The sequence below is a fragment of the Indicator indicator genome, chromosome 13 (assembly GCF_027791375.1).
Source record: "Indicator indicator isolate 239-I01 chromosome 13, UM_Iind_1.1, whole genome shotgun sequence".
Lineage (NCBI taxonomy): Eukaryota > Metazoa > Chordata > Aves > Piciformes > Indicatoridae > Indicator > Indicator indicator.
In genome coordinates this window covers 15,474,605-15,730,549 of record NC_072022.1, presented here as the reverse complement: position 1 = coordinate 15,730,549, position 255,945 = coordinate 15,474,605, and the positions used below count along the sequence as shown (strand labels likewise).

At 41.2% G+C, this 255,945-nt stretch overlaps 2 protein-coding genes across 2 annotated transcripts; one reads left to right on the top strand and one right to left on the bottom strand.

Annotated features, from left to right (window-relative positions):
• The first annotated feature begins 94,324 nt into the window (after positions 1-94,324).
• ARHGEF4 (Rho guanine nucleotide exchange factor 4) lies at positions 94,325-205,793 on the top strand. The gene is made up of 13 exons (XM_054386366.1): positions 94,325-94,624; positions 97,812-98,138; positions 104,303-104,429; positions 161,868-162,007; positions 195,017-195,196; positions 197,726-197,920; positions 199,360-199,539; positions 200,133-200,365; positions 201,277-201,406; positions 202,275-202,406; positions 203,407-203,650; positions 204,371-204,448; positions 205,636-205,793. Exons 1-13 carry the CDS (start codon positions 94,325-94,327, stop codon positions 205,791-205,793), a joined length of 2,424 nt encoding a protein of 807 aa, XP_054242341.1.
• A 9,647-nt stretch (positions 205,794-215,440) lies between these two features.
• Positions 215,441-238,864, bottom strand: FAM168B (family with sequence similarity 168 member B). The gene is made up of 7 exons (XM_054386335.1): positions 238,823-238,864; positions 231,720-231,800; positions 228,060-228,143; positions 223,984-224,126; positions 222,917-223,094; positions 221,284-221,413; positions 215,441-219,874 (listed from the first exon to the last, which is right to left on the bottom strand). The coding sequence occupies exons 2-6, from the start codon at positions 231,787-231,789 to the stop codon at positions 221,301-221,303; spliced, it is 588 nt and encodes a 195-aa protein (XP_054242310.1). The 5' UTR covers positions 231,790-231,800; positions 238,823-238,864; the 3' UTR covers positions 215,441-219,874; positions 221,284-221,300.
• Positions 238,865-255,945: the final 17,081 nt, after the last annotated feature.

The window sequence follows — 255,945 nt, the reverse complement described above, 5'->3', positions numbered from 1 at the left end:
TCAGAGAGTTAAAGAATTCTGCTCAGGTCCTTTTGGCTCCTTGTAGGATTTCTGGTAGCCAAGGTGCTAGTTGTAGGGCTTGAAGCAACAGAGTTTTGAGTAAGACAACTGCAACAAAGCAAAAGGCAGTGAGAAAGGCATTGAAGACAGCAGATTTCTGGAAGGTCAGCTCCATTCTGTTTCCTTAATGAAAGGGGAAATGGCAATAAGGCAAGACTGGAGAACAACACCTCCTGGAATCTCAAAAGAGGGCAGTACTCCCTAGCTACAGAAATACTGGAAGAAGTGTGGAGAACCAGTGCTCCTCACTCTTGATGAAGCTCATATCCTAAAATAACTTTGTCTGTCTTAATGTCTCCCTATTCATAGTCAGCTTATGAGGAGCCAGGGCTTTCATTTTAAAGACCTTTCTAAAAACTGTGATCCTGGAGGAAATCTTAGGAATAAATATAAAGTACTCTGAAGTATAGATTCAAGAAACTCCACTTTGGCATTGGAAGTGTTACTCTCACAATTCTGAAGCTTGACTTGTGGTCACTGCATCCTTGGGGCTGGTCAGTGACTGTAAATAGGAAAGGGCAGTACTCTGCTGGTTACTAAAGCAGTGAAGTCTCCACCAGGAGGAGGCAGGTTTGTGTTGTTTTTCATTTCCGGAGCTGTCTCATCCTGGATGGGGCAGTCTTTTCCCTGTACCTATACCATACCAGTGAAAGTGCTTCCGCTAAAAAAAAAAAGTAGACAAGTAAAAAAATCTTGATTGTGCTAATACTGGAATAACTTGCAGTGAGAGGTGGTGTGATTTAAGTAGAGTCATTTCTTACAAACATTCTAGGTGCCAGCTTAAGAGTGTCTGATTGCTGCTTTTGTTGCTAGAGCTAAGTCTGATAAAAGGAGTATGGAGATCATGGTCAGGACATGAGCTGGGATATACCCCATTTGAAGATTTTAATTATATAGATTCTGAAAAGTTTCTAGAATTTTCAAATGCTGTTTATTGCCATTTCAGTGGGCCTTTTGACTGAGCATTAGTTGAAGTTGTGACCCTGTATTACTCATCTCGAACCTACTTTTATCAGCTACCTGCATAAGGTAAGTAGTGTAAATATGTAGAATTTATAGAATATACTAGAGAAGTGACATTGTCACCATTTGAGGCAACATGAAGTTATTATGAGGAGTAAAAGGATTTTATACTTTTAAAAATGTGCTGACAATTTAAAAGGAATCCAGGACTTACAACTATTTAAAGGCTTTAGGTAGCTTCAGTCCATAGTGTGCATATTCAAGAGAACCCTATTTCTCTAAGGTTGCCTTTTATGTTACAAAACAGATGCTTCTACCACTTAGACCTAAAAGATCTTTGCCTACAAAAGTGAGGGAAGACATCTAATCAGATATAGGGAAACAGAGAAATACACTTTTATCTGCATGAAGGTTTTAAAGCTGAAGATTGCATACAGTATGGTAGTGCAAGGCTTCTCAGCACTTACCTGGAAGAGCTGAAAACTACCATATTAACAACAAAGCAAAGTGTAAGAATTTTGAACAAAGGAGCTTTAAGACTTGGTCCAAGTTTATAAGACTTATTTTCCTAAAATTGCTGAGACCTGTTATCATGGCTTCTGCTCAGGGCAGAAATGATGAAGAATGTGAGTGGATCTTATTTTAAGTATCATTTCATTTGCACCTTATCAGGGCCAAAAAACAGCTTAAGCAGACTTGGTTCATATGTCATTATTTGAATTGTAAATGGCAGGGATTAGAGAAGAAATTAGAGAGAGAGTTAAAGATATTTCATGTAGAAACTCCTTAGTGGTCAGAGAATTGGGCGGTAATGGAAAGATGAAAATAATATAACTTGCCAGTATGTGGCAATGTCAAGTCCTTCAGGCAACAGACTAAAGGAAGGTGCCTTTGAGATGTGCAGTTTTCATCTGTATCCACTCTTGTAATATTCTCAGCTGACAGTATTCTCAAGTTTAGAAGGTAGCTCAATCATTTGCTTCCTGATGTTCCTTTGTTTTGAATTCTGTCCATTTCTGTCTTCTTTAGCTGTGTTTAAAATGGGCAGCATTGATGATACAGGCTTTTGGCATGGCCACAACTGCTTTCAAACTGAGATATTAGTTTACTCCTCTCTGGGAACAAGAGAGCAGGCAAGAATTGTGAAACTTCTCTCTGCATGAACTAGTTTGCTTTTGAGCTCAGGAGTGAGGAACACTAGTTTACCCCTGTGCAGAGACCACTACACAAAAGCTGAGGTAGCTGCCTGCTGACAGTTGAAGCTCCCTAAGTGGTACCCTAACCATCTGCAAGTCAGAAAAGGTAGAACCTGCTGCATCATGTGGGAGTTGCAGTCATGTGTTGGCAGTAGAAGGATATGTCTGGGAGGAGTAAATGCTGGGATGCTATTCAGCTCCTTTGCAGTTGCTAGAGCCAGATTTCCTTCAACATCTGTACGCTGGATTTCCTGCAGGAATAGAAATTATGTTCTGCATTATTACAGCAAGCTATCACAGGAAGGTTTGGCTCTGTAATTCATTACATTTTCTCTTTCTCAAATTTCTGTGAAGAGAGGGCAGTAGTGGCAGCTGTACCCATCAGAGGAACCAGGTGAGCCAGACACCTCACAAAATATATCAAACAAAAGAAATGTGTTAGGTTTTCTGAATTTCATTTGTAATTTCTTATGTACAGGCTGTATCTGGGTGTGTAATAGCTTTGTTTTTACCTTTTATATTCTGATACACCCATTCTAACAATAAAATAGATATCTCAAAGGTAGTCCTATGAAAATCATTGAGATTAGGTCAAGGTAGTGTTTGATGTGATTAAAAAGCATAAACTTGAACATTAAGCATGTAATGAATAATCGCCACGTCTGATGCTTAGGAGTGGTGCAAGATGATGGAATCATTGGATATTAGATCCTCCATACATTAAAAAGGGTTCCAGGATAATGGAGCTTTTGATTAGTTGTTCAGCACACCGCAGAGGTCTCTTTCTTTACTTGAATATCCTACCTGGGGTGGTGGAAAGAGTTTTAGAAAAGCACAATTTTCTGCATGAAGTTACCAGTAAAGTTAATTGTATTGGTTAAAATGATATATTTTAGTTGTTGATGCAGTTGAATTCTCATAACAGATACAAATTAAACCTCGACCTTTAGATCTCTTCTAACTGTCACTAAGAGTAGGCAGAAGATCTTTAAAACTGTTCTTAATGTACAAATTTGAGCTGCTTAATGTTTACTTAAAATTTACTTAGTTGATCTGTTGCATATTTTCTTCATATTTTGGCCTGTGGAAGGGCTATTTGTTATTTCAAAATGTCTTAGGTGTTGTCTGCAGGATCTCATTTATCCTTTTGAAATCTGTAGCCTTCACAAGCCTGGCATCTGCGATATCACAGACAATGAATTACTGTGGCTTAAAGTCTCTGGAATTAAGAAAATTCTCCTCTATAAGAACTTTTTTTTTTCCCCCAGAATTTGTTTTTTTTCTGCAGAAGCACAATTGGAAAAAAGAAATAATTTCCTTCCCCCGCCCCCCTCCAAATGAGCAAGGAAGTACTGATGGTGAGGACTTGCTCTTTAAATAGATGGAATCTTTCTCTCACTCTTGGCAAGAGTAGGAGTAATCTTGTGCTGTATGACAAGGCTAGCTGGTGCTGTATTTATCTTGTAGCTGAATGCACATTTGCAGGAGGTTGTTCAATAAGAGAAAAGCAGAGAGCTAATACAGTTAAAGTAAGTTTTTTCTACCATAGTCTTAACTTTCAGGTTAGACTATATACTTCTGGAGGCTTGGTGAATGTCATTACAGCTATGAAATAAAAGCTTTCCTGAGTTGTCTCTGGAAGAATCGGAGCTCTGTGGAGAAAGGTGGGGGAAAGGGTTTTTTAATGGAGTTCAACAGATGTCTGGGGGTATCAGTAGAAGAGGAAACAGGAAGACAAGAGGGCAGGGAAAATGATATTAGCAATGCTGGCAGTAGTGTTGTCCATGAAGGGCTGGATTTGGTGCAACTATACTTTACCTGTTTGCTTGACATACATGAATGCACAATTCACTCTGATAGTGTACCTGACATGCTGGCTGTTACTGTAGCTCTGCAAGGTAAGAAATTTAATACAAATACGTGAGATTTTTAGTTAACTTCCTATGTGCTTAAAAGACAAATTGATCAATGTCTCTTCTGAAGCATTTGATAAATAACTACTATGTACCATACAGTCACCTGGGTTTATTACTAAAAGCAGCATTGTAAATATTGACAGTGTAACCAGAAATGGGTGATCCAAAAAGGTAAGACTTGCTGCACCTACTAATGGAGCAATAATGCTATTAATAGTGGAGCAATAATAGAGCAATAATAATACTAATACAGAGCAGCACATTGCTAATTGCTAGGTGGTTTATTTATACATACTGTTTATGTAGTTGTGAGGGATTAGGGATTATTTTAGGTTAATTTCTGGGTGAATTTTCTTGTAGTACTCTTTGTTGGTTTATATTCATCTCTTGGGTTGACTAAGCAGCAGAACGTACTTTAGACCTGAAAAATATGAACATTATAAAAGTAAATAGTTTTTGTCAAATGCAATAGGGGATTGGTTTTGAGGGTGTGATGTGACTTATTTTAAATGGATCTGGGCACATCTAATTAAAATACTGTTGCCTAACGTGCTTCTGGATAGGGAAGAAAAAAGGCACTGGACTAGGTATGAATGTGCTGATTCGTTCCATCTCACCTTGCAGAAAGCTGCTTTAATATTCAGATCCAAGTAAGGAAACCTTCAGTTTTATGTAAGTGATAGGTTTAAGGTTTTAGATTTAAGTGGAGAAGCACCGAGACATTTGAACTTAAAATGACAGTGGTTTTGTGCATAGTAATGCTACATTAGCACATTTAGAATGTGCAATATGCCTTTCTTTGTGTTACTGTATTCAAACCTTACTGTTGTAGCATTTAATTGTGCAGGTCAAAAGAAATAACTAAGCAACTTTTGCTGGCTGTTTTGTCTTCTGAAATATGTGACAGGTAGGAAGTACATGATGATGATGATGAGGGGATGAAGACCACAGAAGTCAGGTGATGCATCAGCAGTAGTAAGCCCTCATCTAGAGGCACCTCTACATGTGGCTGTTATTTCTTAAATGACAGGAGGAGTTACTAAAATGCATACACTTCTGCTTGTGATTATATCTGCTTTCATATAGCATTATATTTAAGCAGTGTATGTGAGTCCTTTAAGTTGGGAAGAGCAAGTCATGTTGCATGAAATCAGGGTGAAGAGAAGTAATGTAGCTTCTGTTGACATCACACATTTCTTCAGAAAGCTTTCTGAGGACCTCGTAACGCCTTGGCTAAGCTGAGAGGATAACCAAACCTGTAATTTATTAATATTTCTTTCTAGCTAAGCTTTCTTAAAGACTGTTCATATTTGAGTCCCCATTTTCTTATTTCCTGACACTCTTCCATGGCTTAAGCTTCTTCCAAGTCTAGTCCATTCAAAAAGTGCTAATTTTTTCCCTCCTTCCTCCCCACAAGAACAAAAGCAGCACAGTATTGCTTTTTCTCGGGTTCTGCAGTTTGGCATAACCTAGCAAGCCTGCCCTACTGGGAAGGGAGGGAGAGCCAGCAGCATTGAAATGGTGCTGCTGTTACAGAGGTGCCCTCTCTACAGCGTGTGTACATCCCCTATGCATCAAAATTATTGCTGTTCTTGGCTACAGATAGGTCTTCAGATGTCTAGGACTTGGACAATATCAGGGGCTCGCTATGACTCCTTATCAGTGCTACCCCAAAAGGGGAAATACAGTTACATGTTCTTCCATCAGTGGTGTGGAGAGAGCCACAAAGTCCACTCAGTCTTCTGTCCACTACGATTTGGAGAACCTCTCTCTAGTGTCTTAGGGCAGGCTTCAGTTCTTAGTTGTCACCATAACTTGTAGGGATGAGAGGAAAGACTGAATCTTTCTCAAAGTTCCACATGCCACATTCCTTCCACCTATTTCTCCTTTTCAAGCCCCGTTTAACATTGGAGGGTAGCAAAAAAAGGATGGTGAGGCACTTGTGTGTAGGGGCCTGTGAACAAGTTCAGCTTTTTGCTTCTGTAAAAAGATGCCTTTGGCTAAACATTCTAGCTTGTTCATAGGTGGAGCTTCTCAATTCTTCCCTATCTTACCAAAGTCAGTTGTTCTGTCTTAGGAAGTGGTGCGTTTCTCCTCTTAGGCTAATAAGTTTTGCAGTCAGTAGCCCTTACTGGCCCTCTTGGATCTATAAGGTTGATCTGCAAACCTCGTGAGGGCAGGTCCGCTGCCACATTGGGCAATGCTTCCCTGATGTGTTGTTTTTTTTTTTACACATGTTGCTGTTGCACAAGCAGACTTCAGTTAATCTGAAAGTGAACTTACACAAACTGTATGAGAGTGCACACAGATCAGTGTCTGGTTTGTCATCTGCTAAGCGCAGTCTCTCCTCATTCTGTTGCCATTAGTCTTTCCTGTCATAAATCATCTTTCCATTTTCCAGTTCATTGCTGCTTAACTGTATCATGTTCAGACACTTGCTCACAAAGAAGCGAATAGCTTTATAAACTTGAGAAGGGTTTTAGAAACAAATGATTGAATAGTGCAGTTTTCTATGTTCAGTTGCTCTTTAATGTATAAGAAGGGGTTTATTTTGATTTAAATAAGCTGATTTCTTTCCAGCTTAAATGAAGAAGTCAAAATAAAGAGCTCTGTAACAGTTTGAAACAAAAGGTACATACAGATGGAGTTGGACATCGTGTTCTATACTGATTTCAGATTACACTAATTTTCAAAACAGGCAGTAGTTAATAGGTTAAGCTTGTGTGAAAGACAATAAACAACAAAAATATCCTCAAAATAAAAGCAGGTTTTAATTCAATATAAATTTAGTTGGATTGATTCTCTGTTTCAATAATTTATAATACCTCAGTAATATCCAGTACCTCTTAATATTAGAACCAGTCAGTTAATGCCTGTGATTTTCCTTTTACTATATCTTACGCATTTTTTGTCAGCTCACCTGATACTCTTTTAACAGTCTAAAAAACCATACAAAAGACACAATAATCACGAGGCAGGTCTGTAATCTAGTTTCTTGACTGTGTGCACACTTTAGAGCTTCCTATCTCTCTCTCTTCCCTCTCCCCCACCCCCCACCCCCACCCCGTTTGTTCCAAGCATAACAGTATGGTCACGGAAAGGTTTTGGCAGAGGAGGGAGCTGAACCTTGATATACAGTGTGAAACAGTGGATCATCCTGCCTGTACTGTCCTGGTATGTGGCAATTGTATCCAAAAATGGAAATATTGCTACGGGAACTGGTTGGCTCCCTTCACAGTTATTTTACAGCTACGTGAACATAAGTGTTCATTGGAAATGAACAAGATTTTTTTTTTTAGTTACTTAATAGGCATACATGATGTTGGTCTGTCTCTAACACCTCCTCCCTAAATATCTTTGATATTTCTGATCAATCTCAGCAAAATTTGAGTGAGGTAGAAGTTAGGAAGTTCACATCAGGGAGGCAAGAGTAGGTAGTCAGGGAGTGGAAACAGATTTAGCCCGTGGCCTTCCTGAGGGAAAGGTACCTGCATAAATTTATCCCTTGTTAAACCACAGAAACATTGTAAAACATTTCCAGTTCCACACTGGAGAACTACAGGAAACAGGACTATGTTGCTTTAACTGCTTGCAGAAATACATAGTTTCTCAGTGAAGTGTTTTTTATTTGGTTGTTAATGGAACTCCTCTGAAGCTTACTGTTAGCCTTCAGTCCTCAGAGTAAAAGGCAAGATGTGACGTGAGAGAACTAAAGAGGGATGTTTTTCAGGAAGCTGTAAACATTCCCTCTCCTGGGAACACTGATCTTGTTTTAAGCTGTGTCAGGTGTGTCAGCCAGAATACTCAATCCTCAATCTCCTTTCACTTATTTGGTAGAAACTGCCAGTATTTTATTTAGGGTCAAACTGCTGGTGTGAACAGCCTGAATACACACACTCTTAACTCCTAGAACATCATCAGCTGTTCCATGGAACTTATTTTGTTCAGGGGAAATATTTCTGATTTGATTTTCCTTTAATTCATTCCCAAATTTTAGAGATTCATTTGGGCCAGAAATATTAGAAGAGCCTGTTTTATACTGGAATAGCTCGGTAGGACCTAGTGCTGTAGAAGCAGAGCAATGGGAATGGAAAACAGTGGAGGGAATATTGGAATGTCTTGAATATGACACTGAACTTGGTTCAGATTGGGTTTGCATTCAGTTCTTTATGAGCAGTATAAATCATTCTGTACGTGCCAAAGAGTTTGACTTCCTCCTTTCCCCAATGCAAAACCACCAGAATTGCAGTTTTCCCATATCTTTAAGTATTCATCAAGCCATCCCTTGGACCCAGCTCTGGGCTACAGTTAACAGTGTGATCAGAGAGTGCAAGCTGTGCAAGACTGATGTGCAGAACAACTCCGAAATGTTCTCTATAAAGCCTGGGGAGTGATTGCTCGAAAAGCCAAACACATCTCTTTTTAAACAACTTCTTCTCTTACAATTATTACACCTTCATTTGTGTGGCGGGAATGTATGTCAGCTACTTTTCTGTGAGCTGGTCTCAACTATCACAGTTCTCAAAACACGCTGTCAAACAAAAGTGGTATTATTTTCTTTATGTTGTTCATCTAAGCCCAGTTCTTGCAATGAACCTGCAGACTTAAGCAGCACTAGAGCTCATGAATCAGGGCAGAATTTTCTTGCTGAGTGGTGATTTTATGATTAGGCTAGGAAAAAAAAGAAAAGACTGAAATCCTGCATGACTAGCAGAGTAGACAGGATGGATTAGGAACATGTAAATAGATGACTGAGGAATTACTGCCTCTTGTGCATGCTCAAATATTTGATGCTCTTTGTAGAAAGGTTCTTATTCTTACAGATATCTAAGAAGGTGACGTATTGGGTTTTTTCTCCTCCTGGTATTTTCTGTTGGAAGAAAACTGGAGCTGGTGTTGGACAGGAATAAAAACCCTCACTTGATGCTTCGACTATGGCACTGCAAGTGTGATCATTTACAAAACTGAATGAAAACTGTCAAACAATGAACAGTTTGTAGTGTTACAACTGCATGATAAAAGCAAGCCTTGAATAAAATTTTGCCAGATAGCAAAACAGATAAATAAACACAAAAATTCCTGGGTGGGGCAGTTTTAAAATTTTGTGTGATCACTCTAGCATTCAGGAGCAAGGAGTGAAATAAAAATTGAACTTCCAAATATCAGTAAATGTTTTCTTACCACACAGGTGGCTCTGATTTATTTAGAAACTTGCAGTTGCCCTGAAGAACAGTGTGTCTCACTATTCTTTGTAAGGCCATCTACCTTCAGTCATACTACCTCAATGCCTGTAAAAGTGGTGTAGAATAATATGGATAATTGAAAGTAATCAAGCAAGCAAGAAAAGAAATCAAGCTATCAATTTTCTTTTTTTGAGTTTTAATCGATACAGTGCATTTTTATTTAGTCCAAGGCAGGTTTTGTTCTTTAAATCTAAGCTTTGTTTTTGGACAGATTAGAAAAAATAGCATAATTTCAATGATGGTCGTTATAAGTGGACTGTCATTTTTGATTCTGTCAAAAGAAAATGTCTGGGTAAACCTTGGTAGCTCACCTTTTGTGTCCTCCTACAGTAGCTGAGATTGTAGTGTTGGGGTTGAGAGAACTTCCAAGTAACAGAGGCACCAAGACAGAATTATTTACCATAGTTTCTGTGCGAACTTTGAGCACAGACACAGTTCAAAAGTTCAAGGCAGGTTTTAAGGAAAGGGCTGTCCAGGTTTACCACTGCAATTTCTCCTTTCCACAATCTGCCAGCAGATACTGTTTCTGCTACAAGTCAGACAAGGTCAGTATTGCATCTCTTATATTGCACAGGTGATGTGAACCTATCCTTAGACATCACCTGTAAAACTAGATCACTAAGCTGCGTTGGAAAAAAGTTACTAAAATCTTACATACTGAGTAGTAACACATTGTGATGGCATTGTATGAAAAACAAAATTAAGAGCATAGAAAGTGTTGTTTTATTTATAGCTCCTTCCAGCCAAAACAGTTCTATGATTATATGATTCTGTATTTTCTTCACCTTTTCCTGGTAATTATATTTGATGTTATTCCCCAGAAAGTACTCTAAATGCCTTGTATTAATTACATGAGAGAGAATGTCACAGTCTTTGTTATACTGTGTGTTTTCCTGCAGAGCTAACTGAAAAGAATAGCGGGGGGAAAATCCCTCCTAGTATCTGGAAACATTTTTTGAGTGTTTCTCTGCTGCCAAAGCAGACAGATAGTTTTTGTGTTAAGACAGAAAGTTATGAGGTGGGGCAGGCAGAAGGGATTAATGCGGTTTCCATATGAATAAGGGGGAGTTTGGTAGTATTTGCTATAACTATATAAGCAAAATAGACAACCCTAGTACAGTGTGGAAGTCTCTGCCTGCTTAAGGTGTGGCGAGAAGCATGTGGGTGATAAATTAGAATGTGGAAAAAAATATTTTTGTCAATGATCAGGAGAAAAGAGATTTCATAAAGTTGGAAGTTAAAGTTTTCAGATTTGAATTTTTTTTCCTTTAAAATCCCAGCTCCTGGAGGCAAGTGACTGCACAAGGCTCTGATGTAAAAAATCTATTTGTAAAAAAATCTAATCTTTCATCCTTTAATTGTCAATCATCTCACAAATGTTACAGAGTTTGGGTCAACTTGCTGATTATAATAGCTGCTTCATCCAAATAAAAATTCTAAATGGCATGAGTATAGAAGTATTCATCTGAAAAGTTCAGGCTTTCAGTTCACATCCCACACAAATAACCAGCCAGGATGCCCAGCAGAGAGAGAGTGCAAAGGGACTGACATCAGCAAAATGCATTGGAAAGGGAAAGCCTCCTACAAAAACAAACAAACAAGAAACAAAAAACTAAACCAAAACAAAAAAACCCAAGCCCCAACAAACCAAAAAAACCCACAAACTTTGCATTTTAGCTGCACTAAGCAGTGAAAGGGTCCCAAATCTGCACACAAGACCGCTCCAGACCCTTAGTGGTCACAAATGCTGGAATATTTCACACTGTCCATACAACCTTGGTTTGCTCCTCTCCTAGGAGAAGACAACTGCTTGTTGAATTGCTGCTGTTTGTTATAGCACATCAGTGCACTTTAGAAAGTATCTTAGCTTGCTTGAGGACCTCTGTTAGAGAGGTGAGGATAGCAACATGTGGTAGCAATACTCTAAACGTGATCTTGTTCTATTTCCAACCTTACTGAAACCAAGGCTCAGCATACATCTTTGTTTTCATGGGCATGTGTGATTTATCATGCCGTTTACTTCCAAGTACCTGTCAGCCCTAAGAGAATCGCACTTCTGGCTTCATTGTCTTATGTTCAGAAATCCTGTGCAGGATTGATGTTTGTTTGTGTTGGACACCACCAACAGGGATCCTCATGGGGAAAGCAGTCTGACTGGAGCCAATATTTCTGAAAACTCTCATCTCTAGAAACCTATGCTGTGGTTTGATGTACCTCCCAACAACACTGTCTTACTGTATGTGTTCAAACCAGCTCTACATTTCCAGTGTAGCAGATTTTGTCCCTTCCAGACTGAGAAATGTGTACAGCCCTCTGTGAAGACACTGAAGGTCTGTGTTCTGTTTGATGATCCCAGCAGGGCCTTGGATAAAATGCTTCATCTCTGCATCACTTCTTCGTCTTAAGGGAATATTTGCATATTCCCACTAAAAAGTACACAGCTCTTTGGGAAAAAGTATGTGCCTGTATGCTTTGTATATCAAGTCTCCAATTTGGGAGTAGCCTGTAGCTACAGACAAACTGCAGGTGGAAGAGAAGAAGGCCTAATTGTTAGCAGGAGAGAAGAACTGGAATTTGAGTGACATCTGCAATTCACAAGTTAAAAAGCATTGACAGAGCTCTGGGCAACCTGATCTAGTGGAAAATGCCTCTGTTTACTACAGAAGGGGTTGGATTAGATGACCTTTGGAGGTCCCTTCCAAACCAGACTATTCTGTGATTTTAAGATTAATGGAATATTTGAGTTTTCAGATTATTTTTAGAGCTGTACAATAAGAATGGTAGGACATTGTTGAGAAGCTTTTGCAACTGTTTTTGGCTTTTAAGTGCTTATTTTGGTGGTGGTGCTCATGCCTTGAGCAATTCCAACACATAATTACTTGTTTGTAAATACATTTCTTCCCCTCATGCACACACCTGTAACATCCACTGTGTAAAGACTCAAGGAGTGCACATCTGAAAACCATTAGATTGACATAGTTAATTTTCACTTGTTTTAGAGCACAGCCCCACAAGCAGTGCAGAAACAGGCACGCTGGTCTGCTGGAATTTCATTACAGTGTCATTGCCCCAAGAGCATGTGGCTGTACTCTACCACATTCTCATTAGCTGTCAGAAAGTCTTTCTGAGAAAATCAAACCTACCTAGACAAGTGTAGTAAAACACTTGTGTTGTAAAACATACACCAAGTATGAAAAGTTAGGAGAGAATCTTTTAAATTATCAGAGAGAAACCATTGTTTGAGTAGATCAGTGACTTGGTTATTTACATGTTGTGCTTGATCCTGCTGTAACTTTACTCTTCCCCTGAGCAACAGCAGGAGCAGATTATGATCAGATGAAAAAGCTAGAGACAGGAACTATTTTTACTTGCTAGTTCTTTAGGTTAAGTGCAAACTCAAGAAGTGTCTACACAGTAGCTTATAGAAAAAAATTGTTCAGAATCAGGAATCTGATGACTTTTTTTCAAATATGCAGTCCTTGTAGATGCAAAATAGTTTAGAAAAAGTTAGCAGTGTGATGGCCTCTTGTTTGGTTGGTTTTTATTTTCAAGATATGAGAGTGAGATTTTTGCAAGCCGACTTTTGAAATGGCATAATAGTGCCATCATAAAAATGGTAATTCTTCATAAAAACAAGGGTTTACACTAAAAACAAGGAGCTGACAGAAGAGGTTAAAAATGGAGAAAAGTGGATAGTTTTAAAGGCTATTCTAGAACAAGTTTCAGTAAGCTTCATTGTTCAGGGATAAACTGATAAGTGATTTTCCTTTAAATTAAACACTATTTAAACAAAGCTTCCAGAGTTTCATATAGTAACATATAGTTCACTCTCCCTCTTCTCATCTTTACAAACTGCTTTGCAGTTTATCTTGAAGCTCCCCAGGCTTGCAGTGCTTGTTCTAAGGCAGAGGTTTTAAGTGAGTGTGTCAAAAGTGGATGCTAAAACTGAGGGGAAGTACCTCATTGAGAAGAACATGAACTCATCCAGGGAAACAGTGGGGCACTTGCTGCTGGGTATGTTCAAAGCAACTTTTCATTTAGCCTTAGAAAATCTGTAAGAATGTGTCATTACCATTACTTAAGTAAAGCTTTTTGGCGTGGAAGGATTTTACTCCTGTGAGTGAAAGAATTATGCATAGCTTATAGAGTTTCTGTAGGTGCGGATCTTCATCTTAAACGTCTTACTTTCTGTGAAGCTAATGAGTTGGGAGAAGTCCTTAGACATAGAGAAAAGGAAATCTTTGAAAGTATGTATGAGAAATGGGCTTTGGCATCTCTGTGTAGAATAGAACAGCAATTATTGTGTTTTAAGGCATCAGTATTCGAGACAGATAAAATGTCTTAAGGCAAAACTTTCAACCTGAAAGTTTTATTTTACTTTTTCATCTCCAGTGCAAAGTTCAGGACAAGTTCACTAAAGTTTGTAAACCCTTCAGCAATAGCTGTCTAAGTTTCAAGCAAGTATGAAGTGGTATATAGTTTGGGTTCAAATTGGGATGGGTTTGATCCCAAACCACTTCAAACAGAGCACTTTTGGCTGCACACACCTTAGTATTTCAGGCTTGATTGCAGCCCAGGCCAGAGTGAAGCTTTTGCTTACAGCTCTGTGAATAGAGCCCACTGTGCTTTTCACTGACGTAGTACTTGCAGAGTATATCTGGCTGTGGGATCTTAGTAGTGCACAGAAATGGTGAGTGCACAGAAATGGTGAGTGTTGTAATATTTGTCTTGGATGCACGACTCAGATTTGTCTTCAACTAGATAGTTGTTACAGACACAGCCATATGCCTAAATTTCAAAGCTGATGAGGCAGCATTTGGGTCTCAACCAGTTTTCCATAAGTATTTTTGTTCAAAAAAACCTCACTCCTGGGGCTACACTTAAGGATTTGGAGAAAACCCAAGCAATTCCATAGTGTGCACCTTCGCACTTTTCCTCAGCACTATTTCTGGTTTAATTAGTCCAAAGGACTTTAAAAAAAAAATTAATCCTTAGAGACTCTTTGACCTGTAGAATTAGTTTCCTGCACATTAAGTCTGAAACGTTTCTTGGATCTGTTCTCTGTAGTGCAAGGTCTGAGGAAGATTCCTTGCAGAAGTCACATATTGGCTCCTGCACTTGCCATAGATTAATTGTGTAACAGTATGGTTACCTGCCATGATGGCAGGAGCAAACCTTAGATAATGCAAAGTGATCAAATGATGGTCCTATAATTGTTAAAGATTTTGTCATCTGTGGAGCTGAATAGCTAGGTAAGATATTATTAATATAATAATGTATTGTTGTAAATGTTGGGAGGACTTTTACAAAAGCTGTTACAGAATGAGTACATTTTGATGCAAAGTAGTGGTATATTATTTTACTTCATTGTGTGTCCTTTCCTCTTTGTTACACTGAATTGCACAACTTTGAAACTCCAGCTGAGCAAGTCTATAACCTTCTGAATTTGCATGAAATGACTTTGCCTTGAGAGTTTTCTGAAATGTCATTTGCTGGCTTTCTTTCCTCTCCATGAAGAGCAGAGGGAGGAGAGGAAGGGAGGTTGTAGCCAGGAGGGGTTTGGTCTCTTCTCCCAGGCAACCAGCACCAGAACAAGAGGACACAGTCTCAAGCTGTGCCAGGGGAGGTTTAGGCTGGAGGTGAGGAGAAAGTTCTTCACAGAAAGAGTGGTTGGCCATTGGAATGTGCTGCCCAGGAGTCACCATCCCTGGAGGTGTTCAAGAGGGGATTGGACATGGCACTTGGTGCCATGGTTTAGATAGTCATGAGGTTTAGGGTGACAGGTTGGACTCGATGATCTTTGAGGTCTCTTCCAACCTTCTTGATTCTTGATTCTTTTAACAGTAGGAGTAAGTCTACAGATCTTATGGCAAGGTTTTAAAAGGTTGCCAGGTACTCATTTCCTTCAGAGCCAGCTCTTCTTAGAGAATTCCTGGGGTATGCTCTGTCAAACCCTGGGACCCAAGGGAGGCAGAATTTTTGGCTCTCGTTTTCCAGTGAGAAATGAATAGGTTATTTTCCCTGGGACTTTGACACTTGTCACTGGGTGCTCCCCAATACCTTGTGTCCTTGTCGCTTGAGCAGCGACTAAAGAATCATGCCCAGTACTTTCTAGAGGAAGGAGCTACTGTTTAATTGTAATTTATCATCTGTAAACACTTGTCAAGTGTCACAAGCCTGACAGTTTTTATCTTTATGCAACAAGTGTTCAGAAAAGAACTGTCTAAACTTTCCATTTTATGGTCTTTGGCAGAGGAGTAATTGAAATAATAAAGAAAAACTTGGGATATGGAGGAATATTTTTAAAAGTGGGATTGCACAGTTTAGAAATCTATTGGTTTAGTGTTACACTATCCAAATGATGCCTTGATGTATGTACTTCAAAACTCTTTTGTTCCATAGTCCACAGTATAATCTAGTATTTAAAACCATTTGGCATTGTTGAGTACCATTTTTAGAATATTTTGATATAGGTCACATTCTATTATCTCTTTTCACCTCCAAAGAATTCCATTTATTAAAATACAAACACACCTAAGTTTGTGATTCTGCAGCAGAATATGCTATATGTGCATACAGGTAAGCTTGCTTGCTACCTCTGTGCTTCTCTTCCCAGACCAGCCTCAGCTTCCAGCCCTCTGCCTCCCCTGCCCATCTGGGTATTGACTAGGTGAGGACTTTTTTTTTTTTCCTCCACGTTCTTTTCAAACACAAATACTTCTAAACAGGGTGTGGACTACACATATTCTGATGGCAGATTCTGGACCTTGGAAAGCAAAGCTCTCAGCAGAAGTGTAATATTCCTTCTAGACTTCATTATATCCAGTATTAGTGGGATCAGTAAATGCTTGCAAGATAAACTGAATGTCTTCTCAAAGGCAAAAGGACTTGCACTATATGCTATCACTTTAAGCTAGGCAGTTAAGGATTTAGGACTAATTTATGGTGTGACACTAACATTTTCTGATGCCCCCAAGTAAGGGAGTTGCACGTGATTAAGTCACTGTGAGGTCAGAGCACAGTTGGACCATTTGAATAAAGTTAGCCTCAGAGAGCTTCCAAAATGATTTTTTTGTTTTACAAAATTCTATGGGTCTCCATCCAGACTAAGGCTGCCAAGTGGTAGCACTTTATAAACATGATTACTGTTTTAGAGGGCTTGTAATCTTAAATGGTAAGGGAAAGTATTAAAGCATACAAACTAACTGTGCTACTGCTAGACTGGAATCCTACTAGTGTTTGGTTTTTTTTTTTGTTTTTTTTTTTTTGTTCAGTGTGTGTATATAAAGCCTCCTCTCCTCCCTCTCATGCTGATCTCCTCTCTAAGTGACTGTTAGAGTTTCCTTTTCTGTTTTAACTGTTTGCTTTTCCCTATCTTCCTTTAACCCACCCTCTCAGAAAGAATCCTGAATACTTAAAAAGCTTTTGCAATGTGCCCTGAAGCATGTATACTGATGGAGCACATACAATGTAATTATGGATAGCACAAAGCAACATCATGAAGTGCCTTTGTTTACAGCTTCTCTATCATGAGAGTATAATGAACGGATTCATGGAGGAAATGCAAAAGCAGATGCCTTTGGCTGGCTCCTGTTGTTCTCTTTTTGGCAAAGACAGGGGGGACGAATCTACCCTGGGATAGTCCCATTGAAGTCAGATGAGTTACACCAGTCAGGAACTGGATGTTTTTTCTTTTCTTTGTAGTTTTTTCTTCTTCTTTTAAAGAACACAGTTTCCAGATCTCTTTTCTGTGACTGTCACAATTTCTTTCCTCAGAAAGCCTCTAAGAAAGGACTCTCTTCTTCTCAAAAGGTAGGATAAACTTTTAGTTGCTAATAGCTAATTTCCTCAGCAGTCTAAGTTCTGTGTGTATTTACCAATGCCTGTAATAATAAAATTAAAATCTAACTATTTACATTTAAAAAAATATACTAAATCCCCAAAATAATATCTATTGAATGGGACACTAGGAACAGAGAATACTGTGAGAGGGGTGGAGTACTGCAGAGCTGTGCTGCTTCACCTGCCGGTCATCTGCTTAGAGCTGGTCTAGGGAGGTGTCTAGGGAGGTATCTAGGTAGGGAGGTATCTAGGGAGCATACAGCTTTACCTTGAAATGTATACCAATATCCTGCTTGTACTGAGATGTAGCACTGGACAAAGTTTCTGAGAGTGAAATGTCTGTGACAGTGCCTCATTTCACATCTGTCAGATCTGTAGGGAAGAAGATCCTGTCGCAGCTCATAGTTTCATGCATGCCTGTGAGAGACAATCTTGAAGTTTATTATGGCAAACCTGTGACTGCACTTCAGAGCAGAGTGTAGTAACAAACGTTAGCAGGACTGGGGATGCTTTGTGCTTACCAGTGTTGTGGCCTGAATGGTGCCTCTCATATAAAGCCTGCCATTTACAATTTGCCTTTTCTGAGGCCTCCTTTGTGTTTGCACAAGGCAGCTGGCAGGAGTGCTGACCTCCTCAGAGTAGAGCCTTGCCAGTGCTAGCTAATCAATATTCAGTAGAGCTGGCTGCTCATTAGGAAGCCATTGATTACCTCTGGAAGGTTACTCCCCCTGTGTGTGTCAGTTTTCAGTCTCTTCCCTTTACCACCCCTTCACCCCCTATCCCAGGCTTTCACGAGGACAGAGTACTGGGATGGAAATGAGGTTCCCTTTCAGGATCTGAACAGTTTGTCATCAGATGTCAAAACAGCGTTTGGAAATAAAGTGATTTTCCCACTGCCAGTTTTTTGTTTATACCATGTTTTTACTTTTAATTTCTGGGATATTTCTAATGATTGCAACTGTGGCACTTGAATTGCTTGTTTGTATTTGATTCAGGCAGGCTGCATTAGTTACAGTGAGCCTTGGTCTCCCTTGGCATAAGAAAAAAATCCCACATCTTTTACCTGTTGTAGCTGACCTCTCTGACCTCTTGCACAGAATCAGAAAGCCATGGTGTCATATTCTGTGCTACTCACAAGCAAATGAACAGGGAGGCTCAAGAAGTAAAAACAAGTTGTAAGCTCTCATGTGCTTGCTCCTGTGCTCAGAGTGTACCCACATACAGTACACACTCAATTCTCCTAACAAAAGAGGGGAAGCCAGTGTGGGACAAAACCTGCCCATTACTGAAGTTGGTTTGGCAAAAATAATAACAAAGTCTCTCCTTTTAAATGTGCTTTGTCCACTTAAGTGTGTATTCAGTCATCCGCAGCATGAGATAAACACTCAATGTTTATTACGAGTGATAGAGCAGCTGCCAGATACATAAACTGATAAAAATACTTACTAAAGAAATTGCTTTGGTTAGTTTGCTTTGGTTAATTTGATTGTAAATACAGCATTAACAGTCACAAGAGAGATTACAGATCAAAAAACCAAGGTCTGAGGTCTCAAAGTGTGGGAGCAGGCAGCTGGATCCAAGAGACAGATGGGTAGAAAAAGGCACTTGGCATACAATACAATACCTATCTCCACTACACTGTTAAAGTTAGTGCCCTCTCTGAACTGCAGAAACTGCATGGTGCTGTGGCCAACTACCTTATGGATTGACTTCATTAGCAGAACTGAGAGTCCAGATTTTCTTCATAATAAGGGGATTAAAAGCGCTCAAGCTTTATCCTGCTTGTCTCTTCTTGGTTTGGATAACTTAAGGCACCACTAAATTCAAGTTAGATGCTTCTGTCTGAACAGGAGTTGAGTCAAATGGGAGTAGAGCATGGTGGAAGTTATTAACTCAGTGAAGGTGAGTATCTTTTCTTCTCCTGCCCTAAACACTGAAGGAAGAGCTGTTGCTTCATGGAGAGCAGACTTGCCATCTGCTTTTGATTTTATACAAAGTGCTATGATAGCAGGAAATGGAAAGCCAGAGAATGCATTAATGCTGCGGGACTACTGTAGTGGATGGCAGTATTCACAGCTGATGGAGCAAGATGTTAGCACCTTGCATTGGTGCACCTTGGTTCAGCTCATAGAGTGGTCTGTGTTTTGTCAGGTGCTTATTTAGCTTGTGTCTCCAAGGGCTAGTTCAGGAGCCAGCTCTGTGACCATTGATGGCAATTTGCTCTTGCTCAGTCATTAGTACATACTGGAGTGATGATGACTGGAGGGATGCAAAAAATGACAAGCTGGCATTAACTAGGGTTTGTTTAACCAAGGGAGTTTCCTTTCAGCTCTCTGCCTTCCTCACTGAGATGTGTGACACAATGGATCTGTCTGACTGCCAGAGAAAGTTTGCTGAAGCGTCAGTCAGGAGTTAAAGAGAACAACGGGGAGACATTTCCTCAGCTGACAGAGAGGCAGCTGTGCCTGGCATGGCAGAAGAGAGACTCCACATACCATCCTGTTTGTCAAGAAGTGCATCCTTTCTGGTGTCACTTGTCAGCCCGTGGCATTAATTGGTGCTTTGGCTGTTTTCTGCAGAAGGCTGTGTTAATACTCAAGGGAGAGCATCCCTGATATATTCTTTTATAATAAGCTCGTAGCAGACATCCTTTACATCCAGGTGGCTTTCAGCTGTCTTTAACGTACCTGAGATGTATCTAAAGGATGAGGTGAAGGATTAATTTTATGCCTTGGGCAGAGAATATTATCAGAGTATTACAAAAGAAATTGTAACAGAGAGCACACTGTTCCCATTCCTCTGCTAGGCAGAACTCTTCCTGTCCTATTTACATTGACATTACCCCATAATAATCCTTGCAGTCCCAGGGGGAAACACTGAATTGAATGTGTTTTTAGCTGTTGCAATGGAGTCAAGTAAGTTAGTATGTTGGGACCAAACAGCTCTCACCAGTCACCAGCAAATCTATCTGATGTAGCATAAACATCTCTCCTCTCTATCTCTTTTTCTCATTGTTTGTAGCACTTGTGTTTTGGGATATGGTAAGTTCTCAGGGAAGCAGAGTCCCCTCAGGGGTGCAGTGACAGCCAATGGGTTAAAGAGGAGTGACCTCTTTGTGAAACTCTGTGAAAAAAATCCAAAGTGAAATACTTCTGAAGCCATCTTATGTGTTTGGCAAGAGAAATTTAACCAGAGTATGTTCACGTTTTTCCCTCTGGATGTTCACTATACAGATTATGTTTTCTAGCTGCTCAATGACATTTAAAGGAATAGAAAAGAAAGATTTTGTATAAATAATGATGTTGTGAGTATATATTATATTGAATGTGAGAAATCTGCATTTGTTTCAAGCATGGTTTTTAGAGGAAAAAGAGTATGCATTTCTGTTTTGGCAGCAAACATAGAAGGACACAGATATTAACTGTGTCATGACTGTTGTAAAATCTCATGTCAGTGTGGTCATGACCTTCACAAGTGGCAAGTGCAGAGCGTGACGTCTCATATTTGCACAGTAGCAAATGAAATATCCTTTGGAATTCATTAGTGTAGAATAGAACTTTGAAGGATCAAGACTTTTGGTGGCAATGTTATTCTTGCATTTTTGAAAATTCCTCCCTTTAGGGAGCACAGATATGTATTGATGGCTGTTATTTTGGGATATGCAGATTCTCAGAGCAGCTGTATGTTGTGTGGTTAATAGTCTGCAGAATTTTCAGACTGGTTTGGTGTGGGTGTGAACCTATGAGTCTGTTCATGTTGCTATGATCTCTGAACCTGTATGGACCTCATTTTATTAGAGGACTCCATAAAAAGACTGAATATGCTACTGTCTGGAAGTAATAAAACTCCAACATCCAGAATTGTATTGAAGGTCTGTAGCAGGTAAGCCAGTTCAGACTCTGTGCTTACCTTGAAAAGGACTGCCCAGAAGGTGTTTTCTGTAATCTTTGCCCCTAGGCAGCAGGCTGTGGGAAATGTTTGTGCAAAAGGCAGCATTTCACATTAGAAATGAAATACATTTCTATTAGATATAGGTGTGCTCTTACCCTGCACCGTCACATACTGTCTTCTGGGGGTTTTCATCTTTTACTAAATACCATTAAAAAGATCTTGTAAGTAATCTGTCCTGTGTGTTACCTAACTACTGATTACAAAGGTGCTGCAGATCTCTGTTGCCTTCCATGTTAAACTTGTGCCAAGTATTTTCTCATGAATCGATGAAGTGTCATGTTGGTTATTCCTTCAGAAACTCCAAGACAGAGCAAGGAACTTAATGCATTTTACACTAGTGTTAGCATCTCTGTGCCTGTGCTAAGCACTATATAAAGAGATGCTCATAATGTCACTATATAAAGAGATGCTCATAAAGAGATGCTTCATTTGAGATGTCTGCTTAGGGTGGTGACTTTCTTACTCTCTGAAGTTTGTAGCATACTCAGCTGTTCAACTTGCTCATCTTTCCATCCTTTAGTGAGGACAAATTGCATGGTTTAAAGACATCCCTCATCCCCTCAATGCTGTACAAAGTTGGGAGTCTTAATTCTTGTGCCTGAACTTAGTTCTTGTCTTCTTTCAGAACACCAAATGAGCAGGCCCCTGGGGAATTTATGCCCCCATTAAGTGCTTTACTTGATCCAGTATGATTTCACATCAAAATTTGTCTACTACCTTTAGATTTAGGTGGCAGGTTTCATTGCAGGTCAGGCTGCTGAGGAGTATGGCTGCACTGCACATGGATGCTACAAATTCTCTCTCTCACCCCAGTCACTCATTATCAGCTTCACTCTCCCTTTAAAGTAAAACGAAAAATGGTCTATAGCTTACATTCAGGGAAGCAAGGAAAGATTATTGGGAGTCCTAACTATCCCAAAATGGGCAACGAGGAAATGCAATTTTACCCAGTATCAGAGTAAACATTCTATCTTCTAAAACGGCAGCAAACCATCTTTGTAAGTCCTGAAGAACTCAAGAATCACTTTTTAGTGAGTTTTAAAACTAATTTGTAAAGGAATGAAGCAGAGGATATCTACACCTGTCTGTTTCCCTTCATGTAACTTTTGAAACTAGTGACAATTTAAAACCAAATTTAAAAGAGAGGTATAAATACTACAGCTTCCTGCAAATTCCATGAGTACTAGCAGTTGAGTAATTGCTCAGATTTGTGCTCTTAATGTGTATTTATTGATAAGCCCCATCTGGACAGTCAACACTTATGTGTTTACAGGGCAATGTGTAAGGAGTATGGGCGTGAACAGAGCTAATTTGGAGAGTAGAGGATAAATTAGGGGACAAAAATCTGTAGAAAACCAGGCATCATCAGTTCTGCCACTTGGGGAGTGATCTGTTTTTCAGCAGAGATGCTGCATAGGCACAGAACATCACTGTCAGTTTGGCCTTTTAATTTTAGTAACAGAGTATAATGTGTAAAGACTTAACATTTGGACAGTGGAGCTGAACAAAAAGAAATCATTATATGCAATATCTGTCAAGACTGGTGAATAGTCTGTGTGAGCCTGCCAAGTGCAAATGAGGATTGTCCATTCATTTAGTCCCAAAGAGAAGAAGATATACTGTCTTTTGTTCAGTTAATTTATTGTGACAAATAAACAAGGAGAGGACCCCTAAATGGCAACTGTTCAAATTCACATAGCACTGTGGGTTGTTCTCAACCAGCCTGAGATACTTGGTTTACTCTTTGCTGTATGAAGTTTAGTCAAAGCGCTAGTGCGGTTTTGTATATCTCTGTCAACAGGTAGATGCATTCCAGATATTTGTAAACTGACAATCTGTACCCATCAGTGGAAGTGAGGGATGTGGGGCTGAAAAGCACTGCCTGTTTTCCCATGAGTCCCAGGCACTTTGCAGAAAGAGCCCAGAAGGAAAGAGTTCAGCAATCCTCTGCACTTCAGCTGGGTTTGTGAGACTCACCTGAGTTGATAAGGCTCTGGAAAAGAGATGGACAGACTAGAAACAGATGCTCCTTTGTGTTTATTGTCAAGGTGGTAATGTCAACCCTAACTGTTAGTAGTGGACATAGTAGAGTCCCAGGGACACAAGAGTGCTCTGGTTGAGCAACCCAAAGTGTCAGGTTGGATGCCACTGTCAAGCACTTTCCTAGCCATTCTTTGTTAACAAGAGATGGCATCCCTTTCTCACTGTGGGGATAATGCAGCAAGCTGTAAGACAGTGCCTGTATATGCACAGGCATGGTAGGAAATATTCATCAAGTCGATCGGTTAGTTTCAGCCCAGAGGTCAGTAGACTGCTACAAAAGCAGACTGGCACAATTTCCCCCCACAGACTGGACCTTTCTTGGCAAAATAGCTGTGATTCCTGGCACCGTAGCTGTGATTCCTGGCAGCACCGGCACCATGTCTAAGTTGGTCACTCAGCACAAAAATATCTTGTGCATCATATAGAGATCACAGACCTCTGGTACCTAAGGCTTCAAGCAGATCTCATTGTTGAACTTTCACTGCAAGTCTTAGTGAGACGGTTTGTGACCTTTTTCTCCCAAGAACGTTCCTTAGAAAGGTAATGGACTACGTGGATAGAACAGAGTGATTCCAGGAGCCTGAGTTGGAGGGAATCTTGATATTTGGTTCCTCTTTCTCTCCCTGGCTTGGGCAATGCTGGCAGGTTCCTGCCTTTCCCTTAGCCCCAGTCCAGTCCAAAATCATATTTTCCCATCTGTGTTTAAAGAAAATGGGAAGCGTGAAAGCCAGGAGAGGGCTTCCTGCTAGGTATAGGGGCTGGAACAGGGGCTGCTTGCCCTCTGGTGGATACCAGCATGGAGTGGCCAACCTGTTGCAAAGGGAACCAGTTCAGTGACACCCCTAGTGACTTTCTGAGCTGAGCCCATGATCTGGCCAATTCTGCTGGAATATAAAGAGATTAGACCTGAATGAATGTTGATGTGAAAGCTCCTTCTTTAAAGTGACTGCCATAGGAAGTGAAGTTGTCCATCTACAAACCATGGGCAGTAGTGTAATTGTCCACAGACTTGAACTTGAGCCATCAGGTGTCAGCCTCATTCTGTCTCAAAGGGTTTCAGTGCTGGATTATACCAGCTATCTTCCTCCCAACAAGCTCCCTTTTTCTGTCCCAGCATACATGTGAGATTGAGGGCCACATGCTCCCAGTGAAGTTCAGAGCACCTTGATATTCCCTTGGAATGAACATAATAAAGGAATAGATGGATAATTCAGGAATAGGCAGAACTGCTTTGTGTATCCTGAAGTGTGTTGCTCTCTTTTGGGAGAAGGTAAAGCATCTGCTATGCCCTCCTCCTGCTGCCTTCACTAGTTGCAAGGAAGGTGAACAAGAGCGGTTAACAAGAGTTCCAGGTTGTACTGAGTGTTATATACACCTTATGCTTCCATACTAAAACCTGTTCACCTACAGCTTCTCTATCTTGTGCATTGGTTCTTCATTCACCCTGTATTTGTTTTATTTTGTCCTTCTTTCAAAAAGAAAAGCTGCTTCCATAACCCCTATATTTCATGTTTTGATGTTAATCCTGACATTATTTACCCAAACCCAAATAATATACATTGCTTTTACAATTCTAAAGGAAAAATACTTATCTCAGATCTTGAAATGCTTAGTTACCTCGGATTAAAAAAAGCCTTCTTAAAATAGACCACAAAAGGAAAATATCCAATTGTTGGCCTGTTAAATACCAAAATAAACCAAACCTCTGGGGAAACGAAGGGGTAGCAGTCAGTGGTGTTACAGTCACTTAAGGACTGATAGTAAAAAAAAAAGTGGCATATACCCAGGAGAGGCCCACAGCAAATAAAGGAAATCTCTGTCTCACATGGAGAATGGGGTAAGGCAGTACAGAGACTGATTTATATTTGCAAGTGAAACTTCAAAGATGAATGTGTGTATATATTATAGTCAGAAGACTATTCATGAAATAAGGTGAAAGAAAGTGAGGAGAAAGTAACTCTGATGACAAGAAATTACTTGAAACACTACTGTATTTTTACTTTGGCTCTCTGAAGACTGCAGGGCTTTGTGTTTCAATACATGAGCTACATTTTGGCATGTTTCCCGAACCACTTTGTCTATTCACTTCTTGGTAATGTGGAAGTGTCCAGACTCCCTGGAAAGACAGCTTTGTTGGAAACTTTTCATTATGGAGGATTAGCTGCTTGGTAAACCTGTGTCCCCTTTAACAGTCTGATGGGAAGTGCCAGCTAATGAAGGGCTCATTGTGGTGGTGCTGTGAGTGTGGGACTTGAGTCTGTTTTATTACTCAGATTGCAAGCCAGGCTTCTTTGTTTTCCTAAAGACTGAAGGGAAACTGAGTCGTGCCCTTTGGTGCATGTGTGGTGAAAAATGTGCTTTCCCTTCTCAGAACTTTTGCCATGTTTGTGATCTAGAAGCTTTATGTACCAGAGATTTTTGTTGCAGAATTATGTGTGTAGATTTAAAGTGTTGTGTCAATACATGGGGACAGTTTACTTAAAACATTTCCAATAGGAAAGACTGAAATAATGCAAACCATTAAGTGCCTTTATCACATCATAATATAGTTGTAAAGCTCTTGAAGGAATAAAATCTGAACATCTTCATCCCACTTTTAGGCATGTAGAAAGCATGGAAGACAAGTGTAGTATTTACTTTTTCACTGATGTACTTGGTATGTGTTAAAATCTCAAGAGAGGTTTACCAAAATCCTTTATGAAAGAAATGTACTAGAAATCCATTTTCTATGAAAAACATTCCAATACAATTTAAAGCAAGAAGAAATTCCTGCTGAAAATCATCTTCAGAATCTGCAATGTGAAAGAGGACTGTTTTATCTCTATGATAAATCTCTCTCATCAAAACTCCCAAGACACAATCCCGGGAATGCCCAGTGCCTCCTAATACAAGGAGTGAAGAAAAGCAGCCCTGTAAAACCACTGGGAAAGAAAACAAAGCCCTACCTACAGCCCCGCTAACCAGGATTCATGGGTTTGGAGAAAGGCATGTGAAAGGACCCAGGGAACTATTAGAGATCCAGAGACTGTTAGGCTTCAGTGCTTTTGGGTGGAGAACTCAGCAGGTCAGTCTGAAACTGTATTAAATTCAGAGGAGGGCCCAAGCACAGGGCTTGGATTTTGCTGTCCCCCTCCGTTACAGCTAATTACGCCAAGTGCAGAGAGTGTCCCTGCTGATCTCCAAAATGTGTGATATGAAGTGGTTCTTTCCAGGGAGAATTGGCTTTGGTAGACTTTATTAAGTCTGTCTGGACAGGAAGGGCAATGAGGTAGCTCAGGGATATGTCTGTTTGTGACTGGGGCAGTTGAGGAAGAGTTATGTTTTAATGAATAGTTTTGAACTTGTTACCTGGCCTGGATTCAAAGATTGCAAGAATGCTCATCATGCACACAAATGTGTGTGGTGGGAAGAGACTGGAGAGTGGCCAAGAACACAGAGGTTACTGCAAGCTATATCTGACCCTCCCTGTCCCACTCCCCACATGTTGTCTGACCTCTTGGCTTCACACAGTTCTGCCTGTCCGGTTGTGTGGTACTGTGGGAACACATGAGCATTGTGCTACTTTTTCACTTGTGATCCTACACCAGTTTTTCACCAGAGGCTACTTATGTCTTTACCCCAAAGTGGCTCCATATCATTCATACAGGGAGGAAATGTGGTGCTACTTTTATACCTTGTTGGTGTAGATGTATAAGTGGGTGTAGGACACCAGTTCTCAGAACACTCTGGTGCTTTGTGGTGGTGCAGAAAGACATAGCATCACTTGGATACAAGTCAGGAGCTGTGGTGCTGCTGGTGACATCAGTGTAACCTGGGTCCTCCCTCTCCAAAACTAAACACTCACCTGTTTCTTTATTCTGGTAGTCCTTCTGTCCCCCAATACACATGCTAAACATTGTTCCCCATTTCTAAGATGCACCTAAGGTAGAAGACATATTATAGTCCTCCAAGAGCCTGTGGCTTGGTTAAGCAGGGATTGTTTGACAGACACAAACGTCATTCCTTGGATAGAATCCTGTCTCAAGCCTCTTGCCCTGCTGCTGCAAAGCCAAATGTGGCCCATGGGGCCACAGGCACCAAAACATGTTCCAGGTCTTAGTCCCAGCAATTTCTCCAGGAGCACATCACTTTTGGTGCAAAGGTGGGACACTGAGGTGACAGCTCCACACTGGACAACCCCAAGACGATTCATACCCCCAGAGGCTTACAGTGCTCTCTGATATAAAGCAGTCCAAGAACCAAGACTGGAGCCACATGCTGTGACAGGTCAACAGAAAGTGACACTGTTTTTCCCTCCTCTACTTAGCAGCAGCAAACACAAGGCACATAATTCCCACCAGCCTCTTGAGTGTTTCCCTGGGGAGGAAGATTATGTGAAGTGTGACCTCCAGGGAGGTGGAGGGGCAGGGCTGACCACTGAAATGAGGGAGAAATGTGAAAGCCACTTGTGGCCCTCATCAGGCCACCAGTACTAGGGTTTTCCTGCCTAGGGTTATTCTGCAGAAAATTCTTCCACCAGGGGGCAGCTGGTAGAAGGAATGGGCTTGCCTGGCTCAAGATGAGATAGCAACTAATTTGATGCTAATAATTATGGTTGTAATTTCCTCCTTAACCAGATGCAATTCCTTTCAGCCATCTCCAGTGGCTTAGGGAGTGCTTCCCACAATAAAAGCAAGCCAGTGACCTCCCCCCCAACAGCCCACAAGATCAATCCTCAGCCATAATCTGCGCTAGACACAGTACAATTACTTATTCGTGTTCCTGAATTAGCAACAGACTAAGCTTTAAAAATCCAAGAATGTGTCAGAAAGATGTGATTGCTATCATATATCCCTGAACATCATTCGTTGCAGATCTGGCATGTTTTTTGCAGTCTAAGGTGGGAAGAGCAGAGGAATCAGCAGCTATTTAGAGAGAGCTCTGCAGTGCATGTCCTCACTTTGTGAATAGTATGAAACCTCTTTTGTGTCTAGACACAAAAAACCTATGGTGAAAAACTGTTGTAGGATCACAAGTGAAAATAAATGGCAGCTGCTTTCCGGTGCAGTTGTTGATCAAATTACGGGTTGTAAGGGACCTGCAGAGATCATTGGGCCCAACTCCCCTGCCAAAGCAGGAGCACCTAGGGCAGGTCACACAGGAACACATTCAGGTTGGCTTTGAAAGTCTCCAGAGAAGGAGATTCCACAACCTCCCCGGGCAGTCTGCTCCAGGGCTCTGTCACCCTCACAGTAAAGAAGTCTCTTCTCATGTTGAAGTGGAACTTGCTGTGTTCTATTTTATAGCCATTATTCCTTGTCCTGTTACCAGGTGCCACTGAAAAGAGCCTGTCTGGCAGCATTTCTAGTATTCCCAATTGACTAGACACTTTTCCCACATGTTGTAAATTTCCCTCTTCCATCTGAGTTTTTTTTAGGAGCTTCTTGCTTATCCATGCAGGTCTCCTGCATCCTATACTTGACTTTTTTTCTTTTTTTTTTTTTTTTTTTTTTAATACACCTGTCCTGAGCTTGGGGTAGTTAGTGTTTGAATATTAACTAGATTTCTTGGGGTCCCCTACCTTACCTACCCTAGCCCATGGGATATTTCTAAATAGGTCTTTGAAGAGGACAAAGTTAGCCCTCTTGAAGTCCATGGTAGAAATTTTACTTATTGCTCTGCTTCTTTCCCTAACAATATTAAAATCTAACAAGTTGTGGTCACTACAGCCGAGACTGTTTCCAATCTTAACTTCTGTGATCAGATCTTTTTTGGTTAGTGCAATGTCTATCATCACACCTCTCCTCGTTGGTTCTTCAACCACCTGCAGCAGAAACTTGTCATCAGTGCACTGCAGGAAACTTTTAGTCTTCCAGTGCCTCATACTTGCGCAAGGGCAACTGGGAACGTGAGGGTGGCCATAAGGTCCCCGAGCTGGGACCTTTATCTTAGGTTTAAGAAAATTCCTTCCGCCAGGGGGCTCTGCAGAGCCTGGCTGCAGAAGTCTATCTCCCTTTCACATTCCCTTTCACATTTCATGAAGAAAAACTGCTTTTGTTAAGTGTTTATTTTGCCCTTCCTTGTGATAAAAGAATGGTCCAGTAGGAAATAATCTATGAGACTTGGGATCCATCTGCAGTAGCATATCCCACACTCCCTGTAGTCCTGATTAGTGCTTTTACTGTTGTAAGATTCAGAAAAACACCCAAGACTGAGACAAGTGATACACTGTTTTTCAGGCAGACAAACAGCAGATTTGACCACCTCGTAATGACTAAGCTCTTGCACAGTTTCTTTCATTTATTTTTCCTTTTATGTCTGCTACATTTAGCCTGCATCTGGGGCTAAGCTACAGCAGTTGCTCTATCACCCAGTGACTTCTCCACTACTCAGAAGGGAGATTTGGATGAAGAAAGGAGACCCATTGGTTGAAATAAAAAAAGATATAATGCAACATCAAAACTAACATTACTACTAATGCCAGTATAAAGTCTATAAAGCTATTCTCAGGCTCAGGGAATGCATAGCAGTCGCAATAGACAGGAAAGCAGTCTTCAGAAGCAGACTTGTAAGCATCCCCCTCCAGGAAACAGAGGACAGAAGAGGAACAACAGGAGGAAAGCCTGTCTTCAGCAAGCTTCCTGCTTTACACTGGGGGTGACACTTATGGTCTGGGATACACCTGCATGCCAATTTGGGTCAGCTGCCCTGGCTTTTGCTCCTCCCAGTGTAAGCTCCTGACTGACTGCCAGCACCGGTGGCCTAGGATTCTGTTCCAGTGACACTGGGACAGATATACATAGTATTACTTTCTCTGGGAAGAGAGATTTTCTCCTGTATCTCATGCTGAGGCTGTATTCAGCTGAAGTCAGTGAGGTCTCTACTAACAGCAATTCTTCCTGTGAAAATAAATGGCACTTCAAAGAAGCTGGAGCTTGATGATGCTTACAGTTTTAAGTTTTTTGTGTTTGATGTTGTAAACAATCATACAGCATAAACAAATGAAGTGAGATATCTCCACAGTACAAGCCTGGAGGATGGGAACAAAAATGCATGTCCTTTGCCCTCATCACATGCTCACCAGAACTTATTTTCTGTGATAGACCAGATCTTGAGACTTTCTTCTTTGGCCAGATGGTAAAGAAACCACCCACTGTTTTTATCTCCCATAAAGACAGCAAAACCTTACTTAGACCAATTTCTTTCCCTCTGAAGATATCACTCATGTTAGACCTGAATGCTTGTCATTATTTTCAGTTTTAATTAAGGGGTTATGTACTCTCAGAGCTCAAGGCATTCTCCCACTTACTGCTGCCTTTTCATGTTGTCCTGCTTTGAGCTAAACAGAACCAATTCTCTATTCAGTGATTCGACTTCTCAGCTCAGTTTTTGCTTAGTGATGGCACTTTCTGCAGGTAACAGCATGTTTTCACAGTGTCTGCTTCTACCAGTGATAATGCTGATGGTTAGAGTTAGTACCACGGGTTGGTGTGAAAGAGGGGCTCTTGTTTATACTTGCTCCTATAGAAACCAAAGTCATTGCTAAATCTTGTGTGCCACATTGGAGTGCTGTAAGAGAAAGGGTTGTAAATAAATAAAAAGGTGACCCAAACCTGACCCACAAGGGATTCCATTTCCATATGTGTCATATTCAGTATAAAGCTGAGGGACCACAAGGGTTAAACTCTCTTCTTCAGTGGCCAGTATCTGATGAGCACTCTGTCTGTTCTGCCCTCAACCCCAGCATGTGAGTTCCTCAATCCAGTTCCTGAATCCAGTTCCAATCTGCCACTGAGTTCAGTCTGGACTTTGGGGAAGTTTGGTATAGCTTTTGTATAGATTTTGTTATTTTCTTTTTATTGTATTTTTATTTTTACTGTTTCATTAAGCCTGGTGTAAGTTTTTTTCCCAGTCTTTAAGTCTCTCTCCCTTACTCCCATTCCCTTCTGTGAGTGGAGAGGGCTTAATGGAGAGCATTCATTCATTTATTGGCCAGCCCAGCCCTAACTCTTAACACAGCAACTTCACATTTACATGCCCCTGATCCCTCTTGGTTTGTGTAGCTGATGTCTGATGGTCAGGACAAACATGGCAGACAGTGGGTAGCAACATTATCTCTGGATGACCACAGGTTGATGACAGATGGGATATGGGAAGAATAAAGTGATAAGAGTAGGACCAGTTAACCTCTGAGGCATGCAGAAGACTACCTGCACTAGTGAGAAAATTACTTCCTGTAAGTTGCTAGAGCTGTAAACAGCAGAAACTTCTCCCCTTCTGGAAATTCATAGTGTTACCCAAATGAAGCCACAGCCTATGCAGCGGCTGACTGCTGGCAAGCAAGCATGAGCTGTGCTCTTCCTCACCAGCAGGCCCTCACTTCTCCATAGCGCACAAGCCTGTTTTGGTGCCTAATGCAGCTGCTTCTTCCCTCTTCTTTGTACCGTAATGATAATGCCAAATAACAAGTGAGTATTGTTCATTCCTGTGTTGAGTGGAGCACAGAACTTATAAAAACCCCTTTATCTTATATAATTAAAGACTACTCAAATATATAAGGAAACGCTTTAGTGTCATCTAACTAGTCTTCATTCTGGTGATTCTTAACATCTGAGGGCTTCGTTTTGCAACCAGAGTTTCTTTAACCCTATTCTATATGCGTAATTTTTACCTAATTGTTTTTTTTTTTTCTTTTCTGTATCTCTGCACAGGAGTGCCAAGGAAGCACTGTAAGAAGAACTGTTGGAGAAACAGAAGAAAGTACTGAGAAGAGCCAGCTCCACATCCAGGTGCCCAGTCACTTGTCATATTCAATGTGGGAACGTGTTTTCATTCATGATATAGTCAGAAAGGCTCTTTGTATCTGCTAGGAACTGGAATTAATCATCTGTGTTCTGTCAGTTCAAAACAAATTCTGAGTATTTGAGCATGACAAGAAAATGTTCAGGAAAAAAAATGGTGTTTCAACACAATCCTTATCAGCTTGCAATCCTTACAGCTGTCTTTAAAGAAATTTCAGGAACATCCTTGAAAGAAAAGCTCATTTTATGGCATAGTCATTCTACCAAGCTCCAATAATAACAAATGCACAACTACAAATTCACTCCTTTTTCTTATGTATTATGACATTGAATTATGACAGTATACTAAGTATCATACACAGTATGAATGTCATTTAATGATTTGTCTGAAGACAATGAAAGCTAAAGGTGTTCAGCCCTTCCTAGGATTGTGTTCCATGTGTGTGTAATAACTACAGCTCAAAAGCTCAGAGCATGAATGTGCCTATTTTTTTTTTTTTTTAGTGATTATGTGATATGAAGAGTTAGGTATTGTTTGATTCTGAACTGAACAGAGTCCTTTTCTTATATTAAACAGAGTTGATCTTGGACAAGTCAATGTCTCAGACCTTGGAGCCCTGTTTGATGCTAGTATTATGTAGACCTGTTTTATGAAGGTTAATAATACCCTTAGAGTCTTCACACCTTTCTATATCAGAACATAACTCTTCACTTGTTAGGACCCTGGAGGTGGAAGGAGGGAGGAACAGCTATGATATGCTCTGTCTTTTCACATAATCACTCTACTTACATGCTTGGTCTAGTGTCTCCTCTCTGTTTCTTATTTATTACAATTCCATTCCTCCCAAAGTCACAAAGTACTTCAGTTTTCATGTGTGTATCTTTCCTGCTTCAACTAATATGGTTTTGTCTGCTGCCAAAAGTGGGGTGTATAAACTGAAGCAAACCTCCCTAGCTATAGAAGGAACTTACAAAACCATCCTATATATTTTTCTTCTCTTTTGAAAAAAAAAATGAACTTTACAGTAAACAAAATGCCAGTGAAAGTGGCTCTGCAAGTAGAACTGTAAAAGCATCTGCCCAGTGAAGCTCCTTTCTCCCAAGTTCTCTTCCTTCCCAAGCTTGCCCATGGAGGAGTTCACAATTACCTGTTTCTCTCTAGCTAAAACTGACTCATCATATAAGGTAAATTGGTCTGTTTGGGGAGGAGATGTCAAAGGATTGTATCTGTACTTCAGTGTGGTTCTGTGTGGGTGTCTTGAGAGGATTCTTAAATTGAGAAGAAGCCACATTTAAAGTACAGCTAAAAGGGAAAAGTAAACATATTCACTTAACTTCAGGTAAAGCTAAGAGGAAAACTTGGTAGCCAGTGCTGCCAGTGGTCTGCTTGCCAGCTGATGTCCTTTTCTAGCAAGCACCCATTTGAAGGGATTAATATGCAATGTCTTCTTTTGAGTGACATTTAAACAACATGAGATTTTGCATGTCAGTGTAATACATGTGAAATATTTTGCCAAACTCTGGAATTTTGTGCTGCAGACTCATAAATGTATCCCCCTCCTTGTGTTCTCCTAACAAGATCATCAGACAACACCCCATGTGTACTTTGCTTTGAAAAGACACAATGGTAAAACTGGTTTCATAGAGGCCCTACCTAAGAGAATACCATTCTTCAGATGTCCTGGATATGAAATGTTTCTGCTTGCTCCCTGGGAAATTAAGTAGTAAAACATGCTTATGTGTATGTGAAACCAGTTATAGAGGGCTTCTAGCTGAAAATGAGTTGCCTACTTATAACAACTCATAAAAGTGTGGGTTTTTTCACATAAAAGTAAACAGAAATTACTTCATTAAGATGGAAGCTGAAGATCCTTTCATAGATTCATAGAGCGATTTGAGTTGGAAAGGACCTTAAAGAATATCTAGTTCCAACTCCCCATCATTGGCAGGGGCACCTTCCACCAGACCGGATCGCATAAGGCCTCATCCAACCTGCCCTTGAACATCTCCAGGGAGGGGGCACCAACAACCTCCCTGGGCAATCTGTTCCAATGTCTCACCACTCTCACTGTGAAGAATTTCTTCCTGATATCCAGTCTTAATCTGCCCTCTTCGAGCTTCAATCCATTTGTTCTCATCCTATCACTACAAATCCTCATAGTAAGTCCCTGCCCAGCTTTATTGTAGGCCCCTTTCAGGTAATAGAATGCCACTATAAGGTCTCCCCAGAGCCACCTTTTCTCCAGGCTGAACAACCCCAGCTCTCTCAGCCTGTCCCCATAGGGGAAGTGCTCCAGCCCTCTGATCATCTTTGTGGCCTCCTCTGGACCTGCTCCAGCAGTTTGATGTCCTTCTATTGGGGGCACCAAATTGAATGCAGTATTCCAGGTGGGGTCTCATGAGAGCAGGCTAGAGGGGGAGAATCATCTCCCTCATCCTGCTTGTCACACTATTGATGCAGCCTGACACATGGTTGCCTTCTGTCCCATTGCTGGTTCATGCTGAGTTTTTCATCAATTGACACCCTCAAGTCCTCCTCATCACCTGTTCCTGAGCCATTCCTTGCCTAGCCTATATTTGTGCTTGGGATTGCCCTGATCCAGATGTAGGACCTTGCACTTGGCCCTTGTAACCTTTCCGGTTGGAAAAGCTATAGCAAGTGTCTGCGAAGATGAGGACCTCAGTGCTTCTGAAGCTGAACAGCTTCCATTCATTTCCTTTAGGTGACCCAGAAGGTGCTGGCTTACAAGCAAGTTCAGATCTTGCAAATAGCATTGAGAATCCTTTGAGCTCGAAAGAAATATTTGATATTTCTCAAGAATGGAGAGTGAGACTATTCCTGGTGAGAGCTGCACATCATATGGAAAATTCTAACCATTTTATGAGTCCTAAACTTTGTTTGAAAATGGGAGTCCGAAAAGCGAACTGTGAAATGAAAGCTGAGAGGATCAGCCACTTAGTATAGATTTAACAGCATGTCTGCATGTCTTTAGTACTCCTACTGGCTGATACTTGCAGTCTCTACAAATTCCTTGCAAAAGAAATAAGGTGTTATTCAAACCCATCATGGGTATTTACGGTTTGTTAACAAAGTTAGGATTCATATGGAAACTGTGCTTTCATTTATATTTAGGGCTCCCTAAGCAAGCAAGTTTTCCTGGGATAATGCTGGTTATTGGTGGAATTTTATATGAAAAATTGTATTTGCTGAAACCATATCTGATACCCTCACATCCCTTTCACTGACTTGCAGGAAATTGAAGGCATGGTCTTCAGCAATAGCTCGAAGCTGAAATGTGCCACACAGGCTTATGTGATATAAAAAGGGTGGAAGAATTTAGATTGTTTTTAAATTCTCGTTTTTCTAGTAATTTTTCAAGTTGCTATTACCTACAAAACATGGAATTCCTGAAAGTAGAAGCACAAGTGCTATTACTCAAGTCTTGTATGGAGTTACAATGGAAGAAAATCAGTCTTGTGTGTGGTTTAAACTATTGGTAGGAGACAAAAAAGCCTTATAAAAAGCTGTACTGTGATTGCTGACGTGAAAATGAATGTGCAATACTGACAGCTTTACTGCTCTTCTATTGTCTTCATTAGAAGATAGGTGTACTGAGCTACTTACTTGGAGGTGTTGTTTAAGTGGAGATATAGTTGCTTGAAGGTTTCAAATAAAATAGCAGATTCAGAGCAAGTAAAGAGTTGTCCACAACTAAAATGGATTAGTTTACTTGAGGAAGGGGTCCCAGCATTAATGATTGGAAAGCATTTAATCTAATGAAGCAGTCAGTGGACGCAGATGTTTTTCTAGGTGGATGTACAACCTTGGTCAGTTTGCCAATCAGAATCAGTTTTTCCTGTTTAAAATGGAAGCATCTAGAATTAATCTTCAAAAACTTAGTTCATCTATATGAAAGCCATTATTTTCTACTGTACAGTAGTTCAGTACAATGGTTGATAGAAGAGTGTTAAATATTATTATTTTAATAGCTGGCATGGTGTTGTCAAGACATGAACCAACATGCTACTTTTCAAGGTATCAATACTGTCCTAGGAAGTGTAAACTAAAGTGAACTTCTATTTGTAGAAAAAAATGTTGGGGTGAAATTTTCCTAATGAACAGAGCAAAAACCAAGAAAATACTATTAACATTGCATTGAAGGAAAGATGGCAAATGAAGAATATGGCAAGAAGGAGGTTGTCTTTTTTCCATGACACAGCATGACTTTCACTGTCCTGGAGCCGTGCAACTGGTTTTGTGTGCATGGAGCAGACGGAATATGACAGGCTTCATCTTGTTTTTCTTGATGTTAGTGACTCACCTGAGCTTTAGTATGTGTGATTTGAAGTGCAGTGATTAAACAGGACACAAGGAATGGCATACCCTGTAAGTCAGAAGAGTGCTGTTTCTGGCATCGGTTCGGTATATAGCTGATAGCCTGAGAAAATCAGGTCTTCCGATCTGAACTCCTCTGCAAGCGCATTAAGTGTCTTCTTGGAACCTTTGTTTAGTCTGTATCATACTTTGTAAGAAAGAACTGTTTTTTTAGCAAGCCAAAGGGAGCATCTGGCATGCTATTAAAACTGGTAGCTAGCCCTTAATGACTCAGAAGGAAGTTTCATGTCCTGCCTTGATTTACTGCTAAATCATAAACAATAAAGCTGGCTTTCAGAACAATTACTAATGCCAGACATACACATACAATATGAAGATTGAGATGCAGTGACATCTTCCCATTTTGAAATGTTTCTATTTCTTTCCTGAACCATACTTTTTGGGACAGTGTTTTTGCTTTTCTCCACCTTTCCTGCTTTTACTGCTGATCGGAAGTAGACTTTTGCAGGTTACTTCTGCAAGACAGGCCCAGTGTAGTGGATGGGAGCAGAAGTAGTGATCAAAGCAGGCTTAATACCTACAGATGGGTGTGTGCGTGCTTGAACTTGCAGTACATAGTACTGTGCTCGTGCATAGGCAAAATATTCACGTTGTCTTACACATACACAGTATAAAAGTTGACCCATTACTGCATAAACTTCTAAAAACTATTCTTCATGGGATATTGTGGTTGAATTTCTTTTCCTTATGCCTTGAACTCTCACAAGGGTCTAAAACATTCAACAGCAGTGTTTGGCAAAAGTAAAATGCAGTGAATCTTCAGGTGGCCCATTTTAAAACACAGATTTGCCAAATTGTCAACTTTTTTTCTAACCAAGTACTGCCTGTTCAGAGTATTTAGCCACAGAATCTCATCACTGATTTTTTTTATTGGCATTGCTGTCTGGGTTCTTTGTGTTGTACAGACCAAACAGCCTGGTGAGCGTGAGTTCATTTGAGTGTATAATGCTCCATGTCTCTAATTTTCCCCATTACTTAGACTGTCCTGAGTTGCTTTTCCTCACTGGAGGCATCATAACTATTTTTACTTTATTTCACTGACGTATTTTCTCAGCTTTTCCCTTTTTTTGCCATGAAAAATTGCTAGGAGAAGGTGTTGGAATTACAATGCAATTATTGTAGCTCTTTTGGGAGGCAAAGAAACCAAACCAAACCAAGAACAAAAACCAAAGAAAGGTTTTCTAGGTTGGATAATGAAATTAGTTTTTATTCTTTTAAACTTTTTCCTCGAATTACTCCTGAGATTTTCAAACATAAGGACTCTGTTCTTGAAAAAGTTATGTCACTGTAAATGGATTTGTGTAGAATGTGAGTCTTAGTGAGAATAACCAGTTGGTAAACTTAGCACGTTACTGTGGGGTTTTTCTGTTTTGTTTTGCTTTGTTTTTCCCCTGCTATGCTTCAATCCATCATTATTGTAGAACTGCTTACCTCAAAGAACAGAAGTGGTAGTTACCTGGCTTTTCAGTCACTTTTCAGTTCTCCTTTGTTGTTTCTTGGGGCATCCTGCCATTTGGGCTCTTCTGGACAGGTTGTTCAACATGTTGATAGCAGAACAAAACAGTGAACATAAATCATGTATTCTGCCTTGCCACTGAAGAGTGAGTAAACATCTGGAGCCCTGGAGTGTCTTGCAGAAAGAATCAATGTTTCTGGCCCTCTGGGTAAAATAATTGCCTAGATTCAAGGTGGTGAGGAAAGCTTTAGAAGCTTTCAAGTTTTGGGACTGAGGTTAAAATTTTAAGTAGCCAAATTCGTAGCTGTCTACATCTGTTAGTGGACATTCTATTTTCTGGCAATTGCAGCAGCCTTAGACAAGATTTTATCCCTTTCTTAAAGTCTGCATGACAAATCTCAGTGGCCAGTGACTGGATATCACTTGACCCACGGTGTATGTGAAAAATTGCTGTCTGAAAAACTTCAGATGTGTGAATCTAAAAAGATCTTACTATGAATTGACATAGATAGGTACATGAGTTCTTAAACTCATTCCAACTGTTTCTGTTCAGCCTAACTGAATATTTTACCAAACTAAAAGTAACCTACATAAAACTCAACAATGCAAATAACTGGAAAGACAATGGATTCCAGCTGTGGGTCACCAATGTCGTTTTGTCTATTGCTTTGTGCTTGGCATTCAACAAGTGCAGTATCTGTTGGACTTCATTGGGCAGAATTAAGAATACAATGACAAGACCTTGTGATCTGAGTAAAATGGAAGTGACAAAGAAGATTAACAAACTAACTCCTGCAAAAGCTGAGTATATAGAGACATTTTATGACAAATGTCCTGCGGCAACTGCATACTCTGTGTGAAGTTAGCAGCTTAGGGTTGTGTGATAGTTTTGTCACACTCATGAGCGTGATCTTCTGAGCAGGAATGGATGTATTTGTCTTCAGGTGACTCTGCTTGCCCAAGTTCTATTCATAAACATGCACAGATGCTTCTGTAAGCCTGTAGTTCACAATGTGCCTCGAAGCATTACATGGCCAGGGCAAAGCTCTGAATATTCATTCTCGGGCCTAGCAACAGGCAGGAAGCAGGTCTTCACTGAACTCACTGGGACTCCTTGATAAAGCCTTGCCTGTCCTCAGACAGCATGACCTGCTGTCTGTTTGGTGCTGTTCTCCTGCCTGATGAGTTTAGGACTCTAAAATATTTGTGTTAAAGTGATCTTTTGGCACCTGCCCATGGAGATATTTGTATTTGTTGTCTGTAGTATTGACTCAAATACCAGGACATGGCTTGCCTAACAATAGGTAGGAAGTTGTTGGAATGAATGAATGCTGACAAATATGTGTCTTTGCCCCTTGCCAGCTGCTATGCCATACTAGGAAAGGGGTGCATACTTTCTTATTTTAATCAGATACATTTGTGTCTGGGAGTTTCCAGGAAAAGAGTTATTGGTAGAGGGTGAGCAACAACTGGGTTTTCCAGTGGGGGGAAGTACCAGAGCCAACCAATAAGTACGAAGCTAAGAAATGGGACGTGCCCGGTTCTTGGATATCCAACTAGTTCTGCAGAAGGGTGGAAACAGAAGCAGGGATCTTGAACTTGGATTCTCTGTCAGCAGAATAGATTGTTCTCTCCTATAGAATAAACTTATGACAAGGCAAGATGTAAAAGATATTTGTAAAAAAATTACCTACCCAAAAGAGCTAATTCTAATGTGGTGAAGTGAAAACTAGAAAACCCAGAAAATCTTATAGACAATAAAATACTGCAGGAAAAACACTTGCAAGAGGGCAGACACAGTGAATGGTTGTTGAAGATAGTATAGGAAATTTATGCTGTGATTTCCTGGAAGAGAGAGTGCTGCCAGATCAACAAGGCAGGAAGCAGGAAAGTAAGTTGGTTATCATTCTGTGTTAGAGCAGTGCAAAAGAATATTGCCTCTTGTGCCTGTATACATGACACTTTGGTCTCTGTGCTAACAGGCTCAATGGCCTGATCCGCATTTAGTATTTTCCACTGTAATGTGTAGCAATATATGACAATAATGTCATACTCTGCCTGTAGCTGTGCAACATACTGTGTCTATGTATGCATGATCTCATTACTTGTCCTACAAGTGAAAGCTTACTGTTGCTAACACCATCTTGGTTGAAAACACGTTGGTTAACCAAACTAGCATTTGTATGTAAATCAAAGGAATAATTTTACCAGAAGTACAAGTACTTTGTTGGTGGTGGTTTTTTTTCTTCAGTTTTGAAAAAGTTCTTGTCTGAAGAACTAGCCCCATCTCAAATAACTAACCTCATGATGTCACCTGCTTGGGGAGAAAGCTCCCCAGTGATCTGCTATAGGATCTGTTTAGAGAAGGAGACAACAGTTTGTGGGATTTTCTCTGTTGTTTGTGCACTGTCTATTCCTGGAGTGGTTTCCAAAAAGCTGTTACTACAGACAAATCTCTTCATAAAGTACTCTGCGCTGTCACGCATTAGACTGTTAAACTTTCTGCATTAGAAATCTGAATGTCATGAGCCCTTGAAATACTGTCATTGTTTTAACAAATGTGTTGAACTGAGCAATATTCATAGCAAGGCTGCTGTATCTCAGGCTGGGCTTCATCTTGAATGAAGGTGTCAGATTGGAGAAAAATATCTTCATCTGCCTCTGGGTAGGGGATCGAAGATATGGTGACAGCAGTGACATTTTTTCTCCTTTCGGCGGCACCAGAACATCCAATACATGTTTTGACAGAAATCATTGCTGGTGCCATAACTAACCAAATGCCTCTCAGGGTTCAATCCATGGCTTCTGCTGCTCAGCTAGTCTTTATTGTTGTTTATTTGAAGCTGGTAATTAAAGCCATTTGTTAAACTGTCCTGTCATGTAAAGTATAGCCTGAGAAGTTCTAATTTAGTTGCTGCTTGCTGATGTCCAGAAGTAATGGGATTTTTTTTTTGGCAATGGTGGCTGGTGTTGATACACAGAGATTTCTGGTTTAGCAGCACAAATGTTGGCCCAGTCAAGAGCTGAGGCTGTGGTAAAGCACAGAAATACATATTGCAGCTCCCAAAGGTGCAGTTTCCCATGATATGCACAAATTCTTTTACCTTCTATGAAGACAGAAAACTTGATTTGATCATAGGAGGAAAAATCCAAAGGATTTGAAGAGTACTTGAACCAACATGTTAGGCTGCATCAAGAGGTATATTTTTATGATAATGGTAATCAAATGAACTGCCTACAGGCAAATAAGCAATTACACTAGAGATCAAAGTGTCTGACATGATCATTCAGAAATTAGAATACCTGTTTGGTCACTTAAGTCATCTTGCTTAGGCAGTTAGTGATGGCTGCCTGAAATGTCCCTTAGTACCTAGGTCAGGATGACAGCTTAGAATCTTCACTGTTGGAGCTTTTTGTAGTATTTAAAAATATGGAAGTCTAGAGATATAAACTGAGGTTCCACTGAGAATTAGTCAAAGACTTTTTTTAATAGAGGATGGTTATGTCTTTACTGACATGAAAACAATGAAATCTCTAGGCTTTGTACTCTAAGGTGAAGACAACATAGGGTAAAATTTTTCCTTGGAGGAATCTTGCAGAAGTATATGATGGTCTCAGAAAAGGCAAGAAGGTGTGTCCAGTCCCCATCCTCACTGTAAGATGTACACACAAGCCTTCTCATGTTTGATCTTTGCGGTCATAAGCCTGGAATGATATCAACATTATTTTCTAACATTTAGTTGATTTGGAAGCCAATGTGATACATTCTACTTAATTCCCAGCTGTGCTAAACTAACTCAAATGATTGGTACATGAAGTAGTCAAATAGTTGAAATCATGGGAAGAAAAGCTTTCTACTAGTACACTTGTGGAATTTCAGTGCCACTTATCTGCCTTTGGAGAATCCTAGTCTCAGTGCTCTGCAAAGATTTGGTAGCTAACTTTAGACAGATGGTTTTGATCCACACACCCCATAGTGTCTGACCTGCTGAAGACAATGTCAGTTTAAACAGTAATTTTTGACTATAGTAGCAAAAGGAAAAGTGGATATTTTGTTCTATGAGACAGTGACAGTTTCCAGCTGCTGTTCTATAAAAAGCAGAGAAGGAATGTAGGTTTAGATGGTATATCAGTAAGAGAAATGTCTACAGTGGCCAGCCTTGGGCACTTGAGGATTAACAGCTCTATGCCCATACCAAAGAGAACAAATCCTCATTGACCAAGAGAATCATACACTAAAAAACTGATCACCACAGTTTTACAAGTGAGATTTCTGTTAAGAGAGAAACTCCTTACTCTGAAAATGGACTTGATGGCTAGCAAACACATGGGAGACCATTGTTTGCTTTAAAAGGGAGGAGAATAAACTATGAAAGGTTAGCTATGAACACCCCAGCGTATCTGCAATAGGATGATGTAATATTTCTGAAATTTTGAACAGCAGAGTTCCAGTAGTAGTAGTGTTGTCTTTAAGGAATTGGACGATAAAGGGAGGATTGTGCAATCTGCACATCCTTTGTGTTGAAGTAAAGTAGTCCAAGAAAAAGTATACCTGTCTGAGGGAAAGATCTCAGCTAATGATCAGGAAGAAATGTTCTTATTTCCAGCCCATGAACAAGTAAATTGTAGAAGAATAGGGTGAGTGATGAGGAGGTGAGCTTTAGTCTTAATTTCGAAAAGATAAGCAACTGAAAAGGGAGTCAGGTTCTTGGGGCAATGCCCCTGGCTAGTGGCAATGACCTGCTTCTGGCATGTTGTTAGCAACGTGGGCAGTTCTGTAGAAATTAGAAATACTTGTAGATACTTCAGGGAGCAAAAATCTAGTTTTCTCATGCATGGGTTGATGGTTATTAAAACCCTCTTAATTCAAATAAAGATTTATTTTCCTTTCTGTTTGTGAAAAATAAATACCAAGGTGCCACAGAGCTGGACTCGTCTGGGCAGCCATTTCCCTCTGCTCAAAGAGTCTGATGTCAGGGCTTGGGCAAAGAACTGCTTCTGCTGAACCTTGTGAGCATAGCCCACTAAGTCAATACCAGGAGAGGCACGCAGGAAATATATGTCTGCAGTTTCTTAAACAAGCAGCTTTTAGAAGGTTGATCGTAATTTCAAGGAATGATAGTAAATTCAGAATAAATCATGAAATGTAATCTTTTGAAAGAATTTGAACTTAAGACTTAACAAAGAAAAGTATTGAAAATAAATGAGCCAGGCCCTTTTCCCTCCCAGATGTTTTGAAAACTAACTTTGGATATCTAATTGCTTTGAGTCATCTTAGAATTTTTATCTGAAGTTTTTATCCTCCCAAAATGTGGACCAAATGTTTGCTTTAAAAGATTTCTGTGCTTGTAGAACTAAGATTTAAGGGAAAACACTCTTTTTTATCTATGAAATGGTAAGAGGTGGCAGGACCATACTTCATTGAAGCAGTCATTTGGCAAGTCAAGCCACAGACTATATTGGTTTTGCACTTTACATTGTGATTCAGAAATTACTGGCCTGTTTTCTGACAAGTTAGGTGTGCCCTTCCTTATGGCTGTGTATACCTAATTTACGCTGTTCTGACAATGACAGAGAAGTTGTGTGTGTGGTAAAAAGTGACTTCCTGCTCTAAAGTATGAGATTTATGCATAAATATCTTATTTACATGTATTACTGAAACGATAGGATTTCTATTTGAAATAGCCTAGCAGGAATGACCACTGGAAGTTATAGAGAGGTTTACAATCCTGAGGGATGTACTTACTGAGGGGTGATGACATAGACATCCCCTTTTGTACAGATCAAGTCAAAGAGTCTGTTACATGTTAGAGCTGGTGTTAGTCTTGGGTAAGTTTTGGGGCATCAGCCCTATTGCAGTATTGTGTCCCTCTTCCCACCTTGCTGTGCTGGGCACACTACACATCTGTCTGATTTTCTGCCCTGTGGCAGGCAGCTTGGAATATCAGAAGGTACTCTGGAGCACCTCCTTAAAACACCTCTACCTGGTGTAAAGATTTTAATGTGGGTGGTTTGAGTAGTTCAAACATAAGCCATAGTTACATTGAAACATAAATGAAAGCATTCAGTATCAGGCTGTGCCTAAGAGTTGTTGTGATGTAGAATGATTTCTCCCTGACAACTTGCTTGCACTCTGTAGTTACCGTCTTTAATTTTAAGTGCACTGGGAGCAGCCCACCTGTAACTCTCTGTCCTGACTACCAAATGTTGATAAATTCTTTACTGCACAGTATAAGCTGCATCTCTGTGCTGTAAGTGTTACTGAGGCAAAGATAATCTTTAAAAGACCTTAATTTTAAGCAAGAAAAAAAATAAGAAATTGAAGTTACATTTACTATTCTGCACTTCAAAAGATTAGTTCTGTAATTTTTTCTTACCTCTAAAGATGGTAAATAGAGAGCTCAGTGTGGGAGCCTTTACTTTTAAATGCTGCAGCAAGTATAAAAGTGATTGAACTTGCAGTTGGCAAAAGCAAAAGCTGGGGGGGATGTAAGGGAACATGTGCTGTCCTTTGTAGTTCCAGTTCTTTTAGAAGCACTCACAAATAGCTTTAGTTTCTTTAGCAAATACAATGGCATCATTCTGGGCATGCCTAGTAGAAGTGTTCTGGGGCTAGTAAACTGTGAACAAACCTGTTTGCATTGCTGTACTGTACAGCACAGCACAGATAAGCCCTAATTGTTATGCAACTCCTTAGCATAAGCTCCTGGCATGGCTCATATGCTTCCCTTGTACTAAGACCGTCCAAAATAGCAACAAGAAAGCATGTAACTAAAGACACAGCAGGAGCGCAGGAATTCACCCAGGCCTTGGATGTTCTAAAGACTGAACAATTCCTCATTTTAAGCCTTCCAAAATGCTAAGTATAATGTATTTTCTTCGGAGCTTCTTCAAGGTAAGCATTTTCAAACTTTTTCCTGAGTGCAGGAGTTTGTTTGGCTTGGTTTTGTTTTGACAAGAGAGAAACTTGGATTTGAAGTCTTTGTACAGGAATATAGAAAGCAGTTTTCTTGATAACTGATGCCCAGTAAGTAACTAACTTATGCTCACCAAGTTTGCAATTTGCTTTGCTATGTTAACGTTTGGTTTGTAGAAAGTGGTTATTTTCTGCTACATGTAAAAGGAAATACTTGTTGTGGATTTACATTGAAGGATACTTACATGATGAAAACCATAAAATTTATGATGTAAGCCACAGCCATCAACAGGGACTTGGTAGCAGGGAAAGATGCCTTTTGTGAGACAGAAACAAATTATAACTAATTTCTATGATGTTTGTCTGAAGTGTGTTGTATTTTAAACACACCAAAGTGAGCAATTGAACACCATCACCACTGAAAATGTTTTAGATACAAAATGAATTATAAAAAGGTGACCAATAAGTAGAATTTTGTATTTCACATTATTAAACAACCAGATCAAAAATCTGGTCTTCAGGGATGGATATGTAACTCTCTGGGGACAGTTTTCTTTACTGTGAATGTAATAAGTTCTACAATTTTATGACTGAACTGCTACTGTCTGCAGTTTGACTGAAGTAGCTGTTTCGGACCTGAGTGCCAGCTGTGGCGTTCACCCTGCTCAGAATTAGGCTCAGTAGCGTTGCAAGTGGAGCGTGTGCTGCAGGTTTTGTGTGCTTTGAAACGTGTAGGTGATTTGGAAAAGTGTGGGTCAAGGGAAATGAAAGTTTAATCTAATTAGCGAATATTGGATTATTCCGTGATCTAAAATCATGTAATTTGAAGCGCAATAGTGAATTATGCTAACTTAGAAAAAAAAATACTTAAGAAATAGAATAACCGTAATCAGCTGAAGCTGAATTCCAGCTTCCCATTGTATTGTCATTTGCACATTTGCATGCCAAACTAGGTAAAGTGAGCTGCAGGATTGCAGCCGTAGTATAAAGTCATCAGTAAATCTTATACCAGAGTATCTCTGTGGAGACCAACTGCTGTTTGAAATAAATGTGGGAAAAGGTTTATTTTTCATCCTAAAACATGTAGCTATGGCTAGCACCTGCAACCACTCAAAGATTGGTAGAAAACTAATAGCAATTCTAAATAGAACACGAGCCTCATTTTTGTCAAGCATTCTTAGAGAGATTGTATAGAGCTGGTCTTAAAAATTGCCTACATGTATGTTAAAAATATCTACTTAGCTTTTCCTGAATTTGTTACTCTAAACACTGTGGGTTTTGGGAGGTAAAAGTAGGGGACAGTAAAAAACAATAAGAAGGTTTTTCTCTGTTACTGAACTATGGCTATTGACTCATCATACTTGCATTGCTGTTTTCTCACATGACAAGCCTTGACTTTGAAACCTTTCAGCATAAAACATGCTGCTAAAGAGCATGTAAATATTTCACTTGAAAGTGGGAGGATATATACTTCTGAGTACTTTAAATTTTTTTTTTTTTTTTTTTTTTTGCTTAAGGATCAGACATCTACAATAGTATTTTGAGAAAAACAGGACTGAGTAAAACCGGTAGAGGTCAACTGTACTATGGTGTTTAGTGTATTAATTCTGAAGATGATTAGTTTCTAACAGCTTTGTGACAACTCTGTTGGTTTCAGTTTGAGAGATTGGCAATGGTCAGTTTTTATCTGTGATTTTCAGTTTGCCTTCGTTGACTTAAATCTAACAGTTAGTGAAGTTGGTCAAACACCTGAAATGGAGGTAAAATTAAGACTATGTTAATCAAAGTTTCGTCACTGTTTTCTGCAAAACTTTCTTGAAATAGAAAGCTCTAAATTGAAAGCTGGCCAAACCACAGTATATCTAGAGCTGTATTTTACAGGTACTGCACATTGTACTACACTCTGATATTCTTACGGTTTGAGTGAATGACCCAAATAACTTGAAATGCAGTCTGAGGTCTTAGCCATGTTTCTCAATAGGATTTTAGCTTCTAAAATCCCCACATCTGTGGCTGGGAACTTTAAAAGCATTGCCCTCACATGACTGGAAAGAAAAAGTAGCCTGAACCGAACTGTTGATAAACCTGCCCTGAACTTTGGGACAAGTGCAGCTGACATTATAGGAGAGTTGCTGTGGTGCCTCTTGCCCTCCTCTGGAAGTTGCATCAGAGCTGCTGATGATGAGGGGAGCAGGAAGACATGGGAATAGCATAAACCTGTCCCCACATCTTTAGGAGGGAGCTAGAGCTGGGAGCAAGGATGATGGGGCAAAGTTGTAAGGGGGGAGCTTGGTAGCCCCTGGCTGCCCTCATTTGTTCCTGTTTTTTTCATAGCACAGAAGTATGAGTTTAGGATGCATAAACATGCGGAGCTATCATAGCTCCTTTCACTGTGTGTTCAAAGTAGACAAAGAATTGCATGCACATCTGATCTTCTGAAGATGTGTTGGCAGAGATATCCTGTTATATCTTGGCCAATCAAGATTTTTATTTCCCATAAGAATCCATTTAAAGGCTTAATATGTTTATCTGTAGATCTGCCAAGAGAAGGGGTTTTAGCTGCTAGTTTTTCTCACCAATTTAAATAATTCTCTAGTTAAAGTATTCTACATGTCTCTTCACTTGGTGGAAAAACATTTGATTTTCACAGAAAACATACAGAAATCAAAGGTTAACTCATTAAATCATAAATTATATAAATGGCTCAAATGATCCGTTTTTGACAAGTGCAACAGCAAAGTTTGTGGGAGTATTTATTGTTTCCTTTAATTACAAAACCAGAAAAGACTCATTAATAATCCATTTTTTATAGTGATTGCTATAATAAGAATCATGTTTTCACTTACAGCATGGAGTATTTCAAATCAAGCAGCCTGTTGCAGTCATTTTCAATTCCTGTCTAATACCACTGGTACAGCAGTAAACAAGGCACGATGCAGATTTGCCACTAATACCTTTAATGCCTCTAAAACAGTACACCTATTGTTCTTTTGAACCAAAGCTCCAGGCCACTAATGCCAGCTAAACAGTTCCTGGCCACTTGAAAAGGCCCATGTATGCCTGAACACTGATTGCTGCAGTCACCAGTTGCAGGCAGAGCTTTTGGGGGCCTTGCTGCTGCAGTTGCCACAGGAAAAGATATTGCACAGCTGTAGGACAACCTCAATTTGTATCATTCAGTGTTCAAAGCGTTTTGCATTTTTCTCTCTCTCACTGGCCACAGCTGTTGTTTCATTCTGTATCACTGGCTTGGTTGGTGTTTACAACCCATCCAGCTTAGACCTTGGATCTGAAGCAAACGTTGCTGGTTTTTCTTTAAACAATATGCCAAGCTTGCATTTACGTGACCTGGACTGAAGAGTTTGCTCACCATATATGTGTTTCTCTGAAGGACTTTTTTTTTGATTTAAGAAATCAAACATATTTGTAGCAGTTCTAGGTCTCATATTTGTTTCACCAGATATTTACCTATCCGGAAAGGTTACATTTCATCCTAAACTTGGTGGTTTAGTTCCTTTTTTATGACCATCAGTTTTTTAGCTGGGTTTATCTTTATTAGTCTCAGTCTTGTCACCTCTAAGATACCTGTGAAGTGATCACTGAAATAATATCTGATTATTCTGCTGTGAGTAATAAAACTATAGCAGAGATTCCTGGACAAAGTTCTGATTTCAGTGAACCTGTGCCAGACCTTTATCTAGAGCCTGGGACCCTACTGAGCAGACATTCCCTTGGGAAGTTAGAATGTTGTCTCATTGAAAAAGTACCTTGTTATCGGCAGATGCGTTGGTATGGTTGCATGCAGCGGTAACATCACTGCCATGTCATGAATGTACCATATTGAGCTAAGTATGTTGCAGATTTTGCCTAAAATTAAAGAATGACTATTATATGCAGCTGCTTTTAAACTGGGTTTTTGAGTTGTTTGTCATCAAATCTAGTGGTTGTGGTGTACTAATGTGATCCTTAAGCATGCCCAGCTGTTGGGCAAATAAATACAATGCAGGTATCTTAACAGAGTATTGCCTTTTGGCACCCTCTGACTGTGTAGGATCTTGGGTTTCAATCCTCTAGATATCCCATCCTGTACAGCGGGATATCTGTGCACTGATGCTGCAGATTTCTAAATAGCAACAAAAAGTGTCAAGGACAGTTGAACAGAACATTTCACTGTTAGGTGGGAACTGCTTTCTTGCTAAACTGGCTGAAGAAGACTGTCACTGTTTAGGTAATGAGCCTCTTGTAGCACAAATAAAACCAAGCCAATGTTGATCCAGAGCTAAAATGACAATCCTACAGTGTCAGCTTAGATCCTATAGTAATGTCTACAGCAACTCATATTACCTGAGTAGCAACTCTCAAGTAGTACCAGAATGCACACCTCTTCATTAAGAACTTAAAGAGAGCTGCCAGCATCTCATTTAATATGCAAAACAACAAATTTGTTTGCACATAATGTTGTAAGAATCCTTGGGTTATGGAGTATTATAGTCAATGCTGTGAATACTTGTGAATGCAAAAACATATGAAAAAGAAATTTACCTGATCTTTAAAAATGCAGCAATCCTAGGACCATAGCTTCGTGTATAAACCACCTCTGTGAAGGTCTTGATTTCAGGGGAACAGAAGTAGCTGTAGACAAATAATTTTCACGAGCTCTTAATTTTGTCCACAGAAAGTTTTTTTTTGTCCGCAGAAAGTGGACAAAATGCTTTGACTAAAGTGTGTTTTCCACTGAGACAGGGAGTACAGCTGCCAGAGTTAACTTTTTGAATAATAGCTCTGATACTAAAGAATAATGGAAATTCCTGTATTTAATTCTTGCAATAGCTTCCAGGTGAAAAACATTAAGTCATCTCATGATACTGGATTAAGCTGCAGAGTGTATGGCAAGTCATCAGGATTGGTAATTACACCAGACAGTTATCTTGTAACTTCTTAAACCAGCAGTGCATGGCGATGGGCAGTCTTCATGAATTAAAACATACTGCAGTGTGGGAAAGAACATGATACTGGATGGGGGTACAGGAGCTGTCCATTTCTCTATGAAAAGAAAATAAATTGGTGAGATTAAACTACGAGCTAGTTCACGTATCAGAAGGTTAAAGAATTAGCCTGAAAACACTACTAGCTGAAAAATGGAGGGAGGTTTGTATCATTCCTTGCTATTGTGTCAGTGAAGATATGCTAATAAGGAAACAAAGTGTCCAAGAACACCCACTGTTTTTGAGGAAACGCGTTTTGCCTGGATGAAGCTTCAGGAAATATAAAGGGAAAGGTAGAACTGCTTAGTATGCAAAGTATCTGAAAAATTAGAAGACAGTCTCTGAAGCATTAATATGTCTTTGACAGTAATGGAAACTGGAATTAATGGCAGCCAGGTAATTCCTGATTAACCTGCCCGTATGTATGTAAATTAAAAGGGGTGATGAACACGCACATGCTCCACCTGAAATGCTAAGTTTTCTTCATCTTCAATGCAAAAGTGCTATTCTAAGCACTATTCTAGGTCTAGGAGGGTGGAAGCAAATTCTGCATTCAAATTGTTAACACTTGTGATCGATATTGCTTGCAATGTCCAGTAACGCCTGTCACTTTTAAGGCAGGGCAGACTGATCCACGACTTACATTGCAGAGGATGTACACTAAAACATGAGTGTGACAGTGGGTACAGTAACACAATACCCACTGGCCAGAATTAACAAATATATCCATTTCATCAGATCTCTACTTGAGAGGAGATACTAAGTGAGTTTACATTTGATGGGATCACTTTGACTTCTTGGACAGTAGCATTATTTGCAAATTGCATCTCAATATGCAACAACATAAATTGTTTGTGGGCTCTAGATGTTCCAATATAAGTAGTATCTTGTGTTTTAGAAAAGAAGGAAGACTTGGCCCAGTAAGAGGATACATGTGGAAAATACCATCCAAGAGTGAAGAGTGGTTTGCTTACTGGTGGAAAAAGTCCTGAAAGTTCAGCTTTTATGTAATCAAAACTCATATTATGTTGAAACCAAATTTTCCTGACAAGAAGTCAGTGGTACATAGTCAACAGTTTCTCAGATCACCAGAATTATGACATTATTGGCAGTGTTCCAAAGAATTCAAGATGCTTGGGAGTCACAATTTTCTTTTGCCTTCAGAGATGGAATCCTGCACAGCTAGAGTAGGGCTTGCTGCTGAGAAACTTCCAGTATCATTATTGAGGTCATATAGATGAGTATATAATTACTTAGATAAGCAGAGATTCAATTAACTTGATTGCAATCTAGTAGCTGTTGAAGAGTGTTCCTTAAGAAAAGGATTTCACCCTGTACACAAACTATAAATGGAGAATGAAAATCTGTATGATTAAGCCACACCACAAAGTTAAAAACTACCAGGACCTATACATAGCCTTAGGTTCAACTTTTGACCCCACAAGAATTATTGCCTGAATAAAAGTCCCAGGAGACAAAACAAGAATTTGCATCAGATTAATTGTCAATGACGATGTTTTTGTGGGTTTATGCAAAATGCTAGAAGGAGATCAAAATAATGAACAGCTCTTTGCAACATGCAAGCAGTCCTTGAAGAGGTCAGCCTTGTGTTCCAGGCATCTCAACTAACTAGAGCTGGAGCCTATGGAGGCATTTTAAACAATTGGCTAAAATGTTTCACAGCTGAAACATCACGGTTCAGATCATACACATCAAAATAAAGGTGAAATGCTGACGCTCTTTTTAGAGGACAGGTAGAAATTCAGCAATGTTTGCTCCAGCAATGGATTAGTCCTCCTTCTGATTATAAGCCTGCTCTGTCTCAAACCCCCTCTGCTGAGCCAATTTTCTACAGTGATGCTAAATAGGTGGAGGCTAATGAGCAATCTGTTACCCTTGGAAATCTCCCATGATAGGCTTCCCACAGACATTTGCTCAGTGTTCACACATGTCAGTGAAAGTGTTTAAACTTGAATGAAATGCTACCTGATCATCTTTTGTGACTTTTCTGGAAACAAAACAAAACAAAAAACAAGACAAGTGCTGCTTCTTTTCAGTTTGGTCTCATAAGAATCTTTGCTTCTCTGGTACTAAAAAATTCTCCTATTACAAAAACAGTGTTGGACTGTTTTGGAGGGCCTCAGATAAGCCTTGTTTGCAGAGCCTGACTCTGTACTGGCTGAGAATTAACATTGTCAACAGACAACTTTCTGATCAAGCCAAATTATGATCTTTCCAGTTTTAAATACAACTTCAACAAATCTATTTATAGCATCAAGCCCTGTGTATTCCATGTGCTTACTAATGAGGTCAGGTATACTAATTTACAAAGCAAATAACCAGTTGTATGAATAAATCAAAGTTTTAATAAACATCCTTTGAAAAGCAAACTCAACAACAATTTGATGTGTTATTGATGAGTATTAAAAAACAAGCAAATTGAGATTGGGTTAAAAATGGGTATTTCTGCAGTCCTGGGAATGGAAAAAAGTCTTTCAGTTCACAGTGTGTCCCTGTTAATGAAAGTAAGCTTCTGCAGTTTACATAAGGAGTGAACGCTTGTCTGCTTATATGTAGTCCAGTTCTTACTTTGACATTTAAATGGCAAATATAGATCATTAAATGGCATGTGGGATATTCATGAGAATATTTCATGGGAATTATCACAGAATCACAGAATGGTAGGGGTTGGAAGTGACCTATACAGATCATCTAGTCCAACATCCCTGAAAAAGTAGGATCACCTATGGCAGGCTGCATAGGAACGCATACAGGTGGGTTTTGAAAGTCTCCAGAGAAGGACGCTACACAGCCTCTCTGGGCAGCCTGTTCCAGTGCTCTGTCATCCTCACCATAAAGAAGTGTCTCCTCATGGGGAGGTGGGACCTTGTGTGTTCTAGCTTGTACCTGTCCTTGCTTGTTCTGTCATGGGGCACCACCAAAAAGAGACTGGAACCTTCATCCTGACGCCCTCCCTTCAAATGTTATAGACATAAATAAGATTCCCGCCTCTGCCTTCTTCTCTCAAGACTAAAGTTCCAGTTCTCTCAATCTTTCTTCATAGGAGAGATTTTCAAGTCCCCTAATCATCCTTGTAGCTCTCCATTGGACTCTCCAGTAGATCCCTGTCTCTCTTGAATTGGGGAGCCCAAAACTGGATGCAGCATTCCAGGTGTGGTCTCACCAGGGCAGAGTAGAGGGGAAGGAGAACCTCCCTAGATCTGCTGGACACACTTTTCCTGATGCGCTCCAGTATGCAATTTGCCCTCCTGGCCACAAGGACACATTGCTGTCCCATGGATAACTTGCTGTCCACTAGGACTCCAAGGTCTTTCTTTGTTGAGCCACTTTCCAGCAGGATGACCCTAGCCTGTGCTAGTATATGGTGTTATTCCTTCCAAGATGCAGGACTCTACACATCTTCTTAACGAACTTCATGAGGTTCTCCTTTGCCCAGCTCTCCAGCCTGTCCAGATCTCATTGGATGGCAGCACATGTTCCATAAGTTGAAGTCTTAGGAATCTCTAATGGAATTGTAAAAAATGATGGATAAGCAATTCATGATTCGGAGAGTTTGAATCAAATGTAAAGGAAACCATACCTTTTGAAAGTCAACCTCAGTGCCATCTAATAAATGGGATCCCTCTGTCTTCACTTGACACTTTCCTTTCTGCAGGTTTATCTCAGAGGTTGCCTGCTAGATTCATTGCTCTGGGTAGTTAGGTAAAACACAGATATGTAACGTGCAGGTAACTTTCAAGCAGTCTGTAACAGTGTGAGAGCTGAAATCCTCCCACACCAACAATCACCAGGCTAGCTCAGTCTGGAAGCAAACGGAAGCTGTATTTACAAGAAAATCTACAATCTATGATGAAATGCAATGAATATGTACAAGTATACGCTATTCACAACATTTAAAAATATGTACAATCAACAGAAAAGCACAAACAAGTTCCTTTTGCTTCCCCCAAGGGGTCTCTCCCCCCCCCAAACCAGAAGGAGCCCCCCCAGACCCCCCTGGCATAAGGCAGAGAGTCAAGAAGCAGAGAGGCTGTTAGACTTAGCATGTCAAGGTCAGTGTGTTATCTTCAGACAGAAAAGAAGAAGCAGCCAGACAGAAGTCCAGCAAGCAAGCTGAGTCAGACTCCGACTGCCCCAACTTTGTTTTGAGTAGATTCTTAAACATTCCTACCTCTCCAATGGAAGTGTTTAAAATAATCATTATTTTGCTTTCTTACACCCAGTAGTGACTTATTTACATTCTTTCACTTTCTCTGCTTGAACTTTGTGAAGAAAAATCAAAAAGACAGTTTTAAACCATCCCACAGTCAAAAGAATTGGCATGCACTTGAAATTACCATCAGACTGAAGTAGTCATGACTGAATGGCTAGACAGATGCCTTTCATAGTGTTCTTTCATCAGACATAAACTTATTCTAGAGTACTCGTGGTTACTTGTGATTACTCCAGGGTTTCAGCTGGTATCAGATACCATATCACTATTAATTATAACATTATTTTATCACACACAATTTGTCTGAAGTGTGTGCTGGTAGGTGATTGCAGTTCCTCTATGTGTGTATGAAGGTAACATGCTCATTCAGCTCCATGCACAACCATGAAAACCCTCCCTATCAGCACTAACACCTTTGTGTTTATTCTAGCTTTCAGTTAAACAAGTGCTGTAATGCCCTGGCATTCAATCTTAACATAACATCCTGGGGTGAAAAGATTCATTCCAGCTTCAGGAGACTGTTTTGAAACACAAGGCTTTAAATATTTGTCACCAATTACAAGACTGTTACTAATTACAATGAAGACCACTATTTCTTCCGAGGGAATGTCTACTCAGAAGTTGCAGATCATGCAGCACCACCTCAGCTAGCTTGCTTGCTGGCAGTGAAGTAACACAGGACAACATGGGGATTGATGTCACAGCAGAATCTGCTTCAGTGTCTGGGTGAACAAGACAGCCATGAGCTTGCTTGCAGCCACTGCTGCTATGCCTGCACTCTTACCCTACTACCAGCACCTCTTGTGGCTCACATCTACAACTGTTGCAACAAAAGTTGGTCTGAATTTTGAAATTAACATCTCCCAAGTCAGCCGTAGGAGTGTTATTTTATTTTAATCTCTTTTGGAGCAGCTAGCGAATTTATTTGAGGAGTCATGCAAATATTACCTTGTTCCAATTTTGACCATCTTCAGAAGAATCAAACTATTTGATTACCTTCCATTTATGTATCAAATAAAATAGTTTTCTGATCCAGAATAAATCATACAATAATCCTACAAGTATTGTCAAATGCTTCCTGAATGGAAACATCTGTAGAATTCCCTTTAAAAATTCATAGCAAAACTAGCCATTTTGCACTGCTATATCTATATATATAATATGTATATACATAACACACATAATGTGCATCCTACTTTTTCTGTATCCCAACATTTCAACAGAAGAAAGTTGGAAGGATAAAATGTATCTGTAAGTATGAAAGCCAGAGAAGTAGTAGCAGTACCAGAACAGAGGACTGTTAATGCAGAGGTGGGCAGTTATCGTCAAGGGTACTCCACAGGAGTTTTTTTGTTTCTGAATTTACTCCCAGTATAACACAGCTGATACCACCATGTTATAAGAATCAACCAGAAGTCTACAAATTTTAATGCCTCTCCCTCTTTTTGTCCTTCCTTCATCCATCCCTCAAATGCAACAGAAAACAGTCAAAACAGCCCCACGTAGAAATCAGATGATCTGCTTCTTCAGCTCTTTTTTATCTTGCTGGAGAGAGCTCAGCTCTGTCCATTGCATTCTGCCTGCTTGGCAGGTTCAGCTGGATGTTGTGGCCTCAGTGCTGTCGTTCTGTTTTGTTCAGCTTTATTTTCCTGATGAGGTGGTGTGTCTCAGTGCTGGGGGAGATCAGTCTTGTGTATCTTTTTATCTGTTTGTTGTGAGATAAAGTTTGCTCTAGACAGTTCTGAAAAGAGGAAAAGAAGCCAAAGTCAGCTTGAACAACCTACTCCCAGAAGTCTTTATTTCTGTGAAGAAATAATTTAAGTCTCTTGCTAAGAACCTTGGCTTTCTACCATTGCACCTGGCCTCTCTCTGTTAAATGCATCATCCAGCAGGTGGTAAGTGCATGGGCATTCACACCCTGGTTTTGGAGTGCTGTTTCAAACTTGCTATTACTGGTTTGATATTTTCAGTTGCTCAGCATTCAGGCACCATTAGCTGGTATCACAGCTTTTTGCCAGAAAGCGTGTAAGAGCTGCAGTACTTGTTATTCACAATATCCTAAACTTTTCCTTATTTATTTATTTGTTTGTTTGTTTGTTTAACCCCTGTGGCATTTGTTTCTCTTGCAAGACTTCCGAAATAGGCCAATATTTTCCTTGCTTACTGTTTGTTTAGGCAAATCATGGTGGTGTTTACTAAAAGCAATTAGCATGTGATCTTCGTGTACCATTCATAGCCTTCCCAAGGCCAGGAGTTTCCATGCCAACTAATTAATAAAGATTAGCTTTTCTTGCAGAGCATAAGAATCGAGTACATCTTGTTTTGTGAGGTAGATAATCTCTCAATCTGGTTTTGGAGACTAGGTCTCGTCAAAGAGACGCCACAGGCAATCTGTTCTGATTTGTAATCTGACTTGGAAGACCATTGGGGTGGTATCTTTTTGATAGCTTTTATTTTCTCAGTTCTTAGTAGGTGGGACAGGTCCTTAGTAGGTGAGATTTTTCTCAGCCCTTTTGGTTTGAAGGACATAGAAGGAAACTGCACTCCTTAACTTTTTCTAACTTGAAAATTAGCTGAAGAACAGCTTAGGTCTACAGACAGCTAAACTACGTTAAAAGAATGGTGTATGACATTATATTGCTAATAATGTAAGAGATATCCTCACACAACATAACATAACTCATATTATTAAGAAATGTCACTGGAACTTCCAAAACAAGCTGGACTTTGCCTGCCATATTACTTTCTGTACTAAGAAACAAATATTTGATGTCATATTTAACCTTTTCTCAATGGTGAAGTTGCTAACAATGCTGTTGTTTTCTATGCATGGGAAAAGGGAAGTCAGACATTAGAGCCCTCTTAGTCTTAAGGACATTTATGATCAGCAGTACTTGGACAACATCTGCTGTGTGTTTCAAACACACTTGGGTGAAACTTGCCTGAGTGGAAGCCTGTTTGCTTTTCTATAAGGGTGAGCCAGAGACAATCTGATGGTTTACACTTGATTTTAATTGGATATCTGACCAACCTGGTACTCATTTTGTTTGCTAAAACAAAGAGCTTTAGAAGAGAACTGTTTTAGATTAAACCAAAGATGGTGACTCTTAACCTGAGAATAAGCGCTTTATGTTCACACATTTCTTGTCTTTCTGTATCAAAAATAACAACAAAAAAAAGATACTCTATCTTGAATTTTGACTTTGATCTACCTTTCTCTCTGTGCCTTACCTTCTGAATCAGTGAAATTGACAGTTGGCACTTCTTGAGGTCATGTTGGTCCCATGTTAGGCTATGACAAAACTCTCCCAGTAATAGTAGCAGTGTATAGCTGTGTAAGAGTGGTATCTATTCTGGTGACTACTCAAGAATTACACTTCAGCAAAGTGCTTTGTTTTGTCTTGACATTAGTACCTTATTATTGTGCAAAACTTTTGTGCAAGTACAATTCCCTTTTACTGCTGATGTTTTCTTATTGACTTGTTGGTTTGGGCATGTATTTCAGTGGGTACTAGATGCTTTCTGTTGTGCTGTCAATAGATTTAGATCCATTTTGTCTATCATAAACCTTACTCTGACTAAAAGGTAAACTTAATAAAATCTGAAAAAAAATCCTGAATAAATTTATTTCATCCTTGCTTTACTACAGCAGGTTCTCTCACTAGACTAGCATGCAATAAACAAAGCTTGACTGACAAAACAATTTTCTACAAGGTCTCTCTGTAGCCATTCAGTGCTGCATCCCATTTGCATGAACTGTGTTGAGTGCTTTCAGTGCCCTGGGAATGAGGACCATACTCTTGAAAGCTGAGACATGAGCCAAGACCACCCACATTTAGCAGGAAATGTGCATTTGCAAACTGAAAATTAACAGATACAGCATACAGCATACAGCATCACAGCACAGTGCACCTGGCAGAATGGTAATAGAGTGGAAGGTGCCCTGGAGGACAGTAAGGAATTGAGCTGTCAAAAATCTATGGAGAATCAGGTCTTTAACTGGAGCACAGAAATCTGACTCTTGCCAAATTCTCAGCATCTGTTTTTCAGTATAGTAGTCACCTCTTCTTGGTATCAGTATTTAGAGTCAACCAGAAAGCAACTGAGGAATAGCCAAGGTTGCCTTTCTGCAGATGTGCACAGCTGGATTGTGTGCTACAGGGCCAAGAGTAGAAAAATTCCCCTCCAGGAACTGTTGCAGCCCTGAACTTTATTCCCTGTGCCAGTCACAGAGAGGGGGCTGATTCTAGTGGGATGTTTTGTCCTGGTGTCTCTGAGCCATTAGGGATGATGCTGTGAAGAGCAGCAGCAGGGATAAAGCTGTACCAATCCCAGGGGAGGGCAATAGCAAAGGCACTTTCCCTTCCCAGCTGCAACTTGGATGAGCTGTGATCCAGTCTGCTGCAGTCCTTTTGCTCATGTTGCCTGAGCAATAATTCTAAAATCCCTAACTAGGAAGCTAAATGTTTACATGTTTTGCCATAAGAATTAGGTATCAGTAATACTGGAAAGAATGCAACCTCTCATTTATCTTATACCACACCTGTAGAACTCCACTGCCAGTGGTGGTATATGGGTCTGTGTCAATGAATCATATTTGTTTTGGGTTTGTGGCAATGGATCTGAGCTGATACGTTGTAAGGTGTCAGTTAAAAATGTATGAAGTCTACTTTTGCTTCACAGTGTCATTCTCCTCTTCCTCCCTCTCATGTTTTCTGTTTCTGTTTTGATACATCTCTGTTGTTTTAAGAACAAACTTTGCACATGTTTTTAACTCCAGGAGTTTGGTGTTTCAAAGGAAACGACACCACTGCTTGTTCTGCAAAGCACTGTGTGAGCTGGGGTCTTGGGGCAAATACAGAAGTGAACATAAATGCAGATGACTGCCCAAGTAAGAAACGTGCAGGAAATGTTTTTGTGGAAAGGTTATTTCCATTACTGGACTGTAGACATCATCTCCAAGATTTTGTACTGAAAATTTTACAAGGTTAGAAGTTCTGTGTCAAATTATTTGGAAAAAGGCTTTTACTCATTTTGCAGATGGCTGAGAATGCTTATTTCTGCCTTTTTGTATGATGGTAACTCTTCCACCTCGAAGAACTTTTAGCCTGTTGGAATATGTCATGCTTCTTATTACAGGGGTCTTTCCAAGTAAAATCAGCTCAACAAACAAGAGCAAGGACACAGATTTGGGTGCGAAGGGGCTAATGTTAGGCTGAAGTAAATAAAGCATTTGTAGGCACAAGTCACTTTCTGGACATATGAATATGGCCCGTTGGGGTATTGATTTGGCCCCAGGTGTGTTAAGAATGCGCAGTTTCTCCTGCTGACATACTTAGGCAATTTACATATGATTTTCAAAAGAAACTCTTTGTACTATTGGGTGGCTCCATTTCTATGCCCAGTTCATTCTCAGCTTGAATTTATGGACAGTCTAGAAATTCTTTAAACATAAAAACTGTGGCATTAACCATGATGCAATAGAAGATATAAAAAATGCTGAACATTCAGTACCAGCATGAATTGCTGTCATGTCTACGTTTGGCACCTCAGATATTATCTCACCCTTTAGAGTAACTTGTACTTGAAAACAGGTCCTCAGGTAACCTGAATCCTCAGGTGACACCCTTCCCCCCTGAGGACAGGGAGGACAGGGAGGCAGAGGCTTTTGGCATTAGGCAGTGGTGTTCTGGCACAGAGAGCAACTGAGGCCTGGGGGCAGAGAATATAGGATCTGAAGCAGTGGCTACTGGGTAAAAGTCTTTGGAGCAAATCCTCTTCTTATGACCCACGCTTGCTAAATCTAAGTGATGTTTTCATTGACATTTAAGTATGTATTTATCACCTTTAAGATTATGAGATGTTTTCAGGTTTTCACAGGTAGTATCTGTGGAAAAGTTTGTCATAGGCAACAAATTTTTGGGTCTCACTTTTCTTATTTCTTTCTGAAAAAAAACCCCAGCTTTAATTGTAGAAATAGAATAACCTTTGCTCTCTGAGAACATTATTCATCCTATTCCAGTCATTCTTGTAAATGAGGCTTTCAAGAAAGAAGAAATGAGACTTTTACTTTTGAATGAATAGGGACCTCTTTTGCCCCAAAAGTAAGGGGAACAGAACACAAGGCTGTATTCTTCCAAGTGGGATACTATTAAACCCCACTGAAGCAAGAATTCAGCCTTTGAAATAAGTGAAGCTTTTCAGATCTTGCTTTTAGTCGCTTTCAGTCTTTGATATAGAGATATAACATTATTTTTAAATTATTCCTAAATATTTAGGGCTTGTCATACAACTTACACATTGTACAATGTCTACATTGTAAATTGAAGCTGATGCTGGGGGAGATATTTTTAACATGCTCTCTGAGAACAATTTCCCAGACCCTATAAAGGAAAATATTCAAAACTGCAATAGTCTATGGGAAGAATTTGAAAATTGCAATTAGCTGCTTAAAATTAGACAAGTGTGTGCTTCTCTGTGCTGGGTTATGTGTATGTGTTGTACTGCTTTGTTATGAATTTTATTGGTGTCTGTCTTTCCCTGAGGCAGAAGTTGCTCTAATACAGAAAGTAAATTGTGATGTCGGTACTTTGCCACTCTGGGATTTTCAGTTTATGCTTGCAAACACGAGCTGAATGAGTTCACCTTCCTTGAACAGCTTTGTCTCCCTGGCAACTCCAAAGTGAGAAAAAATGTTGGGAATGCCTTTACAGAGAGCTACTCTTCTTCTATGCATATTCCTGCCAGAGAAGACTTTGGAGTGATCCTGCCCTCTCTGTTCCTGCTGAATCATGGCCCAGGCCTTGATACTTCAGCCAGCTTTTCCAGGCTACTCTGCTAGTTTTGACCCTTGACAATTAATGAGAAGATTCTAAATAGTGTAACTGTGAAATGGCCTCTCACATTTTGAGCAGCAAGGAACACTGTATCTACATGTTGTCTCTGAAGACTGTGAAGAAGCTCTGACTACAGATGGTTCATAAACTGGATTTTTCAATAGCAAATCATGCTGTTCAAGTGCCTGGTTTTGTAGAGCTTCCTGCTTTTCTCACTGTACAGCCAAACACAGATTTATATCAAAGATATCTTTTGCATGCTGTTTGTTATTCAGTATATACCCTGCAGGAGATGCTAGTTAAATACTTCTTTATATATGTGAAATTCCTGTGGCTTAAAACATAGCAGGGCTGCTAAAAGGATTCTATTTGAAATTAAATAATTGTATTTGTTTTGTACCAAGATCACTGCACAAAGTGAGAAGCTCCAATATGCTGTCAGTGTCCCTTATTCTCTTAAAAAAATGTTTGCTTCCTCCTCTGACTTTCTGAGCCTGTTACTTCTTCCAAGAACAATGTATTAAATGGATGGTTCCTAATCTAAATAACTTAGAGACAGGTCCTTGGAGGACACAGTGCACACGTGCTGGAGTTTGATATGCCAATTTGGATGTCCTCATTATGCTTTTCAGAGCTGTGCTCATTTTTCTAAGTCTCTGAGCTGGAAGCATGTGGCCTGTTTCCATCAGAGAATCTTCACAGCCATGTTACCATAAAGCTGAGTCTGAACTAGTATGTCCTGACTTTCAAAACAGAAGAATGATGCATGACTATTAGCACCCACTCATATGGACACAAATCAATTTTCTACAAAGTTTGGTACCAGAAATGTAAGCTAACTAACAGGAAGCACTGATAAGACTTGTATCTGAAATCCCTCTTTCCTCCAGTTGGAAGTTGAAGATGACAGTGGAATAATGTGATGTTTGGATTTTTGTTTTTGTGTTACTTCTTGAACCAGTTGGTTTTAGATCAAAACCAAGAACGTAGCAGCCTGGCTGCCGGAAGGAAACATTCAGCGTGAGGGGGCATCCCATATCCAAGTGTTTCAGCTGGTTGTGTACATTGGACAGAGTTGTTGGTTTCACCCTTTTGTAGTCACCTTCCTTACTCTGTTCTTGTTTTTAAGAATATTGTGGAGGACTTTAAGCACAGGATATTGGCACTTCACAGCAAGGTGTTCTCAGTGTCCCCTCCTCCCTCTTCCATATTTCTATTCTGGATGGTTTGTCATGTTGGGAGGTTAGAAGGGGGTGAGAAGAGAAGAGTGGGCCCATGGCTAAGTATAATAGGGTTCTAGCTGGTGGTGAATTGATTGGTACAACAAAATTTATCTATTTCAGTATTGCCATAATAGAAGATGCTGGATGGGGATTTATTCATGGTGTTGCTCTGAATAGCTGCTACCATGACTGATAAGCTACAGACAGCAACAACTGAAACAGAATGGTGCCTGCTTGGAAAGAGAGAAGACTGCCACTGGGACAGTATCAGAGATGTATGCGGAAAAACAGAAGCATTACAGGGTTGTGGAAGTGTCTGTCTTTTGTGAGGAAGGACGTAAAGGAATCCAAATATAATCTTATGGAGTGGGATGGTTTTGTTTAGCCTGCTCTTTTGAAAACACAGTGGAGAAGATGGGCAGATACTGCCCTTCTACTTTGGTGAGGATGATAAAAGCAGATAGCTGTACTTCTAGCTGTACTTCTAGCTCTCATTTCTGCACAGAAAAGTCACCGGCCGATAAACTTCATGAACATACCCATTTCTGCAAATCAATGCAACAGGCAGAAATTCTGCCTGAAGTCCTGACAAAACAGTGGCCTTCATGGCAGCTGTCCAAACGTGGTTAATCAAGTAGCTAATTATCACCATAATGGTGCTCAAGCAGCTGACTTGAAATAGAGCAATAGGCTTTTTTTTTTTTTTTTTGAGCAATAGGCTAGAACTTTGGGGTTGGCCTCAGAGCTTAGAGAAGCTGTGAACAAGGGAAAAAAAAAGAATAGTTTGGAGGTGATCCAGGGGAGCAGTGAGAGACAGGAAGTATCAGCTTTGGCTGCACTTGGTTGAATCCAGATGAGGTACTGTTACATTGCTCCCTTGTGAGAGAGGCAGCCATGGGTTTAGAAGTGCTTGTGATCCCACTTTTGAGAAGAGGTCTTGAGTGTTGTGTTTGAACTTTTATTACCTGTGCAAAAAGAATGATGACTAACAAAAGAAGTTGTAGTGGCATAAGTAGTACCGAGCTGGCTTTGGCTGCAGAGTTGTTCCTTGCGTGGTGATGGAGCCTTACAACTTCAGCCACCAAGATTTTAGTTTGTCTTGGAGCTCTGAACTCCCTCAGGATGCCCAAGAAAATGTTTCTTTTACTTTTTGACTTACTTCTGTCACCACAGCCACACATCCAGTACAACTAGCCTAGTGCAAGAAAAGAGCAAGGGTGCATTTGTCCATGAACATGTTTTTGGTTTGTTTTTTTCTCTAACAATAGGTAAAGATTCCTTCTGCTGATGAATGGCTGAAAACTAAGGATTATGTGGACTCCTTGTAGAAGACCCACAAAAGAACTGAATCTATCAGTGAAATTGAGGAAGTGTTTTCTGGAGTACTGTTTCATAATCTTGCATGTTTTTACATGCTGTATTTTGATTTGCGCTGCGCTTTAGAGGATTATTGCCCCGTGTTGAATTTCAGCTTCACCTGGGGTTGAAAGGCTGAACAAGTGAAATTCTGCCAGACCACTTGTGACTTGCACAGATCCAGGCCAAAGCTGTTTCCCTTCTGCCAAGCCCCAGACTATGCCTTCTAATATGGCAGAAAAGTTGATTTTTTGCTTTTGCTTTTACTTTGAGCCAAGGATCAAAATTAGTGATATTATTTTTCATTAAAACAGCTGGTGTATTTGGAGAGAAAAACAGAGATCCAGGAAGGCTGAAGAAGTCTGGCCATCTGTCTGCTCCCCAAGGTGCAATTATATGTGTTGGGATTTGGGAGCAGAGGGACTCTGAGGATATGCCCCTGGCCTGAAAAGAAAGCTGTGCACGAAGCATGCTGGGCAAGCTGGCTTCTGAAGTCATGCATGCTCATCACCTCTGCTGGGAGGCTGCTCTAATGCTAACATACTTCCTGGGGAATGAGTTTGTATCTCCATGTGACAGTGCAGGGCCTACTCAGGCCTTTCTAATCTGATGTCACACCATATGGGTCAGACATGCCTTGTGAAGATGAAAGGTGAAGTGCACCTTTTTAAACTCTTCTTTTCCAAAACAACTTGCTATGGCCAAAGCTGTCACATTAGTTTGTTTGGTGGCTGTATGAAAATACGTTTGCACTGCTGGTTGATGCTGTTCTAACTCTGAACAAACACTAAGTCTAAACAGATGAAGGAAAATGTAGACTACAGTGAGTTCAAGTACTTGCAGGGCAGGAGCCCTAATGTCTCTGTAAGAGTCCTCCAGATCTTCCGAGTGTGATGAAAAGCTGACACTCCTCCTTAGTGTGAAGAAAACTGGGAGAATATGAGCCTGGAAAGGAACCTCTTGTTCCTAGGAAGGGCATCTTTCAGCACAGACTGAAAAGCAATTTGCTTGTCTACAGAAGAGGAGTGAAAAGCTCGAGATGGCCTAGTGTAAGACAGGCCACGGATAAAGAAAACAGAGTCGTTTGGGGATGGACAAGTGAAGCTACATCCAGAGAGCCCAGAGCAACTTTAAGGCTAAAAGAAAGCTTTTGGGAGAGGAAGATAAAGAGGTTGAGTGAAGTGCCAGAACTCAACCTTTTCCTTCTCAGTATCTTCGCATACTTTGGAGATCTGCTCCATTACTGTGGGTACATGACTTGTTTCAGAAAGCTTGTTCTTTCCTCTGGAAAGGGAGAAAACAGCAGGTTGAATTACACTTAATAGCCTAAGGAAACAAGCTTTCCTCTCTGGAGGTTGAAGCACAGCTTCAGGTCAGGGTAAGCTAATGTAGGGTTGGCTGTAGAATTTTTCCATGCATCAGCATGCTTTCTCCATCAGAAGAGACATTCAGTGCTGCAGCTTCTGTAGAGACCCCAGTTTGGGCACATCTGGATTCTGCTGTATCCACTGGATGAACCCAAGACTTTCTGGTCTAACAGAACTCTTGTTTAGCTGTTCAGTTTTTTTGCACTTTGGATTGCAATTTTAATCTCTTGCATGATGAATAAGGCTCCAGAACGAGAGTCATCTTCTCTCTGACAGACAGATAAAGAATCAATGCATTCAGCTTTGCTGTACAGGAAGAAAGCAAGGAGCCAGCAGCACCAACCCCCTGATGAACCCCTGTATTTTATCAGCAGAAACAGAATTGCCCTTCATGTTCCAGATAGTGTTTACTCTACCTTCAATGGTTTGGCAAACTTTCTGGGCAGACAGTTCTAGTAAAGGAAGGAATGTCAGGTAGACTGGGGATACTCAAATAACAGGAGGTTGTCGGGTGTAAAGGTCGGGCTCAAGCTGAGCTGTGCATGAGAGGTCTGAGTCTTTTCCATGTCAAGTGTTGGCTTCCTTTTCCTCTTTTCTTGTGGAGCTCAGGTAGGGATGAGGAAGTCTCTCAGGAGGAAAATGCAGCATGCATGATGTTAGGCCTGAAAGTTTCTCTAGAGATTTATATTCCAATCCTATAAATTCCAGATGTATTTTCAGATGCTGGGAATTGCTCCAGGCAATCTGAACCTCTTATGTCTAAAGGATCTTTGCAAAATCTCACAGGAGTGAGATTTCTGGTTTGTCTTTGGCTACCTATTGCAACGTGAGGAGCTACATATCTCTGGAAAGTGTGCTTTGTACATACTTTTCTAGTTTCCTTCAGATCATCTGGGAAATGAGTTTAGGAGTTTTGAAAACATTATGAACGTAGATGATTTAAAATTGGTGTGTGCTCATTTCTCTGTACTAGGCAGTTCTAGGACAAGTAAGTACAGTTGTACTGTGTCAGGATATTCCAGTTATCAGCTTCTGCTTGTCAAAATCAGCTACAAGAACCATCAGGGAGAGAAAATCAAAGAGAATCAGCTCCTGGAAGGAGAGCGTTATGGCCGGGCTCCACCTGCTGCTGACTGGGATGCTCTGCACCGGGCTGCAGCTTTGGTAGAGCTTGCAGAGACACCAGTGGTCAGTGATCATCCCCTTTTTTGTACCTGTTCTTCTGTGAAGAAATTGAAAATAATGGCAGAAGGGAAATTGTGTCCTCAAGCTGTACATGTAACTTGGTTTAGGGTTCTCTCTTGTGTAGTCAATGTAAATGTTCAGCAGTTCCTACAGATCGGTTGTGAACTGTCTGTGTTAGATATTGTACATAGTGCAGTGTCTGCTCTTGGAAACTGCCTGAGCTTTGGTTGGTAAGTCAGTCACCTGAATGAAATCTTTGAGGTTGCTCCCACTGAGCACAGAAAGATTAACAAAGATGAGTTCTGTGTATTTTGCAGCAGCACTCACTGTGTTTCATTAGTGCTGTTAAATAACTACTTGATCATAATACTGCTGCAGTTAAATATATTTCCATCAGAAGTGCTCATGGTTTACTAGGTGCTGTGTAAGAAACAGAGAAAAGAAGGAAGATGTGGAAAACCTGATAATTCTGATGCTAGCATGATTTTGCCAAAAAGGAGAACGGTCCTTAAGTGTTCATTAGAACTGCCGCATTGAATAGAGTCTTAGGGAACTTCTTGAGCTGGCATTTGCTGCTTGCATTACAGTTCAGGCTTTGTGCCTCTTCAGATTCTATTTTTGTTGCTTATCAATTCTTTCTTTTTCTGATGTCAGGACTCAGGCTGGATTATGAGAATCTGCATGAACCAGACTGATGCACTCGGCAACAAATGCTGTTTCAAACCACAAAGTGGAAGCATAAGCAGTTTAATTGTCCCCTACTGTCATTCAGTTCTCTTTATTATGTTACATTTTGCTTTTAATCATAAACAGGCTGTGGTATACACATGGTAGCAGACTGTGCTGTATACATCACAGGCAGGTGCTGGCTGCACTGCCCACGTACTACTCAGGACTGAAACATTTTCAAAGCACTAGCATTCGTTGTTCCAGTTGTAGGACTTGTCTGGGCAGAAATGTCTGCTTCAGTTCTGAGTTACTTTTTGGATGTCTACTACTAAAAAGGATGAAATGCCCACACATACTTTTCTTTGAGATGGACTTGGGCTTGGAATCCAGATCTTAACAAAGGAAGAGCTAACATATTAAACTCTGAAGTCCACAACATCCTTGAATACTGTTTACAAAGAGAGGCATCTTCCTCCCCAAAACAAAGTGAATAGAAGACATTAAAAGAGGAAAGGACAGACAAGTCTATCAGTAGAATCAGTTATGAGCATTAAGAAGATGGAGTCTCATTTTTCCCTGGTCTTTTGTACCTGCCAAATAGATTTGAGATGTATCATGGAAAATCATAAATGTTCTTGTTCTACTACTACTGTCTGCTCCCAATCCATTTTTATGTCTCCTGCTTTCCTCCTCTCTCACCTGTGCTTTTACAGTGCTCTCCAGAGCCTGTCTCTGCAGTGGCCAGGTGTGACACTGGAAGCATCCACTGGAGCTGAGGATAGTCTCAGGGTGAATGAGTGCCTCTTTGGAGTGAAGCTGACCACTCCCACCACTAAGTTTTAGACTTTATTCTATGCTGAGAATTCTCCTTTCTCTCTTTTCTGACGGATCAACATGTCCTCATTAGACTGTCTTATCACCTTAAGTCCTTCTGCATTGAGACAGATAATCTTATCCCTTGTTCACCTTCCAAAGTGAAAAGGGGACTCTGGCCCAGCCTGAACACCTAATACCCTGCTGGGAATGGTGATGCAGCTGATCAAACAGTTGCACAAGAAAAGGAATTCTGTTTTCTTTCCTGCTGCACTCATCTTGCATTTCCATTTCTTGGATTCAACCAATTTAATTTATTACTTACCAGACTGATCAAATATTTCATACTCAAGTGTCTTGACAGTTTGTTCTCTGGATGACTATGGAAAACTCATTATTATTATTTTTAAACAAACCATTGTTGGGGATAGGATTTCTCTTTTTTTGTCTTTTTTACCACCAAAGCTCTATTTCTATTAATTATGAGCCCTTGCCAGCATAGTTCTGTTACTTAAGGAAACCTAACTTTTAGAAGCCTGGCTTTGCCCAAAATTATGCAAACAGCAGTTCTGAAAAAAACTCCAGTTGTGCTGAGAGCTTAATTGCAGAAATGACCAGATATTGTTATGTTGGCATTGAATCTCAAAGAACTAAACAAATGTCTTTGGGTACACGCCTTCAGCTCAGCTCAAAAGTAAAACCACAATTGCAGTGCCTCAGATAGAACAGAACATCTTTCAGAGACTGGAGAATGAGAGCTGAAGGATGGCTTCTAGACAACAGGTAGCTGCTCTTTGCTTTTGTTCAGTTTTTAGACCTGAATACAAAGATGTTACTCTTTTTTGAGTACCACATGGAGTAGACCTCTTAAATGTGGAAGGGACAGTGCCCTTCTTTTACTAGCCCTGACAACCTGCAAAGGTCCATTTGGAGACAAGTTTTTCATGGATTTTTTTTGTTTGTTTTTAATAAAGTGCAAGTGAATCCAACTGGCAAGAATGCTATACTTACTGTTTGAGTTGGATTCACGTTGGTCTGTGGGTATGGTTCTCCAGAACATTGAATAGTTTCTGGCAGGCCTCATTCCATAGTGGTGGGGAGTGGGAAGATCCTGTATGCAGTTGCTCAGGGTGTCAGCACACTGACAGGCCCTGCAGTGCAAACTAGGAGTGAGTCCAGAGCATGTCACCTCCTTTGCAATGCCAAGCAATGAGTCTGTGTCTAAACAGTTTCCTCTGATTCATCACTGCTTTTTGTTAGAGACTAAATATAGTCCTTCCTATAGAAAGCTCAATTTGAAGAGTAAAAAGTTGGCTTCCATTCTATCTGGTTGCTTTTTTTGCTGCAGCTATTCATCTTCTAACAACCTTCACTAGCTGCTAGTTTCTCTCCTTTATCCACCCTTACCACTTTCCTCCTTGCCTTCCCTGAAGGGCTCATTTGTGAGGGACTCCCTTGATTTCCCACTGCTGATTACATACTAGTGCTCACTGAAAAACCACACCCAGTGACTGTTGTATGAGGTTTAAGAATGCTATGGGACAACAACCCTGCATGTAAATATGAGGAACAAACATATGCAGGATTTCCTTGGTTCAGAGGCTCTGCAGATTTTGACTGAAAATTACATGCTGAAACTTCCTGTGATTTAGGGCTACTTGCCTGAGTGATTTAGAGACAGAGACTCTGGGGAACGAGTTTGTGGGCACCAAGTATTTGTGTGCTGTTTGTAAGAAATGGGTGGATTTGCATAAAACTGCTTAAAGGCAATAGGCAGGGCACACTCAAGCTTTAGATGTTAAGAGTTTCAGAAAAACTGTGGTAATCTGTAACAACAACAACAAAAGTGTAGCGTGTCTTTGAAGAGTGGCTGTAAGAATGCAAAGGCACTTCTCAGAGTAATATTGTTTGTCAGACAGATGAACTACAAGTCTTCCACGTTTGTGCTAAGGATCAGATTTAATATCTGACATTCTTGAAACATATTTCTAACAACTTGATATTGTGTCTGAAGGTCCTTAAAATCTGGTGTCTCGTGTGATAAGAGTATATCACTGTTTTAGTAGAAGAAAAACCAAGGTGTCATAAATGCACTTAATGCTCATTGGTCAGTGATGTTGTCAAAATGGGAAGCTGCATTCTGCATCACAGACTTCATCCTGAAAAGGCTGAAATACAAGCGGCTTGCACAAAAAAATCCGAGGAGAGATAACAGTGTCCCATCAACTGTCCTCTGGAAAGGAAAAAGTATTTCTATTTCTTTTCCCAACAGGGATGTTAGCATCTGTAATGCTTTTTGAAAGATTGAGAAGTAGCTGTGCAGTACCAAAATAAATGAATATTCCTTTAATTATTAAGTAAATATATACTCAATTTATGTAAATCTATACATGATTCTATGTCTAAATGCATAGTGTGGCATGATTCAATATGGTAACTCATGTTGGTTTATTACACAAGGATTCCAAAAATAAGATGTGCTTCTCTCAGTGAGCTGTCCAGATTAATTAGTGTGAGGGAACTAATTGATTAGGCAGTGTTCCCTCTTATTGCTGCATAATACCCAATTTTTTTCTGTTTGCATTGTTGTGGCTTAAAATTTGTATGACACAACTAGATGCCAAGTCAGCACATGTTTTCAGTCTATCTTTATAATGTGGTGCCAGGCTGTTTTTTTCTTTTATAGGAGACAAAAGAAATAATAGTTACACAGTTACTCACAGGGGTGGGAAGGATTCCCAGCGACTTCTTTTTCCCAAGCAGTCACAGCTTAAAGCTCAGTGCTGTCTTGCAATAATTAATTTGGCAGAGCTTTCAAGATTGCTTGAGAAAAGTAACTTTCCTTCAGCTCCCATATTGCCTGTCCTATTCTCTCCTCTGCCTGAGCCATGCTCTCCCCAGCAGCAGCAAGTATTCAGTGGATCCACTAAAGTGTTCTGCAAACACAGTCTTGACAGTCTTGACTCAGTGCTCTGCAAATAGAGATATTCTTGAAGCCTTTCTAGTCTTGTCCCAGACAAGAAAGATAACCAGATCCTCATACATGGGAGTGAGGTCCTCACGTTGAAAGAGTGAGCCTTGCTCCCTGGGCTCATCACTGTTGGATAGTACTGTTGTTTGTCATGAAGATGGAAAGGAAAGGTATTGGTGTCTGATCACTTTGGAGATGCAAATCCCCATGTACACATCAGTCATCAGCCTTTTCCAAGCCTGATGATTGCCTTTGGCCTCCGACCTCTGCTGTACTGGGAGTAAAAGGAATTTACTTGGATTTGGTGCACTACAGGAAATATGTTTCATCTCTCCAACTGTTGGCTTGGTGCAATAAATTCATAAATTTCAGTTATGTGAAACTTCTGATACCAGAGCTTTGAAATTAAATGTTGCAGGATACATTTCACATGCCTTGTCATCTTCTGGGAACTCTGGCAAGAATGTTATAGCCAAGGCCTTGTTCAGAAATCCAACGTCTGTGGAAATTAACACTTGCAAGCTTTCAATTTTATCTTGATTCCGCATACTTCTTTTACACCATAGCAAAAAAGTTGACAGGACAAATTCTGCACCTGTATCTTAGACTTCAGGTGGAGCTAAATGTTCACTTGGTCACACTGACATCAGAACATTAGTAACCAGCTGTGGTCAGATGCATTAATCCTGTTATTGATCTTGATAATCTTGATGTGAATATCATTATTTTTTCATTTCACTGCTGTCACACACACTCTAAATTAGATAATATTTCTCTACCTTCTCCTCTCCCTTTTCTCCTCCTTCTCTCCTTCTCTCCCCCCCCTACCTTTTCCTCTCTTTCTCTGTCTCTCTCTTTTGACACTGTAGTGTCTTTTTTTTCTACTTAGGGAAACCTGAAATAAATTGTTGAACTGTAGAGTATGAAAGCAGTATTGATGTCTCTGTCTCTTTTCTATAATGAAATACCCATGAAATATGGAAGTGCATGGAAGCACTTCAGGTTTACCCCCAAACAGTTGTCATTCATCCAAATTCCAGCACATCTTAGATGTTTCCCTTTATGAGCAGCTTTTGGCATTTGCATGTTAAAATATTCTCCCTTAATATTTCAATTTGTAGTCTTAGTGCAGCTGCTATGAGGTTGGAACTACCATTGCTTCATGGTCACTTTTTTTTCTCATCTGTTCAACACTTCAAGAGATCAGAGAAAACCAAGTACATACATACATACAATTAAAAAAAGAGGCAAAGATATCCAGGAAATCTTGGGAGCACATCCAGCAATGGTTAGATCTTTTAAAATAACTATTCTATCTCCTTTTTTCCGTTCTATCAAATGACAGTGAATACAAGTGGGTAACACGAACACAGGATGAGTGTGAACCCACTGCCTAATGCATTCTGTCAGAACATGTAGCAAGCCAAGGTAATGCTGGAAATATGGCCAAGTCCAACTGGTTTCAAGTTCTTTAAATTGTCTTAGATCCCAGAGGAGAGGTTAAAGCAGAACATTGTTTATCTCAACTTGGTAGACAGAGTTGAGCAGTGAAGCAGACAGAGAATTCTCCTTTGGAAAGAAGCCATATATTCCAGTGACTAATGAAAACAAGAGAGGGAAGGGGGGAAAAGTGGCAATTAGGACATAGGAAAATGTTCATCTCATTTCAGAGTGCAAGGCTTCACTTGTACCTAGTTCAGTGCTGTGAACTTAGTGCAAATTTGACTGTGTGGTAACAAGTCTGAACATTTGCCTCACCCAAAGTTAAGTGATCCTGCTACTAACACCACATACATTTCAGCTGGACATCTCCATAAAACTGGGCAAAGTTCACTGGTGAATAGAGAGGCCGTAGGCAATTGCCTCATGATTCTTTTTTTCATTTTAAGTAAGTAGAAGGCACTTGTCCCAAACCAGGAGGTCTTTCAGTTTTCGCCGGTACTGCTGATTCACATTTTTGTTTTGGTAAGTACTCAATTCAGAAACTGTGAAGTGATTGATGAGTAATGTAAAGGGTTTTCTGAAAGCTTCTGGGTAAGACTGCTGGAGCCACAATCTGCCTGCCTCATCAGAGAGCCTTTCTAGTAAGCAGCATGTTTATTGTGATAGCTCAATAAAACACAGCTGGTGAGAAGAGTAGTGTTTTGCTGGGGCACTCATTTGCATCAAGCTTGCCATACTGTTTCTCTCTCTCTGAGGTGTTTAATGATTAGTTGGCACACTGGGTCCAGCAGCCACTGAAGAACGACTGGAACAATAATCTCCTTTATCCAAAGAGGTAGGTAGGAATTGGATTAATACTATTCTTCCTCAGCAGCAGTTACTGGCATGACCTCCTGTACTCCCTGAGTCTGACCAGTTGGTTAGTCTTACTAAGGGACAAGAGCAAGGTGGATTCCGTGTGAAGGGCTGTTCCTGTAATCTTCATTTGGTGCAGTGATACTATACTACACTGAGTAACTTCGTTAAGTAGATAAGCCCCTGAACAGATATGGGGGCAAGCCCCATGCATTTGCAATCTTCAAACTGATGTAATCCATGCAATTGTAAAATACTTGATACAGGTTTTCAGTTCAGACTGTTGAACTGATATGGTCTCCCACCAGCTGCTGGATTTATAGTAATGCAGGAATTCCAGGATTATAACCAGTCTTGTCTTATGCTGTCAATGTGGGAATTGTTGTTTCCAGGGAGTTTAGGCCATTCATATTCAGTATTTTGACATCTTGTATGAAAAGCTTTGTGGGATTACAGAAATGCATCATACTGCGGTGTCATATTCTTCTTAGTGTTACAGACAAATGATCATCCTGTCTGTCCTGCAGCCCTAGGGTTCATAGCTTTGCTAACGTGAAATATATTTAACTCCCTATGTGCATATGTATATCACTGTAGACTCTGTCAGTGCTGTCCGTGGAAACTGTACATTGCACCTAGTGAGCTGTAGTCACCAGTACAAGGGGTTTGAGAAATACAAACCTGAGCTGACAGGTACTACTGCAGCTCCCAGTGTTTACTGAGATCCAAGTACAATGCCAGCCTTCTCCAAATCTGCTTTTGTTAACTTTATACAAACTTAAAATTACTCTTAATCTCATTATCTTCTTTTCATAGGCCAATATTAGTATGACTCTGCAGTAGAAGCTTTAATAAAATGTTTTCCTGAGCTGTAGAAAATGCTACATGCAATTTCCCCCATCCATACTGTTGATGCTCAGTGAGGTCTGTGATTAGAAGACATTTTTGCTTGATCCTATAGGACCTGTTTCAGTGCTGTAGGGTTTTGGCAACATCTTCCTTCACCTGAATGCACAGTGTTATGTGCTGAGAGGGCAAATCAAGCTGCCTTCCATCCACCACTCTCAAATGCAAAGTTTAGGCTTTCTGGCCAAGCTAAACAATTTTCACCAGGGGACACCTGTGAAGAAATTCTTGAAGCACCTATTTCCATTTATTTACTGAATGCTTACAGATGCTTGTCTCCTGTTCCATAGGGCCCCAGATGCCTTCCTTTTCTGTTTAATCCAGATATCCCCTCCTTTCAAATATCAGTGTTGTTTCTTTAGGAAGGCAAGCAGGTCAGCTGCAGTATAGTGCTGTGGCAGAGGCAGCCTATCTGCTCTTTAATGTCTTTAGATTCTATTCTGGATTAAGAAGTACATTGCTGAGCTCAGCAGAGTGTATGGCACTGACATTCTTATCTCAGATTCTGATTTCTGGCCTACTTCTTTGCATGTGATGGAAAAGTCAGGGGTACTGGGGCAGAACTGGAGAAATGCTGCTCACACTACAGTTTATAACCACGGGGATTGAGGGTACAATCCATGGCAAACAGCAAATGGCATTTGAATCTACCCCCCAAAATGTACTTGCTGAAATGGGGAGGATTATGAAAGAGGAAATATGACATAAATTAAAAAAAGATGTGGATATTTAGTAGTGAAATGTGCAGTGATAAGCATGTCCATGTGAACATTCCTATGTCTACAGAGTCCTGTAGATATACAGGATTACATGGGCTTCAGCCAATAGGACATCCAGAGACCATCTATGTAACCTGCCCTTGCCTGATCGTGTTTTACTCATGAGCATTGTCTAACATGGTCAGACACTGCAGAACCTGAAGTCTTTTAAAGAAGAGGTTTTGTTCTTCAGTTTTCTGTCATAAAGTTCTAAAATCCTAGTGTCTTATTTAAAGGAAATGTAAAGAAACAGCAGTGTTCTTAGGTTTAACCAGTGACTGCAAGCATTAGAAGCAATACACTTTGTGTGTTTCTGGTATTTCCAGTTCAAGCATGGTATCTCCTGATACATGAGTGAGTGTGCAGTCATTCCTCTGAGTGGTGACACAGGCAGTCTCTGAGGCGTGGGTGGGCAATGACAGAGAAAACCTCTTATGCACGGCAGCTGTAATTAGTGTTGAAAACTCATGTTCAGTCACACCAATGTGAAGCAAAGTAATAGTTACAGAAAAAAACAGCTTGGTTCAAACATAGAATCATAGCATTGTTAGGTTTGGAAGGGACCTCAAGGATCATCTCGTTCCAAACCCCCTGCCATGGGCAGGGACACCTCACACTAGATCAGGTTGCTCAGAGCCACATCCAGCCTGGCCTTAAAGACCTCTGTTGATGGGGCTTCCACCACCTCCCTGGGCAGCCTGTCTCAGTGTCTCACCACCATGATGTTTGCCATTCAAGTCGTATTTTTCCCTTCTTTGCTATATAGTGGGTCTGTTTATAATTCCAAATTAGCAAAGTTTGGAGTGTGAAGGAAAGCAGGAACAGATGATTTGTCTGCTCCGGTTTCTTTTGTAGCGTTATGGTTTGTAGATGAGAATCTTCAGAATGGTATTTGTGCGTCACTTTTAATCTCACTCAAAGGTTTTTCACATATTTCTTTCCCACCAGGATTCTTATCATGATGGAGCATGATGTAGTTTAATGATTATTGTGAAGCCAATGCAAATGAAAACTTTTTGGGGTAGCCAGCTCTTTAGGCTTTGTCTATGGTATGCCATTGTTGCGTAGAGCCTAGATAAGTGTCCTGAATGCTGACGCCATTCTTCTTGACTCATGATGTTGCTTCTAACACTTATGAGTTTTTGGTGTCTCTGTTTAGTCAGTTGTTCTGTCACCCAATGACCCCCTGCCCTGAGAAGGGGAATCAGGAAAAGCAAGGGAGACCCCTGGATTGAAATGGATTTAAGAAAATAATAATAAGACCTTTAATATTAATACTAATACTAATATAAAGTATGCAAAGTTATACTCAGCCTATGTAGTAGTCACAAGCTGTACACTTCCAGCAGTGAATGTAAACGTCAAGCGCTGCAAGCCCCACAGGTCCAGCGAAAGCATGACAGTCACAACAAACAGGAGAGCTGGCTTTGGGAGCAGAGTAATGAATGCTAGGCCTCCAGGGATGGCAGCCATCAGAAGAAAAGACTGTCCTCAGCACACTTTCTAATTTATAGTGAGCATGGCATTTATGATATGGAATAGCTTCTGTGGCTAGTTTGGGTCAGCTGCCTTGGCTTTTGTTCCTCCCAGCTTTAGCACCTGGCTAACTTGAAGGTGATAAAGGCCTTGATCACTAAAGAGACCTGCATACCAGGGCTAGCCACAAACAAAGTGTATTATCAGTTTAATTCTTGCTGAATCAGGTGCTGCTGTCTTCTCAAAAATATAGCTTTCCTGAACAGGTAATGGATTCTATGATTCTGTTCCTGGATAGCTGGCCAGAGAGTTGGCAATGATATGCCTATGTGAATAGTGGGGTGTATTATCACTTGAATCAATAGGATTAACAGTTTCCTATATAAGTGGCATCCTGCCCATGCAAGTGAACACTGAGCACACCCAGAGCTTGCCTTTCTGCCACCAGTCATTTGCTCCACGCCATGGAGTAGAACATGCCTTGACACACCTTGCCTGCCTCATAGACATAACTCTTAAAACAGGGGTTTTCTGAAGGAGCTCTCTGTAGTTTGGCTGCTTGTGTCTTCTATCCCTTTCTCCTGTTCCCTTGCAAATTGCCAGGGCAGTGGCTGTTTTGGGGCTCACAGAGGTGCTGCCTTCTCCTATTTGGTCAACTGTTTCTCTTCGCTGAACTCCTGTCTCTAAACAAGCCATGGGCACATCTGTTTTCTCCTAATTTAGATAGCAGGTGGGATGCTTTGCTTTTCCTTGGCAAGAAAATTCCTGCAGATTTTGACTACGGAACTCTCAGTAAGAGAATTCACACCTTGTAAAGGAGCAAACTTCTGAACGGCACGAGAAAATATGAACCTGTTATAGTTAATCCACATAAATGCTCTAACTTGACAATGTTTCAAGCCAAGAAACAAACCAAAGCATTGGCTGTTAAATGAGTGGTCTCTGAATACAGTTGAAGGATGAGTCTGGCATGACAGGTCAGTTAATCTGCTGCTGAAACTTCACAATCTATTAAAATGAACTGATATTACCAATGTAGTCACTGGTAGTTTTGTCCAGCTCTACTAAAGAGATACTTTACATCACAGGCTTTGCAATTATGTATACTTTTCCCCCCACCCCCGCCTTTTGTTTTCATGCACTAAATGAAGTGATTGCCATTGATTGCTACAACCAAAGTCTTCCCATGTCTTTTTTGGTTGCTGGCTTTTGACAACATTCACTTTTAATTAAATCTCCATTAACCAAATGGTAGTAAAGAAGTAAACCAGTATATAGAAAACTGATGAATAATTTAAACCCATGTTCCAGTGTCTTAGAACCACATTGTGACAGGCTGTCCTCAACTGTTGTGCTACAGAAGAGTAGTCCCCTGAGTCTTTCCTCAATGCCTTCTGTGGCAGCAGTCGTGTAAGGGAAAGGTAGGACAGCACTTGAGATGTATGTTTTGCCTCCACTGGGCAATGTTCTGTCATTCTCCAGCCATTTTCTATGCTTTATGTCTGGTGACTACAACCCAGCTGCACAGTGGAGGGTTCTGAGCAAAACAGTTCAAGGTGCTCTGGTATTTTAAATTTTGCCTAGGATCTTTTTTGAGAAGTTCACCTTCCTTTCCTTTTTTCACTTAGCTTACCAATTTCAAGACAACCGAGACTGTAAATAAATTCACAATCTTGTAAAGAATGTGGACACTGAGAATTTTGAATGGCAGAAAAATTTATGCCCATAAGTTAAAGTTTAGAGTTCTCTTATAAGAATAACCAAAATCTCTGACATTAATCTCTGTACAGTAAATCCTATTACTAAAAATGGGGCTGAGATTCTCCAGATTAATTTTAATTTAAATCCTCCTTTATAATATTGTTGGAACAATACTTTTTAAACCTCTTAAGTTTCAAGCCTTTGAGAAATGCAAAAGCTGTTGAATAATTCAGCATTCCATCTCCACCCAAGCTTGTTTTACAAAGCCTTTAGTGAAACAGCTAGTATATTCCAGTAAAAGACAAATGGTAAAGCAGTGGGCAGCTATAGGGAAATCTGTGAGATTCTCCAGTGTTGTTCAGGAATTTTTTTTAGGCTTATGTTACTGTTACAAAAAATTGATTACTATTGCTTAACATACGCAGTTCATTGAGAGAGTATCCTAAAAACATGATTATCTTGTCCTACATAGAGATTTGCTGCAAGGAACTATGTAACCCTCCCTGATTATAGGGTGAGATACAAGCCCCTCCAGTCTCTTTGGCTGGGATACAGCAGACATCCACTGAAATATGAAAAATGCCTAAGAAGTGTTTCTTAGTACCATACATATTCACAAATAGGCAGGGAAAACAAGACACTTAGTCCTTAATTTTCAATATCTTTTCTACAATGCACACTTCTGAGGTGCTGCATTTCCAGTTGTACCTGCTATGTGAAAACTGTACTGCTGAAAAAAAGCTGCACAATGGGGGCAGCTGCAGACTCTAACCCTGAGTAAAAAAATTACCTATACAAAAATCTTTCTAGAGTTCTGCAGTTCTTACAGAAATAGAATCAGAGAATCACAGAAATGACCTTTAAACACATCCAGCAGTGGTGACTCAACCACCTCCCTGGGCAGTCCGTTCCAATGCCTGACCACTCTTTCCATGAAAAAAATGTTTCTTAATGGAAATTTTCCTACCTGCCTGAGGGTCTGGTCTCTGTGAACTGCTACTGAAATAGCACCACATTTGAACAGATCATTCGGCTCTGGCATAGAAGGTGTCATTCTTAGGTGTGAGGGTTAGATATCAAAATAAAAAGAGCTGACAGCCTGCATCTATGAAGGCAAACATAAGCCAGCCTTGACTTTCAGCACCATCTCATTGCCACTGTAGTCCTGCTCACTTTCTACATATGCCTTGGTGGGCATCCTGGTGAAGATAGTGCTGATATTATTGTGAGCAACATACATAAGACCACTCAACCTAGATTTCATTTTGATTCCCACTAAACATTTGACAAGCTTTAGTATGGGGTGTTAGGGCATGCAACGAATTTTCCTGGCATGTGGGACAGTCTTTCCATCTCATCTCCTTGTTTCCTTCCCATTCGCTTTTCTCCTTTCACCTGCCTCCACTGTTGCTGCCTGTGTGGGAGGAGCACTCTACTTCCTGCCCAGCAGAACATCATGGGCTGGAAGACAGGAGTCTTTTAGGTGACAAAAAATTGTTTCCTGTGACAGGAGGCAAAGCATTTGGGATGTGCCTCTTTCTCAGAGGTAGTGGAAATATCAGTGGACCTATACAGTGGTGGCAGGGAAGACTGGGGATTTCCAGTTGCATCTTGGTGTTGCTGTACATCCTACATATTGCTGGAACTGTGAAATGTCTCAGGCCCCTGCTGTCAGTGGCTAGTTGTGAGATCTGGCTGATATAGACGAGTGGAACATGAAGACTCCCTGAGGACTGTTCTCCATTTTTTGGATGTGAAAGATCTGAAGATTTTTACAAGCCTGGTTTTAGCTGCCTCTTTTGAAGAAACAATGAAGAAGGTTTCGGGGCACATTAAGCCCAGACAGAGCATGGTATTACAGAGGTTCCAGTTCAGGCAGCGGGCACAACTGCCAGGTGAAACCTTTACAGCCTTTGCTTTGGCACTACAAGAATTGGCATCAGTCTGTGCTTTTGGCTGTTGGCAGGAAGAGCTGATCCTGAATCAGCTGATTGATAAAGCAGCAGACTGGCGAATTCGGGAGAAGCTCTTAATGGAATTTGATACCTTGAATCTGGCCCAGGCAGTGAAGTTGGGATCACAGATGGAGAGAGTGTTGCAGAAAACTTTTCCTGGGTTTATTTCAGTTCTGACAAAGCAGTGGGAGAACTGGAATGGCAACAGTAAAATCTGGATGATAAGAAACGATAATTGCTGTAATCAATGGTACTGGGGACAGAAAAAATTCCCTGCCCTCCGAACAAGATATGACCAAGAGAAGCAAAATCAGTTCATCCTGCCTTGTTGCAGTCCTGTGTCATCTGTACCAGTAATGGGGAGGCAGCACTTGGGCTGGCAACTGAGATGTCCTGCCGCTTCAAAAGTGATACTCAGGACATACCAGGTAGGCTGTTGGTTGCAAAGTGTCTGGGAAAGAGTGACTGAAAGCTAAACAAGGGCACCTTGGACCAGATGGTTCGAGCTGTGGGTCTGTTGCTTATACAGAATCTTAACTCAAGAATAAGTTGTAGTCCTCCAGGTTATGCTGCAGTACTTGAACATATACAGAAACCTTCCCTGGAATGAAGGTATTGGCACTGTGGTGTTATGTGCTATGACTTTTACTTGTTATCCTTAAATCTTAAGGATCGTTTAAACTTTAATCTTACATAGAAGCTGTTGGTGAGGTCTTCTGTGAAGGCAATATCTGCTCTGATTCTGGTGTTTTGGTGTGTCAGCTGGAGGCTTCTACTGAAAGAGCTGGTAGAGAAATAATATTTTTAATGGAGTTTTGAACCTGGTACTAAAGAGGCTGTCGACTGCCTGAAGAAAATCTTAACCCTTTATGTTGCTCATGGTAACAGAACTGATTTCTGTAAGAGCTAAGGTTTGTGGAAACCTCCATTGCTCCATAGCTATTGTGCTTTGGAATGTGATGGCTGTGTGATGAAACTTTAGATTTATATATATACCTGTAAATAAAAATCATAAATAATAACATATAAAGAGGGGACAGGCAAATGTGGTTCTTTGAGGTTCTTAAAGGCACCTAGCCTCAAACTGCCACAGCATCATAGATTTGAGTTCATATCTGAGGTGAAATAAGACTGAGCTGTAGGAGTTCTGCTGTAACATATCTATGCCCACAGTACTCTGCTCTACTTGAATCTAAACTTCCTACTTCTATGTAGTGGCAGAAGAAAGGAGGAGCACTTCCTCTTTTTTTTTAAATTAAAAAAAAAGTATATTTAGGTTGGTTGATTTGTTCCATTTCCTTCTTTTTCCTTAAAAGGCATGATTTCAACACCTTTGATTCTGACAGTCACCCTTTACTTGATTTCTCTCAGGCAGATCAGTGGAACTAGCAATTTTTGTATAATGATAACAAGGCTGGGAACAAATTAAACAATGATAGGGAAACTGATGGAGACAGGTCTGAGAAAAAGACAGTTGTTAGGAGAAGTGATGCTAAAATAAGAGAACCCAAGGCACAGTCTATAGGGTATTGGGCTGTCCTGCAACAAGGTGGTCATCACTGGACTGCACAGAAGCAAGTTGAAGTAGTCTCTCTAAAAGACTAAGAGGAAATAGAGTTTGTGAGATGTTTGTGGTTTCCTCTTGTTCTGCTTGCTTTGTCCTAGCTGAATTCCATGCCAGGAGCTGAACAGTAAATCTGCATTCCCTAAGGAAATTATTTGTGATTAGCTACCATAATGTAATTAAATGTTTAGACTGTCCTGGACAATTGAACGTGGTACCTCTGATGTCTGTTATTAGTGCTATTCCTGACAGGTAATGAAAAAAAATATTGAGGTTAAAAGAAGTCTGGTGCTCTTAGCATATTCAGCACTGAAGAAGTGAAAAGAGAAATGAACTGTACTGAGAAGTACATTGACCTGATGCAGTGCCAACAGGATCTTCAAAGACTTGAAAATATATGACTTGCATCCCTTGTTTCCTTTTAAACATCACTTGATCTTTGTGGTTAAGAGCAAAGTTGAGGTCTGTTTCGTTAACTAAAACTGACAACTTTTTGCATGTTCACATAGGTCTGTGTGTCATTTTTCCTAAACTGGGATTAAGTGTGACATAATATCCGCAAGATTTTTTTAACCTGCTGATGGTTCTAAGCCAGTGCAGTGGCAAACAAAATGACTAGGTAGGAGGCTATAGTTACTATATTCCTCATTCTATAGTGCTGAAAGCTGGATTTCAGGCTGAAATGCTCATCTTTGAAATGATAAGCTTCCAAATCTTCCTATATATTCAAATTAGCACTGGCTAGGTGAGGAATTGTGGTATGGATCAAGTGACCGGATCTTGCTCACTTCTGACTGTATTCCCTGCTACATGGAAAAATTTGCTAATATCTAGATACAAGATAGTTTGGAAGCCTGGGAGCAGTTGAGGAATAAATGGTTTCTTATAACCATACCCCCTTCCTGCTCACAATCCTGCTGCCCTAGATTTCCTTCAGCAAGACCTTTTCTTTCTTTCTGCACACTGCCAAGTTGGAGAAATTGTGTGTAATGATTTATCACAGCTTCTCTCACCTCCTCCAGCCCTCTCTCTAGTCTTTCATTATAGAAAGTTGAATCCTTCCTGCTGAACTAACAAGTGACATGCTCTTGAAGTTAACACATTTTTGGGGGCATCAATTTCTGCTCCTGTATTTAAAAAATAAATTACTGCTTCATTGCTAAAGTTTAGGCAAGCCAAAATGAACACTTCATCTGCAGTCCTGGAATCTCCCTTGGTATTAAATAGGTATGACAGACCAAGGAGCTGTTCCTTCATCTGAAGAACTAAATAGATATGATTTGTGATCCAATTTAGGGATATATAGTGCTCTCTGACAGTGAAGAATGTTCACCATGCTATTCATTTTCCCATGAGACAAAGGCACAACTCAGACTGTAGGACAGATGCCCCTAAGAGGATTGTGTTAAAGGACCTAGGCTATGGACAACTTGTGTCCATTTTGCTGTCTTCTTTATCATGTTGCATATTTTGAGGCTTCAAATAAAAAAACTTAAGTTATAAGGACAAGGAGGTGTCATTTTGTAGTGTGAGGTCTTTTCTAGACTAAACAATGGGTCTGGTTCTTTCAGTCTTTTCTTGTATGTTGTCTTTTCTAGACCCCTCATCTCTTCAGTGGACATTCTTGGGCCCTTTCTGAGCTCTGCACCTAATATGTTGTCTCCTGTAGCTGAAGAGAGCAACGTAGGTTGATCATAGATCAGGAGTGCTGCAGGAGTTCTTTGCTTATGACTGCTCTTTCATATCATTTTTGTATAATGGCATATCCCCGAGCCCACGTATCGCAATAAAATAAATGAATGAGCATCTACAAGTAATAACTATTGAATTAGAGGGCCACAAAAAGCTGAACAAAGGTCTTCTCATCTGCCCTTACCCTGGAGATCAGCTCTACCTTTGTCATTCCTGTTAGGTGTGTATCTAATCTGTATTTACAGACAGAAAGTCATGGTGACTCCATGTTATCCCGTAGGCAATCCCTCCCAGTTTTTCATTATCCATACTGTTAGTGGTTTATTGATTTTCTGTAACTTCAGTCTTCTCTGCTTCAATTTAACTCTCTTAAGACCTGTTGTATTTGTCATACACTTGGAGAGATTACTACCTTCTATCAGTAGTTAATGACTGTTTTCACATGGTATTCTCTTTCTGCTCTACATACTGTACTTTCAGTCTTAGCCCATGGTTTATTCATCCTAGATGATTCTTGTTATTTTGACTGCTGACACTTGCTCTCTCTATCCTGATGGAAGACACACATCAAGTTTTCTTGAAGGTTCCAGATGAGGTCCCACCTCAGCTCAGATTCTCCATGCCAGTGTAACTACTGTATCTATTGTATTAGCCCAGTGGAGTGTTGGGAGTGGAAGCCTTGGAATTCAGCTACGTGAATAAGGAAGCAGTCTTGTGGCAAAAGCACAGTTGGTAGTAATGCTAATTCCTCCATGTAGTGAGTTGGTATATCTAATGTAAATCAAATCAAGTGACATCAAATGAGGTAGAAGTTTCCTGAAAATGGGTAGGATTCTGAGAAAGTGTAGGAAGCATTTTGGTCACAGGTTCCTACAACCCTCGAGGGTCTTGAGGTAGAAAGCAGGGCTTAGGTGACCTCAGTTCATCAGGAGACTTCATTTCCCTGTGCCTAGTCACTTAATCTTGTATTTACAGTGCAGCTCTGAGGTCAGGAGGTGTAACCATAGTTTTAGAGAGGAGGAACACAGGTGAAATCAGGTATCCAAGATCAAAGGTGAAGTAAGGCATTAAGCTGGATACTGAGTAGCCACCAAAAAAGGCACCTGAGTCACTTCCTAAGCCCCAGCAGCTAAACAGCTTGTGCCCACATGTAATAGTATGTAGTACACTGCAGCTTCAGCCCAGGTCTGAAACCAGGGCACTCAATGAGAAAGTGTTCCCTGAAGTGCATCATGAGGATGTTGGAAGAGCTTGAGCAGTGCAACCTGATCACACATTTCAGCTGCAGATCAGACCTAGTACTGATGCAGTAAAGGTGTTAAAATACCTGTAAAGAGTCCTTTTGCTTTGTGGGATGAAAAATGGAGAGTGTGAGCAAAAAGAATCTTTGCAAATGGCATAACTTCATGCAGCTGAATCCATGCTCTGCAACAACTGAACCATAAAATCACAAAATATCTTTGGTTGGAGGACACCTTCAAAATCAGCTAGTCCAACAATGTTACTAGATAAACTTTTCTTGATAGTTATTTTATAGGAATTGGCATATTATTTTATCTCTTCTGCTTTTATAAGCAAAAAGATTTCTCAACCACTGTGGAGAGAGGAGGAAGGGACGTGCTGAGTGTTGTGTCTACCAGACAGTTTCAACCTCATATAAGTGCATTTATCTTAGTGGAAGATTAATGGTAAAATTTAGACAGAGGCAGATATACATTTGCCTCCATAACTCTGAAGCAAGAGCTTCCCCATGGCCAAGCAAGTTGAATTTCCATTTTAGCACAAAAAAATATTTGACTGAAGCTTAGTCCCCAGTTTCATGTGAGCAGTGCTGTTACCCTCTCATATCTTTACACCGAATCTTGACACAAACACTGTAACTTATTTATTTGTATTTCTTCTTTCTGTGGCAGTCCTGAGCTTTTCTCTGTTTAAAAAAAAAAAAAAAAAAGATGAAGAGTGTGAAGGAGGGAGGAAGAGTATTGATTTGTTATTATAAGGCAAGCAAAATATGTCCCTGTTTTCATGAAGATATTATGAAGAAATCTAACTTAATTATAAGCTTTCCATTTGTTGAACGTGGAAGTAGAAGGAAGCAATATATTCCCCTCTAACCTTTGCCAGCAGAGAGACTACTGCAGTGCAAGAATGCAGGTAGTCTCAAAGAGCAGGGAAGTTGCCTGATTCTCAATTTTAGCTGTTCACATTCTAAATGTTGAGATATGGCTGTCTTGACCAAAAAATGACCTTTTTATATTTCAGAACAGTAATAATATTAATTATTGATACAGTTTAAACCTCACATTTCAAGAGAGAACCTACATAGTGCCTTAGCTAAAATGTAGGAGTGCTTTTGATACAAATAAGCTGTCATTTTTAAGTCTACAAATACTTTCAGAATAGCTGTGTTTGATATAGATAAAAATGTATTTCTTATGCAAACTGCAGTTTGTAAAACTTAATGGAAGAAATAAGCCAGAAATAAGCCAAAATACAGGGAGCCATAAACTTTCTGAGTTTGTGCAATCACATTCTACAAATTACATATCTTGCATATTTATCTTTTACTTGACACAGCAAAAATTTATGCCTTACTTCTTTATCTGCTGGGCAGTCTTTATCTGGCTGGAGCTAAAGCAGTATTGAGGAATTTGTTGGTACGATGCTTGACCTGCAGCACAGTAAGGCACTGGAATGCACCTTGTATTTATTAAAGGGAGCATGTTACTTCTTTGTGCAGGCTGTCTGACCAGGCACCTCATTGCAGCCTCTAGATGGCACCCAGATGACGCGTTGTTACTAGAAACTACAACACCTTGACCACCATGATTTATCTTAGCCAAACATTTCTGCTAAGCTGTGGGTGGTAGTATGAATCTTAATGTCCAAGGGTGGAGATATGGTCTATAAGTGTTTTCATGTTGGAATTGATTTATTGAATCTGAGAAGCTGTGTGGAGTGCAGCAGCCCCCCTACATGTGGCATTTTTCAGCTGATGCAATCCTGTACTTACCTGTAGGAAGATAGCAACCTTTAACAACTTTTGAGAAGGCTATGTTTTGTCTTTGAGTTGGAAAGAATGTAAACACCTTGTTACTGAAGAGAAAGAGTAGGTGGAAGTTGACTGGACATGTTGAGAGGCTTGTTTGTCAGTATTGAAGTATGCTTTGCTTGGACCCATGACAGTGGAAGGATAGCCAATTGGGATGTGACAGCTCTGTATTAGAAAAGTATGTAAGTTGACTATGTAACACAGTAGTAAGCTCTTGCTTTGCTTGTGCTTAGTGCTTTGCTTAGTTGCTTAGGCAATAAATGCTATTGCCTTTTGCAATAAGAGCTGCTTGTCTTGTCTTCACCTGGAAACATCTTAACACGCAGCGTAAGAAGAATAGTACTGCTACCATTATACTTACTGTCATGAGACAACTTCATGGTGGAGGCCAGGATTTAGCTCTGGGCCCAGGTTGTTGGGATCTAATGTCAAAGCACTCACTGAACAGAAAGAGAGCATGGTCCCTCAATCTGGCAAGGGGGGGAAACACATTGAGGCTTTAGCAGTTGTGATGCTGTGATGATGTTTAGATACTTCAATGATTCTGGGCATCGTTTTGCCATTGGTTCCAGCCCCTTCTACCTCTTGTCTTCATCTGACACTACCACCTGGAGTGGTGGTAGCTGAGAGCCTTATGCAATTGCTCACACAGTTCTGCTGATTTCTGAACTGCTTAGCCATTTGGAGGCTTTCCAGCGAAGGCACTAAATACACTTATGCAGAGCATGTTTGCATATTGTTTCTTCATGCCACTAGTTGTTAGTGCAGTGCGGGTTCTCACAAATCAACAGAATTGTCTTTGAGATCTTTTTCAGAAAAAAGTAAGTGCAGTGTTTGAGAGCAGAAAAGGGAGATATGTTGTTTTAGTGTCTTTTCAGTGACTTTACATATGAATCTGTACGTAAAAATGTTACAGCTGAAGGATGGAGGCCCTTGCAAATAGTGCTGTTCCTGTGTACAGATGATTAATGAAACAACTGGGTCACTAAACTGGTAAAGGATTTAGTGCCAAAGTTACTTTTGGATGCCTGTATGTATGTGCATGGTCTGAAGCAAGAACCTTCTGGGGAAGTTCTGGTTTTCTGATCCATCTTTGAATTCTGTTTCCTCTTGTGCAGTTAAGATGCAAATGTTTGTGTCCTGCATCAAAAACAATGTTTTGCAAGTAAAATATCTTAATTCCCTGGTTATAGAATGCTTCTCACACAGCCTGCAGAGGATTCCATTTCTGGTGTCTTTCCAAGTGCCTATTGAAATGCCAATTGTGCACAGAGCAGAATCAGTCTGAGGGTTCAGAACCACTGCTGATGACAGCATTGCTTCTCAACAATCTCTGTCAAGGTACAATGCTGCATCTGCTCTTATTCATACTGGATTGCCTGTAGCACTTAAATAAAAGTTCAAAAAAAGTGTTTTTCTGCTGACTGAGAAACCAAAGTTCTGAAGTTTTTCTGGTTGATGTAATTGTATATGGCTTCATCTGGTGATAGCAAGATAGATCAATAGCTTCAGCTTCCTCCTGTTTTCTTGGCACTTTTCAGAAAGTGAAAGAGATGCAAGAGAAGAGTGGGAAGGAGGAGCTTTGCTTTGCTTTGTCTATTGTATGTGAAGTGAAAAAGCCTCATTTCAGTAGTTTCTTTCATATTTATTCCAGTCTTCCAAATGTTTATCTGCTTTGAGATTGAAGAAATTCGTAAACACAAGATTCTGTCCATGGGTTCTGAGGGTTTTCTCAGGAAGCCTTTCGAGAAAAGACTTTCTGACTTTTGAAATTTTCAGTGCAATCTCTGTGCACTGGACATTAAAGGCATTCAGGCTGTTGTCTAATCAGCAACCTAGCTGAGGATCACTGCCACATGTCTATTCAGGTCTCAAGCCTGTGATTGGCTCTGTTGGGAAGACAAGGCTATATCAAAGAGCTTGCTCATTGTAAATTTCCCCCTTTCTGCTTCAAATGAGTCCTTTAGACTAAATTTTTACAGAAACAAAACAAAACATTAAATCACAGAGAATTAGTCCCAGAAATCCTAAAAACCCACACACACTATGGTTTGGGAGGAAATTAAACTGCATATAACAGGTGGCCTTCCAGAGGCACTGAAAAGTCAAAGACCCATAGGAGAAAGTAAAAATGGCACCATCTGCATGTTGTTTGCCCTGTTAGGATTTCTTCCTTGGTCATTATGGGAAGGTCATGAATTTCAGGTTTAATAGAGGTCATCTTTAGGCTTCCCTTCTTTGTAAGGCAAAGGGCTCTGATAGACAGAGCAAGAACTGAAGATTCTGTGTCCTCTTTCTCCTCAGGAGAACTCCATCCTAAGTACATCTGGTAAAGCAGGCACTACCAGCCTGATTCTGATGCTGACTCTTCCCATTATCAACACTAGGCACACATGCTTAGTCCTGGTCCCAGTCCAGGAATGCTGGTTGACATTAACTGATATTCTTCACAACCAGAATTTGTTTCCACATTTCCCACAAGGTATGGCGGTAATTGTGGGGCCTCTACTTCTTCTTCAGATGCATGATTTTTTATAATACACAGTAAACCCAAATAATTAGTTTGGAAGGGGTCACAATATGAATATCCATACATAGCTATGCTTGGAATGATAGATGGTCTGCAAGGTATCTCTGCGCCTTTTTAAAAATTATTTTTAATTTAATTCACAATTATCCTTGGAGACAGTTTGGTATCTTGCCTGAATGTTTTTTGTCTTAGTTTATTGCCATCTGTAAATTTGTGTTCTGAACACTGTTGAAGAGGCAGTGCCGTTACTGCGGAACAGCTGCTGCTGTACTTGCTGCTGTGTGAGCCAACTGCTTGCAGTTTATCCTGCTCCATCATGATGTGAAAATGCTGGTCTGTGCCACTTTAATGCTGGTCATTTCTGTCCTGGTGACAGTGGGATTTAACGTTATTAACGGACCTCAATTACATGTATCACTGATTGCACACAGTCAAGGACGTGCCACTCTGCTGGTTGTATGACTCATGTTGCCATTATAGTGCAATTTGGTTTAATGGTGTGAAAGTGATTTTTGGGCTTGTTTTGAAGCACTGAATCCTCCCTCTCCTTCCTCTGTTCAATTTGTATTTTCCTTCTTCTGTCAAGAGAAAATACCAATCTTCTTACTGAGAGTCCCTTTTGGAAGGAACCCTAGTGTCTTCCTTTTTCCAATTTACCCTCTATGTTTTGAGGTCCAGAATCAGAAACACTATGACATATCCTTTGATGTGATTTGGAATTTGGCGTTCCATATGAGGACTTGTGCTTCCTCTGTGACAGAGCACCCTGGTGAAGGCGACATGCAGCTCAGCCCAAGGGACTTTGTGTTCTAGTTTGATGGCTGCCATTCACTTGTGGTTGAGAGTTGTGTAAGAAATGTTTTTCATTGTTCATTATCTGAGTTTTCAGATCTTGAAATGTGCTAGTCATTCTGATGACGGTTATCAAGGTCTGCTTGAAGAGGCACCCACCATTAGGGTTAAAGGCTACTATTTAGATTTATATTTTATATTTTTTATATTATTTATATATTTTAAATGTTTATTTATTTATTTATATAGCTTCCCATTCTAGATTTCAATTAATTGAGCCTGGAATCAGTCAAATAACTTAGCTGGCTATGTTTGTAGAAGTTCTGACTTCTGTACCTGAAACTGACAGAAAACAAGTACTATTTCTGCCTCAGAAAAGCTTTCTGTGATTTCATTTTCTACTTTAGACTCAAGAAATATCCAGGGTTCTTTCTGATACTTAAAGAAAAGAAGACTGAGAGAGTCTCTCAGGGTAGCTGTCTGGGACAAAGACATTTCCTAATACTGATGGTGTGATTTTGATCTTTCTGCTTTCTGCCAGTGACTTAGATGTGTTCTTATAACTGATATGTGTAGTGCTCCTGATATAAGCCTTCTGAAATGTGATCAAAGACTTCCTTCTCCTTTGGTTCAGTCTCTGATATGGGTAGTGTAGTTATTCAGCTACAGAAATGGTCTGTATATATTTATGTCACATTTTTGTAATTTCTGTAATCACATAAATCTCCTTTAATCTGAATATGGATTAATTAGAGATTTTAAATCTATTGGCGAAGGATGATTTCCATATCTGCTCATTCACATTCAGATATCTGAATGTGAAATGTGTCTTGGTATTGGGGTATGAAAGATATGGCCAAAAGTAAAATGCTGGCCTCTCCATAATTACATATTAAAATTAAAACAAATATGAATTAAGAAATGCTAAAAACAAAAAGCAAGAAACAGAATACCTCAAGTCCATCAATAAGTAAAATACCAAGTATAATTTCCAAAGACATCAGTGTGTATTAAATTGTGTTCCTAACTTATTTTCTAATAATAATTCATGCTACCCTGCTACTTTGATAAGTCAGTGCTAAACCATTCTTTTCTGTTTATTCATAGACCCCAGAGCCAGTTGAAAACTACATCAGTGAAGGAGAGTTTGAAGATGATCTGAGTTCTTCTACCCCAAGCACAACAGAACTGGAGATATATGGATCCAGCCAAGAAACAGATGAAGATTATTTTGAGACCCTGTCACATCAGAGTGGATCTTTGTCAGATGTAAAAACTGAGCCTTATGAGAGTGTATCAGACGCAGAATCTGTTCTTAGTGATATAACTAGGGACACTTGCTTGGATTCAAACAGCCTTCTTACTGAAAAAAAAAGTCTGTGCTGTATTCTTAAAGCAAAGGCAGAAACAAACTTCCATGAACTTAAGAGCTCAAGGCAACCGGAACTTACCCAACAGGCACAGTTAGACGCATCCTCAAAATTAACAGCAGCACCAAGGAAAACGGAATGTTTTGTGCAATCTGTGAAGTCAGAAGATGAAGAATTGAATGATGAAGATCTAACATTAACTGATGGTATTTCCAACAGAGAGAATCGAGTCAGTGAAGAGGGCATTATATCACAGACAAGTAGAAGGTTTGTAGCAGCATTGCAAAATAAAGCAGAGTTTGAAAGCATAGTAGTGCGGTCCTGTACCAGCTCCGTACCTACTGCAGATGATGTTACAGGACAGAAGAAAGGTCCTGCGGTATTAAGAATTGCACGTTTCAAAGCACACTCAGAAAGTTGTTTGACTTTTCCTGAGGTGTGGCAATTTTCCTTCGTATCAGATGCAGCATCAAGCTGTAGTTTGCCTAATCTTCATTTTGAAACAAATGGACCTAACTGTAGGATTTACACTGAGACGTCTGACTGTAAGTGTGATTTAGATTCTATGTCCAGTGTAAAATGCAGCAGGAGGAACTCAGTTGGCAGTGAAGAAACTACAGGTAGAAGGATAAAACATGGGAGTGCAGAGACCATGTTTACGTCAGATTCAGTCTTTGACCAGACTTACTCAAAATCGCAGTCACCACTCACCAGGTCAGAGATTACAGAAAGTAAAACATGGCACAGTGTACCAGAAAATATCAGTGCTCAAAGCAAGACAGACTATGTGGGGAACTGTATTCATCTGACAGACAAATTTAGTTGGTCATGTTCCAGAATACATCTTCAAAGCCTGGATTTGGAATACACTTGGAAAAATGTAGGAAAGGTACCTGTAAGCCCTGAAAAGGCAATACAAATTGAGGGCAAATTTGGCATAAAAAGAGTTCTTCTTAATTCTGACATGGACTCAAATGGGTGCCAGCTTTCTCAACCAGCAGGTTCTTCCCAATGTGTTGATTATTTGCACCCTGAATCAGAGACGTGTGGTCTTACCCCAGAAGCAGCAGGTACAAGTTTATCTTCTACACAGATTGATGCTTGTGAATGTAACCTGAAACCAAAGGAGATTTCATCAGCTCTGGGCTGTGAGCCAGTGATCATAAACACTGAAGAACATATAAATAATGACCAGTACAGAGCTGAACAAGATCTGGAAGCAGACAGATTCCCTTGTGATATTGATGTTGAATCTGGCATTGGTGACACCAAGAACCTAGCAGCTTGTCATGTAGGTTTTCCTGCTATTGTGGAAAACAGAGATTGTGATTCTTCTATAAACTGTGTTTCCACTGATAGAGTACATCAGAGAAGTTTGAAAGAGAATGGCCTTAAATCTGAACTGCCAGGTATGGAGATTGTGGTAGGGGAAAGATGGGTAGATGATTCTTCTAACCATGACGTTGGTTGGAAAGTCCTAGAAGCCACATTGCAAGCAGGTGGCAGTAACACTGGGGCAGAGCACAAAGAGTCAATGCAGCAAAGTTCAACTTGCAAAACTGATGCCTTAAAGAGTCACTCTGAGCTAGTAACAAATAAACATGCTCCTCATGAAGGAAAGGATGAAGATGTCTTTACTGTTGAAGTGACTCCTAGATCAGATTATCTAAACCAGAGAAGGCATTCTTTGACTATTCCAGAGTTAAAGCCTGCCCTAATTATAGTATCTGTAGAGCAGAAAGGATTGCAGTCTAAGACACTGAATGATAACCTTCCTACTGATGCTGTGACTGGAACATTGAGAAATGTAGTGAGGAGGGATTTGTTGTCTCCTCAAACTGTCAGCAAGCCACATGATGAAGCAGAGAGAGTTCTGAGTGAAAGCTGTAGCTGTGAAGAACAAATTCTGGCCAACCACTCTGTTCTTGGTAGTGCAGAGTTACTCCCTAGTAAGAATATAGCTGAAGAAAACCCAGAAGTTTCAGAAGAGACAGGAGATAAAACAGATGCCGTTTCATCCTCAGGGCTCACCTGTAATAATTTCTGGGTAATGAGTGCAGAAGTGGAATTCGGGGGTGTTCCTGTACCACTGGGCAATGATACACCCACTGGAAGAGGTCAGGCAGATCAATGTGAAGAAGCACACAGCACTTGGCATAGCAGAAGTGATGGTATGATCTCTGAGACAGAGCCCTGCAGAGCAAAGACTGGTTTTGAGATAGAGACAGAACAGTTCAGAGGGTCACAGGCTGAAACAAAGGATAAGCAGGTGTCTAAGGAAGAGGAATTCAAAGCACATCAAGGCAGAGAGAAAGGCTTGTATATAGATAGTGCAGCAACACTGGAAATGTGCAACGTAAGAAATTTGTGTCAGGGTGCTTCAGACCTTCAAGAGCCCAACATCATCTCTGAGCAAGCACTAGGTAGGCAAGGAAGTGAAGGCTGTGATGATTCAAAGGAAGAAATAAGTAATTGTGAAGAACCTTCTCCTAGTGAAAGAAAGGAGAACTCTCCTTCAGAAAACACACCTAGCCCTAGCAAAGACGGCATGCTGAATCTAGATGAGTCTGATGTCTTTAACTATTCTGCGAAAAGGGATACCCATTATGCTTGTGTGCTGGGCCTAGATAACATAAGTACCTGCAGCACTAACAGCGAGGAGATGGAGGAGAATGCATCTAACGTCCTGGGAAGTAGCAGCAGTCTCTATAAAACTATGCAAAAGACAACAAAGAATGGGAATAATGGGAAAGCTTCCAGGTTTTTAGTATTCTCAAAAATGACATCTTTCAGGAAAACTAAGCCTGGTACAGCAGAAAATCAGGGAAATAGCAGTTTCTTCAGCAGCAAGGTAAAGTTGGAAGAACTGGATGCTGGGAAAGAGGATGACGACACTGAAAGTTTACAGTCTTTCAAAAGTTGTTCTTCTGGTTCAGCTTTCTACAGGAAGGAAAGCTACACCTCTGAGTACTCTGATGATGATGATTTATTTTATGAGAGACCTGCAGGATTATTCCACAGAATGAGCTTGAGGAAAGCTTCTGGCTCTGGTCGAATATTGATGGAAGACATAGATAAAAATTCAACTTCTCCCACACTGGCTGCTGTTAAATATGCAGTTTCGTGTTCAGCTGAAAACAGTGACAGTGAACCTGTAGAGTATGCTGGAATTAGGAAATCATTCCCTGAAAATGAATACAAAAGAAACAAAATCCCTGAGGCTAAGAAGTTTAGGACAAGATTGGCTTTGGCACACAAATCCCTCTCAAGCTTATTTGAATCCAAATCTCCAGAAAAGGAAAACACTGAGCAGAGTTCAAGAGTATCACTGAAAAATGAAAAGGAGAAAGCCAAATTTCGTCAGAGTGCCTGGAAAACTTTTCTAAAAAGCAAGGAGGCAGATGGACTAAAAAGGCCTGTCTTAGCAAGCTTATCACCATCACAAGAGAGTCTGAATGCAGCCAGCAGGCATGTAATGAGAACAAAATCAAAAGAGCAACAGGATAGTTCCGATAGAAGCACATTTTTTGGAACAGAAACAGCTAACGCCCTCTCAACAGACACCAACTATTTTGACACTTCTGTGCAGCCTGTAGGTGTCTCTCCACCTGCAAGTATGTCAAGAAAACGAACACAGTCCTATGACACGGGCATGAGATACTCACCAAATTCAGACTGCAATGAACAGCAGGAGGCTCTGAGCAACAGTTTAAATACGTCTTCAGAGGAATACTGGATAAAATCTCTGGTTAGCCCTACTGACTTGCACTTGCCATTTAATCAGTCAAGTCCATCATGTCCCCAGATGTCAAACTCTGATGATAAAGACATGCCTTGTAGGCCCATGAGTCCTAAACCACGGAGTCCACGCTCTGCTTCTCAACACAAGAGCTTCCGCTACCCTGGAAGAATATATGCTGCTTCAATGATCTCTCTCAGGAACAGCTTTGCAGTTGAAGGCCATTTGGAGGCTCCTGAGAGACCAAAAACGCTGAAACCCAGAGGTAGTCTCTTACTTTCTGTACACTCACTGAACAATGAATACCAGAGGGATGACAGTGGCATAAGCAGTCAATCTCAGATCAGCTTAAACACAGCTTCTTCCACTAGTGACATGGTCCAAGATGAGGTGAGTTGTTGCTTGGGAATGATCAGGTGGTGGTTTTGTTTCCAATATTTTGGTTTAATATAGTTTAGGAATTCCTGTGAAACTCTTCAGTGGCTTAAACAACATGCAGGTTAGATGGATGCTTAAATATTCCTCTTTGTCTAATACAAGAAGCGTTACTTAATTGTTCTGTTTCTGTTCAAGATAACATGAATTGCTGCACTAAGGGAGGATTTACCACAAAAACCTCAAGGAATGGAGTCATCACAACATGCCAGTACACCTCAGACAGATGACACAAACACCACTCTGTGTTCAATTCCAGTTTTTACTTGGGTTTTACCTCTCTTAAAATAAGGCAGAGACTAGTCTTCTAAATGGTGTATAGTAAATAAGTTTCTCTAAGTGAAAGGCAACATAGCATTCCCATTGCTAGCAGTAGCTTTTTAAGAAGTAAAATCTTTTTCTTTAGACAACAAGCAGCTGTCTTTGAAAGCACTATGAGTGTTTTGCAGGCACTGTAGCTACTTTTTGATTGGCAGTAGGAGTCCATTCCTGGCTTTTCTACAGCAAACAGAAAAAAAACATGTACCCAGGGTCCTTTTGATGTTGTATTGAGTTCTGCTCCTGGTAACACATTGATTTTCTTGTGGTAGACTGGATCTCACAGGAAAAATTATATCTTATTAGGGGTTTCTTGATTGTCTGAGGCCTTTAAAAGCAGTGACTTCCTCTGTCAGTAGGCTTTTAATATCAGAGAAGATTTCCCAAACTGTAAGTATCTGGGAGCTGAGGAATTTCTTTTAGCAACCAAGCACAAACCACCAGAGTGATTGGGATTGATCCAGTAGCTGAGATCCCAGAACCTGGATTGATCATCCTAGTTTTTCAGTATTAATGATAATGAGTTTTGACATGAAGAAACGAACAAAATTATTTTGTTGAACAGATTTGCAAAAAATGGCACATGAAAGAGGGTATGAGATCCTGCATACCACAAGCAGACATTTTTCAGAGAGTTCGGGAATCTGGAACTGCTTGATCAGTTCTGCAGCTGAAGGCTGATAGTGTTCAACCCATTTGAGTGCTCACACAGCTTTTGCTGCTGGTGGTCCCTTTTTTCTCTTACATTCCACGTTATATTGAAGTTTTAAGATACCTCCCTATTTTTATTACAGAAACTTCCTATTTTTTTGTATAGAAAGAAAAAAGTTGGTTGAAATGCTCCTTGGGAGGTCGTCTAATCCTACCTCCTTCTTTAGACAGGACTAGTGGCAACACCAGATAGAAGAAAACATGACTTTGTCTAACCAAGTCTTTAAAACTTCCATTGCTAGAGATTTCATCGTCTTTCTGGGGAACATGTTCTTCAGGAATTTTTTTTTTTCCTAATGTCCAACCACAGCTTTCCAGGCAACAATTTCTGGCCGCTGTCTTTTGGCATTTTCTGGCACTACTGAGAAGAAATTGTATCCACCATCCATGTACTGCCTTTAGTACCCTTACATAATCCTGAATGAATCCAGTTCCCTTGAATTCTCCTAACGTGTTCCAAATTAATTTTTTTTTTCTGGTGGATTGGTTCATTTTGATTTGGTGGGTTGTTTGGTTGGTTGGGGTTTTTTTTGCTTGTTTGTTTGTTTTTGTTTTTAAGCTAGTGTTGTCTGGAATTTGCAGAGTTAAGTCTTTCCAACATAGTTATCATCTAAACATGAAGGATGGTCTTCCTTGTGTATGTTGCTAAGTAAAGAGGTGATAAAATTTTTAGTGGTGGGTTTGAAGAAAAGTCTTTTATTATTCCACAGCAGTAAAGAAATTGCAAAAAAAAAAAACAAACATAATTGTGAAGTTTCTTGAGCTCGCTTTGCAGTGTGCACTCTGTGATAGGAATGTGTATATATTTCCCAAGCCCCCAACCATGTACTTTTCCAGTGATAGTGTGGTGCCAAACTGAGCTGGATCAGCTTGCTCCTGATGCCTCTGGCTGCAGCACTGATAAGTAACCCTGCTTAGCCTCCTGGAGCACAGACCAGTTCTGATATTACCTGCTAATGGTTAACCTTCTCCAAGTTACATTCAGGACAAAGATCCTATGATGAAAACAACAAGACAGAACAATTACCAGTTTGCTGCTGTGTCAGAACTTTCGATATATGCTTAATTAATCTGCTTTGTGGTATCATTTTACTTACATAATTGTGTTACCCTGCAGGCAAGCAGGGCCTACTATGCCCTGTGTTCAGAATCTGTGCAAGTTCTTGTTTATCTCCAATATGATGAGGTTAGGCACAGAATACCAGCAGAATACACTTCCCTTTTTCATAGCATCTCATAGATAAGAAGCATTTATGGTCTTAGTTCTTAGTGGTGAAGAAGCACTGGTCTGGGTTTGTTTGCTTATTGAGAGTAGACAGGAAATGCCTGCAGTGATTTAAAGGTGGTTGTATCTGGGTTCTTCAAATAAACTCTGAGAAAATGGAGAGATACTACTTTCAGGACACAACAGTTTCTTATGAAAAGAGGCTCATGAGGTCATTCCTTAGTGTTGTTATCTCCCACCTTAACTATTATTGATTCTAACAGTGATGCTACCTGGAATAGTAGTTAGATGCCTGAGAGCATGCTTGATTTCAAATTGTTCCAGTGCAAAAGTTGTAATTTTGTGCAAGCACTTGTTAAAAGCTAAAGAGAGGGAAGTGAAAAGTTCCCTGCTCTTGGCCCAAAATCAAGCAAATAAAATGGAGAGCATAAAAAGTATGTCAGGAAGCATAGGGCTCAATCTATCAGACCTGCAGGCATCTAGGAAGCTTTCTCACATAGTGTAGCTGAAGCAGAATCAGAAAGCCAGAGGCAGACAAGACTGGTCATTATTGTATTTTCAGAACACTGTCTGTCCTTGTAAATAATATTCTATAGACAGAGTGACCTAAATCCCAGTAGTAATGTTATTGTAATATGGCATGCAGGATGAGGGTGAAAAGGGCATTGCCCTATGCAGAGGGAGTGTGTATTACATTCTCAAAGGACAGCAGAGCTGCTGCTTCAGGGTGAAGCACCTCTAAACCTGTGGAGAAGGCTGAATGATAAGATCGGCTGAACAGTTCTGGTGCTAGATAGCTGAGCTTTACCATCTTCTTACAACTTCTCTGAAGAAAACAAAATTTCCAGCCAACAAACCCTGTGTTTTCACCTGCTGTCTGTAAAACAGGAGTCTAAACAGCAATGTCAAACGCCACCTGAAAAGAGGCCAAATGAGAAATGGGTTCCCCATCGCAAAAGGAGGCCTCCCCAGGTTCCATCATCCCCATGCCCTATATCCACCTTTGAGAGCAAAGCCTGGAGGCTTTCCTTCCTTGCACCAGATGAAAAAGCCAAGGAGATTCCAGAGAGGAGGAGGAAGAGACCTAAACCTCTCTATAAGTGCTTCAGCTTCGATGATGTTTGGATGGAGAGGAACCAAAAAAGAAAGCTAGAGAAGGAGACACAGCCAGAGAAAGGGATTCAGTTGCGACACGTCCCAGAGGACCAGTTAAAAGTAAGAAACCACACCACCATCCTCCTCATTCATTGGCACTGTCTTCCTCTCTGCTCAGGCTGCACCTTTCTACTGTCAGCATAATCCTGTCCTTGTACTTTATCTGGTACCATTTCCATCTGTTTTTATTTGGTCTTGGTAGTCTGTGGAGACTGTTCAGACAGTAGACTAGTGCATAAGTAATGATCTCTAAAGGTGGTGGGCTTTTTAGTCACTGTGAGCAATTCTTGCCTCATGCCATGTTGGACAATAGGATGCAAGAGCATCAGAATGCTCTGTGAGCTGAATGGTGGGGGAGCAGGCAGCCCATCAAAGTTGCCTTGAATCAGTAAAAATTAAACTGATGAAATCTCATGTGGTGCCTTGCGGCATTGCTGTATAACTTTAACAAGGAATGTCTAAATTAGACTTCACTTGAATCTGAGGCCAGCTCCACGTTTCCTACTGAGAGAAATTCCTGCTGTGAAGTGCTCAAAGAACAATGCCACGGGGGCTTTAGCTATTAGTATTCTCCTCTCCACAGGGGCAGACTTTTAGATCAGCGTTCTGATTGCTTGTGACAAACTTTGTGGCTGTTGTGACTCACACTGATGGCATCTGTTGCTCTTGGATGCAGAGATGAAGTCCGTTCCCTTCAGGGAGAGCTGTGAATCTGTATCCAAGAGCCAAATTTAGCCTTCATACACATAAAGAACTTCTGGGGAAAAAGGACATAAGACACAAGGGCAGTTTATGCAGTATCTGATGCTAATATGGAGGAAGCTTCTGAGCAAGCTTGAAATCGAGTAGCAGATATTCAAACAAAAGCTTTCCTCAGGGTTTTCTCTTATGATTTTTCTGCATTTATTTTCCTTTCACTGTGTTGTCCTTGTCTATTTCTGTTTGTTCTTGCATCAAAATGACAACATCCGAGGGGAGCTGAGGCCCCAGTCTTGCCACCACTTCAGCACATGCTTGACCCTATGTGCACAAATAATTCTGTGGATGGTGAGGGGAAAGCAACCACTTGTCTACTATGGCTTGCTGGCAGTAAATCTGCTGCCTTGTACCCGTCTGCCTGGGATAGCCTCCCAGGAAAACTGATGGACACCTGGGACAGAAAGCCAGGCTAGTTCCAGAAATGGTTTCTGAAAAACTGCTTGCTCTCCTCAAGAAAAGGGGCTACAAATCTGTGCTATTTTGTACTTGTAGGGCTCCTATTTTGCATGTGTAGGGCTCTTCAAATCAAAATATTGCCAGCTGATGCTCAGATGAGTGTTGGGTATGATTCTATGGTATATTGCCTACTCTCAGTTCAGTGTGGATGCTCCCCTGTCTCAGCTCCATACTGGCTTGTGTATTTCTGTGGTTCAAGTGAGCATGGACCAAGCCATGGCTGGTGGGTCAAACTCAGTAGGAGACATGCTCTTTAGCCTAGTTATTTTCATCACCAGAGCAAAGACAGAGGTACATGGGCAAAAGTCTTGGCATGTTCCAAAAGCTTAACACTAGATTTATGAAACCCATGTAATGTGGGCCTTGCAATGTGGAGGATGCTGGAGACCTGCCTCTGTATGTGTGTGCATGTAGCTATGCTTGCAGATGGGCCCATAATTTGTAGAACCCTGATACTGAGCTCCAACAGCTGGAGATGTCAATAGCACACCTTTGCAGTGTTATCTGTGGAAAGTTCACCATAACCTGGCAAGGTTCTGGATGCCAGGACTAACCAATCCTAGGCCACTTCTCATAGAAATAAATCCTCCTGTTTTGTGACTTGGTTCAATAACATTTTTGCTAATGATAGCATCTTGGATGTTTAGAATTGCAGCTGGGGGCTCAGCCCCACTACTTCAGTTATGTTGAAGTAATGTTCCTGACGCATGTGTATGTGGTTGGTTTTTTTCTTTTTTTGTTGGATGGATTTTTTGTTTTCTTGGGTTTGTTTGCTTGTTTTTTAAATCAATTAATTAATTGTGTGGCTTTTCTGCCTTGTGCAAAGTTCTGAGTGCTTAGTCCTGTATAGGCATGAAACAAACTAGGGAAAATGAATCCCTGGCTTGCATAGGCTCAGTGATAAACATGCTGAAAATATTTTTTACCGTTCCTTGACAAGTGTGGATAGAGATGGAAATCTAGCCCATGCTGCAGGGCATGTTGGCCAGCACTGAGACCATTAGTGCTTCTAAGAAGATCGGCCAGTTACCTCAATGGCTTCCCCTGGAGCCATCAGCTCACACAGCTTGAATACCGTCTGCTCTGCTGATTGACTGCATATTTTGATGCTGCAGGAAAGCAGCTTCTCCTTTAAGCATTTCCACCCTTACTTTCTCGTGCAAACTTGCCTCTAAATTGTAATCAGCTGCATAACAATTGGCAGCTGCCCAGTACTCATTGAGGTGTCCTCACTGAACCTCACCTGCCTGGGGGGCTTCTGAGCTTGAGGCAATGTTCTGCTTCATTCTTCTTAAGGTAGTAAAGGTGAGTAGAAAATATAGTAACATAGAGATGGAGTTGTTTTTTTACTGTTTTGGGTAGTTGCAGTGTGTTATGGTAGATTGACTGCTTTTGTGGGCAGGCCAAGAGAGCACAATGTTAAAGTTTTTTGAGACAACTGTTAGAATTTAGTGTCTATTTCCTATATGCCCACATGACTGCATTTCTTGGCCTACATTTTTTGTTTATAATAGTCACCAAGTAGTTTCTTTTTCCTATTGTGTTTTAGTCTGTCTTTGCAACTGTGTTCCTGTCATAACACTGGCTCATTCATACTCCCAAGTGTGGTGGGAGTGCTGTCACAACCTGCAGTGTTGGAGGGTGGTTTTATAAAGATGCTAAATTCCTTTTTATAAGAAGAAATGAATTATCACAAAAGAAGCTTTTTGAGATGTTCATTGTCTCTTTAGATTTTGTGAGGGGCTTTGGAGATCCGAAATTGCAAGTCTGATGTTTTCTGACATGTACATGGCTGCCTTGGGATGTGTGGCTTCAGTTATGACAAGTCCTATTATATTAAGTTAAGAGCAGGTCAGCATACAAGGTGACATAATGCTGCAATATTGTGGAAACAACTAATAGGTCAAGCCAGGGAGGAATTCTTGATTTTTCAAGTGTTGATTTCTGATACTACTCTCACATTCATATCAATGCATGGTGTAGTAGTAATAAGAACCAGTTCTAAACACTGGAATTTGGCATTCAGAGGGAGATAAACAGTCAAGAAACTGTTTTTAAACTTAAAAATTAACTACTTGAAATACCAGTTCTAAGTAATTCTATGTACTAGTCTTTGTTTTGCTGCTTGTCAGCTTTAAATGGGAACAGTCTGTGTAAATTCCCAGAGTCAAACTCAAAGCTTGACCCAGGTGTCCCTTATAATGAAATGCTACCAATAAGCTGAGCAGCTTCTGATCTTCTGATCTGTTACTTATTTTTAATGCAGTATAAATTACCTAGCTGGAGCAGAGACAATACCCCAAATCACTGATACGTGTAAAGCTAGAATGGCAATGATCTCTGTTTTGGAATTATTTTTGCAAAAAATGTTTTAGAGATGTCTCTGAACTGCCTATCTGCTCCTATACTTCTCTTCCCTATTTTGATTAAAAAGTTAAAACTTGACTGTTAAGCTTGATGCCTCTCAAGTGCACAGCAACAGAAGCACAGACATAGCTTCTACATGCATTTGTTAGAGCATGGTTTCTGCACTGCCAAATTAGAGAGGTTCCTAAAGTCCCATCAGGGGACTGTACCCAACGGGGGTATAGATTGGAAAAAAACTCTGTTTTATTTTGAAACAGAAGTGAGAAGCAGTGAAGATGAGACCTTTAGATTATTGCCCTGAATATGGCTCCTGGAAATCTGATTTTACCCCATCTAGAAGAAGAAAATTAAATTTTGCTGTGTGCTACCATGGTTAAGAGCACTGTGGGCACACTTCAAGAGGGTAATTAACACTCTGTGGGGAGGGGATTGAGTGACCTAAGTCTTCCCCTGCTGTGTACCTGGCAAGGCACAGATAGGCAACAGGGGTAAATGTCTCTTCCAGGGGCCAAATTGCTGAGCAGAAGAGCATAGAAATAACCCTCCTGAACCTATAGCAGAAAATGTGGAAGAAAGGGTCTTCATTACCTCTAGTCCCTTATTTCCTCTCCTTTCCCTTGTGGGTTGGGGGAAATCCTGCCCATGTAGTACTAACATCTCTGAACATGCCTTTTCTCTTGACTGGAGGTGAGGTTGCACAGGCTGTCCACTGTGATGTAGAAATCATGTGATGCCTGTACCTGAAATGTGCTCTGATGTGCCTGGGATTAATAAGAATGAAGTCTGCAGTTTTTTATTGTCATGGCCCTGACAATAGTATTCTATTCCTAGTCTTAAACTGAACAGTAATGCATTCTATCACCTTTCATGTAAAGAACCTAGACTTTACCCTTGGCATTTTCAGAGCTGTAGCCCAGTAAGTTGCCTATTTTGCTTGATTTCGTGGTTACTGGAAGAGCATGTGCTCCCACTGGGGCATTGCTGTGGCTTTTCTCTCAGGTTAGTTTGAACAGGGTTCATGATGTTGCTCAGGATATGGTGATTTGAGCCAAGTGCTGGCTGTGTTCTCTTTGCTTAGGAAACTAAGTCCAGGAAGAATAAATCAAACCAGTCATAGAGCAGCAGTACTTTCAGCTGCTTGGGCAGGGTATGGCTACTCCATGAGCTTAGTCTGCTGTTCAGTTTTGGCTGTTTTGACTAATTGCCATCTTCTAAAGAAGAGGCTTCAGACCAAGGCTAGTCAGCAGGCTCTGTGTCAATGGATACAGTGTAGGCTGGTAGGCAGAAGGAAAGATCCTAGACAAACTCCTGGGCCTTAATATACCAAACTCCTGGTTCTATGAAGTATAGATATGTTGTAATTGGAAGTCACAGTAGCAAAAGGAAGGGGCAATACAGAGAGGAAAATTGGCTACACCCATGGGACCAGTGCTTACTGACCAGCTGATCTCTCAGCTGCCTGCAGTCACCAGTATTTTCTCTGTGTGTCAGCCATAGGAGGTATGTGAAAGAAAAGAGAAGGAAAAAGGAGTAAAATCATATCTGCATTATGCATTAAATTCTCCAAGTTTCAATGACTTTGACTATAATCTGTATTGCTCATTGTCAGATGATCTATATTCTTGTAGTATTTTGTCCAGTGTCTTGTGATTCCTCAAGGAATTAGCAAGGGAATGTTGATCACATTTCCTTATAACGAACAGATATTTTCTGTTTCAAATTAGATGAGAGGAGACAGAAAACATCAAAAGTTTTTTGGTACTGCGAAAATGATGGAAAATACTGGTTTTGACATAGGAAAGGAGAACCTTGTTTGTATTTTGGATTTGGTTGATAAATTTAATTAAAAAAACTCTAAGTGAATGTCTGCATAAGAAATTGCAGTTAGCCTGCGGGTGGATGGGGTATCTTTATGGCAGTGGTTTGTATGTCTGTGACTTCTTAAATGAAAAAAAAAATCCTGTCTTTTCAGCTTATTTTAACTCTGAGTTGCTGAGGCATTGGAGGTTGTAAGCTGTGTCTATATGTCTATATATCTTTTCCTCCTTAAAGCAGGAGGAGTTATTAATGAGATCTGGCAATGGTATAGAGCTTTCAAATTTTTATAAAGTTCTGTAAGGTTTGTAGAACAATCAGCCAGGCAGAGGAGAGGGTGAGAGAGCCTGCTCACACCTGAAACTGAGGAGAAGAATGTTGTGGTATCTGTGTCCTATATGACTGGGGACTGGTACCCATAAATATGTGAAGGGAAAAGCTTTATTTACATGCTAAATACCAGAACAGAAATTATTAGTAATAAAGTTGTAGGACACAGTTCTGTAGCTGAGGGGTGACTGGTTGGGGTGCCACTAGATACACTTCATAAGAAGGAGTGAAACTTTCTGTAAACATAGGTATGTTTGGTAATATGTGAAATATGAGTCCAGTACCTGGCTATTCACTTCTCCTGTTCTTACTACCTTGCAGTTTTCCTGCCTTCTCGCTGTTTTCTAACCTCTCTAGCCATAATCATCCACATGTGTCTAACTAATATGCTAATAGTTATCAGGGGTGGAAAGAGGCACTCTGTGATGAGTGCTATCTTTTGTCCTATAGGGCATCTAAGCTTAATGTTTGTCGTCTTTGTTTTCCCTCTTGTGCAGGCTGGAATAAGTCCATCCATCACATCTGATGCCTTTGACATCCTACCACTGAAACTGCATCCTTTTTCCCAGAGCACTCCAACAGGCTTAGACTGCATGGGCTGGAAACGACACATATCCTCTTCTGGTGTGTACACTAGTCTTAGTTGGACATGAATTGTGAGAGAATTATGTTGGATTTGGGGGTATGGAAATGAAGATTTCTAACGTGTTTATGTTGAATGCTGCATCTGTATCTGGGCAGAAATATGCTTCAGAATTAATCCTTTTATGTGCTTCTTGTATTCTGGTTTGTTTCTCCCCTGAGCGAAAAAACAGGGTGCTAATTGAAGGCAGTGGTCAGCTTCCCAGTGAAAATCACTGATGGCAGTGACAGCATGCTTCATGTAGCAACATTGTGTTATCTCAGGAGAACTCTGTCTCACCTGGGATGATGTCATCCATATCACACCCTTGAATTAGATTTCTGCAGATGAAACAGACTCTCTGCCTTGTGTTTGCTAGAGAGCACTACAATGGTTATGGTGAGGTTCCTCTCAAGCTGCTAATTAGGCACTAAAGAAACTCAATGAGCCTCTAGAGGTAGACATTTCCTGTACTTTAAATATATCACCTTAAAGAGCAAGTCTGCTGTATTTTCATGAGGAACATGCATGAAGTCTCATATCTGCTTCATTTCCAAAGATTGATGCTTTCAGAATTAAAATATAAGTTGCAAAGATTGTTAAACAGTGAGACATCTGTGCAGATGTTTTACTTCTCCATCTGACAGTGCCTGCCCAAACACTGCAGATATCTCTATCACAGCAATTTGGGGCATATTAAGAAAAGCAGTGTGCAGAGGATTTGTTTGGTAGTTAGGAATCTGTCCAGAAAAAGGCAACCACAGTTGGATGCCAAGCTGCCATTTCTGCCTCTGAAAGTCTCTTGATGCTGTCAATTAAACACTGCTGGAATTACCTAATTAAGGGACCATAACATTGTCCTAATTACATCAGAGTTGAATGGTCCTAATATTTTGTCAAACAACACTGGTTTGCTTTCAGACATGTTGTACAACTCCTGTGCAGAGTCATGAGGTTAGATCTGGAAATAAAAAACCAAACCACTTATTACCATGGTTTCAAGAGCCTGCCTCTGCTCTCTCAACATTGAGAGCTTTGATCACTTGCTGTCACAAGCATCTGGTGTTGCCCCAACACTTAGGACCAGCTCCCTGGCTGAACTTAAAGCTGCAGCTTTAGTCCTTGGAAATCCTGGATGGAAACCCATCATTGTCAAGTTGTCTGTGCATCTCTGATGTTAGCTGAAATTCCACCATTGTCATAGAAGTAAATTTTGAGTCACAGCTGATACAAATTTCATGGTGGTTCCCAACTGGGATCTCAGGGAGCTAAAAAATATGTATGAATTTTGGAGGGTAAATAGAGGAAGTAGAGTGACCAGTTGGCAGAGCTGTAGGTGTTTATATATACTTTCTAGAAATGGATTGTGAAACCTGACGTGTCTGTGATTCACACAGTATTCCTGAGGTAGGTACAAGTGAATCTTATATTATGACCTAAGCCTGAACCCCCAGAATTTCTGTGTAAATGTAGCAAAAACCAACTAAAAGCAAACACACACACAAAAAAACCTAGCACAAACAAAAAACAAACAACCCTTTTTTCCATGACCAGAAACATGCTAGCTGGGCAGGAAACTGATGAACAGAGGAAGTACTGCAATTCTTCTGCCATAGCTGTCTCCCTATTAGCTGCTGGTTTGGGGCTTCATGTGAATCATGTTGGGGATGATCAGTATGTGCAGGTATCTTTGTGGTAGGATGAAGCTGGAAAGAAAACTGCAAATTAATGAAACAATACTCTTTAAATTGTTGGATCAGTTTTAGGATTGGGAATGTCCTTCAGGAAGCAGTAATGCAACAGAATGTCCTCTTTGGTTCTTGCACAGCCTTGTTGTGATACCTGTTGCTTTTGACAGAGCTGTAGGTCACTAAATATAAAATTAAATGACAATATTTATTATCTTTCTAACTCTAAAGCTACAACTACTTGTATTAATGCTCCTAACATAGGCTTTAGTCACAAAAGACACTGGATGTGAAAGTACTGTGCAATATGCAGTCGTACTGTGAATATGTTGAAAACACAGAAAAAAATCTAACTCCCAAAGTCTGTACCTGGTCACCTTGTGCAGTCAGTGCTGCAGAGACTATAGGGGATAGGGTATTTTGGAGCCTTCTCCAATTCTTCAGGTATGAAAAGGTGGCTGTTGTCATGCTGCTATGAGATGTCTCTCATGGACCTACCTGTTACCTGGCTGGGTACAAACTTACTGTTTTTAGGTGAGGCTACCTGATCTCAGCTAGAACAATACCACAAGTGTGGGAAGAAGAGCTTATGTTCAATACTGTGCTTGTTAGCTTCCTCTGAGTAGTCACTGGCACTAGAGCCCTGAGACATTGTTCTCTCTGCCTTTATGTCATTCTGGGAGAAGTGAGGCAGGCTCAAACCTGCTATTTGGCTCTCTCAGTGGCTGAGTCAGGCATATTTGTGGTGTTAGTCCCTGATCAAGTTTTGCCAACTGCCTTCCAGTCACCTCTTCTGTCCAGAGCAGCCACCTGATAAAACTGTAAGGAACCAGTAGATGGCTCTAATTTCTGTGAAATAAAGAGCATCTGAGGAGGTACAAATCTCATATTCAGTGAAGATGGGATATCTCGAGCCTTTTCCAGAGAAATATAGAGGTTGAACAGCCCAACCAACATTTGCGTGTGCACACACATACACTGCTGAAGTTTGCAAAGTTAACTGTCCTGTTCAAACATCAGGAGCACTTTGACAGATAGTGTTGCTGAATATCAAGTGTCTTGCCACTTAAAAAATCTTTCTGGTTATGCCCATGTCTTTCTTTGCACCTTGCAGTATGTAACTGTTCCTTACTTCCTGGTTTACTGCAGTATTTCGAATAGGCTGAGATGAAGAACCAACACAGGAAAAATGCCACTTCCTAAAGTAGATATGAGAATGCTTTTCTGGTTTTTGGCATCCTCCTGAGACAGCATTTGACACAAGAATCACCCCAGGAGAAGAGTGAGAGGGAAGGGCCCAAACCATAGTGGAGGGAGTGGTGGTAGGATAACAAGGCTTTGAACTAAAGCAGCAGACAAGTATGTTTGTTGTCTTTAGGCTATCTTACCTATCTTCTTCCCTGTCTCTCTCCTGAGCCCAATACGTGTTTATTTGTAACCTGAAGACATTGCCTAAAACCAAGAATGGTCACTGGGAAGCTGTTTGATGCACAGTGAATGCAGCTCTGAGAATGTAGCTATAACTGGGCTGAAACTAGAATCTACTAACACAGGTCTAGAGCAGATGGAACTTTCTGGAGCGGTGCTGCCACCTCTGAACTTTTCCATAGTGACTTTTCATCAGGAAATAATCACAAGATGATAGTGAGAGACAGACACAGGCAATTGTGTAAGAGTTGGAGGAGTAGATCTTTAAGTCCCTGCTCTTGCTCCTGTCTGTGCTTCTCAAATTTTCTGGTTTTGTACCTGCCCTTGTTACCTTCCCCCTTGTTACCTTCTGTGTGTCCCCCTGCAGCTTCCCAGAGAATCTGTAAAACTTCTGGACAGGGAGGCACACATGACTATAAACCTTCAGGGTTTGTTGTAACTTCTTGGAGGGATAAATTTGGTAACTCATGTATTACGAGATCAGGTTTGTACCTGTGCTTAAATATGTGTTATTTAAAAATCATTGTTTAAATGCAGACTGAATCTTTTTGGCAATTTTCCCTGTGTCTTGTCAGATTTAAACAGCTTACGGTCTTTCAGTTTCCTGCTATCAGATATTTATCTACAAGAGATGCCTGGAAGTTCCACCACAGAGCTGGTGTTGGCTATGCCAACCAAAGAGACATGAATTTGAAATGTGACTAGTGATGAACACATTGACCTTGGAAGTCTTGCATAAGCACTAAGAATAGGCAGGCCAAGTTCTCAGAGGATGAATCTTTTATGGATAGTCTGGAAAACAGTGACCACTTGGTGATACTGAGTTATCCTTTGGCCTCACTGGTGTAGTGGAAAGTATTTCTCAGAGGCAAAAGGACTGTTTGTTTACTCAACCTCATGTGGCCAACTTTCATCCTCTTTTCCCAGCTATAGATGGGCTGTTAAACTCACACTTGGCAACAGTTAATGTGAAGATGTTTGACAGCCACTGGAGAAATCTATTCAAGAGGGAAAATATCATCTTAACAACAGGACTTCATTATGTCTTATAAATATTTATCAGTCTTGTAGTTTAGCAAAATAACAAGCTGAGCTATTTATTCCATTTTTGTCATTTTAGTTTTTGAAAGGATAGAGAAAAAAATGTGGTATACATGTCCTTAGAAATGTGTCATTGTAGCCATAGCATTAAATGTCCATTCCATCCTCATTATCTTGTGGAAGTACCATTTAATTTAAGTGGCTAAAAAGCAATCGTGTTGCCTACTGTATTTTTTGTCTCAGAGAGACAGAGAGATTAAACTTGCTATGTCAATCTTGATTCCATTTAACCACAGCCACAAATGTTTGCACTCTGTGTGGTCTCTGATAGCATGTACCTACTCAAAGTTTTTCATCCGACCTTAAGAGCTGGGTCCAGGTGTTGTCTGCATTCCTGAAAATTTGTCTTAGCAAGTTGAGTAGGATTGTATGTATTAGCTACTAAGGTGAAAGATTTAGCATACCAATAAAAACATTCCAGGGGGCAAAAAGTGAAAAAAGACCCTAGCAAATCCTGAACGATTCCAGCAATCACTGGTTAAAGGTATGAGACTACAGGAGAACACAACAGAGACTAAAAAATCTAGTAGGTACTTTGGCTCAGGCTGTCCAAGGCTTAAGCTAACCTGAGTACCTTGGTTAGGCCATGTAGCGAAATCCTTCATTTGTAGTTGAAGGCAGTTGTCACTACAGCAACTTTAGCTCACTTCTTTCTTTCTCTAGTATGGCAGAAGAAATGTGTATTTAACAAAAACAATCACAAAAATCTGTAGTTGAATGGAACACCTGAAGTACTGTCTCCAGCTCTGGGACCCCTAACAAAAGGACAGGGACCTGCTGAAACGGGTCCAGAGGAAGACTGCGAAGATGATCAGAGGGCTGCAACACCTCTCCTATGAAGACAGGCTGAAAGAATTTGGGCTGCTCAGCCTGGAGAGGAGAAGGCTCCAGGGAGACCTTATGACTGAATTTCAGTATCTGAAGGGGATCTACTGAAATGCTGGGCAAGGATTGTTTAGAAAGGCTATTGTAGCACCCTATTGTAGCAATAGGGTGAGGAGCAGTGGTTTGAAGCAGGGTAGATTTAGGTTGGACATAAGGAAGGAGTTTCTTTGCAATGAGAATGGTGAAATATTGGAACAGGTTTCCCAGGGATGTGGTTGAGGCCCTGTTGCTGGAGACATTCAGGATCAGACTTGATGTAGCCCTGAGCAACCTGATCTATGTGGAGGTGTCCCTGCTGGCTGCAGGAGAATTGGATATGATGACCTTGGAGGGTTCCCTCCAACCCAATGCGATCTGTGAATTTGTGATGGGTTGCAGTTCTGATACTCTGATTCAACATTGTGCCTTCTACAGCCTGAGTTTATAGTAAATAATATTTGGTTTAGTAGTCTGGTCAAGGAGAGATAGGGGTGCATGGAGTTTCCTTTCTTCTCTTGTACCAAGCATGCATTTCAAGGAGCAGGGCTAGGATAATAAAGACTGAATTGTAGCCTCTCCTTGGCACCTTTTGTATTTGAACTGCTGTGCTGTCCTTTCCTCTTCTCATCACTCTTTGCTCCACATACACAGAACAGCTGCATTCATCTTTGTTGTTAATGCTTTAGTTGCCTTCTCCCCCATTATTATGATCAAGAAGTGTTTCTTTCCATTTGTACTTTAATGCAGGCAGTTCTGTGGGGCCCTGGAAGGATAGGATCAATGCAGAACAGTGGCTGTACTGCAGTCAAATTGAGAACACATTTCCATTTCTGCATTGAGAAGCATTAGAGAAAGATATTTTGGTCTAAATAGTAACATTCAGAAGATAATTGAAGGATTTTTTTGTTTTTGTTTTGTTAGGGGCCACTGCAGAAACGTTATTTTTGTTGCCACTGCAGAGACTTTTCTTGTAAAGAATAACAGAAATATTGAAGGACTTAAAGTTGGTTCAGCAGTGTTGGATGCTTTGTATCAACCTGCAGTGATAGAGGGTAAAGGTTTTTTTCTTTTAGGAAGCACTCAGTAGGACAGCAATCTTGCTGAAATAAAATAACCCTGCTACTGCACAGACTGAGACAAAGTCAAAGGGCACTCGCTCTCAGAGCAGGCTGTGATGACTCTATAATAATTTGGCTTTATTACTTTGGGATAGAATTACCTTACACAAAAATAGTAAAACAAGCATTTTCAATTCTTGTGTGAAATTATGCCCCTAGTTCTGAGTTTGGGTGCTTAGACACACCTTCACTTTGCGAATGGTAGGAGCAGTTGTAGTATTTCCCAGCATTTGGTATTTCCTTTGTGTCCCACCTACAGGTGGCTGTTACCCTTCCTCCTGTTCTAGTGGTGCTGGGCTCTTTGTTTGCTTCAGTCCACGCATCTCACCTGGCCAGCTTTCAGCTGGCCTGGATCATCTCACTGAAGGGATCTAATTCTGGTCTTACGCTTATTCTGGTAATTAACAAATGAAATTGTGTAATGTTTTCTGCTGTACATGGAACCACAAAGCACGGGGCTGCTCTTAAATTATTTTGTTAGCCTGACAAATTTGCCATTGTTAGGCAGGTGTTTAAGCAGAGCAGAGTCTGGAAACTCCCTTTATCATAAAACTTCTGTGACAACTTAAATCTGTTGTCAGTACAGGTATTTCTGCATTCTCTGGAAATTTGTATTCTTTCACAATTGTTTTTGTATTGGCACACTAAATCACATCTTAGTTAATGAGAATATAAAACCAATTAAAAAGTAGTTAGTGATACTGTTTCCCTGGGGACTGGGGTCTTTTATAAGGATCACACACAAGTAGGGACCATCCCAGCTCTACAGTCTGGGAGTGAATGCTAAATGATTTTTCAAAGTTCCCAGCTGCAACCTCCTCAAATCTCAATCTGCGTTTTTCTGGCTTTGATTTCATTTTGAATTCTTTTTCTGAGGATTTACAAAAATAGTTTTTAATAGCAGCAGCCGCAGCCAGTTCTAAACATGATTAGTTTGTATGTTAAGTCCTTTCTGAGTTCTCAGGGGAAGCAGATAACACAAGGTCTCTCTCACTTGAGCAATTTTTAAATGCATTAAATTCTACTATTCCCACTTATTTATTTTTCATCTGACAGCTCTGCTAAATTAGGAGGAATGATCTCTGTCCTACTCTTGCCTTTTAAATGCCTTGAAATCAGCTTTAGTCGAAATCAGCTGCTAGAAACTGCAGCTGAGAGCATTTGAGCTGCCACAGAGGGAGCCTCCTTAGTGGACCCCTATGATGTCAGGATGCATCGAGACAGGCAGAGAGGAGGGTAGGAATCCAGCTCAGTCCTCAGACAGCACTGCCAGGTACCACTGCCCTGCAAGCAGCTCTGGTGCATTTTGCCCTTTTCCTCCCCCAGCACAGCAGAGCCCCTGGCTCTCCCTCTTACCTGCCTGCATGAGGACCCAGCAGTGCCCCAGTGAGTCCAGTGGGGCACACAGTGGAGAAAACTGCAGTAGCAGTGGGAGCTCTGGGCTTTCACCGTGTTCGGATTCAGACAGCAGTGGGGTGGTGTGTGGCGGTGGTGGCATGAGAGGTGTCCTGTCCAGGTACTGGAGCTTGGAGAGTCTTCATTCTGCCACAGGTAAACGGCTTTTTCTTTTTAAAAAAATATTACTAATTTTTAAAAAACTGTTCTTTGATATTGCACTGACCTTGAAAAACCAAATCAAACCTAGAAAAAGTCTATAATTAGGAAATGCAGTCTCTTAGTCATGAGAAATAACTAAAACATTCTGTGTTTGCTGGTTCTACACCCTGCAGACCTGCAGCTAAAACAAAATGACTTAAACCCTAGAAGTCAGAAGGCAAGAAATAGGTTCTTAATGGCCTTGGAAGAGGTGCTTAGGCTTCCATCTGGCTAAAGCTGTCCTTTCCTTTTGGAACAGCATTTCTTATTGCAGCTTAGTTATACAGAGCCCAACATTAAAGATGACATTTTAGTGTGTAAATTCCAGCGTAGAGTATTGCCGCCTTTAGAAAATGTCCAAGTGCTGTGCAGCAGATGAGGGCTAGGCAGTTTTGCATTGCTGTGTACTGAAGGCAGTTCTCTGACCCAGCTGTTCAAGTTTGGTTTCTGTTTTCCCATCCTTCACTTAATTCCTTTTTAAACAGGAGATTCTGGGGGCATGCTCATATAGCCTGTATCTCTTCTGGCTCAGCCTGCCTGGATCTGGCATCCTAGTTTTTAATCATTCATGTGCCTGTGTAGTATTTGGATGTTTGAACTGCAAGCACGGGGGAAAAAAGCTTTCTTTTTCCTAACTGGTAATAGCAAAGGAGCCTGGCAATTGCTTTCATGGCCAGCTATTGCTGAGCTGTTCTGTTTGTTTCTTGTCTGTTGCTATTTAAAGAGATTTTCAGTAGAGCTACAGCAAATCAGTTCCTCACTTAGATAAATTCTCAGACAAGTGCCTTCAAGTCCACCAGTGACTGCCATTTCTACCGTGCTACCAGCTAGAGGCAAGGCTTGAGGAGAATTTTAGGTGTAGTTCTGTGTAATCTGCATTAGTCACATATACTTTTAATTATTGAAAGGTTTTGTAATTCCATCTGCTACTGTAGATTTGGGTCTGCTTAATAAAACCTCCATTGTTGCTCTGGAGTCCTCTGCTGAAGTGATAGCAACTGCACTATCATATTGAGAAGGGCTACAGTAGAGTGGCCAGCCTATCTGGTTTTACAACCCACACATGAGAACTTTTAGGTGGCCAAGAAACAATAAACACCTACAGTGTGTCTTCAGAGTCCAGGAGCAGGAAAAGAGGCTGAGGGTGAGACCAGGCCTTTGGTGCTCTGTACTGGGGAAAGATCTGGGCTGCATATGCAAGGGATTGCAATTCTGCATCTTGTAGCATCTGCTGGCTCATGTTGTCCTGTAGTTCAATAGAATTCAGATAATCCCTAGCATAGCTCTGACACTGGCATGAAGTAACCCTAGCACAGGATCTCTTTCAAACCACTACTTGCACACAGGGCAGTAGTGGTAGCCTCACTATTTTTATGTATGAGCAATTTCTGAATGTTTGGCTGGCACAGTACTCCAGTGAGAAAATGACTGGGAGCTGGGTTTGCTCAGCAGTTCCAAAGATCTGTCCTTAAATATCTCATCTGGACAAAAAGAAATGAGGTATCCAAATTAAAGGTCAGTTGTGATGGTGCTCCAGCAATTGACCCAGTGGCACTCTGGATACATTAACTCCAGATTTCTAGACAAGACTGTGTATCCCAGGCTCATGCTGCCTATATGCCATTCATCGTTGTTGTACATCTTGACTGAAAAGTTTATTTCCTTAAATGTTTGCAGGTTCAGGCTTGTGAGTAGGTTTCTTTGCTTTCCCAGCTTTTTTGTTGCAAGTCCAATCCTGACCTCCTTAATAGTTCTGTTTATTTTTTTACTTAGCCAAGCTGGGAAGGACTAGACAGCAAAGAAAGGTAGGGAAAAAGGGAATCACAGCTTGGTGGAGTAGTGGTTGCCATAGTTTCCCAAAGAGATCCTCTGTGTGTTTGTGCATATGAAGCAACTGAATTACATGGGCTACACTTTAGTGCACCTCTGCACAGTTTTGCGGCTCCTAATAATCAAATATGCTCACCTACTTGCTTTGGGAACATGGCCTTTAAATAAACAGGAAAACACAGAGTATGGGTGGGGAGTGTTTGGTGGGGTTTTTTGGTGTGGTTTTTTTTTTTTTTGTTTGGTTGTTTGGTTTTGTTTTTTTTTTTTTCAGAGCTAAAAAAAGAAAAAGTAGTGTTTTTTAAGAAGGATTTCCCTCCCCTTCCCAACTCATTCACTTCAATATTGTGGTTGATGAGGGACCAGTAATGGAGTTGTGGCAAATGCTTTACATCTTTCTTATTTGGCAAGAGATTGTCTTTTGAGCTCTTTCTTTTTCCTTTTCCTTCCCCTAGATTTGCCTTTTTGGTATTGGTGTCTGCAGCTGTGTCATGGACTGCTATGCATAATCCCACTGACCCTTCTTTCTCTAGGGTCACATAGTCAGCAGGAGTTAGAGGTCACACAACAGGAGATTGATTTAAAGTTCAAAGTGTTTCAGAATGCTTCCAAAGGAGAACAGTGTAGGAAAAAAAGTTAGTGCCTCAAAGCATACACCGCAGCATGTTGATGTTGTGTTTCACCCTTGACAAATGGTGAGCTAGGGTGCTTCAGCTGCTTTCATTGATTGCATTGGAGCATGTCCTGTGTGTTTTCCTGTATTTCCTGCATCACCTGCCAGAACAACTTCCACTCATGTTCTGAACAATTAATCAATGAATTAAAAAGATGCAACAATCCATGCTAAATTAACTCTGGTTTTTCTCTCTGTGTGGATTTATTTGTAATGGTGACTGATCCAGTTAGGTAAACCCAAGGGAGATTTTGAACTTTTGAGAAAGAATTACATGATTAATATCTCTTAGCTGAACTAATGAGCTGCCCTAAAGCTTAAGTAAAGATTTCTTATTTGAATATACATATTCTTAGTAATATTTTGAGTGTTGCTGAGCTGTGACTTGGCATTGTACTCAAATATTGAGGACATCTATGTTAATAGTGGTTGAATTTATCCTAGTGAATGTAGCCTCAGTAAATAAGTGTATGTAAGCTTGTCTTTGCTGATGCTGTGTGTGCAGAGGAACAAAGGTAAATCTTTGGGAACACTGGCTGTGACACTTCTCAGATGTACACCATTCGTTTAGTTTTCTGCTTTGAAAACAACATTTGAAGAACATTTAGGTTGCAATTACTGTTCCTTTTAAGGCTGTATTTCCTCAAAGATTCAGTTACCTTTAGAGTGGCCCTTCAGACCAACAATTCTTTGGATATAGCCATACTCTGGTTGCTGTTATTTTTCTAGATGGAAGTGAAATAGGTTTAAGCCACCAGCATCATAGCTCTTGCAGCAGGAAAATTGCATGGTCCAAGAGAGTAAATGGAAAGCAGAGTGAGATGGCATGATGAAGCCTACCCAGCCCTTCCTTTCTTTAACTCTGGGTATACATGTGAAGGCTTGGAGTATGCCTGTTCATTTGTGTTATCTGGAGCTACTTCATGTAGGTACAGAACAGCAGTGAAAAGAGCAGACTGCAACATATGTTGGCAAATTGTGTACGGGCCCAATGGTCATGAAGGATGTGTATAATTGTTGCCTACATTATGAAGCTTTACACTTGCTGCTTAGCAGTTAGTTAGATTAAAAATATAGGTAAAAATCATGCCTTTTGTTTGTCATGGGGATGTATCCTTTAATTTACTGAACTTGGCTGTAACCTTATTCCCTATTAAGGTCTTGTTCTCCAATTCATCTGAATCATGGCAAGTATCTTTGAAGGATTAGAGAACTATAGCCTGTTTCCGAGGGCCAGTAATTATCTTTGGAGGTTTCTAATTTAATTAGAATCTTGTCTTATCTCAAAATCCTTGATAATCTGAGGTTTATTAAAACAACTAACTAGTTCAGTAATTTGCTTAAAAGTGCTAGCGACAAGCTGGGTGCACTAGGATGCACAAGATACTGTTCTGAGCAAGCCAAAGTCTGAAAGTGAGCTGTCTTGATGAGTACTAAATTCCTTCAGCGGCTGTGCCATTTAAACAAAGTTGCTGTTAAAAGTCATGTGTCTGCACATGAAATCAAGATGTTGATTGTACCTGGTTAACTGTCTTGGATTACATTGTGTGAACATACGAGCCTTGGCAGCTGTCACTACAAATACAAATAGGTATGTTTGCCTAAACAGATATAGAACTTTGTTGTTATTCTTAGTCCTTTCTAATCAAAGAGCAAGAGATTCACTGAACTATGGATGTTGGCTCAAAAGAGCTCAAGTAACTAGTGGGGTTTTTGGGGTTTTGTTTTGTTTTCCCGTGAGTATAGACAAAGACTAATTGCTTTGCTAGAGTAATTGAGCCATTTCCAAATTGTGCTTTATCCAAAGGAGTGCTTACGGAAGCTCTGGAGCATCAGCCCCATGTGTAGGCTCATTTCAGTATTCTGTGGCCTCCCAGGATGATGTAGGCTGGCAGGTAGTAGTAGTAGAACAGGAGGCAGTTCATGTGTCAAAGGCAACTGATTATGCAAAGAAACAAAGTCCTTATCACTTGTTCTTTTGAACTCTCTAGCTATAGTTGATTGTGTGTTTATGTACAGACATTCACTAAGCTTAGAATATTCCATATGATAGTTATGAAAACCGTGAGGTTTCTTGAAAACAAGCATTTCTAGATTTGGGCTTGAATTTGTTGATCTATCAATGGATAATGATAAGGTTTATTTCAAAACTATTCTTAAGAGATCTACTAAATGCCTAAGTAAATAATAATTTGGAATCCATTTCAAATGTACTGCTAAGGTATTTGGTACCATCCTGTTGCACCAGAATGTAAATTACATGTGAACATTCATAAAATAACTTTAAAAATATTTTGTGTAAGGAACATCAGGAAAACGCAGAGCTTTAATTGTATTATTTTCTTAAATAAAAAAAAAAATCAATATGAAACATTGCAGCGAGAACAAGTAAAGATAAGACTGGCCATGTTTTCATAACAGCTGACAGAGATTTGTTTCTACATGGCAGTGAAGTAGCAAGAATTTCTCTTTTGGTTAATGAAAGGTCGTTTTGAATTAGTGCTTTTTTTTTTTTTCCCTTTAAATTTTTTTCCTCTTTTTCCTTTTTTTACCCCCACCTTTTCTTTTTCTTTTTCTTTTTTTTTTTTTTTCTTCAAAAAGGTAGGCAAGCTGCTCTGAGGCCAAATATTAGTGTCAAATGATCGGAATGGGTAGGATTAAACTATCTGTGCTCTCTATCTACCAATGAAATCTTTACATACTAGGTGTTAAAACCCCTCAGCTAAGTATGAACCAAGATCGCTGCTCAAACGTGCATGCAGAAAGACATCCTTGGCATTTAGAAACTGCAGTTCATAGATTTTTTTTTTTAATAGAAAAATAATACAAACAGTGTTTATGTATATTAATTGGACATGACTCGTTGTTCTTGGAGCTGTCATTCAGGTTATTCTTTGCAGTGGTTCTGAAAAATATTAAGACATATACAAGTTTGGAGGAGGAAAAGCTGTCTACATCATTATTTGATTTTAAAAAAAGGAAGAAAAAAAGCAGTTTGGAAACTAGAGGTTCAGCTGTAGCAGTAAGGCACATCATAGAGTAAGAATCAGTCTCATCTGATGAAGAGGAGCACTCTAAAGGCTGCTGAAGCTTCTTCTGTCGTGTGACTTCTGTTGCTGTCTCTTAGGCGACTTATTGTTCTACTTGATAGTGTGGACACACTGTGGCTGTAAGGCGTAAAAGAAACATAAAAGTCAGCAGCCATGTTCATTGCTGTGGCCATTTCAGAGTTCACCTGAAAAATACATGTCTGCAGTGTTGAGACTTAACCTCTGTTTCAGTTGTGAAGTGTTGGCAACTGGAAGATTACAGCAAGGTCCTGAAGACAGAAGTGAGGCACAGAGCTCCAGGCCTCAGTTATTCTGTAGTCCTACTGCTCATGTGATTCTTGTGCAGATTTTGTTGTATGGATGTGTTCAAAGTGTCTCAGTTTCTGATGATTCAGAGTGACTTGGAAAAGAATAGCATGAATTCTAGAGCTTCTTTTCTGAAGCATTGAGTAGTTTCTCAGCTGGCTCAGCTCCTGCTGACTTGTCTGGTGTGCTGGTAGGAGGGCACTGAGCAGAGCTGCCTGTAAGCTTGAGGTCACTGATGGTACATCCTGCTCAAGGCAAAAACCTACCCTGCATGCCTGAAAGAAGCTTTGACAATAAACCTTTTAAGAGAGTTTATTATGAAAACACAGCGTTACTAATACCCTGAAAACAGTGGATTTGGATCAATTTGAAACGTGGTATTCTTACCAACCTTGAAAGCCTGAATAAATTAAAAATATGCAGAAACCATCTGTACTGAAACTTGTTGAGTGGATCTGTCAGCTCTCTTTAGAGAGAGCAAAATAATTTATTTGGGGCTATTTCTGGTCCCAGTTTTGAGCTTCACCACAGTCTCTCTACTACTGTAAATCTAGGGGCTGACAGTCCTATTTCATGCTGGAAAATGCCAGTGCTCTCTATGGGCTGAAATCTGTGCGGGTTGGTCAAGCTTTCTCCTCTGCACCCATGGTCACAGGCGGTGGTATAACACTCATCTGCGTTCTTGTTGCTTTTTCTGCCTCACGTGAGAGACTTCCACTTGGCTGCCAAGTACCACTTGAACATCATTGCTAAGCCATTGGAGGAAGTCTCCAAAGTAATGTTATGTAGGGTAGTTTATGCGTTTTTCAGGCAGCCATTTATGCTGGTCTGCTCTAGATAACTCCTCTGATCTGGGGAACTTAGCTTTCTGAAGAAAAACTATATACTTCCAAGGCTAAGATAAAGAAATTCTATGATTCTAAATGTCACAGTTTTTCAAGCCTGTGATTTGATCCTTAAACAGAATTATTTAAAAATCCACTGCATTAATAATGGACAGGTCATTAGTTTTGATTCATCTAAACTGTTCTTAATGTCTCTCAAATCATAAATGTAGATGACTGAGAACTGCTGGGTCAGTTCTTGAAAGATTAGACAAATACAAGGGATTCTTTGGGGAATGAAGATGGCAGGACGCCAGGCTTCAGTCCCCTTCCTCTTAGGTGCTGTCTTTCTTCCTCTGTTTTCCTTTTTTAGAAAAGTGTCTTGACTCCTAAGATTTTTCCATTTACAATAAAAAAAAAGATAAGGACTTCTGTTGTTTGGGGTTTATTTAATGGGAATATAGTGGAAATACAAGGAAAAGGAGAATAATTCCATCCACTTGTCAAATAACTTGCAAACTATTCTTGTGCTTTATGCTTCTATTACGGCATCCGTCGATGTGGATTTGCATCAGTACTTTAAGTTTGCAGCAGACTGTGACCCAGTTCCTTTATCATGCTGAGCAAAGATGGGGTAGTTCCTCAGTGCTCAGAAGAAAATGAGTCTTAGCTATGCACAAACTGTATGCAGAGAAGGAGAAAAGTAATTTCTTCCAAACACGTCACAACCTTTACATATGACACAGGTGTTAAATGACACCTTATGTGGTTCACTGATGGCTGAGCATTGATCCTTTTCTCTTCTCTGATCAGGCAGCAGAGGGGGATGGAAGATTTCCCAGGCACCACTGTACTTCACAAGGAGGCTAACTTGTGTGATTGATAGTGATTTTTCTTCAATTATGCTCCTGTTTCCAGAGTCCTGGAGAACTGAAGCATCCTTTGCAGTGGGCTGTTTCTGAAAACTTCATCTACTGTAGAAAGTTCTAGTTTTGCATCAGGGCTTCTAAAGCAGGTCTTCCTCCCACTCTGAATCTCAGAATGGTTTAGGCACCTGTGGAGACTGTCTAGTCACATCTCCTTGCTCAAAACAGGATCGCTTAGAGTGAATGGCCAGTTGAGTTTCACATATCTCCAGGAATGAAAACTCCTCTCTAGGCAACCTGTTCCAGGCTGTAAATAGTGAAAGACATTTTATGTTTGAATAGAACTTACTGTATTTCAGTTTGTATCCATTTCTTCTTCCACCACTGAGAAGAGCCTGGCTCTGCCTTCTGCATCCCCTCCCCTCAGATATGTATACACATTGATAAAATCCCCCTGAGCCTTCTGTTGTCCAGGTTGAACAATCCCAACTTTCTCAGCTTCTCCATGGACATCAGATGCTCCAATGCCTTAATCATGTCTGGCCTTTTATTGGACCCACTCCAGTATGTCTTATTTACATTGGCTGTCACCTGAGTCCTGGCTGAGTTTAGTACACTGGGCTTTTTGAGTCCTAGCCACCGTAATGCTCATCCTTCTCCCTGTGGGTAGCAGAGCAACTGGTATCACAAAATCACAGTGTGGTAGGGACTGGAAAAGACCACTGAAGATTATCTAATTCAAACCCCTGTTAAAGCAGGATCACCAAAAGTAAATCACCCAGGAACACATCCAGGCAGGTGAATTATGAAGCTTTATCTGTCGAGTGCTTTATTTGGCAAAGCAGGAGGTCAGTCAGACATTGTCCGAAAATGTGAAGAAGTCTTTCCTGCCTTGGTGTTGAGGGACAGAGTTTGCTCCCTGTTAGATCACTGCAGGCCTCACAAGTTGCTCTCTGTTGATTAGAGAGCACGTAGGTGGAGAGGAAGCTTTGTAAAGACAAGACAGGTTGGAGTGGCTTACTTGCAGCAGACCATGGTGGTTTATTGGTGTGAAAAGAGTTCGATGAATAAGACTCTGAAATAGTGTTTGGTTCTTCAAGGCTCTGATTGCATGGTGTGGGGTATTTTGTTTGCTTGTTTGTGAGGGTTGTTTTTTCTTGTGTGCACATTTCTGTACTTGTTAAGCATGCCAGTGGAAAGTGGGAGATGTAACATCTGTTTGGTCCTGGTTTTGTTTTCCTGAGAGCACTGTCAAATACTAGCTGTATCATGGCCTCAGGCATATATGAGGTCAGACTTTGGTGTGCATAGAAAAGGGATCTGATTGTGCAAATAGCTTATGCAAAGGTGGAGCCTTGTCAGAAATATCTCTAGAAAGCACTGAAGCTCTCTGCTCTTTGATCAAGCCTTGTCTGTGATTTCCGTACAATATACACTGAGACTCATTCAGCCCCTATTTATAGCACTCAATAAATAACAAGTTGTGGCACAGAAGGGACCTACCATATTGGACACAGCAGGATACAATTCCACTGCTGTTGTGCTGAAATTATTAATTCCCAGAAACTGATGTGAGAAGCCAGTGTGTTTGTTAGAAGGAATACTTGTGAGTAAATTCCAAGGATAGCTCAGTTTAACATAGCATCCCTCGATTGTGAATCTCTTCCATCTCACCCAGTCTGTGGTGCACAAAGGGTGTTGATCAAGCAGTTCTTACACAGTTTAAAGCTTTACCATTGAAACAGGGTTTTCTCCTGGTTGGATTGGTCCAGCCTTCTTGCTTCTTGTCAAAGTACCTAAGGTAGCAAGACTTTGAGAGCTGCTCCAGAGAGACTCTGAAAGTAGATAGGAATGCTGGGGACAGAGGTTTTGGCAACTACTTACTGTATGCTCTCTGTGGCAGGCAGGCACATTACCTACATTCCTGCTCTGTTTTCCTCTCCTACAAAGCCTTAATACAAGGGACAAGCTTATGTGGGTTGCTAAGCACTGTCTGTAAGATAATCAAAAGGAAAACAGAGCTGGGCCATAGACCAAAACTTTGCTTCAAGTACCTCTGCTGCAAGGGCTGTTGAAAGATCTCAGACCGGTGCAGGTTGGAATGTTTTGGATCCCTACATCGCACTGATCCAGGCTCTTAAAGCCAGGTGGCTGGGATTGACTTAGTGGGTTTTCCGAGTTTAATAGCTGTATGTGCCTGTTCACTGTTTTAAATGGATTGGTGTGTAGCTCTTGTTGTGCTGGAACAATATTTACTACTTGGGGGCCTTCAGTACAGCAAGAAAAGCAAGATACTCATGTTTTGCCGTATAACCTGCAGCTTATTGTGCTAAGGCAGCAGCTGGCAAGAAGGACCTCAGGTCAGTTCCTGCACTGTAATGAGATTTTTTTTTTTAATGGGTGATGTTTTTTGCTGTACTTTACAGGAGGCCTTACTGCTGTGTGAACCTCACTTGGTTAGCTATAAGAAGGAGACCACTGCCAAGTTCTGCTGATGTGACTGAAGTTTTTATTCTTTACCTCTACCAGAGTCTTCTACCTTCAAAGTAGAGCTAGTGAAATGAAATTAGTGTATGCCTCAGCTCTTTCAAATTGAGGGTGGGAAACCAAACCTTCCTTCATTAGCAGTTAATGCTCAGCTGTTTGTACAGCAGAACTTAGGGTCAGGTTAGGCAGCTGGTTTCCTTCCTTCTGCAGCAGGAGACCATGGGTATCAGAAATATGATGATCAACAACTGGGAGCACTTATATCTCAAAGGGCCACCATTATTTCTTTTCAGAGAGCTCATGGCCTTAAGGAAGGAACTGGGTTTAAACACAGTACAGTGGAACGCCCTCTAGTCATATGTCTCTTCCTTCTCAGTTTGTTGAAGTCAAATATCTATATTTGGCACATCCTAGGCAGTTGTCATGGAAATGGTGGTATTGACACAGCCATAGCAGAGCAGCTTTGTTCTATACAGAAGGATCGGAGGGATGATGGATGAGAAAGGAAGAGGTCTACTCTCAGCATTCAGACATTCATGATATTTGTTCATCAGCTTCTTAGCTCCAGTTGGAAGGCATACAGCTGTTGGATTAGTTGTTTTGAAGGCAGTAGTGAAAGAATTATGTACAACAATACCCAACACTTGGACTTCAATACAGAGCTTCACTGAACATCACAGAAGACAGGATCCCAGTTACAATAGCTGCCAACAACTGATAAGCAGCATCACTGAACAGTAATGTCTCTGCTTGGTCCTTTTTACCATGTATTTCTAGTTTGCACAAGATCCTGCATGTTCCTAAAAAGACAAAATGCACCATTTTGAAAATGATAGGAAAAAACACTTTTCATCCTTTGTTCTCTCTGTTTAAATATTTTACCTTGGAAGCATTAGTGACTGGAGCTGGATATTTCCTCCTAAACACAAGTAAAAGGGTAATATTTGAAGAGTTAATGAAAGTGACCCTAGAGGGTAGAAGTTAGTAATATTGGCAGATTTCATGCCTAGTGTGCTTTTTGCCCCTGCCAAGACAGGTCGTCAGCTATTAAAAGTGGAAGGAATAGAAGCATGTATGTTGGATCTATTTGCATCATGTAGAAGTATTTTCACAGACTGTTGCCACAGGGAGCTTCTCAGCTTTGTGCCAAGAGGAGTCAGAAGATAAGAAACTTCAGACAAAGTGAAGGAAACCGCATCCTGCTCCTCAGAACTGAGCCCTGCAGGGTTCTTTCCTCTAGTGCCTGGATTTGTGGGAGGAGTTCGTCTCCCTTCCTGTGCACCTTGAACATGGTGGGGGCATATTTCACTGCTTTTAATCACCCACCCCACCCCCTTTTTATTTTTTTTTCTCTGTTAATCTTTCAAATAGAGGCCAGTACATGCTTAGTAACAACCATGCTGTTTCTAATCTAGCCTGGTTGTTTATCCATCATGATCCAAAAATTATCAGTCAGACTACGGAAGGATGGCATTTGCTGGTTCCGTCTCAAAAATCTTCACTTATGATGCCCCCTGAAGATCTGACAATGCAAGTAAAGGTAGCTCCTGTCTCCACATGACAACTGTCCCATGCACTCCAGATCCCCCTGTAAGAAGATAGGGTAGGACTTACATTGAACCCATCCCTCCTGTGCTTCCAACCACTTTTAAGTGCTTTAATGGATTTAATATTTTAACATGTTTATTTGCTAATCAGCTTCTCAGATTCTATTACATGTGAGTGATCCATATTAGGGTGGTAAAAGGTATTTGTATTGGAGCTCCCCAGACCCTAAGTTTTCAAATTTTACATCATATATTTGAGAGATATATATATATATATGTGCGTGTGTGTGTGTAATTAATTAAAATGTTAAAAAACCCCACAGCTTTATTGGTTGCTTGAGGCTTTGATGCAATACTCTGTTTCCTGGTGCTTTGTGTATGTGTGTGTATGAAGAGAACCAGATTGGAAGGATTTTCAGTTTGTGTAAAATTTGCAAGATTGAGAACATCATCTTATTTTTTTAGCTGCTTATCTGTGCCAGCTGTTCTCCCCGAGAAAGCTTTTGCTTCCTTCAGGATTCTGTGGCCCTAGCACAAACTGGTCACCCTGTACCTACCGACAGATTAGGGTTACGAAGCCCATATGGTTGCTGGTCATCAAAAAAGAAACATTAACATCAGGAGCATGGAAATTACTGTTTATCTTTGATAAAGCCAAATACTGAAAAATATTCTGTAAACTTGGTTTTTAATTGTCATGACAAGTGAAATAAAAGGTAGTCAATAGTTAATATTAGATACCATTATCTATCTATTACCGAATATCATTTATTAAATAAAGTGCATCTTAATTTCTCTTCCTTCTTCCTAGGAAGACAGTTCTCTTGATTTGTGATAGCACATCTATATTGGTCTCCTGGGCACAGCTGATGAGAGCTTTGGATGGCTTTGGTCTGCAGGATGTGGTTGTGGTTAGCTTTGGCCTTTCCAAAGGGAAACCTCAGAAGTGTCCTGGAATTAAAATATAGGCTTTCCAATGGCTCTTAGTCTGCTTGTATGGTCATGAACTGAAACCACCTCCTGCAAGAAAGAGTAGTATGCAGGGAAGATGCTATCTTAAGGAAAGAGAAAGTTTCCAAAACAGCTGCATAATATAAAGTGACATGGAAAATTAAAAGGTAATTTGCCTGAGAAGTTAGCTCTGACTCACTAAATCTTGCTCTGCTCAACTCTTAAAATTATGTAAAATAGTGATTTTCACATCAGATATCTCACTTGAGTTCTGTGATCCTCATACTCTGGAGGGTGATTTTGTAATTAGCTCTTCTTATGACTGGTTAAATTAATTTTCCTCTTTCAGCAGATGAATACAGTTGTGGATAAGTAGCTGTTGTGATACAGGTGACATAAACTGGGAGTGTCTCTATTACTTGTATCCCCTTTCCTCTCCATGCAGTAATACTTTGTATAAAGCTATTCATGCTAGTGTTTGATAATGCACTTTGAATTAAATCTTAATTGCTTTACTTTTTTATAGACATATAGCCCACATTAAGTAAAATCTATTTTGCTTGATGTATGGATCTCCTACTGTTGGCCTTCAGCATTTGAATTTGGTGACTTGCTCTGTGAATAAGCATTGAGGGATTGGAAAAATTAATTGGTTGCAGTTGAGTGCACTGAAATGAAGACTTTCTGTGACATCAACATGAAATACCAATGGTTTACAGTGGGCAAATTCTCACTGTTATTGTAATGCACGCGTTAATTGGTTGGGGGTAGAGGAAGATCTTAATTGAAATGTAAAAAAAAAAAAAAAGCAAACACGCAGAAGAAAAGTTGCAAGTAGCACACTTAGTGCTAAACAGAAAAGTACTCTGCAATATTAATTAGGTTATGCTTGTACTTTACTTTTGGCCTGAATTCACTGAAGGATTTTGTCATGGTCAGTCAGGTTATTTGCAGTTAATGCTAAATTTTTACTTAAAATAATTTTACCTTTATTTCATGACAGTTGTTGAATGCAAGACTGGATAAAGTAAGGAAAAAACAAGACAAGCATGAGATTTGTGTAATATAGCATGGATTTTGTGACAAAGGTTGGACTATGTCTCCATCAGTGGACCTTTCTGGTGAATATCTTGTGCCTCAGGTTAAGAGTGGACATGCTCATTGTCAGAATGGCATAACCGGTTGTCTCCCCTCCTACAGACTCACAGGCAGAGGCATTTAACCTCTGGCATTGCTCATGCAGAAAGGAATTCAAGGAGTGGTTGGTATCCATTTCACACTTGATGAGTCCATAAATACAGAAGCAAGCATCCAAAGCTGTAAGTTCCTGAAGAGGACTGTGCTGCATTTGTATCAATGCTATTTTTTGATGTCAGATAAAGGCTGTAAGTCACTTATAAAATGAAGCATCCATTTATAGATGGATTATTAGAGGTTTATTAGTGATAGCAGAAGATAGATTGATGCCCCAGGAATTCAGTTCTGCCCATATTTCTCATATTCCTGTGCTGGACTTCAAAATTTTCTGCATTCTTTCTCCAGTAGCAGCAGACACTGTGAGGTAGTGGGGGAAAAAAACGGATTTTGTTTTAGGACCGCTTTTGTAAAGTGAAGGCTTTTAATGTTGTTTAATGTAATTTTTTTGCTCTTATAAACTAAGGAATTAGCTACTCTAGCTTTTCTTATTGGAACATTTGCCAGAGGATGGACGTATTTCAGCCTCTGGAGCCATAAGCCAGTAGATGGATGTTTCATGTGCATTTTAGCTAGATCACAGAAATTACTTCTTACCACGGAAAATCCTCTGATATTTCCTGGCAGCTGGCTGTTCATGAAGGCCTTGAGCCGGATAGCTTAGAATCCTGGAGCAAGGGAATTTGGGTATAATCAAGTTGGATGAATCCAGGCCCTGATCCTCGTTTACCTCAGTGTTCTCATCCGTGGTTTAGCATTTAGCTACTGTCCATGCTAAGGTTGACGTCCTGGTCATTAATGCTTGAATTAAAGATTGAAGATGCTATTATTTTCACACATGGCTTCCAGAAGTTCTGTGGTATCTAGAGACCTATAACCAAAAGACTTTAGGTGCTCCCTTTAGGGTGGTTGGGTTCCTGTGTTAGGTTCTGTCTGCGTTGGAAAGAGGTTCTGTCACTTACTGGTTGTGTTGTGTGACCTTGGTTGATGGGATGTGTAAACACCCACCTAAGTTTGTGTAACTTTTCCTGTGACACTTGTCATGAATAGAATTTGGACTGTAATTGCTTAGTGAAGCCTGTGCTTGAAGTGAAATCTATTTCATCTTTACTTACAAACATATGGAATGCCTTGCCTGCTGAGTATACTCACTATATATGGACATCTTTCCTGGGAGCCAGAGGAATACCCACTTGCGTTCATACTCTTGCGTTGTTCTACTTGATGGGCTGTTTAGGCTTAGCCCTGGGATGAGAGAGAGACAAGATAGAAACTCCCTGTAAAGGGCACTATGCCGTTCTTAAATGGGCACCAGAACTTTGGTGCAAACGGGATTTTTGTCTAATCAAGAACAACGTTTGGCGCCTCTTTTTACAGAAGCCAACTGAACTCTTGAATAATTCTGTGGGATTTTGGTTTCAGGGGAATAGAAATGTTTAATGATAATGACTCTTACCTGAGGAATTAATTTAGAACATCTCTAAAACCATAGTTTGACAACTAGAATGAAATAGAGAAAAGGGCTATCATTCCTGAACCCAGAGCACAGATGAAAGCAGCTGAAAGCCTTAACCTTCTAAGCCAGCATGGCAGCTTTCTTTTCTGCTTTATTAATGTTTATTTCATAAATGAGGATGTACTTGCTCAGTTTATTCATCTTCTGAGACTAATTTATGTTCTGAGTTCAACCATACTGATTTCCTTAGTGCTATGGAATTCAGTTATACTAACAATGAAAGAAGAATCCAGAGGATTGATCTGGAGACAGGCATAATTTATGAAAGGAGGAAACCCAGTGGGATAACCTATCACTCCAGCTTTGGTAATAGAGGGAAACTATTCTGCTCTTTTTGCCCAGATGTTATAGCAGACAGAACTCCAGAACTTTGGCTGTAACTGTTGCAGAAAAGAGACTTAATCACTTCGGCACACAGGAAACTACTTTACTACTTGGCTTTGAAAAATGAGGAGCCTGGCAATCTTTATGCAAAGTATATTTGGGAAAAAAATAACTATAATGAAGTAAAAATTAATCAAGTAGCTCAAAGCCCAAACTTAAATGAACGCTTTTGAGAAAATACCAAATGCCTCATTCAGAGATTTCAGGAGTTGCATTAGAAATTCAAGGCTCTTAGTCTGAGGAAATTTAATTACTGCATAGAAAATCCATATAACCCAAGGTGACAAATATCGCTTCTGTTTTCCACACTCCTTTGAAGAATGTGTTCACTATGAAAGCACTTGTCTGGTTGGTTTTGTTTGCCTTTTTTTGTTTGGTGTTTTGTTACATGTTGTTGTACTGTGGCTCGGGAAGAGTAAGGGTACAAGAACGTGAGAAGTTCAAGACCCAATTTGTACATCACTGGGAAATACTTTAAATTTAGAAACTGGACAAGCTGTGTAAACTTCTGCCTTTTTGGCTTTGATTATTTGGTAGGTTTGATTGGATAGAACAAAAATGGTTCCGAGCTTTGTCCAGCTCCCATCTGTTCTTGCCTCTGGTCACCTTCAGTGGGAGCAGCAAAATATGCAATTAGATTCCATTTGTGTGGAGCATGTCACTGCAGTAAATTGAAGGTTGGTTCTAAAATCAAATGTCATTCAATAAAAAGACATAATTGTTTGTATTTTACCCCACATTACCTGTCTTTATGCCTCAAACACATCTTAGTGACATGTTTCAGGATAGAGGGCAATATCCTGCTGTCTTGGGTCAGTGACTACCTAGTTTTTATTCCTGATGATGACAATTAACTGGAAGAAGGTAGAACTACACTTGGGTTTAGGTTAATATACTATCCTAGTTGACTGGGTGTTACAGTCACAGAGCATAACTGTAAAATTTCTGGTACAGCAGGGCAATATAACATTGCCACTGAGCAAAATGAACAGAAACCTGACCTGAACTAAGATTGGGGGAACTCGGTGCTTATAATTGTGGTTTGAACTAAGTCTGGGAGAACTCAGTGCTTGTAATTGTGGGTGTATAGCAAAGTTTCAAACATGGTTAAAGGAAGACACCTTCAATGTCTGAGGCTGCAATAAAGATTTAGAACGTGATCATCAGTTGAAGACATTAGTGGATTTCTTGTTGTGTAACACATATTAACCAGCAGCATATCACTCCCCCATGCTTGTATTCAGTCTGTAAAATGAAAGAAGGGAGAATACTGTCTTTTAATTAAAAAATATAGGTCTGATCTAATGTGCTTTCAATTGCCTTTCAATAAGAATTATTCCTACTCTAAGATCACATATCTATTCTAAATTTAAAATGGAACTTTAAATAATTGAGCTAAAAGGCTGCATATCTTACAGGAAAAGCAAGAGCAAGTTTCTCTGTTCTCTATGACTACTGTAGGGTCATGGAATTAGGTCTGGTACCATTTATGGAAGGGCTCAGTTGGGTCAGCTTTTCAGGTAGACAAGAAAACTTCATTTAGCCATGCTATGCAGAGCATGCTCACTGTCCTGGCCCTATCCTCAGGAACAAATGTCCACAACATGATAAACACAAATTGGGGATTCTTGTCAGGCTCTCAAGTAGGTTCCTCAATTCGTCCTAAAAGGTTCCTTCCTAAATAGAGCTAAATAACTATGACCTCCTGTAGAGACAGCTCAAATGGCTTCTGCTTTTGCTCCACCTGCTCTCCAGTGGATGAGCACTTTAAAGGATTTGGCAGCCTACTAATATTTTTCAAGTGACTACTTCCCATCAGTGCTGAAGGAGCTATTTGGGGACTTGCCCTTGCTAACCTTGAAATGAAGTGATCATAGCTGGAATGTGAACACCTTCTTTTTACTTGTTAGTGTTCTGACTTCCCTGTGTCCACAGCTAGGCAGCAGCTTGTTGGCTTTGTTTCCTGCCTTATCTTTTTTCCTTTTTCATCCAGATTCACCCTCTTTCATCTTTTAGATATTTAGGTTTTGATATGTGCAAGAGAAAGAAGGGACTCTCTGATCCTTTTTAAGAAAGGATAGAAAAAGCGAAGTATTGTGTAGCATGGTTTTTTTGCTTAAGAACAGACTATTCATGCTTTTATTGTGAAGCAGAAAGAAAGTCCCAGTGGTCAGAGTTCAGACCCAAAGGAGCTGGCTGTAGCAATATGCAACAGCAGCTCTGCTAGGGCAGTTTTCTTTCCAGGATTTTTTCTACATGAATAAATTCAGTTCGCATAATGGAGTGAGGAATACCTCTTTTTTTTATCTGACCTCTTTTTGGCTTCTCAGCTTCTTTCACTAATAGCCAGAGACAAGCTCTATCTGAAATTCCCACAGTTCTTTGGCCCTTTCATTCTCCAGCCACCTAGAAAACACTTGCTATTTCTGGGTTAGTGCTGGGAAAAAAAGTTATCTCAGGAACTTGAGAGTAAGAATGTGCATTTCAAACTAATCTCAGAATCACTAGAGCTGGCTTGTGAGGTATATCTGTGTATTGTCTGAAACTACAAAAACCTGTTCCCATATCCCAGATAACATATGGAGAGTGGAAGCAGTGTTGGCAATATAGTATAACCAAGATATTCTCAGATGTATGTAAATTCTACTGCAACTCTGGGGCAGAATCAGAATTTTTATTTTAGTATCTGTAGATACACTAGGCTATATGTTTCAGAAAGAAAACCACAAGCCATTTAAGATGCATCCTGATTCCTGCATTAACTCATGAAGCCTTCAAGAATTACTCTAGATCTCCTTAGAAGGAGATCTGCTTAGGAGGGAGAAGATGGAGAGCTATGTTGTAACCCCACCACCACTACTATTTCCTCCCCCCAGCCTGGACTACTAGTGAAGCAAATAAAAAAGGAGAAGGAGAATATGGTATTTACAGCCATATCTTATTTTCTGTGCGTTCTGTAAATGATTCATTATGTTGCTTTGGGCCGTTGGAACAACTGACTTCTATTCTCCAGCAAGCTGGTTAGTTGACCATCTTTGAGCTCCTTTGACAAGATGAATCCATTGGCACATTCAGGATGCACTGAAAAAAAATACGTTGTCTGGTCAGTCTTTGCTTAGTATGCATGTTATTTAATGGTGCCATGAAATCTAGGAAGCAGCCTTGTACTATTGGATCTTCCATGAAATTATAATCTACCTCTTGCCTTGGGCTCTTCTCTTTGACAGTTTCAATCTGCATTGTTGATCTGCAGCCAGAATGTTTTCATCCTGTTCTGGGTGACTGATGGTTCTTCTAAAGAGTTTCTTTAGAGAAGTGCATTTGCACCCAGGTTCAGCACTGCTTGTCTAAACTCAGGTACTTTCTGTGCCGTCTGCTCCAAGCTGGTCAGCAACTGTAGTGCAAATTTATACTGCTGCTTAGCGTGTTGTGCTTTGGATTTACCAGCTGAGGTGACTGTAAATATTTGGGAGATTTAATTCCATGCTTTATATTGAAGTTTTGAGATAATTTTAGTTACTCTGGAAATTATGCATAGAATGTAGGTCATGATTTCACAGGGAGAAATGGGTCAAAAATCTTAGTGAAACAGTGAGGGTCCCCTGATACTGTAGGTATGCTGATCTAATATATCCTGTACACATTAAGTACACGTGTATCAGGGGATCTGCATCTCTCACTGGCAGAAAGTGTAAGCAGATCTAGGTTTATAATTGGAAGCCCTAACCCTGTGCTGTCCATATCTAACACACTTGATGCCCTGAGGGGAAGTCTGTGATGCACAAGGAATGTGGTTTTGCTGCCTAGTGTTATAAAATGCAGAGATGACAGCTTTGTTGCACAGAGCACAGTCTAGAAAGATGCACAGACATCTTACATGATGCTGGTGTCCTCTTTTTGAGCAAAAAGGCAACACAGACTAGAAAAGCAAGTGGTAAAGGTGGCTGGAGGGTTTTTACTGCCTTAACTATAAGCTTGTATCTTGCCTAAAAAGGGGGGTTTTGGAGTGTTTGTATAATTTTCTGATGGTTTTCTTAGTCTTGGTGACTGAGACATTTTGCTAAATGGCATTGATGAGTTTAATTTATCAAAAGTCAATTAACATGATGGATGGGATTTTTAGCTCACATCCCTTACCTGTGGGCATTCTTGTTGTATTCAGTCTGAAGTAATGTGTGCTCCTGACTGCAGATCTAGTCAAATTGATTAGGCTTTTAATCAATGAAGTGTTGGAGTTGGAATAATTTAAATCAGTTTCACTGATATACTATTTAATCACCAAGTCTTGGCCAAATATCCTTTAATATAATAGCCTTTGGTAAAGAAAGGACAATGTCCTTCCTTGCAAATACTCTCTTACCATAAAGAAAGAGTCTTTGATGCATACAAAGGCTTCTCAGTGGTAAATAAAAAGAGGGAGGTCTCACAAAGCAGAGTGAGATTTCAGGTGGCTGTTGTAGGCTGTTCAAACTAGTGCTGACTTTTCAGCTAAATCAGAGAATTTACAGATGCTGGGGCTAAAGTCACTTAGGTTTGTCCTGGGAGAGAGATTGCTGGGGAATAAGTTTCAGGTCTTTGGTCTGGTATCCTTCTTTCAGCAAGGTCATCCTTCTAGAGGTGTAAACACTTCAGCTTGTGGTTGTCATGAACACCATGAGCAATTCCAGTTGGATACTGGATTTTAAACAGGCAGATTTAGTGCTGCTTTTGGTAAAGTACTGTGGATATGTCCTTCCCTCCATTCCAGATAAAATCAGCCTAAGCAGTATGTCAAGTGTTTTCTTTTTTTTCTGCACACATCACTAATAATGTGGTTCCAGAAGCTGACTGCACATCCCTTGTTTGCCTGTCAGACACTACAGGGTATTTACGGAGTATGAGCTTCCTTTGGGACAGACTGCAGGCTGAGCCTGCTAATTAATACTGCAGAAAAGGGAAGTCTGAGGGGAACTGCTCAGAAGGAGACATGTGAAATAGGCTGGCTCTTTGGTTTGTTTTTCTGGAAGAGAACAGCATTTGCATTTTGTAGTAGTCTTAGTGAAGTCATGCTTGTGCAAATGGCTGCTGTGACACTGACAGCAATGATGCTTCTGCTCAGCTTCAGACAAATCCACTTTTTAAAAAGTGGTTTCTGACCCACTGCAGCATGTTAGTAAGTCTTAAGGTGGAAATGGGAAATGTTCTGTTGTCTTTACGAGCTAGAAGATGGGAAGGGGCTGAAGTAAAAACTGACTCTTTCTTTCCATTAGAGAACCGACCAACTTCACTAGCTCATTTCCCACATGCTGGCCACGATCCCATAGTTTGCTGTGCTGACCTTAGTACAAAAATTCAGTCTGGGCAAACTTTGAGGTTAAAAGTTGATTAAAACTTTTCAAAGTAATCTTTGCCTGTATCATATCAACAGGCTTCAATACTGGTGAAATCCTCTACTTTGTGGAAGTGAAATGCTATCCTAGGTTGATCTCTCTTACCAAGTTGTCATGGACTGAGTTGAATCTGCTGCTGTTATTCATTCCATGCTGCAGTCATGCCAGCTTCAAAATTAAAGTGCTGGCTGGAACAAAGTATTATGGGGCTTGAAGTTCAGACTGCAACATGAGAAGCTTCCTATTCCAGTTGCTGCTTTTGTGTTCCAGGTCTTTTGGGTGTGGGCTCTTCTGCTGGGATGGTGGTGGGACAAGGAGGGATTGGCGGGGGCGGTGTTAGTTTTCTGGCTTGGGCATTTGGCTCGCTTGTTTCTGCTTGATTCTGCTTTGCACTGTGCTTTTTCTGCAAACAGGATAAGGTAGTTATGCATTTTGTACTATGATTATCTGATTTTTCTCAGTAAATTCCATTCTTATCCCACTCTTCCCCTCCTCCCCCCTCTCCCCCCCCCCCCCCCCCCCCCAAAAATCCTGAGTTTTTGTGTGTTACTTTTCCCTCACTTCTGTGTTGGGAAAATAGGCAGATTAACCTGCTGGTTTGGTTTAACCTGCCATTCTGATTTAAACCATTACACAGGTGATGTGTGTGTATGAATAACTGACAACTAGAGGAAGGTCTGTATCAATGCTTATGATGGCTTTATGACATTGCTTTGTGTCAGTCCAGCAGTATAGAATCCAGAATCTCTTTGAAAGACTATGCAAGAGTTGAGGGGGTGGGAGAACTCCCTCTCCTCTGTGATGACTGCTTTATTTTAGGGAATGAACAAGTCTTATAAATCTGAAAACTTGCTAACAGCCTCTCAGTCAAAATTAAACACCTGTTAACTTAAAAAAAAAGAAGGCATTGAAGCAGGAGATTCAGACTCTGCAAGACAATGTGAAGGCTTGAAGTCTCGCCTCATGGAAACAGCCATGAAGATCAAGATTTTGAAAAGTTGTTTTTTTTTTTCCTGTGTCTATTTAGACTTGGGGGGTGGGGGGGTGGGGGGGAGGGAAGAAAACTTTAAATGAGGTATTAGTAGCTGAGAGATAAATCATAATGTGAAGGCAAGCCCTGTACCAGAGAGCTAGGCTTCGTTCTTTTAACAAGTCACAACTACTTCATCTGAAAAGGGAAACTGGACATGGTCTGGCCCCAGGCAGCTGGGTTACATTTCCTCCTCAACTAACCAAAGATATGTATGCTGTATGAGCAAGTTAAACCTTGGGTTACTGGTTTGATACTGGCATACTTTTGCTTCCTGAAATATGGATCCAATTAAAGATCTGTTGCTTCCAGCAAGAGCAGGCTAGTACCCAGCATAGCATATCAGTGCAATAGCTAATGGGAGGTAGATGCTTATCACTGTGAAACATTTGTGAATTACACTTATATCTTCTTTCCCTAGATGGTGGTATCCAAGATGTCCAGAGGGAACAATTTAGTAGTTCAGCTGTAACTGACGTGAACATTTTGTGCAAATAAGATGTTTAATCTGATAGCAGGTTGGCAAACAAACTGAAAGAGCAGGTTGGGCAGCAAGCAAAAATGAATACCAAATATTTTCCTTGCTGCTTCCCATATTTTTGGAAATTGATCAGGTGCCAGAAATACTCATTGGAAAAACATTCATTGAAATGATCCCCAAAGTGGATTAGTCAGCTAATTCTAGAAGAACACTGCATTTTTTTTCTGTTGTGCTGTTTGCCTCCTTGAATCACTATCAATTATGAAACTTATCTCTTTAGCAGACTGCTAATTAAATTGGGCTACAATGATACAGACAAATGTAGTACCCCTTTCTATTCTCTGCCTAGATAGTCATGTATCCTGGGGTTGTCACAAGGAAAAGCCAGCCAGGCTGCCAGGTTCCCTTCCTCTAGGGATGACATGTCACATTCCATTTGACTATGTGTCTGTTACAGTAAATCTCTCATTTCTTTTCTTTCAGTTTTAGAATTGTTTATCTCATCCTTTTCCAAGGCGAGAGTTCAGCCCGACAGTGCCTTTTTGACTTGGTTTGAGGGCTCTTAATCAGCCAACTGTGATTTAATTCAGTCCTGAAGGTGATTCTGGCTGTAGTGTGCAAACTGAAGGCAAGGACAAGAAGCTACTAGTAGCAGCATCTTTCAATCATAAAAACTCCTAGATCCATAACTCTGCTGAACGCTGATGTTCTTCTCTTGTGAAATTTACCTAAGCTGCGTTTGCCGTACAGCGTTCTGCTCTCTCCAGGCACAACCTGATTTCTCTGACTTCACTGGAGAGAGGTGGTGTTTTGCTTCATTGTATCTCCTGATTTGTTGTCTGCTTCTAGCTAAAGTGACATGACGATGGAAATGGAGTTTCGTTTTGTAATTCCACTCTACTTTTTGATGATACAAGGATTCTGAAGAAGAAAGTGCCAGAAGTGTAGTTTTGTGTCATATCTCAGTGGTGTAAGCTACTAACTGCTGCTGATGCATAGTTGGCTACGGCTGGTATCTTGTTGTATGGCTCTTTGTAACTGGGTTTGCTTCCACCAGGAAGTCCCATCCGTATTCCTTGCTGCCTGCTTCTAGAAAGTTATAGAGGGGTATTTAATACTACTGCTTTTTCAAGCTGTTGTCTATGTGAAAGAGATTGTTTGAAACTTCCAGCCCAAAACATTATATGAAATATAAATTTGGGGTTCTGCTATATGTATATTTTCAGTTCCTTATCTAGTGTTTCTTCATAGTTCTTCCTATAAGCTATCACTTCTGATTTGGCTACTTCATGTATATGTGAAGCTCCAGTCTTTAGCTGTGACTCTGTTTGTGTTGTACAGTTTTTGAATACCACATTTGGACACCTTCCAGCCTGCAAGCAGTACATTGGATGCATTTGGTGGGTTAGCTCTTTGGAAGACTACAGGTGATTTGTTCAGCAGTCTGTTGTCTAGCCACTTATCAATCATGCTTTCAAACTCCAGACCTTGTTTCAGTTGCATAGTTGCAGTAATTAAGACTTCATTGTTTTTCTGCTTGCATAGCACGGCTTCAGCCCGCAAGTGGAAGTCCTGCAGCAGCTCAAGCACGCTTCTCTTTGCCAGTGCTTCCCACCCAGAGTTCGAAAAGGCAGCAAGCAAGTCATGCCTCTTCTGTAGTTTGGGGAAAGTCTCTTTTTCTGCTGTGCCCACCAGGGTAAGCTCTGATCTTCAGCCAGCAGTTTTACAGCAAAAGGCTACTTACATGAAGATGAGTCCTCAACCAGTAGCTTTGAGGGACAGTTGGGAAAGCCTTGCATGGGGGACAGGGCAATGAAGTAGGGTAGGGAGATTAATAGAATATTTGAACTCTTTCCCCTCCTGCCCTTATCCCTTTGAAAGAAACAAGCAAAAACCCATGCATTTGAAACAAACCAGGAAATGGCTGCTGGAAATAAAAATCCACATCTTAAAGAAAATTTTGTAGTGCAAGCAGTGCCTCAAAGGCTTGGATGAAAAGCTGGAAAAGATTCCACTCTTATATCCCCTAGTCAGCCAGAAATATTATACCCTGGGGCATGGTAAAGGATAGAGTGGTACAGGCAAGAGTTACAGACCTTATTCATGGATGGGTGAAGATGTCTGCAGAAAGGAAATTGGATCAATTCAATTTAGACTAGAGAAGTAAGATAACAAAAGGATCTTATTTCTTTCATCTTTATCGAATTCTAGGGTACGTTTCCTTAAAAGACTTACGCGATTGTAACATTCATTTAGCACTATATGTGAAATGGTTAAAAATATTGATTTTTAAAGAACCTGGAGCCTTACCCTAGCACATTGAAGTATCCAGAATCCCTTACAGTTTAATAGACCTTTCCTGTATGCTCTCCAATAACACCTGGTTGACAAAGGATTTTATGTGCCTGTTATTTGAGGGTGCCAAGACAGGGATTTGAATGTCTTTTATGCGCTCTGAAAGGTACCCCAGGGTACAACTGAGCACAGAGTTCTTGATACTCTTGGACTCTTCTACCTAGATACTTGGCTTCCCTACACTTCTTTCTGTGTGTGTGGAGTTAGCATCCTGACAGGCGTATAGAATAGTTTGTAACCTGCAGCAGAGCAGAACCAATCTCCTTGCAGGCAGAAGTGTTTGGCACAGGTATCTTGTATACTTTGCCTTTGAGGGTTTTTGGGTTTTTTCCTTTTTTTCCTTTAATTAATTTTTTAGTCAGGGATGACTGATCCTCCATTTTTCATCTTTAGTTTGTTTTAAAAAGAAAACACAAGACCATCAGGGACTTGCTGAGTCATTATCTTACAGTCTCAAATAAGAATAGTCCTTTTTCTCTTGCAGCCAACTCTGTTCTGAGATACTTCTATTACTTATTTTCCAGCAGTGTCTCTAAATCAACTAGGTTGCCCTGCTCTCACCACTGCTGTTTAGGATGCTGTTCCATGACTTTATTGCTTTGAGACTCACAAGTCTTCTGCAACCAAAATGCCTTTCCAGTCTTTTAATTTCCTTGCAGCAAAGTTTGTATGTTTGTTCTTGTGCCAGTGTTGTCTTTTCAGTTGAATAGCTTCTCCCTCCTCAGCCCCAAGTTACATAGGCATTTCTTTTCCGAGAAGCCCCTATTACTCAGCTTGTTGCAAGGGGCCTTCTTTGTGCCAGGAGAACTGGGCTTTGGAATTAAAGGTTATTTCCTCAAACAAAGATACTTTGTGCTTTGTGAATTTTATGCCAACAGTTTAAAAGAACCTTGGCTTCCTCTGACCTGTAGAAGTTCTCACAGACTGTCCTGCTTGAATAGAAGTCCTCTGTGTGAGATTTTTCAGACTCCTGTTAGCTTTTGTGTAGCAAAGATAATCCTCAGGTAACCCATGTGCTAGATGGGTTTTTTTTTTGGGGGGGGAGGGGAGGGGAATCTTGAGTGCCAGAGATTTGGGGATGTCACAGTCAAGCAATAATTAAAACTGCCATCATGTAGTGATCCTTTTGCACTGAAGAGACTCCTTGCATCAAAAAGGCAAATTCCTTTCAGAAATACCATGAACAAATAAAATGCTTGAGCTAAAACCTCTGGCAGCCTCTATCTTGCATGCTTTTCTGACAATTATAGCTAATGTCAAACTGAAGACCTGGAGCTTCTAGGCCCTGTATTAATGGCCCTGACTAATTCTTTACATTCCTTGAGAACTGTTTATATCCATGGAGGCTGACTAGATCTGATGATGGAAGATACTGTGTTAGCCTAAGCTGTGCAGGGGAGATAACTGAATTCCAGCCTTCCTAGGCACATCTTTGGTTACTTGTGCTGAGATCAGCAAGAGACTGACCATGTCTGGGAAGTAAGCTTAGAGTAATTCTCATTCAGTGTTCAAAATTTAATTTGTTACTTCAGCCATTGTGTTTAGTTGATTTCTTTGGACACTTGAATAAAATTTTAGCTTAGAATTCCTAAAAGGAATAGAATGCTTTTGTGCATCATGATTTAAGTAAGACACCCCCATTAGCAAGAACAGGAGGTTGCACTAATCATTGGCTAAAACATTTGCATTCATATCCTATAACAACCAGGTGACAGGGTCAATAGAGTCTTTGAACTGATTCTTCTCTGTTTCAGCCACAAACTGTGAGTTGCAGTTTATTAATCAAATTGAGGTTTTAGCTAGATCTCAGGTTCAGCTGAAATTTCAAGCAAGTCTTTTGTGTCAGCCAAAGAGAACATGACATTAACTGTGACATAAATGTTATAGGCTCTATAATGTAACAGGGTTTGAACTCCTTTGCTTTGGATTTCCTTATTGTGTGTATGCTATTGAAGAACTCTCCCTTTTTCTCACTCCCATGCTACTCCCAAGCGGAAAGTTGGGTTGTTTTTTTTTTTTTTTGTTTTTTTGTTTTTTTGTTTTGTTTTGTTTTGGTTTTTTTTAATAGCTGTGATACTGAAAATCTGAAGCAAAGTCAGAAAAATAGAACGCATAGGCTAAAAATGATCTTCACCTCAGTAATGACCTCAGCCTGGGGCTGTCTGCCGTTGCCTGCTCTCAAATGCTGTCTTCTATTTCTGATTTTACAGCTCTTGCCTGGACCCTTGGTTTGCAGGAGAGGCACTCATCCTTTCTATAGTGAACACAGGGTAGTGCCTCCCAATGCGTACAGTAAAGATATATATCCACAACAGGTATAAGATTCATATTTTAAATTTTCTTGGAGACTTCAGTTGTGGCCACAAATCTTTGCGTGTCTAGAGTGAGGCAGCTCTACTTTCTAAGATAAATTGTGGGTTTCTTTTCTTTCTTCATGCTTTCACAATGAGCCATAGTTGGGACTTACGATCTGGTTTAAACTATTTATTCTGGATGAGGATAATCAAGTCTCATAAAGTAAAATTTCCACACTTTTCTGTTATTCCTAACTTGAATGGTTCCACGGTCTCTCGATGTGTTGACCATAAGCCTAGAAAAGGCTTCTTCCAAATTGCTTTTTCTCTTTCATATTTTGTTTTCCTGATCCATCCAGAGTTGCTTAAGTAGTAGAGAATGGAGATAGCATAAATTCTGGGTCACTGAAAGCATTTTGAGTTCCAGCACAATCAAGATGTAATGAAGCACAAGAACACAGTGCTATGTTTGTTTGTGCACTTCTGGCACTTGTTCAGCATCTGTGTCTAGGATGGAAGGATTTGAAAACTGGGAAGTATAAGATTCTACCTTGGAAGAAGGTTTTTGTGGGTTTAGGTAGCAGGGGCACTTCTTGCCAGCATGAGTCCATGAGAACAATAACATCCTGGGCTGGTGCTAGAGAAACAGAATGCTTTGTGTGCATTAGGAAGCTTGTGGTGTACGCCACTAACGCAAGGCACTCATTCCTAAACAAAATCAGAGGAGCATCCTTATATGAATACGGATTGAAGGAGTAATGTGCAGACTGAATTGCAAAGAGCTGATTCTGTGGCTATTCTGAAGCACGAGTGTGTGGTTCTGGCATCCCACTACTTGGTTCTTAGTGGTGTCTTTTTCCCTGCTGTTTTCTTTTCCCGTTGTAATTACTGCTGGATATGTGACCCAGCTTGTTGGCTTTGGTGTTATGCTCATTTTCTGTGCATATAGTGGAGCAGGCAGGCAGTCTGGGCGTTGTCTGCTGCATGGTGAGAAAGCAGAGTTGAGGCATGCACAGCAATGGAAGGACCACCAAATGCTGCAACCCCCAACTTCTGCTTCCTTTTTCAAAATGTATGTTCAGGGGTTTGCTGCACTTTTACCTTCAGTCAGACTGCATATGTTGCCATTCCCCCATCTGGGCTTACTTCTGCATCTTGAAAAGGTGCATCCAAAATAACAAGTTTTATTCTATTCCAAATGTTGCAGTGTAGTAGCAGTGAAGTCCTGCCAGTCTACAGCCTCATTCCAATCTATGCAGTACAACAGGCAGTGAAGGCAAGTCTGCCTTATGAGAGCAAATCTCCTCTGAATAGTTGGGCTGTAGAACGTCAGTGTGAATCCTACTCTTGACCTGATCAGACAATAACCAGATCAATAACAAGGTAATCCTTCTGGCCAGACTTCTTGCAAAGTTGCCTTTTCATTTAATGTATAGCAATAAATTTAAGCCTTTGCTTAGGTATTTTTATTAGTATTTTTACAAGTGGTAGAAGAATAGCCTTAGGCAAGTCTTTCCTATCTGCTTGTCTCAGGACATTATAATCTGAAAGGATGCTCTCACGGCTAAGAGCAGTTGTATAAGACGATTACAAAAACAAGTGAGCTTTCAGGCCTATTTATAAAAGCCATAATATTGTGAGTCTTTCTTCCAGCGGTAAGAGCTTCAGGAGCTATTTCACTGGGGAATGCAGCAGGGGAATTGGCAGAAATTAATATTTAGTCCTGTCCCAATGTGACGACTGGTAATGACACAAGTTAGTGGTGCAGTAAAACCTATAGGAAGTAAGAATGAGGAGACCTTGCTTTGGTTTCAGTGCTGTTATCAGCAAACTGCTTTGTCTGTCTGTGCTTTCTACTAATATCCTGGTATTGCACTTTGTCCCCTTCTGTACTCCCACCTACCAGAAGGGCTGTACCCTTAAACTTGGTGGTGTATTCACTCGGAAGTGTCTCCACATGCTATTAACACAAGCAGCTATTCAAACTTTTTTTTTTTTTTTTTTTTTGGAGAAAACTCTCCTGTTACAATTTTGAAACATGCTCATACTTAGTACCTTGAGCAGCAAAAACTAAAGGGGCAGCAAAATGGTTTCCAAGGGAGGGTTGTAGACCACGACTAAGATGTCTTCTGCAGAGCTTTGTTTTACTGTCAACATATTGCTGTATATAAAACACATATATTGAGGTAAATTCAGGTTCTTTGGCACCAGCATCTGAGAGGCTGTTCATTGTAAGCAGGCAGGAACAACAATTTCATTTTTATTTGGCCTGTAAGCAGCTGTGGAATTATATTGCAAAAATATAGGTGCTTGTGACACCTAGATTTCATGTATTGGCATTAAACCCCAACAATTCCAGGAAGTGTCTGAGTTCTTGAGCTGCTGATCACTGGTCTTTCTCCTCACCTAGAGACTGTGTGGAAAAGAGCAAGGCTGCAGTTATGGCCTGAATCAGAAAACTGTAAATTGTCACAGTCCCCACTTGTTTTGCTTGGTTACAAGTCTGCTGAAAAGAGGGAGTAAAATTCTCAAGACCAAGGGCAAAAGAGTGCAGCTGAGGTCATGTTTCCAGGACCTGTGACTGGGAGGAAGGCCAGATTCTGCCCCAGTCTATGCTGTGGTGTGGTATGACTTGAGATCCGCTTGGACTGCTGAGCTCTTATTCACTTGTGACATGTCACTGGTTTACAAGGCACAACTGCAGGGAGGAGTTCTATGCTAAGGTGAGCAAAGGATTCACGGTTTAGCCTTTGACATCAGTTTTGGTCTGTTGTGGGCCCTGTTTTACCAGAGCTTTCAATGGAATTAGGTAGTTCTTTTCTGGAAAGATCTGTGGATAGCTTAAAAGTTAGCTTCTACTTGTCAAAACAGAGCACTGTTAAAGACTTCCAAGGTAGTTACTCTGAGCAGATATGTCTGTGTGGGTTAGATCTTTGTGGCCAGGTTGTGACAAGGGGCAGTGATTAACAGCCTGGTTATTCAGCCTTGCTGAGACAGTGAATCGATGTATCCATGCTTTTTTTTTTGAGCTAGGTCATGGTGGGCTAACTTGGGTATTGATCCTTCCAGTCTTGCATTAAAAGTTTAAAATCATCTTGTGCTTTCTACTGCATGTGTTGTGACTGCAAGCCAAGACACTCCCTTAATTAATAGCTTCATTCCTGACCTTGGCACAGTCTTGATCATCTGGTGTCCACTAAGATACTAGATGTGATACAACCCAAAAAAACCCTATTGTGTTTGCTGCACTGGTGCACTGCTCATCCTATAGGATTGAGAAGAGCATTAAAATTTGGTGTATGTCTAACTTGAACTCTTAGCTTGTCCTAATTACCAGTCCCGACTAAGTGGCTTATATTGCAGAGTGGCTTCAGGTCCTTGGATTCTCTTGTCTACACATCACAGCATAGGCGTGGTGCTGCATCAGAGCAAAATCAACAGGCAAATTTATTGAGGAGGAAAAAAAACGCAAACTGCAGCTTGGCCAGAGCAATTTCTTAGTGGTGCTTGAAGCGAGGCTGGAAGTCATGCTCCAACAGCAAACCACTCTTTGCAGGACAGTTGGCTAGTGAGCAGCCATGAGCTATTTGGAGCAAGAGAGCATTATCCAGCACAGCTCTTGTGTCATTGTTTGCACAGGTGAGTATCAGTCAGGGCAAACCTTGCTGCTCAAAATCTATCAAAATCCACTGTGAATGGTAGGCTGAGTGTTCTGATCCCTCTTACTGCACTGCTCCCAGTTCCCCTTGGCTGAAGATGAAGCTGAGTGGGAGTACTCTTCTCAGCATGAATTCCTCCCTCCCTGAGCATTCCTCCCTCCCCACTGTGCCCTAGTGACTGCTTGATCTACTGCACTGCATCAGATTGTCCTAATCCCTTGCTTCCCACGTTCTCTTTCCTTAGGGGGCTGGGGGAGCCAGTGTGTGTCAAGCCCTTGATGTGAGAGCAGCCCAGCTAAAGCCTGTGGACTGCATGACCTCAGCCTCTACTGCAGTAGGAGTCAAGCAGCAGCTTCTTAACCCAGTGCACTAGTGCTCCTTTGGTGGTATTTGGCAGGTGCCTTGCTTTATCTATAGGGCAAGCTCTAACCAAAACAAATAATGATAGATGAGTCTTTTGCCAATGACTGAGTACAATGAAAAGCTAAAAGTCACACAGTCATGCAGGTTGCACTTTTCTAGTGAAAACACAGATTTGGTAGCAACAGTCAAATAGTTTGAACAAATGGAAGGAATGTTCTGTATGGCCTTCTGCACTAGGGAGAGGAGATCATCCAAGCAGTGTTATGCTTTGCAAGACAGACACCTGGCTCTGTGCTTTTCCCCTCAGTTCTTTGCTAAACAAAATGCTCAGCAGCAAGAGTGTCTCCTGAATGCCGTTGAGTTGCACACAACAAGAACTGACAGATCTCTTTCCAGGATCTGACTGAGCTGCAGTAAGAGAACATGAGAGACTTCCAGGTTCAGCAGAGCTCTCTGAAGGGGTGTGTGGAAAGTTCAGGCCAAAGTGGATACCAGTGACCGTGCTTCGGGTGCTCAGTGCAGATCAGGAGAGGGACAGTGAGCAAGAGGACTTCCAAACTGTAGAGCATGGTTGCACCAGAACATGTTGCGCTGGGTTTATAGAGCAGATGTGTAACCTTCTGGCACCTTTCCCAAGGAATAGCACTGGACTTCTGTGGGGAGATTAAGGCCTGCTTGTGCTCAGAAACACAGTGCCTTTAATTTAACTAAATGTAAGGGAGTTCATGACAAATATATTCTTGTTGCCCAGACTAAACTAAAATGCACTACATTGGTCTTCTCTATAACTTAAAATAAAGCTGACTTGAACATTATCACGTGAACATGCTTAGCTTTATGCATGAAACATTGTGTAGGCTGACTTGTTAAGTGTATGTGTAGTTGTTTAAAGGATATATTGTGCATGTTTTTGGGCACTGCAATAAGAATGCTGTGGGATGAGTTGGACAGGATCCAGAAGAAAGTAATGAGAGTAATCTGGAGAACGTGATCTACAGCAGAAGTTTGGATGACTTTAGGAGTGTGCTGTAGAGGAAAATGGGGGAAGACATGAATCTTGAAATATCTAAAAAAGCTGTTGTGAAGGGAATAATTTGTTTCTTATTTATGGGGTGGGGTAGGAAGAGCAGGGAGATCTGTAGCAAAGAAGACTCGGAATGGGTGCTTAGGGCAAGCCCTGGGAAAAGATTATATGGAGAGAGTGTGAAGTCTCAGTCAGTGAAGGTCTTGACAAGGAGGCTGGAGAAGCCTTTCTCAAAAACTACTATAGCTGTCAGTTCAGCTTTGGAGCAGATAAATTGGCATGAAAACTCTGTTTCCCTTCCAGTCTTGCCTTTTGAAGGCAAGGTCAGAATGAACACCTATGCTTTGAGGTGCAATTCAAGTAATTGGCTTCACTGATTCCATTCCAATATTCTTTACTCTGGAAAAAGTTGGATTAAATCCTTACTGCAGTTAGGAGCAGAGCTGTGGTTTTAAGGTATTTCTTGCTAACTTGTTACGTATTTTAAAACATCTGGTGTATTTGCAAAAGGTGAAGGTGACTTTACAGGCCCCTTTTCCGCCTTCAGTGGTGTGTAGTTGTTTGAGTTGTGACTATTGTAGAACTCAGTAGGGTATCTCGGTGGTTCCATATATAATTCAAATTATGCAAGTCATGTAGGGAGGAAGTACTAGATAAAGCTTGGGGGTTCTAGGTGGCTTAGTAATCTTGGAGAACTTACTTGTGGTGAGTTTTCACTCTGTTCCAAAAACGAGCAAAAAACACCACTTTTGACTGGTTTAGATGGCGTTTAACCTTTTTACTGACATCGTCAGTTCCTCGTGTGTGTGATACAGAATCCAGACGCCAAACGTTATCAGGGAGTGTTTTCAACAGCAAAGGCCTGCTCAGTAGTTAATGGCACACCCAGTTTTTGGTGCAGTGTCTTGCACACTGTCTGTCTGCCAGCAACGTTGTGCTGTGATTTCATTTTCTTGCCTTTCTGACCCCATTCTTTCTCTAACACGGGTCAGCAACTGCTAAAAATGGTATTATATACCCACAAGGAATGAAGATTCCATATTTGCTGTGGTGTCTCTGGGGCCATCTCTGTGGTTTCTCTCTAAGTAGATGCAATTTGACTGCAGACTTGTACTTCTTACAGCAGGGAGATAACTGGGAAAGGATTGAAGATGATGTAAATCAGCTGCTGGACTAAGAGGAAATTTGTCCTCAACATCTTTCTCATTAGAACTACCAAAAGCCTTCATGAGACCTGGGAATACAATTTTCAAGTTGTTCTCTCAAGCCAAAAATTGCCCATTGCTTCTCGTGGGCTAAATGCAATCAATGAGAGAATGATTGTTGCAGTAAATGAATTATTTTAGATGTTTTGCCAGAACAAACTTATGTGGCTTCATATGCTGTTTGCAAGGCCCAAACCTTCTCCTCTCACTACAGTGGAGATTGATACTAGTCATAGTAGGTTGAGTGGCAACAAAAGGGAATCTAGCTCTTCTACAGCTTACTAATTGCTCCCTTTCCTGGGGAGACAGTAGGAAAACAAATAGAACATCTTGCTAGCATCACCTTGTCTGCCTACCCCAACACAGAAGTGAAGGAGAAACAACACATAAACTCCAGGTTGAGACATAAAAGAGTGAGATAAGATATGAGTTTAGTGAGCAAATCAAATAATCATTATACAAATGAACAATTACCTTAGCCTTTTTGCAGAAAAAGCACGGCAGCAAGCAGCAGGCAAAAGCAAGTGAGCTAAAAGCCCAAGCCAGAGTTACTCCCACATCCCAACTCATCCCACTCCCATCTCAGCAGAAGAGAGCCAACATCCATAATCCAGAACCCAAAACCCAGCATCCAGAACAGGAAGCCTCCCATGTTACAATCCAAACTTCAAACCCCATAACATTTTGCTCCAGCCAGCACTTTCATTTTGAAGCTGGCATGAGACAGGATGGTATGAATAGCAGCAGACTAAAACTCAACTTACGACACCTTGTAAAAGCCTGCAGGTGTTGATTTGGTCAAAGATCTTGTCTTCCTAGCAGTGTTTATCTGCTGATTCCAAGAAGGAAAGCTGGTGGATTAGGAGAAATCCTAGAACATCTCATGTAGTATTAGGATTTTTTTTTTCCTTAATAAACTAATGAGGAGTGGCATACTCTTACAAGTTTATACTGTAGCTTCACTGCACTAATGATGTATTCAGAAAATATTCTGCCCTGACAGTATTTTGGGAGATGAATCCTTCCTCACCAGGGGAAAAACAGCTTTGGAAGATGGCATGAGTGGAGATGAGTATAGGCTGAGTACAATTTTTAAAATTCTTTTTTTTGAAAGCAGAAAAGAGTTTTCTGTTTGTAGGTATGCCTTAGTGTGGGAAAGGAAAATTATATAATTGTAGTGATTTTGAGTAAAATAGCACTATAATGCTCAGAACTCTCTGTTGGCTTTTCTTCTTACTCAGCAGCATGCTTGGTCTTGCTCTGCTTTTCCACATCACACAGAAGAAGAATTTACTTGAGTATGGGTAATAATAGCTTTTCTCACTGATGTTGGGAGTATAGATTAATAACTGGGGGGATGAAAGTGTTTTGCATCACACTTCTGGGACAAGGTAGGTCTGTTCACAGACAGCTATATTTCAGTTTGTTTTCAAAAGGGAGATTTATTTCTGATTATTCTAAGCAGCAATGTGGACACTTAGTTGAAAAAGTAGCATCAGTTTTGGTGAGATGGGGTTCATGCTATTTACATTCCTGTAAAGGGAGCAGAAAATAGTGTCCAAATCAGGAAGCCATCCTCACACAGCTCACACTCAGTTCTTGCCAAGATTTCACTGATTTCATAAGGCAGATTTTCACTTATTCTATCAATAACTAGGACCAGGAGAATCAATGTATTTTGTATATAGCCATGCCAGCGGCATTGTCGCTGGGAGTGCAGAAGCCTTTTCATAATTTCTAGGTCAGTTCATCAGCTGTCATCATTTTGGAATTGAGAAAACCTACTGACTTCTTCATTAACCCTAGTTTCTGTTACCAGTCCCAGAGCCCATTACTCAGAAGAGTAACATCCTGATAATGTGCTTATCTATCTCCTAAAAGGCTGGATTCAACTGGAGTTGGCTAAAAAGTGAGGTTGCGGTTTTAGTGATGCAGTCTTTGGAACTGTGATGATCCATGGCCATGGTATCTGAGTGTCAAGTGTTCCTGTGTTTTGCTTGTCAGTAGCCAAACCCCCTCTTAAGTGAAAACTTGTACCTTTGGTGATTTCAAACACTGCAGAATGTAATGAGAAATGATGGGTACAAGTAAAAGCTTCACATATTTTGTGTACAATATTGCTTTCACATCAGCCAAAATCTGGGAAAGCTAACATCAAAGGATGCTGTTTTGTTTCTTTGGACTGGGAGTACTAATTATAATGATGGTATTAATTATAATACTTTTCATAACCTCTCTGCTATTACCTTGCTTAGTTGCGAATTCAACTTTTCTTCTTGTTCCTCCCATCTAGTTTCATTGTGCTCACAATTAAGAGAGAGATGTGTACATGGAGAGCATTTATCTTTCTCCTCTGAGAGCTTTTTAACCTTTATCAGACTGCAAAATGCCATGCTGTATTGAAACAAGGCAAGCACAGTCATGCCTATTTCAATTGTTTTGCTGTTGACATTTTTGAGATTATGCAACAAAGGATGTGTGCAATTTGAAGAGAATGAGCTCAAACCTTTAAGTTTACTGTGAGGTTAGTAATGAAAACTTGTATAGCTCAGAAAATGGTGCCCTGGAATGGATTTGAGACAGTGTTGTGTACAGAGCAATTATTCCTAAGAACAATTTCCAGTTCAAACAAGCTCAGACTGTATTTACAGCAAAAGGATACTGGAGTCAAGGGAATTGTTTAAGTTCTGATACACTTTGATGACATTTGCTACATTTTCAGCAAGAAAGATAAGCAGACGCCAGGAACATAGTTTAGAAATGGTAGTTTCCTGCCTTCAGTAGAATTGCACCTGCTGAGTTCAGAAAGGGACTCAAATGGGGAAAAACGTCCTTGGCATTTTTTTGGGACCTGTCCTTTGCATTTGTATTGGAAAGGCAAGGCAGCAGACAGAAATGTGGTTAATCAAGGTGCAATGAAACAGGATTGTAAAGACGTTTATATACATCATCATGTATGATAGCTCTGTCAGCTGCATGACTGCCTCTATGAAGGGGCCATTGTCTAACATGGTGGAATTTAGAGCTACACAAGGCTGAGGCAGGGGAAGGTGGGGAGGTTGCTGCTGGGTGATGTGGGTCCCTATTTCCCTTATGCTTTGGTTTTGTTCTGATCGCTGCAGAACTGTGAGAAATAAACGGAGAACAAAAGCTAGTTGATAAAGACTTACGAGTTTCTTTTGGGCTAGTTTGTGAGTGGAAGGGGCATATGTGAATGGCTAGAGTATCCTCTTTGCATTTGTCTGCCGTTGTCCTTTATAGTTGCTAGCAGTCCTGGCTATCTCTAGCAAGAGTAAGGGATGAGGTCTGTTAACCATTTTGCTTTTCTAGGCTATCACAAAGGCACTGCATTGCAGCATCACCCCATAAGTCAGGCTGACACTGTGCTGCAGTTTAGCCAAAACACACTGCATGCAGTATGCCAAGTGCCAAACCTGTGTATGTGGAATATCCCACATGGCCTTCTGGACTTAAAATGCATCCAAAATTTTATCACGAATTTTACAGCATGCTAAACTTTCATGATCCCAAATACGTGCTACATGCCTCTCTCATTGATTCTAGTCACTAGAATAATCCTCTTTTAAAGCTCCTTTAGAATATATCAGCAATACTCTCACAATTCTCTTCTGTCCTGAACTCTGGATTTTACAGAAACTGAGAAGCAGTAGACCAGTACTTCCTGTGACTGCTTCTGGGGAAAAACCTGGAGCAGTGAGGTGAATGTAAAGGAGAGCCACTTCAGACCTGCCATGGTGCACATGGTGGGCCAGCATGTGGTATGTGCCTTGCCTGCTAGCTTTTTTTTTTTTTTTTTTTTTTCCTCTCATTGGTCTCTCTAGGTTGCTCTTTACACACTCTGTGTTGTCACATAAAACAAATGTTTTTGGTACTGAGAGCACTGGTCCCTGTCAAAGCAAAGATAGATGGTTTCCAGGCTGGACAGACATCTCCTGGGAATTTGTTTTAGAGGGTTATTTTTCTTTGTACTGGAGGAAGAAATTTATATCTTTTGACAGTAGTCTCTGGGGGGAGTCTCTTTCCTGTATTGATACTTCAGTGTTGCCTTTCAATGTAATAATCCTGCATTGCATAGTCTGTCACTCAGAAATTACAAAGCTGGGCTTCTGGTGTAGGGGAATGCCACCAAAACTGAAAATAAAAATAATTATTTAAACCTACAAGACAGAGACAACAGCTATGCCTTAACTTAAAGGAAGATTCTACTGCACAGAATCATTCATGATGAATATGAAGATAATCCAGTAACTTGGTTTTACAGAAATAAAATCTAAACTGACAGATTTTGTGTTTATATTTCATCCAGGCTATGTCATTAGACAGCTTAAAATACAAGATGCAAGTAGACCGTTCATTGCACAATTTTTAAAATATACCTCAACCATATCCTACTCTTAGCAGTTTTCTCTTTGGGGCGAATAATCAGATTTTTAATGGATGGGGACTGGTTTTATTGTCCTTGGAGCTGCATTTGAAAATGGAATAAGGGCACTGAGACTACTAGCCATAGGATTTGAGCCTGGAGAATATGTATTGCTTTGTTCAAAAGATTTTGATAATGAGAGTATAGTTCATAGGCCAAAAAATGGGCTGCTAAGGTAGAGAAATCACCTTGGTTAAATTGTCAGAGAAAGGATAAACCAGACACTTATATTCATCGTGAATGCGCATCAGGCATTAGACCTTTGGAAAATAAAGTTAATTTCAATTTCACTTCTAAATTGCTATGTTGTTACTGGAAGAATTCCTTCACCATTTGCGTTATTTCTGAGGAACAGTAATTTTTAGACACTGGAGGACCAGTGTGGAACTAATAAACCACAACACATCTTCAGTGTGTTTGAGGATAAAGGTAATTTTATACATTGGTCACTTCTGAAAGCTAAGTGGTGTGGGGCTTGGGTTCCATGCTTCTTTTCTTCTGCCCTTCAGTTGGATACGCTGTAGCTGGAGAGATGTTTGGAAAACTAGGATGTGTTTATGGACGTCTGAGCCTTGAGTCTGGAGCAATTTATTGGTATTTTTGTAGCTGTTTTGAAAAGGCTCAGGGTTGGGAAATAGTAAATGTACAGTTTTTGTTCAGAAACAAAGCCTTTTCCTATTCTCATTACTGGCATATGGGATCTAAATAAGAATCAATAAGTGGAAACAACAGTGACACCGTGGAACTGAATGTCTTAAATCTTGACTAACCACAGGAAAGGTCAAATCTGATGTATCTGAACATAAGTGAAAAGATTATTATGTATATTTTATACATTCAAACAATTGATAAAGAATTGCATGTTTGTTGGCCGATGCTGTGCACCGGGACATGCAAACAGAGTTCCTCTGGAAATCACTGTCCTTGTTTTATCTGTTTTGATTTAGCAAGTTACGTCATTAATATTAAATTTGCAAAGCTGATTTTGACTGTTTCAGCTATGTCTCTAGAAGAATGTCCATTTTCTGACACGTGCCTTAAGTAGAGCTGCATTTGACTGTACATAGTATGTACTGGTCAAAAGAAGGATAGGTTTGCTTTAGATAATGTAACTTCTGAGAAGGCTTCATCTTCTCTTACCTTTTTAAGAGAAGTCGTTCAGTTTGATCACTGCTTATCAGCAATTCTGTTTTATTAGTTGGCATTGAGATTACATTGCTGCCTGTGATAATATACTTTTACCACTTCATTTTGCCATCTCCAGCTGGGGATAGGTTCAACTTGTAAATTAGTTTCCAAAACTTCCAACATATTCTGTGTTGGATCCAGTGATCTGTAAGTGGTAATGTGTCATTTTAAATTCATAGATCAAAATGCACAGTTAGCATCTCAGGCTCGTTATTTGCTGAAATGCTGATCTTACCAATTCTGCTATTATTTCCTTGTTGAAGCCCGCAGTAAACATCTTAAGTAATGAATTTAACTGTTAAAGGCACCCCAACCAATGTGACCTTGCAAGAATGCTTTCCCCTTTTAAAAGAATGATTAGTAACACCTTTGAATTAAATACTTGATACATTCTAAGAGGAATCATATTTTCCTTGGAAGAGTTTTCTTGCTGTAGGGTGAGATTGCATCTGACACATTCAGCTCTATATCAGACCTGGAGCTGAATGTTTTGAAAACACTCTGAAACCTTCTCATACCAATTTCCTAGGAAACTTCAAATTGGTGGATGTGAAATCTCTCTTTTTTTCTGATATTCAAAAATTTGAGATGTGTGAGTCAACAGGTTTAATGTCTCACGTTTAATTCTTTAAATTTGATTTACGGTAATATATCATATCTGCAGCCTCAGATTTCCAGAGATGAAATATGCTGTCATGAAATGATATTGGTGCAGACTCTTTCACTTTCATATATACCACTGGCAGGGAAGTCTGGAGGCCCTGGGGAGGAGAGGTAATGAGGACTGACTGGTGTGGGAACTGCTGTCGTAGCTGGGGTCAAGCACAGTCCCAGCCGTGCAGTGGGGGCAAAAGGCTGCACCATCCTCTCATTCAGGTCACTTCTCCAACATTCTTTTTTCCATCAGTTTGTAGAGCTGGTTTTAAACACAGGTGACATAGCAGTACTGGATATTAAAACCAGTTAGTTCTGGACTCTGGTATTGAAAGATGGTCCTGGAAATGCAATGTCTGAGTGATTTTGAAATTTCCACCTTATCTCTGCACACAAGATCCCCTTAAACTGAGCTAATGTGGCACTCCCTGATTCTGCACCCTTCTTCCATTAGAGATGCTCATGTCTTTGTCTACTCAGAATGAAAAGACCGGATTACACTCGGATGTGTTCAGCATCTCTCCTGTAGTTTGCTCAGAGCATATCTCCCAAACCTCTGCTGAGTAACACCAAAGAAGAATGACCCTGACCAACTCAGAGCCTGACTTTGCAGCATATATGTTGGCATCACACAACACTACAAAAGGAAGCAAAGAGCCTGATCCTTTAGCTGTCATGGCAGTTGTACTTAAATAATATTAACCCTCCCTTTCCTGTTTTCCCTTCAGAAATATTTGATAGCTTGATCTCAGGAATTTTCTTGGAATTCAGATAAAATTTAAATAGGGACAGATTTTTTTTTTTTTTAAAACGTAAAGCAGTTTTTCCAGTATTTTTGAGAAGAGTATAGCCCCAGTATGAAACCAGATCTATTGTGTGTTACATGAAGACTGGTCATCCAAAATAATGTCAACAAAACAATCTTACTGCCTCTTGAGACTTGCACTTTGATAATGCACAAGAGCAATTGAAAGTCTTCTCATGGCATTCATTTTTAATTGCTTCTGTGGTACAAGGTCATAGATATAAGCCACTTGTCAGGCTGGATAGCTTCACAAAGATAAAGGCTAGATTTATAGCATTTTTCAGGATTCTGGGAGAAAACAAAGGTCACATTTTTCAAATTTAAGTGTTCAAAGTTAGTCTCTTAAATCCGTCTTCAGACACGAATATAAACAGCCTGCTTTTCAGAAGGGCCAAGCAGTGGCTCTTTGTGCTGACTTGGCTGGAAACAGGCTGTGCCCAGCACATCTGTGTTGCTCATCCCATTAGTCAGATGGCCTCAGCTCTAGCCCTGCTCTGAAATAATTTTGTCTGAACCAAAGTTGTCTGCATTGTCAAAGGTTTTAAATTATTATCAAGACAGTTTTCCACTCTTAAATCATAAAGTCACAATGCAGATTACTCCATTGTAAGAAAGACCTATGGGTTTTTGTGGGGTTTGTTTGGTTTTTTGGGGGGTTTTTTGTCCTGTTCCAGGTCTGACTTTCAAGGAAACAATGAAAGGAAGTTGTTATTTCCATGCAGAGTTGGCACGACTGGGTGTGACAGCTTAAAAACTTTTGTGAATTGTTTTACTTTCTAGTAACAAGTCTTCATTAAAATGATCTTAACCATTCTTTACAGCATAGTCTTTATCAGACCAGTGGGTAGATCTTCATGTAGAGTGGAATGTTTTTTGGGTTTAGTCATGTGTTGAAACTGAGGAAAATGGGTATCCTTTTTGGCTACAAAATCTTCAGCAAAGACTTATCTTCCAAGCTCTTGATCTTCTGAGGGTGTACTTGGATGTAAAGACATAATAAAAGCAGAGAATCTTTGGAAATCTAAATCAGCTGGAATTCTTTACACCATATTTACATAAATAACAGGTACAAGAAAGGAGACACTGTGAAAGCCCATGGTAGCTTGGGCTTCTAACACTGTCTTGTGAGTGCTCTTAGGAAGTCGTTTTAGAGGTGAAGCAAACACCCCAGATAAATCAATATATTTGAAGCAGAGAAGGGCAGTGAGAGATTTGGGAGATATCAGCACTTGCATTAAGAAAACTCCACTTAAGTCTCTGGAAAGCGGCTGCAGTGGTGGGAGGAATGACAATTCCTCAGAGAATGACGGAGTATTTTCTATTCAAGGTTTTCATTTGAAGGCTGGTGATGACTGAAAATGCTGATTATGTCCAAATTGTTAGAGGCTATTTTGTTTGCTGTCCAGATGAGGAAAAGAAGACAAAAATACGGGCTTTGGTTCACACAAGCTCAGGTTAAGTAATGGCAGAGCAGTAAGACTCGGTAGCAGCCCCCCTCAAATTGTTGTTCTTCCAGCTTCTGGGATGTGCCTATAAGGTTTGGGAAAGCTGGAGCAGATGCTCTCCTTACATAAATAAATAAATAACCCCCTGAACTCTTACTGATAAAACCCTTTCAAATTTGTGTTTGTCAGGCTCCTCAGCTGCACTAACAATCTTTGATGTTGCTTTTGCCTCTTATGCTTGCTGAAGTAGGTGTTGTCCACTATAAATAACTATTGTTCTGATTTCCTGGCTCATTTACTTGAATTTCCTCAGTTGTTCTTACACTTTCGGGTGAGAATGGGTGGTTGTGGAGACATGGACATGATAATTTCATTTTTGTAGGTGAGTCAAAAGCTCATCCAAGGTTACTGCTGATCTGAATTGACTCTGATCATGCTCTCCTAGACAGTGTCAGACATGTTGCTTCCAAACCAGCAGCCTGTCAGTATTCTGGGAGTCAGTTGTCTGGTGAAGATGCAGCTTTGTTATTGCTTTTCCCTTAAAGGAAGAGGCATTTGGTCTGGTTTTGATTTTTACTTCAAGGCATAGCAGGCACAGGACTAAGCAGCAGAGTTAAATGGACAGGTAAGAATCCAGCACGAGTCTGCCATGTCAGTGTTTGTTACGTGTTAGAAACAAACCATTTGAGTCTTCCAAAGGAAACTTTCAAGGAATTGTGATAGGTGGTTTCATCCTGCACACACATATACCCTCTTATCCCCCACTCCTTTAAATACCCTCTACATCAACAGGCATTAAATGACATATCAGTGCATTTAATGACACATCAGTACATCCTGATGAGGATATGGTAAAGAATGTGCCTGGAAACTATGAGGGATTTGTCTGTTAGTTTTCATGGCTACGGTTGATTTAATGTTTAGATTGTGATTGGGCTTAAAGGACCGAACTAGAATTGGTCCCATCATCTTCAACATTGTCCAGACATAAAGTAAACAGCATTTCCAAAGACATCCATCCAAAAAATGAGAGCAAACAGGTCAGTGTGGATGAGTAATCAGACTTGAGCAAATAACAATACACAGAGTAGGAGGACATCCTGCTTTTTTGACAAGTCAGTAGCTCTGACAGGCACACAGCCAATGAATAATTTTTTATGCAGTGCAACAGAGGGGCTTTCCAACAAAGCATCGGGCTTTGGATCAAGCAAGTACACGTAGGAGATATCCGACCTGTTTTTTCCATTGTTTCCACTCTTCTTCAAATCTAGTGAAAGTGCTCCCCATCTTCTCTCCCACTCCAACATCACTCAGCCAGGAGGAAGGGGTGGCAGGCAGCTCTATGCCACATGTCTGCCAAGGCAAAACAGGCTGAGATGCGAGTGTGTAGCAAGTGGTAACGTGGGAGTTGGAGCTGCAGAGCCATTCATAATCCACATCTCTCGTCCCCATAATTATCTCTGCTACCCGAGAGAGCTGAGAACTCCCTTAAGCCTCCCTGCGAGTCATTTAGATTCTAATTGGGATTTAAAAACTCTTGAAACCTGAGTGGGTGGCTCAGTGCATTATTGCTGATGAATGTTACCATGGGTGATGTGCCCAGCAGACCCACAGGGGACCTGTGCTCAGCTTTCAATTGAAGAACTGTGTCCTTTTTGGTTTTGAGCATGGATTTGCTCTTTGCTTCAGTCAATTAGGAACTAGCTTCGTTCACAACAGCAATCTCATTTGTGGCGTTACACCAAAATGTTAATTTAATTTTGTTATGTGGAATCCTTTCCCTTCTTAATGTTTCTTTAAAACGAAGGCGATGAAGCCTGCTTTCCACACTTACATATTTTCTGCCTCTCCTCTCCATTTTCTGTTCTCTTTTTCCCTCAAAGATTCACTGAACACAGTTTCATTACCTGCTCAGAAATGTCATCATGAGGACCTTAGCTGTCTAAGGCTTGGCATTTCAAGCCCATATCCTTGGTTGTTAGTTTGTTGCTAGATTTTCTTTTCCCCCTGGTGAAGCTCATAGTAACTGTTCATTGTTCCCTTGTTGCTAATTCCCTGACAGACTTCCTTCTTCCTGTTAAACTGGCCCACAACCATAAGCAGAGTGATTCGAGAAGGTCCATCAGCACAATAAAGAGCTGGAGAATTGCACTGCTGGGGCAGAAGTAGGATGACATCACTCTGATAGATTTTGCTATGGCAGCTGCATAGGGACCTCCATATATCAAGCAGAAGATAAATGAAGCAGATAATTCAGAACAGGACTGACTGAGGCTGCAGCACTACTGGGGCAGTTCTTTCTAAAGGAGATAAGGGTTTATTAATTCAGAATGGGCAGAGGTGCATGGAAGGGCTCTTTTCACCTTGGCAGTGTAGTCTGGGTTTGGTTCCCCCACCCCATGCACCCCTTTAGCTTGTTTATCCTCTTAAATCTCTTGAATGACTCCCTTCCCCATCTGCAGTGCACTTTCCTGTGGGCACTGCACACAACCACAGCAATCCCTGCTCAGTGAGGCAGAAGGAATGATGTTACCTCTGAACTGATTTGCTCTGTGACTGTAAATCAGGCTGGTACTGTTATTTTGGTGAATTAATTTAAATGTAAATACTACAGAGACAAATGGATGGATGTGGTACCAAAAAAGCTTGAAAGAGAGCGTCAAATACACAAAAGCTGTTCCCTTTGTCATTAATATAACGTGCTTTTAATAAACTAGGGGTGTTCCTGGCTTTCAAAGCTGCCTGCAATCATCACGTGTTCCTGTCCTAGCCTTACCCCTAAAAGCTGTAGGCTGTAAATCAAGTGAAAACAGACAACCAAAATTTTGGAGAAACTGCCTCCAGCCCATGTTCCTTTAAGCCCGGGTCAATGTTCAGGCTTCTGACCCAGGCACATGGATGGAGCTTTCTTGCCAACAGGGTGCTACAAGGGTTTATTCCAGCTGAGACATAAACCTATGTGATTTTGAGAGATCTCTGTTAAGAGGCTCTGCTAGATTTTAGGCTGCAGTGCCTAGCTGCTCTGAGGAGCCTCTTCTAGAAATTTATTCCTTCTGCAGTGAGAGGTGGGATTTTAATTATTTTTTTATAATGGTAGTTTTGGTAGTTTTTTGTTTGTTTGCTTGGTTTGTTGGAGTTTGTTTGGGTTTTTTTGGCCAGTGACAACTTTTAGTCACTAATTCCAGGCACTTAGAGTGGATGAAGGAGGTCAATCCTGCAAGAGAGGAAAGGAGCTCAAGAAGCTTAGATATGATGAACAGGGTCTTAACTGAACTCAGGGTAATACTTGTTTTCAGTCTGTGACCTTCTTTTGATTTCCTACCAGCTATATTAACACCACAAGGCTTTTCATTCCTCTCTCCTTTTCATCTTCACTTGGCTGTCTCTATGTAGCCCTGCTGTGTTTTGGGTGTTTTTTCTCCAGTGACAGATAGGCTTGGTTGTGGCTCCCAAGAATAAACATCCTACCAACAGGCAGTTGCATGCATTTCAAATTACCCAAACTTAGTTGTGAGCAGGATGCAGCTGGCAGGCTGGGGTGACTAGGAATTGTATATCCGTGGTTTATACTGTGGCCATTGCATGGCTTATTTGCCACTGCAGGTACAAAGTGTTCTCCTGTGGGAAACCACAGAGTGGGTAACAGCTTTTTGAAGAGCTGTGTAGGACAAGTACCTCTCAGGGTTGCTTGGCATCAGCCTATCACATGCTGCCCTTTAGCAGGTAGGGGTACAAGCAGAGCCCAGCCAGGACCCTTCCCACTGCTGACCGCTTATGCCTGCATCCCGAAGCCTGTAGCAAGGCATAAGGATGGACTTCTGTACTGTCTGGACCACTTTGATGTTTTTATATAAATTCTGTCTTTTATTTTTGCATGTTTTTGAATGTAGCCTGTCTCAGTGCTTGGACTCAGACCACCTGTGCCAGTCAGTGCCATTTTTTGTATGACTTCTACTGCTTCAAAGATATTCAAAGATACTTCTTTGTGAAGCCAGGCTCATGACACCTTACTCTTTATTCAGGTGCTTAAAGAAAAATAGGCTTTGTGTGGCATTCTTTCATGAGCCTAGTCTTAGAATTATCTATGTGCTTTTGTACTGTCATGACAAATCCTGAGCTTGGGCTTAGACAACAAGAGCATAAAGCAGAGTTTTAGTGCTTATATAGACAGTTATAGTACTAAATGTTGGTGACAACCCCTCCCTGTGTTCCTATGTACGGAATTTGTAGCTGTATTTAGTGAAATTTGTCAGGATAGCCATAGAAAATATGGAGAAATCTGCTTGAGGTAGCTGGATGCTTGACACAACTTTTTGGCAGAACATTGTTCTTTGGTGTTGTCTCAGGGCCCAGGACAGGTCAGATCAGTAGTTTCAGCGACATGCAGAGGACAGGCTGTGACCAGACCAGTGGATGAGTGTTAAATGGAGATGAGTATTTGCAGGGGGGTGAGACTGAGGCATCCAAGTGAGCTACCACACAGCTTAATAGTTGCCTGTTCAACTACTGCTGTGTTGTTGAGGAAGCTGATGGACTGTTTCAGCAATCTCCACTAACTTGTCTTTAAAGATTTTTGTGTAGTGCTTGCTTCTTTTCTACTTTACATAGTTCATGCTGTGCATGTTCTCTCATTACCTACATTAGAAGCCTTCATTCTTCTACTTTCTTGGTGGATTTCTAGTGCATTGGGTCACCATTCCAGACTTTTATTTATTTTTATTTATATATTTGTAATCATGTCTCCCATGTAAGCTGCTTCAGAGCAAACTTTTATTTTTCATTACTTTTATTCTTCCCTGGAACATCAGCTCGTTTGGGAAAACATATAATGGCTATCTGGGCCAGATGTTCTGTATAACTATGAACTGCCTCTTTTTGGGTTTGTTTGGGGTTTGGGGGGTTTTTTGGGGTTTTTGTGGTTTGGGGTTTTTTTGTGTGTATGTGTGTGTGAAATATGCTTATGAGGATTTTTCTGCCAGGAAAACTAATCCAAAATGCGGTAGCAGGTTTTGAGACTGCAGAAAGTAGATGAACTTGGTAAGATCAGAAGGGAAAAACAGATCTCTAGTAAAAGCAAGCACAGCTTTCAAAGCACTTAGCAGAGGTATAGAGCATTTTAAGTAATACAGATAAATATCTCCCTGGAGCTTTTGCTTTTTCATCTAAGCACAGATCAGAACAAATAGGAAAATGTGAGGGGAAAAAAATCCAAAAGCTTTAAAGATGTCATAGAACACTTTTCAAGCTGAAAATTATATCTAGTAGTGAAAATAGCAGAAGATGCATAAGGCAAAAGCAGTGAAACCATGCATAAAATAAAGGAAAACAATGGAATCAGAGAGATGCAAAGAAAGTTTTGAATCAAGTGACTGTTAACTCCCTTCTTATAAATGTTATTTATTCTCAAAAAATATTTCTAATTTATTCTTGTTGCTGGACTAAAACGCTGAAAGCTGTTACTTTTTCAACTAGTCTATGAGCAAAAACTGATACTTCAGTGCTTTAAAAAAAAAAAAACAAATGTCAGTGCAAACCATGGTAATTCTCCATAAAATGATAATATCAATGGCATTCCAGCGGGTTTGGAGTGTTGTACTAATGGGGTAGGTCTTTGCTGCAGAACAGCTTTAGATGCAATCTGGCATGTATTCAGTAGAGAAGTTCTGTATAATGATAGGATGTGTCAGAGCAAAGCCAAAAGAATGCCTGGAGGTTTTTTTTTGGGGGGGGGGTGTGAAATGTCACTTAAAGTTGAGGGGTGAAATGTCACTTAAAGTTGAGGGGTGAAATGTCACTTAAAGTTGAATGGTTGGATAGTTACAGAGTTCCACAGAAAATTCTGCTGTAATCATAAACTGATATGCACCTCTGTGTCCTTAGCTACCATCGCTATCGAGTGGAGCTCCAGATTTTGACAATGAATTTATCTGTGCTATATTATGTGTATTTATTTATTGAATTCAAAGCATAAGTAATCAAGCATTTAGTTCAAAATTAGCTCATACTCTAGTCATTTTTGTGTCAAATTACTGCATTCACTTTTAGCTGCTACACTGAATTCACACCTCACCATGTTATTAGAAGTAATCAAATGATGTGTCCTTAAAACATCACATGTGCTCTCTCTCTTACAAGTAGTAAGTGTACTAATGTCACTGGGGGTGTTCAAGTGGTGTGTGGACCTAGTGCTTAGGGACATGGTCTAGTGTTGACCCTTCAGTGCTGGGTTGAGAGTTGGACTGGATGATCTTTGAGGTCTCTTCCAACCACATATATTCTGTGATTCTGTAATGAAATAATTGATGAGGGACATCTTTTCAAGTCTTCCTGTTACTTCTGACAGCACTTTATATTATTGGAGAGCTTTGCTTCCAATGGGATGATCAGCCCTTAGGCACTTTTTCCTCAGCTTATTGACACAATAAGGTTCGTAAGATGCATTACGGAGCAAAATGAGGGGCTCAGGCACAGGCTTCTGCATCTCCAGGCTTTGACTAGTGCCTTTCCTGTTCAAATGATACAAGATGAAGCTGAAAGTTCTTTTTTTCATCTGCTCTGGAAAAATCTTGAGTGTAATGTCATGTGTAATTTGGACAGCTAAGAATGTCATCAGGAGTGCTGATAGCGATACCTGCATTTGTGCTTCATTCAGTTTTACTACTGTAACTATGTGAGGTCCATTAAGCCAAAATCACTGCTTGATTCAGCTGTTGTTCTGTGCATCATGTTTGTGTTGGCTTCTTACTTCTTTGTGTCATGGAAACTGTTGTCCTAGTGGTTGCTAATCTGAATGAATATGTCAGGAAATATTTTATTTCATCATTGACATTTTCAGCAGATTTTGAGAACAGAAAATTTGTGCTCAATAGCCTGTACAGGTATGGGATGAATGAATGATTGGTCAACATGCCACTGAAGGGTATTTGCTAATATCTTGAAGAGGCCCTAGGAAAAGATTCCTGTCTATGAAACAGATGAAGTACCCTTTTCTCCTCTGCAAGGACTATAAATGCCTTATTATTATTTCTCTTATGCTTATATCTTGAGACTTCAATGCTTGTTCCAGCTACAGACTGCTAACCCTCCATTATCTGTAGCTGATTCAGGTCTGTGCTGTGCAGAATGGCCCTCCTGTGGTAATAACACATACTTGAAGCAAACACCCTTTTAGGACACAAAAAGGGTACTTAAATTAAATGAATATGTGGACAGAGAAGTGAATGTTTTTCCCAGAGACTGAGGGTTTCCTTGGTCTTGTAAGGTTTAGTAAATCATAATTGTCAAGGTATGAATTGGTAGATTATGAGATTTTTTTCTTTTACCAAGTTTCCTGTCAACATGGTAATGTCATCATGAAGTCATGTTTGCGTCATCTTTACCCTGCACATATTTTGAGAGCCTGGGTTCTTATTCTTATTTATTATTTCATTGCAATATGCAGCAGCTGAATTATTTAAAATCATACTTTCCAGTTTAGGAAAAGAGATGCTGTCATTTGTGGTAACAAAACATGAATGGAAGGACAATTCCATGAAAAATAGACATGCACCAGGCTGGAATTGTTCCCTGAGATTGCCTCTGTTTCTTTGTCTTTTCGTCTATGCTGTGGTGTAGTGTCCCTCACCCCAGCCAAGCTCAAACAATTGATGCAATGCTGCTGAGGATCTTGTGATTTATACCAATCTGTTCTTTTTGTTGTTGCAGTGATTGCTGATGGGGCTTTGGATAAGACAGCTCTAACAGACGATGTGGGAAGTGAAGAGGACCTGTATGAGGACTTCCGAAGTTCCAGCCACCGCTATGGCCATGCTGGGGGAGGCGGAGAGCAGCTTGCTATCAATGAGGTATTGTCCTGGTTGATTTTTGACAGGCAGGATAAGGAAGGGTACTGGTTATTTTGAACTATGAAAGACATCAACAACCAAATTGACAATGGCAGAACGTTTCTCTGGCTTTAGATGTCATTTACTGTGGGTAATGTTTACAACTTGATAACAGGGTCTGGGTGTGCTGGTTTGAGGCCAGCCAGAACATCTCTTGCCCCGAAAGGGACAAAAGAATGACACACGCAAACGGATTGGAGCCTTGTCACTAAAAGTAAAGGACAGCAATGTAAGGTCATGCAGAACCATGGATCCTGGCTAGATAACTCTCCTCCTAGGTGTTCTTGGATGGGAAGCTTTAAACCAGTAACGACCAGCCAGGTCACGGCTTCTGTGAGACTTGAAATGTGGTGTACTGGAGGGATAAAGGGAATGCTGGAAAAAAACCCTGGTCTATATACTACTTTATTGATAGATGAGAAGGATTCAAACTTTAATGTAGGTTTGGTCTTCTCCGCTTCTTCCTGTTCCTCAGTAAATTCATTTGAGGGATGTGAAAGATATGCCTTTTTAGTCAGTGCTTTTAGCTAGTTCTTTTATAGTGCTGGACACTGATTAACTTGAGATCTGCCTTTTAAAAATGTACTTAGTTTAACTGATGTGATGAGCAATATGTTAACAGGATTTAAGATGCTTTTTTCTGCAAAAATACAATGGCTTTGACCAGTGCATTAGAGCTGGCATCCTGTTACACACTGAATGCTTATTCGGTGGAGTGAACTAATAAGCTTTTTCATTGGAAGAATGGAGCATGTTTACCATATGAGTGATCTCTTGGACTCTAAAGCCTTCTTTCTTTCTTCCCTATACTCCGTTACCTCTACGTGACCTTCACAAAATGAAAAAGCAAAGATAAAATACATAGTGTTTTCTTGTGGCTAAGCCCTGACTGTAACTATGTTGGCCGAGGCTCTGTGCTTCTATGTTCAGTATACACACCAATGGTGCTTCTGAGGTCTGCAAAAGCTCCAGAAAGCTGCACAGTGAGGGTAACAGGTTTTCTTCAAAAACAATAACAAATGCTCTTCTAGCATTTTTCCTGCTCCTAGTGCTCAGAATCCCTGAGTACATCTCTGGGTGCCTGGGCTGAGGAAGAGACTTGTTATATTTTCTTCTCCTATTGCTTACATCCAGGGGTTATCAAACCGTGGCCAGAGCTTTTTGATTTAACATCAGCTGTTTTGGGCTGCTGTTACTGGCAAGCATACATCAGTAGAACACCAGAAAATCTTGAGCTGCATACTCCCACAGTTACCTGGTGTGTTTGTGAGAGAGTCCTGTAGCAAACACTGTATAGGAGGAGGATTCTGCTTCCCTCCAATTCAGGTTCTTGCCTTGGTAAACAATCTTCCTAGTGTGTCTCTTCAAAAATCGTCTGGATTTTTTTTTTTTTTAAGTAAAAGGCAGAATATTTTACCTTTTTAAGGGAAATTTTTATAAGTCTCTGAAATCAGGAAAAAATTAACTTGACACTGAGGTATCCATCATGCATGTTGTGGTTTTCCCTTCAGTAATTCATTGTTTCCTGAGAACAATTGTTTTTATTTTCTTAAAAATTCATTTTATTAGAGTACAATTCCATTATGTAACTTTTGATCAGGAAAGCAAATGGGTGTATTTAAGGCAGGTGTAACTTGTATAGATTTTGAAGTATATGTGGTTCTATATGAAGTATTTATGTGTGAAGTATATATGAAGTATATCTGGTTTTGTTGGCTGGTCGACTGGAAGAAAAAAGATTATTTTTGGCTTGCTCCCTAGCAAGTTGCTTGTTCAGGGGCCAAGAAAACTGTAAGAACAGGCAGTACACTATTTACTTTGTCAGCTGGTCCCTATGGATAATTAATCTATCACTTAGCTTCACTGAGCCTTAGCAAAGTGCTTTCCTACACAATCACTTTCTGGAACAACAGCATACAGTAAATACAAAGTATCTAGGGCGAAATCCTAAATCTATGAGGTAGGCATTTGACATAGACAGGGTAAGTGTTAGAACTGAAATAATGCAAATAGACAGGGTTATCTTCATCTTCCCTGCTGGACCCAAAGCTGGATACTTGATAGTTCTGAGTATTTTCCATAATAGTGGTAGCAGTGATGTAGGGTGATGTCAGTGTTCAATCATTTAGTCACATTTTGTGAGTAGTCTTGTCTTTGTTTTATTGTAGTCCGATTTTTTTTATTGGTCTTGGATAAGGAAGCTATCTTATTATTCTTAGCCTTCTTGGAAGAAGCAGCTTTCAAACAAACAGAGAAGGTTGGAATACATTTTTAAGGCATTTGGCAGACCAAGTGTTGCATTAAAAAACAAAACACCCAACCACTGAGTTTTAGCTCATATTGGATCAAAAGAAAAATGGTTATGAAATAAAAAAGAAACCTTTCATTAAAGTAGAATAATGTATTGGCAAGAAAACTAGATGAATAACAAGAAAGCTGGGAAGGTTGTATAGAGTCCACCTAAGAAGATCAGCACAAGAGTGTGTGAGAGCCAAGAAAATCAATCAAAATGTAAGGGAAATGAGAAAAGAGGAAGGGGAAATAATTTTCTTAGGGCATCTGTATGATATTCTTTCAAATGTATTCTTGATGCTCATGAAAAGATATTTTTGTGTTTAGATTGTACTAGGTAGAGTTTACTTTGTGTGTGTTCCAGATAAAGGTCCTGTCCTTGTATCTCTTTGATTCCACAGTATAATTAGGTAAAATGTGGCAAGAGAAAAATCTGTACTGCAACTGCACTGTGGCTCCGTCCTTCCAGTGCAGAAGTACATATAGGACAGACATAGCTTCAAGTCCATTAAATGTTATATGTAGACTGAAGTTGAGAACCTGAGGGATTAAGCATAATACAAAGGCTGAATGCCCAGCTCTTGAGTGAGATAATGAAGAAAACTATATTGCTTATCAGGCAGTTGGCCTGAGAAAGTAGGCTTAGGCCTGTTCGTTTGGAAATACCTGACGTGTCCAAAAGGTTTGTACTATCCTGCTCTGTGGAGGGTCCATACAGCTCTGTTCTTTGGAAGAAATGCTGTTGCAGTTCAATACGTGGATTGTTCAGCTTCTTCAGGCCCTAGATGACTGGTACTATCCTTAGTTTGTGAAAGCAAAGCACTAAATGTTTAGAAAATAACGGTAAGACTCCCTATTTTCCCTTATCTCCTTTGACTCCATGTTTGATATGTTTGGAATTTGGCACGTGAAGTCTTGTTCCTGAGGAAACACACGAGTCATTGTGTTGCGGTCGAGGGATGGCTTATCTATTAATTGCCCTCACAGCAATAATTAATAAAATGATATGGCAACGAGTATTAATAAAACAGTAACCCTTTTAAATATGCCAAAACTCATAAAGGATCGTTTGTATGGTTGAAAGATATATTTACAGAGGGAGTTATGCAATCTCAGGGCAAATACAAAAACTATTCTATGCAGATTAGGAGGCAACAACTTGGAGAGAGAAGGTCCCCAAGAGCAGTTAGCACTCAGTTATAATGGGGAGGAGACTTAATAAGAACCATTAAACCCAAAGGTCAGTGAATATGTTACTCACAGCTATTTTCACCCATATAAGGGACGCTGCTGCTGCTGCATTGGCTTTAGGGGCGCTCTGATAGGGCGCAGCACGGCTGATTGCTGGCAAGAGGGGTTTACCGCACAGTCCCAGGCTGGTCTGATGTCAGCAGACGGTGGGCTGTTAACGAGCTCTTGGCAACGGGAGCTTGCGTAGTTCCTGCGTGGGTAAACCGAGGCATGGCATGATTCCAGCGGCAAGGGAAGCAGGCTCGGCCACCCTGGCGCTGACATCTCCAGCTTGCACGTGTATGGCTCGTGGCTTGATCCCAGGGCTCTGGACAGACACTCGAGGCAGGGCAGGGCTTGAAGCATGGCTTCGACAAGCATGAGCAAGGTATGGAGCACGGCTTCAGCAACCATGAGCAAAGCAAGGCTAGGCTACCTAGCCACTTGTATACATGCAAAATGCCAGAGGTCACTTGGTCCAATGGGGCACTAAAGCTAACGTGTAGCTGCCCAATGGAAAGCATTCTGCTAGGCAGAAGTAAGAACCTTGTACCTGGGGGAGCTTACATGCTCTGACCCCAGATGGGCATCTTGTTTACCAGACAGGCAAGGGTCCTGTCCCCTTTGTTTCTTTTCCCACGTTGCCCTGTTTTTGTGGCAGGAAGGAGGGGAGAGAAAGGGACCTGTCTAGACATCTTAAGGCCTGTCTGGATTTGTACTGGGCCTTCAGCAGGCCAGGATTTTATCTAAGACATGTAACCATTGCTTTATGTTTTAAAGTGATAATATTGTAGTATCTTACAGATGTGTTTGTGCTTGTCACAAGATGCAGTTAAGCTAATTGGTTCTAGTATATATGTTTCTGATTTAACAAACTAATTCCTACAGAATTAGTTCAGGAAGCAGTGCAAGCAAACAAATGAAAACAACCCCCCCAAACTGATAAAATATTAATGTGTATTAAATCAGCAGAACATATTTTAATCTCATGTATTATAAGAGGACAAATTTCAAAAGACAGAAAAAACATTAAACTAGCACCACAAAACATTATCATGCTCTTTCTTTAACAGAGTACAGAATAGATAGAAAATGCTATGATCACTACAGATTTCTAGACTGAAAACAGAATTAGGATTATTGATGGAAGCAATTCTTGTGTAATCTTGGAGAGGCTGATTTGATTTGTTACCATTTTTATATCTCACTATGAGCGTATTACTCTTCCAACTTCATACTAACGCAGATAGAAACCAATTAAAAAACACCTTCCTCTCTCCCTCCTTTACGTTTTCCAGAGCACTTAATTCCTGGTTTTGTGACTTGTGTATTTCTGCACCCAAAGTTGACAACTGTGGTCCAGAAGCAGCAATTATGGTTTATGTGCAGAGTACTGTATAAAGCTCAGTGATGTTAAGGACAAGAAATAATGTTCCCCACCAGACATAAATCTTTACTGTATCCGAGTGTTTGGTCCCAAGCACTTGCATAACTTTGTGTAGGGCTCAGATGGGAATGTGCAGAGTATGGAGTCAGAATTGTAACTTTACTGCCTGATGGATCTAGCTTGTGCTCTTCTCAGGTCTGCAAACTTCTAAGGTTGTTTCAGAGGGCTTTTGGCTGTGTATTTAAAGCAAATCAGTACATTAAAATACTGTATAGTATTATGTCTCACCAGACATCAGGATCAGGAGCTAACTGGTCCCAGAAGTTGCCAGTTGTATTTCTGCTTTCTACCACAAGCAGCTGTGGCCACTTCCTTGTGCCCTCATCAGCAATGGGACTTGTTCCCTGTGCAAGGGATCCTCCCCTTGCGGGCTGAAGATGAAGAGAGGGTAATCGAAGATAGCGTAGCTGTGGGTTATTCACATCTGAAGAAAGACTGAACTGCAAGTGGATGTCAGGGGTTTGGGGAAGATGGAAGAAATGTGATAAGGTTTCCCTCTTGCAGTCATGCAGTGAGCCCTTAGCAACACAAATGCCTGTACCCACACAAACATGTGAGGTGTGAGTAGGTAGCTCTCATACTATACATATCATGTCTGTAGCATACACACAGACCACCAGCAGGAGTTCAATCCACACAGAAGCATTTCTACAGACTACATTCTTTTTTGCTAGACCCATGCTTTCTCTCCATAGCACTATTAATACTCTTTTACAACAAAAAACCCACCAGGCTTAGCTTCATTCTTGCAACAAAATTAACACATTAGGGTCTGTGACATCAAGAAAACTGCTGAAGTATTACGGTGGAAAGGGCCCTGCACATGCATAAGGGCTATGGGATTGGTCTCTGAATGGACCCAACTCCTCTTTTCAGGAGCCAAATTGAAGAAGTAGAACAGGAGAGAGAGTCCCTGAGTTTCACCTCTTTGTGCACACAGGTGTCGCCCCACACATATACTGCAGTGTTTAAAGAGGGGAAGATACTGCCCAAACATTCATCTGTTGCTGTAAACCAGATCTAAATGCATCACTCAAAGGAAGTAACTGGAGAAAGCATGATGGCTTTGGAGTTCTAACATCAGCCCTGCCAGATATTAAATTTTGAAGCCTCTAACAGCTTCTGTTAATGCATGTCAATGATTGCTTGTGAGTATTAAGGGACTTTTAATTGTGTCTGTTGTTTGTTGGCCTTAAATGTGTTCCCCGTTACTGGGGTCTACAGAGAGACTTGGCTCCACAAACAGTTTTCCCCTTGGAGAAAAAAATGATCCAATAATGTTTTAACTTCTGAAGCTATTTGTTCCAAGTCATCTCAAAGTTTGCAGGTATTTTATCAAGTGTATCTGTGGGTTCCTAGAACTATGTGATGCTCCCCACCACATAAAAAAACCCATGGTGTGTCTACTGATGGCAATCATGAGGGGTTGTTGTCTTTCTATGGTGAAGGCTATCACCAACTTCCAATACTTTGATATCCCTTTAAAAGAGTGTTGTAAAGGGGATTATTAAATAATTACCCTTACAATAATAAAAGATACAGCAAGCGGGTATTAATAAAAATATTAGTAACCCTTTATTAATGAAACTTGCCAAAACTCGTTAAATAGGATTGGTGTACAGTTGGAATATATATTTACAATGGGAATATACAGTCTTAAGGCAAAATACAAACAATTCTATGCAAATTAGCAAGTAATAACTTGGAAAGAGAAGGTCCCTGAGAGCAGTTAGTGCTCAATCACAGCAGGGGGAGAATCGGTAAGAACCTTTAAACCCAAAAGGCAATGAATTAATTACTCACAACTGGTTTTTACCCACGCGAGGGATGCTGTGGCTGCTGTGTTAGCAATGAAGCTTTGGGGGGCTCTCATATGGCACAGGAAAGGCAGATTGCCAACAAGGAGGGTTTGCCACGTTGTCCCAGGCTGATCTGGCTTCAGTGGATGGCAGGCAGTTAATGACACTTCTTGCGATGGGTGCTTGCTTGGTTCCTGGGTAAACTGAGGCACGGCACGATTCTGCTGGCAAAGGGGAAGCAGGCCAGGTGCATCTGGCTTCTAGGTTTGTGCCTTCTCCAGCTTGCTGTGTACAGCTTGTGGCTTTATCCCAGGCTCTGGACTAGGCACTCTGAGGCAGGGCAGGGCAACTTGAGGCAGCAAGGCTTAAGAGCAAGGCAAAGGCGACTACCAAGTCAACCTGTATATATACCTGGCCAGAGATCGATCGGGCCAAGGGGCAACTGAAGCTAATGTGTAGCTGCCCAATGGAAAGGCATTCTGCCAGGCTATAACCATAAAAGGCAGAAACAAAGGCCTTGTCTCTGGGGGAGCAGTGGTCAGCTTACGTGCTCTTATCCTAGGTAAACAACTTGTTTACCAGACAGGCAGGAGTCCTGTCCCCTTTGTTCTTTTTCCCGTGTTGCCCTGTCGGTCTGCAGGAAGGAGGGGAGAGAAAGGGACCTTGTCTAGATATCTTAAGGCCTGTCTGGATTTGTACTGGGCCATGTCATGGCCCTACCACAAAAAAGAGCTCTCTTAGTTTCTACCAGTAGAAAGTATATCTTGTAGGTCTAAGGGCTACATTTGCAGAAGGTCTTGGCTTCCTACCTGCCCCTTCTAGCACATGAGGGTCATCTACCATGGTGCCACTGAGATCTTCAAATTCCTGCTCTGAAGCACCTGAGTCAGTGAAGCTGGCTGGCACTAGCCTTCTGAGGTCCTAATGGTCCCTATCTGCTAAGGACTCTTACATGCATGTAATCACAGGCTTTCTAATCTGTCATACTTCAACCAGTGCTGCCCATTTGAAGGGTGCACATGCTTGATCAGGTCCTATGCAAGAACAGCCAAGGATAACCTGTGATCAGGTGAAGATGAGTGATTTCACCATTCATATGTAAAGTAGGAGCCTTGCTTTCAAAGCTGCCCTTTGATACAGAGAAGGAACTTGCCCCTGTGCCTGGTGTATCTCACTAGCTATCTTTGGGATCTCCTTGTCTGGCTTTCAGGGATCCTTGATTTGGTGCTTCAACTCTGTCCTAAGGAAGGAAGAGTCTTAGAAGTACTGCAATATTTGCATTCCTTCTAAGATTTAACTTCAGACGCATAGCATGAATTAAATTGCATTTATTCCTCCTTGAAATGGTGGCCTGATGGTGTGCAAAGAAAAGCCTGCAGAATTTTACTGCTGCACTGATAGTGTCTTTATTTTAATAATAGTTTTTGGGATGTCCATGCACTGGTTTGCTAGTTCAAGAAACACATATGAAGGATAACAGCACAATAACAAAGGGGATATTGGAGTACAAATGTTTGCTGAGAGAAGGGGATAAAGAAGAAATTTGACAGAGTAGGAGTGATGGATAAAGGTTAGTATAGAGGATATTCCAAGTGCAACTGTTTCTATAAAGACAGAGGAGTTGAATATATCCGGGTTTATACTGTACTTGTGCCTTGGGTTCCTCTCAACATGGTTTTGATATCAGAATATTTCTTGAATTCATTCTCCTCTCTACAAATCCTGATTTAGAGCAGCTTCTTCTGCAAAAGATTTTGTTGTGTGTTTGGGGTTTTCTTTTGTTTTGTTTTGTTTTCCTTCCTTAATCCCCAGAAGACATTTGAACCATGTGGTAGCAAAATAAAATCCCTCTTGACTCTTCTGGCCATTCAGAGAGCATGGTTGGTACTCAAAAGCTCTTCCCTGCCATCCTCAGCCCTGTCCTGTGACCAAGAGCCCCTGTCCTACACTCAGTAAACTGTGGGCAAAGTTAGCAGCAAGTTCAATGATGCTTTAATACAGTGATGGTATTAGCAGTGATGGTATTCCTTGCAGTTTTATACCAACCTGATAAAAGCAGAAAAACCCTGGGAGCTGTAGAGGGAAGATCACTGAGAATAACCAAGGTGCTGAAGTGCCAACTTTGCTTTTCCTGGGGCTTGTGCAAAAATTCCCCCTCCCTCTGGGGCACTGGGGACCAGCCCTTGCTGGGTGCCCTTGGCATGCCCTGGGAGAAGCACTATTCCTGTGCAGCAAATGGAGAAAATGCTACTTGCACTAACCCCACTGCTCCCACACTCGAGCACATGTGCACTCTGCAGGCAGGTGGGCAGAAAGGGCTTTGTCCTTACCAGTATGAGACTGACTGGCACACTTCCATGTGGCACATGCTTGTCAGGCAGATTTGCATGGAGTTGTGGAGTGTGATCAGGGCCTTGGAGAACAGGAGTGGAGCTGTGTTGTTTTCCAGCAGCTAAACATCAAGTTCAGTTTCTCGAAGCTTTGAGTTGAGGGGCAGGTGTAGTTGTAGGGAAGAGTGACCTAGAAAGGTGTTGATGGGGTTATTTTTTTTCGATCCTATTTCCAGCTGGTTTTATCTATAATCTCCAAAGAAGATCATGCTTCTGCCTATTCCAATCTCTTGTTACTGGCAAGTTTTCATGTCAACAGGTTTTGTGCAAAAAAGGCAGACTTCTTGAGCTGTCCAGTATGGACTGAATGTCCTGTTTTTTCACATTCCTCTGTCTTTAATGGATGCTTTGTTAGTAAGGCAGATTGGCACATTGTCCATTTACTGTTGAGACTATCAGTGTCCCATCTTTTTCTTGCTGATGCTCTTGACAGCCACTGATCAAGTTTCCTTCTGAGCTGTATCAGAATTTCTCAGTCAATGGGGCAGGCTCTTAGAGAACAGCTCATCAAGATTCATTTTTCAGAGTGTGGTGTTCTGCTACATTTTTTCCAGCCTGCTGTCTAAAACAGAGATATCAGGAAAAGGTGGCCTTAGAAGTGACCTAGAAAGGTGTTGATGGGGTTATTGTTTTTCAATCCTTTTCTATTGTATGGGACATTGAAAAGTTTAGCTTGTTTCTTACTCACAGTTTATGTGTGTCTTTTACTCCTTGATAGCTTTTCTGGTTCTCATGCTTCAGGGAGTTGCTTGTTCTCCCCAGCCCTTCTATGACTCCTTTAAGTTGCACCAGAAGACAATGAGGGAGAATTCTCAAATTAACACTATTACATCCCAACTTTAAAGAGCTTCACAGAGATGTTACTTGTAAACAGTTGTGGTGTCTTCTACATCCACAAGACTGGTATATTCTGTTAAGAGGTGAGGAGGCTGAACAGTCAGAGAAGTGTCACAAAACCGCTCTGTCAGTAATGCTTCTCTTTAAACCCATATTTTATAATGTGTGGGCTCAACAGAATATGCCAGACAGCCCAAAATGGCCTGGCTTTCTTGACAACTCCTGAACAATCAGAAAAAAAGGAATCTCGTGGCCTAGAAACAACCAAAAATTAAGCTTGACCCTGTTTCCCCTCTCCAGCCACCTCTGTTAAAAACTCTTACAGGGATTATCTTTCAGTGTTTTTTTGGCTCTGTATATTATGCATCTTCCTCTGCCCCATGTTAGCCACCACATTCATCACTCACCTTACACTATTATTTATCCTTCTCTTCTAACCCTTCTCACCCACTTTACCTGTTTCACTGGCTTCTTTGCAGCTTTCTCTGACTTCACCTGCTTCAGGTTCCACTGCTCTGCCTGTGCATGTTCCCTCTCCTTGACTCTTCTGACAGTATTTTTCTGCCTCTGTCTCTCCCTCATTTCTCTGTTCCAGCCCATGTAGTGTCCCAATGAAGATCATTCCTTGTCTTTCTGTGTTATCTGTGGCTATCAGATTTTTCAGCTCAAAAAAAAGATAGAAAAAAAAAAGGTGTTAAAATTCTAGAACCTTCTGAACACCACCTCTCTGTCACTTGTCTGTTCCTCAGCTATGTAACAAGAGTGTCATCTTCTATTCTGACACATTTATAACTATTGCATTCAAGTTGTTAATCTTGCCATGTCTCTAAGTTGCAGCATTTCCTTTCCCATCCATCTTACTGTATATCCTATTCAGCCTGTCTTTATTTCAGAGTGTCATTACAAAATCACAGAATCATAGAATCAACCAGGTTGGAAAAAGACCTCAGAGATCATCAAGTCCAACCTATTACCTAATATCTAACACCACCTGACAACTAAACCATGGCTCCAAGTGCCACATCCAATCTTTTTTTTTTTTTTAACACCTCTAGGGATGGTGACTCTACCACCTCCCTGGGCAGCCAATTCCACTGGCCAATTATTCTTTCTGCGAAGAACTTTCTCCTCTCCTCAAGCCTAAACTTCCCCTGGCACAGCTTGAGATTGTGTCCTCTTGTCATTAATACAGGGTCCTTTGTTCTGCCTGTGTCCAATCTCATGTTGAAAAGACCTGTTTTCCAAGGCTTTTGCATGGGCTGTACCAGCCTGTTGTGGCTTCTCTCTTGTGGTCCTTGCTTCACCAACTCAATCATAACACACTTTGTTTTGATTCCCAGGCCATCCCTGTCTGTATCCCTCGCCTGTCATCTGTCACTCAGTATTGAGAGAGAATTGAGAATTTTCCACCTTCAATCAAACCCAAATGCACTAGCCCAACCCACCCTGGAACTGTGTCATCTTCTGTGCGTGATGCTGGAAGCCCCCTTGTCTCAGCTCACAGAAGTACGTGGGATGTGTTGTGCTGGTACATGGCTCACAGCAGTTAACACAGTTCCTCTAGGTCTTGAGAATAATTCCCAGATGCTTCAAATGTGTTAAAAGTTAAGTTGCTGTCCTTGAAGATAAAACTTGCCTTAGGAGGACTTGGAAGATTTTTTTAGCTTTGGTAGAGTCTGAAAGCACAAGGCTTAAGTGAAGCAGATTCTGCTTTTTTTCTTTTCTTTCTTTTCCTCTAAAATTGTTGTCAGAAGTGGCGCATCTCAATGGCTCCTTTTTTTGCAGTGTACCAGTGTGGCCATGCCTCCATCCATGCCCTACATGAAGAAACCGTCAGGCCAATTTTCTTTACATTGGGAAATATCTTATATCTTAGAACTTGAAACAAATGAACAACTTGTAAACTGTCCAGGGAAGTACTGGCTGTAAAAGCTGCGTGGGATTAAATCATGCAGTACTAGCTGGAGAAACATGCAGTGGGAGTAACTGTGCTCTAGTAACAGTGTTACACACTGTACAATTCAGAGCAAATGGTGGGCCTCTGACAGACTGTTTTCCATTTCAGCAATACACAATCACATGCAGATTAAGAAGCTGTACTTGTCTGATGTTTTCTGGCTGTGGCTCAATAGTGAATGACGTCCTTTCTGGAGGTGTTAGCTGCAGTTGTTGCTGAGAGTTAATTCATTCTGTAACAAGGTTGATAGCAGCTTAGTTTGGATTCTGAGCAAAGTGTGATAGTGGGATATTTGGGAGCTAAGGAAACTTGGTTTTCAAGGATGATTTGCAGGTGGCAATTTCATTTGCTGCACCTACAAGCAAGGTGATGAGTAAGGGATGTACAATAAATAGAATCAATTTGATGAAAAGTAAAAATGTGTCTTTCACTTTCCACTTTATTCAATATTAGATTGGGGCTTCTTGAGTGATTTACTGTCTGAAGACTTGGTCCCTGACCAAATTCTGTGACTGCAGCATGGCTTTTTGTGTGTAATCAGGCCTTCGAGGCAGCTCTGCACTCACCACTTGCACTGTCTGAGTGGCAGTGTTATTCATTTGATGCAGTCCTGGCTGAGGGTGGCTCTTAGAGAAGAACTGAAAGTAAATTATTACAATTGCAAATTAAATTCCAATGAAGATTGTGCAGTGCTTACTTGAAATATGCTCACTGAGGAGTCATAGCTATACAAACTAAATCCCATTCTACTGCAAGCCACAAGGTAAAACCTTCAGCTATTTAATCTCTTGCAGATGCCACCTACCACAGAAGCATGTTTGATCAGTAAGGAATAAGAATGGTGCTTTATGTCTGTCATAGAAAAAGGCCACATGGTGTTCAGCAGCTTGTGGCAGGAGCTGGAGAGCCCTCTCCCACTTGAAGTTACCATGGAAGTAACTCCCCCATACACAACTTCTGCAAAGCACTGTTTGAGGGGATGTAGTGTGTGTGGGTGAAGACAAGAACCAGGTCACAGCTAGAGTCGCTCTGCAATTTATGCCCTTGTCGAGAGCAATTTCTGCTCAAGCTTGGTCTGGGGTGAAATGGGTTAGTGCAGCTTAACATTAGTTGTGTAATGTTCCAAGATGTACACAAGGTTATATGTGCTCAGGCAATGTAGTGCAGGAGGGCACTTGAAGACGTACATCAGAAAAGCAAAGGAACATAGCTGTGGCTTAGCATGCTCCTTAGAGCTTCAACAAAGTTAGGTGAAAACCTGCCCTTCATCAGGATTTTTCCCCCGCATTTTCATCTTTCATTTTCCCCCAACTTCTCCTTCCAGGTGGTCTCAGACCAGTGCCCAAGAAGTACTTTCCCTTTCAAAATGTCTTTATAGATATTAAGTCAAACTTTGTGTGTTCACCTTCAAGTGCTAGATCATGTTCACGCGTAGCAAAGGTTTCAAGAGATTACTGTAGAATTACATTATCATGGCTTTTAGAAATTTCCTAGTATTCTGTGGCACCAACAGAATACCTCTGCCAGCACGACTCACCAATGTGTGTCTTCATGGGTCATTGGAGTCGCCTATTTCTTTTCAGTATAACTAAGTGACCAGGAAGGTGGTAGTTGCAGTGCAGGTTTCAAAGCAGCATGTGTGATTGTGCTACCCATTCACCACAACTAGCTTCTCCTGAAGATCTGCTGTCAAACAGTGTGGGGGACTATGTTCAGTCACTTCATGAAAAGCCTTCAAAACCAGACAGAACTTGCAGAATGCCCAGGAGTTGGACAGTGCATTGATGAGAGTCCACCGAGGACTTGAAGAACTTGCATTACATTGAAGTCTGCAGGCTTAGGGATCTCAGTATTGTGCTGTATGGCAGGGGGAATTTTTTCAAAGTGATTAATTGAATGCAGGCTGAAAACTCAAAACCACCTGGGAGCTTGGGCAGCCTGTGGGTCCCAGTGGTTTGTTCCAAATGTGAAGTGCAGCTTATGAGATCTTGAAGCTGCACTGAGAACACAAGCCCTCATCCTCTGCATAGTTAACCTTGTTCTACATTTAGGGTAGAGACCCAGAGATACAAAGCTTCTTTTTAAGATCATAAGCCAGCACACTGAAATAATTCTAGACTTGATTTTATAATGTCTATAAAAGACATATCTTAAACATTAAGAAGTATAAGGAGGTGGTGGAAGGCAGAAGTTACTTGACTGCTTAGCACTTTCTAGCTAAATCCTGCTGAGGTTAGCACATTCTATTCACTATTGGTTAAAGTGCAGAGTCATCTTCTTTGTGCCCAGCTCTAGGCACTAGCTACTGTATCATCTAGTCCTAGCTCTAGAGACTGGATTATTGGAATAATATTTCTCAGTTTCACCAGAGGCTGTGTGTGGGTTGAGTACTTGGGAACTGGAAGATGTGGAATTACCTCCTCTCAATGAAGGATCTGAATACTGGGTCCTCTTCTTTTCCTGGGGAGTGCTGTTGCTACTAGCTTTTGGGTAAAAGGTGTGCTCTGCTCTATAGCTAGGGGAAAGAAAAGGGCTGCAACTGTAGTCAAAGCCTGTCTGTGACGTATATTCTCCAAGAGCCATCCCAGACCTTCCTAAAGAGGGGAGTGCCTTTTCATCCTGATACTGATCAGGCATTGGTGGGAGCTCTGCATAGGCTGGAGTGTCTGAGTGTGTGGTGAACTTCACAGCAAAATATTAAGTTCATAAAAGCATGTTTAGGGCTCTGCAGAGCTGGTTGGAGAATTTCTGGTTGCAGAGGTTTGGGGTTTAAGTGCCACAGTCCCATAGAGCTGTTTACAGATGTAGCCAAGTCTTTTAGACATTCTGGCTCCAGGATCCTGCAAAGAAGTGGACTGCAAAATCCAACAGGAGCTGCCTCTCCTGGACCTCCGGTCAGAGGGCTCATCTCAGTCCACGCTGCTGGCAAACACTCAGCAGCTTGTTGCGTGCTCAGGTGTGCAGGAAGCTCTGGGTGCCTTCACTGTGCCCTTGTGCTGTGGCACGGCCAGCCCCACCGGACCTGCAGCATTTGCCTCCTGGCAGGACTTGTCTCTATTGCTGGCAAGTTCTTAGCGGGGGTGGGAGGATTTTAAAAAGCAGCCGCCTAATCCACTCCTGACCCTCCTTAAAAGCCTGCCCTGCGCAGCACTAGGCTGGCTGGCCGCGTTGCTAAGGCCTGCATGTATCCTGGCGACGGCGCCCAGCAAATAGCTGAGCTGCTCTCTGGAAAGCCAATATCGCAGCCCGGATTGCAGGGCTCCGCAGACTCCGGCTGGCTGCGAGAAGGAATTCGGTGTCTTCCTTCTGCTAACGCCATGGCGACGCTTCCTTCGGCAGAGAAGATGCGGAAATCCACGGATGTGCTGATAAGCATCCCCCTGAGATAAGGGGGTGGGGAGGGGGCGTTTTGGCACACGTGCAGTGCGGGTCCAGCAATGGCTGTGTTGAACTGTTAAGACTTCTGCTTTTGAGAGCTGCAAAACAGCTCGGTTTGCAGCCCTCTGTGCCCCTGCTGTGGGCTGTACAGTAGGCACTCAAGAAGCCGGTGGGTTTTTTGGTTTTGTGTGTGGTGGTGGTGGTGGGGTTTTTTGTTTGTGGTTTTTTTTTTTCCTGGGGACTGAAGCCATGGCAAAGGTCCCTGACCGAAGCAGGCACAAATGGAGTGCACTTCACACTTTCCTCCGCTGCAACATGAATCCGGAGACCCAGCGGGTAGTGGTCTTTGTCATCCTGCTCTTCCTCATCATTGTCAACGTGGTGCTGATGTTTCTTTTGGCATTTCACTGAAGGAGGACTGGCGGTAGTGGTGTGGTGCATGGGGGTTTCCAGGACTGGGCAACAAATCAGCAGGTCAGCTTGTCGTTGTTTGCCTCTGGTTTGCTTGTCTGCTGTTACAGTAACCGTGTGTCTCAGAGTATCCCTCCTTTGTTTTTAATCGTCCTTCCTCACCCTGCTCTCCTCACTATCCACCTGCCATCACCTGTGCCTTGCAGTTTGGATCATGGCTAAACAGAGAAAGGGAAAGAGGTAACAAGCTAACCTGCTTTATCATAACTGCTCTCTGTGGCACTAATCAGCCTCAATGCCTAATGATGATGATACCATGTCTACACATAGCACTTCTCAGCCCTGGAGAAGCCCAAGTGCTGCTGCTTTGTTTGTAGAGGGACAGTAATCCTATAACAAGCCCTTATATGAGGACCTGCTACATGTAAACACCTGCTGTAAAATGCTGAACACCATAATGCCTCTGTTGCTGCCATGGTGGACACTGCACTGTGTGGTGGCGTAATGCCCAATTAGACAAAGTGATTGATAATAGAGTGCATAGGGCTGAATAAAAGCTGCAGCAGTATGGAAGAAGTGTTTTGTTGGCTTTTATCCCATTTTCTTTATTATAGCTCAGTGCTTATCTGCTACATGTATTAAAATGGCTGGCAGAACCACAGCACAGGACACCACTCGTAGGCCACACGTCTCTTGCTGATCAGTAGTAGCCACACACAGTGGGGAAGTGACTTAAGGAGCACTCCTGTAGACCCCTTAGGAGGAAAATGCAGCAAAGCAGAGTGCTTGCTCCAGGCCTGTTCACCTCATTGATGTTTTGTCAGCCTTCCTGTACACTACAACAGTTCCAGATTTGGGCATTGGTGCCCTCTACTTGATGGTGTTGAAGGAGACCTATTCCTGGAGGAAGACAGACTGGAAAGGAAGCTACTCGTCTTAATGACACTGCTTGCATTTGTGCTGGGGACTTTTGTGCAAAATATCCAAGCCCTTAAAATTCAGCAGGATCCTTCATTTTCTGTGTTAAGTAATCTGCAATTTAAGTACAACTTTCACAAAGGCAGTGCATTTTCTGGCACTGACGGTTGAAGTTACTGCAGTCCTTTCAGTTCTGAATGTTTATGGCTCCTTGAATATGATCTGATGTTGAGAAAGGCTGGATAGTGACGTTGTTTCTGTTATCATGAGTGATGTACCCTGTACCAGTTATTTAGGTGATTGTGTGTAATATGTTAGTGTTGTACAAAAATACCAGTTTAGCACACAAATGGAATTTGTACTTGCTGAGCTCCTTTCTGCTATATCTGAGTACAGAACATCCTTTTGCCTGGGAGAGGACAGCCTTCTGCTGTGCTGGGTATGAAACAGAAGCAGGCCTTAACTTTCTGCACTTTTCTTGGAATATCTTACATAGATGAATAGTTTTGAATTATTAAAAAATCTCAGATAGGCCACTAACTGTTAGCTAGACATTGACAAACAGCCACTGGAACCATCCAGTATATGTTGTTTTCTGAAATTACTGTTTAAAAAAGCAAACCAACTCAAACCTCAGCACACAGCCTGTTTTCTCTCCCCTCTCAACTTTACCTGTGGTCTTACCTATGGCTGGAATTAGACCTTTATTCCCATTGTTTAGTTGAAAGGATAAGTGAAAGATACAAAAGCATACCTCAGTCTTCAAATGACAGATGAGAGACCAGAGTATGGTTTTGGGGGGTCATAGGTGGAACTAGATGATCCTTGAGGTCCCTTCTAACCCTAACAATTCTATGATTCTACAGAGAGGTGGAAGAGTGTCTGGCTACCAGCTGATCCAGTGCCACAAAATGCTCCCTGTTGGTACTAGAGGGAAAATGTAAATCTCAGGAATAATGGGAGTTTGGGCAGCTGATGACTCTGAGGTCCAGAACTGCCACCCCGCTTCCAGCAGGGCAGCACGCTCTCTCTGGGAAGTGTTGCTGCTGTTGACATGAAGGACCCAAGACTTCCCCAGCAGGAGAAGACCTGCCTGCTGCTAGAGAGAGAAAGCAGAGAACTATTTTCCACAAGGGCTATGGGGAGTCCAGGACAGTGAGGGATAGCCTGGAAGAGAAGTGTGTTATAGAAAAAGGTCATGTAACCGTGGGTGAAATTGCCTCCCTCTTCCCATTCCTGCATAGGGAAATTTCAGCAGATTATTGGTATCAAAATAGTTGGGATTAAAAAAAAAAATTGTTCTGGCATTTGAAAGTTCTGGTAAAACAAATTGCAACATTAAGGAGTACTCGTTGGAGACACACGTTAGAACCTGCCACAAGCATTGACCTGTTTGCTAAAAGCCTGGGAATACTTTTCCTCTTAGTTTTTGATGTTAGATAAATTTTAAGTTTCTCTTTCCACTGCTTGTCTACCTGACTAATCCTGAAGTATTGGTTATAGGGGACTCAGTGGTTTTTCTCCTTCCTCAACTTCACCTACAGCTGTATACATTCAAATGGAAGCTGCAGTTGATAGTTAAGTGTTAACCAGTCTGGTATTAGTTGTGACTCATTCAAGCCTGCCTCAAACCCAGGATGAAGAAGCTGCGATGGCTGATAAAGCCCAGGAAAAATAAAGTTAGTGAAGGATGCCTGAATCATGTGCAGGAGCCATTGATGGTGATGGAAGGACAGTGGGGAGGGAGGAGCTTTTGGCATTCTGTCAACAAAGTTGGCTTCTACCTTCTTTGCTTTCAGTGCAGTTGTTTGACAGAAGAGATGTGTGCTCTGTGGGAAGGCTGTGATTGCCTTCCCTGCAGTCATTTGATAGGAGGCAGGGAGGGAGCAGCATGGCCAGGAAAGGGGGGAGCCATGCAGTCACTGCCCCTCTGCAAAGCACTTGGGGCGCCTGGTGCCCGCTGTGCTCCCTGCTCCTGCTGCAGATCAGGTCACGTCAGCCCCTTTTGTGGCTGCTTGATGACTCCTCCCTGTGGTTCAGAGTAAGAGCTGTGCCCTCAGCTTTTCCCAGTGCTGCCACTGCAGTATCCCAGCGCTGCTGGGATACTCTAGCTGCCTGGCAAAGCAGCACGCAGGGATGGGGCAAGGTACTGCTTCTCCAAGCCCTGCACAGATAGTTTGTGTTGCCTCTGTGTAAGGCAAGTTCACCAGAACATTTATCAGGCAAGAGCTTTGCTATTGCTTTACCTTGAGCCTTCAAAATGCAAAGAGCATCTATGAACAGGAGTGAGACTAAGACTTTATTTCCAAAGGGAGAATTCAGCCTTCAGATTGTATCTTTACTTAATTTGTTCTCCTAGGCTAAACTCATTTCTGTGGTGATATGTGGTATCTGCTGTCTTTGTGGTAAATTCTTGGAATCTAAGGCATGAGACGGCCAGATAAGAAATACAGTAAGCATTTAGGATGATACCATCAGCAATTACTTTAAATCAAAACACTGGAAACATTGATTAAAAGAAAGAAAAACCAAAAACCCGTAAAAACCCCCAGCCCCCACAAGAACAAAAGAAGTCCTGTTACACAGGTTAAAGGAAGATTTTCAAGAGGGGGAGGACTTAATATTTATGCCATGTTGGAATGGGTTGGAAACTCTGTAATAAAATTGTGTCTTATTTTAATCCTTGAACCTGTTCTTTATCTGGGATTATTCCAGGTGTGATTGGTTGTCATATATTGATGTACTTGCTCTTGTGTCTGGGTTGGGCAGTGGTGGAAATCAAACTCAAAGCAGCAGCATGGACCTGTGTTCTCTGTCCTCTTGCATGCACGCAAGCCTTCTGCCTTTGTGGTTGACAAGAGTGATAGTCAGCTCAGCAATGCTGATAATGCTGAAAGAAAAGTGTCTTCTCAAGTACTAAGAGGATATTGTTGAACCTTTCAGTAGAGTCAGTCACATGTGAAGGCCTGTGGGGAGAGAAATTTGGGAGTGTGTTCTTCCTTGGAGCTGCCCCTTTGGAACATGAGCCTGATGCAGGGCTCTGGTCCCTTACATCCTGCTGCAGCACTGAGGTCCCACATCCTTCCCCTCCCTGGTGCAGTCCCTTCTGGCATGCTTTTTGCTCCAGAGAGCACTGCATTCAGATTGGGTACCTGAATCTCTGCTGTTCCTTGGTGGCAAAGTACAGCCAGCCTCCCCCAGCTGGGAGAACAGGGGCTGCTTTCACCACCCTCCTTCCTTCCCAGAGTGGCTTCTGTCCAGACTAGGCTGCTAGGCAAAGCCAAAGTGACATAGTGCATGAAGCAAACCACCACAGCATCCACATGTAAAAATCTTGTGGTTGTGTGGTGTTATATCCATTTGGAATATCTTAGGCTGCTTCAAAAATGTCTGGCCAACAGGTCAGCAGAGGCGATTCTGCCCTCTGCTCTTGTGTGACCCCACCTGGAGCTCTGGTGCTCTGCATCCAGCTCTGGAGTCCCCAACACAGGAAGGACATGGATCTGTTGGAGAGAGTCCAGAGAGGGGCTATGAAGATGATCAGAGGGCTGGAGCACCTCTCCAGCAAGGACAGGCTGAGGGATTTGGGTCTGTTTGGCCTGGAGAAGAGAAGGCTCTGGGGAGACATAAAGTACCTGAAGGAGGCCTATAAAATAGGTTTTTATAAGAGCACTTTTTATTGGGACTCTTTATAAGGGTAGGACAATGGACAATAGTTTTAAACTACAGCAGGGTAGATTTAGATTAGACATTAGAAGTTCTTTACTATGAGGGTGGTGAGACGCTGAAATGAGTTGCCCAGAGAAGTTGTGGGTGACTCATCACTGAAAGTGTTTAAGACCAGGCTGGATGAGGCTTTGAGCAAACTGGTCTAGGAGGAGGTGTCCCTGCCTATGGTGAGGTGTTGGAACCAGATGATCTTTAAGGTCCTTTCCAGCTCAAGCCATTCTATGAAAGTCTATGAACACAAGAATGGAATTAGTGTGTTTTCTATTAAGCTGTACTGGTTTGTAGTGAGCACTATGCATGGATAGTACACAAATTTTATAGACCCAGTGCCTGTAGCCTCTGTGGTCCTGTGGCTCAGAACAGCATAGCAGAGCTGAGTTTTACTGCTTTTGGTTGTTTTGAATCATGATCTTGTCCAGTCTTGGCATGTTGAGTGTCTGCAGATCTGTGGCAAACTTGGTATGGCAATTCAAACGCTCTAGACACCACATGTGAATCTAAAGAGCTACAGCAGGATCTCTCAGCAGCAGCCTAGCACAGCTTTCTTCACCTCACCAAATGAAATAGTTCCAGCAGTAGAAGATGGGCTGCTAAGTCATGACTTTGTATTTTTAGTGTCCCAATTCACACCTGTAGAACCCAGGAGTCAGGACTTGTACTAAGCACTGTGTAATTGGGTAGTGAGATTTGCACTAGACACAGAGGAGAGCCAGAGACTGCAGTAGCCCCTTGCTGCCTGATTTACCAAAACATGCTCTGCATTGAGCTGCTTCTGCAAATCTACTTTGTCATACTGAAAAGCCTGTGGCCACTGTGAGAGTGTTGCACAGGGTAGCAAGGTGACTAAAATGAAAACCTGTGGGGAACAAGAGATATGTGGATTTTCTCCTAGTTGGACTACAGAAGTCATGTTCTGCAAGAGGAACAGCAAGTGCTTCAGTCGCACATAGAGGGCTTGCATGCATTGTGATCTTAGAAACAAAAATGTGGCTCTGATTTGAGGCTTTAGCTTTGTTTAGGCCATTAGGTCTCTTCATCCTGATGATGTGGGCATGAAAAAAGATGGATAGATTCAAAAACATAGTCCCAGGAGCCTGATCCCAGCTGCCTGCTTCTTCTTGAATCAGTCTTTATCTAGCACAGGACACTTGAAATATGAAAAGATTAGAGTTTTGGGGGTTGTGAAGTATTGTGGTGTGGAGTGGTTTGTGGGTTTTTTTTGGTTGGTTGGTTGGGGGTTTTTTTGTTTGTTTTTATTGTTTTGTGTTTATTTTGTTGGTTTGTTTTGTTTTTTGTTTGTTTGAATGTGTTTAGCTTGAGGAACCTTCTATAGGCACTACAAAACAAATGACTCTCTTTACAGATCCTAACCATAAACAGAGGCTAGGCAACCTCCTTCGGCTGACAGTGAGACATTATCAAGGTTTTTGTTCTTTTCCTTTACTCTGTCTCCTATTAAGATTTTCCTCTGCCCCACTTTCAAAGAAAAGTACAGACAACAATTCTTAGGTCAATGAAGAAAAGTTCTAAGTGTGTGTGCACTGGGAGAAAGATCACTAGAAATGTGTGGGACATGGAAAACAAAAGTTCTGAGTTCTCAAGAGCCTGCAGGATTTCTGTCTCGGGAGAAGATGAAGAAAGGGAAGGTACTGCACTGTGCATGGTACTTTTAAGGCAAGGAGACCATCTTTGACAGCCAGGTGATGGAAACAGCTGAACAGTCTCTGTTGGCCTAGCACGTCTGCCAGCAGCTACTAGTGTTGTACAGGCTTTGGCACAGTGCGCTTAATCCAAGGGAGATGTTTCACAGGAGCTAGGAGCAATAAAAATAATTTCAGCATGTTCTTTGCAGTATGCTCCATTAAAATTAAATCCTGCACACACATGAAAATGAAAGCTGTGTGCTGTGTTTCTGCCTTACTGCCTGATGTGAGCCTGAAGAGATGCTGACCTTCTGATGATTCAGAGTGGTTTGCTAGCAATGAAGTTTGTATCTGCTTTAAAATATTTTCTTTAGCCTTATTTGTAAAACAAATTTAGATTAATTTGCTACAAGCTATAACTAATTCCATAACTTGCTGTATCTTTTGGGAGAAGGGAATAGCAACAGTCATCAGTGGCCAGAGAGCTCTGAGAACTGAATGGTTTTCTTCTACAAAGAGCCAGGATGCAACATTTATCCTCAATAAAGCCCTGCGTTGGAGGAGCTGCAGCTGAACTGTTGTGGATATGTTGTCCTGGGGGATCTGTACAGTATATTCCTCACTTGTCCAAAGAAATAATAGTGAAATAGGAAGGAAAAAAGGAGGTAGAAAGGAAAAATCTCAAAATTTACTCATGGGAGAGGCAGTGGAATTAGGAGCTGCCCTGCAGAGAAGCAAAAGGATGTCCCAAGGAGATGTGTTCATGGGGGTGCACAGAAGGGTAATGTTTTGGGCAGCAGGGAGAGGAGAATGAGGGGATAAGTTTGATATAAAACAGTGTTACAGTAGAGCTTTTCAAAGAAAATATTTTTTATTTTGGTGCCTCAGAAATAGTAGTGCAAAAAGATGCAACAGCAATCACTCTTAAATGTGAGAAGAGCCAAGCAGAAACATTCTAGGCCATTTCCATTCCCAGGTTTGCAGTTAAAAATAGGCTGTCAGAAAATGTAAAAGCTGCATCAAGCAGGCATTCTGTGGGAAACAGAGACTTCACATCTGCTGGTGAGGTGAAGTGGGGGCCAGTCTGACAGTTCTCATCTACAGCCAGGCTGGGACCAGAAACTAAACAATTAGTGAAATGTGTGAGCCCTAGGTCAAATCTTGTTCAGACCTGAGAGTTCAATCCCAGGCCTCTCTTCTTTCCAGTCTTTGAAACCCAAGAAAACAGGAGATGAGTGTGTGACTGATTTCCAGGTGCTGTTATAGCAGCAGCCCAACAAGCCCTGTTGCAAATCGTTGAGTAGCTGTGCATGCTCTGTATCTGCTGCCCTTAGAGCTGTTCCCTGTGGGATGCCCACATCTGTGCTGAGCAGGACTTCCACATGGCTTCGACATAACAGATCCCACACACTTTATCCTGTCCAGGTCTCCCTGCAGCACCCCAGAATAGCTGGAAAAGGGGGCTGAAAAGAGTGATTCTGCCAGAGGTCTGGGCTGTTGGGCATAAATAGGTCTGTGGTGCTTGGATCCTACCTTAACCTGGAGTGGCAGGTGCTGCACAGTTGAGAGAGGTACGAGGAGTGGGTTACCCAAAAGTTTAAGGTGCTTAAACCACTTTTAAACCTTAAAGTATTTCAAACTCCTTAAGCCACTTTAAGGCTTTAGAAGGGTTTAAAATGCTTAAAACACTTTAAGGCCTTAGATGAGTTTAAGCTGTTAAAGCTGATTTAGAGCTTTGGAGTGACTTAAGTTCCCTGGCTTTGAGTACTTAAGGCTATTTTGAGGTCTTTTGAGATCTTAATTGTGAAGGCCTTTCTGAACATTTTAAGTGAAGATGTGGCTAAAATCCTGTCCAGTAAGCTGTGCAGAGGGAGTCTTTCTCTCTGAACACCTTCCAGGCAATGTCTGAACCGAGGTTTCCCTAGGTACACTTTTATTTTCCCTTTTCTGGGAAAAAAAAAAAAAAGGCCAGGATCTGGACATCCATGTGGTGGGGACAAATGGCTATTCCAGGTGTGTGGACTGAGAGGTGTCAGGCAAGCGTTGTGTGACAGGACAAAGTATGTGGGATCTGTTATGTTGAAGCCATGTGGAAGTGCTGCACTTTCCTTTGCCTGAGGAGTCCTAGTCAGGAAGATGACAATCCAATCCCAGAGGACATCTGAATGTTGGCAATTGGTAATTGCTTATTTTCCACCTGAGTCTTGCTGTACCTCAGGGAATAGATCCATCCCTGTCAAGTTAACGTCTTCAGGGCTTGCCATTTTCAAGAAGGATTTGAGGGCAATATAAAAAGTCAGTATTTCTTTCCTCTTGTGTTTTTTACTACCTACTGTCCTAAGATCAGCTCTGTAGGGCCAGACAGTAACACTTTTATCTGTGACTTGGGATAACTGCTCAGGAATAGGTGCAAGTATGGCCTGACTTTCCTTTCTGTGCCTTCCCAGGTGTGTTTAAGATCCTTACGGGCCACACTCTGAGATGACATATTTAAATGGCCTCAAAGTATGTACATTTGCTTAATCTCTTTTTAAATCATCTATATGTTTGGCTCTGTGGCATCCTGTGGCACAGGTTAGTTATGCACTACAGGGAAAAAACTCTGCTTTTGCACTGAACTCCTTGCCGGGCAATTTCACTGGGCACCTATAAGCCTTGCATTGCAATTTGTAAGCCTTCACATCATGGCCACCTGCCATCTGCCTTTCTCCATTACAGTTTCGAGGGCTGCTTAACTTGTACCGGCCTAGAAACTATTCCCACTTTCAATTTGTGCTGCTCTTTGTGCTTTGTCTAGTTGTCCTCATCCCTTTTTTTTTCTGAGTCATTCCTGACATTCAGACTTCCTGACCCTGATGAAGCAGGCCAATGTTTCCTTTGATCTGTCTGCAGAGACATTCCTGAGGAGCAACTCATTTAATCAGACATTTGTGTGAGATACTGCTTGTGCTACATTTAGAACAACTGAAAATATATTTCACTTATACCAGAAAATAAATGACGTAAGTTTAAATAAGCATCTTCTGGATGTATGAAAGGTTCCAATGGAAGCTATTTTACAGCTTTAGTTACCCTAAGTGCCATCAGCAACTGCAACATTTAACTATAAAATGCAATGCAAAGACCACGTTTTGAAGAGTGCCAACAGGTTTGAGAAAGGTTCTGCTCCTGTTGTTTCCTTATGCCAAAGTTTAAGGATGTTAGTCCCCAAAATTAGCAGACTCTCTTGCTGTACAGGTCATGGGAAGAGTGATGGCTGGGGTACTGAGGGCACTTACAGGATCTAGATGAGTAAGGTGCTATCCTCAGCTACAGGTGATTATCTCCCCTCTTTCATAAGAACTTTCCTGGCCTCTTTCAGCCAAAAATAAGATGATCTAAAGGAATTTAACCGGATTTGTTTTGCATTATAATAATAACCTCCCATATCTTAGCTGAGGAATCCAGAACTTCCTGCATCACTATGGAGTTGAAAAATCCCATTTAACTGGGCTCAGATGGACATGCACCAGGCATGCTTTCTCATGCCATACTCTTCACACCCAGGTTGATATAACACGGAGCACACCTCTGCCTCCTCCACTTTTTACAATGGTTGCTTCCCTCTTTCTGTAGCACTTCATAAAGGGAACCTTCAAAGCTTCTCTTTGCTTGCTGTGGGGGGACCCTCCCCCTCTTCCCATCTGTTTAAAGCACTGCTAAGGAGGAATCAGAACTCAGATGACACAACAACAAAAAACAAAACAAACCCAAAACAAACAAAAAACCCCAAACCAAAAAACCCCACACAAACAACAAAAAGCCAAACCAAACCAAGTCAAACAAAACACACACACCCAGCCCAAAATAAAACCCAACAACGAAAAATGGGAATAATGTAATTAATGCTAGTCAGAATGGGTTTGTGCAAAATAGTTCTTGCCAAATTTTGAATGGTTGGTAATGGAGGCAGCTGTACTAGTAGATGCCACATGAGGAATTTGACTACAAGCACATATTTTAAAAAGCAGCACTATAGAATATCAGTGTAGCACATTTAACTAGATTAAGATCTTGGCTGACAGACTTCTCAGATTTAAGAATCACTGTTGAATTAAAACTGTTGGATGGAGATCTGCAGCAGTTGGTAAATGCCTGAGAGTCCTCCACTATCCCAAATCAGTTCTCTGTAATTGGTGCTGGAAAAGTATGCAGCTGACGCAGCAGGCAAAAGGGCAATGAATGCTGAGGGCATGGCTTGACTGGGGCATGGTGTGTGGGTCTGTGTTTCAGAAGTAATGAGTGCAACTCATTACCCATGTGCAGACACGTGCCTGGCATGACGCCACAGCAAGGAGGGCTTGTGTTACTCTGAAACATGTAGAGAGGAGTGACAAGCAATAAAGTGTTCACTGTGCCTGTGGAGTTCTGACAGTGGTTCTGGAACCCTGCAGCCAGGCAGTAAGTCTAGTCTAGCAAGACTAGCCCAAATTCCTTCCTGGCAGTGAAGGGAGACAACACCCGCAGGGACTTGGTTAATCCATGATGCTAAGATAGATGCCAAAGATGAACCTTTCCCTGGGGTGCCTGTCTCTCTCCACAAAGAGGAGATGCTCTGTAAAGGCAATCAAGATAACTAGTTCAGACTAAATGCCTGCTGTTCGGGTGACAGAAGATGACAAGATAAACTTAATCTCTGTTGCCCATCATTAAACAGTGAAGCTAAAATTTTTGAGGGGAAGCAAGAGCAAGCTGTCTGGATGATTGGAGAAAGTTAGTATTTGTGTGAATGAAGCACTACTTTGGGGCAAGAGTGGAAATACAGTTTTCTAAGTCTTCTGCTGCACTTTGTGTAAGAGAAGGCAGAAGAGAAGCTCTGGAAGTGATGAGTGAAGTGATAGACCTGGGGATGGGGGACTTTTCCTCTGGGGTCAGGACTGCTGCAGGGTTTAAATGTGCTGACCCAATTCAGCTTCAGTCTGTAATGCACGAAGTCAGGGGAAAGTGGGGGGCAGGCAAGCAATGAACACAAGCTTCACTCACAGGAACCGTTTTAGTTGACCAGGACTTGAGTGCAGGTGCTCTTCATGGAAGGTGTCTGGTTTAGGGTCACAGAATTGAGAAGTAAATTGTTTTATTGTAATCCTCTTCCTGAATTCCCCCACTTCCAGTATCTTCTGATGCTCCTGGGTTCGTTTTTTAGCTCTGTGATCCAGCATACTTGGTATTATCAAGAGAAAGCTATTCAAATTTTATTCAAATAGAAATAAGCAGCTCAAAGATAAATACTTCCTAAAGGCATCTTCATCACTCCTTCTTTAAGTTGTTGAGATCTTTTATCTCTGTTAACACTGCCTGGAGCTCCTGTCAGAACAGGACCAGGACGTATAAGGTAATTATGTCATGGTGTCCAGCAACAGAAACAGGGACTGAGTAGCTGGAATGCAAACAACCCCATAGACACGGGCCTTGGCAAGCTGGATCTGTTTGCCCAAATATAATGGACTTAATTTGGGGCAGCTATGTGCAGTAGCCCTGGCTGTGTCTCTTTGGCAACCTGCACAGAGACAATGCCTAGAGGAGTAATGCAACAATCTTCCCACTCTGTATTTCTGTGGGATGCTGAACAAGCTGCACCAGCAGCCATTTGCCAGTGCCTTCCCATCACATCTGCTGCACTCCTAAACCAGAAGTGAGGCTGTAGCTGCTTAGATATCAGGGAAAGCAGCTGTGCTGCACAGAAGTGCCAGTGCAACTATTAGAGCTGCAGTCAATTTTCAGTTTCAAAGCATCAGCAGTGCCTTAGGGTTGCTATCTACAAACTTAAGTGTTGCTATAAACAAAGGAAAACAGCTAAATTTTGTTTGTTTTCACTGCTGGCAGCTGCACTCACTAGAGCAGCTGTAGGGTGGCATTCTCTGTCTTCTAGAGACTGTTTTGGGGCTCTTCAAGAACATGTCCTGAATTGTCTTTAGTATTACAAAGCCAGCAAGTAAACGTTGTTTCATATGGAAGTTAATAGTTGTTTTATAAACCATGCTTTAATTGCAAATATCAAAACCTGTGGTAAGACAAGCTTTTTGAGCTGAGGAGTTGCCATGCTTGGAAATGATGAGCATTCCCTTTAACACATTCTTCTCTGGAAGCTAAGCAGCTCTCACAAGGTAGTGGTTGATGTTGGCGTGTTTTATCCTTCCTGGGATAGGGAGTGAGAGTCCTAACCCCTTTTCCCCAGTAGCAGTATGATCCTCAGAGGACAATGCAGTGTGCTCTGCCTCAGCTGGAGCAGCTCATCTTGCTGCAGTGACACGCAGTGTGGTTGGTGTTTCTGGGCCACGGAAATGTCAGTCCTGGCTCAGAGCTGCCTGTTAGTCCTTTTTCCCAGAGCAAATACTGCTAGACTTAGTATGTTTGTTATTTCTCTATCAGCCTGGGAATTGGACTGGACACACGTGGAAGAAAAAGTAGTATCAGGTACAAACTGGCAGAGATTGAGGGCCGATAGAAAAATGAGCACCGAGTGTGGTGATGATTAAACACTTCTCAGCCTTTGTGTCTGCTCCCTTGCCCACCCTAGTTTAGGTGCACAGGGAGGAAACCAGACTGAGTCTGTCAGCCTGCAGTCAGTGAGGTGTTTCAACTACTGATGGACTAAATTAACTGAGACAATACAAAGCATACAAAAGGTACTTTTTTCACTCTTTATTTCTTGCTTTATTCCATGTTGATCATTCCTTCCTACAAACATGGTGCTTCCTGTCAGTTAATCAAGTCCTGGCCTGTATTTTAGGTGTGTTTTCAATGACTCCTTTGCACAAGAACTGTCTACCAGACAGTGGCCTGTCTGACTGCACCTATTTTGCCAGGCTGGTGATCATCAGTTGTGACTTTCTGTATCTGGCAAATCACAGTCACAGTACATCTGCTGTTGAACAGAGAAAATGTTAAGGCATTTGTATTACTGGATGGATTAAAACACCAGCTGAGAATTCACTAGGCAGCCCCATGGCTTTCAGCCACTCTGTGAAGAACCATGTGGCCCTGTCCCCTTATGAGCTGGGTATATCAACCCTAAAATGCTAGGTCAGGCTTGGGTGCTTGTGTCTCATCAAGATACTGAGATCTGACAGCTTGGTACTGTAAGGTTTTCATGTCTTCACATCATCAGTGCTCCTCTAGTGTGACCATCAAGATGCTAAACAGGAAGTCCATTTAGTCTCTGAAGTCAAGGTCATGGTGTGTGTGCCACCCACCACATCACACTTGGAGCACTGATTCAGAGTGGCATATTTATGCACACAGCAAAGGAATTTTATCTCAGAGCTACATTCTTTATGTGCTGGTCATAATTGCCATGCTGAAAAAGCTGCTGAATGCCACTCTTCCCAAAGATTTATTAGCATATGCCCATTTCCTGAGCAGCAGCCATCCCTTACCCACAGGGATACACAAGGTGGTGTGCTATGGCCACAGCTCTGGTATGACCTGGTGGTAGGGCTTACCTTGGTGCAGTTGACTTCCCAGCAGTCTATGTGGGGTCATTGTATTTAGTGGGATCAGCTCCTCCCTATAGGGGTAGCTCAATACAGAGCTCCAGCCACCCCATTACCCTGTTTATTATTCTCTTCCTCCCGCAAAAGGCAGGAGCTGGGCTCAGCTTGTGGTTAGTAGTCAGTGAAGTCTGACTGCTAAAGCAAAGGGACCGGCTGTGCACAGGCACATTGCTTAAAGCAGGAACAGAACTTTTTTTTCTGAGTAGCTAACATCCACACCCATTGTCCACAGCTCAGCTCATGTTCTGTAATTACAGAATCATAGAATCACAGAATGTTAGGGGCTGGAAGGGACCTCGAAAGATCATCTAGTCCAAGCCCATTGCCAGAGCAGGATCACCTATACCAGGTCACACAGCAACACATCCAGGCAGGTTTTGAATATCACAGTATCACAGTACATCAGAGGTTGGAAGGGACCTCCAGCAATCATCAGGTCCAACCCCCCTGCCAAAGCAGGATCCCCTACGGTAGTCCGCACAGGAGTGCATCCAGATGGGTTTTGAATGTGTCCAGAGAAGGAGATTCCACAACCTCTCTGGGCAGCCTGTTCCAGTGCTCCATCGCCCTCACTGTAAGGAAGTTTCTCCTCACTGTGAGGTGAAGTCTTCTACGTTCAGGTTTGTACCTGTTCTTCCTTACCTTATTATTGTGCTCCACTGAAAAGAGATTGGTCCCCTCCACTTGACACCCACCCCTCAGATATTTATACACATTGATGAGATCCCTCTCAGTCTTCTCAAGACTAAACAGCCACAGGTCTCTCAGTCTCCCTTCACAGAGGAGGGGCTCAAGTCCCCCTGATCATCCTTGTGGTTCTCCATTGGATAATGGAAGTGTGATCGCTGAGTCTGGAAAAATACATGCTTTTACATCCACTCTCTTCCTTAATCTTAGTCATCACTACTTGGTTAGAAATCTAAAACCTCTTTCTAGAAGCCTAACAAGACCTACAAAAGTTTCAAAAATAGGTATCAAGGGTTTATTTGTAATGCTGAGTGTGCTGCAAGCTTGTCAAACTATATGCAATATGCCTGATAAGTGAACTGTGTGTAAAAAGCATAGAATCATAAAATCATTTAGGCTGGAAAGGCCCTTCAAGATCATTGAGTCTAACCATTATCCCAGCACTGCCAAGTCCATCACTGAACTATGACCCTCAGCACCATAGGTACAAAGCTTCAAAATACCCCCAGGAATGGTGACTCCACCGCTTTCCTGGGCAACTTTCCAGGACTTGACAGTCCTTTCAGTGAAGGAATTTTTCCTACTGTCCCACCCTAACCTTCCTTGATGCAACTTGAGGCCATTTCCTGCTGCATCACAACCTCCATCTCCCCTCCTATTCACTGCCCATGCTACAAGCATTGGTGTAGATGTGCTTCAGTTGGGCTACTGCCCCTGACACCTTTCTGGCAAGAGAAGCCCCAGTTTCTGTCTGACCTTTAGGTACTTCCATGGTTTCAAGCACATCAATAACCCTTGTGTCTTTACTGCTGCATGGTTCTCCACCCCCTACCTCCACTGAGATGCACATAGCATCAGTCTGCTGCACTAACACACAGCTCTAACAGCTGTATGCATGAACTGTCAAGCGCAAATATCCTTTCCCTCCACAGCTTGTTTGGCCAAATACCTGGCACTAGGTTTGGCATAGCTGCCTCTGCTGTATGGTGCATTCATTGCTCTCTTTGATGTTTGGCTCTCTGAGACAAATGATTCTGCTTCTTTGCTTGCCCTTGAGATCAAACTCTGTTCTTGATCTAGGAGCTTAGATTAGTGAGACACCTCTTAAAACTCTTGGATTATTTTTCCACCATGCCACTGGCCAGCTGTATGACAACAGCATGGCCTCACCACAGCAACTGCTCACCTCTATAAAGAGCAGAAACCTGCAGTAAGGACACACCCAGCCCTGTTGTGGCGGAGCAGCTGGCAGCTGAGAAAAGGCAGTGTGGGGAACACCAATACCCTGGCTATACAGATAAATGGGAACCTCTCATCTCTTCCTTCCCCGTCATCCTGTTGTTATTCTTCTCAGAATGGAAGCACTGCATTAAGCTGTTTCTGGTTCAGTGCAGGGGCATTTGCTATCCCAAGGCAGACTGCATTTGAATTTTCTTTCAAATGCCTTGTTAGCTCTCTCCTGAGTTACTGCATGCACAATTATCCTGATGTTCTTCTACAGCATGCATCTTTCTTCTTGGGGAGAGGCAAAAATAGTGATCCAAAGCAGCAGATAACTAACTGTGTGACCGAACAATCTAACGGCCCAGCATAGATGACACATGCATTATATGGGTGGCTGGGGTGATACTGCTGCAATGTTGTGAGATACATCATGGAGTGGGTCTTCTATTTCTTATATGTGCCTCACAGGCTGTCCTTCCCCTTCTCTTCCCAGAGTTTATCATTATACCGTGTTACTGGGGAAAACCAGGGTATCACTGCCACTGCAGAATGGCCGAGGAAGTCCTGTTTAGCAGGACTCCAGTACCTGCTCTGCCTTCCTGGGGAAATCCTTGGTGTTCAGACAGTCTCAGTCAAGCTCAGATCTTAAGACTGAGCACTCTGTAGTTGCTGAAATTCAAAGGAGAATCTGACATGATACACCTATGGGCATAAGGCAGGCACTGCTGTTGTAGTGGCCAGCAGGACCAGCTTACAACTACACCACTGCATCAGGTCCCAAGCGTTACTTAACTACCCAATGGCTAAGGTGGGAATAGGCACTTATAGACAAAATCACCCATAGAGTCCACTCACAGCCTCCAGACACGTGGGTTGGGTTGGTTTTGTTTAGATTTTTAAAAATTGTTGGAGGTCCTCTTTTCCCCCCCCCACTAGAGTAGGCCCTGTATGGGACATGTAGTAAATAACCATGGTCTCTCAGTGTAATTACTTAAAACTCTCCAGGAGACTTACTTTAAGCAGCTTAAGTGCTAAGTTTAACACCTTAAAGAGTTAAGACTTTATCCATACTAGCCCAGCTCTGACACCTCAGAATATTTTCTGCTCTGAAGTGCACCTCTAAACATTGTTGATCAGGATTTTCTTTCAAGGCTAATGCAGGTCTGCAGTGACATCACAAGAGCATTATCTACAAATGATGAACCACTGAGCCTTTTTCACTAGCTAAGGCAAAGTCACCAGTATGATATTCCAGAGCATGTTCTTTAGGGTAGTAACTGTACTGTGTCCAGATGATTCTGAATAAACGTTACTGAGAGGAAGGTCAGTAGAAGCAACTGCCTGACTAGCACCAACTCCTTTTCATGTTGCTTACAAGGAGTAAACAGTTACCAGTACATTTGGCTCAGTAGCAATGGTGCCAAAGCTGCATCCATGTCGACAGACCGTGCTGCTTTCTTGGAGGGAGCTGACAATTTCATTTGCTCTGTCCACAGCTCATCAGTGATGGCAGTGTGGTGTATGCAGAAGCCCTCTGGGACCACGTCACAATGGATGACCAAGAGCTGGGATTCAAGGCTGGCGAAGTCATTGAAGTAATGGATGCTACCAACAAGGAGTGGTGGTGGGGAAGGATTCTGGATAGTGAAGGCTGGTTTCCAGCCAGCTTTGTACGGGTAAGCGGTTGATGTTTCTTTATGCTTCCCCATTGGAACCGGGTGGTACTGTTCTCCAGGCTTAGTGTTCTGTACTGAGTCCTCAGCACTCCTAGCGACAGCTGGTTCAACAGGCCTTCTTGTTATTCCTCTATGTATGGCTGCAGAGCATCAGAGCCTCCCATGTCAGCTGCCACCACTGTCAACAAGTCCTTCATGTAATGGCTAAAGCATGGCAAAGGTTCCAGACTCTGGACCTAAGCTGACCTGCACTGGCTTGGGAGCTGTGCTGCGTGCTGGTTTGCAGCCTGGGTTCCTGCCCACCCATATCTCTATCAGCTAGTTTGTGCCCAAGCACACATATCTCCTTCAGAAACAAGAAACAAATACTCTCCTAGAGGAATCCCAGATGCAGCTGGCAGAGGTCTTTGCTGTAGTGTCCCGTCCAGACAGTATGGATGAGCATGGCACCAAATTTAAGCTTTCTTTATCTGGTTCTGGGTGCACTGCAATGCAAATGCCCAACTCAAGCAAGCACCTACTCTCAGTCCTCGAGTTTTACAAAAATCAGGCTGTGGGGCTATGACACAGCACTGTATTCCAGGTGCTTAAAAATGGAGAGGAAGCCACAAAAAATATCTTGGAGATCATATGGAACAACTAATGAGGAGAGGTACAAAACACTTGATGCTTTTGGGCCAAGGTTTGTATGCCATGGCTCTTCCCTGGTACCAGCTACAGACCATAGAGACATCACTGTAGAGAAGAGCCCAGACAGTGCCAGATGTGCACAGCACAGGTTGGATTAATTTCTGGTGGAGCATTTTAAAGCACAGTCTCTGTGTAAAACAAGGGCCTGGGTAGCCACTGTGCACACCTTCCCTGCTATGAGGAGAGAGACATTTTCCCTTTCTCTGGGCCCGTGACTGTTAGTGTTCATGCCTGACTCTGACCACTGCAGGGCAGGCTCCTCAGTACTGCAAAGGCAATTAGGTGCCTAGGGACAGAGATCCTCATCCCTTTAGCTCTTTATCCAGGTCACTTCAGATCACAAGTGACCCAAAATCAGGTGAAGCATGAAACAAGGTGACAGGAGGTGATCCAGTGTTTTTAACAAAAGCACTTAGAGAAGCGGGGCAGACTGCTGTACAAGTTTTGAAACGCTTTGTTACAGATTGCAGGGGACAGTCTCAGCTGGGTAATGATTACACAAGGTAGATGTTTTTGCACAGGAGACCAAACTAGGACCAAATGCTTGGCACCACTGAGGAGGGAACTGATTTCTTTCACAGTCACAACACAAGCTTTTTTTCTTTCATGTTACTGTAAATTTGATTATTGCCCTGGCTGGCAAAAACTTGAGATAGTATTTTGGGGGAATGCAGACTACTGCTAGCCATTAGGGATGCAGAGTAATTACACCTCTTATTCAAACATCTGAGTTCAGATTTCCTGCTAATTATCAGATAGTCTCAGCCTACTGCTGGGAAGGCTGCTATGTTTGGGAACTTGAATAAACCTGCAGGTCTCTCAGTTACTCTACACAAATTTCAGGCCAAGGTCTGAGTTTGTTCCGCTCACAGTGAAGGAAAACCAGGAATGCCTGCCTTGAGGATTGCCTCAGCTGTAAACTGTGAGGGAAAGTAACCTATGCCTGTGCTAGCATGGGATAGGCATGCACTGTGTTTTGCATGTAGACAGATCTGGATCAAGTGGTACATAATCCTGCCTAGAACTACATTAAATGTGTAAAGCAGTCCTGTGTCATTGTACTAAAAATGCTGAGAGTTATGTGTGTCCCCCCTTCAGTGCCTCGTTTAAGTTGTAAACAAAACATTTCCCTGGGCACTCAGAGCTCCAGCATGACTACCTAAAAGCTCGCTGTATGTGACATGGATCAATAACTGCCTGTTATTAACTAAGGTACTTTGTTGCTGTTGACAAGGTAGGACACTGGTTTTCCACAGCTCATGCTGTGCTGCCATCTGATGGGCACTGGGAAGAAACCATGAGTTTCACACACAGCCCTGTAATGTAATGCCAGTCCCTACCACATTATGTGCCCACTGCCATCTCCATCTGCTTTTGTATTAATAATCACTTATCTTTAAATAAGCTTCCGGAGGCAGATACTGAGAGGCGTAGTGTGAGATCATCAATAAACCCATAAAAAAAGCAACTCTTTGCTGGTTTTCCATTCCCTTCCTAAGTGGCCCCTCACAAGTACCTAAGCAGATTTCTCTTGATAAAATATTTTTGTCTCGATTTTAGATGTATTGTTCCTGATTTCTATGACTTCAGCTTAAAAACCACCCATGTCACACAGTGGGAGGAGCTATCCCGTGGCTTAAAAGTACCCTCCCAAAATTGTCTGTCTGACCTTAGCTTCCCCAGGGGAAAAACAGATTTACAGGTAATACACATGTAGCAGCCGTCCTTATTCCAGCTCAGTCTTTGTCTGCTACACAGTCAACCGTGCCAAACTTCTTTTTCTTGGAAGAGTCATGCTTAGCAATCAAATGGTGAACAGCTATTTTGTGTCTGGCACAGCTGAGAGTAAACCAGGATGAACCCATGGAAGACTATCCATTGAAGGTTGAGGGTGGCAAAGAAGACGAGTCCAGCAGTGGCACCCGCCGCTTTGGGATGGGTCAGACCACGAAAGACCAAATGAGGACCAACGTCATCAACGAGATCCTAAGCACGGAGAGAGACTACATCAAGCATCTGAAGGACATTTGTGAGGTAACGGCATAAAGGGGGCAGTGAATGTTAAGAACTTGTTTGAAGGACAGTAGCCTGTGTCCCATTCTTGCCAAAGAGAGACTTTTCTTCTTCTGAAAATGAGCCCCTCTTTCCATCAGAGCCTTCTCTGCTAAATGGCACTGCATGCTGAGAAGACACAAGGCACTTCATTACAGCAATATCCCAAATGCCTCTGTATTTGGAGCACCCACTTGGGCTGTGATCAAATGGAATTAATTGAATTTCCCAAGCCAGAAAGAAATAGATGTCTAGCGCTGCTGTCCTCTCTAATGTATGTTCTGAGGTACCAGAGTCAGCAAGGGCAGCCACGCTTAGATCCAAACAACTGGGGATGTTCAGCCAATTAGGGCTTTCCCTTGCAAACAGGCTGAATATTGCTACACCTTGTCTAAGAGAGACCCACTGTCACATACACTGGGTAAACAAAGCCTAGTTATGAAGAGATTTGCAGGAGTACAGTTCTTCACAGCAATGACACAAAAATGTAGTGCCTGCCAGGGGACCCAGCTAGGGCAAAGCAGCACACACCCACCGAACAAGCCCTTCCTCCTGCAGTGTCCCGTGTCCTTTGTGCACTCCTCCTCCCCTGAGTCAACCAGCCATTTCCTAACACGAGCACCCAGACCAGATCCTCAACTGGATGTAATTGACCTAAATTTACCCATGGATCAGTGCTGGAGTCAGAGCAATCTGAAGACAGATCAAGGTGTTTAAAGGAGAGAAAGTAGATCTGGGACTCCTTCATACACAGAATCACAGAATTTCAGGGGTTGGAAGGGACCTTAAAAGACCATCGAGTCCAACACCCCTACCAGAGTAGGATCACCTAGAGTAGGTCACACAGGAAAGCGTCCAGGCAGGTTTTTAATATCTCCAGAGGAAGAGACTCCACAAGCAGTCTGGGCAGCCTGTTCCAGTGCTCTGTCACCCTCACAGTGAAAAAGTTTTTCCTTATGTTCACATGGAACCTCCTATGCTGGAGGTTGCACTCACGGCCCCTTGTCCTATCATTAGATGTCACTGAGAAGAGCCTGGCTCCGTCCTCCTGACACTGGGCCTTCACACATTTGTAAGCAGGAATGAGGTCTCCAAGCTAAAGAGACCCAGCTCCGTCAGCCTTTCTTCATAAGGGAGATGTTCCACTTCCTTAATCATCTTCGTGGCTTTGCGCTGGACTCTTCCAGTGTCAATTACAGTATTGTTTAAGGCAGTGATCAAACTGTGTCTTCATTTCTCTTTCCACCATGTTTTGGGTGATACCAGAGGCATTAATAGCAAAACCATGGCTGCTTGTAGAAGAGAGGAAGAGAGTACAGAAACCTGTTGTGCAGTTGGCTATGGTTGATGGGGTTTTCTGTTGATAACCAAAGGTCACAGAGCAAATGCCCAGGAAGTTTTCCAATTTGGTTTCCTCCTAGGGTTACATTAAGCAGTGCCGCAAAAGAGCAGACATGTTTACAGAAGAACAGCTGAAGACAATCTTTGGGAATATTGAGGACATCTACAGGTGCCAGAAGAAATTTGTTAAAGCACTAGAGAAGAAATTCAACAAAGACCACCCACATTTGAGTGAGGTTGGCTCGTGCTTCTTGGAATATGTAAGTAAATTTGACTTCATGGGAAAGGGGTAGCTGAGTATGGATTAAGCCAGAGGATTTAGAAATGGATCTGACAGAACTGATGCTCTCTTTAAAAAACCTAGCCAGCCAAATTAAATACCATTAGCCCCTGCCCCACTCAACCACTACCCACATCCCAAGGAAACACCCTTGGCTATGGAGAAACACGTTCAAAGTGCCTGAGCTCCTCAGCACCATACTCCTTGCCAGACCATGCTACTTCAGGCAAAAATGTAGGAAGATCCCAAAATCTGGAGCTGGCCCTAGCATTTTCAGGACAGTGCAGGATCACCAATGGCTGATCTGCCATTAAAAACATTCAGCTGAGCACAGGCCAGAACATGTGGAAATGTCTTGGTCTTTCAGACTGCTGCGTGCGCTGGAACTCGTGATACACCTTGTCCACCCCCAGCTCTAGATCTCTGAGCTACAAATGTGGGGAGGATGCAAATTTCCCAACAGCCCCATGAAGTACAGGAGCAGGACCTACCTGAGGAACTCGCACACAGCAGTTTGAGCCAGGCCATCACCCTAAAGTACACAGACAGTAAACCCCTCCATTTCCCTCGCAGCAAACCGAGTTTCAGATCTACTCTGAGTACTGCAACAACCACCCCAACGCCTGCATGGAGCTATCCCGCCTCACCAAAGTCAACAAGTACGTCTACTTCTTTGAAGCCTGCCGCCTGCTGCAGAAGATGATCGACATCTCTCTGGATGGGTTCCTGCTGACTCCCGTGCAAAAGATCTGCAAATACCCCCTGCAACTGGCTGAGCTGCTCAAATACACCAACCCCCAACACAGGTAGGGCAGCATGGTGGGGAGCGAAGGAGCGAGATTGGTCTCACGGAAATGGACTAGTGCAGAATTGTGTATTGAGGGCTGCTTGCCAAGAGCAGCTGATACCATGATTCTTCTGTGATAGCTTGTAGAAACCAGGAGAAAAAGCATTCTTCTATCACATTTTCCATTATGGTACACCTGGGCTTTCCTGTCTCTTACAGATCTACCTTATAATGGTACTTTTTCATTTTATTTGGCCCACCTGTGATACCAGCACATACATACTTGGGAGCTAAATATTTCTGGTGGTGGTGTTGGAAGCACTGGTTGAATATACCTAAAAATGTCCATGTAACTATAACATATAGTATCTTAGGGCTGAGTGGCAGTCATGAGTTTTGCCCAGTGCTTCCCCAGCAGATCATGTGTGGGGAAGGGTAGATCACTGTCTATCCTACCCTTCCAGATAAACCATCGGCTCCTATCTGAAATGAAGCCAGTTACTGCTGAACTGCCCTACCTGTGCATGACAGAATCGGTGCCTGTATGGAAACAGTGGCATTATGAATATATTCTGTTACATTGTGAAAAAAAACCAAACCAACCCGAGGCTTGGAAAGTCCTGGAGCTTGTTCCTGTAACTCCTATTTACACCTCTGTGGTTGAATTTGGTTGTTACCTCCTTCCCTTCCATAAACTGGGTCTGGACTTGTGCAAGTCTAGTCTGTGCCTCAAAACCAGCATGCATCTGAAAAGCCACCCAAACATGTAACTGACTTCCAGTGTGAAACAGCTGGCGTAGAACTGCAAGTGGAACTCATGTTTTCTGCACTCCAGCCCTAGGCTATCCTGGATACCACTCCTTTGGAGTGTAGGTACAATAAGCACCTGTCATATTGTCATGCCTAACACCTCTGCCCTATCTACCCCAGGGATTTTAAAGATGTTGAAGCTGCCTTAAATGCCATGAAGAACGTTGCTCGGCTCATCAACGAGAGAAAGCGGCGGCTGGAGAACATTGACAAAATTGCTCAGTGGCAGAGTTCCATAGAAGACTGGGAGGTAAGAGACTTTCCCCATGAATTGAATCTTCTTTGTTGCCTCTTGTGTGCCTCTTCTCCCCCTCTAACAGCTTATGCCTACAGCAAGATCTTCCTAAGGATTACTATCTCGCCTTACCTCTGTTCTGCCACCCTTCATTGTGTGGGTCGTTTATTTGGTTTGGTTTTTGTAACAGATCTTTTAGTACAACTGAAAAGGTCCAGTACAGAACCCAGCTAACCTGGCTGCTTCTGCGTGTTCCCTGGGGTTTTTGTTACCCCATTTTCCTTACAGAACAAAATTAGCGTGTAGTGAAAGTCTCTTATTTTTCCTCATTATTCCTTTTATCTTGAGTGACTTCAAACTCTCAAGATGAGCAGGACTGCCCCTTAATACATAATAAACCACGTTACTCTTGCAGGAAGGCAAGCCTCCCTGTAGGCTCCGTTTTTAAAAACCTGCTAAATCAAAGAAACAAAACTACAGGACTACTGATTCCCTGAATACTAGATGCAGTAAAACCAGACTATCTCCCCTGCACAAGGGCATCAGACTAAATTCTCAGCTGTTTATGTGCCTCCTTTCATGTCAGGCATGGACCAGCTACTCTGAGCAGACTCACTGGATAAGGAGATTTTAATACACTATTTTTTTCCTCATCAACTTCAGTTACCGTTCCCTAGATGCCATAAGCACAGTGTCTCTTTGATGTGGCAGGAACTGTCCTTGAACAGAGGCTCCCTCTAATTTCCAGAGGAATTTCCTCAGCAGGAATTCAGGCCTCACACAGGCACCTCAGCCAAGCTGTCTCCTACAAGACTACAGGCCTATTTCTTTTTTCGCTGTTTTCAGATGACTGAGACCAACCTGGTCTTTGTGCTATTCTCAGGGTGAAGATGTTCTAGTCAGAAGTTCAGAACTCATCTATTCTGGGGAATTAACCAAAATCTCCCACCCTCAAGCCAAGAGCCAACAGAGGATGTTCTTCCTCTTCGATCACCAGCTTGTCTGCTGCAAGAAGGTAACTTCACTAGCCAGGACAAGTCACTACCTATGACAGCGCTAAAGAATTTGGGTAAACTCCCTCTCCACCCCCTTATTTCCTCAGTGCTTACTGGCATTATTTGTGCTTCTGGCACAGAGATTCTTAAGCGCGTTTCTTGCAGTCTTTTTTCCCTGGTGCATTCTGCGTACCTGACCACAGCTATAAACTACAGGAACTAGCTCCTGGCCTAATTCTTACAGCAAGAGAGGAAAGTCTTGCACTGCTTCAAGGCACAGTGCATCAGAATTCACTTTATACAGCTCAGGTATGAGCAATGTCATGTGGGCTGTACTTTTTTTGTTTTTCCCCAATTGCACTTGCATGTGAAATTAATAGCATATTCTGAAGGCTATCTGCAGCTGTGATTAAAAGCTGGGAGTCATGACAGTCAGTAAGACCACATTAACATCACATGTAAGTCTGTAAAGACAGCCCATATAACCTCAGTAACAGATCTTCCCTCACAGAGCAAGTGGAAGGTATCTTCCACTGGAATTTCAGAACTGATCATGCCAGTGTTTTTTTGCATAATCCATGGCATACAGGTACCTCTGGCTAACTTAGGCAGGAGACCGTCACTGTTTTAGCTGTGCACTCAAATATACTTTTTATTGTCAAGTCAAAACCGAAAAGCTAATTAGGACTTTTTTTGGCTAACTGGGACTGTAGGATTCAAAATCTGTTTTCTGACACAGGCTTAATGAGACTTTGGGAATCACGTGTGTGATCACACACGCTCGCTTCTCATTAAGAGCTCTTCAGGGAAACTGACATCTCACAGTAGCTGCTGCCAGCCTATCCTGAACCTGCCCCTAGAACAACCTCCCACTGCCATAGTGTCAACAGGAGCTTAGCACTCTGCAAAGCCACAGATCCAATCCGGTGTCAGTTTTCTCTTTGAGGACTGGAATGACCACCGAGAAGCTTACTCCAGTATAGCTAATGTGTGTATGAGTCTGTGTGTTCTCTCTTACAGGACCTCTTGCGCCGGGACATCTTGTACTACAAGAGCCGCATCAACATGGATGATATGGAAATACTGGATGTCGAAGATGGGAAGGACAAGGACTTCAACATCAGTGTGAAAAATGCATTTAAGTTACACTGCCGAGACACTGAGGAAGTCCACTTGTTCTGTGCAAAAAAACCTGAGCACAAACAGCGCTGGCTGAAGGCATTTGAGAATGAAAGGAGACAGGTTCAGCTAGACCAGGAGACAGGTATGGAACAAGGACTGCTGTGAGACAGTGGAGTGTTGTTTGGTGGGTTTGTTCAGGTTTTTCCTTTCCTCTTTTTTTTTTTAACCACCAGCTACTCAACAGGATTGAAAGGACAGGGAAGCCAGGCCATGTTGCAGTCCAGCTCTGGGTTGCTAAACTGCACATCTGAACCAATCTGTGCAACTGAAATAAAACCCAAGCACACCCCTGTGAGCAGACAGTGCCACATGTCCTCAGGGAGGCTGAAGTGTCTTCAGTGAGTTCAGGCAGGGCTGACAAACAGTCAACACACTGCAGACAGCTGCCATTCTTTCGCAGTACGGTGTGAGTGTCCAACTTGGCAATACCTATACGAAACATGTTCAGCCAAGGGCTCGTGTTGTGTCCAAATCCTGCTTAATTCAGACTTCTGTGCTTTAACGAGATTTGAACCTCAACTGATGTGGACTGGCTTCTTCACCCAGCAAAGCATGGCAGGAGAGGCAGGCAGTAAACCTTGCATGAGAGGTAGGGAGAGTGGTGCAGCACAGCACAGGCTGGGGGGAACAGTGTGTGCCCCTTCTCACTTTGGGAGCAATTTCAGTTTGTGACCTCTCCCCTCAGCCATTTTCCTACTCCTGTATTTCCCTTTCTAAGCCAATGTTCTCTCATGAGATAGATACAAAGTGATGACCCTGCTGCTCTATTTGATGACCTGACAAATTCCATTTTATCTTCAAGGTTTTTCAATCACAGAGGTGCAGAAAAAGCAGGCAATGCTGAATGCCAGCAAGCAGCACCAGACTGGGAAACCTAAGGGTGAGTCAAACCTGAATATACAGATGCTGCTAGAACTGGGCGGGGGGGGGTGGCTCCATATTTACTATATGGCAATAGTTTCAGTGAAGTGGCATTAACAAACTCTTGAGAAGGCTAGATTGTCACACCAGAGCTCACCATCTGCAGCGTAGGTCCTAGCAGATTCCAACACCTGGAGTCAGGAAACTATTTATAACTACAGCAGGGCTGCTCTGCACCTAATCACTGAGCCAGAAAGCATCACTACATACAAGCCAGTAGCTTCTGCTCTAGGGCTAGTTGATAGTCTCACCTGAGAAGCCACAAGCAGTATAGCATTCCCTTTGCGAGCAGACAAGATTAAGTTTTACAGTAATTTCCCATCACGCAGAGCGCCATAAAGGTCACTGCAGCAGGAACTATTCTGGCATGGGCAGGTGTGCCTGTGGAAGATACTTTGAAACCTGTGACCTTGGCAGAAAGCCACAGGCAGGTACTATCATCTTTTAGAGCTGTTAGTTAAACCTTAAAGAGACATGGAAGATTTAGCAGCAGCCAGGTGAGTGAAACCTCAAGGAAGGTTCCTGTGCCCACAGCACTGTCCCCTGAAGATTCCTGCTACCAAACTTCATGATGCCACCACCCTTTTTTTTTTTATATCCAGAAGGCCTACAGAGAGACAACCACTTCCTCCTGGTGGTATCAGCTGGTGGTTAAATCCTAGGCAAGTCTCCAGTAGGAGAGCTTGGCTAAATTTCAAAGTCATCCAGAAGTATTGGCTGCAAATGAAGGGATGTTTGGAAGGAGGCCAGACCTCTCTACTAGCACCAAGCCCTAGGGGTGAAGCAGCAGAGGAGACTACAGAAACCAGCCCCATCCACAGGCTAAACACTGACCATTACACTCAGAAATCCACTGTAGAAGTTGTAACAGGCAGGAGTGGCACAGGCACATCAGCTGCCTCTCCTAAACCAAAGGCTCCTGTAGGGTCATGAATGGTAAGCTGCAGCTGACAGAACACCTGTCAGTTATGCCTCACATTGCTGGGACTCCCACAGCACCATCTCTAATCCTCAAAAGCAGTGCTGAAACTAAGTGTAGAGCTAAGACAAACCCAATTCACTTCTGTGAAGCTTCAACAGGGGCTGGACAGAGGGTGGGGAAGGGAACCGTGTTCAACTAACATGCTTCCCATCTCCTCATCACAGCTGTCACCAGGCCATACTATGATTTTCTGATGCGTCAGAAGCATCCCACCCTGCCTACTACACTCCCTCAGCAGCAAGTCTTCATGCTGGCAGAGCCCAAGCGCAAGCCCTCGAACTTCTGGCAGAACATCAGCAGGCTGACACCCTTCCGGAAATAAGGGCAGCCCTGTGTTTGTGCCTGAACCACTTCTGAGAAAGCACTTTACTGTCAGTCCTGGGAGGTAGAGTCCAGGTTCTTCCACTCCTTTGTTTATGGAGGATGGCACACGTGCTCCTGCCTTCCCTATTTATTTTACAACCCAACTGATCACACTGGCTTTGAGGTGAGACCCTGTGTGTGTGTGTGCACCTGTGTGCATTTGTGCCAGTCCCACCGAGCCAGGCTTGCACAGCGCCCAAGAGGCAAACTGCCAGGAGGAGATCACAGCAGGGAGCCTGACACATTTCATCTGAAAAGATCTTGCTTGCCAGCTGTACTTGGACTCACTCCTTCCTGCTGTGAACACTACTGCTGTCTGGCAGCTGCTGAAGGATGGATGGCAGCTGATACACCTGCCAGCTCTGTGCCCACTGATATGCTCTGAAGGGCAGTTCTGAGTCACTGACATGATCCATGGAGGGACAAATCCTTCTGCTCTCTGCCCACCTTCACTCCTTCATTTCTCAGAGACATGATCCTCCCACACACATCTAACTCATTCAGTTAGCCTTTGCAGGCACTCAGACAAAACAACAGTGAGTACTCCACTGTGACCTTTTCCTTTAGCCCAATACCACCATGGACTATATGACATTCAACTGTGCCAATCAACCTGTAGCATGAGTAAAGTTCAAGAATCTCTAGGGGGTTTGAGTAACATTAAGATAGAGAAAAATGTGCCTAATTAATACTGTTCTCAATTCTCATTTTTCCATCATCCTGCCATATTTCCTGGCCAATGAAAATGCTCATTGTTTGTAATGTGTTTATTTATGGTAAAAATCAGAACTGTGTATTTTGTAAGTCTGTAACTGTTCCTGTCAGAAGTTAACTTGATGCCTGTTTTGTCTGTTCTTCTGTTTTTTCCCTTTTTTTTTTTTTTTTTTTTCAAGAAAGGTCATTATTTTCAAAACTAGCTCCCAGAAGTCACAGTCTGCAGTTCAACTCTGGAAGACTAAAAACCAAGATGATAGTTATGCAAACTCCCACAGACTTCCAATTCAAGGGGAATTTCTACAGGTTTTTCACACCTTAAAAAAAAAAAAAAAGAAGAAAAAAAAAGGCAAGCCACTTTAAAAAGGCCTAAATTTGGCATTAAGAGCCTCACTTTAAATACCCAAGTTTCAAACTGTGGCCAAAAAAGAAATTTACACCTTGGTTAGCAAAAGGAAAGATTTGCCTTATCATAGTGAGCATTAGAAGCCATACTGACTGAATTCCCTAGCTTAAAAGGCATCCTGTGACACTGGAAGGAAGACACCTGTTCATTCCAACATGATGCTAGTGTGAGTGAGCACTGTCTGTAGAGCTCAGAAGTCCAGTGTTTTTTGATGCTGTAGGTGACCAAAGTCTGGTCATCCAGGGCTATCTGAATTCAGTAGCATGTACAAAGTCATTCTTGCACTGTATCTCCCCCCAAGACCAGGGGCAACACTTAATTTCATAAAGAAATTTGTAAAAGTGACTCTGAGCCTTTGTTTGTCTCCAACATGTCTGTGTGAACTTGTTTCTCTTCACTTAGAGATTATTCTGCTCTTGCAGCTTGAAAGTGGCCACTTTTAAGTGGAGGCTATGCTCGAAAGTTACCCTCAAAGCAGCCATCCCTTAGATGGAAGACTGGTGAAGTAAGACTGTACTGGAGAGGTGCTGGTCATTTAGAATACTCATCCAGGTTAGCAAGGCACCAGCTGGGAAAACAAGCCAGTGGGACACTGCAGGAATGGCCTTCAGCTGTGGTACACTAAAATGGGGTGGCAGGGAAGCAACCACCAACCATCAAACAGCCTATTTGTACAGTACATCTGTATGACCAGGGCCACAGTGCTCAGCACTGTCCAGCCTCACCCTCTTCTGCCCCACACACAGCACAAAAACCTCACTAAGCTGCCCTCATGGGACAGAATACAGTGGAGGCCTGAGCTTTAGCAGCCAACATGAAGATCTTTTGCCAGTTGGGGCTCCCAGTGTGAACTAAGATACAGAACATTTATTGTCTACCCAGAAAGCCCACAGATGCTGTAAGAAGTTGCTGAGATCAGGCTCCACTACTTCTTGCCAAGCACCAAAATTAACAGCAACACTTCCCAAATTCATGCTGTGGATGCCACGAGCACTACACGATTTGAGGACAACCCCCCCTCATCCGCCACTCTCAATGCTGATGAGAGCTGTCCACAGCACACCTCAGCTAAATCCTGTAGGCTGCAGACACACAGTCTGCCTCGAATGTGGAGGGAAGCTCTGCTCATGCAAACGCACCAAATCATGTTCTTCACTGCTGGAAGCTTTACCTGCATCCTCCTGGACCCACAGCTATATCAGCACAATGCCCCTTTGCCGCAAGAAACATCCACCTCTCCAACATGCTTAAGCCTTTGGCACACACTTCCATTCCAGGGCAATCACACAGAGCTTGCTGTGAGCCCAGGATGTGCTGCTGCACTCGTGCTGAGCAGAGCAACACTCCCGTGGGATGTCACAGCACCTATAGGGCTGAAGTACCTTCACTGCATTGGCCACAGCCAGCACAGGATCAGACAGCTGCAGCCAGCAAACCCCACCCTCAGTACTGGGTGACAACTGTCACTTGTGTGTTTACCCTAAGTGTCTGCACCCCCTTTCTTTACCCATGGTGTGTTCGTTTTGATTGGCCAGGAAGAAAATCTGTTGGCATGGAAATGCACAGTTTTATGAGCTTATCAGCTTTTCAGTAAGTGAGGAATGCTGAGCAAACCTAGGCTGGAAGGGATCATGGGACACACCCCCTGCCGCCACACATGCACATGCCCTCAGAACAAGACTAACAGTGCAGCTGCATCAGGTTACTCATGGGCTTGTCCAGTTGCTGTCTGAGTGTGCTAATGGATGGAGATGCCCCCAAAACGTCTTTGGATCTCTCTTCAATGCCTCACTGTCTGCATTACAAAAAAAATTTCTTAAACCTATTCAAAGTTTCCCTTGCTGCAACTTTTCACATGGTTAATTTGTATGTTGCTTTACATTCACACTGAAGTTAAGTGCAGTACAAATCCTGACCTGCTCTACAGAATTAAACAGGGTTATAGTGGCACAGTATCCTGGAGAACATCAGCTGTGAAGGGCAATGACAGATGTCCCCACTATCGTCATGGTAAAACACACAAGAATTGACTGCTACTAATTATCTGTGTAGCAATACTCTGAACAGCAAATATGCATCAAGTTGTTCAAATTATTTACTGCCTCTTCCAGAATTTCCTTATCTGACCAGTGCACACTTACAGAGACTTTTTATAGAAATCTTTCTAAGTGCCAAACCAGACCTCTCTGGCCAAACAAAGCACTGCACCAGCTGATGCAAAGCTACTTTTTTCTGGTACAGAGAAATACATTCTCTACCTGACTGCCTATCAGTACTCTTCCTAAAAAGCATCTTCAGTTTGGATTCTAGTCTTGCAAGAAACATCTGAAGCTAGGACCTGATCCCCTATGCAAGGCTGAAATCAGGTATAACAGCTCATCAGCTGAAAGAGGTGGAAACTTGGTGCCAGTCAGTGGATTTAAAGCAGTGATACTGATGAACAGGTAAGGATCAAACTCACTTTGCTCGATGTACCCACCCTGGTGCCAGCATGGCAACATAGACTTCTTTGTAAATCTGAGGAGAATATCATGAAGAAATGCCATACTTTATCTCCTACTCTGCACCACCTCCTGATTCTCCAACCACAAAAAACTGTATTTCCTCAACAAACTGCTTCAGATCCATTGGTTTTAAATGATTAGACATCCAAAAGCCATCTCCTCAGTTGCTGACTAGCCAGTGAAATGCACATGTGTTACACAGTGGTAATGAACACGGTATTTCCTCCTTCACCCTGATCTCCAGATTATCACTGGAGCTACTCACACTGTACTGCCAATGAAAAGCATCAGGGAGATTGCCTGTGTAGGACAGAAGGCATCTGTGCACACATTAGATGATGTCCTTGTGAATCTATGCATACTCACAATAAAGGGGTTTTTTGGCATGTGAACAGGTCAAGCACAGCTGCTGTCAAGCTTTCTGAGCTTAACAAGCAACACAATCTTAGCAGATTCACAAGAAGAGTCCATAGGAAGCATGAAAGAGCAGAGGTGTGAGACTTTTGAACCTGTTCCTCTGGAGAGGACCCCTTCCCTATGGCTAGAAATGCAGATTTTCATGCACAACAAACTGAAGCTCCTGACACAAGTCTGAAGAGCACAAATCATTCCAGATTTCAGGGTAGAACCTACCTAACTACTCAGAAAAATGCTCCTGCATTAAAGTAGCATAAAAAGTACAGACTACTTGATACAGGGGTAGTTTGGGCTCTTATCTATTTCCAACCTAATCTAACTATCTGTTTAGGAAGCTTCTTGTGAAAAGCAGCCGTAATTCTTAATGAGTAAAATCTGCCCAGATTTTACTTACTTGGACAAGGTAAGACGCAGACTTACATAAAGCATATGAACCATGCAGAGGAATGAAGTTACCAGTTAATGCAAAGAGAACCAGTGGTTGCTAAATCATCTAGTTTCTGGTCTGATGACCAAAAAGAAATTAAAAAAAAAAAGAAAGAAAAATCTAATCTATTTTGAACTATTATTTGTGAATAACTGAGTCAAAGCAGGCAGGTGTACAAACTACAAAAATGCCTATGCATCAAAAGCAGAACAAACTGCCTCTGTACTCAATCAAAACAACACTGAGCTAGAAGTTGCCCTGTTGCAGTCTGTTCCATCTCTTCTGTCCCTTACCTGAAACAGGTGGGGCGCAGGGTGAGGAGAGCCCTGTTTGCCTGGCCTAGTCCCTTGCCTGGCTGCTGCACGCCTCAGGGAATTCCAGCTCTCCAGGACCTGCTCTACAGATCCAGCACAGTCTGTCAACGCTGAAGGCCATGACGCATCAAGCACCTGCACCTGGGTGTCCAAACAGCTTCCTGAAAGCTATCAGAAAGTCAGGACATCCCATCATTAATTGGGACAACTTGAAACTGAGTTGCATCTACAAGTAACAGACATTCCAAAAGATGTTCAGCTTCAAACTCAAAATGCTGCATTTCTTGGCATGCCAGAAAACCCATAAATTAGCTGTTTGCAATAAAAAGGCCTTTCATCTTTTGCAGTATCTGTCAAAGTATCAGGCTGTGCTCCTCCAGATCTACTGTAGTGGAAGCACATCTTCATGTATAGCTGAACTAAATGTATCATCCTTGTCACTGATTTTTAAGTATCAGTCTTTTGATCAAGTGTTGTACCCCTCACTTCACAGACTGCTTAAGAACTCTGTCAGGTGGCAGAGCTTCCAGCAAGGGCTGCTTTCTTGTTTTACTGTTGTTATCTCAATTGTTTTCAATTTGTACCTGCTGATTAGGGTTATGGCACTACAATACTTGTTTGGACAATGACTGTGGTAGTACAGCAATTCCTGAAGCTTTAAGAATGGCTGTTCACACTTCACTCAACTGCTGGAGCCTCAGCCTGCACCTGCTGCTGCTCATTTCCTACTGAGGTTATCAAGATTTGCTATTGACAAGCAGCAGTACCTCACTGCTACAGGCACCAGGTCAACTGCAATGTCCTGTTACAGTCTACCAGTACAAAGTCCCTATTCCCCAGAGCTCCCAATCCAAGAGAGACACAGATCAGGTCTTCAGGTAAGTAATGGGCTAAGAGCTTTGGAAATGGATAGAAAACTTAAAAAATCTGAAGTGCTTTCAACTGATGTTAATGCACTGAAGGTGCAGTGCTGATCATTCAGTTTGATAGCTTCCCTCCCCTGCACCATCTCCAAAGCAGTAGAGACAAACCAACACAACTCATTTCAGAGCTAAGCCAGTGCAAGAAGGCCATCAAAAATACGACATGGCAGAATGCACCCCTGCGTTACTCCAGAGCAGGGTGAGGTATTGGAGCATGGCCTACCACACACTCATGAACAGAGTAACCTGGCTTTCACTTGCCTTTATCTTCACAGTCACAAAGCTCCAGGCTCACCAGAGGCCAAGGGGCACTTCCCCTGGCCACAGCCACGCTGCAGTTTGCCTTGCCTTGGGATCACTACCTTGCACCACACAATTTCTTACCATGTCTCCCATGCATTTCCTTAACAATAACTGCAGTACTGAAATCCTCTGGTCCTGGCAGTGCTGGTGGTTTTAAGAAAAACACAGTTGCTTGTTCTTTCTGCAAAACATTTCCTGTGATCCTCCTCCCTGCAACTACACCACTCTCCTCTGCACATAGTGCAGAACTTTGCTACCAAAGCAGCTCCCTGTTTGACAGCCTGTGTAAGTGAAATACCTGTGATACTGAACCCAGACTCGTGTACCTTTGTGCTTGACTGTTCACATATGCATTCGTGAGATAGGAAATAAACAAGCTATCAGCTTTGCACTTGTCTAGTTCTGTAATCCTCCCAATAAAACATTAACTACTGAGTATACAAAATAAGCTGTTACAGCTGCCACAATCAAATGGAGCTGTGTAACAGTATTCTGCTTAAGAATCCTCTTTCCACACCTGCTTCTTCCCCTTTTCTCAGAAGCAGCAGTCAGACTGCACACCAATTACCTAGACCTGATAATGCCTTGAGGTTTTTTTCTTCAACCTCCAGCACCCTGCAACAATGTATTTGTTATCTGAACCACACCATCAGGAAAAACCTTACCTCAGCTTCAGTCTGTTAGTGTTCATGCTCTGAAAGGGGGTACAGCATTTGGTTTTAGTTGTGAAGTTCAAGTGATTGCAATTTCTCCAAGACTGGTAAAAGCATTACCGTGGAAAGGTGTGCTCCCCTCTCTCCCAAGCCTCCATTCATTCATATACTTTACCTTTCTTGCCCAGAAAAGAAGCTGTTGTAAAACAATATAAAATACATTAATATACCTCCAAAATGAAGGTTCAGATGCACTAATTAAAGCTGACAGTTGGGCTACTCAGATCCAAGTTTGTGTCTGAGGTACCTTGCAGTCCACCAAGGCATACAGCTATGGGTTAACTTTGTACCGGCGAGGCTCAACCATCTTCCCTGTAGAGTCTGCCATTCTCTGTAACACAGACAATACAACCTCCTGGAGCTACCAAACCTCTTACTGCTGGACCATTTGTAAAAAGTTGTTTAAGTAATCAGATGGACCCCATTCCAGTCTGGATGATTAATATAGGATAGCTAATAGCCTGATGGATTTGGAAATACAATCCAGGGGAACATTTAGCCTCCCACACCCAAGTCAGATGTTTTATCCATATAATGCAGCAACACCTTCTAACCCAGCACTATGACTGACATTTCCTACAAAGGAAAATTCCCAACTAAACAATAATCAGTACACCACTTCTGGTTCCAAGGGACCTCATCAAGACTGTTATTTCTGTAGCCTATCTACAGTGAGCCATGAAGTTCAGACATTAGAACAAGCAATCTTTCCTTTTGTCTGGAAGTACTTATAGGAAAATTTGAAACTCAAAACATGTTTATTCCTGACAATTGCTAACTGAATGGTTACTTTACTGGAAGGAACTCTGGCTGTTACCAAGCATTCAAAGTTGCCTCCAACATAAGGGAGTTCTTACCAACACATCTAACGTTCACAGCAAATAACTTAGAGCCACTCATCAGCAACTGGGAGAGCAATGCACATCATGATGCCACTGCAAAATTAATCTGGGAAAAGGTTAAAATCAACCATTACTGACCTACTGTTTTGGTAGCTCCATGGATACATTTAAAAGAACTAAGAAACTCCATGCACAGACTTCTAAAAGAGCATGTTCTTACATCAGACTCAAGCTCTTCACAGCGACAGACCACCACAAAGAACACCTACACCAGAATCCCTCTAATCCAAGAATAATCAGCATCATTCTGAAGAACAGTATTTCCCTTTTATAACCTCCCTGATTCTAGCAACTCACTGGTTTATGAATTTTCATCAGCTCCAGTGATCTGCAAAAATACCTAACCCTAATGTCCCTGTGAAATAAAAGTGAGCCCAGGTTACATGACTAATAAATGGCTTTAAGTAAAACATATTGAAGAAAATAGAATGAACAACCCTGTCCCTGGGATTCCTAACACTTGACTACTATTCCGTAAGTTCAACTACACGATCGAGCAACCAAACACATCTGTAACAATAACCTCAAAAAGCAAACACTATCTCTGATGTTATACCTTCCTCTTCCACGTGCACTGCTTTTCACAGGAATGTTACCAGGTAAGTTGCTGTTATTTTTGGAGACCTACAAGAAGTGAAAATAGCTGGTTAGTTCAGGCAGTATAGTCCTGTCCCCCTTCCAAATATGCATACTTCCATTTCAGTCATTTACAGCCACCCATATTCTAAGGAAAAAGGATAATTACCCACATCTCACATCTACTCAATTCTTTGCCTTCTGGGGAGCACAAGACACTGATTTATAACAGCTTTCTGCTCAGGGCCTGTCACCTCTGAAATAGCACTGACTTGGTATCAAGTAAATGCTAAGGCACTGTGAAATTTTACATCTGTTCCATGTTCTTTGTTTTAAGCTGTAAAATAAACCAATAAAACCCTCGAGTTCCAGGAAATGCCTTCCAATGGGAATGAGGCAGTGCTGCTCCATCTTTACCATACTCTCAGGCAGGATAACTTAGGGCCACTTACTCCCCATCAGGAAGCCTTTCCTAATGTGTTTGTTAGCCATTAAGAAACCTTATTGAAAAAAGTTGCTTAACCAATTCAGATGTTCTGCTCTGCTTTGACCAGTCACTAGATTTCATTACCTGGAGTTGAAACACACTACTAGTATCCAGAAGCAAACTCTGTTCCCAAAGGATGTTGACAGCAGGAAAAAAACCACAATAAGCAACACAAGTCAATCTTTATTGAAAACTGAAGTATTAATACATAACAATTCTTGTTACAATAAACGTGCTTTTAAGAATTTAAATCTGAGCTCATCTACTCATTGAATTGCATAAAAAATAAAAAAGTATGAATTTTCACAATTGAACTGGCTCAGAATGGGATCTCCACTCTTTGTGTTGATGCGATAGTTCAATGCAGAAGTGAGTGATGCCTTAAAACTTATTCTGGAAGACAACATTGACCTAAACTTAAAAAAAAAAGTACCAATACAACTGCTCATAAGACAGTTTTAAAAAAAGTCATAAAAAGGAAAGCTGTGTCTATTCTATAACAAACATGGAGAACTATTACTGGGGCCTCTTGTACTTCCATTGCATGCACTCACTTTTTCAAATCTTAGACAGGAGGGCGGCCAATAATAGCATTACAAAGAAAAAAAAGTTTTAAAAAACCACTAACAAATCCATTCTACTTAAAACAAGTCTGTACAGCAGCCAGCTAAAAAAGCTTTCCCAGTTTGCCTGCTAAGTGCCCAAAAGTCACAAGAGTTTAGAAAAGCCACATTCACTTTCTTGATGTTGAAGCTTCAGAGCCCATAAACTGTGTACAATATTTTTTAAAGAAAAACACAAATGGACCCTTACTAACAGTGAAATTTGGATGTTTCAGTGTTATGTTCAACCCACACAAGAAAAGTTTTCTTTGTCCCCAGATAAGCACTGTTCCTCTTCCCTCTCTTCTGTCTACACACACACCTCTCCTTTTCCTTCAACAGCCCCCAAACCCAAGGCATAATGCAGCCTGCTGAAAGAGTCAGTCCTTGCTACTTCAAAGGAAGTCTCTGAATGCCCTTGACTCTTGGCAAGGCTGGATGCACAAAACTACTGTAACCCTGCTGCAGTTGTTCCTGCTTACTGGTATTTCTACTTCACCCTATCTGGGGGTCTCTGCAGGAAGCTTAGAGTTGATAAAATACAGGATTAGAAAGCTGACACTTAGTTACAAGAACAATCTGAATGAGCTTAAACCTTTACATTTTTTGAACAGGTATTCACATGCACTCGGAGGTGATGATTAATGGATGGCTTCTGACCCTCGGCACAGGCCGAGGGTGGCCAGTGACACCTGCTGGAGACAGCCCGGTAAGGATCATGCCCATTTCCTACCGGCTACAACACAAACCACACCCCAGCAACTGCAAATTACCATGACAGCCACAGCTTCTGTCCTGTTTCCCACAACCTCCACCTGAAGCGTCACTATTGTTCATTTTCCCATCATAGGAGGTTTCACACACATGTGGTATTTACTACTCTGGCACAAGTGTAAGAGTTAAGTGGTGGCATTGGATTGCTGTGCTTACCTATTCAAGCAAAAATATGTTCCAGACTCAAACAAATGGTGTATAATGCTGTGCTTAAGCAGAGAAGAGTGACTCCAAGTCAGTTCTGACCATCTCTTGCTCAGACACGCTAAGTGGCATTACTGCCCAAGCAGCAGTGAAGCCACAACTCCATAGAGAGTAGTCAATGTTGAGTACCCTGGTATACAACTCTGTACCATGAACTATTCTCAGACAACACTAAGACATGGTGGCACTTACAGGTGGTTGTGGTAGTTTGGTTTTTAGTTGATGAAGCAGTACAAGGAAGGACTTCAACTAAGCTGGAGGATTTTTTTTCTTGTCTACCACTGCATAAAAGCATTTAACTTGCATAGTACACTCAAAAAGAAGCTTTCTTCAACAGCATTCCGTTACGCCTCCTAGAAATTCCAAGCAGGAAATGGTTACAACACGCACAAGCAAGATCTAGTAGTAGGTTCTGTTTTCCCTCCTAGTGTTTTGTTAACCACCACACCACTGACTAGGGCTACACATTTTGGTGCCAGTTATTAGCCATTTCTTTTGCTGCTGCTACATTTAAAGACATTCTTATCTGTTGTTTCTGACATAGGGAATACCTCAGTTTTTTAAAAATACTTTAGATAAACTCAACACCTGAAATTCGAATTAAAAAAGAAAAAAATCATCTTTGACTTCTTTTTGTTATTGCTGCAAGTTATTTTCAGTTCCAGGTTCAAAGTAGTACTTTATTTTAATCATATAAAGCTGCCATAAAAGTTTTGTTTTGTTTTTTTATGTGTGTTTTTTTTTCTCTTTTTTTAATTTTTTTTCTTTAAAGAGAAGCTTGAAATGTCTCTACTGCACTAGCTCTTTTCATTTGCTGAGGAGCACTAGTGCAAACACATACTGCGCATTTATTTATAAAGGAATTCTAAACAGGGAATGTTATATAAAAAGCAGGAGAGAATGTTTCCTAAGACCCTCACTGTGTAAACGCCTATTTAACGATGTACAGTTCCCCCACTGCAGTTTTATATCCATGCTTTCTACTATTTGCAACATTAACATTAAGATAGTTATATATACACATATCCCCCCCCCCGACCCCTTGCACTGTGCTTTTGGTTACTTTCCATATCAACAATTGGAGACATGCTCCACCTTCCCAGTAGACTACAATGGATCAGAACTGGAAGGTGCATGCATACCTTTTAAAAAAGGTTCCATTTCCCCCCTGTGGATGAATCCCATAATGCAACTTCGGAAAAAAAAAAAGTGCTCAAGTTAAGTGAGACTGCCTAAATGTTATGGAGTATTATACAGAGACCAGTTCCGAGGTGACATTTAGGAATCTGAAGTCAGAGCAAATATATAGGAAGTTATATTCATTCCTTACCTATTTATCTATTGCAGCACTCATGAAAGTTCTCTCCTATGATTTTCAGAGCTTTAGTTTATCAAGTGGTGAGATAGGAGACAGCACAGCTTTGAGCTTGTTCTTTATAGCTTCTCCCCAACATAGCACTGTTTCATTCCTCAGCTCTTTGTTAAAACCATGCCAAGACAACAAAAGGTCACTCTCCACAGGCAAAAATGGACAAATGGCCTATGTCTGTTCACTGTGGTCTCTGGCACACCTGACTAATCACAGCTGCACATCTACTACACAAATGGAATTGTTACACAGACTTGAACGAAGCAGAACAGATTCAAACAAGTTTGTCTGGGGTCATTTTCTGCTCCCTATAAAAACATACGGAAATCTCTAAGCTGCAGTAAGTGCTTATGAGTAAGGTTTAAAGTACTTATCCCACCAATATAGTTATGTTCAAGGCATTAGAAATAAGGGGGCCGTCCACTGACAGTGATTCATGCAAAACAAACCTAAACTTTATTAAACAATAAAAAAAAGGAAGTACAAAATATGGAGAGTGCTTACTGTAAAAAATAAAGTTACTGAAGGCTCTAACCACCAATGGGTTATGTATGAAGGTATGTAAGCCTCCCACCAGGGCAGAGTACTGGAATGGCAGCAGTAAATCGACACTGATGCTAGCCTGAAGCAGCTGCCAAATTTGTATAGGCGCAGAACACCCCAGAACAAAGCCTAGCTAGATACAGAATCTAAACATTTTACTTCTGAATGGAAGTTAACCTACAAGAACAATACAGCCTGATATATTTCTGTGGAAACACTTAAAAGGGAACAACATTTTATAACCATTAACTGCATAATTTATTGCAAGCAGAACGTATCCAAAAAAAGAAGATCGCATCTTTCTGGAGTTGTAAGTCAAGCAGGTTTAACAAAAACCTTGATTTTGTGTGCAATATTCAAATTTAAAAATTTAAAATTTCCCCCATAACAATTTTGGTATAGAAATGGATTCTAAGGCTAGCCCTTTATCACCACAGCATTTGCTTTGAGGTACTTTTTAAAAATTGAAGTTTCAAGAAAGAATATCAGAAATGACTCATTGCAATGAAATGCTGATCTACAGTCAAGTCTTATTTTATGTGCTTCCAAGTGCAATTTAGGATGTAAAAAAAGAAAATACTAAGACAAGACATCAAAATGCCATAACCAGCAAATGTCTCCTACTTCACTTACAAACATTTTCAGGAGAAAAAAAAAACCCAAAAAACCAGCTATTTGAAACCTCTATATTCTGGCAGCCCTACTACAGCATATCCATAGTCCATACTGCAGGTAGCTCATAAGGAAATTGTGTTAAAATGATTTGTTCCCTTTTAACATACTCATCAGGCAGACATGCTTTCCTCAAAATAACATGCAGCTGAACTCCTCATGTTTGTTGTAGAAAGCTTTAGTTTTAGGAAAGCAAGCTGGATCAACTGCACATACATTTTTAACTGACTACAACATCCTTTAGGAAAAACAGCACATATTTCCTGAACTGAGAACTAAAAGAAAGTGTTTTTCTATCAGTCTGTCTGGCAGTCTCACTTTGACACATCTTGCATCATATGGAAGATAGTACTGGATGTATCTCCCCCAGGACATGCACTTCATAACGCAGGTGATGTCACCTCCTACTGTTCCTAAGAGCCAGTTTTGCCTCAAGGAAGTTTGCTTTATTTACTGGCACACATAGCATTTCCATTGTAATTTCATTCTGATCCTTAAGAACATCTGTATAACACTGAATCCATATAATGAAAATGAAAAGGTATGAAGTAAACTAATCATGTGTGGGACTTCTACAGCTTGTCTGACTCACTTTCCAGTCACTCCAATTTAGTAGTTGAATTTGGAAAGAATACATCACTTACACAAAAATATGCCCCTTTTAAACTGGCAACTCCATCAACCTGAAAAAGGCTGAAGTACTTATCTAATGTATATTGTGGTATTCTATAAAGAAATTCACTTCTATGGTTCTACCTTTTAAGACCCTGCATACATTACAACAGTGCATTAGTGATACAAGTTGTAAAATACTTTTCGGTTCCTTTGGATTTGCATATGATGGTTTTTGCATCAGTCACTGCAGGTAGATTGAGCAAGCTTTGTTTTTGTGTTTTTAACATGCATTCAACTAGATATGGATCAGAATAAATTTATACTCCCTTTTTATCGTTATAATTAGCTAAAAAATTGCAAGACAGTCCACAAAACAGGGTTTGCTTTAAGACTAACTGCTGGAGTTCCAAGATGTAAGATATGCAGCACTGGAAAAATCTTCTGTGATCAGGAATTAGTAGTGTTTAGCCAAGTGTTGAAAGCATTCAGAAGAAAAGTCCTGGTTGGAGGCATGAGGGCTTCAGCACCAACTTTTAAACCTCAATTTCTTGATTGCATATCTCCCATCTTCAAACCTATGTTAAGAGAGGGGGAAAATAGTAGGAAGTGTTCTCAATATGTGAAACTTGGAGTGTGGCAGAACATTCTAACGTTACATGCACCACACTGATACGCACACACAACAAGTAGTGTAATTCTGCTACCCTAGTACTTATCCAGTCAATTGAAATCTACAGGCTTCTAGGTTAAAAGTTCACTGCACTGACTGACTTTCATGTCATGTCCATTTCAGCTTTCTGCCATCATTAGTAGTTTTGCCTTAAGTAGAAGGTGTAATATTAAAGAAGTGTTTTATGTTAAATTATCAGCAGTCATGAGTGTAGTCACAGTAAACCTCTCACTTTCTACACTCATGTAATATGACAATCTTGAATTAAATATTGTAGGTGAAACATGTCAAATCTGCATACATATGCAGCATCACAGCAAAATCAGAAATGCCTGTTGCATCACTACCTCAAAGAGAACACAATCACCTGTAATCAGAGAATTCTGGACGCTTAACTGCTGAAACAGAAATCCAGAGAAATTAAAACAAAGTTAACTTTGTCATAAATTAAATGGACTAGGAGTGAAAGTTTCCAATTCAGCTGCTCTGACAAGTCCTTATTTCAAATGAAGCTGGCTTATGTTAATAAAAACAAAACAAAACACCAACAACAAAACCAACAAAAAAAACCTTACCACCAACAATAAACAACCCCAAAAATACCCAAACCCCTGCAAACAACCCGAAAAACCCCAGAAACAGCAGTGAAGATCCCATAAACATGAGGCTTTGTGTTAGTTTGACACACATTATACCCCCAAAATCCATCCCATTTTATAGCAGACTTCAGAATTAAACTCCTTTTCTCAAAACCTGTGATCTAAATTTTAGTCCTCACTAGAAAATTTTTCCATGCTGACGGCAAGAAGCATGAACTGATATTCATCTGAAACAGAATGAATATAGAAATTAGCTCAAGGTTATACTTGTTTCAGCAGCTTGTGCCACAGATTCAGCCTCAGAGCAAAACACTTACCTTGCTTACATAATTAGCCCAAAACTACAAAATTACACATACTGCTTCATTTGGGAAGTGGAATTCAACAACTAGCAATGAATCTGAAATGCTGAATGTATTTCCTCCCAGATGTATTTTAATAAGGCAAACTTGAGGGTCATTCTTCCACACTCAGCACTCATTAGAAATGAAAATGATTCCATGAATTCTGAAGATGCAGACCACTGAAGATGTCTCACGAGGCTTCTTTTCTTTGCAGTGAATAGCTATTAAATAAACAATACTTTTTGTGTATTCTTATTCAATTAGAATACTACCCCAGATTGCTTACCTTCCAAAAAGTCTCCATGTAAGAACCTGCAAGACTGTCATTTGTATGAAAGATAAACTGCTTTCAATTTAAACTCGTAACTTACACTGACTGCCAGGATGATCACCACTGTGGGGGCACATAACTATAGGTTGGTGTTCCTGGAGCCCGGTATGTGGGCATAGTAACTGGATGAGGGGCTACTGGAGTTGGGGAATGAGTTGTCAACAAAGTACCTAGGATGAAGAGAACATGTGTTTCAGTAAGCACAAATTCTAGTACAGAGGGGAAAAAACCCCAACAAACAAGAAGGAAGGGGGAGAGAAAAAAAAACGTTAGTTTAAAAAATAATTATGGCTTGCCCATCTTCAATTCAAAATCATCCCAATCTTCCTTCCAACCTCTATGCAAAGGGATAATTCTGATGTTTAGCCCAATACACACAAAGATACTCATTACCAGAAGCCCTGTGACATAAGCATTAGTCACCACAAAACTTTTTCCCCACAGCAGGCTTTACATGCTGTAAAAACATTTCATGGTAGAGATAAGTTGATTGATCATTTGGGATCACAGGATGTTAGGGGTCAGAAGGGACCTCTGGAGATCTTCGAGTCCAACTTCCCTGCAGAGTTGAGGTGGAACTTCCTGTGCAGTAGTTTACATCCATTGCTGCTTGTCATATCACAAGGCACAAGTGAGAAGAGGCTGTCCCTTCCTTCTTGATGCCCAGCCCCCATATATTTATATGTACATTTATTAGATCCCCTCTCAGTCTTCTCCTCTAGTTCTTCTTTGCGTAATTAGAGAGAGCTTTTTACAGACTAAGGGGCTTCAGAAACAGACAGGCTGAGCTAGCAGGGTCTGAACAGTCTCACTCTACAGCGCTTTGTCGAAACAGCAACAAACACCTGGGATTCGGTTGCCCATGTCTGAAACCCCAATGTTAAGTCAGTTTGAGACATAGAACTTCTCTCATTTTCAGATTCCTCCAACTAAAGGATAAAGCTAACAAGACAAAAACCAGGATCTGAAAACAAGCTAATGGCTCTCATTAAATTTTAGATTACTGAGCGGAACGTCTACTGTGGGTGAGTTGAGGACATTTCTTCAGTTAACACCCACTGAGTAACAAAGCACGACAGCCCCTCAGTAAACACTCAGGCGACTCAAGATATTGGTTAAACAACATTTTTTCCAAACCACTACCACTATGAGAGTGTGGCAGTAGAAGAGACATTCCAATTCATTTTCTTGGCACAGAAGACCTGCAGGTAGTGCAAACACATATGATATTATATCACAACATGCAAAGAAGCTCAGTGATCGGGGTGAGAACACTGCGTTTTTCCTCAGCCTTAAAAGATTGCTAGTTTTGACTAGGCATTAAAAAAAAACCCTATTGAAAAGAGGAAGTCAGACTCCTGAGATGGTTAAAGTGAGAATTAAGGAGGCAAGAGTAAGCAAATTCCATAGGGATATAAAAGGAGAACCACTGTAATACTAATATCTGAAAAGAGGAAGTGGTATCTCCATCTTTAGAGATGATTAAAATATTACTGAACAAGTAGGCAGCCAGATCCACTTTGAGGACACTGGATTAGATGATTTGCAGAAGTCCCTTCTAATCTGAGCAGAATCACAATTCACAATTCACAAGTACACCTCTAGTCAGCACATTTTCGTAATGCAGCCATATTGTTTCATCAAGGAAACGTAGGGGTTTTAAGTCCACACACCTGCTGACATTGCCATAGTAGTCCCAGCCACCATCCCCATGGTCACACCATTTCCTCGTGGAGGCGGAATCGGAGCAGGATACATGGTTGCTGGCATGCCGTTGGGTTGCACAACTGTGGTGTGGTGAATTACGTGGGGTGGTGCTGCATATAAAGGCTGTGTGTAGTAAGTGCCTTGCTGTTGAAGAAAAGAAGTAGATTAAGCAATTACGATCTGCCTGCTAGGGAAGATAAATTATGTCTTCCTTCATGAATGTGTCATAAAATAAAAGCATTAAAGATGCAGTGTATTTCCAGAGCAGAAACGAAAACATTCAACTACTCAAATGGGGTTTCACTGCCAACTTTACCATTTAGCCCCTTTCTAGGGCATTTAGGATAACATTCAAAAGCAGAACTCCAGTGCTGACCATACCTTCCACAGCAAGTGCTCTCTTGTGATTTGCTCTCTTTATTTCCTACCTTTTAATACACTAATTTATGACAGAACTTCTTTCATTCTTTCCTAACTTTTTATTCAGCTGCTTTTAAGGAACCAAAGGTTTCTGATGAATCCAAATACAGTAAACAGCCTGGATAAAGTTTGTTACATGCTTATTAACTCCCTTCAGCTACTGCGTACATGTCAGGCAAGTTTCCTCTATGCAGAAAGAGAGCCAACTTTTCCCAAAAATATCACATTTACTGAGGTCTCTTAATTCCATTCTTTCTAAATAGTTTTCAACAGTTTTGGTAGTACAAGACTTGGCAAACCCCTGAATCACAACAGAGGCATCTTAAAAAAAACAAACGAAGTCACAGCATCCAGCATACATTTTTCAAACTACTGCATCAAGTGTCTCTTGAAAGACTGAACACATTTTGAGTAAGCACTGGGTAGCTGTTGTGAGAGAAAGCCTGCAAAGACACACTCTATATATCACTGTATTAAAAACTCTTACCGTAGGCAGCTAAAAATTCCCTCCATCCATTACGAAATAAATGTGATGTACAGTGTAGTGTTCAAATAGATAGAAGGTAAACAAAATGCTGTCCAAATACAGAGTTGTTTGGGTCTGCTCATTTACCTGTGCATACGGATTCTGCTGTGGATAGGCACTTCGAACTGGGTACACAGCAGTCTGGTAGGGATTCGGTGATGAAGAATATGGTGGCACTGCTCCACTGGTGGGTGAACAAGATACTTTATATGGAGTGCCTGGTGTATAACCTGAAACAAAGGTAAATCTGCATTAAAAACATGAAAAACGTGCCAGTACACTGCTTTTTTAATTCAGAGATAATTTTCTTCATTTCTAGCTTCCTTCATCTTTATGTGAGCAATTAGTAGGCAAGACACTAGCACAAGCTCATCCTTTACATAATTCGGATAACGGTCTGAAAATAAGACTTGACTGTGTAAACCAATCATGAAATGTTAACTGTATTTTTGCACAATTTGCTTTTCAATCTATGGATATGAGATAGAACAATGAATTTTGATTTTTGTAGTAGTATCATGCAACACTTGGATCCAGCACATTAGGCAGCATTCCTACATAAGAATTTGGCACATTCTAGTATTAGCTCCCTAAAGAGTACTGGCAAAACACCTAAAAAGTAACCAGCAATTACCCTCTGTAGAAGATGATGCAGCCTAAGAGTTACAATTTCTAGTGAGAATCATGTAAAGAGCTCAAGAAAACTTTTCAGATAACAGAGATACATAATCTGCAATCCCTACTTCAACTCGCATTTATTCTGTTTGGTTTTCCAGGATTTGCTAAACTGATTAAATTAAATATGAAAGGCTCTACACCTTTAAAACATGGCTTTACGTTGAGAACTATTCCATTCTCACATGGGTAAGTGGCAAGAGCTGGCTCAGACTATGCCTAAAGACAGATTTTCTGTAATTTCTCCTACCCTCATCAGATAAGGTCTCAGGATAACAGAAAAAGGGCTTGATGAGTCATGAAGGACAGCACCATTGCTGCTGCACACTACACTCTCAAGATTACACCACAGCCTAATGGCCAGAGTGGGAATACAAATACCTCAGCAGCAGCATCTACCAGTGCTGACATTCAGGCATCAACTATTCTAGAGAAAGCATCAAGGCCCAGGTCTGTGCTAGGATGAAAAGATCTTGGGCCTCATGCAGGTCCACAACACAGAGATGCAACATTCACAGATACAATTTCTATTTAGTTAGAATTGTACAAACTAGTACTAGGGTAACACTAGGAAGAAAATACACTTTGTAACCATAGGAAAAAAATGACACTGTGAGAACAGAGATGAGGTTGACTTTAAAAAACTGTCTAGAATGTGTTGACTTCGATACAGAGAACAGATCTGAAGCCACAGAGCACAGAGAGCATTGGCATTTGTGATGGGAAAGATCAGTCTGTGCAGATGGCATGATGACAGATGACCTTGATTCCTCTTTGAGAAGTCTGAGTTTCATTCCACCCTTCAAACTGAAAATTATGTTACTGAAGAAATAGGTTTACTAAGCGTGTCTCTTTTTTTAATACAATCGAATTTATCACCTTTACAGACACTAAGGCAAGCTACCACAGCCCTTACTCTTTAACTGTTGTTTCTAGAGATCCTAAGCATTTGACGAGTGGAGCATGCTGAGAAAGTAACTTCTGTTTCTAGAATGGGGAGCTATTTGTGTTGATAGAGTCAGATACAAAATGCTGAACACGAAGCACCGCTGCTGAACTACAATTATGTCCTCAGCCAAGCCCACTCTCAGTCTAAAAACTCACTGATACATCTGCACAGGCCATTTAACTTTCATTCTTGCAAAACAGTACATCTGTGCAAGGTGTTCTGCTTTTCTATTTAACTTTTTTCATCCTTAAAATGGAGCAAAAACCTTAAAAGTAAATCACATAGTTATTCAAAAAACACAAAAATTTAAGAAGGTACTGTAAAAAGGTACCCTTTCTAAACAGCAGTGGCACAATACATTCAAACAGTGCTGTGTGATGTGAACTTACAAAAGCTTTGATTCTACAAACAAGCAGTTATAACATAAAAGCTGGGGGGGGAAAGATTGGAAAAAAAAATCCAGCTGTTACGACAAAGTACTTCAAGTTGTTATCTGTTTGAATTAGAAGATCTGGACAATCTGAACTTTAGTTCACAGTTTAAAGAGTAGCTAAAAATTAAAGCTCTTCTTAGTTCTGAAAAAAAGCTACATTCCTATTCAATAGCACTAAAAACTTTGGTAGCAGTAGCGTTACAAAAAACTAAGAGCATTTGAAGATGATACACTGTTTATAGAGGTCCTTATTCCTTTTTCACACAAAAGTGAAATATTTCTCTCTGTTATATAGCATGAGGTATATTCCAAGATTAATCAATGCAAACCAATCTTACAACACAATGAAATCTAACAAGTAAAAAATATTCTCCAGAAACCATAATCTTCTATTACAACATAACTGACATGGAGGAAAACCCACTGTCAAATGGATAAAACCATCAGTCTCATGATTTGGTAAATTGATTACATGCAGCCTATCTTCATCTTCCTGCAGTAGGACTCTCAAACTGCAACCAGTAGTAAGACTGGAAACTACCTTTCAGTTGTCTGATCATAGGATCACAATCTACAGCTACTCCTCTGCACAGCTGCAGGAATCCTAGTGATAACAGACAGTGGAGCACAGAAAGCAGAAACACATCACTAAGGTAATCTCAATCACACAACTGAAGAGCCTGTTAGTAATACAAGATAACAAAAAACTCTACATGCAGCTTTGATTCCTGTGCTAAATTATACTCTGATGGGAGAGGCTCTCCTTTGAGCATCACTCAAAGCAGCTCTTAAGCAATCCAGTGCAGATGCAAACTGGTACCCCTACATATGACGCTCGCAAAGAGGCAATACCCTGTCCAAAGCATACTTTTTCCCCCCCTCCTATTACTGGAGCTTATAATATCCATCAGTTTCCCCATCTTGAGACTGAAGAAAAGCCAAAATCAATTCTGTGTTCACTACACCTCTAAGCAGTAAACTGAGCAGAGACTCAGGTTGTACCAACCAGAATACTCCACAGTTCCACAGAAAGCTACACAATTTCAACAGGCAGGCAAACATTTTAGATGATTTACTCTCTTGCCTCAGTAAACACTGTCAGCAGATCCTTTTGGGAGTCTCCTGGTAGATAATGAAATACCATATGTTACAAATACTGAACTTCAACAATGCCAGCAGGCTTCCACAACTTCAGCTTCCCAATTTCAAACAGTATCCTGTCTTATACCCGCAAATGACACGAGGGCATTCAGCAACAGATTTAGTTACATGATGTGTACCTCCAAAAAACTGACATAATCCATTTAATTGCAAGAGTTCCTGAAGATAGCCCAGTCCTACATTAACGAAGCAGTATAAGGAATTCCTTAGTACACAGAGTGAATATTGTTCTTACCAGATGTATGTTCCTGGTTTAAGTGGAAACTAAAGCTGAAAGTTTCTGCTTTGTTTCAGGCATTCGTCACGTTAAAATCATCTACTAGCCAAAGTAGGACTACGTGAACACAACTTCAGTGAATGCTTTGGTTCCTCTTCTGTCTGTTTTTCCTTATGTTTTCCTACGCTCACCACCCTTTCTCTTGTATGACAAGCATGTAACCATGGTTATCTAACTCCTCCCCCAGTATCCACTATGAACAAAATACTTTTACCCAGCAACCAGGCTTTCCAGACAATTAGTTTGTGCCAGACCATTATAAGGGCAGAAAGACAGCAGCAAGCTGAACTTGGAAAGATATGACTCAAAAACAAGGATGAGAAAGAATTTTGAGGACAACAAAAAAAAAAAAAAAAAAAAAAAGGGAATCTGAAAAGAACAAGATGCAAAGCAAGCAGAATCACACAGGAAGAAGTGAAGGGAAATGGAATGCAATCCTCAAGTATCAACCTGAAATAAAGAAACAGTTTTCCCTTCTCTGAAGGGGGAAAAAGTATCGCTTAAGATTTTAATTTTTCAGATGATTCCTTACAAGTCATGTTCAAAGTAACATAAAACTTACCCCACAGTAAAAGCATCATTGTAAGCCCCTACAGCTTTTCCCCTTTTGTGGTTTTAACAAATTCCAAACTTTGGGTTCCCACTCTGACATGATCTATTACACATACCTGTTTGGAAGGTAGGATTTGCTCCAGGATACATATTAGGGGAATAGGCAGGAGCAGCCGCTGCATAGCCCATTGGGAAGCCAGCTAGAAAAAAGAATGCCAAAGTTACTTTCTAGACTTGACTGCACAGTCTAATCAGACTTTCAAAGATTCTCACTGTACATATTTTAACTGAGTTACGCTAACAGATGGCCCTCAATTGCACCTCAACTGAAACATGGGGCTCCTCTTCTCCCAGGTCACCTGAAGTTAACAGCTAAGGAGTCACAAGTGCCATTGTCCCTTATAGTCCCATTTCAGCAAATCTCAAAATTTGTCAAGCTTTGTGCAACTATTAAGCCCTTCTGCCTTTCCTTCCCTTGAGATTTAAGGTCTGATGTAAAATACTTCTGAAGGAAATGGACTTTTCAAAGAAATAAACGTCTAAAGGTCAGAGTTACTTCTTGACTCTCCAGATCAGAAATATCTCAATTTGAGAGTGTAAAGCAACCTCAGGTTAGTCCACAAAGCTGGTTGCATTTGACACAAACTTGTCATCATACTCAGGTATCAAACAAGCTCACCAGTTCCAGGTACATCATGGTTTAACAGTAATACACAATTCCATGAGATAATCAGCACCATCACAGGCAAACACTTCTACACCAGAATACAGCCACCACTATGGCTGAACTGACAGCACTGTGTGCTGGCCTCCAACACATAGCAAAACATACCATTAGCAAAAGCTAGTTACTTGAAAGATACAAAGTTGGGTCAGACTGCAGTTCCCAATTGTGAAATTGTGAACTGTGATTGAAATTTCTGAATAACTACTATTAATTTCCCCAATAACTTAGTTACATTATTCCAAACTGTACAACAAAGTAATACCTGTATTTTGAAAGCTTAATTCTACCAGATTTTGTTACCAGCATATAAGGATTTCAGCTTCTTCATTAGCTGTCAAGCCTAAAACTCTTAAACTCCATTCAAATTTGAAGGGTTTCTATTGCATTCTATAGATCCCAGAATCCCTAGCAATTACTCCTAGCAATAAAGATTCCTTAGCTCAGGACTATATATGCAAACTTAGTTTTGTAAAGCACTCTGTAAACATATCAAGTGGCACACACTTGGCACTATTACCAAGTGGTCAGCATGGATAAGACTATGAAAAGCACAAGGCTTAAAAATCAAAGGTCAAAATAGCATATCCGATTTGTAACAACTTTTCAGATTAAGTACCTTTTAAGTTTTCAAATTCGGGATCTGCGAGTGAAAAGCTTTAGTACAGCTTTACATCTTAACTAACATGGCTAGTAAGCGTAACATTACTTGGTTTATACATTTTTAGTCCTGTGTTCTTTCTTCACAGATTTAAACCCACAGCAGAGCATTCTGAGCTGCTCAAGAAACAAGCTTTGTGAAAAAGGTAACTACAACAAGCTGCAGTTAACTTCTGCACAGAAATTTCATCCACATCAGAATATTTGGATATTGATTCCTTACTACTGTAAACCCACCCAACAACCTCAAATTGTTGCAGCATAATATAAATCACTCTTAAATATGCAGCAGCTCTAGAAACAGTGCCTTTAAGTAATACAACCCACCTAGCAATATGTTTGTTACTTTCCATTACCAGGCAATTTATGTAAATTCAGAGATTCTGAATAGAGAATCTGTAGCTTTTAAATTGTGAGAGGCAAAGAAGGGAGATATAGCCATGCAAGAGAGTTGTGGGTTTGGTTTTTTGATGTGTTTATTTAAAAAAAAAAAACAAAAACAGAAAAAACACTAACGACAACACAAGTAAAACGCAGACCTACTTTTTATCTCAGAGAATGTTTTGTATTTATCCCACAATCTTTTAAGACTGAACCTTGCAGCTCAGCACACTATCTGTAACAGGGTAAAACCATAGACCTTATTGACTAAGCTGAGTTTGAGGGTCACAGTTGTAAAACCTCAGTGACTGACTGCTCTAAGGCAGAATTTTGAGTGATCAATTTGTAGTATGACATTTAAGGCACTTCTGTAACAATTTTACTTCAATTCCATATATTGTGGTTATGCTAATTTACAACAAAGTGAAGATCAGCAAATAGTGCTTAATAATTCAGTATATCAGTATAATAAAACTGTAGAATAAAATATTAGAATTTGTAATATTGTGTAAACTGCTATTTATGAATTTACAATAGTACATGTCCCCATGTAAATTAAGGTACCACTTAAAAAGTAGTATAAACCAGAGTTTCAATGCAATGTGAAAGTGGTTTTAAGTGCAAATGAAACCCCAGTTAATATAAATATGTTTTAAAAATTAACAGATATAAAAATAGTTATATTTAAATAATTCATAATAATCTTTACCTAAAGCAAAATAAAGCCCTGAAAAGGCAATATATCACTGTACTGTAACTGATATTAATTAGTAAACCACTGATCCTTGTCCTATTGTAAAATTACTGTAGTCCATACACCTCAGCCAGTTACAGAGAATAACCCTGCAGGACTTATGGTTACACAGCATCAGCTTGACAATTTATTACTGCACCATTTCAGTCATTCAATAGACAAAAATACCACTGCAACACAGGTTGTGTTTTCCCTGTATACTGTGAAAAAAAATAAAAACAACCACAAAAGGTACACTAGTTTGAGAGAAAAAATTAGAAGTATCTGAAAAGCAAAATCAATTAACTAAAAGGTTTTTCAGACAATCAAGTCAATAGTAAAAGAAATGCATTAGTGCATGAGCATTACAAAGGAACAAAGAAAAGTGTAACAAGAAAACAGAAATTCCAGTACACTACCTAAGCTGAAAAACAAATTTAAATATGTACATACCATCAGGAAAATATAGTACAGCAATACCAAAGTAACAGCATAGACTGAATTCTAGATATCCAGCACAGAGAACAACTCAATCACAGAATAGTCTTCTTGGAGAAGCTCCAAAAGTTTAATTAGTTTGATACATAAAGGCTGAGCTGAGAGACCCTCCAGCCTCTCTCAGGACAGAGATAATATCCCTTAGTCTGCAGATACCAGAGGGAAAAAAAAAAAAATCAGAACAAAACAAGAGTGAGAGAGAGCTACATCAAGACATACTGCTTGAAGAGTTGCAGACTGGCACAGAGCCCTCCCTCTTCAGCAGCCTTCCTCCATACTTCTGTCCAAATCTAATTATTGCCTTATCCGACTTCTGAACTATGGGGACATCAGAAATAAAGCCTGTTCACACATTAGGATGTGAGGGAGGAAGAACCCTAGTGAGAAACTTGAAACCAAACGACAGGCACAGAAAGCAAGAAATATATTTAATTTCTGCTTAAAAAAATGTCTCTGGTTATTTTCTTGGTCACACTTTTGACGCTATGCTTCAGGCAATCAGATAGCATGAACAAGAATTAGTTCATTTTTGCTGCTAGTTGGCTAATTCCTCTTCTTGCAGAGTATAATTATCAGAGCTACCAAAATAAGCTGCTTTGGAAGAGATATTGAAGTTAGAAATACAACAGAACTAACATCACTCTTGAAATGTCCCCGTTTAAATGTAAAAAACCTCACCCAAATAAAAAAAAGAGATTACCTTACAGAAAGCCATTCAGAAGTGACAATTTGTGCTTACAAACAAACCGAACCAAAACACCTTGAAAGCCAGTTACTTACCTGGATAACCAATTCCTTTGGCATTTGCATAGGGAACCCCAGAAGATCCAGGGCTATACACAGGATTCATGATTTCAGTAACTGAATAAGGGAAAAAAAAAAAAAGAAAAAAGTATTTACTCAAGCACAGAAAAACTTAAAAATCTTAGCAACTAAAATGGGACTAGAAACGGGGGAAAGCATCTCAGAAGTAAAAGCAATAGAAGAAAAAGCAGCAGCTTCACTTGTCAACACTGAAGCTGCAGCTATAATTGAGTCTGCAGAAATAAGCTTCAAGGCATCACAACCCTCAATTGGCTAGACAAGGTCTGAGAAATGAAATGTTCCCTGTTGTACAGCATGCTTTCAAAGTACTTCCACCCCTACAAGTTCCTCCATGGTGCACAAATCCACAATCTGCTGCATGAGATCACAAGGTGTGGGGACCTCTCACCCCATGTCATCTATCAATTGCAATATATCAATCTTGGTTTCTTCTCATTTCTTACTTGAAGCACCTAGCCAAGGGATGCAAATACTTAAGTCTTACTACTACTGGCATTTCAAGCCTGGAATTCCAGTCCTTTACCACCACAAAATTTATCAGCTGTCAACAGCCCAGGTATTACAGAAGTAAGTGTTAAGAGACTTTCTCTATTAGACTCCCATTAATAGTTATTTATGTGGTTACTTGCTGCTAAGATCTTCAGAGCCTATGACAAGCTGACAGTTGGGTCCAGTAATTTCTGACTTACACAGTCACACAACAAAAAGGCACCTACAGTTAGCATGACTGGCAAGAATAAAAGCAAATCCTGTTTTAAAAGGGGAAATAAAATGGCATTGAAGATGCTTCTCAAGTTTTTCTAGCAGGCCTGTGTACTTCTAGGAATGCATCACAGCTCACAACCAAGCCTGCTATGCGTCTCTGTGATGGTTTGAAACTGTCTTTTTAATTTTTCCTTGCAAAGTTCAGAACAGAAAAAGTGAAAAAGTGTAAATAAGTCACTATTGGGAGTAAGAAAGCAAAATACTGATTGTTCTAAACACTTCCATTGGATAGATAGAAATGTTTAAGAACTATTACCCAAAACAAAGTGACACTCTGCACATTCTGCGTTCTGCAGTGGGGGCAGTTGCTGGGCTGCCTGGCTGCTGTTTTCTTCTTCTCTTCTGGCTGAAGATAACACACTGACCTTGACAGCTAAGTTAACAACTTTCTGCTTTAACTAACTCTGCTTTCTGTCCAAGAGGGGTCTGGGGGGGAAGCTCCTGGGTGAGGGAGGCCCCTTTGGGAAGGGTCCCCTTTGGGGGGAAGCAAAGGGGGATTGGTTGTGCTTTTTTGTTGATTGTATATATTTGTAAATGTTGTGAATTTTGTATATTTGTACATATTCATTGCATTTCAGCATAGGTTGTAGATTCTGCTTTGTAAACACAGCTTTCATTTGCTTCCAGACTGGGCTAGCCTGGTTATTGTCGGTGGGGGGGAATTTCAGCTCACACTGACAGTCTCTTACTGTTTGCAACTACTTTTCTAACATTCGAAAAAAATTCCGTATTTTAACACCAGTATCTTCAATCATCTGTTTTTCTGCATGGATTTACAGATTTACCACTTCTCTTCCTGCACACATCCATTTTTAACTACAAATAGCCTCTAATACCAAGACTGGAGGGCACACTATAAAACCAGACTGATAACTTGAATTACTTCCCCTTTTAGACCTGGAGATGCTGTCTTAGTGTGTTAGGTGACTTAACAATTTAACAGTGCTTTGTAAATAAAGTTTATGAAGCAAAAACAAGTCACAATTATGTATACACTACTCTACCTACAAAATACACTATGGCAGGAATCTGAGTTTGTCAGTAGAGCTGCACTGATAAACTCGTGCTAAGTGACTGCATAAAGCATAAGTAGTTTGCTTTTTAAAGCAACGCTAAAAACAACCCTGTGGTAAGAGTTTTAGCAGTACCTAGTACACAACAGAAGTATAAGAACTATTTGTGTAAAATTAGGAAATGAGAAAGTAAGTGCCCTTAAAAACTTTATCATCAGGTTTCTTGGACTTTTCCACACATATGCTTTGCAGTAAGACTAACTTAAATATAATTGCTTTTATTTTCTTCTACCTTCATAGCTGATTAACATATCAAGACAACCGAATCCATTAAGAAGGGCTTAAAAACCAAGAAACCTGCCATTTATGTTGCTTAGAATATAAAAAGCTTCCCAGAGCAGCATGTTTTCATCACCTGACCAATATCCAAAAAGCAGTTTGATGCAAATCTCTTTGGAAATATTCTACAGTAAAAGTGTCATCTTCCAGTATACAATTTTTTTTTTCCATTGAACCCCTCATGGAGTTTTGGCAGCAATAACTGCTGCCCATTTGCACCTCTACTATCATTGCAATGCTGATTTTGTCACATTTTATCTAAAGAAAAAAAAATTTAAATTCACGAGGGTCAAGCCTCACTCCAGGATTTTTGAGTTGTAGGAAAAAAGCCTTAAGGAAAGTGGATGCATCCCTCTACTCAGATACAAACAGCACTCTCCCACACCCCCATATCCCTCCAAATAGGCTGCTGCTCCTTGCAGTCTCTACAGTAGCTAGGAAGAACGAAGACCTATATCCCCCCCCAAACCTTCTGAACAGCAATGAGAAGAAACAAAGACCAGCAAGAGCATTCTTCGGGTATTTGCGTGAAAAAGAAACAAAACAACCCAACTATTAGAAGCAGTAGTAGTCAATCACTGTGGAAGAACACAAGGACATACATTCTGGGGGATGAAAGCCATACAGCAGAAGCTATACAAAGATGAAAAGGTACAGAAAATAGAAAAGGTCGGACAGCTCCTCAGACTTGATCTCAAAGTAAGTACAGATTAAGAAAGAATTCCACTTAAGTAACGGGGGAAAAAAAAACCACTCTATGCCATAGGGAGCCTGCAAGCTGCCTCTTAAGGGAAATAACGTCAAATTCCACTTCAAATACATCCATACTTCTAAATTTACATGTGTACACACATTAGTTTATCTTTGGTTGGACAGACATGTATTTCCACTACTTCTGCTTTCAGACTCTGGCTTTTACCACTGAGATGAAAGTGGAGATCCTCCAGCCTACCAAAACTGCTTACTGTTTTTGTAGCGCAGAAAAAATTTCACATCACTCCTAAGTAAAAATAATTATTTTCAGATCTCTGAAGGATCCAACATGCATATAAAAATATATAGTATTATCCAGTGATTGCAATCGTCCCTCTCTTAATACAATTTTACTCGGAAGGGCATCTCTTATATTGAAGTATTGCAGTCTGCTTCCCCATAAAGCTCAAAGACCACATCAAACTACTAGGGAAACTAATGTAAAGTGAACCCAAAGCTTTCAACCTTTTTGTTGGTGTTCCCTCCAAAGCATTCTCATGTTAATGTGTATATAAATAAGTCTACTGTGCAGCATCTGTATATAAATTGCACAGAGTCAACTGTATATAAATTACAGTCAACTAATTCTTTCAGCTAAAATGAAGATAATCATGCTTATTACAGATGCTGCAATTAAAGACTATGCAAACATGTCTGGGATGTGTGAGTGCTTCTCCTTGCCAGAGCCAAACAATCAAACTCAATTTTGATCATGCCTGTTAAATCTCGTCTTGGTCCCTTCCAACCTAAACCATTCTATGATCTTGATAGAGATAACAGGACAATCATCCTCCTCTTAAAACCCCATTTCAGGAAGCCCAGCACAAAGGCCAACTGCTGCTAATGCTGAAGCTCTAACATGCTAAATTAGGTAGGCTTTTACACACAGGTTTTCCTGCTAGACTCAGAATTATGCTTCTAAGAAATGCTTTTAAAAATCATTTTACTGCAATATATGCAGAAACCAACTAATCAGTGCAAACACTCTAAAACAAACTGCACATTCCTTTTTAATTAGATATATTTTTCTTACCATTTCTTTTCAGAATTGTGCAGAAACACAATCAGAACTAGGTCTATGGAATGCCACTTTGTGGTTTATGGCAATTTCATCACAAGAGTTGGGGAAGAATCCCCAAGTACCTCGCCTAAAGCACACTACTGTAGCCCGCTAATGCTTTTTGGTCCCACTGGAACTTAAGCAGACTCACAGTAAGTTATTATAGTATTTAACATCAATCCATTCTGGAACACTTCTGGAATGCTGTTTGCTATGAAACTGTACAAATGACCCAGTTTCCACTTACATAAAGCTCCTTAACAAAGTTAATTATCATCTTGGCAACTGTTCTGCATTTTACCCATTTGATTTGATTTCCAAAGCTTCATAGAAGTAAAACACAATTTCTAAATGCCTGGTAGGTTGTAATGTAAAAAAAAAAAAGTTATTTTCACTACTAAGTATTGAGGACAATTCAGCTCTTCAAATAACTGACACTGATTAAAGCCTCAGTTGCACTACATTCTGTTAGAACTCCAGCCACCAAAACAGGCCCTTTGATGCAAGTGCTAAGCCAAGTAACAGCCACTTATGCAACAATTACAGCAGGCACTCAAGAATTAAGTCAAAGACAACACAGCCCACACTGCATCGGTATTTGCAGGTAGCCTCTACTTTATTTATTCCATTCATCCAAGAATCAAAAAAGTGACTAAAGCAAATACTACCCCTGTTCAAAAGAAGGCATGCGTTTGTGATAGTCCACCATCAGAGCTAGCTGGAATTAGTGCTTACCCAGAACTGGCACGCTTCTGGCAAGCGATGCCACTCCCTGCACTGGGACAGCACTGGCACTCTTAACCCCTCAGCAAATTCGATCAGCTAACTCGGCTGGCAGAATTCTGGGGTCTGCTGGAGATTTCTGGGCAGAGGGCTGCTACATTTTCATCCTACACCTTCAGAGAGCAGAAACACATCAGCAAATGGCTAAGACAGTCCCAATACAAGGAAGAGAGCAGGATTGGACAGTGGCAGTATGGACTGAGGCTGTAGAAACTACAACCTGCAAAAGGAAAATTAGCAGCTTTGCCCAAAGTTCACACATAAAACAAAACACAAAGCTGAAAACATCATTCACATGCAAGTCTTCCTCCCCTGCTTGAGTTACAAGATGTTCTTGTCATAAAAGAGAAAAATAAGATCTCTGCAATCACCCCTCCATATTTTATGTGCATGCATCTTTTTTAAGAGTACAAAAGAATAGAGCAATTCTGATTTTTTTAATCCTAATGAACTCAGTTATCACCCATAACCCTATTCTACTCACGGTTTGTTTTGGTTTTTGCTGTCAAATTATATGTATTAACAACAATACTACTTGTATTCAGTACAGACAATATGATTATGTATAAACGACAATAGAAATAGTCCTGTACATCACTGACAAAAAGAAAATCCGTATCAGCTTCATTGGTACCTTTGTGATATTGCTCTACTCTTAAAAAAAAGACAACAAAAAAAACCCCAACAAACCTAACAACCCATAACATTATCAAAATAGCTTTTTTCATCAAAAAATTCACTATCTATGGAACGAGTAAACAGCCCATCGCTTCTCAATGACTACAATTTCTGTGTCTGCTATTGCACAAGAGGATAAAAGTTATCATCTCCTATTCTTGCATCTCCTGCAAAACACTGAGATCATGTATATTCTTATTGCAGAGAAGTGGAACAGTAGAGCAAAATTGTCAGTTCCTTACAGTAAGGATCTTAGAGGCCTGTTTATTGCCAAACTTAGGGGATGTCAGTCAACTATAAAGAAAAAAAAAACAAAAAACAACAGATTAATCAAACGAAGAGTAAAACTTCAGCACATGAAGGACCCATATTCACAACTTTTTCGTTAAATCCTGAAGCTCTGCTGCTTATTTTTCCTATGAAGCACTTTCCCATTAATATTCCATGTATTCCACATTCCTTTCTAATACAAGAGGAAACTGTCACAAGTTCCAAATTGAGATAGAGTTTCCACAAGTCTCTTAACTCCTCCTCCATTTTAACCTGGAAGTTAAATGTGTAATTGCTACCCCAAATCTACAAGTTGGGAAGCACACGATGGAAGTTGTATGACACTAATAATTACGTATCTTAAAGTAAGATCATATTAGAGCAGACAGAAAGTCTAGTCAAATTAGGCAACATGCATACTACTACTGAACATTTAAGAACAAATTAAATCCAGCTCTTCTCAGGCCGAGATCTGTATACCTCCCTTCTCTTAAAGCCTAACTTTTTCTGAGTGTAGAACACATCACCTAGCTGGTGTTTATGGTTTGGCTTCAACCTCCTAAAAAAGTGCTGAAAGCACAGTTTGCACCAGGCATTTTTTCATCTCCCAAAACTTCCTAGAAGCAGCTACAGATGACTAAAACGTTATTTCTTCCCCCAGCTCCCAGATACAAAGGTAACGGGGAAGATACGACATGCAAGCCACACAGAGCCGAAGTTTAGTGATCCTACGCATTTGAAAATCTCACCGACAGATACCCTCGTGACGCCGTACCGAGTATTTATGAAGTTATCAACTGGACAATCTTCAACCTACATCAGTAACCAGCCCTACAGACCACCTATGCATTCAAACCCAATCTACTCCATAACGGTCACGGGAGCTCGCTGCAGAGAGAGGAAGCAACAGGGGACGGAACCAGAGGCGGCTGCAGGCCCTGCTTGCACCGGTGTCATGAGGCTCCCTCCTCAACCTGCCCATCACCTGCCGCCGCTTAAAGGCCATCGCAGACACCTGTTACGGACCCCTCCGGCTCCCAGCGCCGCCGAAGGCTACTCGTTGCCCCGCCTGGCGGACATCAGCGCGCAGCTGCCCGCGAGGCTCAGCGCTCTGCTCAGCAGCGGCCGCAGCGCTGCCCGCGCCACAGCGGCAGTACAGGAGACCGCCCCCAGCCCCTGCGCCGGCACCTGGGATGGCGCCACCGCCGCGGCCCTACAGCCACAGAAGGGATCGCCCGAACGACTGAAGGAAAAAGGCCAAGAAGTCGGCGGCGCAGGCCGCGGAAAAGGCGCCAGGCCTGGGCTCCCTTACATAACGGACCCAGCGGGGAAGAAGGAGCGGCTCCGGAAACCGCCAACACCCGCGTCCGTAACGGGCCTCGACGCCTCGCACTCACCGGGCTGCGGCGCTTCGTGGTGGCGGCCCGGCCGTCGCTGGCTGTTTCGCTGCGTGTGTGCGTGCGTCCGTGCGTACACGGGTGCGGGAGGCGGCGGCGGGGCGGGGCGGCGGGCGGAGCCCTGCGTGGGGTAGGGGTGTTGTCGGGGGGAGGGGGGCAGTGTCCGCCAGGCGACTCCGGCTGCTCCGCGCCTGGCCGCTCCACACAACTGCGCACCGACCCAGGCCCAACGTCACTTCCGCGGGGGAGGGGGCGCTCCGCGAGGGGGCGGAAGCTTGTCATCACGTGGACGGAAGCCCTCGAACGCTGCCGCCCCCCGGGCACGTGACCCTCCGGGCTGCCGCCATTATTGGTGAGCGGTGCACTTGGCTATCTCTGGAGTCGCGTTGATCAGCGGCAGCACTACTAGAAGGGGGCCTAAAGCGCGGCTCACAGCTTGTCTTTGCTAGTGGGGAAGCCCCTGGCCAGGGTTGCCCCGGGGCGCTCGGTCCCTCTAGGTGATGTGATCTCGCCCTCGGGAGCGGAGCGCGTCTCGTCCGCTGGGCCCAGTAGCGCTGTTCCTGTTCTACAGCTGCGCATATCCTCTCCTCGGAGAGGGCTTTGCCCTCGGCCAGCCTTCTCGGCAGCGCGAGGTCGGGGACTACCCGAAAGGGCCTGGCCGAGCACAGGGACAGCCTCGGTGCCTACGGCAACATGGGTCCCACAGGGTTTGGTCATCTTCCAGCCCCGCGGCTCACTGTCCACAAAACTACTGAGAAGTAATGGGTGTGCCTGGGCGCCTGGGGAAAGGTGATGTACTGGGCTGAGAGCTTCCAGTGTGCACTGGTAGCGTGAGCTTTGGGGAGGAGCTGGGCCAAGCCCGCACAGAAGAGCTGAAGTGTAGCGAGAGGTCACATCACAGATGTTGAGCTCAGACAATGAATAAAGACGGCTTCTGTCAGGCTGCCGGGCACACTTGCACACGTGATAAACGGTGCTGAGAAAGCGAGTGGCACAACAGAGAACCTGAAGATAGGATGAAGCTGAAACTTGGGATGAAAAAGAGATGGCTCAAACAGTACCTCTGAGAGTGCCAGTAGCAAAGTAAGGCACTTGGATAGAAGTTCTGTTAATGCCATAACTTCTTGTTACATTTTTTACCTTTTCAATAGTTTTTGTTTGCTTAGAGCAGGCAAACCCATGAAACATTTCTGGAAATTTGAACTTGGTCCAATACTGAAACACATGAGCAAGGCAAGCATAAACAGATTGTAGTTTCTGGCCAGGGAGCTTTCTAACTGACTCTCCATTTCCCAACTGGGTGGAAGCCAACCTTGCAAACTGGACTTGTTATGATCACTATTTGATCCTCAGTCAAAACATGCAGATATCTTGTCTTAGAAGATCTAGATTTGACCTTTTAATAAAGCACTGTCTTCTGAGGACAGGACGACATAGCAATGTATGGTAAATCAATTTTGCCCAGAGGCACTGGGCATTGCTGAACAAACAGCAAAAGAGCACAGAGTGAGAGCCATACAGAGTCCATATTCCTGGTCCTTAATAAAATGACAGAGGAAGCTGCACACACTTGGAGTGAAGGCCCAAACCAAGCCAATACTCAACACTGTTAAGGATAACTTTGGGAGCATCTGGAGGCAGCCTGAACAGAAAGGATTTTCAGAGAAAAGTCTGTACAAACAGTGCCATTAGTTTAGAGGTGTTCTCGACAGGCACTGTGACTAACGTGCCAAAGAGTGGCCTGCTGGTGTGACAGGAAACTCATTGCTAACTGTCCCAGGCTGCACGTGAATACATATGCCAGCATGCTGCTGGAGAACGTGATGCTGGTTTCAAACCCAAACTGCAACAAATGGCCAAGTGGTGTACCTCTGGTGAGAACTGGTGATTGTGCACTGTAGGTGTATTCTGAGCAGCCCTGCTCCTGTAAAAAACTGCCAGTCTGGACTGACAAATGTTAGGGATAAACCAACAACTGCTGAAATCCCTAAGGGATGACAATAAAAAATAGCATATGAGCTTTTTCTTTAAGAAGGTCTTCAAAACAGCAGGTTGAGCCCTGGCTGATACATGGCCCACACACATAGGCCTGGCATCCAAAGACTTACCTGACATTACAGGGTGCCTCAAAAACCTGGTGAACTCAGGTAACTTAGTGTCATTAAAATTGAACATGCTTAGGGATATGCAATAGGATAATAGTATTTTCTGTTATCACACTATGCATTATTTTGGAATTACTATTATTTGACGTCTTTGCCAATCTTAATGATTCTATGATCCTCTATTCTACTACTGGAAAAATTTTCTCAGGGAAGTAGTGGAGTCCCCAGTACTGGACACACTTAAGATTCAGCTGGGTCATCTCACTCAGAGCACGCTTTTTCCCAAGAAAGGTTGGACCGTATTATCCTTGAGGTCTCCTCCAACCTGATACTCTGTGATTATGAAAAACCATAGGAGCGTTTATGCTAGATAGCATTCTGCACCATACACCATGCCAGAAAGTACTCCAGCCAAAACAAACTGATACCAAAGAGGTGACAAAGCAATAGTCTGAACTCTTACACACTGTTAGCTCATATATAAGCAAATTGATGTCTGGTTTGTGCAGTGATTAGTCCCATGTATTAACAATGTACCAGTTGTATGGTTCACAACCTTTGCCAACCAGTAAAATAAAAGCATGTAAATGTAGTTGGAAAAAGTGACAAACAAATGGGCATTATTTTTAAAAACTAATAAAACTGAAGAAATTTTGGTATTTGCCTTGTATAATGTGTGGTTGTTTCAGTAGTAAACTGTAGAAGTGATAATATTTTGTGTAGCAGAATTGCAAATTGATTCCCAGCTTGCTGACATTTATGACAGCTAGGACAGCTTGCTCTTTTCTAATTATCCTCAGATGTCTCCCTCTTACTGTAACACATTTTCCAGAAACGTCAACTGACATTCATCAATCATGCTGGTCAGTTGCAGAGGAAGAGCACCATAAAGGGAGAGCTCTAGCTACATTACAGAAAGAATGGTACCATTAATATCTAGACAGGATTGAGGGTTACAGTGACTCAGAAATACTGTGTCTAGGACTACAGTGCAAGACTTTCCCTCTAAGTGTGCTTTGTTTTTTGTGTAAGAGGAGAGAGATCTGTCTAGGGAATGAGAGGTCATAACTGCTAACAACACATAACACTAACGACACAAAAAAATTGCTTGAGAAGATGAAGTCTTAGACACTTTTATATATCTGTTGGAGGGTCTGAATTTTTAGCAATGAGCAAGTGACAATAAAGGCACTACAGGGAAAAAGTACCATCTACCATCAGATGGCATTTTCTGCAAAATGAATGCATGTGCTTTGTGGAATATTCCATAATATGTGAAACACACAACACCCCACCTCCCCTTGTCCTGCAGTGCTAGGAATTTCCTCTGCTATCGATCCGTCTCATCTGGAATTGGATGAACTGCTCTGGAAATCTGTGCATCTACGATAGCTACCGGCTTGCCCTTAAGAGGCAGGTAACTGACTTGGGTAGCCACCACCCAGCGGCAATTAAAAGCCACTGCAATGGTATGACACGTTTTTATCTGTATAGCTGTTTTCCAGGTTTGCATAGAAAGAGCTGGACAGTTCTTTACTGTCTTCTTAATATTTTGTTTGGTGGATTTTGGTGGTTTTTAACTGTGTTGTCTGTGTATTTTAAACCCATAATACAAACTCGAAAGGAAGCAAAACTTAGTGACAATGCAAGTAAGAGCATTCAATGGAGATGTGTGGAGCATCATGTTAAGTCAGGTTACACTTTAATAGCTTGTCTATATTGTTAAGCAGTCACAAATGAACCTGCAAGTAAAAAACACCCCAAATAGTTGGTATCTTGCTTGAAAACTAGATTTTAGGCAGTGTTGGTTGCCTGCCAAAAGACTGGTAAATGCTATAAAAAATATGCAGGAGCATTTCTCAGTTTTGACTTCTTCCATTCCTACTAATTTCTTCACCATTTAGGGGCTCTTCTCTTGATTCTCCTTATTTTTTTCAACAACATCACAATGCCATTTTTGTAGAACTTTTCACTCTCTCCATCATTAAAATTCTTCAAAAGTGTATTTTTGGATCAAATACAACTCAAGGTTTGGTATGCAGATGAAGAAATGGGCAAATGTGTTCTGATTTTCTGAGGGCATCTGCCAGAACCCTGCTGACACATCAACCATGAGAAAATACCTCAGAATGGTATCATCTCTGATTCTTTTCCTTTCTCAGAAGTGGACACATTCCATTTTCATATGAATTCTGTTCCTTGAGGATTTCTGTATGGGACACATGCTTTTCTATAGCAACAAGTCCATCACAGGTTATCTTCATCAAGTACACAAAAGCCTCTGAGAAAAATAGTTTATGTGGACATCAGCTGTAGTACAGACCTAACTCAAATTGAGACATGAAAGATTTATTATTCAACAGAACCATTCCTTTGGATTCTGTTTCATGGGCATCAGAAGTATTTTCCCTCAGTCCATATCTACTTTTATCCATAGCTAACACAACCTGGAGGTGTTCAAGAGGGGATTGGACGTGGCACTTGGTGCCATGGTTTAGATAGTCATGAGGTTTAGGGTGACAGGTTGGACTCGATGATCTTTGAGGTCTCTTCCAGCCTTGATTCTATTCTATTCTATTCTAAGGAAAGTATACTATGCACCAGCATTTCCTTCTCCATGCTATACTTGGGGTTTTTTTACAGGAAGTCTACTTGGCTCATAATTCCCAAGCACAGTATGATAAAAGTAATTAATATATGTAGTTAAACAAACATACAAAATGCTATTTTCATCATAGTAGAGATTGCAAACGTGTGACAGAAAACATGGTAGGAACTGCATAATGATGCCAAACAAACATCTGAAAGCCAAGAATTACAAAATTAAAGACCAACATGAAATTAAACAGAATTTGGAATGCATGTAAATATCAATAGCTCACAAATTGGCTCAACTCTACTCTGACACTAAACAGGTAGAAAAACCCTACAAGGTAAAATCCTTAATCTTGATTTCTTGTCTGCTAAATGTAGCTATATTTTAAGTCACTGTGTCCTATTGATAAACACAGGGACAGCTTTTGTAGACTGGGTATATAGTTTCTCAAAGGTAGAGCAAATAATAAGGAAACACGTACTGTCAATGTTTCTACTCTGCATAGTGGCATTTAGTGAGGCTTTACTAATATTTCTTACTGTTGTGTCTTATTTTAATGATCCAAATCATCAGGTACAGTTTTGCAGAACACTGCTGGAAGCACTATGGTAATCTCCTTCAGTTTCAAAAGCAGAGGAGATACATCCCAGACCTATAGGCTATGGCAGCCTGAACACCTGCTCTGTTTTTACAGTGCTGTAGGTCGCAAATAGAACTGACAAATCTTTTCATTAGAGTTTAACAATAAAAATTCTAGGTAGAACTACTTAGAATCCCCTGCCCCAACTTCAAGACAAATAAATTGCAACAGATAAATGTTTAACATCATTCCAACTGGTGTGGGTAAAATATTTTAAAATTCACAGGATCACAGGATGTTAGGGGTTGCAAGGTTGGAAGGGACCTCCAAAGATTATTGAGTCCAACCCCCCTGCCAGAGCAGGGCCATATAATCTAGCACAGGTCACACATGAATGCATCCAGATGGGTCTTGAAAACCTCCCGAGAAGGAGACTCCACAACCTCTCTGGGGAGCTTGTTCCAGTGCTCTGTGACCCTCACCATACAGAAGTTCCTCCTCATGTTGAGGTGGAACCTCCTGTGCTGTAGTTTACATCCATTGTCCCTTGTCATATCACAGGGTACAACTGAGAAGAGCCTGTCCCCTCCCTCTTGACACCCAGCCCTCAGATATTTATAAACATTTATTAAATCCCCTCTTAGTCTTCTCTTCTCTAGACTAACCATTCCCAGGTCTCTCAGCTTCTTCTCATAAGGCAGTGCTCCAGTCCCAGAGAGTTTTATGAAATGCTACATTTAATTTTGTCCTATGTTGGCCAGAATCAAGAGTAAGAATAATAACACTTAGAAAAGGAGAACAATTTGTATTCCCTGTTAGTGGCCTGTTACTTTTTAATTGATGACAGTGTTTTTCAGAAGACAGAGAACCAGGGTTAATTCAGTGTTGTGCAGAAGTAAAGAAACATGTTATTATTTTTCTATATCAAACATAAATATCTATTAATTTCTGCACCCCTTCTCATTTGTTCATTACTGAACAGAAGAGTATATTTGATCTTATTTATTATTCCTGATCCTATTAATTTCTCCAGACACTAAAATAAATAATTACTTAAATCAAGAAGCAAGAATTAGGAGCATTACAGAGTCTTTTGCAGACAGGTACTGGCTGTGTTTTTCATATTCCAATATACTGGAAATAGATATAACAGTATGAGTGCACGAATCACCAAAAAGTATCTGCTTCAGTTCTAAAATCTTTCTGCAAAAATTAGGATTGTTTCCTAGAATCCAGAAGGAAGAAAAGAGAAAATATGAATATTTTTCTGCTATTCTTAAGCATGTTTCAGGTATTTCCAATGCTGGTCATTCTTGTTAACAGCACATTCATTATTGCAGAGTGTAATTCTTTAACCTTGATGTAACTGCAAGGATTTTTCTGTTGCTATTTTTTCTTTTAGTTAAAAATTATTCCTGTTGTGAGTAAGGGTTATGTTCTGGAATTCATGGGTATAAACAGTTTTCTTTTATGGAGGATAAATATAGGAAACACACACTTCTTTATGGAATCAGCCATGGAAATGTGATGTGCTGACACTGAAAATAGAGACTGCATGCAAGAGCGCTAAGCAATCCAGGCTGCATGGGTGAAGGGATTTCACGGACAGCTGCCCGCAAGTGCAGCAATAGGCAGGCTGATAGAGTTTGATAGCACTGTGTGTGTCTGTCCAGGGCAGTTCCAACATCAGATGATTTCACAGAGGAGCCAGAGAAAACTAAAGAAGCAGTAAGGCTTAGCTTTAGGATCATGGCCAGAATCACAGAATCACTATGGTTGGAAAAGACCTTTATGATCATCAAGTCTGACCATTATCTAACTCTACCAGGGCCACTATTACACCATATCCTTAAGCACCAGATCTAGACAGCTTTAAAATATATTCAGAGATGGTTATTCATTTCCCTGGGCAGCCTGTGCCAGTCTTTGAAAACCCTTTCAGTATAGAATTTTTTCCTAATGTCTGACATGAAGAATTTGCCTGGCCAACTGAAAGCTGGAAAAGACTAGATATTGTGAGTAAAGAAACTGTCTTTGCCTAATTACTCCTGTGGCCAAGGAAATGGCCTTTTTTAATTATTATTCTTTGAAAAAGAAAAGGGCTACACCAAAGTAATACCCTACTTCATTCTCAGTTTCACCTAATGGAAAACACAGAATCATAGAATAGAGTCACAGAATCATTAAGGTTGGAAAAGACCTCCAAGTTCATCAAGTCCAACCATCAACTCAACACTACCATGCCCACTAAACCATGTCCTGATGTGCCATGTCATGAACCACATCGAAACAACTGATAGGATCCCTATCCTACAAACCACTTACTCAGGTCAACCCCAAAATCTATATTCTTGGTGTTCCGAGGAGGTAAGGTAGGTGTGGTGGAAACAGGATAGAAACTAAGTTTGTAAGGGATACACTTTAAGAGATTTTGTAGAAATGGCTTTGTTAAAAGCACACACTGCATCCTTATTCTGCAAAGTTTTTAAATACCTTTGTAATGTTAACCATATGCACAGGTCTCACAGAAGAATCCTTCTCCCATTCTCTCTCTGTGTTGCTGCTCTCACTTCTCCACAGTCTACAGTGAACCAAAGCAAAGGCAGTTAGAGATCAGGTGTCATTCAGCCCTGAAGCCGTTACTCAGGCAACTGGGGATGGCATACATGCAGTCAGTCAGCACATGTGAGTTCTCAAGGACTAAATTGTTCTATGCAGATAGAATCATGAGCAAATTCAAGCTATGAATTTTTGGAAGGCAAGATTGCATATATATGAGTGATTAAATTTTTCAGAGAATTAAAACATGGCTAAATCTGGATTAATTCTAAAAGCTGTGCCTGTGACAGCAAGGTACTCATGTGCTCTACAAACCTGTTCCAGGACTTGCCAAAAAAGCTGTAAGAATCTTCTCCGTGAAGGGAAAATGTTGTTTTCTTCCATAGCCACATTCTTGGCTACAATTGAAAAAAATTAGCTGAAACCTCAAATCAGCACAAAAGAAATATCTAGAATGTAAACTAGGCTGGATGGCACTCAACCTCAGTCGCCTCAACTTAATAGCAAAGTTATAAGAAGTTGAAAAAAAAGGGAGGGATATGCCATTGCCAGACCATGTTCATCATCAATATATGGATGTGTGCACGTATGCCTGTACACACACAACACCCACTTACACATATTACAGTGCTACTCCATCACCGAAGATTTCATACACAGAAATATTCCCAAGTAATGATATACACTGGTAGTAAAATTGTAACAAGACAGAGTTGGACATTTCAAGGATGTTAAGATTGTGGTAAAAAAATGTTCAAAGTGGCTGTGAAGTTAAATGGGTAGTTGCTATTTACAAAGATGATTACATGCTGCTACCATGGAAACTTGGGATGGAAAATAAAAAGCCAGTTTAGCTTCATCTTGAAACTGCCCTGACTGGGAGGAAAACAGTATCTGACATTCCTCCAGTAGGAGACTAATTGCTGCTCTTAAAGAATGTACAGTATGTTTCTCCATATTTTTAGCTACTATGCAACCCAGTGAAGGTAAGTCTGGGATAACAGATCTTTGTGTTCTTAAGAATCACAGTGACTTATCATTTTTCCTATGCTATTTACTGAAATGATAACTATTAACCATTTTCTAAGTCTACTTCAAGTGGGGTTTGTGTCACATCTAAATCTATGGCCTGATAATTCTGCCCAGGTATATTCTTCCCTTATTTGTGTTTCTGCTGTGACAATATAATGAGTGAAGCATGTTCTAAAGATGTGACTCATCTCCATCAAAACAAGCTTCCCAAGAACCATAAACAAGGCCCTGGATGACCACCGGCCCTGGAAATTTGTAGGGCAATTATAAATGTGAATCAGTTGGTAGCATAAACCGAACAAGTTATTCCTAAATAAAAGATGTACCCAGTGAGACCGCAGCAAGCACTAAGGCTGGAAATCGGAAGGCTACACAGATGGTACCATCTGTCTATCTTCTGGGAATCATTCTGGTGGTGAAAAAACCCTTCTGAGACAGATGCTCAGAGCCACTGAAGTGTTTGCTAACAGACACACATGCTACACCTGGCAATGGTGTGTTGGATTCCCAGTGCTTACCAGGTGTCTGTATGGAGATGGAGCTGGCATATTCAGTGTGACAAGGCTAGACAGTGAATGAAAGGTTTTGTTGCCATAAGGTGGAAGTTCCATTAAAGATGTGATAAGAGTCCTGATTCCAGCCTGAATTTGAATGCAATAAAAATCACACCTGTTTGACCTCTATCCCAGTTCCAATATCAGAGGTTGAAAGCTGAGGACCAGCTCCAATTGTCCTACAAAGTCTAATTCAAAGAAGGGCAGCAGGCCAAGAGCTGCAGGCATGTGGATCACATTGAAAATGTAGGACAAGTTTTAAATTATTTTGATATTACTTTTTCTTCTTTTACACAGTAAGTTTGCTCCTTTTGTTATATACACCAGCTTACAAGCTGATAGTTCATTTTCACAATATCACAGAATCACAGAATTAACCAGGTTGGAAAAGACTTTCAAGATCATCAAGTCCAACCTATCACTCAACACCATCTAATCAAGTAAACCATAGCATTAAGTGCCTCATCCAGTCCTATTTTAAACACTTCCAGGGACGGTGACTCCACCACCTCCCTGGGCAGCCCATTCCAATGGCCAATCTCTCTTCCTGTGAAGAATATCTTCCTAATAACCAGCCTCCCCTGGTGCAGCTTGAGACTGTGTCCCTCTCATTCTGTCACTGGTTGCCTGAAAGAGACCAACCCCCACTGGCTACAGCCTCCCTTCAGGCAGTTGTAGATGGCAATAAGGTCTCCCCTGAGCCTCCTCTTCTCCAGGCTAAACAACCACAGCTCCCTCAGCTGCTCCTCACAGGGCTTGTGCTCCAGACCCCTCATACAGAGCCCAATGTACATCAGCTGCAATTCTTACCTGTTTCATTGGTAAGAAGTGGTGTTACTGCTGTATGAGAAGACATACCATTTGCAAAACTCCTGAACTACTTTTATTTCTTTGGGGGGACAAACTCCTTTCCAAAAGCTATGCTATTTGACAGCTTAATGTCCTTCAGCTTTGTCGCTTTTCATAGTGTTTAAAATGTTATTTCAAATAATTAAAATTAACAACAGTGTGACACTGCACTGAGACACTTTCAGATGGTAATGATTCTACACTTGTGCTCTGATAGATACCTGTCTCACGCAAATACACATTTGAAGCACTTTAAAGCAGAAACATCCACTAAGATTGACAAACTCAGCTTGACAGTTCCTACCCCAAGTGCTTATAATGGCAGAGACTGAAGTGTTGAGTAGTTACTGTAGAAAAGCAAACGATAATTATCTGCCAGACATTTCCATGACATTTTAAAGAAGAAGTGAACATTAGTGCTCTTTGTACAGTGCAAATGCTCGCCAGTGATTACTGTTTGCCTATCAATATATTCTGCTTGAAAAGTTCAAGTAATCCAGCCAAATGCTGACACTTAGGTGACAATAATAACACCCTACAGAGAGCCAGTTTCTTCAGGAACTATTGTCAGCACTTTATTAGAATTAGGAGAACAAAAACAAATTATTAAATAGTTCTTCCTTGTGGTCATTCTCTATTGAGCCTGCACCTAAAGCTTTCTTTAGTCCCTTATACTGCCAGGCCTCATGGCATGCACAGGCTGCCTACAACAAATCCTGACATGAAGAAGCCTGTGTCTTGTAACACCAATCCCAACAGCAAGTGTAATTTATTTAATTGCTAATTAGACATTAGCCACAATGCTGACCACAGCTGTGAAGATGCAAGCAAGCACAGTGAAACGGAACAATATTGAATGTTTTTCACTTTTTGGTGCAAAGCCTGACCCACCAAATTGGTGGCCTCCCTCTCATTTTTGCTGCTATCTGATCTAGACACAACCTTTGTCAGGTAAGCATATTACCCCCCATACCATGCTCTTCATTGCTCTTTTCTTACAGTTGAATAATATCCAGGGAAGTACTGTCTATTGAAACTCTATTCAGTAGGGATATTTTTCATTATTCTGATGTGGCAAATTCTGAAATTCTATTGTGGCTAAATCCTTCATTAAACAAATATTTGTTCAGGTCCAGAAAACATTTTTGTGATGAAGTTAGGCTACACTTAATTAAATAGCTCATGTCTCATAGTCCTCTAGCACTGGAAAATGCAGTTCTGAGTTGATGTTTTCATTTACAATGCTATTTTGCATTGTGGCTCTGTTTAGTGAAGAAGCAGAGAGACACTTCACTAAGACTGATCCATAAGACATGAATTAAATAAAAATACTGTGTTACTTATCTTGATATAAGCAGTATTTTCAACTGTGTTCTCTGGTACATGATATTAAACTACCGCATAAAATTAAGACTATTTCAAATCTTCACAGTACCATGGATTTTACATTTGAATTTCTGAATTTGCTAGCAGATAAGTTAAAAGTCTCAAGCAGAAACTTTTCCTACAGCTATGGACCTAAATCTGCCTAGAACACAATTCATCCTACCAAGTAAAATATGTAACATTTTCAAGATAAGAACAGAACATTACTGCTATTCCAGAAGCTTCACGTGAATAACCAATGCATCAAGTCTGCAACTAGCAACAAGAGGCTCGTATATCAACTACAATTTATTATGTTTTTTTAAACCTCTGGAGTATATCATGCTGTTATAATTATTTTATCCTTTTTTTCCTTGTTTTTTTAGGCTGCTGGGTTTAGCAAGCTTCTGGAAAAAGATGTAATCCTTCACACATATTTGCAAATGCTGGGTGCTCTCATGGCTTGCACTGCTTAACACAGAATGTTTATTAGCAAGTGCTGCTGTTTGTGGAAACCTTGACTTTGGGTTGTTTATGACTTTCTGATGCTAGTTTCTCTTTCTGAAGTATCTGGATTTTGTAAACTGGTCTTGGTATGAAAGTAGTACCTGATTTCCAGGATCTGATTTCCAGTACCTAAATTCTGGACTAGGCGATTCTTTGTTTGCTATATTGTAATTGCTTTGCTGGTAGGTTAATGGTAGGTATTCAACTCTGCCTGTTTCTGACAAAATTTTACTTTTCAGCACAGGTAGTTTACAGAAATGAACAGCTGATCTCTTACTACAAAGTCAGCTTTCTCAAGTTATAAAGTTGGATGCTGAAGTTTAGATGAACCAATTTATTTCCCTGCTATCAGTTTAAGAAGGTATCATCTAGTCACGCACACAAAAATGTTACAAATATCAACTCCAACAGTAAGACTTAAATTTTTTATAGGCAGAAACAATGCAAATAAAGACAATTCTGTAGCACCACATATTGATGGAAGTGTGACTCACAATCATCATGAAACCTCCATAAACAGCTTATGAAGAAACCGAAGGCAATAAATCCAGTGAAAATAAGTAACACATAGGAACGCATACAATATGCTGTTCACAGCTTTCTGTATTGCCTTGTTCTTCAGACACTTGCATAGGGACAATGTTTGTTTTGGAGTCTGTGTGATTTGTTTCTCAATAACTATGTAACACTCTCTTAAACTAGATTATATCTGGTATTCTTTCTAATATACTTCTTCCCCCAAGTGTCTTCGAAGAAACATGAGACAAAGATATGAAATATCTCAGATAAATTTCAATTCTGTTTAAAAATAAAAAAAATAACAAACAACAAGTCTCAAAAAAATTCGTAATTCTGAGTATCACAAGCTCACTGTGTTTCTGCAAGTATCCAGAAAATGCCAGATACCTTATCTAAACAGCCTCTTGGTACATGACCTTGTGGCACAAGTCTAATCAGTTCCATGGAATTACCTCCTAATTCATCTGCCTGACCTCAGCATCACAGATTTTATTTCTCTGCCAGTGCAGAAGATTTGACTAAGAACAAACCCCTCAAATGTGAGATAATCATTCAAGACATGGTAGCTACAGCCTCACTGTTCTTGGTTCATGCTTCAATTCAGCTCCTGCTCCTGAAGCCGTATGACCGTGGCCAGCTGCACTCCCGCTGCACTCCCACTGCCCATGACATCATCTGCATGCCCTGGGAGCCAGCTGGCTTTCTCCAGACTACAGCCTGGACACAATCCAATGCAGACACCAATAGAGAGAGAATGGGAACTACCCTCATGTTATAGACACAGGGCACCTTGCTGGGCTTTGATGAACCAGTCTAAAGTGAGTACAGGTTTTAAAGTGAACCAAAATATGGAGACAAAATAGTTATCCCCTAAACTATAATTTTCAAACAAGTCCAAAGCAAATACGGACAAGTGACCGATAAGCACATATTGGAAGATGGCATCTCCTCTGAGAGCTGTATTTCTCCAAGATTTCTATTTAGATATGCAGTCAGGCATTTCTGAAATATTCCTGGCTTACAACAATTGTATGTCACCATACTAACAGCTTCTAGAGTGAGAACCTTTCTCTGTGCAAGTGTCAAGGGTTAAGGCTGGGCTGGCCACTACATGAGTGAGAGATTTTCTTCCTTAACCTCCCTCGCTTCCCAAAGGGTATAGAAAGGGAATAAGGGAGTGGTGCCAATGAATTGGAAACAAAAACTAAAACTACTTAATGAAGATAATAATAACAAAATGAAATATATAAAAATATATAAGAAACCAATATGGAACCCAACTCCCCTGATGGCAATTAGTTACCATGACCACTGGTGCTGTGCCAGAAGTCCCAGACAGGACTCAGCGGCAGACAGGAACCAGATTCAGGAGGTATACTGGAACTGGATTCAGGAACACACAGATGGGATCAAAGGCAAAATGAACAGAGTCTTCCTCAGATGCCAGCCATTAAAGAAGAAAAGATAGTCTGACTCTCATGATCCCTTAGCTCTGTACCAAATATGGCGCCCATGGGATGGAATACCTAGCTGGTCAGTTTAGGGTCACCTGGCCTGTCCAGTCTACCCTGCAGCTGCACCCTTTTACTCTGCACCCCCATCCAGTACACAAGATTTAGCAATGGCCTTGGTTTGCACACCAATCCTTGGTGCTCACTATAAACATCAGCGTTATGACTGCTAAAAGCAGACACGTCTGCAAAAATATGCTCTTAGCTGCAGAAAGTACAGTTACTGAGAAGAGATTGAGCTGAGAAGTCAAATCACTGAATAGTACATAGTTCTGTTCTAACTCAAACCAGGACAGTTTTGATGCACTTTGTTACACTGGATCTATCCATGCTGTGAAATTCAGTTTTTAAAGAAATGACTACTGTCATCTCAGCTGCAATAAGCATCTCCCATATACATGCTGCTTTTATAGCCCTTATGCATGTGACAAGAGTGCTAGAAGATGTAAATCAAAAGAGTATTCTCCTCAGCTCTTCCTATCCCTTGAAAGCTCTGCTTATTCCCTGGTAAACTGAGTGAACTCAGTGTATCACTGACATGAAAATAATTAGGCTACTGTCTCCATCCCATCAGTGTGTACCTCTTTCCTTGCCAGCACTCTCAGCTGAGGCTGGCAGAGATGATTCCAGCAGTGATGATTTTTTCTTCAGCTTCATGGTATAAAGAGTGACACCAGGAATCAGATACCCTCTTCTTGGCTAGCTGGCAGTCTTTTGACATGAGTACAAAGTGGGAGTTCTATTTCAGCTTGGCATCATTTTTGTCTCCATTTTGTGTGAAAGCAAAGGGCTCCCATAGGTCAGGGAAAGTTTTGATGAAATCCAGTGAATGGAGACAAATAGTAAAAAAAATCCATTTGCAAAGCCTGACATCAGTGTGGTATTTCTGCTATGGTTGTATTAGATGTGGAGATGATGTATTTTATTCCCACACATGCTTCATGAATTAAGTATAAAAGAAAACTGACAAGTTCCTAAGTAAATTGTTGGGGATGCTTTTTACTGTCACATAAGAAAGGTCATTGCTGTAGGTCATCTAATTTACGGCTCTTTCTGTCATCCCCTGCTCTTGAATTCAAAGCACGAAGAGCATTAATGACATACAGAGGTGAGAGCATTAATGACATACAGAGGTTGAAGGGATAAAAATAAAAGGGAAGCATGCAAGTCAATTAGCAGCACAGCTTGGCAATGACAGCAGCAGCCCTCAAAGACAGACGTTTCCAAGAACGATTATTATAGTGCACAAAAGCTAGGAAATTCAGCTCAGCAAAAGGAAAGCATCCTAGAATCAGACAAAGAGAACTTGCTGTCATCACCTACTTATGTGTGTTTTAAGGGTAACAGAAATATTAATGTTTTCTAGCATTTTTTAAATGTTTTTATTAGGACAAGCATTATTTAGGTATGGGGTGGAGCTCACTGCTATTGCAGGGCAATGCAATATTAATGAGTACTCTCTCTCTCTAGTACTATATTTAGTTATGAGCCCTTCCCTCTTCCCAAAGGAAAGAGCAAACAGATCTTTGTACAAGCTTTAGAGAAATGACTACGCCTACAAAGAGCAACCACCTCAGGTGAGCCATAGCGAGTGCCAGAGCCACTATTTAAGTTGAAAACAATGTTCTCTTTGAGTCGAAGCGAATGCAAGAACCCCTATGTTTCTCAAGGGATAAGTCATCTTGGATCACATTTTTAAAATACTTACAAGATACAGTAGGAAACCCTAGACTCCAAATTTTTATTCTTAGCAGTAGGCCCCTCCTACACCTAAATTAGGTGAGGGATCACTCTAGGGTTTCTGTTTATTCAGTGGAGAGACAATGCCTCACTTGAAGAGTGACTGTAATAGATATGGGTGCAAGTGCTCCCTGGAGAGGCGTTTCTGTCTTCTGGAGATGATAGCATCTACATCAGTGTCTCAGTGCCTAAATGAAGTGTCTGAAGGTTGATGGAATGAATTGATACCATAGAAATGCCTCAGAAAGTTAAGAAGCAAGATGATGCACCTCTTTAGATTGTTTATAACATTGACTCCTAACTGCTTCTTTCGACAACTAAAAAGCTGGCAAATCTTGACTTGTACCTGTACAAACTGGGACAACCTGAGGAAGCTTCCAGGAAATCCTATTACACAGTATAACTTGGCTGGCTTCATATAGGCTCTGTCAGCAGTGGAATTATCACATTACAGTGGCTCAGTGTCTGGCAAAGAAAAGAGCATCATGAAGGGACTCAGAAATTAAATGTCTCCGGACAAGCAATACTCTTCATTGATTTTGAAGACAAAAAGTACACTCAGTTAACCTGGACTTCCATGCACTGAGTCCACTACATGTTCCTACATGTATGCAGCATGTTTTCCTTCACGTTTACAGCATATCTTCCAGAAAGCTGTCCCACTCGGAACTGAGATCTTTAAAGAGTGACCAGTGAGGATAAACTGGTAATTTCAGGAATTACCCACATTGCCACTGCATCAAAATCCCACTTAAAATAATTTCTCTGCAATGCAAGAATCTGAACATCAACTTAAGGGCTTTCAGGTTCTGTCATGCCAGGAATTTTGTTTAGAGGTAGAATATTACCATTTTAAAGCTTGATCTGGTCAGATGCAAACACTCTGAGCTCCAGAAAAGTTAGGGCAGATACACAGGTGATATGCTGATGTGTTTGTTGCAAATGCTGTGGAAGGAACAAATGGATACCTGGATTTTCTGTATGAAGATCCTTTACCAACTCCAAGTCCCTGAGGTGTTGTCCAATGCCAGCTGATAGGAGCCAGTCTTTGCTGAACATGAAGACTGGAGATAATTTTTTTTTTTTTTTACTGCACTGGCCTAATGCTTTGACTCAGCACTGATGGTTATCAGTGTGGACAGTTCCAGGGGAGGCAAGGCCTGACCTAGACACCTTTTATACTCTGAATGAGGACTAGATCTCAAA

Excerpts from the sequence above, each read along its gene's own strand:
- FAM168B (XM_054386335.1), bottom strand. The coding sequence starts at position 231,789 with ATGAATCCTGTGTATAGCCCTGGATCTTCTGGGGTTCCCTATGCAAAT. Across the intron at positions 223,095-223,983 it reads AGCAGAATCCGTATGCACAG|CAAGGCACTTACTACACACA; the intron begins GTAAATGAGCAG and ends TTTCTTCAACAG. Across the intron at positions 221,414-222,916 it reads TACTATGGCAATGTCAGCAG|GTACTTTGTTGACAACTCAT; the intron begins GTGTGTGGACTT and ends TCTTCATCCTAG.
- ARHGEF4 (XM_054386366.1), top strand. The coding sequence starts at position 94,325 with ATGCCTTGTAGGCCCATGAGTCCTAAACCACGGAGTCCACGCTCTGCT. Across the intron at positions 197,921-199,359 it reads ATCTGAAGGACATTTGTGAG|GGTTACATTAAGCAGTGCCG; the intron begins GTAACGGCATAA and ends GTTTCCTCCTAG. Across the intron at positions 199,540-200,132 it reads GCTCGTGCTTCTTGGAATAT|CAAACCGAGTTTCAGATCTA; the intron begins GTAAGTAAATTT and ends TTTCCCTCGCAG.